Source organism: Coturnix japonica, chromosome 2, assembly GCF_054131305.1.
Source record: "Coturnix japonica strain WE chromosome 2, WE-NBRP24, whole genome shotgun sequence".
Taxonomy (NCBI): domain Eukaryota; kingdom Metazoa; phylum Chordata; class Aves; order Galliformes; family Phasianidae; genus Coturnix; species Coturnix japonica.
The window spans coordinates 101,404,068-101,644,634 of record NC_140664.1 but is presented as its reverse complement, the minus strand read 5'-3'; the positions used below and the strand labels follow the sequence as shown (position 1 = coordinate 101,644,634).

Here is a 240,567-nt window from a genome sequence, read left to right as displayed (position 1 = left end):
AGGTGGGAGGTTGGAATGGGTAAAAGAACTTACTGTGCTTTGGTGTTGGTTTTCACTTTGTGTGTTACACACATTTCTTTGGGAAGGGAAAGGGGTGGTTTGGAAGAGGTGGTGGGGAAAGAGGTCCTCTGCATGAAAATCCTCTCATAGAAAACCCTTGTTTGTTTTCTGATCAGCATAATCTGTTGAGATCAGCTGCTAATAGGTACACGCTTTGTTAAGTGACAGGCAAGGCCCGTGGGGAGGCTTTCTGGGCACTGATTTAGCTGATGTGAAGGAAAGCAAGCAGAGTCAGGCAGTGGCAGTTACATGGGTGCTGTTGCATTAGGCTGGATGAAAAATAAAAGCAAGCCCTATGCTGGAGGTGTAGGTCTTGGGGGAGAGAGGAAGAAAGGGACAGAAGTGTGAATGGATTTTGTTGATCGATGTTAGCACACTCTATAGCTTATAACCAATATTAAAGCAACAGGAGAACTGCTCTCCTCTCTCTCACTCTGCTCCCTGCTGTCCTGCCAAGGTCTGGATGGATGTCTGGGCAGTAGGATAAATGGCTTGCTTTCTGAGTGATGGACTGGTAGGTGAGCATCTCAGAGCAGGATTATAATATGAGTTTCAGTGAGAGGAGGAGACAAACATTGGTACAAAAATCAGACAAGAAACAGGAGGGTTGAAAAATGAGTAAAACACCGCAGTACAACATTGGACCTTCAGGCTACTGCTGCTTCTGTGAATTCATTTTCATTATGTCTCGTTTTGTTTTCAGACAGGTTTTTTATGATGTAAAGGGAAAAGAAAAAATCCCAAAGTCTGTCAAGGTCTGTGTTTGCTTTGCCATCATAGCCTTGCCCACTAGTATTTATTGGTGCCTGAATCCTCCAACAGTTGTTTTCCTAGGACAACATGGCCTTCTTGCTGAAGTGAAGTGAGTATCTGCGCTGTGTCCTAAAGTCTTCATTGCCATGCTCTTCACTTGAGCCTGAAACAATTTCTTGCATTCAGAGCCTTATTTTTTTCCAGAAGATAATCAAATATGCTTCCCGAAAGTGTGCATTCAAGCTCTGTCTTCCTTGTCAGTGCTGTGAATACTGTATGAGATGGAAACAAAGGACTTTTCCATTTCGAATTCTGAGGGAGACCAGCACAGAAATTAAGAAGGTAATGTTACTATTTGCCTCCAACACCTGCTCAGTATGGGAATATCTGTATCAGAGCCTTGCTGACTTACCCTGAATTCCTGCTTTCCTGCAGCAAGCAACGCTGGGAGCGCGCAGCCCAGCCTGTAGCTGTCCTCAATTGGGCATGGTAATGTTATGCTGATTTATGCTACCTCAAGACCTGTGCTGGAGTGCTAGTGTCTTACCGTAATGAATTTTCTTTCTTTTTAATAACCTTGCCATCTGCAGGTCTGTTCCATTTTTCTCCCCGTCCTCCCCTGTCCCACAGGCTGTTTGCTTCCCTTGCTTCTCACACAGCCTGCAGGCTTCCCATTTCAAGAAGACCTGATGGGACTTTGTCAGTGCCACTTCATTGATCAAAATAAATGCCAGTCTGGCATTGCTGAAAGTTTTGTTAAAAAAAAAGAATTTAAAATGCAGGGTTTTTTGTACACAGTAGCTGCGGATGCATCTCTTACATGTGCAGGAACTCAGGGCTAAGAGCTGGGTTGTACTATTTCCAAAAGAGTTTATTAATCAAGCATGCTTAGGGGCCTCCTTTTGACAAGTTGTGCTGTGCAAGAGACTCACACCTTCCACCCCTGCATCGTTTATTTATGCTCCCAAAGCATATACTGTAATCTCTGTGGTGCTGTCTGGCCCCACTGTCCAGGAAAAAGAGAAATGGCTGGGATCAAATCCAAAATCCTCTTGGGGCAGGGCAGGATGCTAATAACAAGCTGGGCTGAAGCTCACTGCTGCCCAGCCTGGGCATGCTTACAGAGGCGGATCGTCCAAGAGGATTTCCTCTGGCTGCCATTTCCTACCTTGTTTTAATTAGCTGAAGCACAAGGAGCAGCCAGCTGCTGCAGGAGTATTCTGCACTGGCAGGACTGAGGAGGAGGAAGAACCAAATGGAGCTTTCGACAGGTCACAGGTGTGCAGCATTGAAGCTGAGGGGAGACCTCATGGCGGCCTACACCTCCTCATGGCGGCCTACACCTCCTCATGGGGAACAGTGTGGCAGGCAGGATTTAATTTGTGTTAAACAAAAGGGTGACTTCAGTGTCTCTGCTTTATTGCTGTGTCTCATCTGCCAAGCTATATAAATAGCAGACTTATTTCTACAATATTTTTGGTGGATAGGAGCACTTAATTCTTTCCCGATGGACTTGGGGTAGAAACACTCTTGGAATGGCTTTCAATGTGATGACTGACAGTCCATCTGTGCCGTGGGTGGCAGGAGAAGCATCACCATCTGCGTGTGTGCAGTCTTTATGTAAGATAAGTCACCTCCTCCACAGCGTGTCCCCTCATGGGCCAGCAGCACAGAGCTCAGCATGGCTCTGCAAGTTGGTGCACAGGGCAAGAGCCTGGCCCTGCTTATTGCCTCTCAGATCATCCCTCTGGAACATGCTGAATACTGAATTATTGTTGGCACGTTCAAACAAATAAACCAAATAGCCTCCTGTTTTCTCCAAATAACTTGGCAACAATCATCACCTTTAAGTGTTGCTTAGTCCCGACAATTGAAAATGTGTCGCCTTTAAAATTTAATTGAGTTACCCTTTGTTATTTCCTTTGTTTTGCTTATTTGAACAGCTCAATTAAATTGTTGGCTTTTCCTTCTGGGCCAGCCATTTCTGTGTATGCATAATGCAGCACCTACAAGTGAACCCACTGCATTTATCACTGTCTGACCCGGAGGCTCCTTGTCATTTGCTCCTACCAAACCAGAGGTGATTCTGATTGCCAGCAATAGTGGTCACCTCCTACATCCCCCTGCCTGTGGGTAAAGGGTGGGCCAAGATAGACAGCATGCAGGCTTCCACAGTCCCTCAAGGTGAACCAAGGTATTTGCTGGGGATTCCAGCAATGCCATCACCAGCAGCAGCATCATTTTCCTGCCATAAACATTTCTGTTGGCATGACATTTCCAAGATCATCCACTTCCTACCGTTCCTTATATCCACTGCTCCCATCTCCATCCCTTGCGGGTGCAACTCAGTCCAGGCATCTCTCACCACGTTTTGCTTCTCCCAGTGTAGCTCACCACCATATAGGCAAGGCGTAGTCCTTGGGAAACCCCTCTTCAATGCCTTCAATGAAGTGTGCCTGGTTTCTGTGGGGTTCTCTTGCCACAAGAGTGAAGCAGTTAACCCACTCAGGAGCAGATAACCAGAGGAGGAGGCAGGACTGCCGTTTGCATCTGTATTTCACAAACAACTTCTTTCATCTGCTCCTTTCAGACAGAAAGATGCTTTCCTCTGTGCATGAATGGTTCAGAGTTTGGGATGTCTCTGCTGCAGCTCCAAGGGGATGCTCACTGCAGCTGCACATCCTGGCTGCTCCTGTGGGAAATGCTTTGTTTCTCTGGCAATTTTTCCTCCCTCCCTCTCTCCTGCAAAGGTTTGGTATGGAGATAATCGCCATTTTAATTGAAAATTGGAATGCAGGTGGCAGCTTTCCTCTGAAAACTAGTTTGGAAGCAAATTTTTCAATAATTCCTTAGGGATAGGAGGTACTTTCTGATTAAATGGTGTTTCATGTTAGACCGTTTTCCTTTAGTCAGGCCTGAGGGATGGCTGCAACTCCCACTGGATGTCCTCCAGTGGGGATATGAGAGCCCCCACCTGCACTGCAGAGGTGTTGTGGGAATCTCAGGGCAGACTTTGTCCCCAAAAGCATGCTGCAAAGCTTGAGCGTGAAAGCAAGCTCTGCCGAGGAACAGGTGGCTTCATCCTCTATGGTGTGTGTTCTCCTTATAGGTGTCATCACCTCCTGGAGGTAGGACCCATTTTAAGCATGCTCTGATTCAGAAAGTCAGGGTTTATAGTGGCCATGATTCTGCACTCTCACTGAGCACCCCTGCCCTCAGGTAAGAGCTGAGGTGGGCCATGCCACAAACCACAGCACAGCCTTCAGATCCTCTTCCAAGGAGCACCCCTGGCTTGAACTGAGGGGCCCACAAATGCTTTCCTTGAATACAGCTGCTGACTGGGAAGAAGACCAAAGCAGAAAGCCGTGCAATGCACATGGGCACAGCCAGACTTGCTGGGCCAGGTCCAGGCAGGGCTCTGCAGTGTGTGATACTCTCTGAGCATCGCTTCATTTAAAAAGGCTCTCAGCAGACGGGCATAATGGAAACTGTCTGTGAAAGGGATCCATTTGTGACTTGACTCTGAAGCTCCCCGATTGGGATAATTAATTTACCAATTCAGCTGAGGAAGGACCCCCATCTGCAGTGCCAGGGCTTCAGAGGAAGACACTGCTGCTTGGGCTCGCTGTGTTTTCCCATTCCTCAAGCTGTGTCTCAGCAGACCCTGAGGTGATGCTCAGGGGCTGCCAAAGGGCAGTGGCTCACACTAGGCTCTCCTCAGACACCCAGGCTGATCTCTGAGCTGGGGGCTGCTTCCTCCTCAGTTAACTCCAGGTGGCAGCTCTGGCTGATCCAATCCATACACTAAGCTATGCCTTGAAATCTGAATTCCCTGCATATTCCAGTGCAGGCACTTCTGTAAAGTCTGAAGAAGAAGAGCCGTGAAGAGCTAAAGTGCTTTTAAAAGAGGAATGCAGCACAAAACAGACAGCCAGCAGATTCTTTCTCCCTCTGGCTACTTGCATTTTAAAATGTATTTGTTGCGGGGAGGGGGGAAATTTCTACCTAAAACTGGAGCCAAGCTATTAATCCAGACTGGAGAGAGAACACTCAGCTGAGAAATATTTTCCCACTTGTCAAGCCACCTACAGCACATAGAAAGACTGTTTCCATACTCCTGACACGGGGCTGTAGCTGTGATTTGTGTCTCAGGAGACCAATGTTGGTTTTTTTTTTTCCTCTTTTTTTCTCAGCAGTGTTTCGTTTTGAAATTCTCTGCTCATGCAGCCAGAGGATGAAGGGAGAAATGAATGTGCTCATCAGCAGGGCTGGCGGTGAAGGATCTCATCAGGGATCTTTGAACAAAGCCAACCTTGGTTGTCACTCCCCAGTCTCCAATAAGATTTTGTGGGAATGACTCCATATCCTTTGGTCCAGGCTCTGTCCAGGCTCCCCCAGCCCATGGGTTCTGGGAGCAGAGCTGGGGAAAGAAAGGCTGGTGGGACGTAAACACCTACCTATGAGAACAGCTTTTAAAAGCTTGCTTTACTGCACTTGGAGCTGCACACCAGGCACCTCACCCCCCTTTGTGGAGCCCTGGCCAGAGCCCAAAGCATCTCCCTCTCGACATCTTGTGAGGACCCCCATTTCCTCACCCTCCATGGGTGTGTCAAAGCAGGCACATCTCCCCTCAGTGGCACCTCAGGACCCATGGCACAGGGGTATCCAGCTTGTCATGAAGCAGAGCTGGAGCCCTGATCCCTGAGCCATCTCAGCAATGTAAATTTTGCAGAGTAACTCCTGTAGACCTGGTTAGCAGCAGCAACAGCAGACAGCCTTCTCCCCAGCATGATTAAAAACTGATTTACAAGGCGCGGTGGACAGATGGCATCTGTTTTTTTGCATCCTGTGGTCCCCACAGAATAAAGGAGACAACCTTCAAGGCTGCATCTCTGCAAAGACAGAGAAATGACTTCATTGCCCACATCCCTGCAGGTACTCACATCAACGCCCCTGCTCGCACCATCCATCAGCCCTGTGGCTGCCTGTCATCCTCACACGCGTGCAAGGTAGCGAGATCGTTTTGGAGTGATTGACTCAAAGTTCAGTTTTCTTTGCCCTCTTTGACTCCTGGGCAGCGCCAGCACTCCTGTGGGGCTCTGGTGTGGTGTGTGTGGGGTTGGTGGAGGCAACAAGCCATGAAGGTCGAAGTGGGGCCAGTGGGGGCAGCAGGCTGTGCATGTGACTCCACATTGCCTGCCTCAGCCTCATTTTCCAGCCACGTGGAGGCTGGCAAGGAAAGCTGCTCTTCATGTTGGTGCTGGAGAGGCACGGTGAGATAATTACACGTGCAGGAATCAGCTGTCCCCATGGGATAGTCCCTGCTGAGCCTCCAGCTTTGGGCAGTAGCTCATCATCTGCAATTTTGGGCTGTTAAACCATTGGTTTTATGGAATCAATGATGCAGCTCAGCTGGAGGTAATGACTAATGTTTTTGCTTAAGACCAAAGAATTACATCTGTAGTCTCTCTCAGCTGCTATAAGCCCGGATCTCTGAAGTCTTAAAACCTGTTTGCTCAATGAAGATCCACATTTTATTAGATTTTGACATAGATAACACCAGAGCTGGAGAATCACAGTGAAAGTATTTCTTCAAGTTGCTTCCTAAGCTGTCTCACTGCAGCAGCACTTTCCCTTTGCTCCCTTACCAGCACACATACTTTAATTGCACCTCAGCTTCTGATGTCAATACAAAAGTTTCTTTCTCCCCAAACTAAACCTTTCTTAGCCCCCATCAACTGGCACCAGCCCTTCTAGTGCTTCAACCTCAGACAGCAGCCCTGCTACAAAATCAGCTGTCAGGCAGAAAAAGCAGGTTGAGGCTTCTGCTGAAGCAAGTCCTTACTGCTCTCCAGCCTAGTCTCTGCAGCTTCCAGGCAGTGAAAGTGCTCACTGCTCACCCTGTGTTTGCTCTGCAAATAAAACACTGTCTGGAGTTCATTGTTTGCGTGTGTGCTTTTGTTCAACCACAGCATGGAAACTGCTTTTTTTTGGCCTCAGGCTGGCTGGGAGATGGGAACTCCTCAATCAGGCCAACCGTGCTTCCTTCTTGTAGGGGAGAAAAATGAGTTTGTGAGCTTGGGAAGCTCGTTTCTCAGGCCCTGTGGTGAGATAGAGACAGAGTTGGTGATGATGGAGGTTGGAGATGGATGCTTGCACCAGCACCCTGCAAAGCTTCCCAGCTGTTTGTGGCAGCAAGTCACTTGCCTATGGTAGCAGAGGCAGCTGCTCCAGTAGAGCAGAGCAGATGTGCAGCTCCTTTCCCCATATGCAGTGGACATGTCCGCATGCTGGACATTGGTGAAGCCAACAAGGGTTGCTAAAGGTCCTGACTTTCCTGAAGAATGAATGTCATTTATCTGGATGCAGAAGGAGCAGTGCTGTACCCCATCCTCACACCCCAGCAGGACCCCAACCATTTGAAAACCCCCATGCCAAGTTTCCACACCCTTCTCCACAGCTGAGGACAACAAGGAGGAAGGAATGGGCAGAGCAGGGGGAAGAAGGGCTGTGCTCAAGTGTACAAACCTGCTTGAGATGAGCAGGGACCTGCTCTCAAGACACACACAGTGCACCATCGCTTCCCACCCATTGTCAAGGAAATGTAGGCTGATTTTCGTTATCCCCAATATACTTGCCACTTCCCTGCTCCCAGGATGTTTGCTCTGGGCAAGAAGCAGAGCTGACAGACCCTGCTGAACTGAACAGAAACTATTTAAGAAGATTTGCTCCAATTATTGCAATCTCAGCCTCCTGGTATCCTGTCAGCACTTTCTAGAAACCCAAATCTGATGCTTGGCTTAAAAGATCCACTTTTTTTAATGCATTTAATTCAGAGGAGCCAAGAACTTGTTTCAGGAGAGGTCAAAGCAATAAAAAATTCATTTGTTTATGTACATAATCAGCCCTGGGACTTACATGATACAGCCAGGATGGTCAATTAAAATACAACACCTGCATAAACACTCACAGCAAAGCCTGAACCCCTGTGTCCCACTGCACTAATCCTCTTGGACGTGGCAAAATAATAATAATAAAAATAAATAAATGAAAATCAAATGGAGCAAAATCTGCCCCAATAGCAGGACTAGGAGAGCTGTTGCCATGCCTGCAGTAGCAGGCAGCTCGGCCAGCAGCACACACATGGCTGGGGGAAGCACTGCAGGGCAGATGTCAGTGACAGACCACAGAACTGTCAAGCAAAAAGTGAGAGGGAGGCAAGAGCTCATGGATTTAGGGAAAGATCAGACTTCTCTTCCCTGCTTGTTGTCTGTGGTAGATATGCCACAGGTACTGCAAGTCCCCACGGTGCCTGGTGTTGCATGGATATCACAGATTACAAGAAATGGGAAGGACTAGCAATGAAAGTAGTGACTAGATGAAATGGGAGCTAATGTTAGTGTTGATGGGGTTGGCCTCATAGCCTGTGCACTGGAGGCTTCTGCTAATCTCCATCATTTCCACAGTACAAAAAGGCAGATGGTATTTTTGGGGGGGTGATGAGGGAGAAAGGGAACCCAAAATAACCCCAAGGAATGAGTTCTGGGGAACTTTGCCTTCACACTGTTCAAGGTGTTTGACCCAGACAGAGCTATGAAAACATCCAATGGAAGACCCCAAGCAGGAGGCTTGAGGTATGGGCTAAAACAACCCTGTAAGGGCTGGTTGGACAGAAAAAAAACACCCACAGATATCTATGTGACATACAGCTTGTTCACACACATGCAGTCCAGCTCATAAAAGCCACAGTATAGGGGTTTCATCACTTCATAAGTAGTGCCTGTGTGCTTAGGGTGTTCCTTAATCCACATCTGCAAATTGGATGAAGGAGATGGTCCCAGTTTCTGGAAATGCAAATGTGCACCCTTATAGGCTACTCCTTATCTGGAAGAACTGCTTCTGGTTCACATTTCCAGCTGCCAGCTCTCGTGGTGATTGAACAAGCCTTATCAGCCTCTTTTTGCAGTGGCAAAAGGGCAAGGCACCATAGAGAGACACACAAGAAGAAGCACAGTAGGTGTGGTAAGAAGGTCAGATTGAAGAGAACTCATCCTCTGGATCTGTTTTGGATAATATTTGGATAAAGAGTTGGTGGAGTCTCCATCCTTGTAAATATTCAAGGGATGTGTGGATGTGAAAGTAAGAAACATAGTTTAGCAATGGGATGCGGTAGTTCAGGCTGATGGTTGGACCTGGTGATCTTGAAGGTCTTTTCCAACCTAGATGGTTCTACGTTTGGATCCCTGCTGAGCCGATGCCACCTGCTGGAGACAAAACTTGGAGACTTGGAGATTTATGGCACCATTTAAACTGGACAAGTTCTTAGGCATCCTTATACCAAAGCCCCTCCTCTGCATCTTGCCGACCTGAGCACATGCCTGTGGGGTCTGGCTATGGGCCACTGTGGGGAAGGGACTGCTTCACAATTTCCTTTCCCTTGCTTGCCTTGTGTGACAGCTAATTATCATTCCAGAGGTAACTGCTGGAGGAGCCATATGGGATCCATGATCCTTCGTTGCTGTGGGATTTTTGTAGAAGAATCAAAAGACCGGCGATGTCCTAGATGTTATTATTGTTGTTACTGGTATTATTATCACTGCCGTAATAGCTTCCAAACCCTCCAAAGTAAGTTGTGGAGCCTGTTATTGCTGCACAGGCACAAAGACGAGGTTATTTCCCCTAAAGCCTAAGAGGTTTTTAACTGGGAAGAAATAATATGTTCACAAGCTCTAGCAAGGGAGTTAAACAACTGGCTGCCCTAAAGTGGTGAAGAAGGGATTTCTCTGGGGAGCCACAATTGGGAGTAAAGCCCATCTTATCTCCCAGCAAGCCAAAGAGCTGCCTGCATTCAGACCCTGACAGAGCCATGCATCTGCTTTCAGAAAAGCGCCTTGGGAGAGTGCCTTGTGTCAGCCATTCAGACCCAAAAATGAGCTTTGAGTGCTGTGCCCACAAGCTTGGTTGAGGCAGCCCTGCTTGTGAGCAGACTCGGGGTTTTATGGGGATGTTTCACCTGAGCACCAGTCCTGGTAAAAGCCAAGTATTGCCTCACTGTTTCAGCCTTCTTTTATTTCCATGGGCTGTAAATCTGCTGTGCGCCAGCGAGGCCCTCGGGTTGTGCGTGCAGGCATACGTTGCTTATCTAATAAGCCGCTTCCTGGGCTCCAGTGATGCTGCTACTTATGTCATAAATTCCATGATCTTCCCTCTACTGATCATTAATCTGCTTCATTTCTCGACAATTTTATACTCTTTTGATAAACTGTTTGTCTAACCACTTGAAGGGAACAATGTCAGAATTTTTACCTTAGGCGTTCTCCCCACTAATGAAGAAAATCCATCACGAGGAGAGTTTATCTATTTCTTTGCTGGACGTAAATAAAACGTCGGGCTAATTTGCTTCCATTAATCTTAAAGCCATTGCTGCGATGATATTCTTATGTCATAGAGGTGTTGTTTTTTTTCCCTTTTCCACATAAATATTTAAGCAAGTACCTAAAGCACAAATAAATTGCTTTCTGAGAGGCGGGTTATTTTTGTATCTAGTGATTTAACAATAAATTTGCACAGGGCTGAGCTTCCAGGGCTTGCGGCTCCCTTCTGGTTGTGTATGCCTTTACATGAGCAGGGATCTCACGGTTCTCTGCGGGTGCTCAGGATGCTCAACAAGATCTGCAAAGGTGGAAGGATTTGTAGCAGATATATGTATTTTGATTCAGGTGCATAAAGGCTCACAGATGACTTGGATTGCATGGGATGACAAACTCTCTTTTAGTGAAGTTTCTCATTTTAATGGCTATGACTAATGCTACACATCCAAACTAATGCCACGGCTACCATGGAGCTTACCATGGTGTGTTTTCTGGATTTCATTATGTTCCATTTCATTATGTTCATTATGCTCAAAGAAATTCAATGAAGCTGTGAAGGGTCTGGAGCACAATGGAGCTGGGGTTGTTCAGTCTGGAGAAGGGGAAGCTCAGGGGAGACCTGATCACTCTACAACTGCCTGAAAGGAGGCTGTGGCAAGGTGGAGGTCAGCCTCTTCTCCCAGGCTCTCTAACAGCAATAGGTTGAGGGAGAATGGTCTTGAGTTGCACCAGGCGAGATTCAGGTGGATATTAGGAAGCATTTCTTCTCAGAGGGAGCGGTGCTGCAGTGGCACGGGCTGCCCAGGGAGGTGGTGCAGTCACCATCCCTGGAGGTGTTCAGGAACCGTGTGGATGTGGCACTGAGGGACATGGTCAGTGGGCAATATTAGTGGTAGGTGATCTTGTCCTTTCCAACCTTAATGATTCCAGCCTTAGCGATTCTATGATTTCATGATGCATAGTCTCATTTATTATTATGGATATTTTGGACCCAAGATGAGTCCTTTTGTTCTCCTCCATTCTTACAAACTAAGATCACCTCCTCACAATGAGTTCTCATGGGACGGGATTCAGCAGGGTGCCCTGGCACAGGGGATGTTGATGGCAGACGGGCTTTCCCTTGCTGGCACCAGGGCAGGAGCGCAGCAAAGTGCTGCTGGGGCTCGGGATGCTGAGGAGTAGGCAGTGCTGAGTGCCAGTGCTCTCTGAGAGCACTCACGCTCACTGATTAATGTCACTCCAGCCTCACTTCATCTTTTCTTAAGCAAGAGGAAAAGGTAATTGCCTACACTTATCAGCACGGCTACAAAAGTATCCCCTGGCAGGCTCTAAACCTGACACGCTGCTGAGATGGATGCAGCAGGATAGGTGTGAGCGCCTGCTTTCTGCCTCTGTGGCTGTGTAGATGGACAGCTTTTCTAGCTCAAGGGCAACTGGGCAGCAGCATGCACAGACACCCATGTTGGTCTCCTCTACTTCATTCTTCTTTGAACCCTGACCATTGAGCACCAATTAAACCACTGCTAGGCTGGTGGGCAATGCTGGAAGAGATGAGAAAGCCTCTGTTTTGTTGTCAGCATGCTCAGATGGCATTTTGCATTTGGTTGCTTTCTGTCAAAGTTGTCCTGGGTGTTTGGTACGATTTTTCTGCAAGCCTTAGAGAAAGCTTAATGCAGACGTCAGGCACGTGTCACCTTCACCATAGGGGAAGGTAGAGCTCAGCTCTGGTGGCTTGTCCTTGATTATTAGGGTTCCCTCTGCTTTTCCCTACACCACTCCAGACTCTACTTTTGTTAGTTTGGGAATAATGAAAGCGTCGTCAACGAAAGACCTGTGCAAGCCTCTTTGCTGGGTTAATCCTTCCAAGCTCTCCAGTCTGTTCAGCAGGTCAAGCCTGCCCTTTTCAGAGATGCTGGGGAAGACAGGAGGTTGAAGACACCCAAAATCTCACAGGTATTCTCCTCTGAAAACATCTATTGGTTGTTTCAGAAATTCTCCTCTTCCTCTTTCCTACACCCCACAACCTCCTGTCCTTTTCCAGGATGTCCTACCAACAGGGGTTAATTAAAAGATACCTTTTGGAGGAGCAAGAACCCACGTGCAGTTTCACATTGTAGACATTGAGGGCATGAGGTCGACCCATCACTGCGGAGCTCAGTGCAGTGTGTCCCTCACCACAGTCAGGTTGTGCTCCTGGAGGTACCGCAGCAGGATTTGTCCGCGCCTCTCCAGGACCTGCAGCAGAGGCCACAGCCCAGCAGCACCTCCCTGGCTCTCCCAGAGCTCCTGGTCCATGTTCAGAGACTTCAGCAACCTGTGGGCCAGGCAGCCTGACCTCAGTATGGCCACAGCTTTCTCTGGGAAGCTGAAATTATGAAGGAACATGGAGTCTGCCATCAGTTACACTGACCTGGAAATTGTCAAAGCCTGCACGTGAGAAATGGTAGGAGGGAGATATTCCATCAGGTACTCATGCATTGCCCGTCTCACCTGTCTATGCCCTGCAGCAGCCTGAAGTTGAGCTTTGCCTCTGGTTGCTGTGGCCGGCCTGCATTGTCAATGAACACCAACTGGGATGGAGCACTCCTCCGGACCTGTCAGCAGAGGTGGGAAGGAGAAGCTTGCCTACCATGAGGAGTCACCAGCCTAGTGCTTTAGGCTGGCTTTTTAATGCTCTGAGTAACCCTGAGAGCCTGTGGGACCTGCAGCTGCCGGCACCTCCCAGGCATCTTATATTTTGTCCAGAGCAGGCTCTGGGACACGGGGCAGGAGAAAGGGGTCACGGGGGCTGGGGACATACCAAGATGTGCACCAGGAACAACTCAGATGGGTTTCGACACTTTTCATGGAGCATCTCTTCCACACAGGGTTCGGAAGCATCAGGCTCGAATCCACAGCAGTATCGGTCCAGGCGGTCATGAACCTGTGGGAGATATTTGGGATCCTCAGTGGGAGCAGATGCCCTGCATGGGCAGGTTCTAAATGTTTCCCACAAGGAACTTTTCTTCTTCAGATGGAAATAACATGTTTTTAAGGATCCTCAGTAGAAAAGCTGCTTACACCAGTGCATGGGAGGCACAGGGAAGCACTAAGAAGCTGAGACTTGCAAAATGCCTTGGGGCTGGAGAGGAGCCTGACAGAGGTGACAATGACAAGTTTTCCTGTTGGGGTTCAGACACCACATGCTGCACAGACCAAGTGGGCTGTGCTTGCAGCTGAAATGAAAGGAAGGGTTACACAAAGAGGAATGCAAAATAACCTCAGTGAGACATGTCAGAGCCAGGGCTGTGAAGCAAGGCAAGCTCAGTTCAGCTGCAGCACAAAGGTTTTTGAGGCTGCTGGTGCTGAGCCAGGAGCCAGGGCTCAGGGTATGCAGAAGCTCCTGAAGCAGTTGCAGGGCTGTAGACAGTCAAGGGTGAGCAACTTGATGCCTGCTCATCTCACTCTGATAATTAGTTAAATTTAACAAGTTGTGCTTCGAGACAGGGCCCAGTAGGAAACACAGCTATGCATTGGAGTAGATGCCATAGGAAATTTCCATGTTTTCCATGACTATTACTTCCATAACCCTGCAAGAAACAGATTAGTCCCACACCAGAGCTCCTTAACAAATCCCTCTATTTCCTGACGTTTAATGAAGCACTCCAGTCAGCATTCCTCCACTGGGAGAGCTACCCGTTAAAGTGCTAAAGTGCCTTTTGACATGAAACACATTGAAATGAAAGAAAACATCACATTTCTTCCATACATTTCCTTTGTCCATATACTAAAAAGCTCAGCACACCAATTTCTCTCACCCACAGCCTTGTTTCCTTTCATAGCAGAATAATAGTCTGCACAGAAGGTGAAGACAGTCTGGGATGATTTATGCAGACATTAAATGCACTCATGTATCAGGGTGAAGCAAGCTCTGCACAGCCCTGGAGACACCACACAATAGACCATGATAGTTACAGTCAGGAGAAGTTTGGGGCCAGATTCCCAACAAACCAGCATGGTTCTGCAAAAGCCACCAGGGTGTGGAAATCCTGAGTCCAAGATGCCAAGAAGGGGAAGGAGACATTGCGGTAAGGATGCTGTGGTTATGGTGGTGGTGATGAGTCAATGCTTCCTGAGCACCCCTCTGAAGTTTGCCAGCATTCCCAGCAGCTGGAGGCAGGGATTCAAGCTGGAGCACGCCTGAAGAAAGCCCAGGAGGAGAAAGATGGGGGCAGAATGCACAGAGCAGAGCAACTCTTGCATCACCAGAAAGAGAAGAGGGCCATGGGGAACCATGTGCAAGACTCCCAGACTTGTAGAGCCCCAGAGACTCCTCTGGCCACCACTACAGCCTTTGCATCAAGTCCTGAGTTTCCATATTGCCCCATTTTTCAGATCAAAAAGCTCTGAAACACAGAGGAAGAGCAGATAGGAAGAAGCCAAACTCTAAGACTTTCTAGAAGACAATGAAGATCTCAATGCCTGATCGAGGGCTGCAATGGAGGGTTCAAAGCTCACATCTTCCCACTCTCCAGTATGTACTGCAGGATGCTAGAGCCATTTCTGAAAGATGTAATTTCATTTCTACAGCATCCAGCTGGCTCTGTGCCTCTGTGTGTGATTTTTCCACACATGGGAGGATTCCATCAGAGATATTAAGAAAAAAAACGTATCTGTGGATTGCTCTTTGATTTATCATTTCACCATTTCAGCCCTCTGAGGGAAAGTCTCTTTAAAACTGGATGGCTTTTGCTTCTGGATACTCAGCTTTTCCATTGTGCTCAATAGGGTTTGGGCCTGGGGGAGGGAAAAGAGTTGGTTAATCTTCCCATTTGTTTGGCTGTTTCATCGAAAATATTTCCAAGCCCAGCCACGACTGCTCCTCCTCTGCCAGCCGTAGTCTGATGTTATAAAGATTAATGGTCAGTGTGCCAATAATAATCATCACAAAATTATAATGAGAGCACACATCGTCTTTTTTTTTTTTTTGACTTTTCAGTCCCTTTTTTGTTTTTGTTGTTATTTAAATGTATGTACCTGTCTTGAGCCACTGCAGCACCCACGTGATGCAGAGCAAGGGAAGCCACACTGGGATGAAGCTGTACCACAGGAGAGCAGACATTCACATCCTCTATAAAGCCAGCAATTATGAAACCCAAGCCTCCAGAAAATGAACATTTTAATAAGCATGAAAGATATACATTTTTTTTGTGTTTAAAGACAGCCTACTCTGAAAAGAAAAAATAGACTTGTGCTTTCTTGTGCTGCACTGTGATGGGGAGATGAAGGAAAGCTGCCTGGTGGCAGGGATTGTCTTTTTGTTGTCAAAGGGACTTTGCTTGGGTTTGAAGCCTGGAGGATTCAAGACATGTTAAAATCCCCAGAGCTGAGCAGAAAAAAAAATCCCCTTTGGTTTGAATTTTGCCTGACAAACCCAACCATCCAGAGCCAAACTCAGCACCGAGTGTCTTCTCCACAGGTTTCCATGATCCTTGAAAGGCCTTGTTTGCTTCAGGGCTGAGTGTGCTGGCTCGAAGGCAGAGGCCAGCCCCAGTGTAGGTTTTAGGGATGTATTTATTATTTAGCATCCTGCTGGTTACTGAAGCTCACTACAAACTATCCCAAGTCACATGTGAGGACTAGATAGGTCCCTTCCAACTCTAAGGATTCTATGATTCTATGATCTTTGGGATGTCCCAAAAAGTGCCAAGTGATACCTCAGCAGTGATTTTTTGATTCGTGTTTTGGCACTCCCTCCCAGTAAAACACAACTCCTGCGCAACTCACAGTAGAGAGAAAGATGTGATGGGCAGAGAGGTATGGCCAGGTGCAGGAGGACCTGGTGTCCCATGCAGTGTTAATGGCAGCCTCCCTTGCCCATGCCCTACCTGCAGGAGGAAGTCGAAGAGTGCCAAGCGGCCCCACTCACCACGCTGGATGCTTGCACAGGCTGTATCTCCTGCCACTGGGGCCACACTGCGGGACCGCAGCATCTCCTGGTACTGCAGCCACCCCAGGGCACAGGAGTTCTGGTCATTGTTGCTGTCCTCCAGGTGCTGGACATCGGGTGCCCACCAAATGAGGGGCCGGGGGGCACCATTGGTGTAGCTGTAGGGTAGGATGGGGTTGGAGAAGCGGCGGGCCACTGCAGGCAGGCTCCTGTTCAGCCCCAAGACCCTGTCCAGGTGGAAAGCCACCACCTCATATAGGTCTGTGGAGCGTTTGATGAGCCCACAACGCCCATCCCCACAGTCCTCCCCTGGACTGGCAGGCTGGGTGTCACTATCAGCATGCAGGTGGATGCGCAGGACCTGCCCATGGGCTGGCACACGGCTTTTGGAGACTACTTGGCCATGGGCTAGCAGCTTCATCTTCTGGATGTCATCCTCTGAGAGCCATGGTGGAACAGTCTTACCAAAACACAGCCTGTCCGCCTGAGGGGAGCCACCCCATGTGCATGGCTGATCCTCACAAGGAGAAGGTGTTAGGGCACCCTGCTCCCTCAGCTGCCGTCTTTTCCCCCTATGCCTTTTTGTCCCCCGGTTGGGGGGCTTGTCCCCACATGGGGTGATGGCCACATCTCGCCGGGGCCGGGGTGCCAGCAGAAGTGATGCAGGTGCTGGAGGTGCTGGTGCCACATGGGGCGAAGGGGCCAGGCCATAGTCCCCATTCCGTGGTGAGGGGAGGTAGGACAGTGCCAGCAGGGCCAGGGCCAGCAAGGCTACCAGAGCCACTAGGGAAGGCTGCTTCAGCCCCATCCTTCTCCATGGTCGTTGGGTCTGTGGATCAGAAGGAAGAAAGTCATCAGGCATTTCTGCATTGCTAAACCGCTGTGTCTGCTTTGCCCTAAACCCATTGCAGGTATCACAGCACTGGCACTGCTGAAAGGCCACCTTGCTGGCTGGGAGCTGTGTTGGTACCAAGCTCTCATCTCTTCCTTGCTGGTGGCCAGCCTGCTTTGGCCAGTCACTGTTTTCCAGCCCAGCACCACCCATCTGCTTTACAGGGGCATTTCCCAGCAATTCAGCAGCGAGGCTTGAGACAATAAGTAGGGAACAAGGCCTTGTTCCTCTTCGCTTTGCAGTTATTTATTTTGGAAGCACAAGCATATCTACAGCAGAACATGGTGGGACAGTATACTGCCAAGGAAGGGATAAGGAACTGTTTGTATGAGTAAAAGCTTGAAAAAACAAAAGATGAAATGTTGTAGGAGAGGGAGCCAGCAACCAGAGTGTCTTACAGAAGGCAGCACACAAGAACCACAGAATGGTTTGGGTTGGAAGGGACCTTAAAGACCACAAAGTTCCACCCCTCTGCCATGAGCAGAGACAGTTCCCACTAGACTGGGACCCAAAGTCCCATCCAGCCTGGTCTTACACACCTCGAGGGATGGAGCATCCATAGCTGCTCTGGGCAGGAATACTTTCCTGGCACTCAGCTTACACTGGCCACCTCCCATACATCTCCAGATCCATGTTAGAAACATATGGCAAAAATAAAGAGGAGTTTCTCAGAAACCTCACACCCATCTGAGTATTTTTCAGAGCCTTGCCCCAAACAACCCCAATAACAACAGCTCTTTTTTCTACATCCCTAAAATCAGAGCTTAAGTAAGTGCTGCCGTCAGTGTTCATGAATGCACTTGGGAACTCTTACGTTAATGGTGCAGAAAGCACTTGAACGTGCACAGCCACTGAGACCGCCTTTAATTAGGTAAATTCACACCCTTGAGGGTGCACGCAGAAGCCATTAGAAAATGCAACGGGAAAAAGCCTATTTATTCCAGTGAGGGAAAGTAGCACTGGTCACAGGGATCCAAACGGATGGTAACGATTATCCTTTTCTTATAATGTCAAGTTGGCTTGCAGAGTGAGACGTTGAAATACCCAAACTGCCTGAAACTGCTTTGTCCTCACCCTGGGCAGGTTTGCTCTGGGCACTGCAAGCTATAGCCAAGCCTGAAATCCTTTGGTGCGAACCTGGGCCACTACTGCCCTTTTTATATTCAACTTGTGGAGCCCCATTTTCCCTGCCACATCAACAGTAATAAGGGGAAAAAGTGTGAAAAGTGTTATTTCTGGCAGTCAATGTTGCAAATTTAATAATAACTTAGATGATGCAGCATTGCAGAAATGGTGCTATATTTACAAGCCACGGGTAAATCCTTTTCTAAAGAGAACTTCTCCAAGCTCGTGCTGTTAAAAATGCTGCACTTGAAGCTATGGCTTCAATTCAGCCTGAAATGAAAACCATACATACTGCTCCACTTTGCCAGCTTGACAAACTGACAGTACAGCACGTCTTCTCTAGAAATTAGATACATTTCCCAGCAGGCGAGCTAACTAAAAGCCCATAAAAAGGCTTCAGAGAGGTGCTGCTCATTCCAGGACACCAAGGAGCAAACAGTGTGTATGCTCACACATCACATAGATATACAGCACAACCTGGGCTCCTGAAGGCACAGGCTGCCCTTCAGCAGGGATAAAAAACTTTCTGAGAGTGGGTCAGAGGATTTTATCCTTGATGCTTTGTTCCCAGGGTGCCTGAACCTTGGCGGAATTAGCAACAGAGAAGCCTGTTTTCAATTGCTTTCCAAAGTGCATCAAATTGGCTTTGTTGAGCTTGGAAGAAAAGAAAAACAAACCCAAAACTTCATTATCCAGGAATGTAAGAAACAGCCTTAAAACCACAAAAGATGCCATAGAAATACATGGCCTTTAAATGTGAGATTCACTGCCACTCTCTTCTGGAGACTGCCAAATAAACCACAGAACCGTGTGGACAGCAGGCGACGTGGCCCGCCATGACCAGTTTAACAAAGACCACTTGAACAGCCACCAGAAATCCTCTTTCACAGCCCACCCTTCCAAGGGAGTCTTCAAAGCCTTGCAGCCATCACAGCTGCCCAGGAACGTGGGGCTGACGGGGGCACATCCATATGATTCACCACATGGCATCTCCTCCAGGAGCAGAACAGTCCCATCCTTTTGGTTATGGTTGGAAAATGGTTGGACCAAATCTTGTTCTCACCAGAGCACAAGCTGAAGGAAACCCCCAGCAGAGCCCACGATTCAATTGCTAAGTGCCTTCCTATATCATTCTGCCTGGGGAAGATATATGGCTTGCCAAGTGGGGCTTTACTAAGACAGCTCTTGAATTACAGCCACGAGCCCCAAGGCAGCCCCAGCCCCCTTCAGACTCCACCAGATGTACAAAATGGGCCATAACAATCCAGGGGGAGAGGGATGCTGAATCTGCTGCCACGTGTTGCTGGGTCCGTCCTGCCAAATCTTCCCAGCTGGTGTGTGGGAACATTCAGCTCTATGACTGATGGAAAGGGAACTTTCCATCTTGATGCTACCTATGGTGCAACTCCTATTCTCACCAGTTTAATCCCAGGAGTTAGCACATAGCACCACCAGAGCCAACAGTCTCCGGGATGCTGCATTTACAGTGTTTGAAGCTTGAGCCCCACGGTCCTGCTGCTGCCTGCTGATTTTCCTTTCCTCCTCTCCCTGCTGTACCCCAGATGCACACAGGATGGCTTTCCCATGTGTACGAGGGGGCCCCTTCCCCAGCAGAACAGATGTGGTTTGCCTTTGTGCAACATCTGCACTGCGTGTGCCCGCACATCTCAAACAGTGCTGCCTTTGTGCAGTGGGAGCCACACAGAGGATGCTCTGGAGGAGAGCAGCAGCCTACAGACCGCATGCTGGGGTTGTCCACTTCTGATCCTGCACACACGCTGCCTCTGCATGCTGGTTTCCTTCCTTTATTCCTTACGTTCTGCAGGAACCAGAAGCCCTGCTCTTCATGACTTGTATCCAGTTGCAGCATGGAACCCAGCTGCATTACTGCTTTCTGCAATACGTTCAATGCCAGGACAGCAACAGCAGCAAGGAGTCACAATTCCCTGTCCTCACAACGTCCCTTACCCCAAAGCTTCTCCCTGTGCATTCCAGAGCTGCTCACCAGCTTTGGATCCTCATCTCCAGTGGGGTTGAGCTGGTTCAGCTTCTTTCTGCATTACAGCAGTGAAGAGCAAAAGTGCTGGAAAGCGACATCTTTCTACAGAGTGTTCTGAGCTACACGGGCTACATTGAGGAATACACTGACATGAAATCAAATTCTGCTCCCTTCTTGCTCTTGGTGAGTTTACCAATCACGTTTATCAGGGCCTGAAGAACTGCCAGATCTCTCTTTCACATTTCTGGGACCCGATCCAGTTCTGTTTCTTTTACTGGGGGTTATATTTTCCCTGTGTCTGGGCTTGGGGTGAATTTCAACCCTCTTTTGATTTTCAGCCTTTGTAGACTGGCTGCAGAGCGCTCTGAGCGCGTTTCGGTGCAGGCAGTGTGAGCGGGCTGGCTCCATCTCCCCTCTCTTGCTCCAAGGGATTTTTGTCTTGCTGGAGAGCAAAGGAGTGCATTCGTGGGATTCCACAGCTGCAGCCAGGAGTGGGGGGACAGCGGGGCCATTCAGCCCCAGGCTAGATTGAAAACAGAATTGTTCAGACATGCCCATCCTCAAATACAGGAAAGTCATAACTTCATTCAATTTAAACCATTCCTTCAGTTCCTATGCAGAAAATTAATGGGAAAGGAGCCTGCTCCCTGCGTGGCTTTGCTTCTGCCTCTTGCTTTCCCTTCTCCCAGCAGACCTCACCAGGTGAATAGGCACTGTCCTAGGGCACAGTGAGCAGCCACAGGGCACTGAGCCTGTGAAGCAGGAGGGGTGATTGTGGCATCTGGCAGCTCTGCAAAAGCAGGGATAAAGTGCAGTCAGCCCCTCTTGGCCATAGTGCCTCATGCTGGGAGAACAATGGAGCTGTTAGAAATTCCTTGCTGGTAGATTTTGAAGCCAGAAGCTGGGAGAAGTCAGAAATCATCTGAGTGTCTCGCTTAGGGTTTATCTACAGATGAAGCAACAGGATGAGCAGCTCAGGAACAGCTGGAAATCAATCCCCTTCACTCTCACTAACCTGTCTTTGAGTGTCTAGATCAAATGCCAATTAAAAGCAAAATCAATCAATACAGGAACTGACCAAGAAGAAACAATGGCATCATCAGACCTGTTCTCGCAAAGGAAGAATGGAAACCCAGATGGAAAGTGAATGCCCTGCTCCAGCAGGGAGACCACAGCAGCACCTGGCATGCACTGCAGGCACTGTGAAGGGCTGCACAGTACGGGCTGGGAGGGAGGAGGGCAGCGCTGCAAGGGGAGCCTGGCATGGGGAGAGCTGCCCCACTTCTTCCTTTGTATGGAGGAGCCACTTCTGATCCCTAAATGTGTGACACCCTCTCCACCTTTTGCTGAAGATTGTTAATTGGGAAACTGAGACCAGCGTGTGTAAGTGGTGGGATGGACACTGCCAAGTGCCACATCTCCCTGCACACACACACACACACTCACACTCACAACACACACATGTACCAGCACTGCTGTCCTGACAGATGCATCAGCTCCCATAGCCATGCAGCTCAGGTGACATAGGTGACACTGCCACAGAGATTCACTGCTTCCAAACAATTAAATACTCTTTCTTCCGTAAGACCACCAGGCAAAATGCATCATCCCGCCTGACAGCAGCACCTCAGCCCAAGGAACTGTGTCTGTGGATATCCTCACAACTTGCTGTGTGCATTCCCCGTACTGGCAACAAGGACAGACCCATATTGGAGCCCTACCTACATGTCCCAGCCCTGGGAGAGTTCCCTTCAGACTCATCTCCCCAAGGATGGGAACAGCTGGGGGACATCCTCATATCACATCCCAAGGGGCTGGTGCCTCTGAGAAGGCTCCGCACCTCCTCCCACCCCCCAGCTCAGCAAGAAGACCCCCATACCATACCATGGCTGGCAGTGTCTGTCGGCACGCTGCTCCTCGTGGGCTTCCCTGCACGCGGTCACTGTTGGGCTGGCACTGCTCCCCAGCAGCAGTTCCATGCAGAACCAGGATGTTAAATACATTATTTATACATAAAATATCTGGGTGGCTGATCCACATCCCCTGTCCCCCAGGCACCAGGCCAGGCACTGCCGCCCTGTGCCCCTCAGGCTGGCGGCAGTCCCTGTGCAGAGGACGCCTGGCCAAGTCCAGCCGCCAGTTTTCCAACTCAGCAGCAGCCCGGACCCACCTCCCGGTGGGGGGAGCAGAGAGGCTGGGAAGGGGGGAGCAGGCATTTGAAGAGTCTCTTTTTCACAATAAAAGCCCTTCTTGCTGCTTTTTTCCCTTCTTTTCCTTTTAAAAACAGAGGTCTGATTTGATCTAGGTTGAGGGTGAAATGACATGAACTGCTTCTGAGCCCCTGAGCTGGGACAAGAAGGGGAGCGGTGGAGCCCAGGGACCCCACTGGTCCCACAGCACTGCACCTGGCAATTTGAGCCCTGTGTCAGTGTGTATGTGCCCAAAAATACCTTTCCAAGGTTCCTAGCAGTGTCTGCTGCCATTTGATAGCAGCACAGCACAGAGCCGCACTGACAGCTGGAGCCGGGAGAGGATTTCTGAACAACTTGAAAGGAGTTCATGTGTTAAAAGCCATTTTTGGTGCTCTGGCCATTGAGATTGATTGGCATCATTTGTATTATGATCTATAATCTATGATCAGTCACAGAATCACAGAGTATCTCAAGTTGGAAGGGACCCACAGGATGACTGAGCCCATAAGACTTGTGCTCCAGACCCCTCACAGCTCCATTGCCCTTCTCTGGACACACTCCAGGACCTCACTTTCCTTCTTGCAGTGAGGGGCCCAAAACTGAACACAGCACTTGAAGTGCAGCCTCACCAGTGCTGAGCACAGAGGGATGATCACCTCCCTGCTCCTGTTGGCTGTATTTCTGACACAAGCCAGGATGCTGTTGGCCTTCTTGGCCACCTGGGCACACTGCTGGCTCATGTGCAGCCAGCTGTCCACCAGCACTGCCAGATTCTTTTCCACTGTGCAGCTTTCCAGCCAAGTTTCCTCTCAAAGAGCAAAACCTGGCTCTGAAATGACGCAGAAAGTGGCCCACAGGAGGCTCCCTCTGAACATGAGACAGCACTTCTATTGCTGTGCAAACAACAGAGAACTGGCATAGGCTCAGAGAGGCTGTATAGGATCTCCTCTATGGACATCTTCTCCTCTTCTGTCTCAGGAGCTGGGGTAGAAGCTCCTGGTACCAGCACGGGTACAGGCCTCAGAAGGGATAGCAAGGTCCAGAAAGATCTTCTGCCTCTGAGAAGGTGAACAGATAAAGGTAAAGGTTATCTTTTCCCCATTTGGAAAAAAACGTGAGGCTCTAATGGGTTTGAGGAGCCGTGAATACAACTTTCCACATACACCAAGATAATTATAAGCTTCAATGGATTTCAGAGTCCCAATCGCTACCCATATAAATCACTGCCTATTGCCCACTGATTACAAATGAGCTGCTAAGAAAGCCTTTGGATTTCTCTTTTCTCCCTGTTATCTCTTATATCTGCTGGCAGTGGGCCTTAATGCTACTAAGGAGAAGGCTATAGAGGGTACCCTAAAACTGCAGCCAGCCCTCCTAGCTACTGCAAAAGGACAGCAAGGAACAAGCAGGTGGCTACCAGGGGTGCTGGGCTTGGGGTCTGCAGAGCCGGAGATGCTGAGAAACTGACAGGCTGCTAAACCAGATCTTCATCTGGCTTCTGAGCACGATGTTCCCCCATCCCTGGCCACTGTCCCTAAAGGGGACACAACCCAGCTCTCTAATGCAGGGAAAACAAAGGCAATGGGAGATTTCTGCATATCTGTGAGGTAAGGGAAGACAACCTGCTCTCTCAGGATGTCTGCATTGCTCTCATGGCAGTGATCCCACTCAGGTCACCAACAGCACTCTGAATTCCCATAACAAGGCCCCAACCAGAGCATCAGGGTGCATGAATGCTGTCAGGTGCTTCTGTTATACCTTTTCTGACTCAAGATAAAAATCAGAGGGCCTCATCCTGAAGCAGGAGAATGTCTTTATAAACAGCATTCACGGCGTCAGAAAGCACAATAGCATCTGCAGAGAAACCAGACAATCCCTAGGTGTGATGGCTCCGTGCCTCCCACAAGCACCTACAGCATCAGGCTGCCGCATCACTCAGACGCACACAGAATGAGGCACAAAGTATTGTTAAGACTTCCAGAGTCTGTGGGTTAATTAGAAAAATATACTTTCTCAGCCTGTGACTATTTAAATCTGGAGATTCGGATTTCTCTTTGTTATTTACTCTTACTATTATTATCTCCAATATTAACCCTGAAGGAATGGCACAGAGCTGCTTCAAGGGAGGGTCAGGGTGAGTGTTAGGAAAAGGTTCTTCACCAGAGGGTGGTGGGCATGGAACAGGCATTTTCTCACCACCATCTCCAGCCCCAATGCTGCCTCAAACACAGGTTGATCCTCAGTGGGTTTACAGCACTGGAATAGAGCAGATTCCTCTGCAAACAGCAGCAATTCCTGGGACACCTATCACAAGGTTGTGGATAGGGGCAGCGTGAACAGGCTTGAAAAATTAAGATTCACAGGCAGGTCTAAAAAAGGTTCTGAAGAAACTGGGCAGGGGAGAATCCTATAGCAGCGCTGGTCCTGCTGCCATACATGTTGGAGAAAGGGAAGGGACACGCTGCTGTCTGTGCCCACCCAGCACCTCCCAAGCCCAGTAGTTTCTCCTAGGTCACATTCAGGTGGCTGGGAGCTGAGGCAGCCTGCTCACGTATGGGGTGAGCAGCTTGCCAGACTCCCCCCGGACCCTGCAAAATGCTTTGAGCAACCAGAGCAAAAACAATGCCTCTTTTAGCCAGTCAGAGTTAATTTGCTTCATTATGCCATAAACCCTCTGATTTTTTCCATTATCCTCTGAGGCTTCCAGGATGAGCTAAGGCTCACGTGTGCAATGTGAATGAGACAAGCGGTAGAAATAAAAGATAAACAACCCCCCCACAAAAAATCCATTTGAGGTTATTCAGAAGCTCCAGGGGGGAAGAGAAAGGGGAAGGAAAGGACAAAGCCCACAGGTCTATTTCCCATTCTTTATACCACCTTTACACAGCATCAATCAGGAACTCAGCTCGGAGCAGCCTTTCTTTTGTTTGACAGCTTGGGTAAACATGAGGTTCAAACAGCGGCTCTAAGACTTGACTGCTGAGTTATTGTGGAAAATATTCAGATGCCGTCCCCTCCCGCTGGGTGTCTTCAGGTAAAGCTCCAGCTGATCTCAAAGATAATATTCTTCCTTGCTATTTAAATATCAGCACTATTCCCGTTCCAAAGCACATACCAAAGCAGAGCATCCAGCTGAGAACCTGCCATACAAACCTGCACCACAGGCACTGTGCCCCAGTACAGCACACAGAGCAGGTATGAAGTGGGCTCAGCCATGTTCAGCACAGGGCTGAATAAAACGCCCTGAGACACCTTCGTGCCATGAGCCCAATGGAGAAATACCTTATCAACACGGACCTCTCTACTCCCAACAAGCCTCCTACATGTTCTGTCTGAAACCATCTAAGAACAACAATGCTGGGCCTTCACCTTAAGAGGTTTCCTAACAGATCCAATCTCTTAGCAGTCCACTAAGTAAATTAAAGAAGCACATGCTGCCTCTGTCCAACAAATTCCATCTCAGTCAACTATAAGTGCAAAATAAAGATATGGATAAGCACATCCATCATTGTCAAATATTCATGCCATCACCTTTGTTTGGCACTGCTCCCTTGTATGCACGTGTGGCAATTACCTTATGAGGTGCTGTGAAGAGCAAATATTGCCATCGTGTGGTAAGCGTTAGAAACAAAGCCATCCTTTGGCCTTGCTGGGTGTATGTGTGGCTTTTAGATCCAACCATCCAGCACAGCACTCAATGCTTGAGGTGGACCCCTGATACATGCAAAGCCACAGGCAGCTTCAGAGCTTTTATCACTAAGGAGCAGCACACACGGCTTACACACAACATGCTGTCAGAAGGTGAAGTTACCCAAAACATGGTACATTCTGTTTCTCCTTCCTCCAGCCTGTAATCCAATATAATTTAACATCTCCAGATTCTTGAATGCAAATTCCAGAGGCATAAAACTGTTGTCAAACTACTCCCAAGTGCTTGAGGAAACGCACCCAGTTTTAGTTAAAAGAACCAGGCACGTAACTATTGATAAGCATTCATTTTTGAAGGCACACATCAATCTACTTGACAATATATGAATGCATATTTGACCGTGTCCTTGAAGGTCTCACAACCTTCATTTTTTCAGTATTCTCCTGCCTCTGTTTTATAGCTGACTTTAAAAACAACTTCCCTTTGTACTACAAGGGAACTCAGAACTCCAATTTCTTCATTCAACGTGAAGAAAATACATCCTCTGCCCACAGACCATGCCTGAGACAGCATGGAAAGCGCTGACATTTACAGATGAAGACACTGAAGTGTAAAGACTTAATCAATTTGAAATACTGAAATCATGGATTATTTTTTAGGTCATCGCTTAATCGTTTTGATTAACAAGTGGCAATTGTGTGCTGCACAGTTTAAGGAACTCAGGTGTAAGGTAGTGATACAAGCTATCAACTTCAAACACACTAAAGAGCTGGCGTGCTGAATAAAACCACCTATTCCCATCTTGTTATAATGAAGCACTCAGGTCCACTGCTCACAGATAACCAGATGATGTCCAAGGATATGAACTACCATAAGTAAAAACATCAGTATTTCAAACTGTCTTGGGTACAGAGAACTGAGCGTAGTCTGTGTGGTCAGCAGAACGTGACAAAAACAATCCTGCATGATCCAGAGAAACCCTTGAACCCAACACTTGTAACATTAATAAATGACACAGACAACAGAAGCGAAGTGAACATGATTACAATTGACATCAGATCTTTTACCACTTGTCATTTCTGAAGAATCAGAACATGGACACCAAGTGATACATAGCTAGAAGCTCGTTTTATTTCTGTTTCTTCTCTGGCTTCTTGTCTTTCTTGGTGGTCTTCTTCTGGAGCTTCTTAATTTCATGTTTAATGATCCTGTTTCTCTGTAAAAACAACCAAAAATTACTATTAATCACATGGAAACTACAACAGTTCCAAAGTATCATTCCTTAACTTCAGTTCTAAGCTTTCAGATTCTGCCCTTTCCAGTAACAAACCTTTGCTAATCTGACTGTATTTTAATAAGTCAAAAGATTTACCATGTATTACATTGTCAAATTCCACTTAAAACTGATCTACCAAGCAGCAAACATCACTCAGGTTGATAATGCAGATGTCCAAGTATTCCACGTGTAAGGAGTTTATTACAGAATGAAACATTAACTGCATCCAACAGAGAACGTCTCATTTCAGCAGCAGGGAACTCCTCAGTTATAACTCAGAATATTGACACACAGACCACGTGAATTCGTGTCTGATCAATTCAAGGCATCCCACTATTTTCTGTCACTCTATAAGCCAAGCCAACTATAAAAGCAAGACTAGTAAGGATTTCCACGTGACTCTACTGTTTAAAAGCACTAACCCTGTAAAGAAACCACACTGAAGCACTTACCATTTTCTTTGCCTTCATAACCTTGTAACGATCGAAGTCAGTCATTTTGGCTTTCTGTTTGAAAAGAATCAGTCATGAGGCTGTGCTACATAGCCATGCAAGTCATACAATTCAGCACTTCACAATGTTCCATAATTAACTCTGACTTCCCCCCATCCCCAGACTGGATCTAGGTACACATCTTCACTGCAGAGGACCTCAATGGGACATGTATCACAAGCAGAAGCAAGTATGAAGCGCATTAGACATCCAGTCAAACCTCATACCTTTTCTCTGGCTTCAATCTTCTTTGCCCATCGTGTTGCTGCCCACTTTTCATTTATGTTCTCCTTCTCCCAGGCACGACGCACACACTTCTGGCGAGCGCTGTATTAAAAGAGCCAAGTAGTTATATTGATCTGTACAAAAAGTACACTTTGATGGCATCTCATCACATTTCACACAAGGGAAGATCATCCTTCTGCGTTCCTTCAGATGCAGAAACCAACCCTTCAGTTTTAGGCAATTATACCACACAGATGTATGTGGCATTCAAATTTTGTTATGTGTAACGCTTTGCTAGGACTCAGTCTGAGAGTGATTTCCAGCCAGCAATGCTTCTCAATCAGAAAAGCAGCAATTTTTGCTTCTAAGCCACCAAATCACAGAATGACCCGGGTTGGAAGGGACCTCAAGGATCATGTAGTTCCAACCCCCCTGCCTGGCAGGGCCACCAAACATACACCTTTACTAGATCAGGTTGCCCAGGGCCCCGTCCAACCTGGCCTTGAACACCTCCAAGGACGGGGCATCCACAACCTCCCTGGGCAGCCTGTTCCAGGGCCTAACCACTCTCCTAGTGAAGAAGTTCACCAAAGCTCAGATAACTACTAAACTGGAGAGAGTGGGGTCAGTTCAGTCTCCTAAAACTCCATGCAGCTCTGCAGAGAGGGAATGCATTTAATGCCTGAAAGTGACATGAGTGCCCAGGTCAGGTCACATCCCAAATATAACTCCTGAGCAGCAGTTATCAACCAATGGTGATAAATGAAACCTACCCACATTCAGCCGTTATAACATGGTCTGCCCAATTTCAGCTGCATACGCATTAATGTATTGACAAAGTTGTATGAAAATCTCTCATCAGATCACATAACTCAGACAGCAAGTGACAGTATGTTTTATAGAGGCAAATAGATAAATAAATAAAAATCAAACAACCCACCTATGCGGGAACTTGATAACAAAGTCAGTCAGCTGCATGCACTTGAAGGGCATGGCCTGTCTCCTGACACCGCTGCAGGGGCCATCCACTAGCGCCTGAAAAAGTGAGTTATTGTTTAAAATGGTTTCTTTTCCATCATATTCCACTTAGTTTCCTAATCATTTAGGAACTTCACTTTGATATCAATACTTCAAATCAAGATACGTGTTATTCAGACAAAACCAGAAATGAGATCTGATGCACATTACCCAAACCCTATAGGCTCATCTTCATCTTTGGGAAAAAAAAAAATTTGAAAAACACACCCAAATAAGATCTTTTTTTGGGTCTTCAGGATAGAGGGATCTTTACATATAGTGAAAAGAACCTGTTTGTTCTTTTCTTTCATTTACTTCAAGCGTGCATCAAGTGCCATTCCATTCAGAGGTTTCAGACTCCAAGTGGATTTACTCAGCCACTTCTTTTCTCAGGAAAGATGGGAGAGGGCAACATACAGCTTGCTACCAAAAGTTTAAAATACAGTAACTGCTGTTTAATCCCATCTGTGTCAAATGCTTACTCCCTTGAATAACCTGGCAGCAAATTCCCTTTAAGCTCTATCTACGAGGCCTGATTCAAGCCGTTCACAGATAACGAAGACAACAAAATCACAGTGCTTTGGGCTGACCCTGTTCTGGTCGATCACATCCACGATGGCCACCAACTTGCCAGCATGGCGCCCGAAGGAGACGAAGGCAATTCTGCCGATCTCGACGAAGCGTTTGAACACCTATGGGCACAAAGATTGCTACGAGTCAGCACTCAAGGCTCCGCAAGCAGCAACCCCGTACCCCCCCACTGCCTACAAACCCCAGCCCCGCAGCCACCCATTCCAACCCCCCTGATGTAAAGCGGTAGAGCCGCTTGGCGAGGCCGAAGCACCCTTTAAACCCCACACACCCCAAAGCGCCCCTCATAAACCCCCCTCCCACACCAATCGCGGCCCAGCGGCCACGCGTGCCCCGCTCCGACTCGTATCATGCGGCCTGCTCCCTTCCCAGCCCAAAGCCCGGCCCAAAGCCCAGCCCCGCCGCAGGGTGAGGAGCAGGGAGGCCTCCACCGATCGCCTCAACCAAGCAGGAAAGATACGGGGAGGCCCCGCCGGCTCCAGGCCCCGCTGTCGGCGCCGCGGCCGCACGCCCGCACCATGATGGCCGCCCGCGAGCAGAAAGGGAAGGGCGGGACGCGAGCAGGGCGGAAGCCGCCCTCCAGCTTCTACTGCGCATGTGCGGAGGCGGGATTGCGATCGTCCAATTGCCTACCACATGAATGCCTCAGAATCATGGATTAATGGATAAAAATTCATGTGTATCTGACAGAAAGAGACCATTAAAACATGAATAAGCACTCCACCATAGCACAGATTCCTTAGTGCCTCTTATCTCCTTTATTCGTTCTTCTTTCCAGCACTTTTCACCTGTCTTTATGGTTTTCAAATAAGCACTCCACCGTATCACAGATTCCTTAGTGCCTCTTATCTCCTTGATTCGTTCTTCTTTCCAGCACTTTTCACCTGTCTTTATGTTTTCCAATATAAAGTTCTACATAACTCTATAGGATGATGACTTTTATTGGTCAGTTTCACCCGTCATTAACTATGTTTTTCAACTATAAAGTTCTACATAACCCTATAGGATGATGACTTTTGTTGGTCAGTCTTTAGGTAAGGTTTTTCATTCTGGAGTAAATACATATTCCACGTGGCTGATGACCTTCTGATTACGTGACACAATACACAAGTAAACAAGGAAGAAAAGACACAGCAGTGCCAGGACAGTGAGGAAGACGAGGAGCCCAGCAAACAAGGGAGGTTTCAGAGGTAACTGGATCAGCTTGCCTTCCGCTGGAATCATGTTGGTGAGGCTTAGCATGTAACCAAGTGACCATGCTATGCTGCTGTTTCCAACCTGAAATACAGATAAAAGAGTCCTATTCCCGGGTACTTTTCAGACAAAGAAAAGAGCTGAACTGCTGTTGCTGGCAACTCTCAAGTTATCAAGGAAAACTGCCTTTTTTTTTGAGGGTGCTAATAAAACTGATCACAAGGATGGGTGATATACAAGCAGACAGCCAGTTGTTATGGGATTTTACGTGGATGAAACAAAGAATCAGCACTATTGCAAACTCTTAGGATTGCTCTCCCGTTGTAGCCAAATCCTAGGACGTTCTTTAATTCAAGTAAATAAAAACAGTCCAACTGACATGAACAAAGAGGAGGCTAGGGTAAATTTAATGTTAACGAACAACTTTAAGCAGTCCTACTGGTTGTAGGAGACTACAAGGATCTATAATATTTGGTCATTTCTATAGTTGTGTATATTGTAATACCTTTTGTTTAAATAATATAGAAAAAGCTACAGCAACAAGAACTGAAATACAGCAGATTCAGCAAAGCAGTAAGATGGACTATGTTGACTTTTCATTCATAAAAGAGGGAAAACCTCTCATCGTGGGGTTCAGAACATTTGCAAATCATCTAGTTCTACACAAATCTTAGTATTGTGTTAAGGTTCTTAAGCTTTGGCTAACTAAAAGCAAATATTCTTTTATAGCATGGGCTAGAAAAAAACACCCACGCTTCTCAGTATGTACTCTTGGAAGCAACTGTGCTGTTATCTCTGGGGTAGCTAGTCATGATAGATGTGACTAGTTTTAGTTCTTTGAGGGGCAGATCTGATTAAGAGAATGTAGTCTTTCTTTTGGACTTTCACAATTACCCCGGCGCAACCTGTAGGTAGCAAATAAGCCTTTTGTGTTTACATCTTGCTCAGTATTTTTGTAGTCTTGGCTAAATACAGAAAAATATTGCTGGGTTTGGCTGCTCCCACCTGCAGGGGGCAACAAAACGTATGTTAAAAAAATAAAGGTGCACTCCTTGCAGGTCCAGATTAAGATCCCAGAGTAAGCTTTGCTTATTGCCTGGTAGAAGGGCTAAATCTGATTTGATTCTTTAGTACACCAGTGGTAGAGTCTGAGTATTCAGAAAACATGACTTGTGATTACTTATGATTTCTCAGTGAAAGCTTGTCAGCATGCCTTGCATTTAAAACCTCCCTGCATGAAGATCAACAACTATTCATTTATTGTTTTTGCATGCAAGTGCCAACACATTTCCAGACTTAATGGAGATCAAGAGACAACCCAGGACAAGGTTTTGCAGTAACAGAGAGGAAAGGATGCAGTCACAGAGCAGTGCAAGGACTATATTTCCTGATGTAACAGCCAGGCTTACATAGTGGGCCGTGCCTTCTGAACTGAATGCAAGGATTTCTTAGCAGCAGCTTTAGAATGAATGTATACCACTTCATCCCAAGTATTCTAGCTTTTAGGAGGAAAATCAGAGGCCAGGGAAGAGAGTAGTGTAGGTATTACACAAACATGGTTGTAAGCCTGTCTGCCACATCCAAGCCAACACTCCATGAGTGTAAATTCTTATTCCAGAAAACCAGATTACAGAACAGGTGGATGGGCCATATGAGGATGACAGCTGCCCTAGTTGCTTCATCTTCTGACTACAAACCATCTCTGCCCATTTGCCCAAGGTTCTGGCAGCAGACAGAAAGGTTGGAGTTCTCCTGTTCAGCCCATCAGCGTTAGCTCAATGACCCTGACTGGAGAAGAGTTTCAGGCCTTAAGTGAGCCAGTACTTTAACTGGGGCAAGGTTAAAAATAGTATTATTTGATATCTGACTTATTGTTAATGCTTTTAAAGAATGTAGCCAGCATCACCAAGTAATGTTGTGGCCTCTGGAACCAGACTGAAATTGGTACTGAGATTTGAAAAGTGGCTTTGTTTTCTGCTTGTCATTTGACAATCATCTATAAAGGCTGCTTACAACCAGAATATTTTTGTAGGCTGCTGCATCTCTTGTTTTCTTCTAGACATCTTTGAGTTAAAATTTATGAAGAATGATTATTACTCACCTCCTTTTGAAAGTGTATCTGTGGCCAATTCCCTGCATCAAAGTTGTAGCCATGTACAAGCAAGTAATAAATAAAATTGGCTGAAAAACAGTAGGATCTAGCATATATTTCTTCAGCTTTAGGTAGCATCAACTGGAGCTAAAAGCACATTAAAAAAAAAAAAAAAAAGTAAATTATAAAATGAATTCATTTACCAAAAAGAAAACCAAAAAACAAGAGACCTGAAAGCAAACCAATCAGAATACTTTGGCTTCTAATTAAAATGCGTTAGAAAAAGCAAGTAAAATTGTGTACAACTAGAAAGAGATTTAGAGTGAAAACACCCTGACATTGAGACAGCTTACATGGTTAAAAATAAACAAAATAAACATAAAACTGCACATAAAAGATCAAGGATGTTATGGTTGCTAAATTTTCCACGTCATCTTTATGGTGGGCTTAAAACTGTGGTAGTAACCCACTGCCACAGATCTCTTTAAGAGGATCACCAAGTGCACCTTGTGTGTGGCAGTCAGCTTTCAAGCTACAATGATGGTAAATTACAGTAGGAAATGCAGCAAACTGAATGCAAAACAATGAGATAGTTTGGTAATCTGAGGTACTTTCCTTCAATTTGATACAGGTCCATCCATTTATCCTGTGTTCACACAAACAGCTGAGATCAGAACAGAGCATGAGGAATATTACAGGATTAGAAAAACACAGTTAAACCTCGATCAGATAAAGATGCTTGCAGGTTACAGAGTATGTTTTATCACAGGACTGGTCTCTGGATGTCAATTTTGACCCAAGATGCTCATTTTGAAGATGAGCATCAGCTGGAATTCAAAGACACAAGCAAAGTGCTTTGAACTCCCAGTTCCAAGCCCCATTAGTTACAAGACGAACAGGATCAGTGTATCACAGAATACTCTAAACATCCAAGACAGATTAAGTAAACTGGAAAATGAAAAACTCCTGGATGAAAAGGTCATAGTATGCCAGTTAGGGCCAATTTGCTTTAGTAATTTTAACAGTTTTTTATCTTTTCCTCATATGAACTCTGTAGAGATAGTGAAAAATCTATTTGCCTTCCACCAGTACAAGTTCTGCACAGCCAAAGTTAGCTCCCATTTAAGTCAAATTATGGCTATACTGCATCAGCTCTGCTGGACTGTACACTTGCTGATAAATGTAGAATACAACTGTTTGCTGTTAAATGCTTTGAATATATCATGATACTGCTGACAGTGTGTGAGATCGAAGTGTGTTGTCAATAATTACCTAGCTAAGTCTTGTCTTAAAGATTAAACTGGCCTGTTTTATCAGCCTTCTAAATGCTTCCGTCGTGGCAATCTCCAATTCCCTGGAATGAATAAATTTACACGAAGTATAAGGGTTGCTCTGAAAGTAATGCCTCTGATTTGAAGCATGGTAGGAAAACAAATGTTAATATTGATATAGACCTGAAAAGTTGTGAGTACTCAAACAGTCCATTTTCAAAGGCACACTTACCTGGGCCCAAGTTTTTGAACAGAAAGACCACATACTTGAATTGAAGTCAGCTAGAGAAAAGTGCCCAGACAAATTCAAAGCATTAATTGTATAGTAGAATCCTGAGAAAGCCTGTAGAAAAGGAGCAGATGAAAGGTCTGTTACTTTCAGAACTACTGAAATCAAAAGCAAGGAAGTTCAGAAAGAAATGCTGATTTGGAAACATACCACAAAATTCCCTTTAACTTTTGGTTGATGGATTCCATTAAATGGACAGTCCTCCTGGTTTCTGCAAGTAGTGAAGTTAAACAATAATGAAACCATCTCCTGACACAGACCTGGGTCTCCTGTTCCACGGAAGATTATGGATTGGTTTGGGTAGTAGTTTGTTGGTCTCAGAGACTGTGTACAAAGGCTGCCACTGAAGTACTTCACTGTTAATGCAGTCTCGTAATTCTGAGGGTAACATGGATTATCCACAGTGGAATTGGTGCTTGATTTCTGAAGAAAAACAAAGACTACTCAAAAGCAAGAAAGACCTCATGTGATGAGAACTACAGAAACCTTTTCAATCCACATACACGTGTTCTTGTTCTCTGCCATGGCTGAACACTGTAATTCATATGGACTCTTTTCCTCAAAATCATCATTAGCAAAATCAGCAAAACCCTTACAGAACCCACTGAGGTTTTTTTTTGTCTAATGATACAAAACTCAATATTTAACACGTATGAAGACCTTTGAAACCTAAGTGCTTTTTGGCCACAGCAACACAAGCTTTTACTGGGGTCTCCAAACTCCACCAAAGGGAAGAGACAACCCCAAGAACCTGCTTAGACAATTACTGAACAGCTGCAAGAGCAGCATAGCAAACAGTCTTAAACAGACCTGGAGCAACAATGCTAAAAGCCTTTTCTCAGCTTCATCTCTCCCGTAACACTGGAAGCTGTGAGTGTAGACATTGTAGTCATAACCATATAACTTCACTTGCATGGTGTTATTGAAGCTCTCCTGAGAGTCCTCTGGGATAAAAGAAATTTGAGTGGAAGCTCCTCCAAGATCCAGTGCACCCGTGGTCTCTTTTCTGTATGGATGGACCCATGTCCTCCACAGGTTTTTCTACACATAAAAATAAAAACAAAGCTTATTAGAAATACCATCTGATTGTTCTCCCTTCAAGCTCTTCTACTTTTAATGTAATTCTCTTAGATTTCCCCTCCCTCTTTGTCCTTCACTCTTTCCCAAAGTTCTTGGCTCTAAGGAAAACATGCAGATGTTGTTTTTAGGTAAGTGAGAAGTCCTCCCACAGGGCAAGGAGTCTGAAAGATGGAAAAAGTAATACAGCACAGCTTTGAACACCAAGGACAGCACAATAATCAAAGCACTGGACTAACCTGATCAATATCTATACTAGAATGCAGGAAATTGAAGTCTGGGTACCTGGGAGATCTGAATAGAATTAGCATTCAAATTTACTTGCTTCAAGGCAAGATAAATTGTTAAAGGAATAAAATACTATGAGATCACACAGAAAAAGAGAACGAAAGTAGAGTAAAATAGAAGTCAGAGGAATGTGAACGCCTAATCTGTACATGTCCTTCACTGAAAATGCAGTGGCAATAAATCTGATCCACCCAATTGGCATTTTTCCTTGTTATCCAAAACATCCCCCAGATTCTGCATTTGATCTACACAGTCACTGTGCATATATATATACCCTTTCTGCGTTAATAATTCTGTCCATATGTACTGCAGTATAATTTACTATGAACAATGATGTCGATGTAAACATAAGAAAGGAAAAGAAACATGGGCTAACAAACATACTTATGAAAAAAAAATCTACAGTGATAGATTCCCCTTAAGAGCCTATGGGAGAATTTCACTCCTATCTCCAGCCTTGTCACAAGAATAGTGATAAGCTTCTTGCTCCTACTCATAATAATCCACGCTTTAGTCTTCACACAACCCTAAACTAAACTGGCTTCAAAATGTCTAGCACTCTCTATGGTGGTCCTCATGAATCTGTCATATGGAAATTGAGATATTTGTTATTAAAATTCATGCTGTAGGAGACTGACATCACTTCATGAAGTCATTTTTGTTGCATAAAATAAGAAAAACCATGCTAGAACATGTGATTCTACTATGTAGTTTTCTTAGTAGGAACCAATAGCACATTCACCATGAAGTATCACTTGGAGCACCAACTCCTGCTTACTGATTTCCATGACTGATCAGGAACCATTCTATCAAGACAGTGAACAATACTCAGAGGTCTGGTTGGAATTCTTTTCAGCCTATCAAGACTATCTGGAAGAACTGCAATAAATGCTGTATTTTTCAGTTAAGACAAATGAGCTACCGTTGCCAAACAGTTTGGAAACTCCTAAGCTGTGTAGACTTTTCATCAGTAGGGTTGCAAAGACAGCAACTACCTGCAGAAGCCACAGGTGGAAACATCCATAATTGGCACCACTGTCAAGATAGTCAACACCCATCACATTTTAAAATACTAATGCATTTAAGAGTGATGAAATTTCTGTTTCTACGTGTGGCATTGATGTCATTTATGGAAGATCCACTGATCTACAGTTTTACCTTTCCCAGGTCAGATTCCTGTCACATCTTCCCATCTATGCTTCCTTTGTTCAATTACTACCACAAGACCCCGTTATGTGCTTCACTGTGAAATGAAAATTATAGCTATGATGTTTTAGCAGGCATTTCCTCTCAAACCTCTCATTTACAAGAAAGAGAACAGTGAAAAGCATGCATTATTTTTTTTTCCACACACCTCTAAGAAATTGCCCATTAAATAGTTGGCTGTTATCCATCCATACACCCCTTCCTCTGGCCCAGTTATGATATGCGCACCCCTAAATCGAAAAGGTTGTGCTCTGAAGTAGTTTTGAATGCTTGCAAGGACTTCGTTGGCTGCTGTTTCATTTTGCAACCTAAGCAATTCACAAAACATGAGACACTGAGCATCTGGAAAGGCAATTTCATGTTTAATCTTCACTGCCTAGCAGCTCAAGAAAAGCCTTACAATCACCTAATAAAAACTGACATTGTTTTTGCCTAAAGGGGATGCTTATTATAGGGAACAGCCAAACACCCAGCATCATCGCAGCAAGCAACTCACCCACTATATACCAACTTCACTCTTTATCATACAAGTTCATAAGTATTTTGTCTCAAACATACTCTTCTTTTAGTGAACTGAACACTTACATATCTCTTGGCTAAAACAGTCCTGAAATCTTTCTTTTCATTCTGCTTAGTCAGAGACCAAACATAAAAAAGTTCATGCCACAGCTGAAGCCATAGACAGACCCCAAAAACCACATTACATCACATTCACACTAAGGAAACTGCAATGCCTAGCTTTTTTGCTGCCCTCAGATATGCACAAACATCAGTTTAGTGATGCATTGGATTTTAAGACAGCTTTGAAAAAGCAAATTAAAATTCTGCCTTCTGCAGAATAAGGCAAGGATTTATTTCCAAAGTGGTGCAAGAGAGGATTTTTATATAGCCATGCTTTCCCTATTTAAAAAAATAAAATAAAATAATTGAATTCAATTGACTGGGCTCCATTTCCTTTTGAAACAACCAATTTCCATTGGACAGAAAGGTGCCCAGTGCCTTTTTCACACTCTTTCTTCACAGGCTGCTATACCAACACACATGCAGAGGAGTTCAAACTTCCACTGTACCTCAGTAGTCGCATGCCAGCTGTAGCCCCAAGATAAATTGAAGTGCTCTTATGTAGATGAACTGGGATTCTCTCCTTGACTTTATTCAGGCACTCATCAAGGGGTTTTGCAAGAGCTCCTGTGTTACGCTCATAACTGGATATACCAGGACCTAAAAGAAAGTAAGTAGATTGACTGCACTGTTTTGCCAAGTACAAAATAACCTAATTAAGCAAATAGTTGTTACGACAAAGAGTTTCCCTCTTCCCTCATGTAGTTGCAAACAATAGAGTGTTCCTTAATAAATTTCATTCCTTACTAAATTCCCTAGCTGAGGAAGTGGCACACAGAGAAATCCAGGAAAGCAGAGGAGCAACTTCTGCTCTACACCATCAGCAGCTGTTGTTGCATCACACTCCCCCATACACTCTCCTGGGACAAGAGCCTCTACTCCTCAGCGTTCAGATCAGGCAGAGCAGGTCACAGGGCAGTAACTATCCATTCTAGACAGCCTGCTTTGCTGATGATTAGAGCCCGATCAGGACAGACTACCTGCACTGCATTGAAAGGTTTTGATCTGGGGATTGCTCAAGCAGACATGGCAGAGTTACCTAACAAAAGATGAAATGAAATTACAAGAACACCTCAGAAGTTACAAATCAGTTGATTGTTTGACTTTCAAGTTCAGTATGTACAAGTCTACCTCTTGATGGGGCACAATTTAAGTGTCCAGACACTTTTGACACTGCACTCAACTTACCTGAGGAACACAACACATGAACCCTCTGTCTCCTCCAGAGCAGAGGCACCCAAGACTAGAGCAGTAAAACATTCTGATTTTACACACTGAATGATGAGAAGTACTGCGGTTGACTCTGGTTAAGGCCCAGTGGGACCTGAAAAGCTCAAAGCAATTTGGACTCCTCTGTTTCACAATATTTTTTTTACCCAGTTAAAGTCACAAAATACTTCCGTGTTCGTTTTAGAGCAGACTAGGAACTGCCACTTTCTCACTGCAGAGTGAGAAAACTGCACAGTGTACCCCCTGCCCCAGCAAGCAGGCTGCCACTCTTGCAACCTGTAAATGACACATCATCAGGCACATGACAGTACGTTTCTTCACATTACACATTTGTTTTCCTTCCTTTGTTGCTCTAAAATTATCCATATGCTTAATTATGATGACAGAAAGATTGGTGCTGTTGAGAAACTGTTCCCTCCTACTCATTTCATAGTCACTTATGAACCTCTGAAGCTACACCTCTGTCAGGTGTGTGAAATTTTGGTATCTTTGAAAACTTAGCCAAAGGTCACTGACATTTCTTATGAAGAAATCCACAGCCAACTGCTAGAGCAGTTGTTTTACTGTTTTACTTGATAATTTATTACTCTCCCTTGCTATCTAGAATTGACAGGCTCTTCCAGTTCACTTTCTTGATGCCTTTCATAATTCCCCCTCTTTTGTCCCTTTCAAAGTAATCACAGAATAATTCCAGATGAACTGCATAAGCCCCATTTCTCTAGGAAACCTGACTCAATCCACATTAGTATTTTTTAAACATAGTTAACGCTTTTGGAAACTAAAAACTACTTTTTCAGACTCCAGTGGCATAATTGACATCCATTTTTGCCCTCATCAATGCCAAACATCTAACCAGGGCTAAATTTCCAGTTCTTTCCTGAGATTTCTTATTCCACAATATTTTTAGATATATTTTATATGTTTCTTTTGAAAAAAATTATTTCAGGGTATTGTAAGCATTGTAAAGGAACTGACTCTGTAATTGAATTCTGTTTGCATCACTGATACACTGCAGTGGAGTAAACCAAGTTTAGCTATAATTTTCTCTCTGTTGGAAAACAGCACACCCTACTATAGCAACAGTTGGAGGACTGATGTTGACAGACACAGACACGGTCTTAACAGTTCTTGCTCTTCAGTACTGAAATTGAAAGAAAAACACAAAACAAAACTGGAAAGAGAAACAGTATAAGCCTCCAAATAACCTTTTCCCAGAGGCTACAAAGAAGTAAGGAACTGCTGTCTGAGCTCACCTTTCACATCACACTTGAAGGTTTGGCTCACTACTCCTGTATCATTTTCTTTTTCCGCTGGCCATTCATAGACATAGACTGTAGTCCGCGAAGATCCAGCATCAAGGACTATTCCATACTGTGGAGAAAAAGGTAATAGATTAAATCAAGAGACAAACAGTGGCATCTTGAACACCTATATGAGCTGTACATTCTCAAATAATCAAACTAAAGTGTTTGAAAGTATATGCACGGTGTATTTACAAGAAATATATTAATTCTCATGTTAGGTACTTAGACAAGAATCTAGCAGAAGAGCACAGAATAAATCTGGGTGTAAAAGAAACAGCACACTATATATCCTCAGTAATAAATTCAGTGAAAATGGAAAACACTCGTCTCCTTTCAGCATCAGGTTGAAAATCCATGCTTGACACATAGATAGCACTGTGAATTGCTTTCCCATTACCCCAGACACTGGACACTGATGGGTTTGATACCAGAGCACAGGCTTTAGATTCAGGGTTACACAGAGAATCTATGAAGACACAAACGAGGTAGAAGTGTATAATCCACAGATAGAATGATGAAACAAGTCTGGTTCTTTTCTATTTGTGCAGTAAAAGTACTCTTTTGTGTGCTTAGGCAGTCCACTGCCTAATCTGGCTCTGAAAATAGTCTGTGCCAGAGCGTGAGGCTTGTTTTGCTTTTCCTCTTTGTTATCCCAAAAAATAAGTTTAGCTGCTCCCTCTTCAAAATCATCCAACTGGTAGGAATTGCGTAGTATAGGGTTCATTTCTCAGTCAACATTTTTTCTTTTAAAAAAGACAGAAGGAGCTTGACAATACTGAAAAATGAGAGCCTCCATCTGGTTGCAAAACAGTAAAAGCAGCTGGAGCAGGCTAATTTATTTCATCACGCAGCCTCCCTTGGATGCTCCAAATCTCCAAGAAAGATCACTGCTTCAGGTGACACACCATTCAGTCTCTGTACCTCATTAGTTCTCAGCTTTCCACTGTAATTCTACAAGCTCCTGTTCCCCCAAGAATTATCAGTGGTATCAGTCTCTATAGTCCCTGGTCTGTTTCCCAGAGGACTGCTAGATAATGAAAATTCCATTCATGTTTACTCAGATGATATTTAACCTGATCAACTACAAGGTGAAAGGTTCCACAGATACCATCAATCCTCTGTGCTGTCAGGTTCCATTCAAGCACTGTTTTAGTAAAGACACTTTAAGTGTATTCCCCTTCCTCAAAAGACAGATGAGCACTACAGACACATAATACAGTAATGGTAAATTTACTCAAGAGCAATTAATTAAATCTGGTCACGGCTCGGAGTGCCAAGCAGAAGCTTTTAACTTAGCTGTTCTTAGTGTTGTCATGCCCAAGTGGAGCTGGGAGATAATGGAAGTATTTCTACCTCAGCAAACTGTGAAGCTTTTAGACCCATTTCCATCCTCCTGCTGCAGTATTTACCTCCACTTCCCAGCATACTTCCTGAAGAACAGATTTGCAACCCAAAGAGTAGCAGTACAATTATCCGAACAAATGTGTAGCTAACAATTTTATCTTCTCCTTCTCTCCCTCACACTTCTCCTATACAGCCTCTTGTTTTCTTCACTAATATATATATATAAGAGACTATTGGATATATTTCAGGGTAACTCCTGAAGCTCCTTAGATTTTTGTGTGGTCCTGTGTGGAGCCAGGATTTAGGCCCCTTCCAACACAGGATATTCTAAGATTCTATGATAAGGCCATTTAGAAAAAGGAAGGCTTTTTCCATCATTTTATCACCATCTTCAATTTTCATCAACCACAGACTTCAAGACTCTGCCATTTCCAGGCTCCATCACATCAACTAAGTACTGCAGAGCTCCACAATGACATGCCAAGGTCCTTGCTCTGTTCCTGAAGAATCACCTCTTGCAAGTGCTTTAATAATTTACTGAGAACTATTCAGTAACTCTGGAATCAGACACAAAACCCTCCATGTAAACTGCAGCTTTCTGCACAATCAGGCTTACAGCCCCAAAAGAAATCCAAAGCCAAGGCATCTAGCAGAGGAACTGCCAAACCTCCTCTAGAACCAGCCATGAAATTGCTGTGACACAGGAAGCAGACCTCCACAAATAAACCACCTCCAGATAATCCAGGTGGGTCTGATATTTCCTTGAAGATTAACGTATACAGCTTTGTCATTATGAATAGAAACTAATGTCAGACACAAGTAATGCTGTATTTTAGATACTTGTCCTTAGCTTATATATCAGTGCAGTTTTGCTTTGAGCGAAAGCTGTTAGGATGTAGAACTGCTCCGAGCAGAGATTTAGGTCAAACAGGAAGTAGTAACAGGAAGTTTTATTAGCATATTGCTATTACTGCGTGAACAACCCAGGTAAATATGTAGAGGGAAAGGTAGAAGTGACTTCAAAGAAGTATCTGACAAATTGTATATGCTCGTGGCTATAAGAAAAGCAAAAAACTTTTATTAAATATCAATTCCAAATACCATTCTCCTTCCCTACCTATTCCATATCTATTATTATTACTTATCTATTCCTCACCTACTTACCTTAAGGCCTGGGGAAAGAATCTTTTGCTGATTTATCTGAACCACTGCAATAGCAATGATAAGAATTACACTTAGAAGAAGGAACACTTGGGCAACAACACTCGGCGTTCTGGTTAGCATCCTGAAACAACAAAAAGGCAACACTTAAATAGTATGAAAGGATTCAGTGACTGTGTGCAGTACCTGAAGTTCTGAATCAGTTAAGACTCCCCCAAAAAAATCTCATTTTCTCAACTAGATTAGGCTACATGAAAACTCTATATTCTGCTTAAGAACTGCCTGTCATTTTGCTATCACCAACTTGCCACTGTCTGGAAGAGGCGTATGTACATTGCCGTATTCAAGATGCATGAGTTCACCCAAGCAGCAAGTTTGCTCATTTCCCACGGTGTCTACATGTAGATGCGTGTTGACTATCCCCCAGTGCCTCAGCAAACAAGGCCAAAGGGCAGGCTGAGACTAGCACACACTCAACAATCCCACACACACCTGAAACCAAGATACAACCGCAGCCATGTAGGCACAGCAATAGCAGCCGCTGAATAAAGCTGTACGTTCCTACCAGAGATGCAAGATCATGGTCTGTACTAGATTCATGTTGCTTTAGCAAGAAACAAAGGAAGTTTTAAGAGCACTAAAGTAGGCATCTTGTAACTGCTGATGTGTTCATGATTTAGATTAGTGGGTGAGTCCCACTGTACCTTCAGCACATTGCCTGTTTCCTTAGCTCCAACCAGAACTAGAGCTTCTCATGAGACATTCATCATATAGTTTTTTCCTGCTGGCAAAGAGGACAACTTCAGAGGGGAATAATCTGTAAATCCCAGTGTAAGCGATGGCCTTTGTGTCAGAAGGATGCCTTACACTCCACACCCTCTTGAATCTGTCACGCTGCTGCTATCTTATAATGTGAATTGTGCAAGACGTTTTATGGTTTTATGTATTCGGCTCAGATGTGTAAGGCTGTGCTTAACCTTACCTGGGCTCACACCAGCTGCACTTAGGCCAGGCAACACAGCGATACCAACTGCACTCACTGAAATCTGAAGAGACAGCAGAGAGGAAGGAGTTTGCTTTCTCCATAGTGTAAGCAGTTGTCATGTAAGCGCTTCATCAGTCCAACATCCCGCACTCGGAAGGAAAACGACACATCAGATTTGAACTAAGCACCAAAAGGCAGTTATTAAAGCCTCGCCCCGAAGCATGCAGCAGCATAAAGACGTACTTCCCACACCCATGTAAGCACTGTGGACCACACAGGAGCAGACGGGAGTATCATTTTTCCTACAGCTTTCTACCAGCAGAAGGAAGGCTGCCTGCCAACGAAAGCTGACCACAGCAAACCTCTTTGTGCCCACAATGTTCTCCACGTTTCCAGGTTAAAGACACAGCAGTTTGCTTACGGCAAGGACGGGGATGCAAGAGAAGCACCTATCTTCACTCTGTCACCGGAAAGACATGCGTACATTTATTTCAGAAGCAATCCACAGGTGATGGAAAGAAATAAGAAATAGAGAAAAACAAAAACAAGCCCACAACAACAGCCCTCGGTATTTTTTCAAACCTGCGGTGGAACCTGTGAGAAGAACGCTCGGGGTCTGCGGCAAACACATACACACACATATACACACATACACACACACACACACGGACGCTGAGCAGCGGGGCCGCCCCACCGCCCTCCCCCCAGCGGGCGGCTCTGGGAGGGAACCCGCCCCTCTGCGCGGCCGCCGCCCGGACGGAAAACGAAAGATTTGAGATGGAAAATCGCTGTGTATACGGCCGAATGGAGGAGATGCGTGTGCGAGGATGTCATGGCATAGCCCTCCCTATTCTGTAGTAGAGGTGTGTGTTCTCCGGTGGGCTCTTACAGTGTCAGAAGCTTTGCTAGTCTGAGATCAGCAGCATTTCCTCATCCACCAGGTGGGTCACCTGGTCACAGCAGGAGATGAAGCTGTTCAGGCAGGGGCAGCCAGCGCCTGTCTGACCTGCATGGTCTGCTACAGACACGGATCGCACTACAGCCTTCAGCTAGTTCTACAACCAACCTTTAACTGCGTATAAAGTGTAAGGTTTGCAAAGAAAGCAACACCCTACCCTCAAAAGGATTCAAATACTTCCATAAAAACAGACAGGATTCTTTTCTGCTCCATTTCCAAGAGCTGGTCTATTGTATATGCTGCTTTTCTTGCTACGTTTATTGCTGTGCTGAAGCTGCGATACCGACAAAAGTGATTTGGGCTGTAAAATCCCTCAGCTGCTCTTAATGTCCAGAATGCAGGTCTCTAGGCCTAGCATCTGTGGCGTGGTGGGTAACCAGTTTCTTCACCATTTCACAGAATCACAGAAGCATTAAGGTTGGACAAGACCACTGAGATTATCTAAAATGTCTGTCAACCCATCAGCACCGTACCACTAAACCATGTCACTCTTGCAAATTGCCAGGACAGTGATTCCACCACCTCCCTGAGCAGCCTGTTCCTTTGCATTACCACTTCTTCTGAGAAGAAATTTTTCCTAGTATCCAACCTGAACCTCCCTTTGGCACAACATAAAGCCATTACCTCTTGTCCTACTTGATCTTCTTTGTTTCCTAAAGTCTGCCTCTTTGGCTTTTCTTCATTCCTCAGCCCTACCCTTCATTTTATAGCTCCCTTGCTTCATCCCTTCTTCATTCTCAAGGCATAGATTAACCTTGCTGCCATTTTCCCAGCCTTCATCATGCTTACTGCATACACACTTCTCCATCATGATTTTCTTTGCTGTAATATCTTTCTTTCTCCCCTTCAAGTATCCTTGTTTTAATGCATTCGGTGTAACTGACTGTATTGATTTACTTTGCTTGGAGAGAATCTTTCTTAGGTATCCATTTAAAAATGACAAATGAGCTGGATAGCTGGCTGCCCCACAGAAAAGTTTATTTCTTCTGGTGGCACTGAGCACAAATGCGAAGTAAAATACAGTGACTGATATTGGAAGATTCACAGATAAATGCCAGTAGCTAAGATCAATAGCAAATCTCTAGAAACTAAAATACTGCAGGCATGAATAAAGCGTTCATGACAGATACATTCTGCAACACATTTATCAAATCACATCTACACAGGATACAGAGCAGTCACTGCTTCATTTCCCTGTACAGTGACAGTAGCAGAGGAGATGTATGATTATATATCTCAAGAGACAAAAGAACTGTATCTATTCCTTGTGAAATGCTCATACAGTATTAGATGCTGGAATATTAAGAAGCCTCAAAATATCCCCTGATGAGAGGCAGATAGAATGGAGAGAAATGTTATAAGATACTGGTGGCTGCAATTAATCTGTTTGGGTTTTTTTTTGCATGGTATCTCATCAGTTCACAGTAACAAGGTCCATCCCCCATTTCTTTGCATTCTTTGCAAGGTCCAATAAACAAAGGAATTCTCTAATTCATCCTAAGCCATGGGCATCCAACCTCTTGGTGCACCTGTAATACATTCAGTGAAGAGGAATTGTCTTGTGCTGCAAATATGTAGGTTGCTCTGAAAGTAACGCCTCCTGTTTACTTCCAAGGAAAGTACCACAGATACCAAGAGCAATGTAGCACCACTTAGCAGAGCAAATTCTCCTTCATCCTTGAAAATATTTGCTCACAAATCTACATATTGCCAAAAAGTGGTGACCTGACTAAGTTGTAACTGTGAGGCAAGGGATATTCCTCTTCTAGGATAGGTCTAGTAGAAAGACATGATTAGATTTTTTAAGTAGAATATCCAATTTCAATCTATACATTCCATTTGATAATTTGCAGGTGATGTATTTATGTTAACTAAAAGTGGAGTCACAGATATATCAAAACATTGATCACTGAATCATAGAATCATTAAGGTTGAAAAAGTCCTGTAAGATCATCTAGTCCAACAGTCCACCTACCACCACTGTTACCCACTAAACCACGTCCCTCATCTTTGTTGCCCATGCTGCTTCCATTGGTGTAGATGCACTTCAACAGAGCCATTGGCTTCACCCCCAGCTACAGCATCATTCCCTCAGGCTCATCTCCAGCAAGCTTCCTTTCATCCCCTTTTCCCTTCATACCTAGTTTAAAGCCTCCTCAATGAGCCCAACCAGTAGAAGGGTGTGATGCCCTTCAGCTCAACTTCATCTGTTGTACCAATCTTCCTGGAGACTTTCTTCCCAGGACTTTTCACCTGCATCGTAAAGACCTTCATTCATTAGCTTCTGTGCCCAAAGACCAATTTACCCAAATTATCCACTTGTGCTCATGTTCACCACTCTATTTCAAGATCAGCGGTGACATAAAAGTAACTCCTCTTGTCTAAAGTATCAGGAGCTGCTTTAATCACTTAAACCTTCCCAGGGACACTCTTCATGATCAAGTAAGTGCTCATGAGCCTGGACAAATTGTAGGCAACAGCAAAATAATCACACAATTAGGGCAGCAGATTGCTGGAACAGCAGAAATGCACAGCCTTTTGTCTATTTTGCCTGAGCCCTAGTTTTATAAAGCCAAACTAGCTGCTGCTTCTGCTGCAGGGGAGTCAACACTGGACAGTCATGCTGGACTGCTAGAAAAAGAGGAACTCTCCCACCCTCTTTGTGCTCTGTGCTCTATGGTTGAAAGCCAAACTCACAGAGATTTATAGCAAGTTTGTTTGAGATTTTTAACCATGCCTGCAAGCATAGGTTGTGACTTGACATCTATATTGTATTGTCGTACAATTGGCCACAGAAGGCTGATAAAGAAATACTGTACTTGTACAAGAAATTAACTTTTGTACTCAAATCTGCAACCTCCTGTGAATGGGGATATATTCCAGAAACTACTCAGTGGGAATTAATCCTTTCAAAATTGCTGTGTAAAAACCCTGCTCAACATGGAGTATTTCTGCAGGCTGACAACTCTAAATCAGTCATGTTGCATTTTTCTCAGGACAGAAGTAGTTGCTGACAAAATCAGGAGAATAGATACACTCCTCATGTTTTGAAGAAGTACTAAGTCCTTGTAGCAGCATTTCTATAATCTTTTTCTATTCATCCAGGATCAAATTGGCTGAGAAATTCTAAAATTCCTAGATAAAATCTTTTCCATTGCAATTTCACAGTCAGATTATCTCCTTGAGTATGAGATCTGTGGATGAAAAAATTCTATTACAATTCTTTCCATATCTACCTGCAATATTGTTATTCACTGATGCAATGCTTCACTAGACCTGACATAATATAACACGTTCTTTTTATTGCTTTCTGTACACCGACATTAAACCACAAGTGTTCGTGATCACTCATAGGCTCAGTGATGCAATTAAAGTCATTAAAGTCAGTTGTACAGAACAAAAATTCCATGGGAGAAAAGAGCCAGCACACGAAAGAGTGGAATAATCCCGGCAATACTGATGATAACAAACATTTCTATGTGCAGATTCACCATTACGTGGTGCCTGCTTGAAAACAGCCTGCACTAAAGATCTTGTTTGTTCACCAGATTAATAAATATATGCATCACCATTTCTGATTTTGGCAGATTGAAAACTGAGTTCTTACCCAGTAGCAGGGAGGTAACTTCTTGCTCTCTGCGTTACAAAGCTGGGCTGGGTGAAGGGCATGAGATGCAGGTTGATTGGTATATTCCTGCAGTCTTCACCCTGTTTTGTTACCTTTGTTTGCCTTTGCAGTTGCAGGCACAGTAGCATCTCTCCAGTTCATGACAGCAGTGGTAATTAACATGCTTGATGTGAAAAACACATTCAGTTCTGGTATATCTGTACATTTTCCTTATATTCAGCCTTTCTTTTTCATTCTCCTTGTTCTATTTGCTTGTGTGAGTTTCATCATGCGTGATGCATGAACACACTCTCAATGAAGCAGCAGCAAGCTCTCAACTTTCTTACACCAGCTATACATATATGCCCCATTGAGAACAAGCAGTAGTAGGGCTGAGAGTAGATGTCCATGCACAGCATATCCCCTGCACCATTAAAGGGAATGTGTTATGGGTGGGTTGCATTTAAACACATAGCAGCTCCTGTGATAACAGTGTCAGAGCCAACATGGGTTTGTCTGATGTTTCGGGGAATTGCATATTTATTTTTTCATATACCCACATACTCCATTTTGGTGCTGTTTGACTTTCGTTAAGGCATGTCACACACACTGTTCTAGCATTGGCTAGTTGGTGGGTTTATGATCCCACTCAGGGCAAAACCTCTGGTTTATGCTGGGGAGGTTTGTGCCTTAAGTCAGCACTGGGTGTAGTCATGAGTGACAAAGACAACGTAAAATACGTGTGGCAGCGATACTGCCTGCAGCTTGAGACTGCTGTGTCAGTCATAAGCAAGAGGCTATTGTCAGCCACAGAAGTCGTTGCACAGGGACAGTAAAGCCAGACACTTTAAAGGCAGATGATGTATGCACCACTCACGCCCAAGAGAGCTGTCTCTCAGAGTACTGCAGTTACTCTCTTGTCCATATGAGCACAAGATAAGAAGAGTGCTAATTCTGTACAAATACTTTGAAAGCTGGTGTCAGTCTGAATAGGCATTCATTTCTGCATGTCTCCCCAAGGCAGACCAATGGTACCCTGCTCCATCTTTCCTCCTCCAGAAGCAAAACCAACATGGCAGTCATTCTACTCCTTAACTACCTTGCCTTGCCACTGGCTATGCTGTTTCAGCAAAATAGTATTTCTTCTCTAGTGTAGAAGTCCTCTCTCCAAAGTGTTTCCAGTTGTGTCAGATTCCTTCAATTAAATTCCACACAGAAATATCCCCTCCTTAGAAAAGTATATGTGTAGCGGTCTTCTGTGTCCATCTAACCAAATGGAACAATAGCATGGTGAGGGTGAATGTTTTTTGTTGTATCCTGGGGATGTATGAAGACACGAGTGTCCTTGTAGCTGAGATGGTCTAAGAACATGGGGAGAATAAAGTCATTATAGTTGCTGTACTGAACCTCGTAGAAAGTGGGATAGTTGGAGAAATTTGATAGCTTTTAGGGCAACTAGGCCTTCTTCTGACCTGAAATAGCACCAGTAGACCTCAAAACTAAAGACAAGTATGGAATAGTTGCCTGGATTTTAGGTACCAGGTAGGTTGTTTCTGAAAGTGAATTCATTGGAGTAAGCCAGACATTAGAAGGAGGAAGACAATGACAGAACACTTATTTGGTAAGGTAAGGAGAAAGGTGGGAATTGGGAATCATAGAGAGGTGAAGAGGAAACAAGAAATGTAACATGTAGTTACTATTTCTACTGAACGCTTGATTTTAAAAGTTTTTGGGTAACCACTCAGCGCCAGGTGACCAAAAGCTAAAGGCCCTAAGAGTCACTGTTTCGTTGTAGACATGGAAGCCCAAGTTAGTTTTCTGAGAACTTTGGCAGCGCTGGATAATTGACAGGGATAATGGCAGGGCCTCAGCCCCTGCCAGCTGCTTTGTGACAATGGACGTGGCACTTTCCTTCATTTTCCTCCAGTCGTGGTCTGTTCTTTGAGTTCTCTGAGGAAGGGATTACCTTTGAAGTGGGAGAGACACAGTGCCAAGAATAGCAGAGCCCTCATTTGGCCAGGGTACAGGACAGAACCATGACAAAAGACACTAACCAGCATGAAATAGGGCTCTGTGGAGCGGCACATGTGCCTAGCCCAGCTGACCTGTCTGTGAGCACAAAGGTTGTCCTCCCTGGGGTCACTTCACATCAGTGCAAACAATCATCACCCACAATAAGAACACATCTGAGCTATGGTTTGCAAGCTATTTTATTTGCCAAAAACAAATTAGTTTCATATTATACTGTATATGTAAAGCTTTTTACATAACCTTCTATATGGAACATTCAAAGTTTGACCGGCTGCCAGATAGGCATTTTCATTTTGACTTCTACCCACTGAGCAACATTAATAAGCTGTATTTCAGGAGCCTGCCTATGCATACTTCAATGCTGTCTTTTTGAGTTTGATTCTCTTTCATCACCTCAGTAATTCGACACTGCTTTCTCAGTACGAATACAAAGGAACTAAGAGATGTACTGGATCAGACAGAAGGTCAATGTATCTTGTCCCTGAGCATCAATAGGAGCAGATGTTTATGAGAAGGCTCTTGGGACCAGGCTACCACGTGTGGCTAATTCCTCTCAAATACCCTCTGAGTTGCAGCCATTTCAGGCCTTAGAGACTTCTTGAGCCAGATGTCATATCCGATCTAATAGTGCCTGATGGACCTCGCTGTCCCTGAATGTATTTGATTGCTTTGTGAGCATGTAGATGTGCAGCCGTCTACAAGGTGTCTGCCTGTTTCTTAATAGTTCAGTAACAGCTCTTACGCTGGTTTCATCTGGGCTCTCAGAATTCCAGACTTGCAAAGAGAAACCTTGTCCATATAATAGGTTGGTCCTTTTTAATTCTATGAGGCAGTGCTTCTATAAAATTAGGTGCATTTCTTCAGTGTTACAATTGTAGTTGTTACGGGATGTGTTTATGCTCACCTATTACTTAGGATTAGATTGTTCTAGAGGAATGATGAAAATAAAACTCAAAATGTACCAACACTGTTGTTTCAGATTCCTAAATCCAGATATGTAAGCCCAAATTGGAATGGAAAAGCCTATAGTGATCATAATAACCATAATAATTTGCAGGCAGCTAGCCTTTCATCCTAGAAGATGATTTTTTGCAAACAGAAGAGAGGTACAGGTCTGTTATGATAACAATAGAAAAGGCACTCAGACTCTGTGAGGTATCATTTAAATTGCAGATTACTAACACTTCAAAGACAGAATGGTATAGATGATCACAGAATAACAGAATATCTGGAGTTAGAAGGGACTCACAGGGACTACAGATTCCAGCTCCTGGCCCCACACAGCACCACCAGAAATCTAAACCCTATGTCGAAGTACGTTGTCCAAACACTCTTTGAACTCTGGCAGCTTGAGGCCGTGACCAGTGCCCTGGGGAGCCTGTTCCATGGCCTGGCCACCTTCTGGTGAAGAATCACAGAATCATAGAACGGTTTGGGTTGGAAGGGACATTTAAGACCATCTTGTTCCAATCCCCCTGCTATAGGTAGGGAAACCTCCCTCTAGACCACACTGCTCCAAGACCCATCCAGCCTGGCCTTGAATGCTTCCAGGGAGGGGGCATCCACAACCTCAGTGGGCAACCTGTTCTCACCATTCTCACAGTAAGGAATTTCTTCCTAATATCTAACCTAAATCTACCCTTCTGCAGTTTATAGCCATTTCCCTCCATCCTGTCACTACATACCTTTATATTAAGTCCCTCCTCAACTGTCCTATAGGCTATCTTTAGGTACTGGAAGACTGCTGTAACATACCCCCAGAGCCTTCTCTTCTCCAAGCTGAAGAGCCCCAGCTCTCTCAGCCTATATACTCCAAGAAACAGAATGTTCAATTTTACTTTATTTACATCCATGTTACTGCACAGACTCTTTGAACAACATGACCCTGAGAGGAAATTGCATTAATTCATGCATGAAGTCATAAGAAAAATCCAGCAGAAGTGGTTTAGTGCTGCCTCACCCTAGTTGTAAGCAATAAAAGGAAAATCCAAAAAACCAGCAAAACCGCAATGATTCCTTTCTGGTGTCTTTCTGCTTTAACTTGGAATGGGTCAAAAATTGATATATGCTATATAGCATATATATATTAATTACAATTAATATATATAATTGATATATACTCTACTACTTTCATGTCTGCCCCCAGTGGCTGTCCACACTCCTGCCACTAATTGCCAAACGTATAGGCTGGAAATTAAGGAACCACTCAAACTAAAATTTCTCTGCTGAATTGCCAGGCTCCTTCGTGAGATACACTGAGACAAAGAAGCAGCTTGCAAAAATGAGGCCAGGGGCAGTTTTCTATAGCTGACAGAGTAAGTAGGTTTATTGAAGAAACAAGTGGGAATAGAAGAAGTACAGCATGCCCAGGGCAAAGAAAACTGTGTTTGTGCTCAGCACATCAGAGGGGTCACCAGTGAATAGTTCTGTGTGAACATCCGACCTCTGTGCTGCTGCCAAGGGCATGGAAACCTGGTAATATGAGAAGCAGCTTTCATTGGGCACCTACTATTTCTAAGATAAAAGCCATAGAAACTACACAACACACTGCACTCAGTTATTTCATCCACTTTCCCTCCTCTTCCGCCATCCCATCCCTTTCGCCCACCTCATCCCTTTTACCTGGAGACATCTTGATACACTTTCCAAACTGCAGTAAGTTGGAAGAGCAATTTTGTCTAATTCAGATACCCTTTACACTCACTCTAGAAAGAAATAGAAAATCCAGGCATGAAAGAAAAGAATATTTAAAAGAGCTTCTGCTACAGGCATTTGCAATTACCCCTTCATTGATTGCTACAGCGAACTCCTAGAAACTGACAGCCAGCAAACAAACTGATCTACTGAAACTCCGATAAAAGAAAACATGAGAGAGATTTATTCTTTTGAGGTCAAATTCTCTACCAGCTCAACTCCGCTGACTTTAATTGAACTGTGCAGCCATACATTTTAACAAATTAAACTTCTCAGACAAATTCCTCCCTCATTCTCTGCAGAATATTTTCATACGTTGAAGCTAATGAATGATTCGGGCTGGTGCAGCAGTTCATACAGTGAATTCATATGATTATTTTTATTCAGTGACAGTTCAGATTGCTTCAAGACACATTCTTTCCTAAAGCTGAAAAGGAGATGTAAATGAAGAGTCTCATCACTCATCACACAGATAACGCACTGGGACCCTCTGTATTTTGAAAATGTGATTATTGACCAGGATTTGCTCTCTGAAGAAACATTTATGCACCTCCCCACCTAAAAACGTTCTGCTGGTAGAAGATGAAAATTGGACACAAGAACAGAGATTTTTGATCAAAATATTCATTCCAAAACAAACTGTTCCATTTCGCCTTAGTTCTGTGCCGAATGATATCAAATCACTCCACAAAAGCAAGAATTAAAGTACAAAAGTTGGAACGGTACAACAGGAGAGATGGAAATTAATCCCCAGCCATCCCCTGATGGTAGTTTATAGCCTGTTGGTTCCAGCACCTTTGTGTGAAATGGGAAGTGTGAATGTGAATCCCTGGAGAATAAGGATCAAAATGCTTCTGTCTCTCTCATGACAGGGAATGCTTTTCACATTATCATTGGCAAAAAGGATAAAACACCTGCCATCGGATGAGATTTTCCTCTGCCATTTTTTAAAGAAGGATCTTAACAGAAAAAAAATACAAGCCTGGACTTCTGTACTTCTTTTCTTAACCACTGACTGAGCAAGGACGGTGAAGAGTGGCACTGCAACATGCCTGCCCTGGATACAGGTGGGAAGGAAATGGCTATGGCAGAACTTAGTCTCCTTCTCAGGGCTTGTGTTCTATACTCTCGAGTCACCCTGGTTTTGTCAGCTATTCCAACCCTAGAAAGTGCAATACCATGCATGGTCTGAGGAAAAAACCACCTGATTTTAAATAAATGAGCAAGATTTTATCTCTTAATGAACACTTGCCTTGCAAACATTTATTCCCAGAGGCTTTATATGAGTTCATTGGTCCTTCTATCTAGATCAAGAGGCGGCTGCGTGCCGCCAGGACAGAGCTGTGCCTCTGAACACTTTTCCCTCATGACCAGTTATTTCAGAGTCTTTGGAAAGCAATAGAAGGGAGTTCAAATGATAACCTCAGCTCTTCTATGCTTAAAAGGCAGCTAAGCAATCCACAACACTGCCTACGTGGTAACTTCATCGGGTTCAGGACTGAAATGGAGACTGAGAAAAGTTTTAAGTGTTCAAGGCAAGAGCTGAGAAAAGTAAAGCCAAATAGCAAGATATGCCAACCTACAAAACACAGAGATTTTGCCTCTTTCCAAGAAATTGCTGTGTTGACTTTGGAGTGTTATGTGCTAAGGTGCCAGGGTCAATTAGTAGTGGTCAACCAGCAGAACAGAGGAACTGAGGCTGTTTGAAGGTCCTTTCTTTTTTTGTTCTTTAATCTGTTGGTAGAGGAGGACAAAGGAAGACACAGAAGGCAAAGAGAAAGAGTTAGCAAGAGTAATTGGAAGACAGAAAGAAGGAACATAAAGAAATAAATACTCTTTGTAATAAGAGAGCTTAATAGAGAATTGCGTCCATTAGCCACAGAGCCCCTAGCAATTCTCCCCGGAAATAAAATCTGTAGGCAAAACCCTCAATTGACATTAAGTAACAGAGCTCTCAACCACTTTAGGCCAGCACAAGATCTTCCCCAGGGTGGATCATAGATTGATTTGATGAAATCCTACACCCCTCCAAGAAAATGGCAATTTTCCTTTGCGTCAGTGGATTTTTGCCTGGAACCATGATCCCAGACCTCAGGGGAGCTCCCTGCTCCACACATCAGGAACATTCAGCTCCAGCAGTGAACAGGGATTTAGTGCATTGGCTCTATTTTGTGTACGTTTATTTTTGCGACATCTCAACTGTACAGAATCACACCTATGCACTCATATCAGCGTTGTGACCTTCTCTTAGCTCCTGGCCATATTTAGATAGAGAGACATCCCAGAACATTTTCCCACAAACTCTCGGATGCTCTGCTAACCTTTGTGTCATTGGCACTTTAAAGTGTAAAACAAACCTACCCCTTCCAGGAAGAAAAAAATAAAGGGTCTTAAATCAAAATGGGCTGGGGTGAGAGGCAATGTTGCATTAGGGCAGAGACAATTACTTAAGGTTTGGCAGCTTCTGATTAATATCTTGGGAGCTTAGTCCAGCTCCTAAGAAAGATTTACCAATTGATTTCTATGGGGTTTGATTAAGGTCAGCGCTGTACATGCTGTGGATTGTTCCTTTCATCTGAGGCTCTCAAACACACAGAACAAACAGGAATGAACATAAAAGAGAGAAGAAAGGTCCCAGTTTTGCTCTCCTTTTACACAGACAGGTTCAATGGGACTTTCAAGGAGTAAACCAATTGTCTGATTTCTTTTAATTTGATGTCTTTATGATATTGAGAGGAGTATCATGCTGTACTTGCAACACCCATTTTCTTGTTACTGATGGGCTTTGTAATCATGAGTAATAACATTGTTCCATTGAGAAGCGGTAAAAATGTACCAAAGCTCCAATTTCTCTGATCACAAGCATTCACTGTTAAAATACTGAGAAGGATTTTCAGATAATCTTTTGTGGGGGAAAAAAAAATAATAACCCACAACAACTTAGTTTTCTGTATAGCTGTTGCTCTCTGAAATGTCCTCCTTCTGGCACCAGTTCGATGGTAACAGAATTGAGCAATATGGCTCCACAGGAAAAGATAACGAAGAATCAATGTCTAAGCAATTTCAGGATCATCTCTGAATTTGATGTCCAGCTGATTAGTTTATATCATAATGGTTCCTTGGACCTATTTTAAGCATCTTAGAGAAGAACACTCTGTAACCCAGTTAAAATGCTTCCTCACTGAGCAGAAATCGATATCAAACAAGGCAGAAATGACCTCTGTCAAATTTTCTTATGCTCACCACAAGAGTCCTTAAAATATCATTCCCAGGGAATGGTCTGCAAAATTGAGTTTTAAATAATCCAGCATAGTAAAAGGAGCTTCTGATGGTTCATCCAGAGGAGACTACTCATTTCCCACACTGAAGGAGGATGGATTAGCCTGATGTTTAAAATCCTAGCTTTATCATCATCATCTGATTAGCTCCACTCTCCCTCCTTAACCCAGACTGACGGGCTCTGTTGGCTGCTCCTCTTTACTTGATCCTGAAGGCGGCTCTCAACACTCTTATGCACGTGTGTGTCCTGGAGGGAGGCAAAGCAAGTCACTCTTGAGAGCATATTCCCTGTGTGTTTGGAGTGGAAAAGCTGATTCATTCTTTTGTTGCCTTTATTCTCCGTATTTCCTTTGACTTTTAGGAAATCTTTGTTCTTGGTAATGTAATGAATGAATGTATAGCATTTCTATGGTAATATCAACACCTGTGTGATGACAATGAAGGCTTCTAGAAGAGGAAGTATTCGACTTGCTAGAAGTCATGGCACATGGGGCAGTCATGGATAAATGGAAGAGCAAATCTAAGACCATCTCATGAGACTGAACATGTACAGGTCTATTGGGCTGGATGATATGTAACCCAGGATCTTGAGGGAGCTGGCGGTTGTGGTTGCCAAGCCACTCCCCATCATATTTCAAAGGTCCTACAAAAACTTTTGTGAACAAAGATTTGATTCTACAGCCTGGTGTAGAATCTAGCATTCTACAGTGCTCTCAGTCAAGAGCACTGGATCTGACGCAGCAGAAGAATTGGATGCTAGAGAAATATCACATAAATGAAGGGCTTCACATTCACCACTTCTTTTAAATGATCCATTGGAACAATTCAAATGATAATTTAGTGTTCCAACGGGAAGGTAAAAGAATGATAAGGAGACTGAAGGAGAAGAGGTACACAGTTTCACATATGTAGTGTGTCGGGATGATAGGCAACTTCGTACTGCGTAAATTAGAAGGCAGACTCTAGTCTTTTTCCTTAATTGCAAGAGTGATTAAATTCTAAGCTAATAAAACTGGATAGTAAGTACTTTGCTTGTTTGAATGTGCCCTCTAAAAATTATGTATCATCACATTCATCAGACTGGTGAGTGCTTACCAAATGCTCCTCTCTGCTCTTGTTGGTCAGAGAGCTCCTGGGGCTCTGGTGTTCACACCCCTGCTGCTCAGCCCCACTCCTGTTAGGAGCTAGATGTGTCTGGGCAGCAGAGAAACAGCTGGTATGAGATGTTCAGGAGAATAGCAAACCAGAAGAGAAGGACGCCCTCACCCCCACTTCTTACTTGCTACCTCTGAGCCAACTGCTCACCACAGGGCTGGAAGACAGATGGGCAGATTGCCATCCTCTTCCAGGGTCACCCCTCCGAGGGAAATGAATAACACTGCTTTCACATTCTCCTCTGCTTAAAGCCCTCCCAAACAAAAAAAAAAAAAAAACCAGCTTTTTTTTTCTCAGGTAACACCAGTTTGTATGGAGTGGAAGTTTGAGCAGAAATGGAGAAACAGTCCAGACTTGGGCTATAGCCATGGGAAAATAGCTTCGTCCTCACAAGAGTTTGGTTATAACCACATTTTCACATTAGCAAGCTATTTAAAGCAAAAGAGCAATCTCTGTCGTGCTCACCTCTGGTCTCTTACTTTGTATTCCAGCCAGGAAGTGCCTGATAAAGGCTCAGTATTTTTCCATGAATTAGGATGCCTTAATTAGTAGAGACAGCTAATTTAAATTAGCTGTAGGAGCAGGTACAACCCTCAAGAGAGCAAAGAACAATGACTGCAGTACACTCAGAACAGCATGAGAAGTTCTGCCTTTGAAAAGACATTCATCCAGGCAGACCAAGGCATCATTGGATACACAGCTGGTCACTTAGGAGCACCCATTTTTTTGGGTGACCACAGGATGACATGTTGTACTTTCCCTAGCTCTGAGTCAGTGGGCACAAGAGCTTATTTCTATTGCTTCCCTTCTTGCACCACCCAGAGGCACTATGCTGGGGGCAAGCCCAGGGTGCTCACAACACCCACCAAGGTGGTCTCCCCAACATGTCAATGCATGGAGCATGGGTGGGAGGTGAGGCCAGAAGCCTTCATAGGAGCAGGAGATCCAGGGTGCGTGCTATGAAAAGTCAGCTGGTTCCTGATTCAGAAATGGGCAAAAAGCCCTTTGAAGAAGGCCAGCTGGACAATGGAATGTATTTTCTTTCTCATTTGCATTACCACACTTTTATCCACAAAAGCTGGGCATGGGGAAAATAAGGTGCAAACTTTGATCAGCAATTGTGATTATTTTAACAGAAGCTTTACATTTTAAACTCTCTGAGTGCTTATCACTGCGGGAAGAACTTGTTTTGCAGAGCGGGTATGGCAGTCTGCAGGTGCAAACAAATCTGCAGGTACAGCAACGTGCCAGCAGACTGGGCTGTGGAAGGGTTTAGATGCTCTTGATAAATAAAAAGTGCTCACTGAAGAGAAAATTGTTCCTGCAAACTAAAACTGCTGGATCCAGATGGAGTCCTTAGCACTGGCACAGACGTGCAAGTAACAGCTGCCATAAACTCTTTAGCTATTGAAGCAATAGCAGCAGCTTTTTGTCCTCATACAATCATCTGCAGTTGGACATTGTTTGCAAGGTCATAGCTTATTCTCCCGCATTATTATCTCACATCAATTGTGAAGCAGGACCCCAAGCCAGTGACTTGGACTGCTTGTGACTGTGCCTCCTTTTTTCTTCCAAGAAATAAACTAAAATACCACATCACTCTGTCCCAGCAGGAGCACAGATTCAGCAGTGTGTGTGAAGCAGACAGTAGATTAAATTTGGCTTTGGAGTTCAGCTGATTCACTTTCTTCCAGGAAGCACATTGGTAGAGGGACACTGAAAACACACTTGCAAAAGTCTCTGTGGGATAGCTACCCTCCGCGTAAGTAAGGATGTTGTGTTTCCTACCTTGCCCCTATCAGCCCTGTCTGGAGCACCTCACTCACCACTCAGGAAACCCCAAAGAACTGGACAGTCTCAATGTGAGGCTGACATTTGTGAACATATTTTTCTGTTCCTTGCTTTTTCAGGATGTCTGGATTGAAGTGTGGGTTTTTTGAGCTCTTGTGTTCTAAAAAGGTAATCTCTTGAAAAGCCTGATTGCTAGTAAATACAGCAGGATGGCTTCTTTAAGAAAATGATTAAGCAATTACAGTGGAAGATATTAAAATAAAGTTTCAGCAATATCATGAGATTGATTTAAGAGCGTTACAGGAAGCTGAGACCTGCTGTTCTATGATGAATGAGTTCCCTGCGAAAACCCAGTAAGGGACAATAACATAATCACATAATGGAATTGTTCTTCAGATATCACTTGCTCTGGGATTTGGAAATTAGCAGCCCCCAATGACCTTATGTTTCACATATCTATTCATGATCTGGGAAAAGAAAAGGTAAACAGCAGTAACCAGTAAACAAAAAAAGGCCTCCAGCTGAAGTAGACACAGGCAATGTCGGGCTTGTTAAGCCTGTGGGGAACTCAAATGGGAAGAGATTTGATTAGAGACCTTGAGCAAGATGTTGTAGGCTATCTTAAAAACAGGCCTAATGAGTAATCTAAGATCAGGTAGAGATAAGGAAAGGGGAGCAAGGGCAAGCAGAACCAGAGGAAAACTGGACTTTATTTCTGCTCTTGTGAGGCCCCATCTGGAGTACTGTGTCCAGGTGTGGAGCCCTCAGTACAAAAAAGATATGGAGATTTTGGAAAGGGTCCAGAGGAGGGCCACAAAGATGATCAGGGGGCTGGAGCACCTCCCCTATGAGGACAGGCTAAGGGAGTTGGGTTTGTTCAGCCTGGAGAAGAGAAGGTTGTGGGGTGACCTCATTGCAGCCTTTCAGTACCTGAAGGGAACTTACTCCCAGGAGGGGAGTAAACTCTTCGAAAGGGCTGATAATAGCAGGACACGGGGAAATGGTTTTAAGTTGAAGGAGGGAAGATTTAGGTTGGATGTTAGGGGAAAGTTCTTTACTAGAAGAGTGGTTAGGTCCTGGAACAGGCTGCCCAGTGAGGTTGTGGATGCCCCGTCCTTGGAGGTGTTCAAGACCAGGTTGGACGGGGCCCTGGGCAACCTGATCTAGTAAAGGCGTATGTCTGGTGGCCCTGCCAGGCAGGGGGGTTGGAACTACATGATCCTTGAGGTCCCTTCCAACCCGGGTAATTCTGTGATTCTGTGATTCTGTATGGTCGTATGTGAAGTCCACATGATGCCTCAGGCTCAAACATCAGCCAAGACTGGAAAACCAACAGTAGTGCAAATCAATCCTTTCTGCCCCCTTCATCATGAAAAATGAGAGTGGTTACAGCATCCCACAAGTCATCCCCTGGGGACACTGGCAGGGCAGCTCTCATGGTTGCAAGCAGATAGGAATCCTGCTTTTCTCCATGAAAACCAAAGCATGCAAGGGGCCCTGGAAAGGCTGGCAATGGCTGTAGCTCCAGAAAGCACTGGTCTCACGCTTAAATGAACTGAGTACTCTGTTCCCTGTTATGGAAACCTTCATAGGCAAAAATTATGCCCAAAATCACAGAATTGTAGGGGTTAGAAGGGACCTCTGGAGATCATCTACTCCAACCTCTGCTGAAGCAAGTTCCATATAGAAGGTCACACAGTAAGGTGTCCAGACCTCCCCAGCCATGCTGATATAGATAACCTGCATTTGCAGTGCTAACTACAGGATTCAGCCACCTCTGCCATGGCCTGATGGAGCTAAGACTGCTTTAAATGACCTGATTTTCAGAGCATGTCCATATCATACTCTTAAATATAATCCCAACTCCAGCCTTTCCAGTCAGTCACCCAGCACCAGCTTTTGAGAAACAGACTAGTTAAGGAGCAGAAACCTTCAGCTTGAATTCCACAGCCAAAATTGAAGGGGTAACTATTGTGCTTAAAGCAACTACTAAACCTCTTGTGCAGTCCAATCCAGACAGGGACAAAATGAATGATGTCTGGTGCAATCCAGACAGGGACAAAGCCAGTGATGTCGGCCTGTTCTGGCTTTTCCTGCAAACCACTCCTGGCCTTACAGTTGCCCTTATTCCCTGTGGAGCAAGAGTGGCACCTGGTGGTCAGATGCCCTTAGCACTCATCAAAAACTACTCTCTCGGTTGAATGCAGTGGAGCGTTATAGGAGCACTGTGTATAATGCAGTCCTGACTGACCCGATCAGTGACAGCCGCTACCTGCAATAATTCATGTACCTCGCTGTTTTCCAGCACTAGCAGCACCAACTGACATTCTCACAAAACACCAGCTCCAAAGATGATTCTCCCTCCCTACATCATAATTCTCCTGTGAGTCTTAAGGAAGGAATGAAGACCTGCCCTGTCTTGCTGAAAAAAAAAATATATATACATATATATTCCTGACTGCTTGAAGTAATAAAAATCAGGGCTTCCTATGAGGGCAGAGATGAAATAAGCCTATTTCAATCAGCTACCAAATGTGCATCCCTAGAGATGCTTAGGGCCACATGTGTCATGGAAGAAAATGCTGTTATTCTCCTGTTTATCAGCCATTCTCTGCCTCATTGGGATGGGACTTCTGTAAGTCCCTGCACTCTGCAAACCACGTGAATAATAGATGTGCTCTGGGACTGAATTTCTGCCATGAGTGCTCCTCACATCAATGACACTCATCTGGCAACAAAAGTTCTGATGCAGAAGAGCTCTGTCAGAGGAACAAGCCCACTCAAAGCACTGAACCTCAGACATCCTGGCTTTGGATTCATTCAGCACCAGCAGGCCATAGCTGCCTTCATAGCTTACAAAGCACCATGATGCTGCTTTGCAGAAAGCACGTGGCTACAAGACGTGACCCCACAGAGGGGCTGGAGCCACTCAACGTTTTCTGCAGGCTGAAGGTTAACAGCACAGAAGTGCTTACAGAGAGGACGGCACAAAAGAACAAGTACAGAAGTAGGTCATGTGAAAGCTGATGTAATGTTTGGCAAGATCTTCAAACTAGTTGCTGAAGTCAAACACCTGCAAGTACCTGAAGTACTGAGCAGAGCAATGTGCGCATGAGCCGAAATGACTAAAGCTAGCTGAATGCCATGGCTGCACACATTGGGATCAGTCTGCAAAAGCAATCTCCTCCTTTTCACATCTCCAGATTTCAAGCAATGAATGAAGGATACTCCCCCTGGTCAGAGCCATCAGGAGCCTCAGGTCACTCTATAGGGTGGGACAGGAGGCTGCGCTCACACAGGATTTCATGGTCTCTATTTTATAAGGAAGGAATGAGCACAGCAACATCACAACACATTATAAAATCATATACATTCATTTGCATGAATATATAATCTCAGCAGCCCCCCAGACCTTGCACATCATATCAAGAAGCTATCACAGCTGTAATAACTGCCCTGCAGCAAATAGGGACCATTTCACCGATATACTAATTACAGAGCACATCCTGCCAGGGCTTCTGGGGGAGGAGGAGAGGAAAGCTGTGGGGAGGACTGCACAAGTGGTTCATTTGCATCGGATGCACTTATTAGTCCTCCAAGTTCTTTCTTTTTCAGTATTAATTAAAGCTCATGCTGTGACAGCCAGGAGGCAGGGAGGCACAGTGAACGACTGACACATATTTCAGCAGGTTTCACTTTTCAGCAGGTTTCACTGTTTTTCAGGTCCCTAAAATCCTAAGTGGGATATGAGGGGACTCAGGAGTAAATTTTACTTAGGGATAAAAACCTGATGGGAATGAAATCCTACTTCTATGGCACAAATAGCCTTGCTGATCCTCTCCATGGACAATGTACAACACCAGCGGGCATCCAGAGCTTTCCTATCCTTGGGAGCCTCCCAAATGTGAGACACGCTCCTGAGTGCTTGCTGTGCACGGGGTGACCAAGCTCCCTTTGCGCAGAGAAGCACATCCTTCTACACGCCGGCCACGTTGACGCAGCCCAGAACTCTGCAGACCTTCCGGCCCATCAGCACGTCACTACCGCCCATAGCGGACGGGGATGCGAGGAGTCCCCGCCCAGGCAGGCGGTGCGGGGCTGGCGCTGCGCAGGGGGCACGGTGGGGCCGGTCGGAGGCGATGGATGTGTGCGGGGATGGCGTGCTGTACTTCGCGTACGGCAGCAACCTGCTGCGGGAGAGGCTGCTGCTGCGCAACCCCTCGGCGGCATTCTGCGCCCGGGGCCGCCTGCAGGTGTGTGCGGGGCAGGAGGCGGGGGGAGAGATCTGTGGGCGCAGTGGGATCTGCGGGAGAGCTTCCTTGGTCCAGCTGTGTGCTTCCCTACCGGCAGGGCCTTGTCCAGGGTCCTTACAGCAGATCAGTGCTGATCACAGCCCGGATATATGGAACCAAAGCTTTGGGGCTGTGTAGGCTTTGGTTTTGCTGCTCTTTCCCTTCTGTGCTGCTAGGGAAGGGCTACGCCTTGTCTAACAAGTTGGAATGAAACTCTGACCCCTGTAAGGTCAGGTGTGAAATGACCCTGGGAAAATGCAAGAATAAGTTATTCTATTTTGCCTCTATGCTAACATTTGGTATTATTTGTAAGAAAAAAGAAGCCCTTGGTTTCTGAAACAATGTTTTATCTTGCAATACTTAACATGGGGTTGGAACCAGCCAACATTTAAGGTCCCTTTCAACCCAGCCAATCTATGAGTAGAGTTCAGTCAAGGAGGCATGTGTCTCAAACTAAAGATACCCAGGAATGTTCCAATTGAGTGATGAAACAGCATAAGACATGAGAAAATACACAGATGGTATCTTATGACTGGGCATTTCTATTAGAGAATGAGGAAAAGGCCCAAAGCTCCCTATCTTGGAAGCTTCGCTATTACCCCTTTTCTCCCAGCACTAGAAATGGTCAGTTAATAGTTAGATGTGTGCAGATGAGACTGCTGCCAGCAGTGTTTTCTGGCAGGCCTCTCTCCCCTTTGTCCTTTTCCCACTGGAGAGATGAAAAAGGCTGACTTCTATCCCTTTGAGATGCCTTTGGGACTATCAGTTCTTCCTCCCGTGGCTCCAGCTGGCTACTTATAGGCTGTGCTTTAGCTCCCCTTTCAACATCAAGAACAGATCAGCCCCTGTCTTATGTGGAGTAGGAACTGACTGTCTGCATTGGTTTCATTCGCAGGATTTTAAGCTCACTTTTGGCCATCATCAAGGCAGGACAAGTTCTATCTGGCATGGAGGTACAGCTACCATTGTTCAGAGCCCTGGAGACGAAGTGTGGGGAATAGTGTGGAAATTGAACGCTAGCAATATAAGTTCACTGGATAAGTAGGTGACTTAACTTTGCTGTCTTCTATTAACTTTAGAGAGCAATTCAAAAGTAAGAGGTAACTTTCTGTGAGAAGCAGTGTGGAAGATTTGCTGCGATCAAGAAGATGCTTTGGATTTTAATACGTGCAGATCACTCCACAGTATGTGTAACGGCTTCTAAAATATTTGAGATTCGTGATGCACAAGGATTGTTTGTTCAGAGCAGTTCATTACTGTCAAATAATTGCAGCAGAAGTTTGGGCTAGTGAAGCTAAAGAAGCAAGGCATATTAAACTAGGTAAAAGCATGAGGCTAACATAGTTCTCCTGCTTCTGGTACTACAGCAACATTGGTTATGACTGCGCTGTGCTACATAGGTATGTCCTTATAATGTTGGCTATGAAATTTGAAGCTCCAACTTGCTTTTCGTTGCCTACACTGAAGCTGGAAGATAACAAACTGTTGACCAGATAATGAGAAGGGGCACAGTCAGCGCTCTCATGTCTTGCTTGGGAGTGCTAGTCCCAAAGAAGGCATCTAGGTAGAATGCGCCTGGTTGGTGGGAGCTTCACATGTCACTACTTTCTTATCTACTTGCTTCCCCATCAGTTGGGGATGAGGAACCAAGCCCCTGCTGACCCATACTGAAATGTTCTAAATTATTCTTTCCTGAAGTATATAAACTTCACCAGGTAGAGATCCTGTCTGGCAGTACCTGCTTTGATAGCAGCACTACATTCTCTCCTTTAGGAGCAGTATTTCATATTTTAACTTCAAAAAGTGTTGCTTACATGCCATGGAATTGCAGATCCCTGACTTTTTTTAGAGAGGGGATATCCTTTAATGCTAGCTAAGATGCTAGAGACTTAAGTGCTATAACTTCACCAAAAAGATGCTTTTTCTAGCTGCCTCACTGGTGCCAAGATTGTGAACTGGGAATGGATGGCAATAGGATGTATTCTTGCCTTTTGTAATGATAGAAGAATCATAGAATATCCCCAGTTGGAACAAACCCACAAGGACTACCAAGTTTAGCTTCTGGCTCCATACAGAACTATAACAACATTAAACCTGAAAGCATTGTCCTTGAACTCTGTATTACTTCTTTAGCTCTTACTGTTTCTTCAGACATCCATTGGTAGCTAAATGCTAATGGTTAAAATCAAAAGGTAGCTCTAGTTTTGTACTTGCTTTTAATTTCTTAAGGCAGCAGAATTTTACCAGTTAGAAAAACAAAATCTATATCTGTATATTTGCCCTGAATTAGCTCTTTGTTACTGTACAGGTCTTGCACAAATTAAAGGTTGCCTTGGATTATTCACTTTGGAATGTTCATTGCAAGAGTTGTGCCAGTTTCTTCTTATCCAATTGTAGCACAGTGGCAAGATAAAACTTTGCAAATGTTTAATTATTTGTAATCTGATAACTTTGATTGAGTTTCACTTGTAGATTACCACTTGCACAGTAACTAATTCACAAGCAATACTCTGTAGTCTTACAAGGTAGCTGCTAGTCATCTTTCCTAAGGTGCTGAAATGCCAAAAGTTAACTCTATTTCTTCTGTAAAAACTAATTTTTGGATATGAAAGCAGTTTGCACAAAAAGTACTGTAATATGTTTGCTTTATTTCTTTAAGTTAGATAACAGTGCAGAGCAGTGTTCTGAACTGCTGTGCTAATTGCACAGTTTGAAAGATGTTACTCACACATTGATTATTGGGCATGAAAGGAATATATGTCATTTTTAGGCAAGAGGGAGTTGAAGATGGCATTTATATCCCAATAGAAGTTAATGTCCACGCTGAAGAAGGAAAGGTTCTGACCTGTCGAAGCTACCAGATGAAGGACTATGTTTGTGGTCCCCCTTCTCCACAGTATAAAAAGGTGGGTGTTGCATCAGGAGAGAGTGAGCAGAAATATATAATGCAGTACTTGTGTCCTGTTTAATAAGTACTTCATTTACAGTGGATGAAAGGCATGAGTAATTCTAATGTTAAGGTACAACTTAATCCTTGTGCAATGTACTAGTGTAATGATGCTTACAAGTGACAGCCAGCTCATAAAGATGTACTAAATCAGTTTTATTTTCTGTTTGGAACTAAAAAAAAATAACATATTCCACTTCAGTGGAGTATAGTTCCAGGACAGAGGGAAACTTCTGTGGGGAGAACACAGTACCTGGCTTCTAGTCTGGCTATCTTCTAATACATGAGTTCACCTGCCTCATTTTACCAGTTGCATCCTGAGTACATCACAGGATTTCTGCCACCACCACAGGGCACTGCATGGTTCTCAGTTGGTGGCTGGTGAGGCAAAAGTGTTTCAGCACTATTCTGGAACTTGCTGACTGTAGAGACACATGATGCAGTCACGCAGCAGGCTTGACCTGCTTAGCTTGTGAGATCTGATGAGGACCTAGCCTAGAGTGGCATGACTGCATGTCTGGAATTCTGCAGTTATTAGCAATTGCAAATAGCCATCACTGTAGCATTGTCTTTTTCTTTTTGTTTTTTAACCAAAAGCAAAGAAACAGGACTCAGATCTGTTATATCTCATTTTCCTATCTGAACTAAGGAACTGACTCCCACAAATTATCTTCTGGGAGCACAGCAAAGACCTGCTTTGCTGGCGCAGGATTTCTTAAGAAATGACTGCATTTCTATTGTTGTGTACTTCTTGAGTTAATCACTTCTAGGCACTTCATCCTTGGGTATCCTGGCTGTTGAATGCATGAGTAAATATTTGCAGTACTGTCAGCTTCTGAAGTCTTTGTATGCATCCCCTTCACTCCTATTTGACAGCTTGCTAGTGTGGCTCCTACATCTTCCTCTTTTCCTCTTGTAGTCACTGAGTTTCTCTTGAACTAAAAGCTCGGGGGATTTTTTGCTGTTTTTTGTTTGTTTGTTTGTTTGTTTTATGTAGAAGGAAAGCTGCAGTAACAACTAAAGAATCTGTTTTCACTAAGCTAGGTATTAATTTCTGTTACTCCTGTAACCTATCTAGGCATTCACTGTTGTGCTTCGGATTTGATCTCAGTAACTGAATGAGCAACTTCATTGTGGACTCTTGAGCATGTTGGTAGCGTTTCAGAATCTTAGGTAGCCTTGGTAGTCCCTGGACTTCTCATGTTGCCTTCAGTTCTTTCTGTTTCAGTAAGTGTTTGGAGGGATCTGTTGTTACTAACATTACAATTGAAGTCTTTTTTTTTTCCTTTTCTTCATAGGTTATCTGCATGGGTGCAAAACAGAATGGCTTGCCAGCTGAGTATCAGAAGAAATTAGAAGCTATTGAAACTAATAACTATGCAGGACCGGTGCCAATCCTAGAAGAAATTGAAGCTATTATTAAAGCAAACAAAACAAATTTTGCATAGAATAATTCAGTGCTTGCTTGGCCATTCACCTTGAGTTACATCCTTCTCCTCACTGTGCTGATCAGCGGTTTCATTATTTATCAAGAACAGATGAGTTTGCTGTTCATCTACAGTAAACTATTAGACATAATTTGCAGTCTGGAGACACACTGACATTGACAACTTCTTCACGTTGTGTTTACCAACAGATTCTAAATAACCATTTTTTGATAATGCTGTATTTCTTAACTACTTCTTTAACTGTCTTGTTGTTTATCTAGGACTTGCTGATTTCACTGTACTTCACACTGAATCTCGTGTGAGTTAATCTTAGTGAATCTGTGTCATAGCTTTGTCTATTAACATAGATGAACAGACGTTGCCTTTTCCTCACAGCACTGACAATCTCCTGCAAAACTGGTGGCACTTGTAAGGTTTACAGTACTTTTACAGTACTTCACAATCTATGGTACGTGGCAGCCCCTTGTCTGAGGACGACAAAGGAAAACTGGAAGCCTGTATGATGCAAAGCTACTGAACTACGGCTTCTCTTCTGTGCCGTAAGATATAATTGGCGTCACTGTGTGACAGCTTAGATGGAAAAAATGAAAAAGTAGCAAACTGACCATGTCTTCTCTGTATTTTTTCACTCCTGTTCTTAATGCTAGGTACCACAAATGCAGTAAAACACGGTACTTTTTGTATTAGCATTGTCTGGTCTGAACCTGAGTAAATAAAAATGCAGTTACCAAACCTCCCTGTGCCTGTGCAATGTGTTCTTTGGGAATACCAGTGTCACTTATTAAGCTATAAAGTGGGTGATGTAGAAGCATAACTGAAATTTTATTTGGCTCTTTCTTCACTAGGAGAGTGGTTAGGCCCTGGAACAGGCTGCCCAGGGAGGTTGTGGATGCCCCGTCCTTGGAGGTGTTCAAGACCAGGTTGGACGGGGCCCTGGGCAACCTGATCTAGTAAAGGTGTATGTTTGGTGGCCCTGCCAGGCAGGGGGGTTGGAACTACATGATCCTTGAGGTCCCTTCCAACCCAGGTCATTCTGTGATTCTGTTATACTTTGTACTTCTCATGAATGCAACTGCAGTATAGAGGGCTAAAATCAAACTGCCCAGCACCTTAATGCCACAGTCACTTGTTTTGCTTTACCCTTACCGGGCTCCTTGGACACTTCGAAGTGGGTGTTTTACTGTAGCAAGAAGAAAATGTTAAATAATCACCTGGCTGCCCCAGCGGAGGGAACCGATGGTGGGTACTTGATGGCTCCTGCTGAGGAAAGCGGTGTGAGCCCATGCAGGATGGGGAAGGGCTGTGCCTCAGAGGAGGAGGAATGGCGGGCTGTGTGAAGAAGCCGCCTTCGGCCAACTGCGTGGGGTGGAAGGTGAAGTTCACAAGGAAACAGGCCTTCGACCATGGCTCTGCGGGGAGGAGCCGCTTCCCGCCGGGGAGGAGAGACTGTATGTGGGGCGGGAGATCCTTCTTTGCGGGCCGGGGCGGGGGCAGCGCTGCTCCGCTCCTCCTCCCCTCCGTCCGGTCCGCGCTGCCGTGAGTACAGGGGAAGGGCCGGGGCGGGCGACAGGGTCTGATGCAGTGTTCTGATGTGAGGGGTGGGCGGCGGGAGGGAAACATCCAGCAGTACGGGTGGGGCTGGAGTTCGAGCTCGGGGGTTTAAGGGTAGAAATCAAAGTTTCTGCCTCTTCTACTGTCGCTCTCGAGGCTACGGGATGGAAGGGGAGGGGCTGCCGGCCGGGACCCTGTGGACTGGTGCTCCAAGTGCAAAGCCGCGGAGCCATCAGTGCTCCTGCGACGGGGCGTGTGGGGGTCTTTCGTGCAGCTGGTTTGACTGGGCACTGGTGAGGCTATGCCTCAAGTGCTGTCTTAGGTTTTGGGCCTCACTACAAGAAAGACAGTGAGGCCCCGGAGTGTGTCCATTGTATCACTTCTCATGGAAACATGCAGGCTTTTCATGTAGTGCATATGCCCATTTGCTTCCAGCACATGCAGGTTTTTTTACTGTTCTTGTACTATGTGAAACAGTTGATGTTCTTTTAAAGTTGTGATTACAATTAGAAACAGCTCTGAAATTAAGAGTGAGCAGAAGTAAACTCTCCTTTATTTGCCGTATTCAAAGTCAATGTGTCACTCATGAATTAAGCTTAGTAAAATCAATTTCTTTTTCAAGTCTCTCCCAGAGACAGCAAGTTTTTGAGTGTAGACTGTCTTGAGTGAGCCAGGATTACCATCATTAAAGAAAACACATTGTGATCTCCAGTTCTCCGTTTGCTGTAATGACCCTACTGTGGGGTGGTTATCACTGTAAAATAGCTTTTCCCACAATACAAATTTGACCTGAAGGTACAGTGGCTCATACTTCTAAGGGAAAGGGAGCTGCTTCTGTAGGAGTAGCTTTTAATGCTGCTGACAGAAGACTGTGCCAGCAAATATGGGAAAGTCTCTCCAAGACTCCACTTGCCCTGGGCTGGCACTGAGGTGTATGCACATATTTAGCTGTTGCCCTTGCCAGAACTGGCTGCAGGGTGCTGTGAAATCTTGAAGACATTCTAGGCCCTGGCTGCTTGTAGCTAGTGCTAAGGCATGGGACTTCATTTCACAGAGAATTATAGGAACAGTTTTTGCAGGAATAACAAAACTACAGAAGAAACCTATTAGTGATTTAGGTTTTGCTACTGGAGCATTCCTCATTACCACAGGACTCGCAGAACTGGCAGTTGAGCAAGCATGGCAGTTTTGTTAGAAGGAAAGCAAGTGATCATAGTGAAAAGAGGATATGAGAAGGGCAAGGCCCGGAAAGCTGTAACTGTGTGTATGCTTGCACAATGCTGAGGATTTTTAAGTAAGGGGAGGTCTGAAGCAGCACTGGTTAGAAGTGCTGATACCTTCACTCACAAGCTGTCAGCACTGCTGCTGCTTGTTGACATAGATTACATAAAACCTTGCTGTAAGCACTTGTACTGTGACAAATTTCATTTCACTTTTTCATTTCCCTCCTTATTCCGGGCCCAATACCCTTCCTCTTTGTTATTCTCAGTTTTGCAGGCTTACGATAAGCATCTCTTGCCAGTCTTGCTATTGCTTTTGACATCCCTTTCATCCCCACTGAGTCTTCATTCAGAGGCCAGGATTGTCCTCTGTCTTTTCTTTGCCTTTGCAACCTCTTGAGGAATGGAATGGCTGCTTGAGGCAGTGGTGCTCAACAGTGTCAGTGTTTATGCTGTTTTTAAATGTCAGGACACTTTAATGCACTAATGTATGTCTCAGTCTTTTCTACTAGCATCCCCTTGACTGATGCACTGAAATTGAATCCAGCAACTGGAGTGCCCAAGATAAGAGAAAGAACTCCGTGGTCTAGCGAGCGACTGCTTCCAACACCCTTTTCTAAGCCTCATAAGTGTTTGCCCTTAAGCATACCCTAGCACTGTACATCTAGTAGATCCTTGTAATAGGAGACTTGGTGCCTTGTAACCGTGTCATCCATCACTCCAACAGGCCATGCTGTGGAAGCTGGGACTCTTGCCAGATAGAGAGATGATGGACTTGCAGATAAGTTTGGTACCTCGTAGCACCTATGCGTTGGTCTCCTGTTTCTAATCAATTTAAGCTAGCCATACAGAGTTATATATGTCAAAATCCAACAGGGGTTTTTGTGTTTATTTATTTATTTATTTATTTTCTGAAAGAATAAGCACATTTGTCACAATGGTGAGGACTTTTAGGTGCTGTTGCACCTGGAACTGCTATGGTAGGAAAATTTTATGTTGGCTTTCATCTAGGTAGAACCTGAAGTTTCTTAGTGAAGCTGATAAGCTGTTATGAGCATGCATGTACCTGCCTTGCTGTTAACTATACCCGTGGGGAACTGGTTTTGTTCCAGTACTACTTAAGGTGTCCTTCTGCCATGACATTTTCTTAGTCTGTTGATGGTGAAGGTTTTCCATTTTTCTTATTAGAAGAGATCAGTGAAAAATACTGTTTTCTTTGATACTATAAGTGTTTTACTTCATCCAGCTCTGCCTTCACTGTTCTGTATTTTCTGCTCTTTCTCCATTATTCCCCTGGTGCTTGGCCTCATCTCCCAGCAGCAGTCAGGTTCTGTGCTGACACAGACCTAATCAAATGGGAGTCAGGCTTATTTGAGACCTTCTGTTCTTTCCATATTTTTCTTGTTCTTATCTTTTTTGCTGTATTTTTGTATTCCTTTCCATGTCTTCTTTCTAATTGGATCTGAAAGAGTAAATGAACTATTTCTATTTATTTTGTACTCTTGACAGTACCTTAGTTCATTATTATGGGTTCCTGGATATTTGCCTTATTTGTCACAAACTAAAAAGAAAGAACATGGTCCTAGAACAACCAAAGGAAGCAGGAGATGTTGTGTAGAGGCAGTGTAGGAAAGGGTTAATGTTTCTATTGCCTGTGCTTTTAAGATGGCTTTACTTCTTTAAAAGCTTGCAAAAGCTTTAGTGTGAATGATGTTTTCAGCATTGTTTGGTCCTCATGATAGTGTTCATTTATGAAACGAGTTTTCTTAAACAAAGAGACATGCCAGCGTGGCTTCTAGGAAGCCCAGTGACTCAGAAATCAGCCACTTCATCTGGTAGGTCATGTGGATGGTGCAATGAAAGCCTAGTTTGTCTGGGGAGCTGCAATCACTCACTCATGTGGTAAGAAAATCAGATCACTTGCTTCCATTCTCTTTGGCTGAAAGAATTTTGCTGTTTTGGAGTTGACTGTGTCCCAAAATAGTTGTGCTTGGGATTTACCCAGTCTCTGCCTTTGTGGGCCTCATCTGTGCAGATCAGCAGCCATAAGATGCAGCCTACTGGCCTCTTGAAAAATACTCTTCCAACTATCCCTTGGCCTGCTGAAACAACAGTACTTTTTTGCTCTGTTACCACAGGATGCCAGTAGTTGGTGTTAATCTAATCACGCAGGTTCTTGCAAAAAGTCGCCTTTTTACTTTGGAAATGATATGTACAAGGTTCAGGGCTAAATAGTATCTAAATGAATTTGTTGTGGAATTACAATTACAACATAACTTCCTGACTCTGTGTGGCAAGATTAACTGGAAATAAATTAGAAAAAATCCTTTGGTGCTATAAAAGTAGTCTTGTTGTTCTTGATTCCTCCTGCTATATGTAAAGAAGAATAGAAGCCCAAGAGCTGCTATGGAGCACGAAGGCACAAACAGCCTGTGTATTTGAAGGTGTCATGGTGTGAGGTGCTGTGTGCCCCTGAGTGTTGTATTGATTCTTAAGATTACAGCAGTGTTTCCATAGTGGGCATCACGTTGCTCTTGGCTTCCTTAACAGAAACATCTGACCTGTGGCATTCTCACAGCCTCAGTTCTGCCTCTCAAATCTGCCCTGAACCAAATCATTTTGTATTAGCAAAACTGTCTTATTTTAGCTCAGACTCAGTTGACAAGGCCTCACTTCTGGGGATGTGTATCTTATTAGCAACATTTCACACAGAAACTTCTACTGTAACAAAAAGCAAAATGAATTGCTACTGTAAATTAATTCTTCGTACACAATTAATTATGAAATAATGCAATTTTATTCCACTTATTTTAGTGGCCAGATATGTTAGGACAGATGCCCTGCTTTGTCTGCTGAGATGCTATTAAAAATACTCAATTACATATTAAGAACAGGCAGCTAATAAGGCATGTTGAAGTGTTGTTAGAGGCAAGCTGCAGTGTTTATACTACAGGAGAGACTGTCTGCAGTAGATAAATTTTTCCCTGAATGGAACAAATGAATGGAAGTACATGAGGAGGACAGAATTATTTTTGATGGTTTTTTAATTAAATTGGTAATGGTATTTCACAGAGGTTGGAAGTACTCTTAACAGACCAATGTATCTGCAGAGGATAATGTTTAAATTGTCGTTCTGTGCAATTAATTTTACAGGCTTAGCAGCACAGAAGACGGAGTGCCTGTTTCCTTGTAGTTAACCCCAAGCTGACTCCTCACTGCAGACAGATAGTTTGACAAAGATGATGCTGGGCAGAGCAGCTTCTTGCTGTCTCAGCTATGGAAGGCCACCTTTGTGCTAACTCAAAGACTTCTGTGGAAAAACCTCTGGCAGCAAGTCGTCCGTCCTGCATTGCTTTGCTGAAGGTCTACCGAGAGCTTCTGGTCAGTAAAATCCGACACACGCAGTGTTTGATTGACAACTTGACTAACAATGAGTACTTCTCCACTGAAGATGCAGAGATTGTTGTCCAGTTTCCAACTCAAGCAGATAAGGTATTATTTTTATTTCATTAACCAGCTTAAACTTTTTGATATTTTCAATTTACTGTTAGATCTTACGGGCTTAATGTCTTTCACAATCTTTATTATTTATTTTGAACAGTCACCACTCTATTCTTTCTGGACATGTGTCTCCAGAAGCACAACCAGCACTGCTTAGACGCCTATTAGCAGCTGCAAAAATGAACAGGCTGATAATTGCTGTTCTGTCCCCTGAGCATCATCTTTCCCTCTGATAAGGAGCTGACCACAGTGGCGGTTAGGCTGTGACTTTGATGCTTACAAGCCTTCGTTATCATGCAGAGGAGAAGTACTTCAGGATACAGAGGGACAGATCAGCTTATTTTAGAGGAGAAGATGAAAATTAAATATTATTTTAGGGTTTCTCATTGCATGTTGTCTGTGTGTGTACTTTCCCTTCTCTTTAAAGTCCTTTGTACATTATAAATGTTTGCTTGTAAAACTGATTCTGCATTTAGGTTTGTAAATCATCTCTAGGTATCAGTAGCAAACATTTTTTCCTGTTCCCCAGACAGGAGAAAATTATTAGATGTACACAATTGCTCTTTGCATCATAACTTAGAACGAGCGCCTTGTTTATCTCCCTGACCAGTCATGCAGCTTCAGAGTAGCATCACAATTAGAGGCAGATGAATCATAGAAGAATCAGAGACCTTGGACTTCACCAACAGTGCAGATTTTCATAAAATAATCATTCTTCCCAGCAAGTTGAAATGGTAGCACAGTACTCACTGTGTACAAGCTCAAAGCTGAACAAATGCACACTGTACTATCATCTCCATTTCTTTTTGGTCAGCATAATATACGTGATTGTTGTAACAATGCTGTGCATCAGGAGCCTGAGCAGAAACAGAGAACAGGCCACAATCATAAGTGAAGTGGACTCTGTGGGAGCTTCTCTGAAAATTGCTTTTTAGTGCATAAATATTTGTCCAAACTACAGTGCTTTTGCTGTGTGCTACGTACCTCGCAAAAGAATATAGTCTCAACAGATCCTTTCTCTGCTTTAGAACTGAATTATTGATTCATTCTCAGCAAGAATAGGATCCAGGCGTTCAAAAGGGGCCCCTCAAAGCTCTGTCCCAAGGAAGGTTCTGCTATGAGCTTGCTACCTAATAGTTGCACAGAGATCTGCCTCTGATACAATTTTAAGGACAACTCTTTGCCTTGAACTGCTCCAGCCTCTGTCTGACAGCCATTGGGTTTAGTAATAGTTGCAGGCAATGAGTACATTGTATGGAGAGATAGATAGCCCATTGCTGTGTTAAAAGAAAGTATTGTGGGCTTCTTGATCTGCATTAAAGTCTAGAGAGAGATTCTGCCTACCCCACTATGGATCTCTCTGGATCCAGAGGTAAATCTAAGTGTGACTGGAATATCTTCAAACCAGAGGAATGAATTAAGGGCACTGAGAAATCCCTTCTTTCTTTTTCATTTTAACCGAACTGGGATTTAAAAGATACTCTGCCAGACTGAGCTAATCCTTTAGATTCTTTTTTGAGGAGCAGTGTTTCTCCACACTGGTTTTGGTTAGTGTATGATTTAACTACAAGTTCAGACCTTAACCTGCAGAGCTGTCTTTCTTGCAACATCCAAGTAGAAACAGAAAATGAGTTTTTTGATGGTTAAAATTCAGAACTAAATTCAGAGCAATTTTTGAAGCACTGGTTTTGATTCTGTGTTTGGGTTCAGTCCAAAAGGGATCCTAAGCAGTTTAGCGGTTTAACTGTGACAAAATGCTATGCATCAGTGTTCTTTCTTGTACTGTTTCTCCAGGTTCGCAAACTTCTAGACTTGGTTCAAAGCAAGGGAGAGGAAGTTTCAGAATATTTCATCCATGTCCTGCAGAAAGTCACTGATGCTTACTATGAACTTCAGCCTTGGCTGGATGAAATAGGTTACCAGCCTTCAGAGAATATTTGTAGTAAACCTGTCATAAATACAGATCCAGGTAAGGTCATGCATCTGTATCTCTTTCCTTACAACATCCACTTTCTGGGAGGTTCTAACCAGGTGGCACGAGAGTAAATGACTTTAGGCAGACGCAGCCTGAGAAAATAAATGTGCACATACTGTGTTTGCTAGCAGAGCTAGACAAATAATTAAAGGCCACGCTGTGTAACACAACACTCACATTGATATAGTGTCCTGTTTTGCTAAAGTCAAGCTCTTTTTGCATTTGTGTGTGGATTTATAGCATAATGGCATATCCACCTTGTGCCAGCTGTAGTATTTTCTAGGCTTCTATTACAGTTTATTAGCAACACTGTCACATTTTGGCAATGGAATAGCCAGTATTTCATCATGAGGGCACTTGACCAAGGAGGCAGGCTGCCCAGAGTGGCTGTGACGTATCTCTCCTTGTAGGTTTTTGAGACCCAACTGGACAAAGCCCTGAATAGCCTTATCTGGTCTTGCAGGTGGTTCTGTTCTGAGCAGAAGGTTAGACTTGAGACATCTCAAGATCCCTTTCAACCTGAATTATTTTAAGGTTCTAAATAATGACTTTTAGTAAAAGTCAAAGTATATCAGGAATATGTGTTTTCTTTGTGTGAGGTCTTTCATACTGTATAAATACAAGAAGTACTTTGCCCCCATCAGAGGTAAAGTTTCTGTAGTGATAAAAACACAAGTCAGCATTGCACAGTAACTGGGACTTTGGTTTTTTTGCATCAGTTTAGAAAAAAATCATTTGGGGCTCCTGCTTTCTAAAGCACACACTTTCTATTTGCAATAATGAAAAATACCAAACAAAAAGAATGGCCACCTACCTGAATCATGTAGAATATAAACACAGTGAAACAGCAGATTCCAAAACTAACCTGTGACCAAAAACCCCTTGCCTTTGCAGACAGTCAAACAATCTCTAACAAAGCTTTGGGGGCTTGACTTTGAGCCCCATCTGAAAGATAGAAGCCTCTTCGTGCAGTGCAGTGTCTTGGAGTCAGAGTTGGATTTCAGGAAATGGTGACTCACCTGCTAAGCATCTGAATTTTCCATTATTATGGCAGCCTGAATGCATAGAAGTCATCTGCCAAAAACTGATTTTGTGTAAGAATTGTTTTTAACTTGCTGTCCCTCAGAGTTCCCACGGAGGTAGGTTATCATATGCAACAGGCTTTTAAATAGTAGTTATTTTAATAATAGTTCACTGTCTTTTTAGTTAGCAGGTATTGCCAAAAACTCAGATATGAGCTGGGACGGGACTCCAAATTCGTTATGTCATATGCACAGAGGGAAGAGATGCTGCTTGAAGAAATCTACTCTAACAGTATTATGGAGATGGTCAATTTTACCAATGAGAGCCTGGGTGAAGTGTGTCAATTACAAGCCCTTTTTGATGATGCAGTTGGAGTAATAAATGAAGATGGAGAGACTATTTATGTTTTTGGTGATGCAGGAATTGGAAAATCCATCTTGCTGCAAAAGATACAAAGTCTTTGGGCCAAAAAACAGTTGGATATAGGGGCCAAGTTTTTCTTCCACTTCCGATGTAGAATGTTTAGTTGCTTTAAGGAAGATGAAACCGTGTGTTTGAAAGACTTACTCTTCAGATATAATTGCTACCCGGACCAGGACCCCACAGAGGTGTTCCATCACATCTTGCAGTTCCCTCATACGGTTCTTTTCACGTTTGACGGCTTTGATGAGATCTATTCCAACTTTGATCTCAGTAGTGTTCCTGAGATGTGTTCACCCAATGAACCCATCCACCCTCTGGTGCTGCTGGTAAGCCTTCTCAGAGGAAAGCTTCTTAAGGGATCCAAGAAAATTCTTACATCACGGACAGGAACTGAGATCCAAAGAAATATCATTAGAAAGAAAGTGTTGCTTCGTGGTTTCTCCAGCAATAACCTGAAGGAATACACCGCCATGTTTTTTAAAGATGTGGGGCAGCGAACGCTGGTACTGAACCAGCTGGAAGCTAACCCCAACCTCCGTAGTTTGTGTTCAGTGCCTTTATTTTGTTGGATTATTTTTAAATGTTATGAACATTTCCATTCCATGTTTGACAGCCATGAGCTTCCAGACTGTTCTGTTACATTGACAGATGTATTTTTGCTCATGATTGAAGTCCATCTAAACCGGTCTCTGAAAACAAATTTGCTGAGGAACAATGCGAGGAGCCAAGCAGAGGTGTTCAGATCAAGAAAGGAAACTCTTCTAGCTTTGGGTAAAATGGCGTACAGAGGGATGGGGAACTCTATCTTTATCTTTGAGCAAGAGGAGGTCTCATCAGTGAACATCTCTGAAGAAGATTTGCAGTTGGGTTTTCTCAGGACAGTTAAAGGTTATAGTGGCTGTGATGACCAGTCCACTTACGAGTTCCTGCACTTAACCCTTCAGTCTTTTTTCACTGCTTTGTTCCTAGTTATTGAAGAGAGAGTGGAGAATAAGGAGTTACTTCAGTTTTTCAATGAATGCTCTTCTGCTGATGCTGCCCAACGTACTTGCTTTCATGTTCCTTGGTTGAAGAAACCACTCACAGGGGAGGATCCTTTCCGAAACAATGAACACTTCCATTTTACCAACCTTTTTCTCTGTGGCCTGCTTTCCAGATCCAAGGAGAAGCTCTTCAAACATTTAGTTTTGCCTGCAGTTGTTAGAAAGAAGAGAAGGACGCTCATCACATATCTTGGGGAGAGCATGAAATCCCACCTGAAGGGTGTCACTCGGTCCAGGCTTCCAAAGTACAACCAGGTGCAGGTTCAGCCAAACTTTGTTTGGATGCTGAGGTGTCTTTATGAGACTCAAAGTGAGAAAGTGGGAAAGCTGGCTGCAAAACGCATGCATGCCAATTACCTCAAGCTTACATACTGCAATGCCTACTCTGCTGACTGCAGTGCTATTTCCTTTGTCATGCATCACTTTCAGAAGCGCTTGGCTCTGGATTTGGACAACAACAACATCAATGACTACGGAGTAAAACAGCTGCTACCATGTTTCAGCAAGCTTGCAGTGCTCAGGTGGGCATCTGTGCAAGCAGATCATTTCTTAGCTTTGATTTCTTCCACAGCTGGCTAGGGGAGTCTGTCTTGAAAGTAGAGAAACATGAGGATGCTCATTGCTGCTCGGAATTAAAGTGCAGTTGGCCTTGAAAGCACAAACCGAACACTCAAAATAGTCCCAGGCAGCTTGATTTGGATTAGAGGTTTGACTATCCACACCTTTGCCACTTTCTGGTCTTTGGGAATATTTGTTCAGCCAGGAGCAGGAGGAGGGGCAAGTGCATTTCAAACTCAAAAAAAACAGGACTACAAGTAGTCAAGTCTGTAGGTTTAGATAGAATCCAGAAGAGGATTTTTATGGGAGAAGGTGCCCAAGGGAAACAAAAGAAAACAGAGAAGTGCTTCATCCATTATCTAAAGATTGCCTGAGCCTGTCTCTACCCTCGGACATACAGGGTAAGAGAGAATCTGTCATTCACCAAGTAACAAGAAGTGCCTGACAGATGTTATGAATTTCTTGCTTTAACATCCTGCTCAGATGTGTTGTTTTCACAGAATGAAGCTATCATGTACTTATGTTAGGAAAGGATGTAGTTGAAGTGTTAGTTGCATTGTTTCTAAGAGGTGATTTGGAGGGGAGACATGAGCTGGTGTAACAAGGGCAAAGAAACTCCACCTGTAGCATCACAGGCTCAGTGTTCCGCCTCTTTTGAGGTTGTGCCATGTAGCAATGCTTTATTTCTCCAAACATTCACACAGAGAAACAACCCAGAAATTTCAAGTATTCATTTTTTGAGACTCCTTCAACCTTAGGTGATTTATTTTATACATGGGTTTATTACTCCTGATTGGCCTCGCTTTGCCTTTTTTTCCTGTACAGGCTTTCTAGGACAAAATCAAAGCAGATGGCTTCCCAACTTGGTTTTAAATCAACTGACCACCCAAAAGAAAGCAATAGGAAACCTGTATAAAAAAGGTTCAAGTCTTCAAAACAAAATGGAGAAGAAAAGAACAGTATTTTGTTTTTTTGTCTGTATCACATGGTCATGCCATGAGTAGCGTGAGCTTAACGCCACCTCCAGCACCAAACCACACTGCTGGGAAGCTTTTGTGTTTGTGGCTCTTCTGATGTTATGACTTACCCTGCCCTGTTAATGACTTTTTCTGATCATTAAAATGAGATGTTTCTAACAGCTTTACTATCAGTTTCAAAGAACCGGGCTGCTCTGATCTGTAGAACTGGCATCTTGGTTTCTCCTTTATGTGAGTGCATTCCAAAGTGACCAAGGTACTACCAGCAAGAGCCCGTGAGTCTGCTTGTGATAATGGCTCTCAGCTATGAGTGTTCAGCTTCAGCATTTATGGGGAAACCAAAGCAGGTCTAAATCAATGGGACAGTTTTCCTGATAAAGTGTGATTTTTCAGAATTGGAATGTTTCCCATGAAACTGTCCATTCAGCCAAGGTGAAAAAGCTTCAGTAGTGTAGGGAAAAACTGTGAAAAGAAGTGTTTTTATTCAACGAGTGACAGACATTGATTCATTTTGTGTCTAATTGGGACAATAAATCCGAAAGATCCAGCATGCCCGTGGGACTGGCAGTTCCATTTCCTGGCCAGAGGTTTTCACAACCTTTATTAATTGGATCCTAATTGTGTTGTGGCTTTCAAGCCTGTCTTTCAGTAGGTACCCAGAGAAGGCTGTAGGAGTGGAAAGCTTGCTTTTGCTTGGGTGTCAGGTGGAATTTCTGCAGTCACAGTACAGCACAGGAGGAAGATGAGGTGTTTGTCTCTGGTTTCTGATTCTCTGCATTTTATTGTTTCCAGTTCCATGGACAGCTTCCAGAACATTGCCTTGGTGATTTGGGGCTTTTTGTTTTCTTTTGTTTTTGAAGTGAACCATGTAATACTAAGTTCACATTCCCCTTAATTGCTTTTAATGTGCGGTGTAAGAACCTATTAAAATCTCAGAGGGAAATGTGTAGACCTCCAGTCATTCACTGACTCTTGGACAATGAACACATGTAGTCTGTATTGGCTCAAACTCTCTTTTCTCTTCCCTCCTTCCAGGCTCAGTGTAAATCAGATCACAGATCATGGAGCAAGGATATTGTATGAAGAACTCTCCAAGTACCAAATTGTGTCTTACCTGGGGTATGTACCAACGGGGAGCGAAGAACTAGATAATACTACTGGAAAATAAAACTGCTGTTGCAGCATGAATGGGGTGGAAACCAAAGTTACCTTCTCATTTGCTGAACATGAGCGGGCAGCATTTTGTGTCAGACGTGATTCAGCTCCTGTTCTGTAACAGCTCACCAGGAAAAGAACCAAAATTTCCTCTTGCGCTGCACTACCTCCCACTCAAGTCAAGCCCTTCTGTAACACAGCATGGACTGCTGTCAGGTCACTGGTCTGTGTGGGTGTGCTGGCTTTATACTTGAAGGCTTCTGCTAGCTGTGTGTGTGTGCACATGCATACTGATGTATGTATAACTGGCTTTGTAGCCAGAGCTTTCTGCTTTCTCAGTTGTAAGCTGATTTATTTCTACTATGCAAAGCAGATAGAGCTTGGTAGAAGGGAGGACAAGAAACATGCTGGTTTAGATGTCGTGTTTACGGTTCCCTTTTACCATAGCCGTGTCTTTTAACATAGAGAATAACGAATTTTACAAACTACTGTTTTTAATCAAGCTAATGCTGGTAGGTGTGTTAGCGCTGGCTTCCCACTTTTGGTTAAGAGGCTACATTAAAATGACTTTTTGAAAAGTGATCACAAATACCAAGAATTCTCTCCTTCTTCCTGTGCCCTTCTGTAAGTACATCTGCTCAGATATCTGATCTTCAGGACTATTTGTAAGGGGATTTTATGGCTTTTAAAAGAACAAACACGTGTTCTTCTCGTGTGCTGCCATGCTTTTTTTTTCCTTCTGCTTTATTCAATATTATTTCTGTACTAACACAGGAAGAAAGGGAAGATTTGTTTGCTTGAGAGGACCATGCAATTAAAAAGCTTATATATAAATATTTTTCACTGCTAAGTGTATTCTCCTCATATTTTATATCTAGCCCTTCACAATATTAACTGTATATCAAAATAGAAGTACAAGCAATTGTGTATGTGTGCAGAGCCATACAAAAAAGATGGATGCTGTCTATGCATTATAAATCACCCAGATTGTAAATATAAAAGTACAGCAGGAGTAACCTATTTTTACCAATGTGATTTTTCTTTAAGCTTATACAACAATCAGATCACTGACGTTGGAGCCAAATACGTTGCAAAACTTATTGAAGAGTGTTCAAGCCTTGAATATGTTAAGTAAGTTATTTTTTGTGTTTGTTTTATTCTTCTACACTATCATAACTGAGATAAAGCAACTTGAAAAGAGAGGAAGAGTAAAGAAAAATGACAAAAAAAATCTATTTCAAATAAAATAAAAGAAATTGATTGTATTCACGTATTTCTTTTTACGGTAGCATAGCAGTAAATGTCAGAAGGGGAAACTCTTTAACCCATAGTCTTTACTAAAGACTGCATTGCACTATCAGTAGTAGTAGGCACCAGACCTTTTCTTAAGTCCAGTCTGAGTACCTGAATGAGGTTTAAGTGGTGCATGAACTTACTGGCCTTTGCCAAGAATTAATTTGCTTGCATTAATATCAAGCTTCTTGGTATCTGGCCTTTTATGGGCTATAGCAGTCATGCTGTGCCAGTGTCATTATCTCAGCTCTGGAATAGCCCAGATTCACCTTAGAAGTTGTTTCACTTGGGAAGTCCTGGAACTTCTCCAGATATGTGTTTGGCCATACACAGCAGTGACTTAACAGAAAGGTAGATCATTAACTGATGGTTTAGTTGTGACCACAGCAGAACATAGAGGTAACTACAGCAATAGCAACTGCTGGTGTTAATATAGCAACCAGCAGCCAGGGATTGTTGGGTTCTAGGTGCTATTCTACCCCTAACTTGCTTTGAAACCACATAATTCCTGCTTGAAATATTTGCAGGATTTTGAAACCCAAGAGCACTCTGGTTCTGTCACTGCTTTGACAGGGTGCTGTGTTAATTTAATCTTCTAACTTGCACTAGGAAAAAATGCTTGTTGGAAGACAGTTTCTGTCAGGCTTCCTAGTAAGCCCAGAGATGGTTTTGAGATAGAGTGTGCATTCATGTGCCTGAAGTCAGTCAGACAAACCAGACAAAAGTTTTAATTTATGGAAATATAGCAGCTTGAGGGGTTTTGGGTTTTGTTTTTTTACAGTAATGTGTAAGCAATTGAGACTTACCTCTGTCTTGAACTCCAACCAGTTGATTTTCCCATGCAGGCCAAATAATAGATTCTATAGAGCACCAACCACTGGTGCTCTGATCTATGCCAGTGCCTGTAGCCAGTGCTCAGAACAAAAAGACTTGAAATTATTAGTCTGTGCTTATCAGCTGCAGTCTGCTCTCGACTTGCGCTACCAAGAAATGTTCTGTTCCCTGTGGCATCATAAAATGTGCTGCATGTAATTCATGTACTTTGCAGCAACAGCTGGTATTATGAGCTGTATTAAAAGCTAGACAGGGAGCCTTGCTCTGAAGATCAGTTCCTAGGGCTTTTTTCTGACACACTTAGCACCAAAATCAAGACTTCGTAGTAATATGTCCAACTTGGAGGGCCAACAAACAAAATATGTTTTCTCTTAATTGAAGGTCAAATGCCTGCAGTATTTTTTACTCTAGGTTAATCTTTGATAACTGTACCTAGCATCCAGAATTAATTAGCCTTAAATACCTGTATTGTTTCATGAGCTGGTGTATAGCTGTACTGTTGTAAGTGGTGTACCTCATCAGCTCTTGTATTTTATGCAGGATAGGAGCAAACAAAATAACTAGTGAAGGAGGGAAGTGCCTTGCCCAGGCCATCCAGAAGAGCACAACCATGTTTGAAATTGGGTAAGTTCAGTGCTAAGGAGAGTCCTGATAAATCTGTGATCTGTGAGAATATAAAGGAATTCCACATCATCCTTCTGTCCTAAACTGGAGAGCTTGCTATTGCTGGAGAGAGGTCATAATGAAAACATTTAGTCCGTGCTCTTTCTTAGGATTTATGCTAGATGCGAGAGTTTGACTTGTTCCCTCTGGCAATCCCCATTTTCTCTTTCCACTCTGCAGGAGAGCATTCTTCTTAGAATGTAATGCTGAAAGGAATTAAAGCTTTTCTTTGGCCATCATCACAGTAACACTTAAATATGAAAATCGGGTTTGAACGATCAGATTTTGGCCTTTTATTTTTGTTCTAAAAGATTTCACAAATATAATCAACATCACGCACACTTCTGTTGTCTCCCAGAGTTGCTCCTGTGCTGTGGCCTTCTGGTACTGGTGGGTTAGAGAGATAGATGGTGCAGGGAGCAGAACAGGCCTGGCTCAGTGGGATGGTACATGCCAGGCTTCTTGCAGCTCTCAGAGGCTGGGGAGTAATGTTGGGGGATGAATGGGGAAAGGAAAAGAGAATGCAGGCTGAGGGGCAATAGAGCATTGTGTCTGATATCTCCTGGTTTCCTGTCTTCACTAGGATGTGGGGCAATCAGGTTGGAGATGAAGGTGCAAAGGCATTTGCAGAGGCCCTGAGGAACCACCCCAGTCTGACAAACGTGAGGTAAAACAGCAGCTGAACTCGCCATGGAGCTGCCTTTCCCAGTGCTCTGTGAAGCAGTGGCTCTTCAGACCTTGGGCCACTATCTCGTGCCATGGTCATTGTTCAGTAGTGGGCTCTTGGTGCAAGCAAGAGGCCAGGTTATTTGAATTGAAAAGCCCTGTGCAGCCATAAAGCAAAATAATTTTTTTGCATAAATTTTTCTTAATATCCAACCTGAACTGAGTAATGAGATGTAGTTCTCGCTGGAGTTCAGTAATTAGACTCTAAGTAGCCCTCTGGAGGCCTTAAAGTGGGTGAAGTTGGCAGCACAGTATGGAGTGCAAGCAGCACTGTAAAACCAACACCTTCCCTGCTAGGATTACAGATCCTGACTAGGGATTTATAGGTGTGGATTGTGGCTGCTGTTGATGTGGAGTTCATCCATCCAGCTGGAGCACTGGGATCGTTCTCTTCCAGTTCCCCCGGCCTCCACTTGAGGGAGGAGAGGAGGCTCCTGGCTTTCCCCACTAGGTGGCACATGGCATTGGTTTCTGCAGCAGTACCGGGCTCAGGAATCTCTCCGGAGCTGCCATTTCAGAGCCTGGGATTTCAGAGCTGGTGCCTTGTCCTCCTTTCAGTGAGCGAACAGCCAGGCTTAAAAAATTAAAAGCTGAACAGGTGCAGTGACCTAGATATATTTAAACTTAAAAGCTACCAGAAGTAGCCATCTTCCCCTAATTGCAGAAGCCATCCAGCTGTATCAGACTTGAAAGAGAACAGTTGGAATCTGAATCAAAGCTGTGTTGCATCTGGGATTCTCAGACAGATACGCTGATGAATGTGCTTGCAAAAATAAGGAGGAGCAGCTTCAGGCTAGAGCCAGGTTTTGCTGGCACCTGCACAAGGTGCATCTTCTGCTCTGCAGTGTGATTGCACTGGGGTTCACTTCTTGTCTTCCAGTGGATAATCCTGCCCCATTATTTGAATGCACAGACAGTACCAGATAACTGTGGCAGCTTTATGCAGAGGTGAAGGAAAGCTGGGCCCTGATACAACATTTTACTTCTGTGTCTTTGCCATGCTTAGGCTGAGAATATATGGTTTCAGCTGAAGCTGGGAATACTAACACATATGCTAGACCTTAATTGATGCCATTGCTCCAATTCGTCCCCTTTTTGCCTCTTTTTTGAGGCCATGGGCTATTTTCAGGCTCTGGCCTGTCTTCTAAGGATGGAAATGCTTTTTGAACTCTCAGAGCCTGAAGCATAAGTTACCTGGGTGATTCTGCCAATGTCTATTCAAAGAATGAAGGGCAGACTAAGAAACTTTGTGGTTTATAATGGAAAACATGCATTTACAGGCTTTTATCTCCCTGCACAACAGAAGGTATTGTGTTTGGAAGGGGAATGGAGCATTTAAGTGTCTGAACACCTCACTTAAAGGAAAAAGTGCATGGTTTGTAGTGGGAATTGGGATGACAAAGGAGCATACAAACCTATATACTGCAAAGCACCAAAGCACTTTGCTAAGGGCCACAGCTTTCAAAATCACAGCTACAGCTCTGCTGTCAGTCCCAAAAGTCAGTTTGCTCTCGCTGACAACAAACCTTATGGTCTGTGTGACAGACCTGCATCAGGCTGCAGCCTGTGAACTGGTCTCACATATGTAAGTGGGAAGGGCTTATTCATTTGCAAAGTAAGTGAGCCTTTGAAACAGCTAAGTTCAGAGCTGGAAAGCTGAGACGTGAATCTTCCAAGATAGACATTATTATTTGGTATCGAGAAGGCCAAGCAACACTGGCTACTTCTTAAACCTTTGTGTCTGTTTGCTTCACAGTCTCGCATTCAATGGCATCACAACAGAGGGGGGCAAAAGCATTGCTGAAGCTTTGCAGCACAACAACTCCGTGAAAATATTCTGGTAATCAATGATGTGGGCTGCTTCTCCATCTCTTCCTTCTTCAGAGCAAGCTGCAACCTAATTTTACTGCCTCCTTCTTTCCCTCGTGCCACCTCTGCACTTTCGCTACCAGCACGCTGTAAGATCACAGAATCATAAAGATCAGAATGGACCCCTGGAGATCATCTAGGTATATCCTTTGATGAGCAGTGGATTAGCTTTCCTGCTTGTAGGATCACTGGTACACCTTTGTTTCCATGAGAAGCTGGGTCTGTAGAATGGGCTCCTTACATTCCTGTAGGTTTTGATATGGTGGTATAGGATACCCCCTGTTTCCACTGAATGTGCTTAGGTGAGGCCAGGCCCAGCTTCACTGCTCTCCTGCTGTGACAGAGGAGCTGAGGACAGCTTGCATTCCTTAGTGCTGTTCACAGACGTCTGACAGGGTCCTGTTCAGCATTTCGAGTGTTCCTCCTCTGGCAGCAGAAGCAGTGTGCATGTGGGGTTCTGTGTGTCTGTATGTAACTTTAGGAAGATTGGTTGGGTTTTGACTGACGGGAGCAGAAGTCTCTTAGTGTCTCTGCAGACCTCTGCCTGAAAGCAATGATTTAATCCATCTGCCTCTGCTTTTGTTGTGTCCAGTAGTGAGCTGGAGCTTCACAGCTCCCCTTGTCCCTACATGCAGTTCTGGTTCATGCTTATTTCTACTCCCTCCATCTTACTTTCCCCATCATTCACAGTTTGTGTATCCCTTTAGTGCTGCCTCTGCCTTTCCATCTTTTTCCAGTGCAGTTCACGCAGCTTTCAGTTACTCAAACATTATGAGAAAACCACGTTAGATAGATCAGTGCTCTGAGAAATTAAGCTCTGGCATTCTTGTTGCCTTTTTGACTCCAGGGCTTCTCTTTAGCATGTCTGTGTGTCCAGACTTCAGAGGTTGCTCAGGGCAGAAACAGCACACACCACTTTGGCTTTCTAAAATGAAGTCACCGACGAGCTGGAAAAACAGGAAACTGAAAAATAACGATAGCATCTTAAGTCAACGTTTTCTCTCCTACCTAGGCTGACAAAAAATGAGCTGGATGATGAGGCAGCAATGAGTTTTGCAGAGATGCTGAAGATCAACAAGAAATTGGTGCATTTATGGTAAGTTACATTCCACAGAGGCACAGTCTCTTTGGCAGTAACCGCATTAAAGCTTCACCTTCCAAGTCTATGTAGGTCACAGTACACTCTCTGTGCATGGTCTGGATGCAGCTGACTGGTTGTAGACAGCTTTAATGGAAAGTTAATAAAGCTGCTGTCTAGTGCTTTGAACCTGCTTTCTTACAGGGCAAACTTTAAGCTGGCCGTGCGTCCTGGTAACTTTTGAACTGCACAGCTGCCTTTGTTTTTCTGGGGCAGCTCATTACTGGCCTTAAGTGTAAATTTCAGAAAAATACTAGCAGATATCTAGCATAAAGTAATGTTATGATTCCTACTGTGTGTCATCATGCTGTGAAAGTGGCAAGCTCATTTGGTATCCTTCAGTCAAGAACCTACACTGAACACTTCTGTTGCCATTTGCCCGGTGCTTTCTTCTGTGGCACTTTGACTGACACTGGATGCTTAGCTGTGAGACGCCAATCTCCGCAAAAGCAGATTCTTGTTTCTAGCAATCACAAGGATACTTGTTAAACTGCTGGGAAACCACAGCCCTGGAAGCTCTAATCCAGAGGTTCACAATAATTTGCCTGTGAATGGGGTTAGGCAGATGTGGGCTGTGAAACAAACAGCCATCCATTCATCCCAAGTGATTGAGAGAACATAATAAACAGAGTCCTTTTACAAGCTTGTACAAAACCTTTGCTAATCACACGTTAGCATTCCCTGTGCTAATTGTAGTCTGTGCCCTTAGGAAAGTACTGACTATCTGAGAGCTGGGTACTTGTGGTCTCTTGTAAGCAGCAAAAGTTCTGGTGCCCATCACCCTGAAAATAAAAGGAGATGGGAAGAGCTTGATTTCTTCATGGGCAGCTGCAGATATACTTCACAGGGCTGTCTGTCTGTCTCAGAGAGCCCCAACACTGCAATCTCATACCAGCAGTAAAGAGCTCTCAGCAGAAATGTGTCAGCAGTGTCAGCTCAGTATCTCCAGAATGCAGCCACACGCGAGCTTAGGAGGAAGCGAATGATACTCTGAGCTCTGCTTCTGAAAGTGCATCTGTAGGCATCTGACAAGCACTGTGTGCCCTCCTCAGAGATGGAAATCACAACTGTCTTCCTGTTGCAAACTGACAGCTTTGCTCCTTGACATCAAGCTGAGCTCATGTGGGCTTGTGCTATAAAATAGTTTGCGTGCTGGGCTGATATGAAGTGCTTTCTTTTTAGGCTTATCCAGAATCAAATTACAGCCAAAGGAGTGAAGTACCTCAGTGAAGCTCTCAAGGAGAACACAGCCATTAAAGAAGTCTGGTAAAGATCCTCTCCTCAAAGGCTCGCTTTACTTTTAAAACTTTCCCTTTAAAACACGTGGCATTAACCTTCTAGCCTTAAAAAAACAAAAGCACAGAACAAGTTTCTGTAGGGCAGGGGCTGCAGTTCCAGCAAGCTTCAAAGAGGCAAAAAGCCTCTGTCACTGGAACACTTCCCTGCGTGTTATGATATCAGGGAGCTCTGTTAGTTCACGTCTGTCTGAACGCGCCGACTTGCAGAACGTGTGTTTCTGCAGAACTGGGCCCACAGCTGCAGTCAGGTTTTGCTTCTCGTGATTTATTTTCCAACTTCTTGACACGTTCGTGCCTCTCAGGAGCTGAATCCCAACAAGCAGGAGCTGGCTACATTTAATTAGCATTACTAATTTGGTTCATATTATTTGTGCTCGGATTTTCTTTGGGCGGTGCTCCAAGCGCACGAGAAGTGCTAAGCTCTGAGGAGATTAACTTTTTTTGTGAGATTTGCTTGTTTTAGATTAGGCAGGCAGCAGCCAGTCACGCATGTGCACTGCAGGGCACTGTGCCAAGCACCACATTCCTTCCCTCACCTCTGGGAGCTCAGGAGTCAATAGAGCGGTGCTGTTTTTTAGCGCTGCTGCTTCTGTATTATTGAACCTGAAATTTATGTTTTAAAATACGCGTTTGTTTTAATGAAAGGACACTGAATTCCTGCTCAGAAAGACCGTGACTCACTTTATCTGACAGAGGGCTCCCCGGGGATGTGGAAGAAGCTTCTTTCAAAGGCCGCTGCCAGCTGCCAAAGAGGCTGCAATACCCACCTGAGAAATTCAGGGTTTTCAAAGCAAAGCCTGTCTTGTGGTTCTTGCTTGGCTTTTCAGGCATCCCTCACCATTCCATCGATTCTGTAGGTCGGTAGCATTTCTGAGAGCTGCATGTTTCAGGCTACTTATTTCCAGGGCTGTAAACATCGATCTGACCAGATTTGAGTATTCTGCCATAAGTCATCTCACGTTAATTATTTCTGAGTACTTATGAGCTTTCTTCCTTTGTTGTCATGGAAGACTCAATGAAGACGATATAAACTTCTGTCAGCCATGTGCTGCCTTTCACAGCAGTGCTGTCACCATTTGGCCCCAGGCAGCACCACCTTCCTGTACCCCTGTTGCTTACTGCCCCAGCTTCTCCAAGTGAGCTCATAGAAATCAGCCCATCATCCTCTCAGTGTTCTGAAGCAATGCTGCGATGCACAGAGCACGTATCCAACACGGGGAGCAGTCCCAGTTTAACAAAGTCCAGGGGTTCAGTTTAATTTCTGGAAGAGCCCTGCAGCCTGCCTGCCTGATGCCTGCTCCCAAGCACGTACCTTTGGGAAGCACTGAACTCATGCAGCACTGCCGGGCTTTGGTCTCTGCTTTAGATCTTGGGAAAACAGAGGATGGGCAGCAGTCACTGCCTCCATTTTACACCCCTTTTATCTCCCTACTTCTCTCCAATAGTTTGAATGGGAACCTGATAAGTCAAGAAGAAGCCAAAGCTTTTGAAAATGAAGAACGGATCATTTGCTTCTGAGTGAGGACTTCCCCGTTTGGACAAGCTTTGTATTATAGAAACTGTCACACTTGGACCGCAGCATTACAGTGGCATACAGAGGCAGTGCTCACGGCACCGCCTGCTGTCCCTAATCCTTTTGGTGAGTGGGAAATTGCCTTGGTAAATAATTAATGTCTGTACAGTGCTTTGAAAATGCAACACTAAGTGTTAACAGAACGATTCCAGGGGCAGGTGCGTGCATTTTGATAACTGAGCTCAGATTTATTCTATATACTGCTGTAAATAATCTCTAACTTATTTATATACATGAATCTATACACACATATATGCACAAGGAGGTGTGAGATGCACAGGCTCCACGAGCACACAGTATTACCTGTCTCATAACTGAAAATGATAGTCTGAATGGAAACAGACTGTCTCGAAAGGCTGCATGGCACCAATGCTTTCAGCATGAATCCTCTCCTGCCTAGAAATTAGACCCTCATTTTCCCACTGACTTACAGCAGTTGTAGGCACTGCATTTTTTTGGAGAAACGGATACATGAGGCTCCGATTACTTTCCATAATCTTTTTTCCATCTCGAAGCCAACACATTTGCTTTTCTACAAGCAGAAAACCTCGCTGCCATTGCTGTAAAATCGTAATACAGGCAGTAAAACACTCCTGCCTAACATTTCCTGAGGGCTGTGCAGAAACCGCCACCCCCTGTTCTCACAGTGTTTGTTCTGGGGAGAGGGTCCGGGGATGCATGTGACAAATTAACTAGTGGGCTGCGCGCTGCCTTGGCTCAGGGCCCAGATGTGCTGGTGGCAGTACGTCAGTGTTAAGTAGCCTGGCTTCATAGGGAGAAAGGACAACTGAAAACCAGTGGTGTCAGGTGGAAATCGCTTCTCCCAGCAACACGTGTACACACAGATCTGCTTGAAAACCTTTTGTCTGACCCTTGAACTATTGGGAAGCGCAAGACAAGGGGCATATAGCAGTAATTAGATCAGCATGAAAACATTATCCCCCCTCCAAAATAATTAGTGCTTAGGGAGCGTAACTTTATAGGAACCTCAAAAGAAAGCAGTTTAAAGAGAAGCAGCCTCTTTGGTTTTTCAGGTGGTTTTTTTCCTGATTCCCTTCATAAAGGGAATCTCAGATTCAACCCCTGATGGTGCATGAAGAACCAAAAAATGGAGAAGCACTGTTTATCCTCTGTCCTTCTCCCATGTTGTCACCCCCGAGAACTTTACAGAACGATACTTCTGCTGCTGATGCCCCCATAGAGGGTTGGTGGCCCAGAAGAACCTCCCATCAAAGTGCCAAACCCCCTTTCCCAAATCTGCTGCACAAACACAAAAGGCTTTCTGGTAGGTGAGAGTTTCTCCTTTTCCTGCCTGGCAGCAGACCTTTACCAGCCAGCAGTTCTGCCTACACTCTCATATATATTTATATGAAAACCAATGTAGCAGTCATTACTTGTCAGTAGCTTTTCCTCCCTGCCTGTGCTGCCAGCACTGACTGCTCAGAGGCAGACAGCAAGGTGAGGCTCTCAGGCTGTGCCAGCTAACAGGAGTGGTTTCTGCACCTGAGCCATTTGTTTACTGAGAACATGAGAGTCTCTTGGGCTGCAGCAGGTTGAGGCAGCCTCAGAGCTGGCAGATAGAGCAAGCAAGCCCAGCACTGATGATGGTGCCAGGGAGCGTGCCAGATGCATCCATTCATCTCAGAGCACATTTCAGGTTGTGAGAGCTTGCTTGGGCCAGCCCCAAGGCCAGGGTGCTGCTCAGGCTGCTTTGGCAGGAGCAGCTCATGGCAGGGGACAGCCAGCTTCATGCATCAACTCACGGCCAGAGCTAGAGAAACCAGCAGCTGCTGCAGGCAGCCTGAGCATCCTTGTGAGTTAGTGTGGCGTGTGGGGCTGCGTTCCTTTCCTTGCAGTTTTACCAGGCTACTTGTAGAGAGCTTCTGATCTTGGGCTCGCAGCAGTGCACCACTCCTCACTGACAGCCAACAAGCTGTGAAGTAACTGACCCTGGGGGATATGGCAAAACTTGAGCGTTTTGAAGAAAATAGCAACTGCACTTTTGGGAATGGCTGTGTGTGGAGACAGGCCTGCTGCAGTGGAACCACAGAGCCCAGGAGAACCGTGACAGCAGCAACCAAGGCCAATCCCAGCACCTCTGGGAACAGAGCAGCATGTCAGGGCAGCACAACAGAAGTCCCCCCTACCCACACTGTGTCCCTGCACACAGCTCTGCCTGCTTGCATCAGTGCAGAGTGGCCAGAATCCAACCAGTCTTGGGTAGAGCCCATCTTCCCCATTGGGCTGCTCTCAAGGGAAGAGCCCCCAGGCTCGAGTGAGCCCATGTCAAACAACTGAACTGCTGCCTACCAAGTGGCTGCTGTGGTTCGGCCTGTGCAGGAGGCAGTAGCTTATTCAGATGCAATACCCTCACCAGCCAGGAGGCCTCAGGCTGGAGAAATAAAGCCTGCAGACATTCGTGCTCCTGCTACCTGCCAGGATCTTTAATCCCGACTCTGGCAGATGTTAATCCTGGCACGGGTGGCTCCTAAAGAGCTTTCCTCTGAACTGGTCACTGGGTGCCCCGGGGAGGGAGCAGGGTGAGGAGGCCCCACCGCATGGCCCACAGTGGGACTTCCAAATGGTGCCAAAGCCCACAGGCTGTGGGTTTTTCTTCTAATGCTTGGAGCCTGCTTACAGAACCAGCCAGAAGGGGAGGGGAGAAGCACCTCAGTTAAAATTTAAACACTTGTTCAAACAAAGACATTGGTAACCAGGGCAAGAAGGAAAAGCAGGGCAGGAGCCTGACGCAAAGCATGGCTCTGAGCACAAGGGGCCGAGGCCAGAGGGCAGTGAGCACCTGCAGCCCCCGCCGAACTCGGCCGAGAGCCCGTCCCCACGCTTTTAATATCTATCTCTATTCTGCTGCCTTTATGAGGAGTGAGTCATCGTGCGTCAGCCGACGATGGGTTTTACACAATTATTTATTTATGTTGAACCCTCCTCCCCACCCCCGCGCATCCCTGATCTCATCCCCCTCAGAAAACAGGCGCTTTATGAAACGAGGGTGGAAAGCTGCATCCCATAGGCAGCCTGTCGTCACTGCACACAGTCACAGCTGCCCAACAGGAGAGGGCCAGGCACCTGCACCTGCCAGGGGCACCCACTGCTCCTCCTTCCTCTGCAGCACAGGCGTTTGGCAGGACTTTGCAACAAAAGTCACCTGGAAGTGCAGGGAGAGCTGTGCTTCAAAAGATTTATTACATGTATTTGTACATATCTTACATGAATGGAATGTTAACGTACAACCTAAAAATCAATAAAAAAATATGTTCATTCATGATTATGTACTGGCAGACCATCGAAAAGAGTACCTTACAACAACTGAACTCAACTTGCAATTATACCGCTCGATTAAAAAAAAAAAAAAGAGCACATTTTACATCAGACATTGCAAATTACATTCTGGTTTCTGCTCAGGGTCACGAAGGAAGACATCTTGTCCATTACCACTGCACAGCATCGCAGGAGCACGCAGCTGAGCGCCGCCCCGCAGGCAGGGCTGGGGAGAGGCATAGAAAAGGGGGACATGGGCTGCCTCCAGCTGCAGGGCGTCCTGCCCAGTGGGAAGAGAGGCAGAGTGAGACTCTGGATCGAGTGATGAGGAGAATGCTGGAGCACCACTTGTTCCATGCCATGCCTCAGCCTTTGAAATTAAGTAGCTCAGTAAAACACCCTCCCTACAGCTACTAAGCTTCTTTTCTTCCTTGAAGGTTGTAGTACTTTGGCAATATCAGCTAAAAGAGAATTTCAGACTGCATGGTAGTGAATGCTTCGGCATCACACACATGGGGAGAATGCAAAATCATGCTTTGCTGTCTCCTCCTCTTAGCATTTCACATCTCCGGAGCTCGTGACCAGTTATGTTGAGAAGAATTTACCATTATACATAACAAATCAGCAATGAAAAGGACAGATCTGAGGGAAAACATGAAGAACGGGATTTGGCAACAGATTACGTACTTGTAACATTGGGTTACGTACATTTGAGGCTGCCAGAATCGAGCAAATCCTACTTACCATTGCAAAATCTTTGCCAAAGCACACCCAAGGGCAAAAGTCTCTCAAACAAACATAAACAGATTAAAAGCTGCCAGGAAGATCGGCAAATAGTGGCCCCACTGCCTCCTACTTACTATATGCTGGCAGCTTATTAGAGCAAAGCCAGAACCAAGTCCCATCTTCTTCTGGTGCAGCATATCCCTGTGATGGTTTATCTGAACAAGTCTTCAGCAAATTGTGCTCCACCACGCGGTCATTTTACAGCTCGCCCCGCCATCAGCTCTGATGTACACAAGTACAAGGTTACTTCACATAGCACTATGCAGTGCCTTGGGAAGCCAACAGACCATGTAGCACTGCACTCACAAGAGAACCAACTGCAACTTGAGGTAAGTTGAAACTCAAAACTTTGTTGTTTTATTTCCTCCCAATAAGCTAAAATGTCTTCAACCCGAATTCAAAATCATGTTAAATTTATACTGAAGAAACATCACAGAAGTTTATATTTAGGAAACAAATACTGGACACTGTTCTCTTGTGAATTTCTCTCATGTGTTATCTTGAGTGCCAAAAAGTAGGACAAGCTGGTGATGCTGCTACAGAAAAAAGCATGTTTGTTTGGTTGGGCTGTAGCAAAACCTGTAACAAGTCCTCCTCTTCTAAAGAGTCTCCTCCTCCATTACTTCTGCAGATGTCAATGGAAAGCATTTCCAGAGACTGAGGAAATTATGGCCCTAAAATGTAGCATATCTTCAGCTAGGCAAAAGAGAAATGCATTCTAAAATGGCTTCTAAGCTTGGAGGAGCGGAATGTGAATCTCAAGATATAGCATTCTTCAAAATTGAGACAATCCTCCACTGGCACAGGTGAGAAGGGAGATCCCAGAGCAGCATTTCTGCATCGGCAGGCATGCGGTGCTCTGTTGGCAGATACAGAACTGCAATACCAAATCCACACGCAGATATTCTCTTTCAACATGACAAAGCAGCTACAATTCACAAAGGTGGCATGGCCTTCATCAAAACCAGTGAGAGCTTTGTTGCTGTTCACTACTCAGAGATAAGTAATAGTGCCAAGTTCCCTGCGTTTGGGTGGAACACAAGAAACGCAGCAAGTTTCTGAAGCCCTTAAATGGAAAAGGCCATGAACACATCTCAGCTATTAGACACCAGCTGTCTATAAACAGCAAAGAAAACAAGAAATCTCTCTTCCACGTTTGCTTGAGACTGTAGTCCGTTGGGAGTCTCCAGACTTTCAGCAAAGACTTAATTAAAAAGCCAGAGCTGCCTCCAGTGTTAGGAACTAGAATTAGTACATAAATCTGGAAACTAAGCTGTAAAACCTCATTTGCATCATAAAGGGGGTGAAGAAAGGGAAGAGAAACAGCTCACAAGTATCAACCCGCATCTTTGAACCTTACCTACGTTTTCCACTTCAACGTACTGCAGTACACTTACCCTTGAATACAAAAATTACATCAGTTACAAATAAGACCATGTTTGATGCTCTATTCTTCCCCCAAATACCACAAATCTGTGGTGTGCTTCAAGTTTTTCTTCCCCCCCTTTGTCCCCCTGAACTCACAATGTCTAATGTACATGTTGAAAGAAAATTCACTTGACTACTTCATAAGGAAAGTGTTATTAGAGAGAGATCGATTTAGAAGAGACAGGACAATCAGTGCCCTGTGCTGACAGCAGCATGGCTCTCTTGGCATTATATGGAGGACAGCTACACGCTGCTCAAATCAAAGACTCCTCCACTAAGAGCTTGAGAACACCCAACTGCTACTTACGATGCGTAGGGATGTTACAAGCTCAAAAAACCTCACATTTCAGGACAGTGTTGAGTCTACTCTTCCCCTCCGGCAAGCAGCATGTCAGCATGTTTATGGCAGACCTGAGTATGGGAATTATTTTACACCCTTCCTTACTTAGGGAAGATATAGGTCAGATGACTGAAATACTGTGAAACAGCACAGACTTGGCAATTTTAATATATTTACAGGCAAAGAAGCATATCGCACCAAAATATAAGTTATTGCTTCTTGTGGACAAGTGTGGTATTCCTTGATTGAGACACAAGACTTGTTTGATGTTTATTTTTCCCTTCTGAAGTACAATGATTCAGGACCACTGTGTGGAGGCTGTTAAAATGATGGTGTTGCCTACAATGAGCAGTGCCTATGGCATGGTCATCTCCAGCTGACCAACACAGCCAGTGACAGAACACTTACAAAGGTGAATTTCCACAGGCATTTTCAGAGTCAAACATCAATCTCATGCTTCCAAGTCATTCTTGGCTTGGTCTATATTACACATTTTGACAGAGGAAAACTTTCCATAGGCTTTCAGAAGAGATTTATGGATCAAGAATGCAAAACCAGCATCTAAGGCTGTACCCCCATCAGTTCCTCAAACAGTGTGAAGTACTGCAGCTCTACTGTGCTGATGGAAGCAGAAGCAGACTCCTTCCCCCAGCAAAACCACGCTAGTGGCGTGCTTTTCAAACACTGGCCCCAAACATAGGACAGCAGTTCTAACCATGGGTCTTTAAGCGACCTATTTGCATCTGAACACAGAAAACACAGGCGCTCAAAATGGCAATAAATGAACTAGAAATACAGACTACCAAAATCAAGCTTAAGTTGTAAACAGATTTATGTTTATAATATCTATCTACTTAATCCCCAAGCCAAAGACCATCTATGACCTTGGAGCAGAGGACACCAAAACACTAACCTACCTGCTTACACATCATATTTCTGCAGGCATGAAGCCAACAGCAAACACCAAACCAATGTAAACGCAACATCTTCAATTTCAGTAGACAGTGGGTATTTAGAACACTGGAAAAGTGGGCCTGCAGGCAACACCACTGTATTACAGGTGCTGTAATTCTTCCTATTTCTCACCCCGTGTGAAAATACAAGGCAACACAACTTTTCTTAGCTAAAAAGGAAACTGCGCAGGGAACTACTGTACATGCGATATGACTTCTGAATTGAAGCGTGACAAAACGGTTCTGCTCCCACTGAAAAAGAGAATACAACAGGGCCCCATAGCTACAGGTTCAGCTGAAACTGGTGATAGAAGCCCAGAAACATAGAAACAGCATCATCAATTAAGAAAACCATCTAGTTTGGACTCTTTTCCTTTCTTATTCCAGCATAACAATGACAGTGTACAGTGCAAAATTCAGGGGAACTGTTTCTAGGAAATAATTGTTCTGCAAGAAGACAGGGGAGTCTACTAACACACACTGCACTTGTTCTCCTATATAGCAGCAGCTGCTCCTGTTCTTTGCCCTTTTTGATATGAATCGCAGCAGCAGAAGGAAATATGTATGAAACAAAAACCAAGCCAGCAGAATTATGTATGTACGAGAAAAACATTTCAAGTGTGCAATTTATTTTCGCTATTGAAACCCACTAAAACTGCTGTCACAAATAAATATTCAGAAACTCTTCCCTGTACTGTGAAATTCAGATACTACTACGATTAGTTCTTGATATAACAGGTATGCTTCTAAGCCCTGATATCTCTTCCAGTTTGTTCTTTCTTTCCTTCCCCTTTCTCTTCTTGGAACTGCGATACTTTATGGAAACTAATAGTCATCCACAAATTTAACTTGCTGTGCCCTCTGGAGATGGCTGGAGATGCATGGAGCCTTGGTTATACCAATATAATACAGTCAAATAATAATAAATTAAACAACTGCAGGTGCCTTTTTAAAAAAGAAAACAAACCACACGGTCAGACGTCAGCCTCCACATGAAGAGACCAATTATTTAGATTGCAAAGTACTACAAATCCTGCCATCAGAAAACAAAAAACAACAACAAAACACATTCAAACGAGGAAACAAAGAAAAAACTTGCACATACGTGTTTTAAAAACGCAACACGAATCCCACCTCGATGTTATCTCGCCCACGTTAATAAAAAACCCTCTTACTGTGCCCACATTTGCAGTTCTTCATTTCCACCTCAGGAGGCAGCCTGGAGATGAGAGTAGTACGATAAAATAATTACCTGACACGTTTCTAAAAAAATACCCGTTAAACAAATTACCTTCACTGGCAGCACTTAAAGTTGGTAGTTCTCCTTTTGTTGTCCTACTAAAAAAAAGTTGCATAGCTGTAAGATTTTGCTTTGCTGCTTTCTTTTTGTGTGTTCGTTTGTTTTTCCTCACAAGCAGTACAAGAGAAGGTTTTAGTTACTTAAATAGCAATACAGTGCGCAGATTTTGACAACCCCTATAGCTTGGATCAATATAAATTAGTTACCTGTCTCAGATTTACTCTTTGGACTGCATTGTGACAAAGGTTTAATTAGAAAATTTTGACATATAGTATTCCTGTGCAGAGAAGTTTATGCTTTCTGTTCTTGTAAAAGTGAAGAACGTAAAATAGGGTGTGAATTCAGTAAATAAGGTCACGCTGTTAGATTACGCTAAAGTTTGCCATTTACTCTTCTTCAGCCAACGAGAAGGTGGAAACGTTCCCACTCGAAAATGGGGCCACCCTCCTGCAAGGGTCTCAGATAGCACGGATCAAACGGCTCGGCTTCCACTTGAAGCAGTAGGAAACATGTCCAATAACCCGCTTCTTCACAGAACCAGAAGTTAGGCTGAAATTAGGAACTTTGGCCTTCAATATAAAATAGTGTCAATAGCGTCTGTGGGGGAGTAGATTGTTACAGAATGTGCAGCATTTTCAAAATCCCTGTGTGTCCATTGCATGAGTGTTTGGTATACTGAGCACTACTGGCAAGTAAGTGGTGTCCGCGATGCTTTTTCCATGTCAACGTCCATCTTTGCCTTTTTCAGCCACAAAGAACAGTTATTCTCAGGCCAGGCACGCTGTGTTTAGCAAGGGAACCTCAGATCTCCTATGTTTTCTGACCAGTGGAAGCAGCTGTTAAGAAAGCAGAAGGCAAAGTATCAGCATTTCAGCTATTTCAGTATCTATCACACAGAAACAGCACAAACAGGAGCGCTTTTACTTCCCCTTCTCCCTAAGCCCTCAATTATCGCCATCTCTGCTGTGAGAAAAAAAAGAAAGCAAACTGCGTTTAACACAAGGTTAGACACTTATGAGCGCTTACACAGACAAATGTGTTTACAAACAGCACGTGGATTACTTCCACAGTTCACTTGCTGGTGGTATATGGAGCGTGGGTTGCTTTGTTTACTAACTTTAGCTCGTAACACCTGACTTTCAAACTGCCATCCCTGCACCGGGATACCTCCCCTCAGGTTTTCTCTGCTACCCGTTCAACAATCCTAGTGCTGCAGCATGACCTGAAATGTAGGTTCAGGAAGCAAAGTGAAACAAATGAACATATGAATGCCAACGATGCTGTCTTCAGATTATGATGACGGTTCTCACCTTCAGCAAAACAACAAAAATCAACTTTCACCTACTGACCAGAATTTCAGTTGTGATGTGGAACACTGATAACCAAACATCACAGAACCGCGACACCGTTCCTTTGAGAATTAAGACAAGCATTTGTGCTTTGCAATGCTTGGGAGCTGCAGTTCAATGCAAGGTGAAGATTTAGAACCAGCCAACTCACGGAATAAACCTATCCTTTAAGCCTTTGACACTGTCTGCAGATCCAAACTTATTAACGACTATAAGCTGGAAATGCGAACCTCTGTGGGATGGGATGGATAGAAACGTTGATTTTTATTTCTTTATGATTCCAAAAAGCTTTCTTTCAGAAACGTGTGCCACAGAACAGTCCAGAATTACACCGTTATGCTATTCTGATCTTGTTTCATCTCCATGGAAAAAAATACTCTTTAAAAGTTAATGCTAAAGCTTTACTGGCACCAACTTGCCACTTTCCAGCGCTAAAACTGGAATACATCATTTCAGACCACACCATAAAAGGACGCCAAACCCTTTTATATATTGTTATATATGTCATTATCTACTGATTAATATTGCAGTTCTGAGACACATCAGCAAATTACAAATTATGAAAACAGCATCAAGAGTGACTTCAGATAATAATAACAATCAAAACATTGCGAAAATGTACGCATCTGAAAATAGACATTACCTAAGAACACGAATCTTCCCTTAATCTGATGGATGCTCTGGGCAAGATCTATTTACTTCAAACCATTCATCTATGCAGCTGTAGGATGCAAGACAAAAATGAAAGAAATTCACATGAATATCCCAGTAATGCTTCACAGTAAGAAATGCATATTAACTGGTTTCTCATTATTTCCACATATGGTGGGATTTTGTATTAACAAAGAAATGTACGTACATGCATACGTGCATGTCCACACTCTATATCTTTATATGTTCATAAACGAAAAAAGGAATATCTCATCATTCACTGAAAATTTAATAATCCCAAACCAAAGCACTCCCTCTTCAGCCTAACACTGTTAGACAAGGCTGTTATTACAAAAGCATGTGCAGTTCAAGCTTGACAGCTGTGATGTCCACTCCTATAGAAGTGATTTTTGGCCTTTTTTTCATGCAAGTGGGAAAAGCTCACTGGGGAAAATGCAAAGACGTCACTTAAAAATCATCCTTAGTGTGGTTACTGCTTGGTTTTTGTTGGTGCAAAGTGCAAAAACAACCAAGTTGTAGTGAAGTTATTCTATAAACGCAACTGTCAGAACTTCTAGGTATGTACTGTAAGGAATACTTGCCCTTTATGATATATGCAGAGGCAAGGCAGCCGTGCTATAGTATCTCCCTGCTGCAGCTCTTCCAGGCATATTGCACACTCCCCAGTATCTTTGCTCAGCACATCCTCTGAAGAAAGAGAACAAAGTTGGACAGTCAAAAAGCAGACTACCACAAGCAAAACATTCTTTATTCAGAACATCACGGGCAGCTGCAGAAAACAGTTCCTGAACTGCAGAAAGTGCTGTCAGGGTGAGGTTGGGTCACACGTGCCATATGATGGAAGATTCCTGATGAGAGACATCTCAACAGCTCAAATTAAAACATGGTTATGGTTCAGTATCTGCTTGAACACAGTCACAGCTCAAAATGAAGTCCTGCAGGAAGATGGTCACACAGAGGGGATGGGTAGCCACAGTCAGCAGCCAGTAATCCTTGGGGGTTTATAGTCTCTCAGCAGATGCTCATCCCACCACAGACTGCTCTGATCCAAGCTGGGAAACCTGAGCTCTGAGCCAGGCAGCTGCTACATACTCAAGCTGTGTGCTGACCCCAGGAGCTAAACACTGGGAAACCTCAGTACAATCATCCAGACAACACCTACTGACTCCAGGACTTTGAGGATTCATTCGGGGGATGGGGGGAAGGGTGTTTGCTTAGCCATCCCCTCCTCCCCACATTCAGTTATCTTGATGGAGGCTAAGTCCAAGCCTGAAGATAATATTTCTCCAGACAAGACACTGCAGTTAATTAACTAGGTACAGATCTTATTAACTTCCTCCTTCTACACACTTGGCCTATCATTTGCTTTCTTCTCTCCTACTCATCTCTCTTCTACACATCTGCCTTTCTCTAACTTTAACCAGCCACTCCAGCACTTCTATTCCATACCTTTGACCTGAAGGTCCTGAATTCCTGGAGTTACTTTTTTTTGGGCATCATTGCCAAATCCCATAAGAAATGAGGAGACAGTATGTTACTAAGAACACATAAGAATTGCCTTTCAAATAGAAGTTTCTGAGAAACTACATAGTTTTTAATAAAAACCTTCTCTCTTGGACACTGCTCTTAGCCAGAATATGGGATGCATAATTTAGTCTTGGCACAGTACAAAGCAGGAGATGACGTAAGGCCCAGTTTACCAGAAGCAGGTTAGAAGCAACTTCACACAGTGAAGTTATCACACAGATCGCTATCTAAAAGGGACCACGCAGCAACTAGCAATCCCTGGTTGCACACTTGGCTAAAGTAGAGATCACGTGTTCAAATTTCTGCAGCCTTTGGGGGTAAAATTTCCCCTTCTTAACCAAAAGGAGCCTACAGGGATTCTTCACGAATACTGCGATTTCTTGGTACGAATGAGAAACCATCAGCTCTAAGCTGTGCTCTCAGGTGTCTCCAGTACTCATCACTATGGCATTCCAGACGTACACAAATTGACAAGCATACAACTAAAAAGCCATCACTGCAGGAATAGGTGAGATGATGTACGAAATCGGGTCTACTGTGTTTCTCTAGGAAATGCAGTAAGCAAATTATAGGTGCTTGGGTTTCTAAAAGAGTATTCATTCCGTGCTGATCTTCACTGGTTATGTTTAAAAACACTGTACAATGCCACGTGTGCTGCTTCCTCATGGGAATATGTGGAATTCCCCTAAGGAACTAATAAACAATACACACATCACAGTGAAGAAAATAAAAGATGTTTTTTACACATGGCAATGTTATTTGTGGGCATTATTTTAAGAAATTACTTCTGTTTCTTAAGTGTCTGAAGATGTAAGGATTCAAGAACCAAAGAAGGAAAGTCATCTGAAACGATGCAAAAGCTGTTAAAAATTCATCTGTTGTCAAAAAATCCCAGCCTGCCCAGAAGAGGGATGCAAAGGACTTCCTTGACTATTATACTGCATGAAACCATATTAAAATGTCTGACACCAGGAGACAAAGACTGCAGAGACAGCACAGTCTTGTTACAGAGATATGAATCTGCCTGACGCTCTCAGACACTATCCTGAGAATGCCTGTTTGCACAAATACTCAGCCAAAAGTCCTACAAGCAGATCGACTCTTCCCACAGCTGGGTCACTGGAAGAAGTGCCATTAATAAAACAAGCATTTATCTTATACATAGCTAATAAAAGTCAAATTTCCAGAGTTATTTTTAATCAGGTTAGCGACTGGTACCCAAAGCAAAACGGCACTGAGGTTCCTCCAGTGAAGTAATTCCCAGCACTCTCAAGAGGGAAACACTCAGTCAAGCCTTGATGACCGAAACTAAAATGCTGCCCCATAAAAATATAATAAAGGAAAACATCTCTGTGAGCTGCTTTCATGTTATTCTCTACTGTACATGACCTGACTCATCACGTGTTGCACAGACTTCACAGTGCATGGCTCAGAACTTCCGCTGAGTGCTTTAACACGACTCTGCACCTTTTAGCCAACACCAGGGCGAGATGCCAGTTTAAACAGCTTTATCTTCAACCAGCCCTGGTGTGTCTCTGACTCCCCTTCTCTCCTCTAGGGCTCTCATAATCTCTCTCCCCAGATGCTGCCGTTCTCCCTCTCGCCAATACCAGTCCTACCACCCAAGCCCCAGGTAAACGCCTCCCTGCCTTCAGCCAGGGCTTTCCCCATGGGATGCAGTGGTCGGTGCAGGCCATGCTTGGCCCAGCCATGTCAAGAGCAGCTGCTACAAAGGCTGATGATCACTGAATGTGAAGGCACGCAGGACAGATTCTGTTAGCAGGATTCAGTACTTTTATTCATCTTCAGCAACACAGAGTTAAGCACTTTGCACTTCTTCCATTGCCCTGTGAATGCTAACAGGCACTCATGCGAGAGTGAAGCTAAGTACTGAAGAAACTGGCACCAAATTCCTAATTGTTATATATGCCCAAGCACAATTTGGTACTGCTCAACAACAGAAGAGAAGGAAGGAGGTAAAATTAGGGGAAAAAAAATAAAAAATAATAAAAGAACATTACTGGGTTTTCAACAATACTATATTTATAATGCTCTTATCAGTGTATTACCTAAATGGAAGTGGGAAGTGGAAATAAGCAGAGGCCACATTTTTCCATTTCGCCCACACGTGCGCACATACACAAACACTCACCACACGCCCACATCCATCTGCCTTGCACCAAACAGAAGGTAAACACTCCTCCACCTTCCAGCCATTGCAACAACCACTTGCTGGCTAAAGACTGGCGTAAAGACAAACTCTGGCAGAAGCACAGAGTATTTTCCTCCTGCATCTGCGCAAAGACTTTTTCCTTCTCTATCCCTGCTTAATACTACTAGGATTTTAACTTCTGGTTGTCCGTAGTTTTTTCTCCTGGAATCTTGGTTCTGTCTCTGCTGACAAATAAACTATGTTCCATTTGTGCATTTATAGCAAGAGAAGAGTTACTGAAATAAAATACAATCATCCAGGCAGCACTGCACAGCAACTTGATTAGAAACATTTTCTGCAGTGATTTTCAGGATTCACCAGCTCTAGAAAGAGGAGCACATTGAAATTCAGCATCCAGCTTTTCTGAATTACTTGAATTCAGTTTCTTCTTATTCCACTGGAAAAAATAATATCCCCATTCTACTCAACTATATAAACATTGCCACTTTCCATTCATTTCCAACAAACACAACCTCAAATACCACTGCACAACTTGCTTCACAGCTAAACCTAACATGTGAAGAATTAGATTTAGATTTTCCCGCAACATTTTCAGCTTTCAGAAGCCACTTCTGAGAAATAACTAAGTGCTTCTTGTTCAACCAGATAAGGATCAGGTGTGTGCAGTAGCAAAAAGTATTTACTTCTCAATGAACAATGATGCAAATGCAATAGACATATGTTCTATTCATCCTGCTTCCCAAAAGGTCTGCATACTTTTAGCTACCTTGATACAATTCACATCAGGTGTAATCAGTAATAGAGAGGAATGGTATTTAGGTGCCCTAAGTTAGTTAAGTTAAACTTCTTGTTTAAGAACTAACTACCTCAGTGGCCACAATGTAAATCTGCCTACAACTTTAAGATATCTGTCTCAGTAGGAGATATAGTACAGCAAAAAACCTTTCAAATCACAGATAATACAGCTATTACACAACATCCAATTAACATTCTCATGTTTACATTTGAGGATTCACAGTGAAGAGCCATGCTTCAATATAAGTCCAAGTAGTCTGGGAAACAAAGCTTCTCAGCTCCAAACAGCAACATCCACAGCTGGTCAATCCTGTGCTAAGTTGATCAGTGTACTAACTTTCTCAAATCATATTTATGCATCTCCTACAGAGTACCATGGTGAAATAGGTACTCATGCAAGTTAAATTTTATTAGCTCAGTTGGACACTCCATTTGGAAATGTCTTGTGCTCCTGTCTTTACATCAGTTGCCACAGTGACTATGTATTTCCACTGTGATTTAAGATTTGCTTAGCTAACAATTATCTGATTGAATATGAGAGATCTGCTTGAAACTGCAGCCTTTCCAACTTCTGATTAATCAGGCTGCTTGCAATTAAAATGCCCACAAGTCATCTCAGGATGGTTAAACAACTTCCTCCTCTTGCAAAGACTTCAAGTTCTACTCACTGCATTTCTAAGTACCACGCTACACTTTCAAACTCTTGTCTAGATATGAGCATTTCTTTGCAATAGAACCAGAAACATCCTTATATTCCAGAACATGATGTAAAGAGATTTTGTGTCAGATCTATCCATTCTACACTGTCCCCATTCCAGCTAAACTGACGCAGTTACACTTGGACTGACTCAAGGGTTAAATTCCTTGAATGATCTTCCTTGGGATGATGTGTTCATCTCAAGGCTTCTCCCCTCCATTCAGAAACGCTACCCCTGAGAGATCAAAATACTCCTAAACATTTTCCCATCAGTGGGTGACCACATGAAAAAGCCTTGAATGCTGCAGGACCAAAGTAGTGCCCCGCAGTCCAACCCCGTCATGAGTGGTGTACCCATGTGCCTACTCGTCTGGAGCAACTGAAACAAATACTTCCTTATTGCAGCTCATAGAATAAAAATAAGCTGTTTTCTTTCTTTCTTTTCCTTTTTTTCTTTAATCAACATCTCTCAAGCATTAATCTTGAATGTCAGGAGTTAAATAAAAACTAGCAAACCCACAAGAAATGCAATGGCAGCAAAATAAAGAGTCCTTAGGGAAAAAAAAGAACCCAATCTGTAAGGAACTGTCACTGGGGGAATACCTCCTTCTCCTTGCTCCATTGCGAAATAATGATTTACACTTCTCCAGGCTTTGTTTACCATCAAAGAGGATCTTGTACCACAAATATGCTACAAAAGGAGGAGTGGTTGAGTAAGCGGCCAGAGGCAGCCAGCGTCTATTGCCGACAAGAGTCAGCAGCAGTGAGGATTGTTTCTTACAAGGTTGAGAGTTAGGTTGGATGAATTCAACTTACAGAAGTGAACAAGAAAGAATTATAGCCACAGAATCCATGCCTGCAAATCATCTTTTTTCTTGGCTACACGATGCTTCTTATCTTTGAGGAATAAATCAAGGCTGCTTACATGCTATTGACTATTTATACAAGCAGTAAGAAACTGCTATGACAGATACAAAATCAATTAAGATACAGTGAGAACTTGGGATCACAATCCAGAGACCCAGGGCGAAAGGGTCTGAACTGTGTGGTTTTCTGCCAGAGCAAGAAATAATACAGGAGAATTTTGAAATGCAGTTTGCCTCGTGCAGCAAATATAACTTATTTAGCAAAGTTAGTAAGAAGAAAAAGCAACTCAAAACAAATCCACAAGAAACAACCAGGCATGAAACTCAAAGCAGTTGTTATCTCCAGAAGCATCTTATCGCAGTTCATCACTTGGAAATCTGATAGAACGAGGAAAAGATACCACTGAGGTCAGGAGGAGAGGGAAGAATTCCTTTCATTGGCCTTTCAGAGACTGTTAGCTGCAAATAGCTTTACGGTCAGAATGAAGACTTAACTACTACGCTGTATTCTATTAAAGCAAGTAATTTTGCCAGTCAAGCGTGGATGCTGTTACCAACAACATTCACAAAGACTAGGAGAGGGAAATAGAGTGCAGATAAGGTGAAGTACAAATAACAGAATATGACCGTCTCTGATCAAGATGAAGCAAAGGTCTGAATTGACAGGGATTTGGCAGATATAAGACGTTGCTGTGACTGTCCAATAGGATCCCCAACAGAGTTAGAAATCCCCTTTCTTTGGAAGCTTAAATGACTTTAAGCCTACTTTTCCCTAACGTGAAAGGAGCCCAAAATATCACAGAAGCGAGTTCCTCCAAAAAGCGAGGTTCCAAGCACTGACCATGGTTTCAGTGGCAGAAGACAGAAGAAAAATGTAAATCATTACAAAGCAATTAGGAAGTTTCATTCTAGTAATGATCTGTAAGAAAACGAGAGTGTTGATGGGGACCTGCTGGCTTAATGAAAGCTATTTATAAAAATTCTCATCTACCACAATGTAGAGGAAGCAGGCAGATTAGAAACCTTTATGGAAGAAAACGATATGGGAAACAGTGCCCACAGAGAGCATAAGGAGAGGGGAAACAAAGGCCAGCTACACTTAGCCATCCTTCTACTCCAGGCAATACTGTTACTTTAATACCACTATTTTTTTAAAGCTGGCTGTATGATATGCTTCAGTGCTTTTGTTTCTTTTCCAGGCTCTTATTCCTCTCTTCCTACAGGTACCCTGAGTACACTGAGTTTTCCCGGGTCTTTGTAACAGTGGCCAAGTAACAGCCTCATTTCTTTATAAGCTTGGCACAGAGCTGGCTTTGATCTGATGTAAAATGAACGCACAGAGAGCATTAACGAAGATGCCACGAAGGCTGACGCCATGAGACAAAGCAAAACTACAAAAGGGGAGGGAAAAAAACAGGTGTGTCTGACTAAGATGCTATTCTTAGAGCAGATATGATGAGCACCACACAATGAAAATTCTGGTGCCAAAACATAGTGGGTATAAATTCTGGCTTATTAACCTGGTACCAGGTGCTAGGCCAACAGGGTGCCCTTCCCAGCTGAATCCAGATCTCTTTTCTCCAAGCACAAATGGCACGTTTGATGTCAATGTACACATACAGGACATGGATAATATCACTGCTTAATTTTTGTCTTCCTTTCCCATTCACAGCAGCCAGACTGCTGCTACAAGCTATTCCTATTTGAAATTAAATCAGTTTTACTACAAAGATAAATCCCAGTGCCTGAATACAACAGTTTCTGATAACTAAAATGCAGTCAGAGTTTTCAGAGTTAATTCAATTTTTCTGCTAACCGACAATTCAGTATTATAACTTATTCCAGCAAGCATGGTTAGGTGCATCAGGCACAGTATTGCTGGATAGTGAAGGGAAACAGTTGTCTGTGTTAGCTAAAGGGGCCAATCACACCTAGGGTGGTACATCAGGCCTAGCACTGCCGCTGGGCAAAGGAAGAGATTGCCCTACTGCTCTGCACTGGTGAAGCCTCGCTGCGAGCACTGCATGGAAGTTTGGAAACCACAGCACGAGAAGGACGTTAAACTAATAGAGACTGCCAGAGAGAGCTGGGCCGGGAGTGGGGAACCATCAACTCTCCTGGAACACAACTGCTGCCATCTCATCAAAGGGACTCCAGACATGGGATGAAGAAAAGACTAGAGCCCCTGCCGATCCCTGTGACCAAGAGGAAGCTATTCTCTCAGGCAAGCAAAATGGCACAGGATGCTACCCTATGAAAGGGGCCCACAGTACTCCCACTCCCACCCTTCCTCTTACTTCAAAACTAGGGCAACTTCCAGGCCATGAGCATCTCACCCTTAACACAACTGGTTTTTGTTTCTGTGGGGCACAATTAAATCACATTGCCATGGTGTCGCAAGCCACCTTCTGATCTGAACCCTATTAATAGGAGGACTCTGTGGCTGGAACATCAGTCTCTGAGTGGTTAAGGACTCTGAAGTTAAAATTACTTGGACAAAGGAGAGCTACTTCCAGAGTGTTTGCCTATCCTTGTGTGGGACACATTGAGGAGGCTCTTCAAGTGGGGGAGGATGTATCCTCCTCCTCCCATCAAGAAGTGGCACCTTCTGGGAGGAGCAGAGATGTGAAGCCCATGGACACTGACCTCCCCAGGAGTGACATACTGCTCACAGAGGTGGATCCACCTCCAGATGAACAGCAGCAGAGGGAAATGGATTCATTTCCATCAGCACTGAGCAGGCACCAAAGCACCATGCTTTCCAAGACGCAGCAACCCACATGCCTCTCATACTAACCCTGGACAGCTCTTTCTCTTCCAGTGGTGAATATCCTACAATTTTATTATAAGCTGGAGAACTCCAACTCCAGGGTCACCCCACGAGCTCACAAGGAACACCTATTTCCTAGCAATAATAGTATCCAATAATACAAGCTGATTAACACAGGAGTTAATTTAAAAAAAAGATGACCCCAAAAGACAGTTCTCTACCACCATATTAAAGGTTTACTATTAAATAGTAAATTTTTCTACTATGTAAGCAGTGATAATCTCCAACTCAGACTTGAGAGCATTCTGCCTCAATAACAGAGTTTTCATGCAGCTTGTTTTGGAAGAGTTAGACTTACTCTACCACCAGACACCCTCCTCCCCCCCCCTCCCCCCCCCCCCACAAAAAAATGTACTGACTTCCTTTATCATTGATGTTTTGAGTCTGCAAGTCATAAGTGCAAGACGATTTAAATGATCAAAGCATAGCAAGCTTTAAAGCAAGATTTTAATCTGAAGGGAAAATCAAACAAAAGACCTTACAAATGGCATTTCAGGCTATATTTTCAATTGATCTGCCCTTGGGGCCATTTCTGAGCAAGAGGGAGTGCTGCTCATTGCTTTGTATGTCTTTAGGGGAAAAGACTGTGAATAATTGGTTCTAGTTCATGCAAAACAGTAATGAATCTGGGGAAGAAAATACAGTGGGATTCCTACACAGAGCACTCCATGAGATGCAGTTTGGCATTTATTTTTAAAAGCATAAGATTTTGAGTACTTATTTCAATATCCAGTCAATGAAAGTTATTCTCTATGGTGGGGAAAAGATGCATACTTACAAGAGCATTGTTTTTGCAGAGCAATTAAAGAAAAAAAAAGAAGAGGAGTAAAATCACAAGGTTTTAGAGGTATCAGATTTACAAACTGCAGTTACCATTCAAAACAAGGAACATTATTTTCCCTGAAGCTAAATTCCCAGCAGTCACAAGACTGCAGCAGTTGCAGACACGATTTATGACATCCTCCAAATGACCTCTCAAAGCTAAAGACTGATTAAGAGTAAGACATGGAAGGTAGCTCCTATCTGCCTGGATCACATGCTGCACAGTCACAGCACAGTGAGCATTTGCTATTGAGCTAACAACACTGCTCCTTCGCTTTCTGCTGCGTGCAGCACTGCACTGCCATTGTATAACACCAGAAGCACAATGACATACAGTAGAATATATCAAGTCCTCTTCTAACGTGATCTGAATCACTCCTTTCTTCACATGCAGCTGTTCTTTGCAGCACTGGTTCACAGGTGTATCTATAATTTTCTGGGACATGAACTGTCACTTGACTTCAGCAGCACTGTCAGTACCAAAGCGAAACAACAGCAGTATCTGAGATTAGGAGTAGCTTGTAAAGAAAAGAAACAACTTGAGCTATTCAGAGCATGAATGATCCCCATTTTCCCCACTCCTTTCAGAAAAGGGCTTTTCTATAGTTGTCAAAAGCTTTACTGTATTTATTCAGTGCTGCATTGAAAATATTCCCACGGCATGTATATGCATTTATATAAAGGCAACTTCAATGTACTGAGAAAAAATAGTCATCTCACTCTGGAGAACATTATGAGGTGACATTATGTGGCCAAGAATGATTGGTGAGAACTCCATCACAGGAAGCACTGTCTAGGTTCACACCTGGCTCAAAGGCAAATGTGCACAGAGTCACCCAACAAACAGCCTTCTCCCCAAAGGTTCATTAAAATAGTAGCATTCAAGACAGATTGGAGAGAAGCATAAAGATGAATGGATGTGATGCCTGATGTCCTGAAGTTGCACATTCCTCTGTAATAGGATGCAAGTGTGTTGAATTGAATTCATTACAGTCAAGACAATTTATTGTAATCTGCTAAGCATCCCCAAACTGCACTAGTGATAGCTACTTTGCAAAACTATGCTTCCTTTTCTCTTACATGAAGAGGAAGCTAATGAGTAATGTTGATATTTAAACCAGCACCACAAAACCTCCAAGACTGCATCTTAGCGAGATAAATGGGGTAGCCTGCAGTTCTGAGAACTGCTGTTCCAGATAGTTGAGGCACTTCCCTCTCAGTTACACTGTGTTCCAGTTTGGGAGCTTTCTTCACAACCACGGTTAAAAATACACACTTTACCTTTCTTTCATGGTAGCAAAGAATTAACAGTTTTTGGGTCTGGAGGAAAGACTGGAGGCTGCAGCTCTCAAAATGCTCCAATTCCATACTATCAACGACTGACCCAATTTACCCACTGAAGCTGAAATGGGGTCACAGAATCAGGTCCTACTTTAGGAGGGAGATCCACACCCCAACTTGAGTGAGACCTTACTTACTTCATAGCTAATCCAAGGCCTAGAAAGGAGAAAAACAGTGGAAGTTTCCTCCTTGCTGAAAAGGTAAACAATTCCTAAACAGAGGAAGTACAACGTAATCAATATACTTTAATCAAGACCTTCAAAAACAAGTCTCCTTGTCAAAATTGCAACACTTGCAAGACAGTTATGAGGTCTGAGCTGACATTATACCCATTCACAGAATAACAGCTGTGTTTGAGATTTAAGTTTTATTTTACTATAGCAATGCTCTTCTACTGTCATTACACAACACGAAATCTTGAAATTCAACAGATGTTTAATGGTTCTAATTATTTTAAAGAGATGCATTACCAAACAGTTTTAAAGCATTAGGGGAACTGAATGAGCCTCCTACATAATCAGGAGGGTTTTCATGGGTACGCATGATCAGAACAGAAGCAAATGCCACTATTTTAACTGCAGACACAGGCTAAGCATCTGTTCGTGTCCCATGACACCACTGTGCAGGGTGTGCTCTTTGCCTGTTGCAACACACCCTCAAGGACAGTGTGCAGAATCACCCAGGACAAAATAAGAAGCGAGAAACTCTTGACCAAGGACGTTCCTCAACTCCAAAATGGAAGAATTGAAAAGTTCTAAAGAGAATTTTAAACCTCAGGATGAAAGAACTGCTTTGCCTTGGTATTATTTTGTACTGCTTTGCTGAAAGTCTAGTCCTATTAAAGGATGAGGACAGGGAGGATGGCTTAAGCTTTTCCAGGCAGACTGGCACCATGCCCTTCCGCAAGGTCTCTTAGGGTATGGTCTCATACCCTGAGAATCCTGGCAGGGACATGAACTTGATGTTTGTAATTCTTATTTCCTTCAGACTGATGTTTTCAGAGCATCAGGAGAGAGAGCTGCTGGGTAAAACACCCTCTTCTTTTTTTTTTCAGTACAGATGTAACCAAGGAAAAGAAGTCATTGCAGAGGCAGAACAACCAGAATCACAGATCTCAATAGTTCAAATGCCAGGTTAAGGTGCAATCTTTCTCTTCCCTTCTGCTGAGAAATATCAGCTGAGTAAGTTCTGATAAAAGTCAATTTTGAAACAGCCACAAAACTAAAAATAATACAACCTCTGAGAGGAAAAAAAAAGTCTAAATTCCCAAAGAATATTTGAAAAAATACTTGTATGCAGTTCTTTGGATGATTTCTGCCAGTCCCTCATTGATCATAATGCATATCCTGTAGTTGTGATGTAGATGTTGGTAACTCCTCTAACAAGATCACTGCTCTGGCAGATGCCAATTCAGGATTCTGAAACACACTCGCATGCAGACCTCAAGCATCAAACAGTACTATCACTCCTCTTTTAAACTGTTTTACAATTAGCTGTATTTACACCCTTCATGAGAAAACCCTGCTTTGCTCCCTCGCTAACCTAAACAAACAATTGCAAAGCAGTTACCTTGGGTCATGGAAAATCCTCCAGCAGCTCGTGCACTGGATATCTTAACATCCTCTCTAAAATCAGACTAGTGCAAGTTTTTCTTCTGAACAAAAACCTTGATTAATACAGCGGCTGCTAATCAGACCCACTGCCATATTTGAATTAAACACATAGCAACCCAAGTGAAAGCAGCGCTGATGCCAAAGCAGCTCTACCCTAAGCACACAGCCCTAAGGAGGCCCGTTGAGAAAGTTTCCAGCAGAACAACGTTCCGATGCAAAGCGCTGACTCGATGAAACCCAAAATATTCCACAGGAATGTGCTAATTCAATGAAAACTTTTGAGAGAGGAGAGGCCGGCTGGCCGAGCAGCCAAGGAGGCAGGGAGCTGACTGGCTCTCCCAGCTCCCAGGGTCACTGGCTTCCCCAGCTGGCAGGCTGCCCGTCTGCTAGTCCCTGCTGGCAGAGAGGCCCTTTAATAATAATAAAGTCTTACAAAGTGTCCTGAGAACCAAACAAAGGCATTTCAAAAAGACAAACAGAATTACTTCAGACAGAGCCAGCTGCAAGGTTTCTTCAAAAGGATTCAGCGGCGTCAGTTGCAGAACAGCTTAAACTAGTTGGTCTCAAGCCGCCAGCAGCCCTCTCACTTGGGTCTTCTCATTTTTATTTTATATATCTTCTAATGAAAAAATGTACCCATACTGTAAATACACAAAGCTATACTTGCATTCAAAACATACACTTCACCAGGTAAGTCTTAATCATCTGCCTCACAGCAGCTGGAACGCAAACTGACCCAACAGCACAGAGGTCAAGGCAAGTTGGTTCCGAAGCACTGAGTGCAACTCAAGCAAACAGCTCTACCAGGCCAACAGGACTCTCTGTGAGCAGCACCTCTGGGAGAGTTGCCTTTAAGTGGGCCCTGCACATCACACAACATTGTAGACAAGAAAGAGAAGACATGCCTGGAGAAGCTGAACAGGAGTGGTATGGCTATGTACAATGTTAGCAGTTGTTTTTAACAAACACCCAACACACTCTCAAAGTAAACAAACTCAGCTAAAGAAACAGGTCATCTAGCAAGTAATCCACTTTCTCCATAAAAGTAACAACCTGTGGCTAGCCAGTGCACAGGACCTATTCCAGCTTCTCAGCTCTGCAAGAAACACTACGAAGATGTTTCTTAATGGCTAAAGGCTCTCTTAAACAGCCTTGCTTTTACACTAACCACCACAGTGTTATCACATAATTCATTCAAACACCTTTTGTATCAGGACAACTATATATTGGAACAGGTCTGAGAACCACAAGTAGTTTAAGAGATACTTGGAACAAAGTTCCACAGAAAAAAAAGAGAGTTCTTTGTACGTGTCAAATTGAGGAAGCAATGAGATCTCTGCTAGAGAGAAGTTGCGTGATTTTAAGAGAAGGCCAATAAAATGCACTGCTCACTTTTTAAAACATCTTCCTACCCCCAAAAGCCTAAGGCTTCCTTCAGCTACTTTCAATACAAAATGAAGAGAGAAAAGCAAATAAGAGAAATAAGTATTTCTCCTCCTAGATAGAAGTAGGAAACCATCAGCAACCAACATAAACAGATGATATGCCTACATAGGTCTATTTGAGTACATCCACCAAAGGGCCCATGAGAAAGTAAAGCATAAAGAGACTAAAATTCCCTTTGGGAAAGAGATCAAAAGTCAGTACAATGCTTTTTCTTCTTGCAAGCAAAATTCAAGATGCCCTTCCTGTAGCTTAAAGCAAAAGACATATCCATCACTGATCTCCTCATCCTGGCAAACAGCAAAAACACAGGAAAAACGCAATCATTTAGATATTCATATACAATTCTAGACCTGTAATCACAGCAGCATTTAGCCAAGTTATTGATCTGCTCGTTATTTTTCTAACGTTAGCCTCTTCAAATGGATCACTACTATGCCCCAAATTACTGAGTGATACCTAACTCTGAAGCCATATCCTCAATTTCTTTACATTGCAGTAAAATAAGTAACCAACTTAATACTATAATTTAAGATTTAGTCTACAGGTCCAGAAGCTAACCAACTGCGATTAAAAGTATTGATGCACACTTCTATTACGGGTTAATGAGAATTGACTGAGGGGACTACACAAAGATAACAAGATGGCCTCAAAGAGCTCCAATTAATTGTGGGCCAGCTGGGAGAAACAATGCTGGAAAGAAAAATAACATGTTGAATATGGCACCACTGTGATACAATGGAACACAACCAACAGTACCAAGAGGTTGTTACGCAATTGCTGTTTCTCTGGGCAGAAATGTTCACCAGATGATTGTGCTTGCATGTACGTGTAGGAAGCAGCAGGAGCAAAGGATTTCAGTCTGTCAACTTGTAATTTGTGCAGATCTCATGAGTTGGATTATAGCCAGAGCTTGCTCTCTGCCAGCAGCCTGCCTCCTCCTGCTCCATCCAAACTGACCCCAAGTGCATTATCCCTCCCCGACTGGGCTGACTAGCCTGCTTCTCCCTTATGTTCAACATTTCTCTGTACACAGCTCTCTTAAAAACCTACCTTGGAAACTGCTCGGTCCTAATTTAAATAACAACAACCACCACCACCACCAGATCAAAAAGAAACAAAATTCTCTGCTAAATGAAGCCAACCTCCTCAAATATATGTTGCAACAGCAAGATAAAAATAAATAAATAAATAAATCTATATTTACTTTACCTGAGCACTGCACTTTGACATGGATTTCACAATTATATGACTTTGAATCATTTTTGCAGTTAATGTTTTGTTCCAGTGTCCCTGATGCTTTATTGCTATCCAGACAAAAAATAAGATGGGCTGAACCATCCTTCAAGACTTAATCTGAGATGAAGTACAAAGTAAGATATCATAAAAGCAAAGGAACAGGGAAGTCAATGAGTCCATAGCACTGTAGGTTATTTATACACCAACTGTTTTTAGAAAGGATCTCTAAAGGCCTCTTAGTCTAAGTTGCTCAGAGCCTTGCTCAGTCACATTCTGGCCAGCTCCAGGGACAGAGGTTACACAAAACTCTCAGGGCATCTGTTCCCATGTTGGTTCATCCTTATTATGAGAACCTTCAACCTCAGACTCAATCTAAGTTATCCTGGCAGCAGCTTGTGTCCACTACCTCTTGCTGTACAACTCTGTGATGAGCCTAACTCCCTTCTTTCTAATCATATCTGCTTTCATAAATTCCACACCTGATGACTGATAAGCAGTAAGATAATCCAGGAGGCAACACAAGGTTTCCTGATGGTAAGGCAGCTTTGTCAAAGCAGGTACTAGTTATACAGGAAGTTTTTCTCCTTCCTAGTTTTCTTAAACCTTTATGAGAATTTACCAAAGTTCTGAGTGCCAACCCAAGCAAGGATCTACCAATCCTTACGAAGTATCCACATACATCCAGCAGAAAGTGAAACATGAAACTTCTTTAGCTCCTTCAAGTCACTTTCTTGACTAAGTAATAGCATGGAGTGCTTCATACAACAGTTCTTCACAACGTCCCCAAAAGGAGACTTGATTGATATATCTAACCACTATATGCCATTAGATGTGAGGTCATTTAAGCTATACATATTCAAATAGACACTAAATGGACATAGATCAATATCTGACCTTATTATCAAATATAGAATAAAACATGCCCAAATAAGAATAATTGTATATTTGAAATACAAGCCAGCAGTATAAATCACATTAGTCTACAGTAATACAAAAAAGGCTACATTCAAAAGAATTATTTGGAAAAAAATTAACTACAGATAAAAGCACACCATTTCTGAGTCGATTGTATCAGTTACTTGAGCATCTTACTGAATAAAAAGATACTTTCACTAAGGTTTAAATAAAGAAACATTGATCAGCTTACTTCTTTCTTACCATTGTAGGTTATCCTTGGCTTTGTCAAACACATCACGAGATGTAAATCCATTTCATCAGAAGATACAAATTTTGAACATACAGGGCACTTGAATCCTATGAAAAAACATAAAGTAAGTTGAGTACCCTTGGCCACGTTGCAAGTGTTTACATTCACGCCAGAATTAATACATAAATACGCTGCACATATTCAAAGCCAAAAATAAAATAAAAATCAAAAATACCTGTCAGCTTTTCATCTTTAACCTGACATTTCTTACATGAATGTAATCCCCTTGATTTTGAAAGGCCTCAGAACAGACTGCTGCTTTGGCAAATGGATCTGTTGCCAGCTGTTAACAAGTTACCACTTCTGGAAGGTAAAGCTTCACAACAATTCTAAGAGCAGTTTAAGATGGAAGAGAGTAACAAACCTACTAAAGCAGAAATTGGATACGTAAGGAGCATTTAACCACTCAAGTGTGTAACCTGCTTTATCGGGGGTGGGAGGGTTGGACCAGAAGAGCTCTGAATCAACAGTTTCACTTTTACCGGGAACAGCATAGAAAATTTAATAAAGGATCTCTGTTTTACATCCCACCCTTTACCAGTCTGGGGCACAGGGAAAACATTCACCCAGAGTTGTCACCTCATCTACTGAATCACCAGCATTTCCTGTAGCGCTGAATTTGACTCCTCCCATCCCAGCCCATTACGACCTGGTTTAGCATGTGAGGTCACAGCCTGAGGCAGTGCAAGATAAAGACTAATTAAGACAGTCTGGGTTGTGATGCAACTACATAAAGTATTAAGTAGTTTTGTTATAGACTATTAATTTATGTCCTTACCAAAGACAGTAATCTGCCAATTAAGGAATAAGATCGGCTGGCCAAGTTTTATGTTAATAATAATAATAATAAAAAAAAAGGTCTGAGCAATAGACTGAATTTGATCTGCTAGAAAAGTTAACATACAAGTGAGAGACAAAAAACCACCCAGCAGGGATCCTTATGAATAGCAACTATTAAATACACCTTACAGGACAACACAGAGAGAAAATACCTACTTAAAAGTAATCAAAACCCATGCTCAATATAAATTTCTTCATTGGCATTGAGGAAAAGCAATGATACCGTATAAGTGGCTACTGTGACTCCCACCAACACCAACACCTATGTCTGTTCCCTATTACTTTGTCATCCCTTGCTTTTGTACTTACACTTTTGGGAGTGTACAATGAACCAATTCAGACAAGGCTATTTAATGACTTGATGCTGCACCTCCAAGTTACTGATGCCTGAAAATTTTGATCTTTACAGAATCAGCGATTAACACAGAATGACCCGGGTTGGAAGGGACCTCAAGGATCATGTAGTTCCAACCCCCCTGCCTGGCAGGGCCACCAAACATACACATTTACTAGATCAAGTTGCCCAGGGCCCCGTCCAACCTGGTCTTGAACACCTCCAAGGACGGGGCATCCACAACCTCCCTGGGCAGCCTGTTCCAGGGCCTAAACACTCTCCAAGAACTTCCCCCTAATATCCAATCTAAATCTTCCCTCTTTTAACTTAAAACCATTTCCCCTAGTCCTGCTATTGTCAGCCCTTTCAAAGAGTCTACTCCCCTCCTGGGAGTAAGTTCCCTTCAGGTATTGAAAGGCTGCAATGAGGTCACCCCGCAACCTTCTCTTCTCCAGGCTGAACAAACCCAACTCCCTCAGCCTGTCCTCATAGGGGAGGTGCTCCAGCCCCGTGATCATCTTTGTGGCCCTCCTCTGGACCCTTTCCAAAATCTCCATGTCTTTTTTGTACTGAGGGCTCCACACCTGGACACAGTACTCCAGATGGGGCCTCACAAGAGCAGAGTAGAGAGGGACAATCACCTCCCTGCACCTGCTGACCACCCCTCTCCTGATGGAGCCCAGGATCCCATTTACCGTTAATTATTATTCAGATCTAGATGAAGCAACTGACCCAAAGTCTTGCACTCCCTTTATTGAGACAAAGCTTGTCTTTGGTGCAGTTAATAGGAAGTAACTCAAAACAGTCAACTGGTAGCACACATGAGGAACTTTGAGCAGCAACCAAACGTGTACTCTGAAACCACTTCCTGAGATAACACACAGCTCTGATTCTTTCCATTTTAGTTATAAGCAGTTCACATCTACTTGTTTCAGTGCTGCATTTTATTTCATATTGCTCCTCTCTACTCCTCTCTACTTATTCAATATCCCTCTCCAAGCTCACACATTTACTAACACAAGTTACACCCACAGTTTAACAAGAACAAAACACTCAATCACACATTTTGAAAAGCAGGCTATAGGGATTACTTACTTGGAGAAACCTTTATCAGACAAAAGATAAATTAAAAACAAAAAACAAAAAAGCTTCAGCCACTGTGTAATCCTTCCCCAGGGCTGCATCTCAACCTGACTAAAATCTAAATGAGCATCTTAGTCCTCCAAAGACTCAAAATCACCCGTAACCACTTTGTTACATTTTTCTTCAGAAACTGACCTAGGGCTAAATCCAACTGTTATCAGCCAAACACAGCTGATTACTTTAAGTCCAGTCACAGCCGAGAAAACTACTAAGACTCATCCCTTATTCTCATTTACATGCTTCTATGTGGCATAACTGACAATTTATTCTGATGTGAAAAGCATGCAACTTCCTCATACGCTGCAGACGGAGCCCTGCTGAGCCAGAAGGATGTGTTTGCATTACAGCAGGTGAGCAATTACATTTATGGCTAGTTAAGCGGTGGGACAGTCATTAACAGGTTGCGCTTGCTTTCTGCACAGAACCCTTTGAGCTATTCCCTAGAGACATCAATATGTTTAAGCAGAAGCACGGGGGCAAAGGAAAATCATCAAAAGGTTTTCAGAACCACTTCTAAAGTTAATAGGCTTTTCTTAAAAGGTACTTCTTCCAGGAATGCTAGTATGGAAGACTTAAAAGTCAAGGAGAACAGCAAGGAGAGACTGAGTATATAATAATATTATTAATAATAACTGCAGCAGCACTCATCAGTGAAAGCCATAAAAATTTTAATGTAAAACTATGCTTGAAAGTAGACAGCTGTGAAAGATCTTTCTGGCTGTCCCCCTGCAGTACTCAGCTGAATGTGTTTTTCCTGTGCTGTGGTTTATCTGGCAGCAGCTCAGCACCACACAGCCACGTGCTTCCCCTAGGCGGGATGGGAGAGAGTCAGAGAGGTAGAAGTGCAAGAACTTGTGGGTTAAGATAAAAACAGTTTACTAGGTAAAGCAAAGCTGTACATGCAAACACATCATAACAAAGAATTTATCTGTTCCCATGGGCAGGCAGGTGTTCAGCCATTCCCAGGAAAACAGGGCTCATCTCATCTAGTGGTTTCTCAGGAAGATAGTCATTCTGAATGTTCCTTCTTCCTCCTTTACCTCAGCTTTATACTGTTAAGCACAATGTAGGGAACATCCCTTTGGCCAGTTTGGGTCAGCTGTTCCAGATCTGTCCCCTGCCAGCTCCTTATGCCCCCTGAAGAGCCCTCACCAAAACACCCTTGGCTCTGTACAGCACTGCTTGGTAACTAAAACACCGGTGTGCTATCAACACTATTTTCATCTTAACTACAAAACACAGCATCATGTGAGTCTCTATGAAGAAACTTAATTCTATTCCAGCCAAAACCGTGATGTGCTTAAGTCTGTCCTTAAGTCTTGTAAACAGTCCCTATTTTAACAATACATTATCTCATGACATACTCAGTATCAAGGGGGACCTGAAGGTAACAGGTAAGAAAGTACAGACATCCTCCTGACATAGTAAGTCTGGGATATCCAACTGCTACAGTTGTACTTAGTCTTAAGTACAACTGTTGTACTTAGTTTTGTACTTACACAGAATGATACTATGAAGAACTCCAGAGGCAGAGGACACTACACTTAACCAAGACCTCTGGACCAAAGTAACAGCCAGTGGTAAAGGTATCTTTGTTGAAAATGTTTTTCCACTGACTAGCATCAGCTTTGAGCCAAAGACCACCATTACAGCAGAAAACGTGCCTTGAACTCTCAGCATCTACTAAAACATTTTCTAAAGCAAATGAGACAGCAGTTGTCATTCTTTCATGTTCTGCTGTAACCACCAGCTCCTGGATTTAGCTGTCATCCTCCAGAGATGCACAGTGCATGCTTTGTGTGAAGGATACGTATATTTCCAACTCCTTCAGCAGCCCCCAAACAACAAGTCATTCTGAAGTTACACACTATGTATTTAGGAGTACTTTAAAAGATAAACCAGTGACCATTCACCGCTCAAAATGCCAGTTTTGAGTCCTAAAAAAAGCTGGCATTTTCCCATCTTCCCTCAAATCAGAAGGCAACAATTTCATGACCCAGTTTACAATTAAGTACTCCATAAGAACAAAGACTCTATTGTACCCCTGCTCAGCAGGCTAATAACATCTATAGTCCATGTTTGTTTTTACCACCAGTTTCAGTGAACAATTCTGATAAATTTATGGAAGTTTCACATTACTTCAACAATCGGCGACTGCCTAAAAGTAACTTGTTCTTTATTTGGCTTGTTTCACAGATGAAGCATTCACAGACACTTGGAGGTCAAAGTGGAAGCAATTGTCACATGAGGTGGCATCAGGTGAAGTGTCCTGTGAAAACTCTGAATTGCAGTGAGCTACATTCTCACTTACACAGATACAAGTTTACAAGGATAGCATAATGCAGGACATACAGCTCCAGATGAAAATGCAACTCTTACAAAGTTTCTCAGCATCCTTTATCCCAGTCATGTCCCACTCATTGCCCAGCCCATGCTGCAGTTGCCCACAGCTCATTTCACCATCACACCTTATTCGTGGCATTGCACTTCAGCAGTACATACAACTGTGAACAACCACTGTCAAGAATGAAGCACAGGAAGAGTAGAATTTCAAAGATCTCTGTTGAGCACCTTGAGAGCTCACTAGCCACTGCCATCAGACTAGATGGATGCATTGGTTTCACAAAAACAAGGTCAAATATTCCACTAGTTTTACGTTTGTTGCCCCTCTTTTTGTTTGTTTTAAAGTTACTAAATGGTTAAGATAACTTTTGTTGCTTATATACACAACCTATATAACATATTTTACAAGAGTTGCTCTGAAAGCAACACCTCCTGTTTTCTTATGTTGACCAACAACATTAGAGACCGATGGTGGTGGTACAGCAGTAGATGTTGAACCTTACCACCAAGATTCCATTACATATCGTTGCTGTGTGACAGGTGGCAGCAGAGGGGCAGTATGACAGAATGGTGTCTGACATGGAGGTGCGTATGAAGCAGTGGGTCGGGATTGAATTCCTCCATGCAGAAAAAAGGCACTCATTGACTGTCTCACATTGTAGAGAACATTACCTGCAATAAAACAGTATTCCAGGGAAAAGCAACCTTTCATTCCATTTTATTTCTGTACAGAAGGAAAGAACTGAGCACCAAATCTGAGCTAGCACAACAAGTGCATGCTTACAATACACCAGACAAACTCTTACAAACTCACATCGAGTTTCACACCCTTGAATACAATACTGAAAGTAACACATTACTTACAACAAAACCACAGTCATGGAAAAAAAAGTACAGTTACAAGAAAAGAGGCAGAACAGAAGGGACTAGAAAAACCCAAGGTGGTATAGTTTGAAATAACTGAACTTGCTTAAATAGCAGCAATTCAGTACTCAGAGGTGAATTCTCTCACTCATTCCTTCCTGAATCTATCACTTTGATCAGATCACCATCTTTAGCAAATGAACCTACAGATAGTCAAAAAAATCCCATCATTTCTCACTTCCATCTATGGAACTCATAACTTTTGTCTCTGGCAGGCATGGAAACTGTCCACAAGGACAGGTTGGTGGGTGACCACTCACAGTATCCATACTAACCTCAACCTTTTATTGGTATCTCGCTGTGTTTGCCTTGCTTTGCAAACAGACTGTTTTGCCTGCAGTTCAGCCAACAGCAAAGCAAACAAAGCCAATGCAACAAATGATATAAATATGGCATTCATCACTTTTGTAGTAGGATGAAAATAAGTTAAAAAAAAAACAACTTCTAGGCAACATGGTACAGAGTGTCACAGAACTGCACAAGAAGGAAATTTTAAAGCAGTGTTAGACCTGCACAGAAGAATGGATGTTCCTTCTGGTTGATGTTAAGCTGTAGTAGCACCAGGTGACCATGAATAACACGCACCAAAGAGACAGCCTCACCCTGATCTGAGTAAACTTTCAGTAGAAAAGTCTCAACAAGGACACTGCTAAAACTAACAGTGATACTCACTGTCCTTTAACAATAAATATCTAACAAAGGCAAGTTTTTATATGCATATGTTTTCAAGTTAGATGGAAAAAAATCCATCTCGGTTTACATTTAAACAAGTCATAAACAAAGAGGAAAATGTACATACATGTACTTTCATAAAACATATCTGAGTATTAAGAAGCCTGACAAACATCAGGCTTGCAATTGTCCTTCAGAATTCGGGGCAATAAGTACAGGCAATCTGGAGGCACAGCATCCAGTAAACACGATGGTAGGCAAGAATACTATCATGCAAATAAAGTCTGAACAACAACTCTACGATAAAACAAAAGGGCCTCAAGAGGTCACTGAGTTCATCCCCTGCAGTGAAACTGGGTAAATGTACTTTGAGGAATTAATCTACCCTTAATAATGAACTAGTGAAAGATTTTACCATCATCCTAAGCAACCTGCAGTGCTGATCAGCTATTCCTAGAGTCAGAAGATCTTCCCTTATGTCCAGTCCCGCAGCCTTCACTTACAAAAAGAGATCATTTACTTCTTCTGTGTTCAGCAGACACAGAAAACACCTGGTAACTGTCCTTTGTAAAATGTGTGTTCACACTAGAAAGCATGTGCTCCTCATCTTTCTCCCCTAGCCTGCACTAAACCAGTTATTCTAATCTTTCCTCACAGGCTCTGCTATCTAACAACTTTCATTTCTATTGCTGCCCACTGGACTCTGTCCAGTTTTTAAATACTGCATTGCCAAAACTGGGCAGAGCTTTCAGGCTCTTTCTTAGTCCTATGCCAAAATGCTAATTACCCAACATACTGTTCAGCTGACACCAGATACCAAATGAAGGATACATACATGCTTTACATATGAACATGCTTATCCTGTAAACAAACCAATGATTGGTGTGTCGTTTCACTCATAATCCACCCATAAATCCCCAGTAGACCCACAGTTTTGCCTCCAGATCTTACAAGTCTGGCAGTGTATTTCATTCTTTAAACTGCTCCCCAGGAACACTGAAAACACACCTAATGTAGATCACTGTGAGATGCTGCTTGCTCTCTTAGAGCAGATAAATGATTTTTTTCTACTATTTCTGCATCCACCTTCTTTTTCATCTAGACCATATTCTCAAAGTTTGCTGACAGGAATATCAAACAGAAAACATAAACATGTTGTCCGAGTATAATGCCTCTACTTTCACTTTTTCACTTCATGTGCAACCATGTAATGGACTATCAAATGCGATTCTAAGAACAGGACAAAAAAAGAGACTGAAATAATTCAGATTCCTGCTGAAATAACACAAGTACTGGTTGAGTCAAACTTCTGTTACACCCTTCCATACTCCAATTTGCAATACTTGAAGAAAAGACAAAAGAAATCCAATCAAGGCACGACCTCAGAGTTATTTGCCCACAGAACGTTCTCTTCTTTCCTCCTCAGCCAGCTGAAATGGAAAGACAGATTGAGTAATTCCTTAAAAAACTATCAAGCTCTGTTGAAGCAGACTGCTTTCATGTACAAAACTAACAAAACCTGGCAACCTTACTCTCACCATCAAAGAGAGTAAGAAGATTAATTCACATTAAATTCAAGAACAGAGAAAGTGCATTTTTTAAAGCTATGTTTAAGAAGTCAGAAGATTAAAAAAAAAAAGAAGAAAAAAGAATGCAATACCAATTCCAAGGATCCCTCTAAGTGAAGATTTCTGAATGCTGCAGCTACCAGTACCGGTGACTACTCAGAAAAAAAGTTGTCATTTCATGCAGAAAAGTTCTTTTTAGAAGGGAGAAAGGATAGAAATAATTGTTTGGTTTCTGTCCTTCCTTATGCTGCCAGTGGCTTAAGATGGGAGAACACAGCACTGCCTGGAAAGACTTTTGGAGACAGAAAGAAACAAAGGAGTCCTTCCTCCAGTTTGAGAGAGAAGTAGGAAATTATAGAGAAACAAGGCGATACAAAAGTTCCAAACTATCATTTTAAAAAGCAGAACCTGATTAAACACAAATAATTTCTTCTTCTCAGAATTTACTGATTTGTACTAATAAACTATAGCAGTTTCTCATAAACTATAGCAATTTCTTCCGTGTTTGTGCTGTAAAACTGAAGTAAATACACCTGTGAATTTACTGATGAAAACAAGAAATTGTTTTTTATTTAAAGCTCCCACAGAACTCAGGGAAAAAAGGAAGAATATATGAAATGAGAAAAGAATGAACAAGCATGGAACGGATCTAAGGACAAACTTACAGGAGCCAACAGAATAACTAGAGCGAGATATGTTTGGATGACACCTCACTTCCTAAGCAAAACTCGAAGACGGACAATCTTAGTACACAAATTAACTCCCTTCATCCTGTTAATTGGGTCAGATATCCAATAGCAACCACTGAAAAATGATGCAGTACTGAATGAAGAACAGGAATTAAACAAGACATTTTCTTACTCAGGAGTAAAGCCCTTATCAGCTGCACAACTTCTAATGCCATTGTAAAGCATGATGTCAATTGGAACTGATAGCTGTGCACTTTAGAAAGCGAAGAACAATAAATACAATCACTAGAGGAAAGATGGGGTGCTGAAAAGTCCTATGCTAAATGTTTTGCAAACCAGAAGATAAAACTGGAGGTGGGAGAGACCTGTTGAAAAGTTGTTTTCATTTCTTAATACAAAAACAAGCTGTTACTAGAGGAACAGCTTTATAGGACTGATGTTTTAGATCAATGTGAGAACACAGCAAAGGGAGGAGGAAAGAATTCTCCACTCCAACGGTGTGGGAGTGGTGTATGGTTTGACACTATCCACCTCATTCAGCTATTTGCATTGACTACAGATCCCTACAGATGACAGACTTCACATCTCCTTTGTCTAAATTCCAAGTGGGTCTATGCAGTTTCAAGATTATAAGCACAGTAACAAGAACCATTTTTAAAATGATTTGTATAACATTAATTGATTCTTTAACTCATTACTAATTGTCTTTCAGACAGGTCAAGCCTCCTATCAGATCCATATCACAAGTTTACAGAAGCAGCTTAAGAAAAGACAAGCATGAGCATAAACTTGTGTTGGGGTTGCTTTCAGTAGATTTAAAGGTTAGATCAAGCTTCAGCTGTCTTGTAAGAAAGGTTTCACGTGCAGTCAAAATCCAAATTATTTTAAATTGCTGTATATGACAAATAGCCTTTCAATCAGGGACTAAAAACTTTACTTACCTACAACACCTTCCCCAGATGAACACCATTGATTCCTACAGCAATGGGAGATCGGTGAGCGGAAAGGCCAAATGAGCATGCTCTTTCATACAGGTGTAATAACAACCTTCCAAAATCTGACTTAAGGGGAACAAAGGAAGGTAACACATTTCCTCTCTCTCACCGTCTATACTCATCATCAGATCTTCAGAAAGCAGAGTTAAGTGTGAGGTCTCCATATACCTACACTAGCCAATTAACACTGGTTGTGTGGGAAGAAATGATTTCTTCATCTCAGAAGCTGGTGTACAAAACTGAGGCTCTTGCAACCTTGAAGTAATTTTGTGGAGATGTGTGGAGGACTAAGTTTTCTAAATATGCAGTTAAGCTAACTTGGACACATTCTGCAGCCCAATGACCTACATAATTCAGAAAACAAATAGAAAACACAGTTAATGATTTTGCACATGAACATTTTATTTGCACGTTGTAGGCAGGATTGACTTGGCAAGCAAGCTTAGTTTTTCCAATACCAAATGATGCTAAATAACCCACTGCAAGTCAGCTTGAAGGTCTGAAAATTTCACGCAAATGATGTGACTCAAAACTCTTGTTTAGTAAATACTAAATATCCCCACCATTTTCTCCAACCTCATCTATCAAAGTTTAAGATTCACACTTTGTTCTCTCATTCCTAGTCTCTCCTAAACCTAAGGCTGTTTGTTGTTGTTTTTTTTCTTCCTTAATTTTCCTACTCCCTTGCTTTTTCCCCCCTCATTCCCTGGAGCCATATTTTCCTCAAACACCTGCAAAAGAAGGCCTCTTTCCATTTATCACTTCACAATGTAAGTTGGGAAAGTCAGGCAAGGTAATAGCATTCTACTGTTCTCTTCTGGAGTGAAGTAATTAGGCAAGGCAGTGACATATTCTAATGCAAAGGGAACCAGTTTGTCTTTACCCCCACATTCTTCAGTGTCCACAAGGTGAGTAATCTCACAAATACACTCAGATTAAGGAAAATGCTTTCATCAGAAGTCACATAATTTAAAAGCATAGGAAGAGCTACTCCCAGATCAGAAGAAAGAATGAAGTCCTAGATTTTGAAAAGGCACAGATGTAAAAATCTCAGAATATTGCACCATACAAAGCAATGAATCCAATTAGAATTACACAAAGCATGATAATAAGAGAGGGGAGGGTGGCTACATCATGCTGAGAATATATATATATAATGATAGCTAAAAGGAAAGAGGTATGATGTGAAAACGGCCGAGTAATGGTTGACAAATTAATGACTAAACTGAACACGTGAAACAGAGCATCTTATCAGATGCAGAGAAGTCTTCTGAGCAAATTTCTAGCCAAAATGCATTTAAGGTCTTATGAAAAAAAAAAAAGAATGGGAGAGACAAAGTAAACACTGCACTTGAAATGCAGCAGACAGGAACGAGGGAGCAAGCCCCTGGAGAAGGCAGCATCTTAGAAGACAGCACAGATATGGATGCTGCTTGAAAGCATGCAGAAAGACAAAGTCTCTTGGATAGTCTGAAAACTATTATTCTACTACACAAACAAGGTGATAATGGAGACCTGAGAAAGCACAGCATTTACAGACAACTGGTCTGCTGGCTACAAAGTTTTTGCCAAAATAAGTGAGGATATAAGAAGTCCTCACTAAGGCAAAACTTTGTAAAGTCTGATTCAGTTGAAATACTTACCAATAACCTACTTGTTCCTGCAGAAATAGAGGTAGCAGTGATAAAGAAAAAAGGGGAAAACCAATCAATGCCAAAAAAGTCAGTATAAAATAGTAGAAAGAGTAAACTGGGAAGAATCTATGTAAATAAGGAGTTAAATGGTCATACAGGACTTTCTCGGGAGTTTAAATATCAACTCTAAACAACATTTCATATTTTAACAGCATAATTACATATCACAGATAGCTGTAGTTAAATTTATCATACTGTTATTCAATTTTATCTGTTACAAGTACAGTTCCAAGAGAATCTATAACAAATGCTTAATAAAATGTGAGAGCAGGTTTTTAAACTGGGATAATATTGAAGTTTTATAATCACTGATTTTGTAAAAGCACCTACTTTTAAGGCAGAACATTTTAATATGATTAGGGGAAATATCAATGTGAAGAAAGCATGCAGAATGCCTTAGAGGAGGAACAGCGAAGAGGAGACATAATTGGTTCAGAAAAAGATAGGACAAGTAACACCTCCACCTAAGTTTTCTTCACTATTATCATTAAAAGTAAAGGAAAACCAAGCTGTTAACTCACATGCTGTATACATGTCAATCACAACAGACCTGCCTATATTTCCAGCTTTTTATCTTTCAGAGAGTACGTAATATCCACGCCATATCCTGCAAAGTCTTACAGAATATCCATGAGCAAGAAGCCAATTTTAAGTCAATGTAATTATTCTTTTTGAACAAACTGAAGAAATACTTTGAGCATCACTTGTGCTCCAAATGATCATTGCAGAGAATGCTACTGAATGTTTACCTCGATTTATACCTGCTGCATTGGTCTACCTGCCAAAATGGTCCATTTAGAAGTTTGTTTATGGATACTTACTTTCAACACCTACTCTTAGAACAGAAACATCTTGTTTACATTAACTAGATCATGCTAAGATGCTCCTATGCAAGAATACACAGACACAGTAGACTAATTGGAACAAATTAGTTCAAAAGACAGGTGTTTTGACTTCTCATCAGATTGAGAAGTAGTACATTAAGTAAAATGCTTTCACTTATCCAATTATGGCTTCCCTTTAAACAAGCATAAGCCTCCAGTGCTTTACTTATCCATAATATTACTGAAAGTAAGAGAAGCTTTTTTATCTATTGAAGAAGCACAACTTCAAACAAAATCATGATCTGACTTGAGTTTGTTTGAATACTGAGATTGACATCAAACTACAATATACTAACAAGTTATATTTTTAAAGTTAAAAATGGTTGTTGCTTTTTTCTTTCAGCTGGCTGAAGACCAATCATAGTTTATATTCTGGAAAGCCTTGATATCATCAGGGTCACAGTGTGCCAAGTGGTGTGTGTGTGTCTGTTTGCACATATGCATTAGCCCATCCCTTGCAGAACCCACATGCTATAGTAGACAAGGAAGAACAATGGTTACAATAGGACCAATGTCTGCATTAGAAAGGCAGTAAAACTTGTCCTAGCTTACATAGCAAGTCAGGTGATTCTTGTAAGTCTCTAGGTATTACGGCATATAAAAGTGCCTGGTTGCCTACCATGACATTGAGACAAGGGTAACAGAAGAAGCAAACCATTACACAGATTAGCACTACCTCACCACTTAAGTTTGCTGTCCTAACCAGAGCCTTACCCAGAGGGAGAGCAAGGCTCTTCCATAATTCTCTAAATAAATAACCAAACAGAACATAAGGAATGAAATACACACAAAAAAAATAAAAATAAATGTTTTTGATAGAAGAAAAAAGCTCTTAGGACACCATAAAGAACACCTGAGTTTAAGTCTGCACACTTCTTGTTCATTTTACTTGTTCATTCCTTCACCTCACATTTGCCTCTCGGCAGCACTATTTCCTCTGCTCCTGCTGACCACTCCTGTACATGCCTGTCAACTAGTGAGGAGTCAGCCTGAGCACGCGTTGCTTTAAGCTTTCCCACTGCACACTGCTGGTTTAGCTGACCTGCCAGCAGAGGCTAAACAAGTCAGACACTGATAGGATCAAAACAGCAGCTAGAGGGCAAAGACCAGTAAGGTGAAATGAACACCTGCATTGTTTAAAAAAATGAAAAATTAAAAACAAGAAAAAGAAACCACAGCCAATCAAATGAAAAAGACTGTGTACTTCCAGAACAAGGACAAGATAACACGTGCTTTCTTCATTACAGACTCACTTTAGCTACAAGCAATTTACTTAAAAGAGAAAAAATCTTCCATCATACATATTAAATAACAGAACACACAGGCATTCTCAAACTAGGATTTCATTCTCAAACTAGGATTTCATTCTCATCTAATTTCTGTTTTTGTTTTTTTTCTCCCCAAAGTGTAAGGTGCTCATTAAAAATAATCTATCCCCTTTCCATCATTACTAAGAGATCCAAATTCCCAAGTTAAACAATACTAGTCACCTAACACTAAAATGAGTAGACAGATTTACTTGAATTTTCTCATTGTAATCTTCCATTCTAGGATTATATATATATATATATATATATATATATGTAGCAACTTCCCAAAATCTTCTATGGAAAAACAACAAATCAACACTGTAGTTCTCAAAGGGAATTTTCAGTTAAAGATCCATTCTCCACACCAAATATATATGCATATATTTGCCCTTAAGTAATTGTCTACTGAGTCATTACTTCTTACCTTTCACAGACCAGGTTTTAAGAACTGCAAAGAACCAACACCATTTATAGGCATTTCAACTTAGATCTCTGTCCTTCAACAAAGGGATGTATTAAAAAGAGCTTCTATTTCAGTATACGGAAGACATCCTTTAACTGTTTATAAAATAAATGTCTCCATTACACCCTCAGTGGATAACTGCCTCATTCTTCAACTTCGTTGCCAATTTTTACAGCATTTCCTTATTCTAGAATTTAGGAAGAGATGTCAAGGTAATCCCTTCCCACACGGACATCAACCTAAGCCCACATCTTTCTTTACAGATGCCCTCAGATGGCAAGCTCACTGCACACAAGTGTAAGCAATAACAGCAACTTTAGTAAATTTCACATTATGGCCAACAACAAATCCCTGACATTAAGCCAAACATCAGACATTTAACTCCACTGAAAAAAACCTCAACCAAAAACAGATTTGTTCCAATTCTTTCATTCATGTTAAAGACTGCTGAGTAGTACGGCGCAGACATATGAAGAGCAACCTATGCCTCCAGGCTTGTTTTATCATGAAACATTAAAAAAAAAATTATTATTTTTTATGATTATTAACATCTAAAAGTTCCCCCAAAAAGCCTATAATACCTGTTGACCTTCACAGAAACACACTTTTCTCCCTAGTGGAGGTCTAGCTGTACCTGACCTTTCCAGCAGTTGTAACAAATTAGAAAATGGAAGATCTGTCAATAAAAGAAATCTCCTTTCATTGTTGTTGTGTTCTGGTTTTTGTTTTGCCCTTTTTTCCCCTATGAGGAGCAAAAGACTCAGTACAGTTCCTGTGCTGTGTAGTAAGAATGCCATTTAAACTTGTTTCTTTGCTTTCTAGAACTGTGTAGACATTGTACCATTCATTCTATTAATCCTATAATCTACAACAGCAGTTTCTGTTTTGGAAGACATCTCCCCAGGGCAGTATGAAGGCTACAGAAGACTAACAGCTGTCTAATCTTTCAGGGAGATCCTCCAGCTCAAGCCTGAGAATAAGTGAATGCTGAACTTGTTCTGTTAACAAAAGACCTCAGTCTGACACGCTGTCTGCCTGGTACTTTCCACAAAACTTGGTAGGGCAGACTGAAATTCAGCTCTTGGTGTAAAACTGATCCTTAGCTAAAACTGTGACCAGAAAACAAAGATGCATTTGGAAGGGTTGTATAACACACATGTGAATTAAATATTTACACAAAAGCAAATGGTTTTGGATAGAAGTCAAGTTAGGGAATGGAGTTCAAAGCACTTAATGAGGTCCTTCAGAAAGAAAAACAAAAACTTCAACTCATTAGTCAGGACTCTGCAACAAAATTCATTTAAGTTGCTCTAAATGTTCACATAAAGTAACCTTTTTATACTATCAGTCAGTTACTCAAGTAATATACAGGAGCAACATTTCAAGAGGGAAAAAGAATGTTAATTCAAGCTCTTCAGTAAAGAGAAACATTTCAGACATGCTTATATCATCCCCGCAGGTTACTCTACCTGCAGCATCAGTGGGATCATAAAGCCTCAAGTATGTTGTTGTTACTCTTGACCTGGACTGGTACATCATAAACCCAAGGATAGTACAATCCAGCAAAATAAAATAACAAGCCTTTTGGAATAAATTCAAACTACTAAAGAACAACACAGTCCTCTAATCTATTAATCTTTTGGAAAGAACAAAGACTCAGTCTTGTGTAGATCTAGGATCAATGTAGACAAAAAAAAATAGATGAGAAATGTATTAATGTGAACAACTATGAAGTTGCTTTTTAATTTGTTTTAAGAAAACAGGCTTTTTGTACACAAGCAATTTATAAAACTGCCAGTTATTATAACCTTTACTATCAATCCCCATTCCCTCAGGGACAATTTTACTGAAAGAAATTGAAAGTATGGCAAGAGGAAAAAAAGCCTCCTATAGAACTACCAGATTTATAGACTAGCCAGCGAATAAACAAGTATAAAATGTATTTAAATATAGATTCTGTGTTCCAGCTCTTAACAATGCCCCCCCAGTCCAAGCAAATATGAATTTTGTTGCATTCCCTATTCAATATTCATACATTTCTTTAACTATTCAGGGAACAAAAATTCTTTCATCAAACCTAAGAAAACACAGTACTAGGGAAATACCTTGTAGAATATGACTTCACTAAAAACCTTAGATTTACAAGAAAAAAACAAGTTACATATAAGACCTCCAATCAAGTAATTTTAAAGGGTAAATAAATAAATAAATAAATAAAAGGCAACTCCAGCTACTATCTAATAGCTTGCCTCAGTTCCCAGATATATGGCAGAGGCCCATCCGAAATAAGGTTAATAGTAAGTTGTTATCATAGAATGGCTTGGATTGAAAGGGACCTTAAAGATCATGTAGTTTCAACCTTGATGCTGAGGGATCAGTGACAGCTGCCTTAGAGCTTTCCCAGGACAAAGAGAAAAGTAACACTTTGACTAGTTATAATGAAGTTGAAACTGAATTTATTTTTGGAATATATATTCCAACAATTGAAACAGCAAATTCAGAACTCATTCTCCCCCACAGAATCCACTCTCTTTTGGTGGGGAGTAAGAGGAAGAAATACATGAAATCATAGAATGGCTTGGGTTGCAAAGGACCTTAAAGATCATCTGGATTCAACCAACCTGCTGTGGGCAGGGTTGACAATCATTGCCCATATCCAGCTTGACCTTGAATGTTTCCAGGACAACCTTATCCAGTGTGTCACCACCTTCTGAGTCAAAAATTTCCTCCTAATGTCTAACCTAAATCTCCTCATCTTAAACAATCCCCCCTTGTTCTATCATTGTCATGTGGTTTCATTTTTTATTTGTTTATTAGTAAACTGAACGAAGCTACTGATGTTTTTACAGAAGCTAGTATAATGGCAGGGTAAAACATTAAAAACACTTCCACGTTAAAATGAAATAAGTTTTACTTTATGACTCCCACCCCTAAGGAAAACCCTGCAACATTTCTAAAAAGATATCAGTAAGTCAGAAAATAAATAAATAAATAAACTGCACTTAACAATAGGGAAAAACAAAATACCCAAATCCACATAGCTCTCAGCACGCAGGGTCACAAAAAGAAAGCAAAAAGGTCACTGCCGTATTTACAAACCCTCTTTTCACACATGAATCAAAGTATTGTTGTGTTTTCCATCCTGGCTTTGAAAGCTATTAAGTGAAATTAAATATTTACATGTTTTGTTCTTTTTCTTCAACATAAATGATGAATCTGATCTTGCTTCCTCAGCACTACGGAATGCAAAACTATCTCCCTTCAGAAGTACTTCAGAATACTAATTTCTGAATTCTAACCTCTTGTCATGAAAAACTAATGTTAATTCAAAAGGTTAATCTTTCAGTGAGCCTCCTACAGCTCAAAGCATTTTTCTAACATTAATTCAAAACATATCGGATTCGTGTACCTTGAAGTTTCTCCAAGATTTTAACTTTTAAAAATCAAATATTTCATTCATCTTATTTTAAAAAAGGGATGTCATACTGCTTCAGAGATAACTGAACAGATAACAGAAAAAAATCGGTATAGCCTGCTTTTCATTTTTCTGCTCCCACTTACTGGGCATCACACCAGTTCCGCCGCCGGCTCCAGCGCGCCTGGAGGGGCTCCTGCCGGAGCTGTCCATGGCGCGGGTGCTGAACAAACCGTGGGCTGCCCGAGGCTTCTGCGCGTTAGGGCCAGACTCTGCTGGGCTTTGGGGAGTAACCAAACACTGAACCACTTTTCCTTCATCATCAATCTTCTGTTAAACCAGCTGCAAAGTGCACTTAGACAGGTACTACAACGATGACACGAAGAAATACATTAACACATGTCAAGCCAATCAGAATCAAGTCCTTTGAAAAGGTTTTTTTGTTTTTTTGTTGTTTTTTTTTTTTTACACTTGCTCTTCAGGCAACATCCACAACTTAAAGAAGCAAAGACACTACTTTCAGCTTGCATAAGAGTTGATGAGATGCACACAAGCATAAAACCACTGTAAATTGCATCTATACAGCATTAGTGCCAATTTTCATATGTGGTCACTACCATATATACCATATATAAGTTTTTTTTTAAGTACAGTTAGATGCTTGGAATTTAAAATTAAAAAATACAAAAAAGAAGGAAAAAAAAGCTACAGCTGGCTTCCTTGTTTATATGGAAATAAATAGTTTCAAGCTTAACAGTTGTAGAGAAAGGCAACAGCAGATATAGCTGCTTTAAACCAGTTTAGGATCACCCACACAAGACAGAGATAACAGTCTCATAATAAGGAATTGTTTATCCTTTTCTGAGGACCAAGGCACACCAAAGGAGGCGATCTCCAAGTAGAGACCCCTCCCCCTCCCTGGTCGTGACCAGCCCTTAAATGAGGTGTGGGAGGGGTGGACACTGGCTCCATCTCTACCTGTTGCACAGGTGAATTGCTTCCAGCTGTGCTCCCAGAGCTGGCTACACCCATTTACCAGGGTGGTTCAGGCCATGATTTAACTATTCCCATACAGCAGTCAACCCAAACAGTAATGCAACACAATTCTCCATAGCAAGTTAATTTTTAAAAAGTTCTGTTATCGATCAAACCTCCAGGATCTGGTTACACAGGCAATCCCTGACAGAAACAGCAACTGAAGTGTTTTACGACAGGTTTTTGTTGTGAAATATTGTCTGTCTCCTTACTACCCTGGTCATTCTTTGTCAGACACCCGGCAAATTAGAGCTCTCTACAAGCTCAACACAAAGTAGATACAAAAACAGATATTAAACTGTAACAGCACAGTAAATGTCCTTTCAGTTACATTTTGAGACTACAACTGTTGCGAAAGTCAAACCTAATGGCTAGAAAGAATCAAGTGCAGCTACATACAATAGAAAAGCCCTTCATATTTGTAACAAACTATTCTAGTAAAAAAATGCACCAACTGCAACCTTGCATATTCAGAATTGGGAACCAGTTGTGAAACAGTAGGTGAAAGTTACCGGGGAAAGTTTTCCAATGGCAAAATTAGTTGTCAAAAGAAAATACCCAGGAAATGAGATGGCTTTCCATTCTTTCCATTAAGAAATAATGGGGGGGGGGGGAGGGGGGAGGGGGAAGAGAGTAACATTCTCTGGTCAGAATGGACTAAATCTATCTGAACCCACACTTCAAAAGGAACCATTAACCTCAAGGTCTCTTCATCAACAAAAAATACTTTTCCACCATGCATTGCCTTTCCTTAGATCTGTTTTTGCAACCCTTTTGTGTAAACTTTTGAAAGAAAAGACATTGTCTGCCTACGAACCTAAATACAAACATGAAAAATTATTTACAGTGTTAGGAGCAAGGCCCATTGTTTTCCAGCACAGTGCAAACAAAGGAAGATGCAGTGTTGAAGTACTGTATATACACCAGGAACTGACTGAAGTTGGCAAAGTACCTTTCTTCTGTCCTTTTCCTCTATGGACCACTACCTGTGGAAACATTCCTGGACCATTTAAATGAGGTTTATTTTTCATACAGTTCACTGAATTGCAGGGTTAGGAAGGTACCAACAAAATTAGCTTACTGTTTAGTAAGAGTTTTGGGGGGAAAAAAGCACACACAGAGAAAAAAAGGCTGTAACTGTTCTATAAATCTCACTATACTATACCATACTATATTCTTCAAGGCAGATCTGTGAATATGCTAAAAGTTTTGCATGTGCAGTATTCATTGATTTAATTACAGGGGCCTCATATACAAGTAATTATTTTGGTACGTTTAACTTCAGTGTTCTTTCCCCATAAAAACTGGGGTAAAGAATTAAAAATAAAATAAAATAAAATAAAATAAAATAAAATAAAATAAAATAAAATAAAATAAAATAAAATAAAATAAAATAAAATAAAATAAAATAAAATAAAATAAATATAATTTCCAAAATCATGTCTTTCTAGGAAAAAACAAAAACAGGAGACACTTTCATGGTTTTGATTGTGTTTTTGTTCGTTTTTAAACATAGCTAGATGTTTAAAATGCTCCTAAATTAGTATTTATGTAGATTTTTTTGTTACCGTTTTGTTTCCAATAGTGCTTCAGTACTGGCACTGTAAGTTCAATATCTCATCCAAACAGAAAGCTACAGCAGGGCAGAGAAATGGAAATTAAAAAGGAGAGACTCTCAAGAAGCAATACATACTCTAGTGAGTTAAGGATCACAGATTAAGAAACTGGATAACAACTACATTAACACACATCTGTGCATCCTGATTCCTTCTAGATAAGAGTAGCATAGCCCACACCACTGTTCCATACATGGTTCTTCCTCCTCCTCTCTCTTGCTTACAAATTTGGCAAGCTTCCATAGGACTTACTTTGTAGCTATTATTTTCTGGGGTATTTAAGTTTTTCACTTATTTTCATTCTGAATCTTTGTGGATTTGTCAGACCACCTACACATTTGATGAAAACATTTGATTTTAAACACATTTCAAAGAATACTTGCATGCTACGGCTAACGCAGTTTTAGAATTAAGAACAGAATACAGCTGTTAAACAGCTAAGAAACAGCCCAAATCCATGATGAGACAAAGAAAAATAAGAGATCTTAGAGATGTATCTTATAATTCATATTATTTTGCAGCATGTATTCTCCAAACAGTTTACAAACATTATGTTAAATCAAGTAAAGAGATTTTACTACTTGTAAGTACTGAAGAGCCTTCCTTATGTTAACTTCTACTTCCCTAACCTGCAATCTGAGGTCTTTGTAAATGAAGGGAACCTGAGAACATCCTCTGGTTTATATCATCTCATGCAGACCAAAATACCTGTCAGGCCAAGTGGTCTTCATAAAGCTTAGATCTCATCCACTTGTCATAAATCAACAGTCTTTTCCAACGTATTACATTCTGTAGTGTCAAGAAATGACACAAGTCTGAAACTCTTTTGAACACTTTTCCTGGAAGTAAAGTGTTGGATCATTAAGTACACTTAAAAGGTTGATCACTAGCATGACAGATATCTGTTGACAAAAAGTCATATATAACCACCAAAGACCACTAGAAAAACTAAAGGAGAATAACCATTATGCACATTCAGGAGATGTGCCAGCACTGACATAGCATGTAATCACTTAGCATTGATAACACCCTAGTCATTCAACTAACCTCTCATAACTAGAAATTTCACCTTCAATTCTTAAAACAGTAATGAAATCATGCTGTAAATCAATCTGACATAGAGACTAATTACAGAAGCCCAACTAGAAAGTGATTTGAAATACTGATATTTTCAAAAACCGTTTGTAGTTAAAGTGCAGCTAAATAATTGTTTTTTATAAGTTACACCTGGTATGGAAAGGCAAACAAATTGTAACAGCTCGTTTTTTTTCTTGACATTATTCTTAGATGAATTTATTATAAGTTACTAGAAGACATGTAAAGTGCATGCCAGATGAGAACGCTGTATTTATAGCGCACTAAGTCAGTCAGCAAACAGAATCTACTAAAAATATCCACAATGGCATGCAGCACACCCACTCTTTGGGGACTATTCACAGTCTGGGGTGGTCTGATTTTTAGACAGAGCAAACAAGGATGCAGAAAATAAGCCAGGTAGGTCAGTTCCTGGAGAAGTCTGCAAGTTACAGTAGAATCACACAAGTTCACATTCTATCTGGCAACTATTCGGACACAGAATCATAGAATGGTCTGGGTTGGAAGGGACCTTTAAGATTATCTCATTCCAACCCCCCTGCTATAGGCAGGGACACTTCCCTCTAGACCAGGTTGCTCACAGCCCCATTCAGCCTGACCTTCAATGCCTCCAGGGTGGGAGCATCCATAACCTGTCTGGGTAATCCCAAACACTGCAAGAATTTTCTATGTGTTTCCTGATCTCCCCAGGACAATATAGTTCAATTTAAGCACAGAGAGCAGAAGCAGCACATGCTGAAGAGTGAAAGCAAGAACAATCCTCATTCCTACTACAGCTTACCCTCCCGTTTCTGCAGGTGTCAGGAAGTTGTAACCTATCAAATAACAGACACCAGTGAGCTCTGGATACACACCAAGACATCCTTATGAAAGTCACAACAATCATTTACAAAGGAAAGGCAGCCTTGGGAACATAGGCATTTGTTTAGGAGATATCTAAGCAGAGAGCAGACAATAATTTCCTGTATGCTTATGAAACACTGGTTTGGTCTTACTCAGGTTTTTGTTTTATTTATTTATTTATTTATTTATTTATTTATTTATTATTAACAATAATCATTTTCTTTTGATTTATCAGGTACACATCAAAACAAAAATTCAGAGAAATTAAGGATTTCTCACTCTTCCTTTTCAGAGGTTAAAAATATGCAAGAACAATGTGTTTCATTACCAAGTAAATGAACAGAATATGCAGAAATTAACATGGGTCTCTCCTGAAACTAATTAAAGCATTAATGAGCAGTAGACACATTACAGAAGAATCATGAAAATAATACAAGTTTGGTTCATGTATCTGCAAGTAGCACAGAAAACCTACCCCAAAAATCTTCATAACATTATTCCTAAAAGTTTCATGCAAGGATCACACAACAAATCAAGAACATCTACGTGATGAACTTTTCCATGAACAGCTGCCAAGAACAGGAGAGAACTTACCCAAGCAGATGGGTAGGCAATGTGTTATAAAAATAGTTCTGAATTTTTAGCAGTGACAAAAGGCTTTTCTTACAAGACAAAGAAATGACATGGAAGGCTGAGTGTAGTCTGCAATTATGCGAGAGCACACGGAAAGACACACTGTCAGGATACCAGAGTTGGATTAGGTAGTCGGAAGAAATTAAAGAGGAAGGTCCTGTTTGAACTGGCACTCCAAAGGCTGTCAGATGTTATCGCCACCCTGACAGCCAGAAAAAATATTTGTATATAGCATTATAATTAAGCTGTTTCCTCTTATTCAGACCATTAACTATTTAAGTTTTTCTTCTAAATGCAGTACAGCCATTCTTATTATTCAGTTTCTTCTAACCTCTTTTGTTTACCAGGCTGGAAGATGAAAAGGGAAAAGGGAAAAGGGAAAAGGGAAAAGGGAAAAGGGAAAAGGGAAAAGGGAAAAGGGAAAAGGGAAAAGGGAAAAGGGAAAAGGGAAAAGGGAAAAGGGAAAAGGGAAAAGGGAAAAGGGAAAAGGGAAAAGGGAAAAGGGAAAAGGGAAAAGGGAAAAGCTACTCAATCACTTGCCTCTACCTTTAGTCCAGACACCCCAAACCCATCATCACAGAGACATGGCTGTATCCCCATCTGAAGGGAACTAAAACATGACCCAGGAGATTCCCCAGCACTGCTTGCCAGCAGTGCTCCTTAGTTCTCTTAGCTCATTTGTCCAAACATGTAACATTTGAGGCTATAATCACTCTGAGCTAGGGCAGGTGGTGATGAAGGTGGACTTTTTACTTCTTTCTCTTGTCCTCCAACTGTTCTTAGGAGAATTTATATCTCTGCTGACTGCCAGGAGCTCTACGTTGCCCACTGTATGTAGAAATGAATAACAGAAGAGCCCCCTAAACATGGGACAACATGACCTTGAAAAGCAATCAGATTCCTCAAACTCACCTGTCAGCAGAATTCTTCAAGAGCTCCTTATCAACAGATTTATCCTTGAACTGTTTTCCTAGCACAATGGATTTTTTTAACCTGCGTTTTAGTTAATAGGATACTAATAGATTTCCAAATCCTCTCATATCTTCAGCAACTGCTGAAGCAACTCCTCTCTTTCACTCTGAAGTGAATTCATATGCAAAACTGATGAAAAAGTAAGGCACACATCCATCTCCTTCACAACCTATGGTTTCTGTAAAGGTGTACATACATGTATAGATGCGTTTGGACTTCTCTCATCTTGCAAAGTGGTCTCCACTTTACTGTTCCTTTACAAGAAGCACAATAAAGACATCCTCTCATGACTACGACTCTCCCAAAGTGTAAAAACATGGTTATGACTGCGTCACCGCTGCAGCCAAGAGAACAGAAACTAAGCAAATCACCAAAGCAAACACAGTCTATTGGTTTTCACTGTGCTGCATCTTGGAAGACCTTTGAACAGCAACAGTGAAACTATCTGAAAGTACACGTGGGATTTTTATTTTTATTATGCTCACAAGAGCATATGCCTGTGTTACAATATCCCTAAAGGAAAAGTTAGAGTCTATATGGAAAAGCAATATCTTTTATTAGACCAAAACCTTACAACCTTTCCTCATTCTGAATGGCTGGAGGGCAATTTAGAGAAATATAAGTTGTACTGAAGATGAACTGGCCTTCCTCAAATGTTGGATAACAGGGTGAAATTGCAATAGTAAGTTTCACTGTTCCTGACACAAATCACAGACACATAGAGGATATCCCAAAAGTCTCAGAGCAAAGCACACTTCCCAACACTCCTCCCACATCAGGAGGCAAAGACCTCAGAGCTACAGACTTCACTGGCAAAACAGGAACTGCACTAAAATCTGAAGTGTTTAGGAGTTTCACACTCATGATTTCACAAATCAGCAGTACTTTTGAAAGGCAAGGAAGGGACCAGAAGATACTTGCCTCCTGAGCAAAGGTATGAGAAAGATGAAGAGAACCTTTTTCCATAGCCTGGAGAATTCAACCATCACCTCTACTAGCTACTATTGCAAACAAATGCTACTGCAAAACACATGAAAGGTTCTACCCAGAAAGCATTACATACAGTCAGTGGCTGGCAGTAAATCCTGCTCTGTAAGGTATGCTTCATGTGCTATGTGTATTTCTAGCAGGTGTTTTCACCAACAATTCTCCCTGTTGTGACCGCCTGGAAAAAGATCACAAAGAAAGAGGGATAATAAGGAGCTACCAACACTTCAAATGATGAAATCAACACTTCAGCAGTTACCCAAATCAAAGAAAATTCTGAAAGAAGCTCCAGTTTGAGCTGATAGTGACAAGCATTACTGACAAAAGCAGGATAGAGCTATAGCTGTAGCTGGCAGTCTGTGCAGATACACTCACTGCATAAAAACAGTGGAAAAAATGAAATCACTCGTGGATCTCAAGACCAACTCTTTAGCATGCTGCTCTTAACAAAGGTAAGAATATTTACTTTGGGGCTGGAAGAAAGGGGAAGTCCCGTTCGCTGAGGAACAGAATGGGAAACTACTGGTTCAAACTCCTGATAGCAGTGTTATCACCTTATAGGAAACTGGAACTTGGCACTGTGTTGCAAGAGAGTGCTTGAACATAATGCGTAGGTTTGTCCTCTACATCTGGGTGTGCCCTGAGATCTCATGGAATTTGGGTCTCATTCTGCTTAGCGCACTAAGACAACTCCATACGTGCCTGTAGCACAGACTTAAACATGGCTTGGGGTTCTTTTTTCCTCTTTGGGCCTCAGTTTGTCCATGCACGTTAATCTGAGTTAAGACACAAGGGTGCACAGCAGCATTTACTCCATTACATTCTCACCATGAGGTACACAAGCCTGAGGTTAGATAGGAGCACTAGATCCTCAGAGCTAGACAAGGCTGCTGTTACTGCAAATCTAGTCAAAGGAACAGAGCAACTAAATCATCATATTCTCCAATATGAGAACAATATGAAAATACTAAGCTTTCTATATTCTAGTATATTAATAAGCATAGTATGGATTTAAATGCGTTACATTAGAGAATTAATATGTATATATTCCTCTTCTGTATATAAAGCTGCTCAGTAAAAATGACAATACAGTCTAATTCACTAGTGGTAAATTAATTACAGTCATCAAACAAATGCAACACCCACCCACACGTCAATGATTGATGAAGCCAAGCAGTATCCCTAAAACTATAAACAGACAAAAATGCAGTTCAACTTATTCTTCTTCTTTCTTTCTTTTTTTTAATTTGAATAGAACCATTGTGCTAATTCTACAAATTAATTTTGGTGTTTTCAAGACAAAAAGAAACAGTTGTGTTTGCAAGTTACAAAACAAGGGAGGGTACTTTCAGCATGCATTTAATACACAAGTTAAATGCCAGATACCACACCTAGACAAGCTTGAGCTAGTTACCGTCGGGTCAAAAACACTCCTTCAAAGTTATTTTTCACCATGCTGAGGATACCAAGTTACGATCTTCATTGAGGATACACATTCCAAGCACCTAATTGGTATGAGAAACAGAGGAAACACAAAGCCTGCAACTAAACTGGGGTGTCTCAATTCAGCATCATCTGGTTGTGTCACTGATATCACAGAATATTTAAGTTGTAAAAAAGGAGTATATCGAATGAGGTCTTTTTCACCAGCACTGCTGTATTCCAGTTAAACAGTTACTCATCCTGATAAGAAACACTAAGATTTTTAGAACAGAAAAAGCAAAATGATTTATGATCACCTCATGACCACCTATGGAGAGTCTATTTTAACACTGGCCACTACAATCCCAACGTATGGCATTCCTTGTTTTTTCATGAGGAGATGAAGAGAATGCACCTCTGCCGGTGCTTCTTCTGCACCAGTAGAAGCAATAAGCTTTGCTTCACCTCAACCTACATCCCCTTTAGTAGCCCAGTTTCAGAGATTTGTAGAAGACAAGCTGTTGTAAAGCAATTAATGCATTATGACATGCCATAAAAAAAAGCATAATCAAGTTCAGAGTTGTTTTGAAGAGACCTTCTTGCATGTGACCAGTTTGCTAGGTAGATCATTGCTCCTCATTGCAGCACTTACATTTAATTCAGAGCTTCCTTGAAGCAAGGCAGGCTGTCAGATAATATCCAGGCAAGGAGAAAAAAAGAAGTTTTTCGTTACAACAACATTAAAGCCATATGCTTTAATTCCCTTGTGCTTAGCATGAACCTCACAACACTCACAGTATGGCATCTTTTCCTCACTAAAAGAAACATATGCACCTACCTCCAGCAAGCTATCCTGACATTACAGCGAGTACCCCTGCAACAAAGCACTGTTATTCAGCAGCTCGGTGCTATGACAGCAGTAGTTTTCTTCAGGGCAAATACTCCTTTAACATGACAGGGCTTGGCAGCTCTCTGTTGCATCCCAGAGCTGCACAGGGAGGAGATGGCTTTGGCTGCAGGCAGTGACAGCTCTGGTGCCCCCAGGTCAGTACAGTGATGGGCATGTGACAGAGCTCTGAGCGCCCCACCAGGCTTCAGTTGCCAACAGGTCGCACCACGGGAGGGAAGGGAACCCAGTCTGCTGCAAACACCAGGCACGAGTCCATTAATTGCAATACAGAAACGTGGTAATTTGCTGTTAGTCCTGCCCTACTGAGAATAAAGCTGTTGGGGAAGCCGGTCGGTATTCAGCCTGCTTCTAACACATGTATTCCATGATAAATATTGGCTTTATCAAAAAGAATGAATCCACTGGAAAATGTCACCTTGCACCTGAATGCGTGACCAGTACAAACAGCGACCTTTAGAATGAGTAGAGCCGCAAGCAGTCGGCAGTTTCCGTGCAGGCTCTTAACTTTAAAGCAAAGAACCCAGGCAGTAAAACGCAAACCCTCCACTAGCTAAACAAATAAAACTAGAAAGACAAAAAAGCTGCACACACTCGCTCTAAGTCTAATGCACTTCTCAAAGGGCCCGGGCTGCTGCTTCGCCTCCTGCTCCTCTGCTGCCCAACACACGTGGCCGTCCCCGGGACCGCCTGCATAGGGAAACGCAGCCCTCCGCGCCCCTCTCTTAGGGGAAATAACAACTTTCTTTCGCTTCTCTTTTTCTCAGCTCTCACAATTGAGAACCCGAGAGCTTCGAAGGCACGAGCGTCGGCCAAGTAGCGATCAGCATCTAAAGAGAGGTTTGGTCCGATTTTAGAATAAAGGGCCGAGACGCATGATCCAATTAAATTCTAATTATGTAAGTAGTAAGGCAGGAGTATTTACACAGGCACTGATTACGGCTATTAAAGTCTAAAGTCGGCGGCCGGGAGGCTCCGTTTCCTCCTAACCGTGCTTTGCCCCGGCTTTGCTTCCAGTTTTCAGCCCCCACTTCCCAAAAACTCTTTACAAACAGCGGCCGGGCTGCAGCCTCGATGGGTACAGAGAGGCCGCCCTCAGCTCCCCCCCTTATCCCCGCGGCCGCCCTTACCTCCGAACAGGTGCGGCGAGAGGTGCGCGGGTAGCGAGCCGATCACCAGCCGGGGCCCGCCGGCCGATCCGCCGCCCCCCGCGGGCCGGTCCCGGCCGCCCTCCTCCGGGGTGCTGCTCACCGAGTCCTGCGAGCCGTAGGGGCCGCTGCTGTGGGGGATGTTGAAGGCGGACTGCGCGGCGCGGGCCGCGGCGCCGGCACCTCCCAGGGACCTGCTGCGGGGCGCCGTGCCCGCCGCGCCCCCCGTCGCCGCCGCCGCCGCCGATCCGCCGTGAGCGCCGTGTGGCGCCGCCGCCAGGTGCGGGTAGCGCCCGCTCGCCGCCCGCCCGCCGGTCCCGTTAGCGCCGCCGCCGCCGCCGCTGGAGGAAGGTAAATCCCCGCCCGAGTACGCCCGGGTGCGGCCGTTGGCGGCGGTGGGGCTGCTCTGCTTGGCGCCCATGGTCCCCCGCCGCCCTTCGGAGAGGAAGGCGCCGGGCGCTGCAACGCGTCGCTCGGTGCGTCGGTGCCGTAGGGTAGAGCCGCCCGCCGCGATCCGGCTCAGCTGGCGGTCCCGGCGCGGCCGCTGCCGGCGGATGCGGGGCGCCGCCGTGAGCTGCTCGGCACGGTGCTGTTGCTGCTGCTGCTGCTGCCTGCCGCCCAGCCGCCGCTCGGCCCCGCCGCCGCCATCCCGCCGCTCCGCGCCGCGCTCTGGGGGGCACCGGCGGCAGCCGCCCCGCCGAAGCCGCTCGCCGCGCTGTGCCCAGGGAGGCGGGAAGGGGCGGGCACCGCGGCACGGCCGCTCCTCTACGCTGTCGCCATGCTGGGGGCGGCCCCGCGCTGGGAGCGGGCGGCTCACGGCGCCTTCCTTCCCCCTGCGCGGCGGGGTGTTGGAACCCGGAGCGGAGCCGCCCGCCCCTCTCCTCACGCAAGGTGCGGGGCGGCGCTGAGGGCGAGGCCGGCGGCGGAGCTGGTCTCCGCAATGCCCTCACGGGGTGAGGCGATACCCCGCTCGGACCGGGGAAAGGAGGAGAAGGGAAGGGGTTAAAGCCTCAACCGCCGCCGGCAGCCGGTGCTGCGGCCGTTAGGGGCGGAGGCGGGAGCGAGGGCCGCGGCGAGCCGAGTTGCGTCTGTCCGTGTGACTCGCTGAGGGGCGGCCGTAGTGGTTCTAATACAGTGTGCAGCCACCAAGTTTGTCTGTGTCGTTCCTCGGGGTGCCCGGGGGGGAGGAAGGTTGTCCTGACGCGGCTCCTGGCGAGCAGTGGCATCTCGGATAAGCCATGTAACAAGGTTGGTGCAGCCTTGAGGTCGGCTCATGGCCGGGAGGATGGAGGCTGTCCTCACTCATTGGAGTCTCCCGGTTGCTGAATGCAATACACAGATAGAAACTGCGCCCAAATTGCTGTGAATTGTACCTGTGTGGCTGACGGGCTTGGTTTGCTCAAAGTGAAACAAGAGCAGAAATACTCGGTTCCTTAATGGTACGTGATGTTGAGCGTCTTACGCTTTGAATGGACACAAATGTGATTCCTACAGGTGAACAGACATGGAGGCCTCCCATCCAAGCCTTTCCCCTTCTCTGTTACAGATGCTTTGTGACACAGTGCGGCCCACAGCTTGGTGTGCAAGAAGAGTTACCTCTGCTTGAACGGTGGAGGAGGCAAAAATCGCAGAGATTTCAACAGGAAAAGCCTGAGATCCCGTTAATGTTCCCACAGAAGGAAAAGCTGCCATAGGAATTCCTCCTCTTTCACTCGATTCCAAGAATTCACATGGGCAAAGGATGTTGCAGACATGACTCATAATTTCTGCTGCTTGCAGAACGCTCGTTGCCTGTTTCACCCTGTTAGAGGCCAGTGTGCTAGGAGCTGTTAGTGTGTTCTTAGCATCTCCACTGGCTGTTAGGACAAACAGCGCTTTGGAAGTACTGCATTGCTACACAGTACCATGGTACCATCTGTATTTTCCTTATGGTCATCCTAAGAGTTGAGCAGGTATTAAATAGATGGGGAAAAAATAGGCCTGAAGACATCTGAAGAGTTATTCAGTGGTACAGTCAGAAAATTAACAGCATAGAGTATCTCACAGAAAAGGGCTCAGCTGCAGACAGCAACAGGACAGCCCCTGCCTCCACAGAAAGCGTGGATATTCCCAGTGAGATATGATTTTCCTTTCGCTTCTGTTTTTGCTTTGCACCTGGGGTGTTTAATGTTTGCAGATCTCACTATCGAGTGTGAATCTAAACAGGACACACACCCCAGTGAATACGTGTCTTCAGAAGAGCAGCTTGACGTGCTTCTGAGCTAGATTTCTCACCTCCATCTTTTCTGCATGCTCTTATTAATGGTTGAATAGATACATACAGAAATTTGCTCTGTATATCCAATAGAACAGTTAAGTTTTCAAGCTAACATTTCTTCTAATGAATGACTACCTACAAGCAGTAAGTCTTGTAGAGGCAAGTACCTGGCACTGTAGTTTCCACCCATTTGTTCATTAATATGCTTCAGAAGTAGTTTGCATAAAAATTTCAATTTCCTACCCAGCGAAGAAAATAATCATTGGCAAGAGGAGACGGTGTGCAGAGAAAGTAGAACGTGTTGCTGCTGACCAAATTTCCACAGATCTCAAGGACTCAGTGGAAAATACACAGTTATATAAAAATTAACTTCTGTGGGCCTACATGGATGAATGCTGTTATTATTCTTGTAGAAACATATCTAAGGAATCTTGTTCGTAATTAAATAAGCATGAAATAGGAACTAACCTTCTCGTTCCAGGATAGTGGAAAAAAACTGGTTTAGACAGGCACATGCACTTGCTATTCTTTGTTATTAACCGTGTGCCTCCATTTTAGCTGTAGTCACACTACCTTGTTTATCAGCAGCTCCCCACAGATACTGAAAACAGAAACTTTTTAAGAGTTTGGTTAATGATAGAGGAAGCAAAACAGAAGTGTTTTGTTCCTCTAAATTAATACTTGTGTAAAGTACACATGCTTTGCATCTGCAGGTAGTTTTAGCCATCTGGCAGACCACACTCTCCTCAGATATGTTCACATCTGTGTGCTAAATGCAATAGGTTTCATTTACCCTGTCCACATGATGGTGAATTACACATAAGCCTATGGCAGCCATCTTTTTGTGAAGCGTTTTGATACCAGTGTATAACCAGCTGGTATACTGAGAGATGTAGAAGACCTTGTTATCCAATGTCTTAGATTTTTACTTGCATTGAATAACACTTTGCTCATGTTGACTTTACTCCTGCAAAAATCTATGCATCTACTTATACCGACACAGTAAAAACAGTGCTGCTCTATGCTGTGATGAGTCTTCATGGATTAAAAAAGCTCAGCAGCTCTGAATGTCTTCTAAGGTTTGGGTCCTAAATTTATTCTGGAAATGTGTGGTTACTTATGTTTTTACCGTGAGGAAGTTTGTCCTTGTTTTAGGAAGATTGTTTAAAACCTTCTGCCTTGTGTTTGAAGCTTATGCTTTTCTGAAGTTTCTATCGCACTGTAAACAATATGCTGTATTTTGTACACACAAGTTACCCATGCAGAAAGCTAATGTTCACAGGAAAGATAACTTAACTTAAAAATAGTCTGAGATTTGACTTGACGTACCGATTGACCACTTACACAAGAAGAAGATGTTGAAGTAATTTACTTGAAGAAATGGCAATTTGTGCTGTGCTTTCCATTACTATGTGCTGTGAAGTAGCATGATAAGATACACACTTCAGTCGAATAATTTTATTAGAAAATGTATTTTCCATAATAATTTCTAGACCGTTCTAAAGGGTTGTATTATTGTAGTCACTGCGTACCATAGTAGGTAACCATACCCAGTATCAGGTGCCATTCATAAGAACTTGCCATTGCATAGAATCATAGAATGGCTTGGGTTGGAAGGGACCTCAAGGATCACCAAGCTCCAACCCTTCTGCTGCATGCAGGGCCACCAACCTCCATATCTAACACTAGACCAGGCTGCCCAAGGCCCCATCCAACCTTGAACACCTCCAGAAACAAGGCATCCACAACCTCTCTGGGCGGCCCGTTCCACCACCTCACCACTCTCACAGTAAAGAACTTCCCCCTGATATCCAACCTAAATCTTCCCTCCTTCAACTTAAAACCATTTCCTCTTGTCCTGACATTATCTAGCCTTGCTAAGAGTTGACCCCCCCTCCTGTTTGTAGGCTCCCTCTAGGTACTGGAAGGATGCATTGAGGCCACCCCACAGCCATCTCCAGGCTGAACAAACCCAGATTGTTCAATTTGAACTCCATTTGAGTGCATCATCTGGGTAGTTATTGGTTCTGTAATAAACTGTGTTAGTTCTTGTTAGTTCGGTGGGTATTGTTATCATCATTACATGTATCCCATTCCATCCCTTCCTAACCTTTCATGCATCTACACCACCCCCGACCCCCTTTGTGCTATCTTTCTTCAGAAGCTGCAGTGCGGACCAAGTGTGCTCAAGGAATAACTGGAGACAAATAGTGGCTTAGACAGTGCCCATGCCTACAATAAAGGCATCTGCACTGATTCATAAATGAAGTGACATCAATCTATGTTTATTTGGGTGTTAATACACAGATCTGTGGGTATAGGAACGTGGGGGCGGATTAGTTGACCTGTAAAGGTTCCATACAGCTGATTCTTCTGTTTCTGTGATTTCTAAGACGAGGGGGTGGAGGACAAACTAGCAGATGGGAAGTATGTTTACTCTCTCTTGTTTTCAGCTCTCATGTATCAGTGCCCAGAAATGCCAGCTGAATGTGAATTTGGGAGTTGGGGGAGGACTGTTGATGGCTTCAACCCTCTTTATTTCTGCAGAGGGAAATAACGGGAGTCTTTCAAAGTATATTCCTGCATCACACTGCCTTGTTTTGCAGTTCAGAGTGCCAGACCATGAATCCCTTCTGCACCTAGAGAGGCATTTGGCTTTACAGAAAGATCTGTCTGAACAATTCACGATAGATAATAAATAAAGCACTTTGAGTCCTGACACTGTGGATATTACACAGGTAAATCAGTCTTCAGAAGCTGATTGCAGATAAGCTCTTTTACAGGATACATCTTTCATTGGCAGTGCTAATTGCTTGAATGCTAGACATCTGCAGACAGAGGTGAGTAAATGGAAATTACAGAAACAATAACAAAGCAAAATATGTAGCAATAAGAGCAGGCAATGGAGCCACGTGACTTTAGATTTGCCAAGTACAATTTGTATTCTTTCAAGTTCTGTGTTATCTGCCAAACATTACCTTAATTTCTCAGAATCGAGGAGAAAAATAATCTTTTTTCCTCATTTTTGCACAGTATGTGGTAATATTTTCAACTGATAGTTTTAAATCACAGAAGTATTGTTCTTTTAAGCTTTTATAGCCACCTGTTTACAGCGTGCTGTTGATAAGCCTAATAACGAGAAACAAGAACATACCAAGTAGCTCCTCAAAGGGCTTTTAAGCCCAGCTGCTTGGGCAGTCATGCATGCGTTTTGGTGACCTCTTGCAACTGAAGTCAAAGGGACAGTAAAGACCTTGAGGTATATTAAAAGTAAGGTTTACTAGTATACATATGAGAGTAGTGCTTTATTAAGGAAGGCATAAGGAAGACAACAAAAGCATGTAACTGGACTTTTCTGAAGGTCTAGATCAGGGCTGCAACTGTACTGAGTCAGGACGAATGTCAGAGGGCTCCACTTCCCATTCTCTGCCAGAAGCGTTTCTGCCTGGGCTGCTGCACACCATGCCTGGTGTAAAGCAGGCACGAGGGTGGTATAAAAGACTCCATCTGTTGTGCTGGCTCTGATCCACATGGCAGAAGACAGAACCTGTGAAAGTGAGAGATGAACGAAAGGAACTGTGAAGCCACTTCTTCCTTTCTGTCCCTGGTATGTACTTCCACAGGAGCAGGAGGAGCGGTGTCCTTGTTTTCAATTGTTGCTTACAGAGTGAGGGAGACTCCCCAGTAAAAGCGCAGAGACATTCATAATTTGGACTCAATAATCCAAATTTAACAACTATTGAAGAAACAAAATGTTCTATAAACAATAATAGAAAGTAAAAGTGTCCTTTAGCCACTTTGGTAGGTTGCTCTGCTCTCAGCTGGTTTCAGTTCAGTATTCAGAAAATGCTGGTTTTAAGTTAGAACTGTAGCAGTTAGTTCTTCTAACAGTCTGATGTATCAAACCATTTTTAGATGATAAAACGTTCTCCTGGGCAATGGGAATACATAGACTCAGCCTCACAATGCATTCCCTTTGGGATGAGTACTAGTAATTACAGGGTTAGCTGCCCATGTAGAGCACCTGGAGGTCCTTAGGGGGGTCGCAATTTATCAGGATCATTCTGAACATTTTCTTTGTCCTTATTCCACCCTAAACAAAGCTTTTCCTCCAGAGTCTTGGAGTCATCTTTAACCCAGATGTGATGTGATCGCAAAATGACGCGGGCCCTACTACAGCCACACAAAACCAAAACAAGGACAGTATGAGATTGTGGAGGTCAGACAGGAAAGAAGAGACCTGTTTTGTAGGAAGCACATCATGAGGCTGGGGAGGCTTAGTTTCACTCTGAATGTCATTACTTCCTCTCTTGTGAATGGAAAAATGCAAAGCAATCTGGTATCATATGTCCACACTGACATCTAGTGCTGAAAAAATTGCACTAGCCAGCATGGAAACAAAGAAGCAAAAAGGTGTTGGACTGGAATGAAAATCTAAAATGTTCTTACCTTCCAATTCAAGAAGTGAATCCAGCCCTCAGCTAAATCTGAATCTTTCCTTCTAGGCTTTTTCTAGGGAAAAGGATCATTCATTTATCGGTGGCTTTTAGTTGTTGATGTTCTTTCACTTCGCATTTTGGTACATTCTCATTATTTTTCCATGCACGCATAAAAGTTGCATGCTGTAATATTTTACTATGCCTTTAAGGGCAGGCAAAAACTGATTAAAAACAAAAACAAAATATCTATGATTTTTTGTTGTAATTTCTGTCTTCCATGGAGTAGTAAGAAGCAATAGTAGTGTACAGAATAAATGAGTATTTTTCAGTGCCAGCTGCCAGCACATTTCCCTTCCCATCACCAGGGAAGTGTGAGATTAAAACCAAGTGCTCCGTATGCTTCAGAAGTGATATAATGCATGTAAGCATTGGACAGAACCTCAAAGGAGAAGAGGAAAAGAACAGATCCCAAAGCTCTGAGATCAATGGGCTTTTTTACCCATTGAATCCCAAGCTTTGGCTTAGGTCCCAGGGGGATGTGTGAGCTCTGCCAGCCCCGCTGGGACGCTGCAGCCCAAATGCCAGCGTGCTCCTGGCAAGCTGCAGCAATAAGGTTCAGCAGCGGCTGGCAGACATGTGCTCCACAGAGGGAATCCTGTTGTTCATCAAGTGGCTTCCCAAGAGCAGGGCACTTCTTGTTTCTCTACATGAAGACAAAGCAGGTCCTGACCTGCCAGGCAGGCAGAGATCCTCTAGAAGCTGTGCGCTGGGCTCCGCAGCACACTGACAAGCTATATCTGCTACCACTTAGTGCTACCTGAGATACCTCTCACCTCCTCCTCTTTCACAGCACAGCAAGCAACAAATGGGATGGTTTAGCCCTGGCTGCTTAGTGAGTGCAAGCCTCAGAAAGAAATATGGCCTTCATCTGCCAGCAGTACCCTTCCCACCCTCAGAGTCAGACAGCTCAAGTATTAAAATGCATTTTCTTCTTTTAATTTTTGCAATTATTTATTTGTCTTGAGCACAAATAGAATCATAAAGAAGCATATCGCAACATCTAGACTGTATTTTTTTCCCCATTCCTTGTAATCAACAACCATATGCAGATTTTAAAAACATTTCAGACTTGTGCATCTGGGCTGGACAGATTGGGATGAGCAGGGAGGATTGGCAGGCCCAATTAGACCATGAGAAGCATAAGTAGCTGTCAGGAATAAGGATAGATCAGGAGAAAGCATGTGGCATCTTTCACTAGATAAGCCGTGATGATTGGCATGCTCAGTCAGAAACATGCTTTTTCTGATTTAATGGGGGCTTAGTGTAGTCTAAAGACAAACTGTCTCACAGCTGAGACCATGCTAATCAAGCATCAAAATATAGGTGAGAGTCTGGTGCCAGTTTAAATTCCATTAATATCAGTGGAATTATGCCAAAACTATACGCCCAAATTTGTAGGGCGCAAAACTTGGCCTGTGTATATCATTAGGAATAAAACAGTGCTAAACTGTGTCACGTGTTGTGTATCCTCTTGAAATAAAATGTAATAGAATGGTAAAAATCAGAAAATATAAACTGAACTAAGATAAAGGGGAGAAATGGGGAGAACAATGGGAAAATAAAAAGGAAAATGAGAGGGAGAAGGAGATGGACAAGGGAAAAAGAATGTAGGACGAGGAGAAGAAGGAAAAGGAGAAGGGAAAGGAGAAGGAAAGGGAAGGGAAGAGAAAGGGAAGGGAAGGGAATAGAGAAAGAAAATGAAGCAAAAGAATGCAGGAATTTAGGAAGATGCCCAGATGAAATTTAAAAACCTGCACAAAAATTGCTGAATGTGTGGTAACAACATGGAATTCGAACGCTTCAATGTTGGTGTCACCATTTCATGTCCTTGCCCAACCTCCCCCTTCCAACTTTCAGGATGACCCAAAGCACATTAACATGTGAAAGGTGACTTTGCAGAGCGCATTTGGTGCGGCGATTGGAGGGACGTTGCGGAGTATATTAAAAGCGATGCCTTTTCAGTATGATACTACTTAATAATGGCTATAATCCCAACCAAGAGCCTGGAGCTGCTGGAGGGGCGCGGAGAGCTCAACAAATTCGAGTGTAGCCAAGCTGCTGCCAGCCCATAACCCTTCAGCTGCCGGGCTGGGGACACGAGCAGAGGAGCTGCTTTCATCCACCTCCGCATGCGCGTTCCTCTCCTATTCTTCAGGCTTTGGCTGTGAGCAGCTTACTCAAGCTGGCTGTCCTCAGAGACAAAGGAAAATGTAAATGTGGTTGTGGAGCTTAGTGTTTCAGTCAGCAATGGCAGAGGAAAGCAATGCTTTAGAAAATCCACAAATATAAAAAAATACCTTGAAGAGCTCTTATTCCCCCCCCCCACACACACACCCGACAAATTCCTTGTTATATTTTGAGTATTCCTCCCTTCCTCTATCTGAAAATGGTTATTTCCAGAATCCTTTTGGGCTTCATATTTTGATTGAAATCATGCTTGCTCATCCAGTACTTTGCTCTGCCCAACAAAATTCGTATGTAGTCATCATAAAGTGTAACCCACTGAGATGGTGTACCCCTGCTACTCATAGTCAGACCCTACCTTGGATTCATGAGGTTGAAGGAGAGATCTTAAAGCACTTCTGGATTTATTAAAGGCTTTACTACAGGGGGTAGGAAAAAGAAAAAAAGAAAAACCAAAAAAAGGATTCTAAAAATTAATAAAACTTTGTTGGTGAATCAAAAATACTCACATGAAGAATTTTTTTCCCAGAAGAAGCTGGGAAGACGATGCAGTGCTTGGAGAGAAGCAGCACAGGTCACAGTGAAGCTTGCCCTTGGTTTCCAGCTATCTGGCCTGATTGTTTGGGCAACTTGTAATTCACTTTGTCTCTTGTTGATTCAGTTCATCCCCTTCTGCTTGCTACCTCTTTATCATCCTGTCAGAATAAAACACTTCACGAATTCCAAGCAGCTCAAAGTGTAGGTTAAAAGAACCTTAATAGGCACAGAAGGTCAATACATTTTCTACTGGATCCTTGTGATAATAAGAGCTTTGGATATGCTGAGCTCTTACAGAAGTCGTAGTCCAAGTTATGCAAACACCAGTTACAAAAATAAAAGCCAGTGATGTTAGGCTGCTAAGCAAAACCATGAAGCACAGAGCATGCAGTAACCATTTCTGCAAAAACAGTCTGCAGGTTTTCATATAGCTGGGTGTATCTTAAAAAATGGGTCCCAGGAACAATTAATTATGTAGGGCTTGTACTGGCTAGAGGAGCAGCATTTGAATTCACCTGAGGATTTAAAGGTGTGAGCTGTACCGGAATATACTAGATGAACATTTTGTCAATCAGCAGCTGACGTAAAGTAAATGTTTGACTGTTATTGCTGCTGTCACAATTAATCACAAGGGCTCGGGAATCAAATACTACAGCACATACTGTTTTTCATTAGCATCACTGTGCAGTGCATTATTAGGGCTTTCACAGGTAGGGAATTAATTCTTATTAGAATTTCTTGTGGGCATCAAAACTGAGGTAATGAAATAGGAATGAGCTGGGAGCCCAGAGGCAAACACGGGGTTTTATATCAGATGGCTTCTTAAAAATCAACTGGGGGAAACTCCAAGGAGGAAGAAGGAGCGTGCCAGTTGGAGACAGCTTTGCCTGCTGCCAGAATAGAAACTTTCAGCCCACTTTAAGAGGTAGGGTGAAAGATCATTAAGGCTGATCATTCCCAAAGACAGATAGCAGAGAATTTGGTCTCTCTCTCTCTCTATTTGCTGGCTGAGTTGACTGCCAGCTCAGATCATTGCTAGAAGTTTAATTATCAGCCCTGTTGTTTTCATTATAAGCTGCTCTTCCTTGGGGTTTCATTATTTCAGTTCTTAAGGCCTTTCTGTGCATGGTTTGATTGTGGAGGCAGTGGAACGAGATTGATTGAGAGAGGGATTTAGTCAGACTGGTGCTGAAATCGTGTTTAAACTTCACCTCTTTTTGTAACGTGCTAAAAATCCTGCTATTATACTTACCAGAATCCAAGAGAGCTGGAAGCAGAAAAACCTCACTAAGAAAACCCTCACTGAGAGGCATGTGATTAATCTGGAATCTGTCAATGAGGCCACAGCCCAGCACATGTCCAACAGGAAGATCAATTGGCTAACATCTGATGAAATATATTCCAAATTCTTGGTTCTCACAGAGAGCAGAAGATCTTTTCCCCATTCTCTTCTTCCAGATCTGGGATATGCCAGCCTCCCAGTTCTGTTGGTTAATGACAGTCTCGAAGCACAATTGTTATTATGAGGGTGAGTTGTGTTCTACATACCACCAAGCGGACTTATCTCAGGAGCAAGAACCTGAGGGGATAGAAAACAACTCATGTATACAATATTTTCTTGTGCTCATTTTCAAAGAAAAGTGGAGATTTTTGTTGCCACAAATCAAATTGGATCTAGAAGAGGTGGTTAGCTCATCTTCTTCAGCACAGCAGGCAGTAATTCTGAAGTCTGTATGTACAATATATGTATATGAATATCTGTGGCTATCAATACATCCCACAGCCCTCGGCATTGTACTAATCCCAGCTGCTCCATGCTTCTTTTCCTGTGAACCACAGGGCCAGGATGCTCTCCTCAAAGTGGTCATAGGGCAGAATGGTTCTCCATAGCTTACCAGTGGTACTGTAAGCAACACGAAGATTTCAGATTGCAGCCCAGACTACTTTACTGTGAAGGAAACGCTGGTCCCTGTATGTGGGCAAAGCAGAGATTTGGGCACAGAACCCAGCTAAGAGCATGATGAGTGCATCCCATGGAGTGATGGCCTTTGAGTCACAGGCGGGCAGGAAAATGGGAGAGATCACCTTCAGTTGCCTGCTGTAATCTGTCTGCTCATCTTAGCCCAGCTGCTTGCTGATACACTGCTCCTCCGCAAATATGTCAGCTGTGCCCCAGGCAATGTCCTGATGTAAACGACTTGCACTGAATGAATTCTTTTTAGGGGATGGGGATATGTGTTATCCAGCCTGACCAGTACGGATTTTAACTGGTTCCTAAGCTCCCTGAAATCGTTGTTTTGAGCTGTACTTACTGCCTGCTTTTTAAAGATACTGCCCCTCCTTGCAGCTGCATAGCTGGGGTGTCCCTTCATTTGTATGATAATGCATCCAGGCCCTGAGGGCCTTCTTCCTGCTCTAGCCATGGTTGGGTGAGGCTCACAGCCTCAGAAACAGAGGAGCGTCTCAGCAAGAAAACTGAGAGTATCCACACTGACAGAGCACAAGCTGCTGCAAGAGCTTGGGGAACGTGTAGGAACTGTATGCCCATCCAGCATCAGTGGATACATAATAATGAACTAGATCACTGTGGTCCCCCTCTACCCATTTTCCAGTAGCTAAACTGGATAATAGGCAGCAATCTTTCCTATGGGAAAGGAAGAAAAAAAAGAGATCTCAAAGTAAGGGCTCAACTGGCAAAGACAATCCTTCCCCAGCAACCCACATAATGTGCTTATCTCTAAACCAGATTTTCAGCATGTTGGAAAGAAAGCTTTGGGTCCCTGTTTGATAACAGGATATGAATCACAGCCAGTGGACCTGGAATGAGAATGTGGTGTCTAAATCTGCGTCTCTCCAGTGCCAGCAGAATTCCAGCTGGGGCACATCCAGGATTCATCTGCAAAGCCTAAGAAAGAGAAGGAGCAATGATTGACATGATATTGCAGCATCTCCCATGCAAAATGCACACACCCCCTCCAGCATTTTCATAGTCAAATGCACACCTTGTTTTGCACTATAAAGAGCATGGGAATGAGATGTGATAATGAGACATAATGAGATGCATGTATAAGACAGGCTGTGGACAGGCAGTGAACATAAAAAGAGATGTGTATATATGCACATAGGGAGGAAGTGGCAGATAGGCACTTACAATCTAGCAACAATAATAATAATAATTAAGTATGTTCATTTTCCATCACCTACTCACCCTTTTCTTGCGAAAAGAAGCAAATAATCAGGATTTCTATTCAGATTCTTGTAACTGGACTCCTGTCAAAAATGCCTACTAATATCCACATAAATCATTAGATTAGTGTACTTCAGCTGTCTTCCTGTCCCTTGTGTTCTACCTTTCTTTATTAGCAAAGGTAAAGCTGCACAGATAGCCCACAAAAATGCATTTTACAGAGAACATTGAAAAATATCAGTTTGGAATTCACAGGCACACCCAGCACTAAAATCTACATTTATCTTATCAGGAGTCAGAAGTGATGCCAGACCTGCCTCCGTCTCTAACACTTACAAAAGGAATATGAGCAAGCTTCAGATCAAAAAGGACTAAGAGACATTATTGAGAAATATTTTCATATGATAAATAATAAGGGAAAAATAAAACCTTTTGGACAGTACACCAGCAGAAAAAGAGGTAATATTTTTTCACAAAATTCTGTTCTAATTATTGACATATTGCTACTAATCAGCAGTAGGGGCAAAAAAGAAGCTGTAATGTATCTATGTCCTTGTCTTTTTGGAGTGTTTCCAGTACTAATTGCACCAGAAGAGCGCTGTGGACGGGAATCCTTTTGCTCTTCTTCCAGTCATTGCTTAGAGGAACTTTAATTCTGCACAAAATGTTACAGATTTTCTGACTTTTTTTGTGCAGTAACATTTTTGCCCTTTTGCCCTTTGTAAGGCCGTGGAGCCACAGCAATAATCTTTTAGCTAAAAGCCTATTGAAAGCCAAATCAACACTAGCAGATGCACAGAGACTTCCCTTGGGGAAGAATCTAGTTAAGTCAGTCCAACAGCATCAGCAGCAACGATAAGAGGTGTTCACTGCTGTTGCAAGTCTTGGGTGTAAATGTCCCTGATGGCTGAGGTTGAGTGCAGATGTTGTAGCAGACTCAGTGCTCTCGTTGCCCTGAAGTCTCCTAAAGTGTCCATTTATATCACGTAGGGAGTCATTAGAATGGGCAGGGTGTGCTGGGTGAAGGTAGTTAGACACAGACTTGTCATGATGATCAGTGTTCATTGATTCTTTTATTCCCTGTTACTGTTCTGTTCATTGGGTGTAATCTATGATGGAAATAAAACTTATTTCTGGATGACAAGAGTTGTGCAAACATTAAGATGTGGGCATGATTCACTCCTGCTGATGGAAGCAAACCCCTGGCATAATGGAAGAAGGCATTCTCTCTCTTCCTGTGGTATCATGGAGGTCTCTACAACTGGTTATGGGGATTTCTATTGCAGTTTTGCTCCCTTTTTTTGAAAGAAAACATTTATTTTCTCCTCATGGAATAACTGCAATGGCTACAAACCTTCTTTTGGACAGGGAAATGTGGTCTCCTTAAGGCACTGCAGTCACCCTCCAGGCAAATCATCCATGTCAGCAATGCTGCCAGATGAGATCCTCTTGCCCCTTTCGCCGTAGGGTGTGAGGAAATTACTGGTGGGACACAAACAACAAGGGGTATTTCACTGGCAGAGGCACCAGTCCGTGTACCTTTGTTACGGTTTTGCTCATGCCTGGATCATCTTGCACGGGTTTCTATGACAACAGAAAATTATTTCTTAACACAAATTAAGTTTGTCAGACTTAAGCTTGTGCATAGCACTTGCTGAAGGCTAGATAAGCAAATCTGAGACCAAAAGCAGGCAGACTAATCTGCCCGATAAAAATGGAGCTACCAAGGCTCTGAAGCAGAAAAGGTCCCATGAAAAAGGGTTCCCTAAAAAAGTTGACTGTTGAATTTTGATTCTTCTTTTGTACCTGGAGAATGAAAGAGTAGCACAAGAATAGTGAATATCGTGAATTGATAGACTTACCCTTTAAATGCGGAGACTTTGTGAAAAATCACCTATGTCTAAGAAGCACAAGCGTTCAGTTCATAAACACCATAGGAACAGAAAAAAAGGGAGAGAATTCATAGAAGCTCCTCTTTAGGAAATGTCAAGGGGGTCCTAAAAATAACATTGTGGGCCTGTTTTAGACACATTGAACTGTAAATTCTTGGTATCCTGGTCCCTCAATTGCAAAATCTTAAGCTTTTTGCTTACACATCTATTCTCATCCTTGAACTCTGGCATCTTTTTATCAGAATCTAGAAATACAGTTCCCATTTCATTAGATTCTAGAGATAAAGTTTCCATTTGCAGATCGGGAGGACTATTTTTCTGTCAGTTTATCCCTACTAAATGTGTTTCTGCTGTGTAACTGAGCTTTTTAACAAAGGTACTTGTTCCTTCGCAGCCAGAGTGATGAACGGTAGTGTTGAACATCTGTTCAATCTAGAAGGACCGTAATTTTTAGTTACAACAAAACCCTATCAGAAATTTAGTGCCATTTTGTTGCTTCAGTAGAGCTGTTGGATTTATGCTGTAGGTTACTCCTGTTAACTCAAAATGGGTGGTTAATAGGCTGTTTTATCGTAGCTGACTCTGACATTAGGGACAACCCATGCATCCTGTTGAGGAGAACAGCCTCCATGCCTGACAGTGAAGGAAGGGCTGTGGTGTGGATCTATGCAAAAACACCGCCTTCTGTCTACAACTGCTGATCTCAGAGTCAGCTTTATACAAAGAGCAAAAGCAAAGCCTAACCGTTTGCTGCAGCAAGTAATGCGTTGTTTATTTTTCTTTCACTCCTCAGTGCTTGATTCAGCAGAACTGGGTGGGAGTGATTTTTTTCTCCCTTCCTATCTTCCTTTCTCTGTTTCTGCTCTACTTCCTTCTTGGCATCCCTCCTCTCCCAGTTCTCCTCCCAGTAATTCTGAACTGAGCCTCAACTGCATGTTGGCTTCATTTCCATTCTTCTCCATCTGCTAAAATGTATTCATGTATTGTGTATCAAATGTTGACATTTATAATGGTGTCAATAATGTTTTGAGTCAAAACCTGAATGGAAACAAGCAGTTTGAGCAGTTTACCTCTCTGATGGGTATTGTTTCAGGCTCTTTTCGGGCTCAAGAAAGGAAACACTGCACAGTTGGATCCTGCTAGGGAGATTTCCTGAACAACAACAATGGGTAGGAGAATTTTTGTTCTTTAGTGGAAATTTAAACTCCATATGGTGATTCCATGTGTTTTACTTGCAAAACGAGCTGACCAGTGTTTCAAGGATCATGCAACAATCTAGAGCTGTGCAACTCCAGTAAGGTGAGCTTGTAGGTCTTCTGAAACATTCACATGGACACATACTCATGACTGGGAGTGAGGCTGTATATTTCAAACCAAAAGCAGTGTGGTAGGATACAAGATGGGACTGACTTCCACCTTTCCTTAGATGCACTCTCCTGTTGTTCCCTTCACTGACATCTGCCTGATCTTATAGTGAGCTGGTTAAGGGAAGTTGTGAAAATCTCATGTATGACATGGCTGTATCCATGAAAGTACTACAGGTCTGTCAAACTTTCTGTGGAAGTACAGTGGCCGTAGGGACACCTAAATTTACAGCTCTGTTTTGGATATCTTGTTTTCAATGCATTGATTGTTACTGTTTCTCCAAGCTGTTTGCTATGCATGACACATTATTTTAATAAAGTTCTCAGACATATTTTGTCAGCTCTGCGTATCTTCAGAGTAAAATGAATTTCTCCCATTGTTCAGATTTATTTGATTTATTTTTTGTGGGATGCCCATGGCTGGCTATATGGATGTGAATTGCATATACACTAGAATGACTTGATTGCAGTTCCATGAGTCTTCCAATGACAAGAAGCTATACTCAGATGGAAGTGAAACACATCATAGGATCAAGGCACAGGATTGGCCAATACTGATTTATTTATTTATTTATTTTTTTCCCAAAGGCAGATATTTTCTGTTTTTCTGTTTCACCCAGTATAAAGTTCAACATCGGAAGGAAGAGATAAAAAACAACCAGAAGTCCTTAGAATTTATTTCCTCTAGGTGCCTGAGGTAGAATGTGGCCACACCAACAAAACTGCCTTCTTTTAGGTGTCCTGGAAGAAGTATTTCAGGATGACTAAACGTTCCAGGAACAATAAATAAATAAATAATCTTTGGCAGAATGACCATTATTTGTCCAGCCTGTCTTTCCAGAGTAGTGTGCAGGATCTCAGAAGCCATGAGAACACAGCCATGAGGGTCAGTTATTGCAGGCTTGTTGAAGGTCAGGTTGTAGTTTGGATGGGTACCCTATAGATCACTGGTTGACGTAAGATAGTGTTTATGTGATAGAAAAGCTTTTTCGGTTTCCCTAGACCACAGAGGTCAAGTGAGACAAAGAAAAATACAGAAGAAAATAATTCTGATGTAATTTCACATCAGAATCTAGTACGCTCAATCACAGCAAAGGGAATATTAGTTCTTAGGTGTTCCTACTGACATCAGTGGGGTTATAGGGATGAGGTGGAGGGGTGGAACAAGTTAGCATTCATTCTGAAGGAGTAAGGCTATAATCCAGCATTTTATCAGCCCTAAGGTCCAAAGCCTGAAAGTTAAAGACTAAAAGCCACTGTGTCTTGAAAGGAGTGGGCAACCTCACGTGTCCCTTAAGTCAAAGAGAATGGAGGATGGAGAATGAGCCCAGGAGATTTCCTGCAGTTTTGCACCTAGATCATTCAGAACAACATCCTCCATCTATTCAGTAAAGGAGATAATTTCAGCCCTCATTAGATGGGCACAGGGCTTTGTAGGATGGACTGGCCTACAAGAATCACTGGGAGACTGCATTCTGTATGTCACAAGTGTTCTCAGTTTCAACACCTCATTCTGGCACACCCATGATTTTTCACAGGCTACTGTGTAGCTCTGAGGTGCCTTCATAGGACAACATGCTTTTGTCTTCTCAGTGAAGGCAAAGTTCTTATTTTAGGAGGAGAATTCAGAAAAGTAGCCAACCTACTTATGATTCACAGGAAGGAGTGTATTGTTTAGTTTTTCTTTATTATTTATAACCACTGGAACTCATTTGCTACACAAACATTTGCAAAAATGAACTTGTTTTCTTTAAACTCATGCTGCACCTAAAGACAATACAACATTGCTTAACAGAAATTAAAGGGCATTGTGTTGGGGAAAGGTAAAGTTGTGAAGATATCTCAAAAGGAATCAAAGGAAGTGCTCAGTCATAAAGCTAATATTTGGCAAGGGAAAAGTGAAATGTCTATAGACAACACAAAAGATGTTTTCAGAGGACGGCGAATGGAGAAAGACATAAGAGAGCCGTGCCAGTTGGCAGGGCCTACACATGAGAAAATAAACTGTACCACTCAGCATTTTCACATGGCAACGTGTGATCTGGTGGGCCATATCCTCAGCTAGTGTAGGCTGGTATAACTCTGCTATGAAGTCAATGAAGCCAGCAAGACCAGCTGAAGATTTGGAGAAATATGTTTATTAAGTCTATGTATGCTGGACAGTAATGTTTTCCATGCTGTTTATTTTCCCCTCATTACATACTTTACAGAATCTAAAAATTGTATTCTCTATCAGATACAGCATACAGACCCAAATGGACATACAGCGGACAACTTTCAGAACAGTATCAGTGCAAAGCATAAAGCCATTTGTAGGGAACCAGAAGTATCATGAGGTTTTGCATGTTCCTTTTCCCTTGGCACACTGATTTCAGAAGACTACACCATGTGATTTTCTTTCCCCTCCAACTCATGGTGCTGAACCTCTGCAAATCAGAACCCCTCCATAGTCAATATTTCACAGCCATGACCAGCTACATTAGAATTTCAGGTATATGGATAGAAGGAATCTTGTGCTAGCTGGAAGGCTCACTGTTCTCAAAGTGATCCACTCAGTGAATTCTTCTCTCAGTTTGCAACTGCCATCTCTTGTATTTTTCATTCTTTTTTTTATTCACCATCAAATGCCCCTTGGCCTGATAGAAAACACCAAATAAACAGCCATATTGTGGGTTAAAAAGAAGAGCTTAGAGTTGAAGTAGAGGTTAAAGTAAGTACAGGACCAAAAAGTTCATGCCTTCATCATCTAATCTCAGGTAAGCCTTCTAGGACATTTGTTGAGTGAATTGCTGAGTTTTGTTGTTTGTTCTTTTCTTTTTTCTTTTTTTTTTTTTTTTCTTGTTGCTTTTGGATTTATCACCTACTCAGAATAATCATTCACTTTCCTTTCAACATGTAGGAGTAGTTTGGAATCAAGAACTGCCTTTTCTGTCTGCCAAGGGTGGTGGTAGAGTCATTGTCACTGGACGTTTTCACACAACATGTAGATGTGTCACTGAGGGATGTGGTTACTGGGTATGGTGATGATAGGTTGATGGTTGGACAGTTGACACTCTTCAGTGCAAGCATAAATGCCTACCCTGTACATCCTCTCCAGGTTGACAATACCAGGTTGTATTGGAATGCTGAAGTGGTACAGCTTTTGCATACACCTCTGTCCAAATTCAGGTAAAAAGGATACCCTTCCTACGTGACTAGATTTAGTTTGTACTTGACAATGTTCCAGCTGCCTGAACAGCAGGCTTTGGCCATCATGGCACAGAAGAAGTCGGTGAGTCTGGGAGAGGAGGAGGCTGTTGTCTCACATGAGAGGTTAGGTGTGTGTTAGGAATAAGTCATGCTCCCTGGAGGAAGGGAAGGGAAGAGGTTTGATGAACCAGGATCAGTAATTCTCCTGGCACTTAATGTGGCAACGTGGGGATTGGCACAATCAGCATTCAGAGCTAGATTCTCAGCGTGTGCTTAGTTTCAAGACCTCCTTGCCATTAACATTCCCTTCACAATGGGGAGAACCTTAAAAGATGATGTTTGTCATAGAATCAATCATAGAATCACAGAATGGTTTGACTTGGAAGAGTCCTTAAAGCCCACCCAGCTCCAACCCCCTGCCATGGGCAGGGCTGCCATCCACTGGATCAGGCTGCCCAGGGCCCCGTCCAACCTCGCCTTGAGAGCCTCCAGGGATGGGGCACCACAGCTTCTCTGGGCAACCTCAGCCCCTAATGTTTTTTCAGGCTTGATCCTTACAGCCTTATTTTCAGAGAGAGGGCTCCCCTCCAGCCCCAGTGGCTGTAACTCTACTTCAGGGGATTTATTTCTTGTAAATTCTTAACTAACAAAAATTGCCTTATTGACGAGACAAGGGAAAAAATATTAATTCTGTGTCTAAGAGCTGTGGGGCTGGACTCTTGAGGGTTAAAATTATCCTGGCTATGATGAGCTTCCCAGTTTGGTCAGCCTCCAACAAAATGAAGACAAGCAGAGCATCAGCGTGCAATATACAATTACATTTCTGACACATCGCATCTTGCTATGCCGTTTCTTCTCAAATCAGAACCAGTTTACACTCCTATAATTTAATACAGCACGATCTGAAGCCTTGAATAGAAGACTTTCTTTTTTTTTAATTTGACTAAAAATATCTTTTTGGTTTTTTTTTCCACAGTGAGCTCATGGCTCTGTACTTTAATGGTCAGTTGCCTTCTCCTTCAACATATACGTATTTTTGAAGAAGATTCATACAAATATGATCTCTAAGTTATTCATTTACTGTGTGTTTTATTTCAATAGTTTCCTGTTATAACAGCTCCCAGAAAAGGAGCCGGCTTTTATGCAATTGCACATTTTACAGACACAGCACCTATTTTTGTGTGTACTCAAACACAGTCCTACATTTTTCATTTGAAAAGCAGTAGCTTTAATGGTTGCCGAGGAAGAGTTTGATTTGCTTACTTTAGTCATCTTTGGGTTGTGTTAATCTCTGTGAGTGCAGATTTGCAAAATAACTTGCATGCATTCATTCATCAGGCTTAACGTAAGCAAAAACTAAGCACAGTTCATAGTGAGCTAGATCCCTGGCCTGAGTTGAGGGAAAAGATCTACCTTTGCACTTTCCGGCCCTCTAAGTCAAGACAGCTGCTTCAAGGCTGCACTAAGTTTTCTTCTGCTTTACAAGACTTTCTATTTACTCTGCTAAGTGGATATCTGCTGGGAATGCTCTGTACTGAACTGGATTCTACATTTTGGTGCTGTGCAGCTGTAGTTTGTTAGCCCTGTGCAGGTTTTAAGACGCTCAGTGCAACTGCCTTCTCTGATCCACCATGACAACAAGTTTTGCGCAATGCAATTCTAATTATTCAGCCTAGCGGCATCATTCACAGAGGTGCAGTTTACTGCTTCTCTTTGTGTTTTCATCTAGCAGCAGCAACATCAGGCACAGATAATTCATCAGCCTCAACTCACAACAACTCTGTGACCTAGGGACACGGTTAGCTGGCATGGAGGTGATGGACTGATGGCTGGAGTAGGTGATCTTCATGGTCTTTTCTATGTTTTTTTTTTCTTTTTAGTGTATAGGTTAAGACAGAATGATGCAGCTGGAAATATTTAGCATTTGTGGCAACATTTGTTCATTTCCCAGAGGGTACAGGAAATAAAGCCCTTTATAAAATGCATATTTTTACAGGAAGAGCACCACTCAGCCCCAGAGAGTTTACATCTCTTTCTATCTAAAACAGGAGCGAGGATGTGCTTACCTCTTGGCAGTTTCTACTGTACTTAAAAGGGTGTGTGAGTGCCTTTCTGTATACAGTACAAATGCTTGTCTTGTCCCAGCATGGATTGTCCATTTTTATACTTCCATATTGCAATAGAAAAACTGGACAGCGTTCGTGGTGTTGCCATGTAAGTACAGGCAGAATTTTGTAGTGGTCTGTACCTGTGGGACAGAGCTTCTCTGCTATATCTATCAAAGCCAAATTTGCTGAAGGAGAGCAACAAGGGAATTCATTTTTCCAGAGTTCAATCAAATCAGCCCTTATTAGCTCGTGCTGCCTCATTAGCTCGGCCCTGGTGTGTGGGACTGTGTGCCACTGCAGCCGGTGTTCATTCAGGAGAGCTGTGATTGATGACTGAGAATGATGCTACCGATTACTCTGAAGGCCTGAGGAGACTTGCCAGGGGATTAACGCTGGGGAGCAGAATATGCGCTTGGCATGAACGACCTCATTAGAATAGATTTATTTATGGAAAGACGACAAATTTGAAGGTGCCATTTATATTTCAAGGAAAACCTCTTATTGATAGGTGGCTTCAAGTACATGGCACAATTTTTTTCTGTTAAGGATATTCAGGATCAACACATTCAGGTGGTGCTGGTAGAAATGAATAAGGGGATTCGAAAAAAACAAGAGAAGCAAGAGTCAGGGTTATACTGCATCTATGTTAGAACCGCCCAGAGCAATTTTAATAACTCACACATTGCAGAAGTTCAATAAACAGATACTTTGTGGGTAGTTGGGGTGGTCTCCAAATCCCGGCATCTTCCCAGAAAGGTCCTTTTCCTGCACCCACTGAATTTCACAGAGGCCCAGCTGCTGAAATCCACCCGAAGCTCAGAGCAAGTCAGTAGCAAAACTGACCTACACCCATGTTTTGTCACTGAGTCCCCACACCTGCAGCATTCACACATGTGTTCACAGGTGCAGCCTCTCAGTCTGGCAGCCCAGCCAGGGGCCTTGCTGCTCTCAGTGAATTACTGAATGGCTACCAACCCCAAAATGTAGAGGACTGAAGAAAAAATAAAACACAAATAAAATATGTAAATACTTTGTGATATGATGAAGCCCGTTCTGCATCTTCTTCATTGTTAGGTAAGTATGGAACAAGTAACATGATCAAACAGAAATGTATTTGGTCAAAGGAAGCAATCGCTATTTTTTGATAAAATATGTTCTATATTAATGACAGAAAGCAATGCGTTTGCTAGCCCCTCATTAGACAGCGGTGTTGTCTGTTGTTTGTCCAGCACATACTTAATAATTTCACCCGGAGTCTCAAGATCGTCAGGGCAGCTCGAATGATGTCCCTAACATTTTTGTGAGCCTTCTGCTTCAGGCAATCCTTTAAAACAGAAGCTTGCGCGTCCTTAGGTAGATCCGATCCTTCTACTGCTCGTATCAATCGATTAGCAAAATCAGAGAATGACTCTGAGGGACCCTGAGCAATCTCTGACCACGGGGCTGCAGGCTCTGCCTTTCTTATAAAGTTTCTAAAGGCAGTAGCAGCCGCCCCTGTAGTGGAAAGCAATTCCCCTGGGCGCAGGAGCCTAAGCTGTCTCTCTGGGGACCCAGCCATTTCCGCAGTTACTCCCGAAAGCCTCATTATATCAGTTCTCGGTTCCCCCTCCCTCCCATTAGCAGGGTGTTGAGCATCACGTCCAGCCTCAGCTACAGTAGCTTTAAGTTGTATCATCCACTCCTCCCTCCACAAAGTAAACTGAACTGGCTCGAGAACGACTCTCATTAGACTCTCAATGTCATACGGGAGTAGGGGACCTGGGGCAATGAGTGCCTCAAAAGCACTTAGTGTCATCGGAGATCTCAGCCCCTTTTTCTCAATCGCTTCTGCAAACCGAGTAACTGCTTTTGCTTCCAAAGGTACCCAAACCGGTCCCTCCTCTCTGACGACAATCGGGAACACTGCATGATCTCGCTCCTTGAGTCCCAACTCACGCATTGATTCCTGCATGTCAGCCCACTTAGTGGGCTTGCGTGATACCTCTTGCTCCCCCCACAACTCCTCCCTCCGTGGAGGCGAACCCGATCCTGTGGGGCCGGGCAAAGCCTTCCGTTCCTCCCCCTTTTTGGAACACGATCCCTCCTCTGAGGGGGGCGGGTATGAGGGCGAGCCCACGCCTCCACGGCGCGCCGCCTCCATAAACCCTCCCCCCTCCGGTCAAGAACCGCCCCCTTCGGGTGAGTGAAAGCTCTGCAAAGAGGGGTAAAGGCGGGGATATGATGGTGGCGCCTCCTCCGATGACTCAGCTTCCGCCTTCTTTTCCGGAGTTGTTGTTTCGAGCGCGGCCATGGCCATCTTGGAATCAGCCGGCGTGGCCGACGCCATCTTGGATCCGGAGTCACTGCAAGAAAGCAGATCCCCCGCACCCCCCGAGATCCCGGACGTCCCGGAATCCAGACCAAAGACCCCTTTCGCGATGGCCTGGACTTGCTTCTCCTCCCTAGCCGCTTTAAGCGCACCTAGGACCAAACCCCAGGTTTTTAATTCTTTCGCTTTATGCTCGCGGGTGGCTCTCTGGAGCAGGGCCTCAGTGAAAGAGTCCCACCGCCCCGAATCGAGCAAAACGCCAGGGGAGGGTAAAAGCCGCGCCGACTCCAAGCAAGAGGCAACAGCGGCAATATCCTTCTTAGAAGGAGCACTCTTACCACAATAGGTTTTACAAAGTTGCAATACTACTCTAAAGACGGAATCCATTTACCCAGAGACCTGAAGTCTTCCTGGTCTTCTACGAACTATCGGCCGTAGGATAGGCGCAGCGCTGCATTCCCCTTTGCACCCCACCGAGAGTGCTTCCACGGGCTCGAACCGTGGATACCGCGTCCGTCAGCGCGGTTTTAGCCGTCGCACACTCACCTCCAGGACTTAGCCTCACACGGGGCACCAATTGTTACCTCGATCTGGTAACCTGGAAAGTCAAGTCCCTTTGTGAATGTGTATCGACGGCCCCGACCAAGTCACAGCTGCTTGTTACACCAATATGGTCAGCGGTAAAATGGCCTTTATTGGAATGTGAGGGTCCCTTATATAGGTATCCAGTTTCATCCTTATCTTTTTCACGTATGCATGACCCAGCAGGGGAAGGCCTATCACGTTACATCCCGAGGGTCGTACTTCGCCTAATACAACACACCTGGTACCACAGGATTCCCAATTTTTCAGCTTCTCTGCAAATTACTGCGGACTGACACCCATTTATTGGTGATCTGCTTCTGGTGCCTCGTCTTCCATATCTGCACTGTATTCTTCAAATGCATCATCTTCAACATCCAGAAGCCCGAGTAGCTACAAAGAAGAGAAAATATGGTGTAACAGCAAATTACACACGTGGTTTCACTGCACATCTTCCCACAATACCTAGATGCCACTTCTTAGAAATCTCAAATCCTAGAATAACAGCATTACATAACTATCTCGACTCTCCTTTTCTCCCTCCTGCGACGACAGAGAAAGGTTTGAAAATGCATCCTCACAGCAAATTAAGTGCTCAGAGACCAGAAGATAAATAAAACCAAAGCAAAGCTCATTCAAAGAGCCTGCCTGCTGGGCTACCAAGATCCTACCTCTGTGACCTTCCCCCTCCCCAAGGACACGTATCTTGTCCTTCAGGAGTCGGTTGGCCCTTTCCACAATTGCTTGCCCCTGGGAATTCCCAGGGATGCCATTCGAGTGCGATATTCCCCAATGCTCAAGCCATTCTTGAGTAGATCGCGAGATGAAGCACGAGCCATTGTCTGTCTTGATATGTCGCGGCACACCAAGGACCACCATGGCAGTGGTCCAGTGTCGCTGAGCTGCAGGAGACTTAAATGTTAACATAATCATCACTCAATCAAAACCTTGACTGACAATGCACTAAACATAAGGTTACATGTAAGGTCATAATTTTTTGAGTTGACATATACACACTCATTCAAGCATTCATTTTAGACAATTCTATAAATGGAAATTTCTAAGCTAATGTATTATTACTTATCGACAACTATGAGGTGCTAAACCACCAAAAGGAGAGAGAAGGAACACAATAGTGGTGAATGTGATAGGCAGTGCCTGCAGGGCATCCCCTGCTTCAAAGTGCACTTTGCCTTTCTCACCCATCTCAGATTCTCTCCTGTTTTAATTCTTGCTAACAAACCACTATATTAGATCTCTCTACAATACAGACTACTCAGAGAAAGTTATTTACAGCTATAGTTACTTATTCCTATTGTTACTTGTTTTACCCTTAACTTTCTTCTTTTTGTTTTATTTAATTGGTAAGCTTTTCTTGTTGACCTACTCCTACTATAGTTACAAAAATCATCTATGGGTAGTAATTCTTGATGCAGTATAGAGTGAGATGCACCTGTAACTGTCAGAAAACAAATATCTTTGCACTGCTGTGTGCGCACTGCATTCAGCCCACTGGGGGGTAAAACTCATCCTAGGATCTTCAGGACCTGCTCTAGTAAAGCTGCCACCATTCCTCCCAACTCCACCACCACAATTCCCCCTCCATACAATTTCCAAGCTCCATCAACAAATTTGTCCAAGTCCTCTACCCTAGTTCCCTAAATGAGTATATTATTGGGAGAAAATGAAGACATTCTTGCTGGGACTAGCAAGAGACCTTCAGAGGTGCAAACAGGTCTGCAGACAAAGAGGGAGAAAACCAAAAGACTGTAACAATTCCTGCCAGACAGACCATCTTGGCATGATCACGGGATATCTAGCTTGTGCACCTGGCATGGGTGTGAGCAGATACTATATATAGGCCATTGGCAAAACCCACCAAAACTGAGGCGGTTTGGAGTGAGTGGCAAGAGACCATGGGTTCATGTATGACCAAAGCTCAATCAGCTGAGCTGTCTGTGTTACTCTGAATGCAATTGGTGCTGCATTCTTATCCCTGTCTCGGGCCTCTACTACCCACACCAAATTATCACTTACTTTGTCTGTAATTCGGGTCCCAGCAGGGGTAGTGATTCACACTAAACTAGGGTCAGTTGCATGCTTTTGTCCCCATTCGGAAGTAACGATTTGTTTACTTTCACAAGCGGCGGAGGAGGGGGGTAGGCAGTGAGGGGGGGCAGTGCGGGGGTTTGCGTTCTCTTGCTGGCACTTAAACTTCTCTGGCTAGAGCAGGTCACATTCGATATTTTAACTCACTGTTCTTCTGTAGCCTTTTTCCTTTTTTTTGTTTTTCACAATTCCACTATTCGTACCCTCAATTACAGTTGCACATAACATTAATAATTCCACTTCCATATAGCATTCATGTTTACACATCCCTATAACATTAAGATTTTCATATACCATTTGCATTTAACAATCACAAAGACAGTGACAATAACCAATACAGTTTATCCTAAGCATTCTTGCTCTCCTCCAAGTTATCAGCAGGAATGGGCCTTCCCATTAACCTGATTCCAAATTCTTTAATATTATCATATTTTTTCCATGACTTTTCACTCTTTCCTTGTTAACTGAAATGAAGTGAGGGCTACAGGTTGTTGCCCATCATCACATCCTTGATTTAAAAGTTCAATACATATGTCATTTTAGCAAGCCTTCCTGCTGGAAGTGCCATCTCTATTCCCTCTTTTTTTTTTTTTTTTTTTTTTTTTGCTTAAGTAGCATAGTTTTAAGGATGATTATTGTCCACTGATACCATTGGGCTGGAACTGACACTGAAAAACATCAGTGCAAAGGTCTTTATGATAGATTTCTTTTGTAACCATAACTAACAGATATTAGATAGGTCTCTTGGCTCATTTCATTTGGAAACACTATGGAGGAGTTGCATGTAAATCATAATCAGTTTGACAAAAAGATGGAAGAAAGGAATGATTATCACTGTGAAGGAAGTACCAGAAATCCAGGATGACCTGAAAAAAGGTCTGCAAACATTTCTAGGTTTTTCAAAAGCAATAAACTTCTTGGAGAAGCACAAACGTCAAAAAATTACTTTCTCACTTCCCCAAGAGGTGCACACACAAAACTTTCCAAATTCCAAGATACGTTACAAGTTACTTAAACTTGTAAAAAAGATAAATAAAACCAAAGCAAAGCTCATTCAAAGAGCTCTGCCTTTTTCCCTGAGGTCATATCACAGTTTTTGAGTGTTGAGACTTGGCAGTGGCTTAACTTCAGAACAAACCATGGTCATACCGTAGCGGTATTAATTTGATAATTTGATTACGGCTTCCATGTCGCCTCCGGCCAAACGTACCCCACCTGGCCCCAACCTGGAGCTTCCCCAACCGTACCGAGGGGGTTCCGAGCTCTCCCTACTGCCTGACGAAGAGTTATGGCCAATCCTCCCGTCCCAGTCTTTCACCACTCCGCGAGTAAATAATTACCGCTCCGCAGTGAGAACCTTCGCCGTTAGAATTATAGCTGCTCCACTTCCAATCACGTCCGGGGTCACCATTTGTTACCTTTATCTTGTCAGTGTTCTCTGGAAGTTTGCAGCTTGACCAATTACTGATATGACACCAATATGATGAGCAGTAAAATGGCGATTTATTGAAGCTAACACACGTATATATACTCTATGCCCTTCGTGTACGCCCACTGGAAACGTATACACCATATAGCTTGATGGCATGGGGATGGACCTATCTCGTCACAGCCCGAAAAGCGTACACTCGCCTAATACAACAAGAAACAATCCACATGCAGAACTGATAGTGCCCCTGAAACCCTGAGGATCCCACCACGTTAAGTGCTTCTCTTAAACTCTTTATTCCATTACACCAGATGAAGACTTGTGTGCTAAGTGAAGCAATCTCCATAAGAAATACTGTGTATTCAATTCAAAGTTGCTCAAATCCCTTTATATTTCTGACCAGGGAAGATGAGCGAGCCCAAATCTAATCTTCAATGTCTGGATGCCTCCAGACATGCCTCCAGGTGGCATATTTAGGACCGTTCCCAAGATCCAGGCCCAGCACAGCTATTTCCCACACAGAACTTCAGAAGAGAGATGCTGCCATGCACTCACTTATTTTGACATCTGGATGCTGCTGGAAGGACTTTGTTTCTCGTAAGATCATCTTTCCTCATTAGCTGGGTCATTGAATTACTCACCAAGTTATCTGCCATGTGGTACTGCAGTGCCCAGTAATTTCTGACCAATAGTCTCCAAATTATCAAAATAAGAAAGGATCCCACATCTTCAATTTTCTTTGCTGAAACATACCCAAAACTCATTTTCAGTGTTGCTGGGCTGGGTGAACGAGTGCCAGATCATTGAGTCAACACAGATACTGGTTGGCAGCTATAAGAAAAACGCCCAGACATTTCTTTTCGTTTCTTGCCACCTTGCAGGGCTCTGATGGATGACTGCAATCCAAGAGACGACTTGTAAAACTACAAATAGGGAGATGTAAAAGCCAGACATGGTGGAGAGCCCATGAGAGCAGAGAACACACTGTTCTGCCAGTGACTCAGAGGCAGCCTCCTCCCTTAGGAGGCATTATGTGTTGTCTGTTAGAGGGCAGGATTTAGATTAATGAGAGACTTGATGGATGTAAATAATAATATCACTGTTTGGGAGCTTGCATAGTCAAGAAAAATGATCCAAACGATCTGGCTGCGAGCACTCATAAAAATGTATAGCTCCTGAACTGGAGCAGTGTAGGACTTGGCTAGGTAGGTCTGCAGGGGTCAGAACACAGGTGGGATTCTGCAGCTGCCAGGGAAGGAATGACCTGAGCATCTGCTTCACAACTGAACATCCCCAGCAAACATCAGAAATGACAGTCTGACACACAAGGGCCCTCTGGTCTCTGAGTACTCCTGCAGTCATGTGTCCTATTGTGACCTTTCCTTTTGTCCTGCCCTTCTTCCACAACCAATGGATTTTCAACCTGTATGGATAAACAGTGATTTAGAGGTCAGACCTGTGTAATCCTCATTTCCTTCAGCACAGGAGTCAGAAAAAGCATCGTAGATGCTTTTTATCAGATGACCTATATGGAAGCTGGGGTATGGCACAGGACATTGCTGGAGGCAGATGAGGGAAAATAGGTCATAAATCCACAGAACTCAATACTCATTTGTTTTGCTGCTCATAGAGCAGTGTGATTACCTGGGACAGCACTTGTAATGAGCATCAGCACCAGGTTCTGCCTTGTCTTGATGAAGAGAGGTAACAGCAGAATTTTTCCGGAGACATTTGAATGGGTAAATTGGTTTTGTTTCAGAAACCAGGGGAAATATAACTATTATTATTATGAATGGGTGTTGTCATCATGTCCGTTTCATAGATATATTGTAGCCAGTTTTAACCGATGTGCCAGCTCTTTCTGAATTCGCATGAAAATACATAATCTTAAGATGCATGAAAATATCAGGAACGTGCTCACCTACAAGCTTAGCACAGGAATTTTAGGTAGATGAAAAAGTGGCCAGCTGCTTCTCCTTCAGCACCGTCTTCTCTCTTCTGCCCTCCAGGCTGGCTGTACTTTCTACCTCAAAATCTGTGGTCATGGATTTGTCTATAGATGTTTGCATCCAAAGTTTTCCACTTCCAGTTGTTATTTTGTCTGGGTCGCTCTACAGGAGTATTTCGGGGTAACCTGAATGCACCACATTGGCCACTATGTGGTGTCTGTTAACAAGATGTTTTTTGCCTCCAGCTAACTAGCTGTAGAGATATTGCTTGGGAATCCCAGAGTCATCCATCCTCACTGGATGCACATCCCACTGCTGCTGAGATCTTGATCAGGCTGTAACACTGAGAAAACTGTTGCAAGACCAGCTGGTGTTAATGACAAGTCCATAAAGCTCAAACCCAGAATCGCATCCTGGCAGCACTTGCAGCAGCTGGGCTAGGCAGCTATTCAGAGTCCAAGATTAACAACCAGGGAGGAGAGCAGAGATTACAGGAGTCAGACATGCAGTCATCTTGGGTGAGCTCCGAATCATTCGTTCCTTCCAAAGACAACTTTGTAGATGACAGAGTGAGAGGTTTGCTTTTGAAATGCAGGAATTACTGCTGATTTGCAGGGCTTGTAATGGGATCCAAAAACTTGACAACTGCTAGTTAGATGTCCAGCCTGGGAGAGAACATGCTTTTTTTTTTGCTATTAACAATCAGGCTGAGTTTGTGGTGATGCTACATACACAGATGGCCTCCTGAGCATGCTGTAAGTCACCATCAAATGGGCGTTTCTAGATGAGCTCTGCAATGACCCGCGCCATTGGATCTTACCAGTTATGGATGAGCCTGTGTTCACTGTTACTGTCATAGCCAGAGTGGGTGAGGCATGAGGACTGAAATCAGAGGGCTGAGAAAGGAGATGACTTCCTGGCCTTCTCAAAGATAACCTGCTGGTTTGCCAACTTTCATTATATCACTTGCTAATTTCCAGAGATGCTCAGCCTAAAACTGACTACTACAGGCAGCTGGTCTGAGTAGCCATGTAACCTGGGCCACAGTGTTTAAACCACAACATAACCTCCTGGCTGCCATTCCAACACCTTGGAGGCAATCAGACACGAGACTTTTCACCATTTCACTGGTTAAGGTAATGTATAGATCAGTGACGATCGGTCTGCATGTGTTATTCTTTTTCTAACTTCATATTTTGCATCCTATGGCAGACTAGCCAGTCAAGGTGGGAGTGACCTCACCTGACATCAGATGTCTCCATCAGAGCTGCCCTTTATAATAAGGAAGAGAAGTGGGTACTCATAAGATATGAGTCACCTGCCTTCTTTCATTTCAAATGTCTGCTCTGGGATGAGATGACTCATCAGCTTCACAGTGAGTACAAAGAGAGCTCAACCAGCAGGTTCAGATAAGACATTTCCACTGCAGTGCCTACGTTTGGAAGTCCAAACCACAAACTGGATAAGAAGACTGGGACTCAAGCCTTGTCATTTGTTCCCAGCAAGAAAATCCCAAAGGTTGCTGGGCTCCTACAAGGGAACAGCTGTAGAGACAGAGCTTAAGTTTGTTGGAGTCAACACATGAGACTTTGGAGCCTAACCTCCCCTTTCCCTCAGCCCTTTCTCTCCTTTCCCATCTGCATAACTGGGCTCTTTCTGAGCACCTCAGTCCTTTTCTCCTGCTGATCCCACTGCTGCAGCCCTGCAGCCTTTTCCCAAAGACTGACTGGGATACAAGTTGAGGAGTGCAAGGAGCGGACACTGAAGGGAGAAGCTAAGATGTACTACAGATTCTGCCATGCAATGAATAATCTGGGCACCAAAAAGATTTTTTTCCACTCCAGCCTCTTCTATTTTTCATAAAAATGAGTGATTATTTATGACATCAACACAAACTTCTCCAACAGAATGATCTTCAGTGGGCAGTGTCTCTTTAAATTATTCTTTTTTCCTAATCTAATAACTAACTTCATCGAGCATCCAAAATCAATGCTTTGTAGTAGATACGGACCCAAACCCATTAAGACCCTTATTATTCAAGCATGTGCTTCCCTTCAGCTTTTATCTCCCCTCGAGGGTTTTCAGAGCAAAGCAGGCTTTTGTGATTTTGTGTGTGTGTGTGATTTTTCTTTTTTAATTAGCCCTTGTGCCCTGGAGTCTTCCATTTGATTTTCCAGCATCCAGGGAAGTGATTTTTTTTGACTATGCAATACTTGAATAGAATTTTTTTTCCCTCTTAGTTCTTTGTTATCAATGATAATAAAGCCTTCGTGAGAGACACGTAGAGACAGCAAAGCACAAAAGCGATGCGACCCTTCAAAGGGGCAGCCTCTCGCTGTAGGATCTTGTTAATGTGTTCAGGTGCTGGCTTTGCACCTGGACAGCACTGTGTAAAGGAAGCTCAGTGTGAGTTGACAGCAAGTTGCACTAGATAATCTTTGTGGTCTTTTCCAACCTGAATAACTCTATGATTCCATGGTTCAAAAGTGCCTTAGATGTGTGTGGCAGCTTCAGACAGGAACTCCAAAAGCGAGTGGTTCTTCTCCTGTTTGTGAAGGAATTTAGATGTCCATGCAAATCAGTTCACACAGCAATCATTTGGCTACACCTCTCCAGCTAATGGAGCTTCCATCTTGAACTGTACCCACCCCAGCTGCAAAAATCCCTACAGCCTGGAAGCTTTGCGGTTGTGCACAGTTCTGGGGAAAGACTCAGTAATAGCAGATGCAATATGGAACATGTTGATAGTGTAACAGAACCGAAGTTGCCAGAAGTGTCTGTTGGATAGAGAAATTTGCTTCGCTTTCTTGGCCTGATAGGGTCATTTTCAAAGGTAATTGCTTCTTAATGTAAGCTTGTCAGCAGTGAGCCCTAGACCAGGACTGAGGGCTCTGAATTGTGTAGTAATTTTCATACTGATCTCATATGTTGTCATATTTAAATTGGGTTGCCATAGAATTCCTGATCCTGATCCTGAGACGGCACTCCACACAAAAGGAGAATTAGAGAAAGCAAATTCTCGCCCCGTGGCTTTGGGGATATGGCTTTTCTCATTCTGCATCAGAAGCACTGGAGATAATTTCCACTATGGCTGTGTGTGTTTTTCCTTGTGTTTCTGTGGGATCCCTGCGCTCAAGACGAACTAGATGGTCAAGAGCAAGGCAAGGCTGTGCATAAGGCCAGGTTTTAACAGAGTAGGAAAAACAATGGAGAAAACTGGGGTTTTATCCTGGCCCAATGCACAATTTTCTGGCTCTGTTGCCTTAAAGATCATCTAATCCAACTCCCCTGCAATGAACAGGGTCATCTACAGCTGTATCAGGGTGCTCAGGGCCCCATCCAGCCTGATCTTGAATGTCTCCCCCCATGGCCTTCTCTTCTCCAGGCTGAACAGCCTCAGTTCTCTCATCCTGTCCTTGCACAAGAGGTGCTGCATCCCTGGGATCATAAAAAGCCACCTTCCTTTGGTTTCCTTCTTCCTGAGCACCCCATTGCGTGACAGTCTCAGTGCACAGCATCCCATTCAGAATTGAAGGCGCACCCCATCGGGGCTGTCACCTCTGTGTGTGGACACAAAGCCATGGGAGGCACACAGCTGTCAGGGGCATTTGAGCTGCATCCTCCATCATCTCCCATCCCCTCCCCCCTCTCCTATTAACGACTCTTGGCTTGGGTATTGTTCCATTCCTTTCTGCCCTCACAAGGCCCATCTGCAGCAGCAGGCTGACTCCTGCACCTCATTGGGAAGGTTGTTTATGGATGTGCCATAGAGAACAGAATGAATCAGGAAATGCAGAGCTGAGCTCTCTCCTGCTGCACCAGGCCGCTGTTATGGCAGTAAAGCCCAGCTCCAGCAGGAGAGGGCACAGCCCCTGGTAAATCAAGTGAACCTCCTAATTGCTTCCTTTGGGAAAACAACATAACACATCCCTTTCAGAAAGCCAGGAATAAGTACGTGTAGCCAAATAACAATGCGTGTATCGCCATTGACATGAGTGTAATTAATGCACACACACTGGCACGGCAGCGTGGAGAGAGCAGAGACAAAGAGATCTTGAGCACATTCTGCAGGGTGCAGGGCAGCAGTGGAGCATGGCCTGGTGGCACAGTGAGGATATACTGCTTGGAGGAGGGAGGATGCTTGCTGTGCTACCACTGGGTTCTGGAGCTGGTAGCAGAGGGAGCTGCCCATCAGTTAGCCACAAAACTACCTTTATTTTCCCCACTTAGAATATAGTTCTTATGTTACGAGCCTTACAGTGTCGTGAGCCACCAGAGCAAAGGGAACACACGTTTGTGAAAGCCTATGAATAATATTTACTGGAAAAAAGAAAGGGGCAGTGGCATTACGCAAACCTTGGCCTGTCCTGCTGCAGACACAGCCCCCGTGCACCCAGAAGGTGGGAAAGGTGGACGTGGCAAATGCTGAGCTCTGAATTCCTGAGCCACCCAACCTGTTACTAATTACCACTGTTAAATATTGACACAGTGAGTGCACACTGAGCTCCCTGCCCCATGGTAGCAGCAGCCCAGCAGAAGAGCAGCTCCCAGCACTGTGAGACCCCAACACACCCTGCAGGCACATGCAGGGAGCGGTGGTGGGGATTTGTTGTCCCCCTCAGGGTAACCTGTGCTGGAGATACCCCATGCCGGGAGCCAGCATCATCCCTAGAATCACTAGATATTTGTCTGTAGCATATATTCTCCAAAACAAGTACCATGTGGTGGATGTCCCCAGAGATCGTTCAAAGTCAGGCTGGATGGGGCTCTGTGCACCTTGATGTAGTTGTAGGTGTCCCTGTTCATTGCAGGGGAGTTGGACTGGATGACCTTTAAGGGTCCCTTCCAACTCAAATGATCCTACGATTCCACCATCTGTTCATCCTTCCTGCATATCACCTTGCTCTTCTGCTTTCCAGTGTAGAAAACTGAGTGTGCAAGTCCTGCTCTTGGGCTGCTGCAAGGGGAGCCAAGATTAACACAGTTCTGAGCTGCCTGTCACCTTGGGACCTGTCACTAACAAGCCAGAGCTGGCGTTATGTGAAGGTGTCTGTGGCACATCCGCTCCTATAAATACATCATTCAGAGAAGAAACCTCCATGGGTGTCAAAGGACGTGGTTTTATTTCTGGGACTCATCAAATAGAAAGAGGGAAATTCATTTCCTGTTTTGAAATGGGTTTCAGTTTCATCAGAGAAAAGTGCCCCCCATGGAGCTGCCTGGCTGCTCCCACTGAACACACTGCTCTCCCATTCAGCCATTCAGCAGATTATTCTCTCTGTTGCCATGTAAAGAACCACTTTATGGAGTACTGAGTTTCCAAAGCCCGCGGAGCAGCAAAGTCTGTCCCTTTCTGTGCTCTCTGCATGCTGATCATGAAGCCAGGCTCACTGGACTGGCAGCACGTGCTTTAGCTGACCTACTGCTGTGCCGCAATCTCTGTTTCAAGGGACGCTGCATGGGGCCAGTTATCTCATTAACTGCTCATGTGGTGTGTGCTGGTACTGCTTGGGGAGCACCTATGAAGCCAGACCATGACTGCATTACTGGTTCTGCAGGTAGGGCCTTCCCTCCCTTTGTTTTTCATGACGCCACCAAGAAACTACACATTTACAGAGCCCAAAGGAATGTAGCAAGAGCCACAGTGTGGTTGTTCGCAGAAAGGTGCCTCCTGCTATCCGACAGAGCTGGAAAAACAAGCAGCTGCACACTTGATCAGAAGAAAGAGCTGCTGCCACGCAATTAGAGAAGCCATGAAAAACCTCTTTGCTATCTCATAGAGCTGCCTTGCACTCAAGCACAGACATTTCCCAGAGGTGAGGAGTGCTCCACAAGGCTGCATTTTGCAATTTACGCTTTGCATAAATAATCCTGGTGTAGTATGCTCCAGTGGCAACACCAAGCTTCAGGAGGAGTCCCAGCCACCTCAGGCCAGCAGCAGCCCTCGTCATGAGAGCCAGGGCACAGACTTGGCACGCATGGCTCGATGCTGCCGCTCCCCATTGCTGCGGCGTGACTCACTGCAGCTCACAACCTTCTTGATAAAGGTTTTACAGAGACAAAAATGAAGCACAGCAAACAAGAAGGAATAGAACAATAAGAACCCTTGAGAAAAGCCAGTATGAAATAATTCCTGACTTTTATTAACCAAAAGGGATGGTGTGATGCGATAAAAACTAGCACTGATTTTTCTGTATGAATTCCCTGTTTCAAGCACAATATGCCCTTCTTAACAAAGCATACAAGTCTCCGTTCTTGACAAATGCCTTTGCTGGAAGTGAGTGTATCATCCATAAGGATACAGAGAAAAATGGAGCCCTGTGCTTGGAGGGTGGCCAGCAAAACAGCTGGGAAAAAGGCAGTCACAGTTCTGGGCACACTGACCAGGAGAAAAGCTGGGGAGAAAGAGGCTGTTTTTGCCAACTGCACTGACAATTATTAGCCTGCAGCTGTAGTTGGGGAGGGGCAGAGCTGCACGTGGGGTGAATGCATGCTCACATCCACTGAGATAACAACTCGGTGCTAAGGAATGTGACGCCAGTTCTGAGCCCATGCATGCACTAGCAGTGCCCTACAGGGCTGGCATCAAGTGTCCCTTCCAAGATAGAGTGTTTCCAGGGACTGGCAACCAGAATTGGGGTCTCAGTAGGCTCCAAATCAACTCTGAGATTGCTGACATGCAGGGTGGGATTCCTCAGTGCCCTCTAGCTTAAATGACCTGTGCCAAAGCTTTATCCGAGTCATTGCAGAAAGGTGACTTGAACAACGTAGCACAAGGAGTGGCTGTCTGCGACCAAGCTGTTTGAATGGGTTAGTTTGGCTCCCTTCCAGGGTCGCTCAGATGCTGAGAAGGTCCTGGAGAAACACAGCTCCACCCTCAGTCCTGGGCAGGATTGACAGTAAAACAAGAGCCCATGTGAAGTAGACTGGGAGCAGCTCAACACAAAGAGTAGCAAAGACTCTGCTGCACTGGGGCACAGGGGGACCCATACCAAACACAGCTGCAGTATAGCTTACACTTGTGAGACATCGATCCTGATGCCAGCAGTCATAAAATCTCCCCAGACACTGTATGGTGGTAACAAGACAGAGGGCAGTGCTACAGATACATGCGCTTGTACCTTCTCCTTACAAGGATGGGATAGAATCATAGAATAGAATCATAGTATTGTTAAGGTTGGAAAGGACCAGTAAGACCATCTAGTCCAACCACCAACCCACCCTTACCATGCCCACTGACCACATCCCTCTGCCACATCCACACAGTTCTTGAACACCTCCAGGGACAGTGACTGCACCACCACCCTGGCCGTGCAGCTCAGACTACAGCTTCACACAGCTCTTTTCCAGCCCTCCACAGAAAGGAAGAAGCTGATACACCTGTTCTACAAATTAAAGAAAAGCAAAGCCTGGAGCTATTCTGCCTCATGAAAGAGGACAAGCCCAAAGTCACCCAGCCACACAGCTTGGAGTCCTCACAGTGTGTACACAGGGAAACATGGTTAGGCAAGGCACTAATCTCAAGCAGCCATAAATTCATCAAGCACTGGCCTTTAAACATCAGCTCAAAGCCTTTTGTTTACATCCTTTTGTGAATGAGGCTTGTTGTTCAAGCACGCTTTTCCCAGTGCCGGAGTATTGATAACCTAATGAATAGCGAGGGCACTATTTATTACTCTTTATTTCAAAGCCAGCAAAACACTTTTGTTGAACGTTTTCTCAGCTGCAGTCCCAGGCAGGATGGGTTCCAGCAGCACAGGGAAGAGCCGACATCAGCACCCACGCCAGCACCCATCTGCAGGCCAGGAGCAAAGCTGCTTTTATCTTCGCTGCAAGGCTTAAGTGGACTGAACATTTAGGCTCTGCTGCCCTCTAGGGGCTTACTATGAAACCCCAAAGCCCCGTGCTTAACATAGCAGACGCCCACTTCTGGGCGCTTCCACCACTGCTGTAATTAGAATTGCAGAGTCTTTAAGGTTGGAAAAGACCACTACTATTCCCTAGTCCAACCACCAACACACCCCCACCATGCCCACTGACCATGTCCCCCCGTGCCACATCCACTCAGTTCTTGAACATCTCCAGGAATTACTCAAATCTGGCCCCAAAGCTCACTCTTCCACTGCACCATTACAGCCACAATATCTTGAGAAAAGAACACAAGCAAGGCAAAGTTGTTGTAGAGAAGAATAACCTGGTATCATATAATTGCTGCTCTTACTTCAGCACGAGAGAGGCACCTGGGAGTTTGAACACTTGTTTGCCTTCTCCCACTGCATCAGTTTGGCTAATAAAATACATTTTATTTTCTATATACCTTGCTTTAGTTTTGTCTTCACAGTAACAGAGCTTCTAAGTCTAGCACAGCCGCCATCTTGTGTGGGGTCCCTGGCCACAGAGCAGGGCCTGCTATCCCACAGCTGAGGCCTACATGAGCAGGGAGCTGCCATCCAAACTGATAAAGGTCACTTCAGCTTCTGAAGAGGGGCTTTGGAGCTGCCACTGAGGGCTCTGGATGTACCACAGGGCACATCATGGCCACAGTCCTCCCACTGAGCACTCACACCACATCAAGGGCCAAGAATGCAAGGCAAGGTGCTAAGTTAAAGCACTCACACTTCCACAGAAAATGCTCTTCAACCCACAGACAAGAGACTCGTGACAAAAGGCAACAATTGGCAGCGTTCCTTCCATTAAATCAGAGCGAGAAGGTGTCAAAGTGACAATTAAAACGGCAGTGTTTAAAAAAAAGAGGCAAATGAGTTGAACATAACTTCCTATTTTCATCTCAACGTTGTTACATGTCTGTTAATTAGAACAGATGTCTCCCTAATCTGTGCAAAACAGAAGAGGACCCGGGAAATGTGAAACACTTGCTCATCCACAAATATTACCACTAATTCCCATGTTCTGACAGCAAATCTTTTGCACTAAATGGAAAGATCTGGCAGTTCAGGATCCTGTCTTGCAGAGCATGGCTTACTCTGCAATACACAAAGCTCGGATGGAATAATTTTCTCCTCCTTACACCTGCAAACACCAGGTTTATCCCAAGAAACACAAGCCTCTCCTCTTCCTCACACACATTTTAGTTACACTTTATCCCCCCAGGGCCCTTGTTTAGTTTATTTTGCTCACAGAGAAAAGACTCCATCAGTCACTAGCATTTGGTAAGCTCTTTAATGGCAAGCCTATGGTGTAACTACACTGTTGGATTTGACGCCTCAGCGGTGGGAAAGGAAAGAGGGAGGGAAGGATAGACAGGGCTCCACTGAAGGCTTACACCTGTTAAAGCACTGAACAAAAGAGCAATGTCCTTTGGCAACATGTCCCACAGCTTTGAAGTCCCATAGAGACAGAGATCTTCCAGTCAGAAGAACAAATGGTGGCAAGCACGTTAAGGACAGTCTTTGCACGGCGTGGTCTAACATTATTTCTGCCTGACGTGTTGAGCTCTGACTGATCCCCACATCGTTAAAGGAAAACTCAACAACAAAAAGATGTTAATGACTAAAATCTGGGGTTGTCATTTCCACTGCCACCCCAAAGATGAAAGCAGACATCCTTCATACACAGCACTACCACAGATCTCTGCCTCCAGGAGCAGCAGCATGTCAGTGCAGAAAGGAAATTTCAGAGTTCAATGTATTTTGCATGAAACGAGACAGCTTTGTTGTAGTCAGCAGTAGCTCATTTGAAGACTGTTTCTTCACACCAAGGAACACCCTCTTTGTTAATCTGAGCGTTTGTGACCAGGATGGTACAGACAGCACTTTGTTACATGGCTTTGTGGACACTGGGGTTCATAATAACACAGATGCGTCTTCAGGTATTTTCTTCCTTAAAAAAAAACCTCTTAGCTACAAGGGAAAAAAGACGTACCTAGTGCCTGTAAATGATTATTTGGCACACTCAATGAGTGACTGTGGTTAAGTGAGCAGGTTTCATTCTGCAGCATGCAGTGTGCTCTTGCCACAGACAGCACATACCAACAATGCAACTGAGACTCAGAGGTCCAGAAAAAAACCTGAAGCGAGAGACTATGGCCTCCAAACATTTCCTGTCAGAGATATGGACAAAATTTAGGGGTTCTCTTTGTTTTAGCACCTGCGTTAGAAATGACCACCTCCAGCCTAGCCTGTCCCAGGGTGTGCAGCTCTCCGCATTGCTCACATGAAGGTTTCCAGCTTCAGCTGCCTGCACAGACAAGCTGCAGGGAGGTGGGGATGTCCTGCCAAAACTGGAAAGATAAAACAAAGCATTTCCCCATGGTCAGCAATTAACAGAAAGGGGCATCCAGCCAAAGCCCCCAAAAGGACCCTTGCTGCTTTCCCTTGTCCTGTGGACAGCCTGCAGCCAACCAGCACTGAGCAAGAGACGTGCCAGCTGGCTTACCAGTGACCTGCAGTCAGAGAGACCTCACTTTCTAGATGCCCAGCCAGGACAGCTTTAAAGGGGCCTGATTTTCAAAAGGTAGATTAGTTAGGTAGGCATCAATCTCACACTTGTGAAAGGGGTCTTCTTCACTCTCTTTGTCTGCTTTGTCTTTTCTGAAAGTGGGAAATCCAGAGAATTGAGAAGTACAGATGTTGGGTAAGGATGGACATGAGGAAAGGAAGGATCAAGAGTTAACCTTGCCTTCCACCACAGCTAAAGCTGACCACAAGCTGAGTGCCTGTGAAAGATTAAAAAACAAGCTCAAAAAGGCTGCTGACTTGTTCTGTATGGCATCTTTCCAGAGCAATATCCACACTGTCATTGCAGTCAATATTCCTGTCCCAGTCTCACGTCCCAGCTTCCAGAGGAGAAAAGGCCAGTCACCTGCTAAGCAACCTTGCAGGAACATCTGCCCCCAGCCACCATCTCACGCAGCCCACCTTACACATGACACTGCACCAAAATGCAGCAGCCATACAGTCAGGTTGCCAATGCAGAACCAGCTTGGACTGCTCCCCTACCAAGGAGCATTTTCACAAGCAGTCACCATCCAAAGGCATGAAACAAAGAGCAGCCAGCCCAGGGCAGAGCTGAAGAAGCCTGCGATCAGGCTATTGTGCTTAGATACACACCATTCCTCACATCTCTGTGAGGAGATAGTTTAACAGTGTTTTTTCTCAATGCATTATGAGCAAATCCTGTTAAGGGTTTTTTAGTGCACACTTCATAAAGCAGCTTCCTGCTCCCTGCCCATCACTCTGACCTACTCACACAACACCACAAATAATAACGCTGGAGAAGAGGAGAAGGCCTTTCAGTTTGCTTCTTCTCTACCCCTTCCTCCCTCACCAGCTCAATGTATTCATTGGGCAGGATGCAAGCAGAAACAAATAACTGTGCTCAAAGCCCTTGAACCGCCCAGAGCAATTTTAATAACTCACACACCGCAGAAGTTCAATAAACAGATACTTTGCGGGTAGTTGGGGTGGTCTCCAAATCCCGGCATCGTACCAGAAAGGTCCTTTTCCTGCACCCACTGAATTTCACAGAGGCCCAGCTGCTGAAATCCACCCGAAGCTCAGAGCAAGTCAGTAGCAAAACTGACCTACACCCATGTTTTGTCACTGAGTCCCCACACCTGCATGCAAGCATTTGCACATGTGTTCACAGGTGCAGCCTCTCAGTCTGGCAGCCCAGCCAGGGGCCTTGCTGCTCTCAGTGAATTATTGAATGGCTACCAACCCCAAAATGTAGAGGACTGAAGAAAAAATAAAACACAAATAAAATATGTAAATACTTTGTGATATGATGAAGCCCATTCTGCATCTTCTTCATTGTTAGGTAAGTATGGAACAAGTAACATGATCAAACAGAAATGTATTTGGTCAAAGGAAGCAATCGCTATTTTTTGATAAAATATGTTCTATATTAATGCTCATTCACATTTAATACACACATCACTTCAGTTTTCTATGTATAAAATTCCAGTTTATTGTTAGCGTTGCCTGGCAGTGCTTCAGTACAGCAGTGAGGCTGCACATTCTGCTCCCAGCAGATGAGGGGGGACATGAGTGTGCAGCTTTCTGCAGGGCTGAGCCTCATGCAGCCTCCAGAGTTGTGTTTGAACAGAATCTTGCTGGCTGTAGCGGGGGCTTAGCAGAACACCCCCCACCTACCAAGCGCCTGCACTCTGGTGGACAGATCACTCCGATGGCACATGGCACTCCAGAAAAAGTGAGTTAGTGAATGCAGAAAATAATATATCTACATGATTTACAGCTTTACGTTTGCATACATCCATATTAATGTTCAACCGCTCATTAACAATTCAATCAATAGTTTGTGCTACTGTAAATTACATCTTGCTTGGCACTGCAGCAGAGGGAAGCCAGCCCCAAAAGATCCATTTGTACGAGCTGTAACCAAAGCAATGGATGCTACAAAGAGAAAGCTTCTCCTGAAGCAAGGCTCTTCCTATGGTTATGACATCTTTTTTTCACGGGGAGGAACGAAAACTCAGGGACCTAAAGCAGGGATGGAACCCACTGTTCTTACACTTTATATTTGTAAGCAAAAAGCCTATTGCTGCTGCACAGTGTTAAACAATGAACTGCCACAGTTCTCACATCACTAGTCCATAGAAAATGTGTTGCGACTACCATGTTTATGCCTGCATGCCTAAAGAATGTACAAAGTTTCATTGAGCTCTGTTTCTCTTCCGTTCTTTTTTATATTCTTAAACCTGAACTTTGAAAGCATTGCAGACATTTCTGTGCGTAATCGGGTACCGCACGCCGTCCTGGTTATGGAAGGTCTTTGCCTCAGGCTGGAAAAATCAGGTGCTCTGCACCTCTCAACCCATCATCAGAAATGTGAATCCCCAAGAAAACTTCCTCTCTTAAGTAATCTTGAAAAATAAAAGTCTTTTAAAAGTCTATGGAAAAGGAGATGTTGTTACCAACGGGGTTTTCAAAGTGGTGTGAGCTGTTTCTGGAAATTGTCCTATCGTTTTATCTTCGCTCACTTTTTGTTTTTATAAAGCTAATTCTGTATAAAAGGGCTTTAGAAGCGTGTGACCTTCATTTTGCCATTTAAAAAGAATCTGGAAGGAAGGAATAAATTGAGAAACACAATGTTCAATCACAGAAAACAGATGTCTTACAACAGCATCGCTTTGATTTTTGTATCTTCAGTATAAAAGGCATGTAAATAAAGAGACCCTGCATCTTCACAGTCTGGCACTCATTGGAGCCACTTAAAGCTAAGCAAAGTAGGTATCAAATATGGGTGGCCTCCTGCTTGGGTAGTATTTTAGCTCCCCTTGTCAGAGGTGGAAATGCCCAGATTAGCTCAAAGGCCCACGGGGAGGAAAAGGTCCAGCATAAAGTTACAAGCTGGTTTATACACCTATGGCTTCCAAGTTAAGTTGCACTTCAATTGGCAACACTGCAAGATCTGTGTAGTAATTTATCAATGTTTTTAAAATAGTGAAGCTTACAATTGGTTTTCATGCAGACATGGCATATGCGATGGCTGTTTATAATTGGTTGAATTTGTACAAAAACAGTATTTGGCTTTGGGTTAAATGGTGTGAGAGTACCCAGGTTCATTTTTATATGTACTGTCAATACCAGAGCTCTGATTGCTCCCAGTTATGAATCCAATCACTTGTAAACTCAGGTGTCAATAAAATGACATTAACAGGTCCAACACAAATACTCCCTGGTCTTCTCACTCCCCATCATTTTAGCTGAGCTTCCATGTGCATTTCTGCAGCGCTGACCACTATTAAACTAGTGTTTTTCAGGAGAAAATTCTCAAAGGATGGTGCTCTGTCTGGCAGGGAGCCACAAACCACAGCTGTTGAACTGAAAAGTGCTGGTTGCGTTGACTCTCTGCACCAATTTCCCCTAGAGGTGACGTGCAAGGAGCACTCAGCACAGTGGCCCTGCAGTCCCTACATTCAAGGCAATCCTACATTCATGTCAGTGAACGCTACTCTCAAACACAAATCAAGGAGACAGTCAGCAACAAAACTACTTCTAGACTGGTAATGGCAGAATACTACCAAGACAACTCCATAGAAACTCCACTGAAGCAGGAGCAAAATTCAGGTCACTTCTTAGCAAAGCCCATCACAGATTGTTATTATTATTATTTTTTTTAAATAAACATTTCATAAAACTTGTATCCTGGGAGCCAGATATCCCCCGTGTGATGCGCTAAATTGAACAGGCTAATGTGGGACTATCTGACCCCACCTGGTACCACAGGATTCCCAATTTTTCAGCTTCTCTGCAAATTACTGCTGACTGACACCCATTTGTTGGTGATCCGCTTCTGGTTCCTCTTCTTCCATATCTGCATTATATTCTTCAAACGCATCATCATCAACATCCGGAAGCCCGAGTAGCTACAAAGAAGAGAAAATATGGTGTAACAGCAAATTACACACGTGGTTTCACTGCACATCTTCCCACAATACCTAGATGCCACTTCTTAGAAATCTCAAATCCTAGAATAACAGCATTACATAACTATCTCGACTCTCCTTTTCTCCCTCCTGCGACGACAGAGAAAGGTTTGCAAATGCATCCTCACAGCAAATTAAGTGCTCAGAGACCAGAAGATAAATAAAACCAAAGCAAAGCTCATTCAAAGAGCTCTGCCTTTTTCCCTGAGGTCATATCACAGTTTTTGAGTGTTGAGACTTGGCAGTGGCTTAACTTCAGAACAAACCATGGTCATACCGTAGCGGTATTAATTTGATTTAAGATTGTGTTTAGTAACCATCCAAAAAAAAAGAAACTGCATTCACTCGCCTAATACAACATTTCCCCCTCCCCATGCCAAGAAAGCCTTATCCCGTTACAACGCGAACGCTAATCCTAATCTAAATTATATAAAGGTGTTAGTCCTTATCTAAACAAGTAATTTATAAAGGGAGATATGTAGATTGCAAAGCATGCAGAGATAAGCGATGCAATATCTAACAATATTAGTAGTTTCTAACTAATACGTTCAAGGCACCTTTGGTTATATTATAACGTTCATTCTTCTGCTCAGAGTTTCGCGTATAACCGCTGGAACTCCATTTTCTCATTGAACACTCCTTCTATCATACGTTGTAAACAACCTTGTAGACATCTAAATATACATGGCACACATATCATTAATGCAAGAAATATAAGAAGCCCTATCACTAATGCCTTAAGTAGCTGTTTGAGCCATGGCCCAATACCTCCAAACAGACTTCCTAGCCAATCTCCAAAAGGATCATCCTGGATGCCAACCTTCTTGGTGTGTTCTTGTAACCACTCCAACTTCTTGTGCAACGACTCACTATGATCACTCAGGTTAAAACAACACATCCCTTCAAAGTCCTTACACCCATGACCTTGTGCCAGAAGTAAGAAATCAATTGCCGCTCTGTTTTGGAGCACAGCGTGTCTAATGCTCTCTACATCTATAAGCAAATCTGAGAGTAGCCGAGAGGTAACATTAGCCTGTTTAACAGTCCAACAGGCCAATCTCTCGATTTCTTTTAAAGCGTGTGCAGCAGCCACCCCGGGAGCAAGGAAAGAAGCAAAGACTCTAGCAGTGGGTCCCCATAACCTTACGTCGTCCCCGCAGTCAGGCTCCAGAGCATGCATATCCCTTTTGGCTCGTGAATGATTAGATGCCTTATAGATCTCAAAGATACTTGGGGATAAGATGGTCAATTTCCCCAGATAGCATGGACCTCCCACCGGGTTCTTAGGAATCCCTTGCCAAGCACGATCACCGCAAATAAGAAATATCCCTGGTGGTAAGGCTTTTGCTGTATCATTGTTCCAAAGTTCTCCCATGAACGAAAATGATCCTTTAGGGATAGGGAAAACACAACAACCTGTGTTGAATGCCATATCTTCACAGTCGACCTTTCGGACAGACCCATCCGTCCTGCTAATATTAACAATCTCACCTATTGAGATGTTTATAGGACAATCTCCAGAACGATAAGGCACCGATCCGTTAGGGTAAAACCCACAATATCCTCCATCAATATCAAAGGTCTCATCATCACGGGGATACACAAGGGTATAGGGGACAGTTTGATTAGTTTTCGGGTCCCAGTAGGGGCCCTCTGGACCAAGAAGTTGCTGCCTAGTCAGAGACAACCTTTTCATTGAGCCAAAGATCATGCACCCAGGGGACAACCATTGTGAGCTATTGTTGTCCCAAGTATCATTTAGTACCATTTGTGAGCCAAGTAAATCCAGCTGCTGGGGCTCCTCGGGAAGAGTGATGTTTAACCTACAAATAGTACAAGCCATTTTCCTTCCGAGATAGTATACGGAATCATTTCCCAGCCACCTCCAAGTTCTTTCTAGTCCGTTGCAGAACCGCAAACAGCCACTCTTTTTCCCAAGGTAACCCTTAAACGCAGAGTCATCCCATTCTGGGACCCCTATAAGGCATGTTTGAAAGGGTGATGTAGCTGACTGTAATGCAAGACAAAAGTCTGTTCTTCCTGTCTGATTAGCCCATGTAACCCATAAGTTCCCCGGTTGTTGAATCAAATGAATGCCCCCCACCGGCGACCAACACAGACACAAAAGGCACAACAGCATTAGCATGGTAGTTCTCGTTGGCAGCAAGGGTTGTTTCTCCGAGTTCTCAGGTTTCTTTTAGTTCGGTATCCAGAAGAAAGCTCTTCTTTTGCGCTCCGTCGATTCAGGATTCCTTGGGTGGCCGATCAAGAGGTCCGTTATCAACGCCACTATGAGGTCTGCACCCTTGGCCCAGTTTAAAAGAGTGGGAAGGAGCCCTGGGCCATTGGCACCCTCCCGTACCAGTTTTCCTGTGGCAAAACCTTGAATTTTTGACACTGATGTGCATCATGTCCAGCCCAACCACACAATTGACAAGGTTCCTGTTTGATGTCTGTCCATGGGAGCACAGGCTCTGCAACCTTAGCCACCATCCGCAGAGCCTGAAGGGCTGCGGTTGTGAGCGCTGCCAACTCCCCTGCTCTAAGCGCATTCGCCTGGCCCTCCGGGGACCCCACCATGCCATCTGCTAACCCCTGAAGACGCGCAAGAGTCGTCTTGTCTTTTCGACCCTGGCCATTAGCCGGATGGTTATTATCGCGGGTCGCAGCGGCTACCACAACTTGAAGCAGCCTATTCCACTCGTCGTACCATAAGGTATATTGAACAGGCTCAAGGATGACACGCATAAAGCTGACCACATCATAAGGCAGAAGACTAGAGGCCATGAGAGCCTCAACTGCTGCCATAGTCACTGGAGAGCGCAAGCCTTTGTTTTTGACCAAATCCGCAAGGCGAGTGACCGCCTTAGAGTTTAAAGGGGTCCAAGCTCTACCCTCTGTATTCACTGTTACTGGAAAGGCAAACGTATCCATCACATCGGCTGCTCTGAGATCCTCCCTCACCCGAGCCCAGTCAGTGAGTGTGGGCGGGCTCCACGGGCCAGATGCCACAGGACCACACCCCTCCTGGGCGTGTCCCGGGGCCGTCTGCATCGAAGTGCTACGCCCACATCCAGTGCCTTGCTGGGCGGAGTGATCCGCCCCTTCAGGGGAGTGACTAGAGCAACAGGCAGAACCTGGCAGTGAGACAGTACCATCCTCCCCCACTGCCCTCTTATCAGTTGTGCAGAGAGCAACAGTACATTCCACCGAGGGTCCCCCTCCCCCTTCATCCATAAATGATTTTAATGAAGGATATAGTCTCCGTGCTGGATAGGGAGGTGGGGGCGGGGTGTACTCTGGAGCTGAGTGGTCTTGTTCAACTTCCTCCTTCTTTGTTCTTGAAGGTGTTACGTCAGTTGGAGCCGAGGGGGTCGGCGCCATCTTCTCCTCCTTTGGATCTGTAGGAGAGATGAGACCCCCCCCGGTTCCCCTCGCCCCCAACCCCAACAGTTCCCTAGCCCGATCCCCCACAATCTTCTCTTCCCTTGCCGCCTTAAGCGCCTCCAAGACTAATCCCCAGACCTTGAACTCTGTAACTTTTCGGGTGGCCAGCACCCTTTGTGAAAGCGCCATTGTGAGCGCATCCCAGTTATTGGGATCATATAAATCAGAGGGAGATGTTAACATCCCCTCCTTCTCTAGCAGCGAAAGAACTGCAGCAATCTCCTTCTTAGAAGGAACATCCTTTCCACAGTGAGTTTTACATGCATGCAGAATCACCTTAATAACGGCTTCCATGTCGCCTCCGGCCAAACGTATCCCACCTGGCCCCAACCTGGCGCTTCCCCAACCGTACCGAGGGGGTTCCGAGCTCTCCCTACTGCCTGACGAAGAGTTATGGCCAATCCTCCCGTCCCAGTCTTTCACCACTCCGTGAGTAAATAATTACCGCTCCGCGTGAGAACCTTCGCCGTTAGAATTATAGCTGCTCCACTTCCAATCACGTCCGGGGTCACCATTTGTTACCTTTATCTTGTCAGTGTTCTCTGGAAGTTTGCAGCTTGACCAATTACTGATATGACACCAATATGATGAGCAGTAAAATGGCGATTTATTGAAGCTAACACACGTATATATACTCTATGCCCTTCGTGTACGCCCACTGGAAACGTATACACCATATATCTTGATGGCATGGGGATGGACCTATCTCGTCACAGCCCGAAAAGCGCACACTCGCCTAATACAACAAGAAACAATCCACATGCAGAACTGATAGTGCCCCTGAAACCCTGAGGATCCCACCACGTTAAGTGCTTCTCTTAAACTCGTTATTCCATTACACCAGATGAAGACTTGTGTGCTAAGTGAAGCAATCTCCATAAGAAATACTGTGTATTCAATTCAAAGTTGCTCAAATCCCTTTATATTTCTGACCAGGGAAGATGAGCGAGCCCAAATCTAATCTTCAATGTCTGGATGCCTCCAACCGACGGCTCGCACTTCTGCAATGGCATTTATTTGCCACAGGAAAAGGAGCAAATAGAAGTGCTTGAACTTTTCCCCTCCCCTCCGAAAGGCTGCCAAGCCAACAGAAGTCAGGAAGACAGATGAGCCAAATAATAAGCAAACTAATGTATCTCTTCTGGAAATCTCATATTGGAATCCTACACTACCAGCTGTTAAAAACCTCAAAGCAAAATCAGGCGCCAGGCATTATTTGGAATAGTACGTATTGAGCTTGCCAGTGCTGGAAGAGCAGCACGGACACATGCAACACCCTGTTTGGAGTGTGACACAGCTGCTGTCTCTCAAAAGAGACAAAACCCGGAAAAATCAAGACAGTGCTGCTTGCTTGGTGGTAATATGAAAATGAGAAGGCAGTGACAAGGCAGACGTTTAGTTTAATTTTGATTTAAATTTAGTCCACGATCAACACTCTGAATTATCTGGCAGATACAAAGCTAATACACAGCATCAGCCTCTGGGTCCATGCATCCTTCAGCGTCACTGTGAGAAAACCATTTTTCAGTTGCAGGGCTTCTTGGCATTGAAATGGAAGAGAATTTGCTGACTAACCCCCCTCCTTCGTATTTTAAAAATGCCTGCAGAGAGACCCCGAGCGTTCTTGCTTTCTGAGCAGAACAAACAGTAAATACTCCTATGCACACCTATTTTTCACATCTTGCATTCAGCTGCATAACATGAATGGAAAACGACGTGGTTCATTTTCAGGATGTGGGGGCTTTCTTTCATTTTGAAGCTAAAATTAAAACACTTTTTCAAATGGAAAAGCAAGGCCTCTAACACTTTTTTTTTATCCGTCAGAATTATTTTCGCTCAACTGATTTGGTGCATTCAAATTAGATTTGTGTGTGGCACTGCTCTGTTTACATCAGCCAGCAAAAAGAGCTTTGATCCCATTTTTTTTGCCCAGCTCCAGTTATAATTCCTTCCTGATTTGCAGGGAAATGAGCCACAGGAGTGAGAGCCTCATCTTGGTGTTATGGAGACTGGGAGCCTTTTGGGTATGCAAAAGTAGCACAAAACCCCACAGCATACACTGGCAGAACCAAGAGGACATGCATAAACCTCCAGGCCTCTGTTTGTCATGCCTCCCCCCTCCTGCCTTCAGGACACAGCTCTCCTCTCCCTGGCATGGCAAACATCAGGGGTGATGCCACCCACCTTAGGCAGGTTTTACAAAAGAAGATGAGAAACATGGTGTAAGCTGGCCCCAGAGTGACTCTCATGTTTGCTTCTGGTCTGTATCTGCTACATGGCAGTCTGGAAAGGATTTTAATGGAGAGCAGAATCAAGGAGGGAAGAGGTAGGCAAAAGAAACAAAGGTGGCAGGTGGGGGAAATGCATGCGGAGGAGGACAGGGAGGATGGTGAAGGGATAAGGAGAACAGCCTGCAGCAGCACAGCATGAACTATGGCTACTTATTCCTACTGGCCAGACTACCCATCTGCTGGGTATTTTTTGGAAGTAAAGGGGAAGTATGCGGGACGTGCATGAATTCAAGAACTCAGGCTAAGTGGCTTTTACACAGCAGACTCCCCACTCTGGACACAGGCTTTTAGATCAAAGGTAACTACAATCCATGAGTCCAGAAATTTGCTGCTAAGTTTTATGACTCACACTTTGGTTCTCTGCAAACTCTTGAGGTTGGTGTCATTTCCCTCAGGCATTTTTGTTATTTCCACATCTTTCTTAACTCTTTCAAAGCGTCCTAATGCAAATAACCCAGTAGCTTTTACATCTCAGACTCATGAAACAAGCAATACATCCTACCAGAAGCTGACATACAAACACACTGAAAAACAACCTAAGTACACAGAAGAGCTTTAGCACACCATGTATGTGATGCTGTACAGAGGTTATGTGCTTCAGATGCAGATCGGTGTGAAGGGATTCCAGGTGGATGTGCTTAGAAGCACGGACACCTCTGTCTGATCCCTCGTCTCCCTGCCAAATGCTTTTAAGACCGCCTGATCATCTTGGATGTCCAGCTGGAAACACACAGGGGAACCGCTCAGAAAGAACACACCAAACTCCACAAATCTGCTCCCTTCTCAGCCCCTCAGACTGAGTACCCAAGATCATGGGGTGCTTCTTTAGCTTTCCCTACACTGCTGTTTTTCAAACTGCAATCAGCCAGACTTTCCTCTTACAGTGAGCTTTGCTTGGATAGTGGGGAAAAAAACACCCTGTAAACGCACCATTACCTCCACACTCACAGCAAGGCTGTTTCATTAACAAAACAGGTCTGGCAAAGAAAGGACAAGGGATGGAGGGAAGGAGTGCCCAGGATACCATTTCCCAGTACTGACTGGTTTCATTCTGATGAAGGCATGAGGGTGTACGATTGGTGAGATACTGGAACAGGCTGCCCAGGGAGGTTGTGGATGCCCCGTCCTTGGAGGTGTTCAAGGCCAGGTTGGATGGGGCCCTGGGCAACCTTATCTAGTAAACATGGAAGTTTGGTGGCCCTGCCAGGCAGGGGCGTTGGAGCTTCATGATCCTTGAGGTCCCTTCCAACCTGTGACATTATGTGATTCTGTGATAACTGTTTCCATATATCCATAATACCACACTTCACTTTTTAAGAGAATCGTGGTTCTGTGTGTCTGCTATTTTTAATTATTCCATGAAGGGAAATACATCAGTGCATTTCTCATTAGACTTGTCAACACACAGCCATACACTGAATAATAAAACCAGTTCCATTACATTGATGCAAACCTCTCAGTATCTCAGTGAAAGAGAATCTCATAAACAATCTTTGCAGTACATTCCAGAGAAAATGAAGAGGTACTTGGCTGCAGTCTGCTGGAGGGCTCTAGTAATGGAGGGTGTTCTTGAGCAGAAGAAAAGCACAGTGAAATTCAACAGACAGCAAGCAATGCTAGAAAAAAATCAGATTATAACTAAAAGAGTTTTTGGACGAGAGTATAACTAATCATGAGAAGGAAAACTGCCCATTAATATTGCACTCATTAAGTCACCAGAAGTCTTCACATCAAGACTGGATGTCTTGGTAAAGATGTGTTCCAGCTTAACTACTGCTTGTGAGCTTGGCTATAGGAATCACTGGGTAAATGCTAACAAAGCACCCAGACTAAACGAGCATCATGCTTCCCTCGGCTTTGATCTTTTTTATCCCAAAGAGTAGCTTAATTCAGTTTGACTGAAGCCAGTTTCTCAGCAACTTAAGCTACACTGAAATAAATGCAGTTTAAAATGAAGTAACTGATCTGTACCAACTCAATTAAGTCCTTTTGAAGTCCTCTTCAGTTAAACCGATGCAAGTTTCTCCTCAAAGACACAGCTTTCCTGAGTAGAAGAAAACAGCCATGAAAATAACCAAGAGCTAAATATTGTCCTGGGAAGAATATTTGTATTTTTCTATGTTTTCAAAATGACAAACAGCTGTACTGAAGGATCAGATTGCCAGTCCTTTCTAAGAAAAGCGTGCATCTGTTCTATTTATTTACAGTCTCTCAAGGATTAAAATCACGCTCTTTCATGTCAACCAGCTGTGGCTTTCCACGGCAATACAAGGATGTAGCATGGGGAGGTCCCATGTTTTCCTAACACTACTCCCTCTCGCTCTAAATACCTGGGGTAAATTTTCAGTCTTTGTGATTAGCCAGTCAGGAAAACTGAGGAGGGAAAGTTGTCTGCGTGCTGAGTTTCTGATCAGCTTTGCCATGGACATCAAGTGAACCATGGGCCTGGCAATGAAGCTCCACCCAGACGCCCAGCCCAAATCACATCAAAATCAGTGAGTTACCAGCAGTCAAGCTTCAATTATTGTATTTAATTATTAAATTTACTGTAGTTGTTGTATCTAAGCAACCCTTTCCAAAAGAGAGGCTGTGCAAGAGGAGCGTTTGGCAAAAAAAAAAGAAAAAAGAAGAAAAAAAAAGCACAGTGGCCAGCCCAATAGAGTCACCTCACCCTAACAAAATGCAGGCATCATCCCAAATCTCGGCGATACACAAGGACAGAGAAGGCTGAGTAGCAGCAAACCAGCCAAACATAAGCCTCCTTCCCACAAAACCCAGCTTCTGCTTCAGCCTCTTCCCAAGCACAGAACAGAATCATGGAGTCATTAAAGCTGGAAAAGGTATCTAAGATCATCCAGTCCAGCCATCAGCCCATCACTACCATACCACTAAACCACGTTCCTCAGTGCCACATCCACACAGTTCTTGAACACATCCAGAAGTGTCAACTCCATCACCTCCCTGGGCAGCCTGTGCCACTGCCTCACCACTCCTTCTCAGGAGAAATCTTTCCTAATGTTCAACCTGAACCTCTTTGGCATGACTTAAGGCCATTTCCTCTCATCCTAAAATCTGCAGTTGTCAGATAGAGGCTGACATGCTAACACCCCAGTGCCTGAGAGAAGTAAGCTCCATTCACTGTAGCCATACTGACAGTCACAGACAACTGACAACACTTGGAAGTAAAACAGAGGCACTTACAGGTCTGAAGGATTTGAAGACTTTTTCCAGTATTTCATGGAGTGTCTTTTTCCCACAGGAAGAGATGTAATCCTGCGCGAGCTGCAGAAAAGGTAAGCAGTCCTCACTCTCACTCCAGACGTGCTGAAAGCCAACAGCAATACAAGAAAGAGGCGTTAACAGGGGCCCACTCTGGCATCTCCATGGGTTTTTAAAAGGTGATGGTTCATAAACATCTGCCAAAGTACACCGAGCCCCCAAGTTCAGATCTGCACTGGGGGCTGGGTCAGAAGCCAGGCTTCTGGGGAGGAACTTTGATTTTATTGACACCAAGAAATGGGAGAGAAAATCCCTAATGACTGCGCTGGCAACACGCTTTGTATGTACACGTGTTTTAGAAGCAGAGGTGCTTTCTTTGATATTAGCCCTGTTTAGTCCTGGAAGTCTCATTGGGTGTTCTTATTAATAACCTGCTGCTGAATCTTCTCCTAGAGATTTGTTCCCCCTTGGCCTTGGGAGCCACATTTAAACCCATTTGGGATATTCCTCTCCTCTTGCTCAAGAGGAGCTAACTCCCCAGCCTGGCTTTGTGAAGCCTCTCCCAACAATGCTGCTGCTCTGAGGCTGTTTGAAATGGAGAGCTGCTGGGTGGAAGCACTCTGACAGCGCTGCTCCTTGCTCACAAGTGTGGCTCACAGCACAATTTAATGTGCACTCTCAAAGACCTTTACTCCGAAGCCTTGGTGCACAGGACTGTCTTACAAAGAGAAGTGTAACACCGCAAGAATTGTTGGAGACACTTAGACCTCTATTTCTGCATGGCAGTTCTTTCCCCTAAAGTGCTGTACAGCTTTTTACTGGGCTATAAACAGCAGGTTATGCTTCAGTGGGGACAGGAGAGGGTTTCTCTGAAGCTTAACTAATGCTCAGAGAAAGGGCAAGAACCACACACATCCATCCCCAATGCAGTGCTCACAGGCTGCCTCCCTGCTCAGCAATGGGCCAGGGATGCAGTTTTCCATTCGACTAACAAAAACACTACTTAACATCACTGAAGTTGTGCCTTTAAGGCAAAAGGCAGCAATCAGCCTCGCTACTGACCTCACTCAACCTGCATAACCGCAGCAAAATGGTATGCTAAGAAAAATCCCTGTCTTACAGAGTAGGTTCTACTTGTTCCAGGCACCCAGAGTTATCTCTTGGCAGGCTGGCAGCCCTCAGAAACACATACCACAGGTCTCACCATACCCCGTGCCATTTCGCAGCCATGGGCCTTGCGGTTCTACAAACATACAAGCAGCTCCTGTTCCAAAAAGAAAAAAGTCTGGCTTTGGGATTGTTATGGCCTAAAAAGGCAGGAAGTACATTAAATGGACTCAGATGAACCCTTTTAAAAATACCAATGAGCTCTTTTCCAAATCACAACATTGTAACAACAGCCTGGAGATTTTGGAGGTCTGGCTCGTGATTTCTTAATGTTCGAGCAATAACCTTTTTATTACTTCTAATCTTTGTGCCAAATGTAAGGCCTGAATGTTACAGGTCAGCAGTTTGGTTTTTGTGCTAAACTGCTATAACTGTTTATATGCACGTAATGATCATAACTATTAACATCCTGGTTCTTGTTTAAGTTGTGGCTTCTTTCAATGATGAAATCTATACACAGGGGCTTCCATATCCAAGAAAATCAGGCCTTGCCCTTTTATAACTAACAGCTAATTTGCTTCCCAGGGAAAGCTGACCACGTACCATCCTACCATGTTTTTTACAAAGTCTTTTTCATTTTGCAGTCTCCACATTTCAGTCTCCAGCAGGGACGTGCCAGCAGTAGCAGAGAATAAGATGATGGAGCACAGGGAGAAAACCTGAGCAATCCATGGTTCAGCCTTTGAAGAGACATACGCATGGTGTCACAAGGCAACAAACAAGTAAGGCTTCCACCAATTTCCTTGCCAGAAGATTTAAAGCTGTAGCAACACGGACACACTGAAGCCTCTCACCTGCCATCAGCTTATGGAAAATATTCATGACCTCCGCTCTAAAACATTTACAGGAACTCTTGCAACCAGGTGTCATAATGTTTTTATTTGCTTGATCGGTTACTTTGAATATCAGCAATAACAAGGTGGCAAAACTAATGTCAAGACTGTAAGGAATAGCTCCTCAACCCTCACCCACATTGGTTACGGCTATACAAGTCCAATTAATCTTCTGAGAACATCACGAACCTTGGGAGCTAAACTGTCCATAGCTCAGCTGTCCAAAATGCTGATTCGTTGAGTTTCAGCATCCAGGACGTGCTGACAGTGCCTGTAGGTTCCTAAACGGGTCATGTGCACCCCTAGAATGCTGAAAGACCCAGCATTCTGAGACACCTTTCCAGGAAATCGAAATGGTACAATCCTTGTGATCTCAGGTTTTATACAAGATCCTGTTTTTATCTCCCAGATTGCTTCTTGGCAACCTTTCCTTGTCTTTCTCCTCCTCTCTTTTAAGCTCAGCATGCTCATAACTTCCTCCTCATAAGTGAGTTATCATGGACTTCACTGGCACCTCCTACATAGTTTTTAAAGTCGCATTATTATGAAATGAGGACATAAAGAAAGAGAACAAGAATACCAGGCACCAGACACAGATTAAACATAAGGCTTCTTTGTAAGATCTGTAAGACTAAAACATCACACAAAGTCTACCACTGGTTCTATTTCCTTGCTCCGTCATGCTCTTCCATCTTACCAGAGCCATGAAACTCAAGGGACTCAGCTGCAAATGAGAATCAGTCCCATGGCCCACATTAAGCCTCCTTAAAATAAAGCCCAGCTTGTAATTGCGTGTAGAAAGCAAACATATTTTGGAACATGAAAAATAAGACAGGGCAGGATAGGATAGGGTAGAACAGAGCTGCAAAAAGGCAGCAAACCAAGATAGCTGAGCTGGGAGCATAACTGAAGGGCCCACAGTGCTCTCAGAGCAGAAACGATGGTGCTGGTGAACGATGCTGGTGAACCACCTCATCAGCAGTTCTTAAACATCATCAACAGGGAAAGAATTAAGCATTCTACCTTGAAAGACTTGTTAGTAGGAAAAGAGCTTTCAGCGGTAATGCTGTAAGAAAGAAACGTAGCCCTTCTGCCTGGTTTTGGCTTCAGGTGGGCGTCCTTCCCAACCAGCCCAGTCCTGCTGCCAGACTCACGCAGGGCCCAGCACGGCCCCCTGCTGCAGGTGGGCACTGGTCACACTGGGGCTGCCCTGGCACAGGGGTCCCACATGTCTCGGTAGATACAGAGCTCATCTTGGGTCACTTCCCTCAGGATCCAGCACAGTTCTCTGCCCAATGTGTCAAGCATGCATCCTGCTCACCAATACCTGCCCTCTTGCTTGGCTGCTCTTTGTCTCATTGACCCATTTGTCAAATTCCTCTCTGCTCACCTGCAGGGCTGGGAATTCTTCAGTGTTTCCCAAGCAGGACTAGGGCTGGAAGTTGCTGCAGCTCCAGCGTTCTGCCGGGAGCTATCGGAATCGCAGTCCTTTAATGCACCCACCCGGCGCTCTACACACCCACCAGTTAGGAGACGGAGTCGGACCCGATGTTCCTTCTGTTCCCTTCCGACTCGGGATATTCTACGACTGCGTGCCACCCTCAGCACCGATGATGCTCTCCCAGCGATGCGGGGAGCCGGGAGCGGACACAGAATCACAGAATGACCCGGGTTGGAAGGGACCTCAAGGATCATGTAGTTCCAACCCCCCTGCCTGGCAGGGCCACCAAACACACACATTTACTAGATCAGGTTGCCCAGGACCCCATCCAACCTGGTCCTGAACACCTCCAAGGACGGGGCATCCACAACCTCCCTGGGCAGCCCCACAACTCGCCGCCCAACTCGGCGGGGCCCGGCGGGAGGGGCCGCACCTGCCCGGGGTGCAGTAGGGGCGGCCCTGCTGTCATCCCGACTCCATTTTATCCCTGCCCATTCTCCATTTGCCACACAGCCCTGCGAGACCCCGGGCAAACCCGGGCAGCACGGCGGGGGCTTTTGGGGAAGGGGGGTGATGAGGAATGGTATGTGTGTGTGTGGGGGGGCATCGCTCCCCGTGCTCCCGGCGGCTGAGGGGAGGAGGGGGGTGTCCGTCCGTGCCCTGCCCGCGGGGCCGCCCCGCACCGGCCAACGACTCCATCTTGCAGCTTTCGGTGCTCGAAAGGAGGGTGCAGACCCCCCCCCTCCCCAGCACCGAGGACCTCCCCCCGAGGCCGGGCAGCGCGGCCCCCCCTCGGGCAGGGCTCTACCACCCCCCTCCCGCGGTCACTCACGAAATTGTCCCCGCAGGCGGCCTCCGGGCACAGCACGTAGAAAGAGACGCCGGGCTCGGCGTAGAAGTCCATGCGGCGCTCCGTCTCTTCGGCGGCGATGAGCTGGAAGGGCGTGCGGGCGCACCATCGCTCCGCAGCCTCCGCCAGCGCCTCGAAAGCCATCGCCGCCGCCTCGCTCCGCGCCCGCCCCCGCCCCGCTGAGGTGCCGGGGTGGCCCGCGGGGAAGTGGGGGGGAGGGAGGCGGCGGGCGGTGGGCCGGGCCTGGCCGCCCCCCGGCGAGCTGCGAGGGAGGGGGTTCCTCGGAGCACGCCGCCCCCCACAGCCCGCTCGGTGGGTTCGCTTCTGTCTCGCCGGCGCCGATCCAGGATTCGGGGCTTTCGGGAGGACTGAAGGCGGCACAGTGAGCGCTGTCCGTCCCGTGACGCCGCGGAGTCTGACGTGAAACCCCGTCTTCCTCACTGCCGGACTTTGTGGTATCCTCTAGGCACTGCTGAACACCACTCTGATGTGTGCTGTGCTCCTTATCTCCCTTCCATGGGGTAGGGAAGCTGGCAGGTTTCACTGAGACGTTAAATGCCTCAATGCAGCATGTGCTGCAAAGCCTTAGTCAGGTCGGCGCACACACTCATATCCAGCAGCCTTGCTTATTTCTTTAAGTGTTTGTGTCGGATCCTGTTGCCCTTCACACCAGTGCCCTAGCAGCAGGCTATGAAAATACCTCCTTTCTTACTGCTCCCCTTTAGATACTGAAAGGCTGCTCTCAGGTCACCTCACAGCCTTCTCCAGGCTGAGCAGCCCCAGCTCCCTCAGCCTGTCCCCATAGAAGAGGAGCTCCATCCCATGGGTTGTTTCTGTGGCCCTCCTCTAGATGTGCTCCAACAGCCAACAGTTACCCAGCCTTTCCTCATGAGGGAGATGCTCCGGGCCCTTTATCGTCTTTGTGACCCTCTGCTGGACACCTTCTAGGAGATCCCTGTATATTCTGAACTGGAGTGGCCAGAACTGGACACAATATGAAGATATTAAAGAGTGTTAATCCCAATACCATAGAGCATGGTCCCTAACGTGTCAGATCAAAGGTACAAGACAGCAGCAATGGTGAGTGGATAAGCCAATTTTCTGCAGTGTGCACGGACTGGAGGAGGACTGGCCGCCTCCATGATTATTTTTCCTTTATTTCCCTCATGAAGAGCCCTCTTTGGCCTACTTTCACTGAACTGCCAAGTCATTTGCATTAATTTGCCTGGCCAGCTGTAGTAACCCGCTTGTCCTCCTGTGACCCTTATTATTCACCCTTCTGCTGTGGTCTAAATGCAGGAAGGGCAGCAGGGTGACCTCCAGAGAATTACCAGAGATGCGCCCTTAATGGCTGGACCATTCTGAACCATTCTCACAGCTGGCTGATATCTCACACATTATTCTCCACCTGCCTGCCCTGCTTCTGAAGGCACTCAGCTTCCCGCAGACTCATATTGATGTTCTTCTTATCTTTAAGGATAGAAATGTGTAGTTTCTCAAGTTCTAAATGACCAAATAAGAGTGAAAAATAAGGATCCCACTGCTCCTCCAAGTCCTGATATCCTCCTATTGAAGCCAGTGGCTGAACTTATTGTTTTGGCAGTAAGAAATCAGCTGATGAACAGTGAAGATCTGAGCTATGGAAAATCTACTCGCTAAGTGAGCAGCTTTCCCCAGTGGTGCTGCCTTTTCCAGGACATGAACTTAAAAAAAGTTCCTTCATCCAGGTCAAAAACACAGGCTGACTCTAAGAGATGTTCTGTAGCACAGGCTGCATACACCTTTAATGCTCGGTGACCTTTGGAAAACAATATTTCTTTCATCTCAGCTATAAACATACTGGCAGGAGCAGAGAACTATGAGCTGTGCTCAGAGCTGATCAGTTGGATGCGGCCAGCCTGGGGGTCAGGGTGGAGAAACCAAACAGCATCTGCCTTCACACATTGCCCTGGGCAAGAGGTTGGCATGGCTCAGCTCCTGCTGCTTCCATCAGGAACCTTATACCTGCATTGCTCTCTCATAACGTTGGCTACACTTTGATTATTGCTTATCATTGGACCTGTGCAGCCTGCATGGGGCTGTGCGATCACTTGCTTTACTAAGACATGGAAGCTGATTTTGTGAAGACCTGAATGTCTTAAGACACCATAGGCTCTTCAGGCAAACAGGATTTCTTGTCAATTTGCTGTCCTTTATGGCACTGAAAGGGCACAGAGATGCAGACTGTCCCTGATTTTCAGATGAATTGCTCCGCCGGTATAAAAGATACTCTCATAATAGTCCCAAATTAGCTGATTGCTTGAAGTGCCAGAATACTTAATGCTCTGCTATTTTAAACATATGGAAATTGATTTGACACTTATCATCTATTTAGAGATGTAAATTTATTGAAAAAGATGCCACTTCTTCCTCAGCTCCAGGCAAGCTCTGACGCTTGGTTTTCTGGGCACAGGCAGTTTTTTACAAGGCCCAGTGATTTTAACTACAGTGATTTACATTCTTTCTAAAGGCAGAAGGAGAGGAAAATTGACTGTATTATCTACAGAGAAAAAAAATCTTATCAATATGAGCACTAGTGTAAACTGACGCAGCTATGGTTGTAGCTGTTATACCCTGAGGACCTTATAACAGACACAGACACTGGCCCAGGCTTGGCCAAAGCTTCTCATGCAGCTGCTCTGGCAGTAGGAAAGGGATCTGTGTCCCCATGCAATGCAGTGAGCTGCTGAAAGCACAAAGCATCCAGCATTTACCTGCAGTCCCTGCAATGACAAGCCCTGGGCTGATGTCAGGCATGCAAGGCTGGTACCAGGATGGGATGAGAAAATATATGGCCAGCCTGGTTGTAGCTCTGCCTCTGGATCCTTCCTTTGGATTTGGTGCAGTTGCTTTACATCTCACATAACAGTCAGATGGAGATTCATGTGCATTCCACAGGAATGTCGTTCATGTTTCAACATTTGTGAAAATAGGAGTTTCTCAGCCATTTAATCATGTGTTATTATTCAGCATGATTCATATACTAATACCATGGCTATAAAGCCTAATGTTGTGCTCCTGGGATCAAGCAGTATTTCTTAATGCGCTGCTTCTCCTGGCCAGGTTCAATCAGTATCCTCCAATGGGATGTGGTGTTTTCCTTTGCCTTAAGACCATGACTGAGGCCAGAAGATCCAGGCTTCTGAGAGCTAATCTCAAAGCTGATACCAAGCAGTACTGACCCTTACCCTGCTGAAACAGTCCATTGCAATTGCATTTGCTCTGGGCTGGTCAGTGCAGTCTCCTGGGAAGTTAGAGGTGGTTCCTTTTGGAAATATGACACATCTGTGACTTAGAAAGCCACTTTTTAGAAGTTATTTACAACGTTTCAAGTCTTGTTAAAGTAGCCGGAATCACAGCCTTGTTTCTGTAACAGAAAATCTGAACGTTTCTAACCCCCAGGTTAAACTGGGAGAGTGCATCTTTTTGGCCATGTTTAAGGAAGCTTCAGCTGTTGCCTTTGGTGTTTATGGTACAGCAATGCCCCGCTTTGGCAGTACTTTGGCCAAAGACCTTAAGAGCAGAAAGTACATTCTATAGGGGGTATTTTGCTGCATGACACCAGATATACCAGAATTTACAGAATCGATGGGATTCCAAACCAAATATACAGGATTCCTGCCAAGAAATCCCATAATTTGCCTGATTTATTTAGTCAGCACTGTTTTTAAAACACACGGTCCAACTGCAATCCAACTCAGCCTTATTCCAGCCCCTGCTTTCACCCACAAATGGCCCTAAGTGTCACGTGTGAGCACACAGAAACCCATTGGCATTACTAAATGAAACGGAAGCATCGAATGTCTCACCAAAACTCTTGGTCACGTCCCTTTAGCAAGATGTTTTTAATGGCCTCCAATACTTAGTTTCCATATTCAAAGGATATATACATACATGGATTGGTGAACTTCATTTTTATTCACATAAATAGACTTGGAAGAAGGAAAGAAGACTATAAAGCTTTGCCCAGCAAACTAATTTTATACATGACCACAATGAGGCGTACGGCTCGTCCATAGAAATGCAAGCTGTGAAAATCAGTCCAGGCAAAACGGCTCAAAATTGGAGCATCACCCCTTTGAGTGACTCTGAGCAATGCTCAAGAATACTGCGATTCTCCTCTTAGTTCTTCTCAACCAGCCAATCTTTCATATTTACATCAAATAAATCAAAATAGTAACCGTATCAATTCAATGAGATTGGCATAAGCTGCAATTGAAATCACTGTTGACTATCGGTACTGAAGCAATGCTGATTAAGGGAGGAGTCATGAGCAGGCCCTGTTTGCTGGTGGAGTCTTAAGGCAAGTCATAGCACTGCACTGGAGGAAGACAGCGAGCAGAAGAAAAGTGTTTATGAGTTAAAAATTAGCCTAAGGTAGTTAAGACCTGCTGGTGCAAGGATAGAACCATCGGGAACACTTTGCTTCATTAAGGGGTCTTATCGAAATGTGTTTTAGTCCATTTATTTATCCGGAGTGTTAAAGATACCCCCAGTCAATGAATTGAAAGCATTCTAAACAACTGCTGTTCTGCAAGTTATTTCAGTTCCCATTTCCATCTGACTAGAACTTGCTGCAAATCACCAACAGCAGATAAATGACATTTATAATTCCTCAGCATACGAGACATCAAACGTTAGGATCCCCAACCAAAACATCAGGCTGGCAACAGCTTTAACACACTGACGTTCATTGAAGGGCACATAGTGAAGGGGCAGCCAGCCTTTCCGCCCTACAAGCCGCCCACCAATCTTCTCACAGGGCTGACCTCCATCAAACACAGCACGTACCTGTGGGCAGGGTAGGGATTTCAGAAAGCTTCTCAGGGAGGAGATGGCTGGAGCCACTTGTGACAGTGTGAGTGAGGGGACAGGCTGGTCCCACACACGTAGGGACTGGCTTAAACCTATGGGCCACCATGTTTCTCACTAGCCCAATGGGTGCTTGACATGGCTGAAATGCTCACAAGCTGCAAGCGGGGCCATCCCGACACAACACGCCTCCAGGGGACACAAAGGGTGGCTGAAATGCAGCAGTGATAGGCATCTGTGTGGAAATATGTGGTTGGAAGGGAGGAAATGGGGGGTAAAGGTAAGCCATGACCTTGAGTACAAACACAAAGCAAGGCAGAAACTGACTGTGTGAATGAAGCTTTCCTGCTGGCTGATTTAAACCACAGTTAAAGTGGTGATTCAAATCAGCGTAGCTCGCTGTTGTCTTCTCCTCTTAAGTTCCACGTATTTTGTTCATATATAATTAGTAAACTTCCTATGACGTGTCCTGGATTTTAGAGTGTACGTGCAGCCAATGAATGAGGCAATGAAAACGTTGCACTGCTGCTTTTCCATTTAAGCACAAGCAGTAACACCAGCGGAACTCAGCATTAAGTGCCAGTAATGGTGAAATGGTAACAGAAACGCCTCCCTCCTCATCCCAGTCTCAAGCTGGGATGTCAGGAGCAGAATTAGTACTGGTTACACTGCCAACTAGCATGCGGGTCTCCCTCACCAATGTAAAACCTCAGGCTGGCAGAAGCTTGTTCGAGCAGAGCACATTTACTCACAGAAGAAGAACAGGGGGAAAAAAACCACAAGACACCAAATGAATCACATCAGCTGTTGCTTTACATCAAGTATATTTCATAATTGTATGTTAAAATATGTACCCACATCATAAAACACTTTAAAAAAAACAATTATTTTTTTAAACGTTATGTACAATAATGCAAAAATATGCCTAAATACGTATTGAATGCAAAAAAAAAATTAAAATAAACCATTTAATAAAATCTCCCTTCCAATGACACCCTGCTCTTCAATACCTTAAAAATAAAAGGAAAGAGCTCGGTAAACAAACAGGAGTTACAACACAAACTATCAGACAAAAGCAGTGCAAAGCAGACATTTAAGAATGGAGAGGCATCCGATCCAGTCTAAGTTCCAACTGGATTACACCACAACTGCAGGGTCGCTCAGCATATATCACTTGAATTTGGGGTTTAAAAAGTTAGCCTTGTGCTCAAGATTAAGAGGCTGCCCCGGAACTCATTTCCATCGGAGCAAAAAGTTAATGATAATCCAGCTGAGCACCATTTAAACCCCCTTAAACAGGGGTGAATTTCATGGTAAGCAAACATTTCTTGTTCTGTGTAATTCTGCCAAGCACGGAGATCCCGTCCAACAAATAGTACGGACTAAAGTCTACCTGGACAGCTGTGGTGGGAGAGAGACTTGTGCTGTTCCACAGTTGCTTTGTCGTCTCCTTTTTCTGCATCCTTTAGGAAACTGCAAACAAGGCCCTGGGTCTGACCATTTCAGCAAGTCCATTATCTCCTATTTGTGACACTGCAGTTTCATTGGCAATTGTGCTCCTATATATTTCTAGGACTGAATATCTGAATAAAATTAGATGCTTCAGTTGCATGAGAAAATGCTGATCTGGTTCTGACTCGGATGTGCTCAGGTGACTGACATATATCCTATATCTTGCTAGATTAACTGCCCTCAGAGCACAGCCGACCTGTATGTGAAACACAGCTCTTCTTTGTAAAAGCAATCTGAAGAGGTTTCAGTATTGCTCCCTATATGAGAGGTGGCAGGAAGCTCCATTTAAAGACCTGCTTATAAGGCACTGGTGCAGCAAGGTTTGTGACAAACATGGTTTTATAATTTCTCCTTTCCAACTATTGAAAAGTTATGTCCATTAAATCAATCATAAATAGCAATAAAAACACATTAGAAAAGTCCCAAATCAAATAAATCAACTTAGCGTTGAAGCTTAATTTTTAACAGTCCCACTTCAGTGCACACTGTAGGTTCTGCATGGTTGGGTTTTTTTTAATACTCACTGTTGGTTCATGCTCACCCTATATTACAAAAGCCCCCCAACAGAGACACAATGGGCTGAATATCTTCCACTATGGACTGAATATCTCCTACAAACAAGAAATTTTCAGATGACATGATGAAGTTACACGTTAAGCTTACAAATAATGAACAGATAAGAACATAGGGGCACATACTGGCTTACCCACTGTACATACCTATGTAAAGCTTTTCAAGAATAAGAATATACACAAAATATACACTCAATTTGCAAGGTAAAACAGCCCTCAACATCTGATATTTTACAGAGTTACACATTCCTTCTATTAAAATTCCACACATGGAAGAATTCCTGTGCCAGATCCTCTTTGTAAGCGATATGATCACTTCAAGGTAAATTAGTTCTTCATGTATATGTAAGAGAAGCAGGAAAAATCTCAGCCTCTAGTCATCACTGTCACTCCCAGATTCACTCAACTGCAAGTCATTTCCTATGGGAAACAGAAACAACAGAACACAAGAAGTGTGTAGGCACATTTAATTGCAATCAAAGCAAAGTACAGCCACGTGTACACTAGAAGATATAAATAAGCATAAGAACTGAATGCAAACGTCATCTCTTGTTCCCCATGCCCAAGAGCATTAAGAACCGCACAGGGCTCATACGAAGCCTGATCCAGGTCCAACAGAACCACCTGGTCTGCTCCCCAGAGGGAAGACAGCACTCCCTCTGCTAGCAGCTGCAGAAGGCACTCCACAGCCTCCACCCACCAAACTCCTGTATACAGCTCTAGGACCAGGCACTGAGGAATTCCCTGGCTTAATTGACTTTATTAAAATAGACTTCTTTGTTTTAAGGCAGATTGGGTAGCCAGTGTAAGGCCTCCACATGTCAGCAGGCCAGAAAAAATGTTAGAGCCATTGCAGCTCAAAGCTATTGGCTGAAATCAGCTGATACAGGGCGTGAAGGTTAAGGAAGGCCAAGGGCAGCCCTCCAAAGCGCAAAGAGAGATCCAACACAGGAAGGACTGACTGGAAGTGGATCAAACATACAATCTTTGAGCCTGTCTTGCAGACCACTTGTAATCTGGGGAGGTGGATGGGGTAAAAGTGTGCAATAATCATGCTCAAGTTCTGGTTACTGAATCCAGTCCTATGGGCACTCTTCCAAGACGCTGTCCCAAACACAAGTCCTCTGCAAAGCAGCCTCGCAACAGCTACACCCTGGATTTCTTCACCTGCTTTCCTCTTTTGGGGAAATTTGAGTTATGGTCACCAGTGACTTGAATACTCGAGGTCATATTAATCAGAGCAGCAATCACTGCATGAAAAAAAGGAGCTACCTTAACAGCTCCCAAATCCTACACGGGTCAGAGACTTCCAGAAATTCAGTGACCTATGCAGTATTGCAGCCTTGGCCCAAAAGGAGGAGGGAAGAGGCAGCTCACAAACAAAAACAGGGACATGGAAAGAGTCCTGCTGACTTTGCTGAACTTTGGTTTTCACCCAAGTTTCACCTCAGGCATCCACTACTGTCAAGAACACTGACTGGCTTTGCCAATTTTCCTGCAAGCCTCTTCAGTATCATCTGTATAAAAGCCGAACTTCCCTTTCTGAAGCTGGAAACTCTACATTTATCTGCATTTGAACTACACAGTTCCCTCTGTGTGGATTCCAAGAGATGTACTCAAGCTTGCCTCAGGAGAAATTAAAAACAAATTACAATAAATAAGTTGCAGTTTCTTGTAAATGCAGTATTTTAACTCCACTGAACCTGACCCAGAATAAAGCCTAATCTGTGTTTTCACATTAAAATAATTCTCATCATCATATGGTGCACCATATCCACCTGAACTAACGCTCTGCTGTCCACTCTTTCCACTCGGAGGCCTGAATTGAGACTCAGCATGGTCAACACAGGTCACCGTGCTGATGCCCAAAGGTTTTAGATCAGACTGAAGCAATCTTCACAGCTTCAGACACATCTCAGCCTTCTCTTAAACCCCCCTATCTGTCCACATACTTCAGCCAGCGCACCTCCCTGGGATTACTGTTAGGCCAAGTGTACTTCACGGAGCAAGCTTAACATACAAAGTAAGTGATCCCAAGCAGCTTCCCAGAGTAATAAGACAGACAGAAGCCTTTACTTACTGAGCGTGTTCATGAGCTGATTGCTTCCTTGTGGCCTGCTGGTGCCGTTAGCAACAGCATTCCTATTGTTATACTGCTGGTGAGGTGGCTGGGAAGGGGAAACACGTGCCAGCTCTTCCCCCTCACTGCTAGAGCTTTCATCTTCGCTTCCAGATGAGCTTTCTGAGTCCGATGAGCTGCTTCCACTGCTGCTACTCATCTGCTCAATGATTTCAACCTCCGCTCTAAGCTCTGGAATAAAAGGACATTCATGTGGTTGGAACCACAAGTAAAGCCTCGTGGAGTTTGGGAAAGGAATATGAAAATGCAATCGTTTTGTCAAGTAGAATTTATAACAGCAAAATAGCTCAAATGAAAAGAGAGAGTCGGGAAAGAAAAAACAAACAGTCCTGACAGTTTTTTCAACCCAGTTGTTGCAGTTGAAGAAGAGCGAAGTTCAGTGTCATCAAACCTTCATTTCTGTTGTTGTTATTTAGAAACTCAGCAGTGGGGCAGACAAGAACAGCTGAGAACCTTCACACGCTGGGGAGTGGTGACAGTACTTTAACCTGCTATAGAGCTAACGAGTAGTCAGGGAAAATGGACTGCTCTGAAAGTGGCAAGTTATTCAACTCTCACACCTCATTAATGGTTACCTGTGTAAAGTAACAGTAGAATACCACGACTGCCTCATCAGCAAGAGCTGGTGCTGGCTGAACAACCAGTTACTAAGCGGACATTAAGGTAAGTCACAAACCATTCCACACTGTTAAATTTGTAAAAAGTATAAGAAACCATCAAAATTTAGGCTCTCATTGTGCCAGCAGTTGTGCACCCGCAAGGTAAGAACACAGTGCTTGCTCTGGAGAACTCAAAGGGTGAAGAGACAAAGAAGAGACAACACAAGTACAATTGAGCCTACCCAACAAATGGAGAACCAACACTAGGAGTGATTTACCATAGACCAGCCTTGTGAGTTACTCTGACTGAGACAAAACACAGCTCCTGAACTAGGGACATCCCTCCTGATACAGCACAGCCATAGCTTACAAAGCGAGTCCCTCCTTCATGTAAAAATGGCACAGTTTAAGTTCTTGCCGTCTTCAGCCCACACAGGAGTAAGTCTGAGCAACTGGAACTCTTTCTTTTAAAGAAGATCAGTTTTCCTTGGGCTGCTTAACACTTCAGAGTAACAGCTGAGTTTTCAGCCTCCACGTTATTTGCTGGCAGGAGTTACCCCAGCTCAGCAGGTACTGGTTTCAGAAATTAACTTTTCTGTTGCCCGTTTTGAAGCTGCTACTTTTCAATCTCAAAGTTCAGAGCTCAATTTCAAGTGGTATAGATATCCTGAATTAGTGACAAGGACAGCATACTGAAAGAGAATAACTAACTCCAGCCGGGTATTTAGTGATAATGGGGTTGTTCTTCAAATCTACTTCCTGAAGCTAGATCCCTGACTAGGTCAGCTGGGGTTTTTGCACTTCATTAGTATGCCAGGCAAAATTTACCTTTTCATCTTTAAGACACAGCATGAGAGACCATTGGAAGAGGGAGGAAAAATATGCCATTAGGTCAACAGAAGCTGTTATTTTGTACTGTAATGACTTGCTCCCTCAGCCCTTCCCAACACTCTTACCAGCTTTAAGAATCCATTTTGTGGCTGGAGTCTGGTACACGTAAAAATTAGCACTGGTAAGTCACTGTTCTTACCAACCCTTATTTAACATTTCAAATGATAAGCGTTCACTGTGTTCAAGGCTCAGTAAGTCATAGGGGAAAAGTAAACAAGAACAAAAGCACTTTCCCTTTAAATATTTTTTTTCCTAGCTTCATGAAATTTCCACATACTTCTAATAAGGATAAGAATTGTTAGCTGTAAGTTGAATACACTGCTAGAACATTCTGGATTGCAGCAAGCACAATCACATACAGACTGCAGGCCTCAAAGCAAGAAGACTCAATAAATAGGTCTGTAGAAGGATGAGTGAGAATTACACACACATGCTTACTGAGGTAGAGTCTATGGACGAAATGAAGTGTCTCGGTATGTAAATGTGGAAAGAACATAACCAATCCAGAAAGCAGCTTACAAAATGATAGAGGTATTGAAGCATCAGCTAAATGCTTCCTTGCAGTGCCTCCAATTAAAATAGCTGTGCACGTATATACCTGTACCTATATGCTAAGCTGAACAATGAAAAAGTCAGACCTTTCCTAGACCACTTTTTGCTCCTCGAGATCAAGCTCCTCATGTTGATGAGCCTTTAAGGCTTAAAAGATGAGAAGAGTCAGGATGTGCAGCACCCAGCTTTGAGAAAAGCTTTTCATACAGTGCACTTTTGAACATTTGCCTTAATTGAGTCTACATCATCTGAAAAGGCTGACATTGCCAGGGGAATCTTTTGCATCTCTGATGTTACAGCTGTAGGTTTACCTTCAAGAAAAGAAAATGGCTTACTGTTTTATATTGACAGTCCATGATGTTGTTAAAGTAATAATAATAATAATAATTCAACAGCCTTTCTCAGCAGGGCTCTTCTCTCTGTGTATTTCATACCAAATGCCCTAATCTCTTCCAGTAATCATGGCTAAGGGTTCTTGCCTCTTCATTCAAAACCAATAGGCAATGCAGGACTTTTAACTAAAGCCCTAACCTTGGGCTGCAAGAATACCATAGGCTTTTGGAAATAATGTCATTCAGCATTAGGGAGAATAAAGCTGTATGCTTATAGCAGAATACTCACTTTTAATAATGGTATGCAAGCTGGAGAGAAATCAACTTGATATTGGCATTTTGAATATGCAGAGATGGCAGCTAGAAGAGGCAGTACTTCACTGTGAAGTGCAACAATTTTGGTTGAGAAGTCCTTGAGAGTCAAATACTGTTCTGTGGCATAAAACTTACAAGACTACAGCTGCCTTTTAAGTAAATAATATCTGCTCAGATTTTTAAGCACTGAATCTATAGTTTCCAAACCGGATATATATTTATGTGTTTTTTGCACTTAATGTGTGCTTTAATTATGTCAACATTATTACAAACATTTCTGTCGTGGTCAAATACATCTCATAAATAGCAGTAATTTCACATACATAAATGGCTATTGTGGAGCATCTTCGCAAAGGTTAACTGCTTAATGATATTTGATCATAAGTAGCCACGTATTCAAAAGAATAAGCTCTTACCCTCTCTGTTCCTCCTCTCAGGCAGGAGGACAAGATAAAAGCTGTCACAGCAAAAGACTCTTCTAGTGCAGGACCCCATAGACAGTCTCCTAAAGACCTCTCTGCTTGCAGAAAGGACTGGTTTAACTCCCACGTGTTCTGCCCGTGTCCTCAAACACTGCTATTTGAACAGCAGTAAAAAGAGATGGATGCAAGGACCAACTGACCCGGAAGTCTATTTCCCAGCCCATTCGTAAGGGGAGATGAAGAAACACACAGTTGAGGGTAGTGGAGGTAAGCAAAAACCTACACTGAGGCTGGCTTAAAACTATTGTTAAGAATCACAGGGGCTGTGTCTTACCACACCCTTGAACAGGGCATATTGGGAGCAGGGATAGTCACAGTGCCACAAAGATGTTTTCAGTGACCTCCTGTTAGGATTTTAAGTTCTGTGCTGTGTCCATTAAAGAAAAAACACTGAATTTCATCTTTATGTTTTTTGTTTCATACACTGGAGTTAATTCAATCGCAGGAAAAGCCACGGCTTGAACGGAAAGAACACAATCTCTTCACAGCTTAAAATTCTTTAACCATAAAGATACACATAAAAGGACTGAAGACTATCTTACCGCTTCTACATTTAAGTTCTCTTAATTGCTTTCATTATACAATGGTACCACTTCAGCCCTACCTTTGCCAGTACTTTCTCATTACGTAGATGGTTTAGTAATGCTGATGCTCTAGAACAGGTGTGTCCAACCTGCAGGCTGCACACAGCCTGGGGCAGCCAGTAAGAGGCCCCATAAGGCTGTAAGCTTTTAACATTATTATTTGACTTTTAGAGGGTCGACTGCACATAGCTCAAGCACAGACTGAGCAGGCAATGGAACACTGCGGAGGGCACAGCACAGGGCTGACTCTGCCTTTTGCACCACCACACACAAACAGTCAAATTGAAACCTGCACACATTGCACATTACACGTGTTGTGCCGCTTGGCATAACACAGTCATTGCCCATAACAATGCTTCAAACCACCCACACCCGTGTGTGCCTGTGAAGACGTGTGTTTTACAAAGCAGACATGTAAGTTTTCTTATTTAATTATTAAAGTTGGGCTTGTGTTATTTCGTAGAATGATTTAATAAGTTAACATGCTCTCTTTGGAAGAAACACTCAAGTTCTGTAATTTTCAGTGTTTCACAAGTTCACAAGAAGTATAAAAGAGTTGCTGATTTGTTTGTTTGTTTGCTTGTTTTTTATTCCTATGGATTTGGCCACTCATTTTAATGAGTTAAACACGTGTCTTCAAGGTGAAGATCAGCTTATCTATTCTACATTTCAAACCATAGTAGCATTCCAAATGAGACTTAAACTACAGCAAGCTCATGTGATGGCAAATAAATTTATGCCTTTTGATATATTGGCTAAATACAGTCCTGTGAACACTGGAAACTATGCAGCTGTTGTGCTTTCTGTTTTGATAAAGGTTTGAAAATAGGTTTCAAGACTGCCGAAATATCTTTGCGTGTGTGTGTGTGTGTATTTGTGACTCCATTTTCAATCAACATAAATATGTTACCTGTGAACTTTCAAATGAAATACATAGAACTGCAATCAGACATTCAACTTGAAGACAAAATTTGATCACGTCTCTCTTCCAGATTTTTACAAGCTGTATCTGATTAGAGAGAAATACTCCTTGCTTCACAATCACACCTCGCTCACATCATTGCTTTTTGGCTGTACCTACATATATGAACAAATATTTTCAAGGATGAAGCACAGGAAGAGTAAAATTAGATTTAAAATCTCTGATGGACACATGGAGAACTCCCTGAGAATAGCAACCACTGTCATCTAACCAGACACTGATGCGCTGGTTTCACAAAGCCAAGGTAGAATATCCCACTAGTTTCATGTTTTTGTTGCCTTTTTTTGTTTTAATACAAACATATAAAAGAAGTTTTGTTGCCTATATAATATTAACTATGTTATAAGTGTATTTCATATGCAGCCCAAGACAATTCCTCTTCATACAATGCAGCCCAGGTAAGCTGAAAGGTTGGACACCCATGCTTTAGATAATCAATGATGAAAGTGATAAGAAGTGCTGAAAGGTTGAGAAATGCTTAGAAAAATAAAAAGAGCACATACTGGAAGCAGAAAGCAAACTGCCCAGGTATTTGCTCTCCTTCTTTTCAGCCTTTAAGGATTCTCTCTATGAAACAGCAATTCAACACCCTACTTTTAGTGTAAGTCACGTGTTCTTTAGCTTGATTTTGGAAACCAAACTCAATAGATCATTTGTTTGGTGGTACTTCCCAATAGAAGACCATCATGTGGCAAAAAAAAAAAACCAACCCAAAACTGTAACAGTTCTAAATTATGTGACATATTTTTAGATCACTAGAAAATCGTATTTGCAGTACAGATGTCACAACAGACAAATATAATTATTCTGCTGTAAGAACATGAGCTTTACAAATTGCCACATACATGCAGAGGAGTTCCCCCATGGTTAAATATCTTATATTTCATAAATAAAGACACTTAAAATTTACAACTGATTCAGTTTTTAAATTAATATATAACCTGATAGCTTTCTCCTTACCTATTACACAGGAAATAAAAATGGCAATGCAACTAAGGGAACTGTAGCTAACAAACTCTCAGACTTCGATTCTGTCTGCTGACCAGCTTCCAGGTATTGAAAATATTACTGCTGTGAAAGAGTGAAACCAGTCAGCACCTATACAGACACACAGACAGCTTAGCTGTAAAAGTGTCATCTAATGATTATCAAGAACTGAAAAGGAAAAAAAAAAGCCCCACTAAGTAATTAACATAGACTGAAATTAACACAGGCTAAGTCTAAAGGCAAAAGTAGCTATGTGGGATAAGGGAAAAGATCCAGAAATAAAACACTAGTCAAAAGAACAGCCTTAAGAGAATATAATTGTGTCTGGTGCCACACAAGTAACCCCAAAGGAACCAAATAAAAATCTAAATTTAAGACCTTCCTTATTCTGACAGTATTAACTGCAGCAAAATAACGCCAGCGTGAAAGGAAGAACTTGGGCAAAGAAAGTGAGCCCTGCCCACAGTGAAACACTGAGACAATACATTTCCTAAGCAGGAGACTCAGTTGAGGCAATAATCACTTGAAGGGTAAGAACAGCAACTATATGGTAGGTGTGATAAAAGCTAGAGAGAAGCCACGGTAATGGAAGTGCTGGGCTTGTTCTCTCCTTCATCCCTCACCTGATAGCACTGCTTGATATGGCACAGACTCCAGTTCCTGTAATGGGGACACAGTCACTGAGCCTTTCCATCCCCCTGGTAAATGGTTCCAACCTTGCTCTACACAGGGATAACTATTTTTCTTGTTGCCTAACTATATCTTGGATCAGCAGCTTTTGCTGCTGTTGCCTTAGACACCCATATTCAGCCTGTCTAGCATTCAGCTGCAGTAATTTCTACCTTCTGAATTCACACTTCTTTTGTCATCTTTCCAAATTAGAGAAATAGTTTGGAAGAGAGTAGTATAAGCAGCAGTATAAATACCTATATACTGGCAGAAGAGAATAGATAATTCACCTTTAAGATGAGATATAAAGACAACAAACCAACTGTCAAGAACCAGCTTCTAATCCCTGTACATCCTAACATGTTTTTATACATTGTAAGTCGTAGTTTTTATTAAAAACAATCCAAACCCAGAAGTTACACACCCTTCTTTACCTCTCTTAATGTCATCCAGTTGAGGCTCAGGTGAAGGATTATCTTTCAAAGGAGAAGTTTTAGGTCCAGTTGCTGGCTTGGTTGGGGCTCTGAACTGTGGAGGAGGTTGAGATGCTCGGGCAGACTGTTGTTCTATTCGGGCTTGGATCTTACTGCTGCCCTCTGCTCTGAAACAACAACCAGAGACATTGAGCACTACTGTGCATCTGTGTTCAGCTTCTTCAATATCCTGGTGCTAATGCATGATGGGTGACTTCCTTTGAACAACACTCTATGTTGTTCCATTAAGCTGAGCAGTGAGTGACAGGTTTCTGTATGTAACACATGCTTTTGGCAGCAAGTACACCCACTGCAACATCCTTACAAAATGCATTTTCAAACTCAGATGTGTTTCATTGGTACCAAATTTAGTAGCTGAAGAGTAATAAAGGTTTTCTTTTAGCAATCAATATTTGTAATTTTAGAAAAGCATTAGTAACCAGACTAAATTAAACCAACTAGATGATTAAAAAAAATAAATAAAAATCACTCAACAAAATCCTGATGAACATTACCACAGCAAAATACATGTTTTTCTCACTTGCAGTGGTACATTCTCAAACTGAATTCTCTCAGAGGTCAACCTGACTGAAGCAATATGTTTTGCTGACAAACACAGCATACAAGCATTTATTTCCCACTTCTCACTCATTTACCATTATCCCTTTTAACAACAATAAAACAGAAAAAAAACCAAACCCAACAACAGAAAAAAAACCCAGCTTAATATGTTTCCTTAGTGGGAAACTGTCTACAGGATAACGCCGTACTTAGCTGTTCAATCCCAATCAGGTGTTATTTCCTTTTCTGAATCAATGATGTTATTCAGACTGTAGAACAGTCAACATCCTTGGAAGAAAAAAACATACTAAGGTCTCTCTGTGACACACAATAATGAAGTTAAAGTATGGGGTGTATTTATCATACAGCAACAAAGCCTTTGGAAATATGTCTCTACATAGCACAGCATGGAAACAGTATACGTGTATAATAGCTCAGTTTTGGTTCAAGAGGGTCCCAGCTCAGTAGTGTGACACTTTGTGTCTGTAAGCTATTCCCACACAGGAACAAGTAAAAGCAAAAGACTGTTTCCAGTATTAATTATGTTCTTAGAATTACAGAAGACCATATGTAAATAAAATGCAGTTTATCCTCTAGGAATGTAATCAGGATGTTAATGCTAAACACACTGCTCCCATAGTGTCCATGGGTTGCTATAATTGAAGTAGCCATGAAAAAAAATAAAGCCACGACAGGAGACTGAAGGATTTAAAAACATCACTGTCATGTTTTTGTAATGTTGCTGTCAATATTCCACATCATAACATCATGTGCGGTATGGATCATTAAAAGGTTCATACTTGTGGTCTAGTGGTTAAGGATTCAGCCTTTTTTTCCCCCCTCCCTGACTCTGCTTAAGGAAAGCTGAAATGTTTAAACCTTGGGAGAACCAAAACTTAGTGTATCTGAACAGGGTACTGAACACAAGCCCCCCTGGTGCTCCTTTGGCTCCTCTCTGCTTTAAGCTAAATCTGGAATTATCAGCTGGATTTAAATAGCTGGGAATGTAAATCTCACCTGTAAGTGCTCCTATCCAGTGGAGAAGATGCCCTGCCTTTGAGTGACACATGGATGAGTTACCATTACTGACTCAGAGGAGCATTACAATCCATTTACTTTTAACTCAAGGTGTTTTTTGGCAAACTTTCATCCAATTCCTAACAAGCTGCAACCCACGTTCCTATTACTTGTAGCATCTAAAAGCTCTACAGTGCAGCAAAGTGTTTTCTTCTTAAAAAGAAAAAGTATCACACTTGTAGAATTGTTTAAGACCTGCTTCTTCTGGAAACAGCTTTTAGATCTCAGTATCCTGTGGTTCAGTGGTGCTGAAAGCACACACTCCAAAGGTTTCAGGCACTTACAGAACAGCAAGATTACTAAAAAAGTTCCAGCTGCTCACTCTGTAGTGTTTGCACAGCAAGTCTGGATATTGGGGCAGAGAGATTTCCAGCCTCAGCAATTCCAGGCAAAAGCTCACAACTGTTATTTCTTCAGTTCTCCTTTTTTTCTTTTTTCCTTTCATGTCAAAGCTTTGGACTTCTACTCCACTCAATGTGTCATTGATCCAATACTGTGATAAGCGTTTCTTGCTCCTTAATAGTATATTATTAAAGTACCACGACTCCCACAGAAGCTGCAGGGAACAAGCCCATAAAGCCCAACAATCCTTTTGACAGCCTAGTATTTTCATCATCTGTTTCAACTAACCAGAGATTCCTGAAACACATTCCATCTTTCAGTCAGCTTCCAAAGCTTCAAATCATCAGAGATGCTTCACTTCTAACTATAATTACGTCCCTTCAGCGGTGGAAAATTTACGTATTCTTTACTCTTGGATTCACGCTCCCGACAGCTACTTGTGGTTTTTTAAGGCAAGATAATTGGCTGCGTAAAGCTGATAAGGTTTAGTAAACAAACATTATTCCAAAATACAAGATAATTGAGTTCAGGTGTGAAAGACACAATCTGAGCAGGAAACTTCAGCAAGAATAGAATTCAGATGAATAGAATTCATCCTATTAACTCAGCCCAGTCCCCAGCTTTACCTTGTTTTCTTGACTTGAATGCTGCTACTGAGTTTTTCCAGAACATACTCCCCAGTGTCATGATTGATAATAAGCACACAGTCCTTCTGATAGGGCCTTTTATTTCCTTTAAAAACAGTCATTGGAGGAGTTGAACCCTGGTATCAAAGAAAGAGCATATTTTTGTTTGGTTATATTACCCTATCCAAAAGTTTATAAACATGAAGACAAATGAATGCATTCCTTCTGACTAGGGGGCTAAGCAGTTAATAGTTAGTTCCTATTGAAAATACTCGTTCATGAAAAGGGAAAAATACAATTAATGCAGTAGAGCCAACTTCCTCATAGCAACATTATGCCTTTCACCATTTTATGTGCCTATAAAGTGACGAAACACTTCCACAGTTGCCATGATTTACATTTGTTTGCTTTCCTGCCATTAATGTGCATCAAAACACGACATTACAAGACATACAGGAATAAGCTCTCAGCTATGAGTCCTACGAGTCAAATATTAACAATTCAGAATGCAATTCCTTATCCCAACATGGTTAATGAATAGAATATGCTTCAACCTAAAATGGCTTCAGACCTGTAAGGGTGAAAAATGAGAATTTCCAACAGAGATACTGTAAGATGTACAGGTACTATTCAGAAAACATCAAAGTCTTGTGGCAGTCTCATCTTCAAAGGCATTTTACAGTTTTATCACTCCTACATTTAAGCGAAGAAAATAACATTTAAGGCAATAAAAAGTAAGTTGAAAGTCAAAGCCTGCTCCCTGCTGACACATAATTCAGGAAACAAAGAGCAAAATTAACAAAAGCTGATCAAAGTTTGTTGGCCATCACTCTGCTAACCAGGGATCTCTAAGCTCACAAAAGATCATGATTTGGGCTGAAAAATGAGCAGAAATGGAAGCCCTACCTAAGCAATCCTTAACACAGGGCTTCCAGATCCTGCTGATTACAGCACAGAAGAAGGTGGATGAAACAGGTAACGTTAACCAGAGCTATCTGCTAAACACACATGCTTGAGTACAGAGATTCTTCATTTCCCCAGCCATGGTTGTTTATCAAACATGAAAGCTGCTAAATCCATAAGTAGAAATAGTGCTTCAAGTTACCCAAGCAGACAAGGGACACAAAACCAACTCTACTGAACAAATCATTAAACAGAGACACCCCCGGGGATCAGGCAATTTCAAAAAACAAGCTAGAACCTGAATCCAGCTAGCACGCAACTCAGAAGCAAAGCAGGAAGCAAGAAATTCAGTAAACCTTGTAAGAATGAAATGACCTCAGAATTTTTCACTCTTCTTCATTACATTTTGTGTTCCTAAGGTGCATAAGCAATTCTCCCATGGAGCAACATACACACAGTGGCTGCAGTTAGTAACCATCCCTCTGGAGCACACCGCCAGCTGAAAGCCACTCATATACATGGGAATGCAATCAAATTAAACTCATCAGAACAAAGATTTGGAAAGGGGCATTGGGCATTATAAGTGATGTTGTTCAGCACAAAAGCTGAATGAACAGCACAGTTTGCAGCCAATCAAAGATAAATACCATAGCTATTAATCACATCATCACCTGCTCCCAAACAGCACTACTGCACTCACCACTTTTATAGACAAATTAAAGCACGCAAGCTCCTAAATGCGACCAAAGCCATATAAAAGGCAGGAGCAGGGCAAGCAGGCTAAAGCCTTATTCAGCAAGAATTATCACAGCACCATCAGCTACTGATTAAAAATACCTGAGTGCTAAAATAAAGAATCCCACAAGGATCTGAGATGCGGCTTGCAAAGTGACTGCTGCTGCCCTGCAATCAGCAAACTTATCTGCATCTGTGAATTCTTGCTTGTTAGCTTGACACGTAGCGTTATTCAGCTAATAAACAAATCCAGTTCCAGCATGCGAATGCTTTTTCTTTTTTGTTTTGTTTTGGTAAGGCAACCACAAAGCTTTCAAGTACAAAACAGCTGCATCTATAAACAGCTTGAACACTTGTTTTATTACCATTTGACCATCATCCTCACCCAGTAGATATTTATGGCACAGTTTGAGGAGGAAGTGGATGGGAAACTACTTCATTGTTGCTCACTAGAAAACTCCCCCCTGCTCCCATTGATAAAGCTAAAGGCAGGGAACCATCTGTGCTATCTGTGTGTGTTGGAAATAAACATGCCTACAGGCCTAGCTGCAGATTCTGAATAGCACATCCTGACTGAACACACCGTTTCTTTGCTTCTATCCCTTACCTTGCAGCAGTAAAAATGGAAGGAAAGCAAGTAAAGAGCTTCAGCTAAAAGAAGTTGTCCTTTTATACATGTTACACTAAGAAGGAAGGAAAAAAAGAACCAACTGGAGCCCTACAAATAAGACCTTTAACACAGACTCAATCGTACAGACCTCTCCTCACATAACATGCTGCAAGTCTAGCAGCTCAAACACTAAGCCCACCTGTTTCTAGAAAAGACTGAAGTAAAAAATAATAATATATAGGACAGAGTGGAATTACATTGCAAAGAACTTGAATACATTCAATAGCACAGATAGCATTCTTACCGGAATATGCGGCAAAGTGATTGTTACATCATCTCCTTTACCCACTTGGATCTCCCCTTCACAGGACGTATCAATCGATGCCGGCTTAAAATCATCTAAGGAGGAAAACAATTGTGGTTATATCTCTGGGAGTCTTCGGAACTTGGAGCCTTTAGAATTCTCCTTTGCAAAAAGGCAATGCACATTCATTGTTGTTATAGGAAATGCTAAAATACACAGTAGCTTGCACCAGGGGTGGAACAGTACAACAGTACAACCTGTTCATACTCACAGCCTGACACTTGATGATAATAGATGCAAAATTCACCTTTTAAAGTGGAAGTAAATTACCAGACTGTGTCTGAAAGACCAAAAGCAGGCTCCTCCTGACGTGTGATGCTGCACACAGGTGTAAAATTGTACCAAGCGTCTCACAAGAGTATCAGGTCCCAGACCCAGAACCCAGGCTCCTGCCACCTCCAAACCTGAGGACTCCATCTACATCAAAGGCTAATTGGGTGAGACCAGCTCACTGAGCCTCACTGATATTTCTGACTACTAACAGATATCTTGCCTCTGCAACACCTTGAGAAGACACCTTGGCTCCCACCTATGGGGAAAAAAGAAGGTGCTGATGTTCTTTCACCAGGTTCCACACAAGGCTGAAGCTGCTGTAGATGAATGGAGAGCATAACTGAGGTCAGACACTGCTGCAGCTCTAAGCAAAGCCCCACTTTAAATAATTTCTGCTGCACTAATGCATTTGTGTTTAGCATATTTATTTGAACTAAGAACATTTTAACTTCAAAGTATTTCCCCCCTCTGTGATTCTGTCATGCTGCTGATCCATAAAAAACACGTAACATTGTGACAGAGGATTTAGACAGAATGAAATAAGATCAGACAGCTAAGTATTTCTCACAACCAGGCATCCAATTCCAGCATCTCTGGATACGTAGAGGTGCAGTTACAGTCACAACCAAGACTTTTAATTACTGCATTAGTTAAGACATTAATACCTTAGAAAACCCAAATTTTAATTCTACTTTGAAAAGCACGTTTGCTGGGGAAAGAAAACAGCTTGTAATAAATTCTCATTAAGGGGACGTTAACGTCTAATTGAGTTTCACTTTGACAGCACAACAAGCAGAATCAGGCACACTTGACTTAATCCTCATCCCTTAACTGCCAGACCAAATCACATCTTTCACTCTCATCTGCACAATCTATTTCTAGCTATTGTTTCCCACCTACTTGATGTGCAAGCTTGCTAAATAAAATGAACCAGCTGTAGATGAGCCGGCATCTTTGCCAAAGAGGGATCAAGAGCTTCAATGGCACAGCCGCTAAATGAAAAAACACAGCACAGTAAAATACACTTATTCCAAGCAAGCACACAACAAATTGCTTTCATTCTGAAAGCTCATTAGACACCCATGCTTGACTAGTTTTGCCATAGATGGAGAGCACGTATGTCTCTTCAGGTGTAAAACCCCATCCTTTCACCAGAAGTCAAATACTTTTAGATGCGTCTCCCAACCTGGTTCTTCAGTACAGGATTTCATAAGCATCCCAGAAAACAATAAAAGTATTTTAAGGAGGCAGAGACAAATCCAGCCTGCAAAATCCTCTTACTGCAGTTTGCATGAAGAGGATTACAGGAATGATATAATGCTCAGTTCCCGGGCAGATCACCCAAGATCAACAATTAGGAAAGAGAGAAGTTTTAGCCAGAAAAGAGATCTCACTTGAGTGTAACTGACTGAAAATACAGCACATTAAAACCTCTTCTGAAATCAAAACATACTCTTTCAGTTGTAGCCTGAAGTGCTTTGGCTTTGCAACCCCTGGAGAACTTGATTATGAAAGCACTTTACGTTCTAGAAATACACTGCACTGCTATCCGGATACGGCTTGGGTTTAATTTGTGCACTATCAGACGGCATCCTTATTCCTTTGATGGTCGGGCTATTTTAAATCTTTGATTTATAAGTGGGGATTTGCTGGTGCAGCAGAGCTGGCTAGAAGCATCCAGTGTTATATGTAAACAGCTAAATACATCAAATGCATGTTATGGCATTCTTCAACCTGGTGGAACTACGTATGATCAGAGGGGGGGACCACACACAATATAAGCAGACAGAGGCTTCTGTTTGGGGAAATAGCTTTGCTTCAAGCACTGATCATCTCGAGCTCCAAGTTGTTCCTTCAGAGCTCACTTTGACCTCACCAAATGACACACTCACAGCCATGAGACTGCACACCCTGGACTATGCATCACATAACAAAAATCTCTAGCATTAATTGTACCAGTTCCCCACCCAATCAAATAGCAACCAAAATACAACTTCAGGATCATTCTCATTTACTTTTGCTTATTAACTCCTCATTTTTAAGCCCTGGGCCTGCTTATAGAATCATAGGGGTCGGATGGGATCTCTGGAGATGACCAAGCCCAACCACCTGCTAAAGCAGGTTCCCTGCAGTAGGTTGTAAGGATGAAGTAGCAGTTCCTTGAGGATTATTAGGAGACAAAATAGCAATTTCTTGCCCACAGAAATCCAGCAGAGGAATGCAGCGAGCTCCTCTCCCAAACCATCTCCTTAACATGAAACAAAACACATCCAATGCCACAGAAGAACAGTAGGAATGATCTCTGGTGACTTGAAAAATGGCAGATTGCCCCAGTCATTCTAAAACTCTGTTAATGCCAGAGACCATTCCTCAACATTTCTCTCACTCTTCAGAGTTACCACATGTGTGGCAACACTGTGTGAGCCTGAGCCACTTCTCGGCGCTTCCCCATCAAGTGACTTCCCATCTAGATCGCTAGAGGAGGGGTCGTGGGATCATGACGGCAACCACCTCCATCCATTCAAACTTTAAATTCAAACCGCGGCTCCTTGAGCTGGGCCCGCGTTGCCATTAAGGAGAAGGATAAAGGAATACAAGCGGCAAGCCGTGCTTCCACGGAAAACTTCAGAGCCTTCGCCCACTGCCCGCTGAGACCCCGAGGGAGGGGAGGAGGAAAGGGGGATGCTCACGGGGGAAACGGGCGCAGTGAGGAGAAGGGAGAAGGGAGAAGGAAGGGCCGGCGGGAGGCACAGCCGCAGGGAGCGAGGGGCGATGGAGGGGAGGGACCCCCGGGAGGGCGGCGGGCACCGCGCGGCCCACAGCCCCAGCGCCGCCCGGCGGGAAGGGGCTGAGGGCAGGGGGCTCGTCCGCGGGAGGGAGCGGGGCGGGGAGGAAAGACGCGGCTGGGCTAAGCGGGAGGAGAAGGGAGGGCGGTGCTCACAGCGGATGGTATGGAAGGAGGCCTTGGGCCGCCGCTCGAAGCTCTCGCCCAGCTGCAGCGGGTGCTCCTCCTTGTCCAGCAGCGGGTTCGCCGAGCCGTTCATGGCCCCGCACCCCCCCTGTCCCGTCCCGGCCGGTCCCTTCCTCTCCTCCGCCCGCCGTGTGCGCTGCCGCCCCGCGCCCTTCCGGGCGCCGAGTGCAGCCGGGAAAGCGCTCCGGGGCCCACGGCGGCGGGTGCGGAGCGAGCGGCCAGGGGAGCGGGACCGAGCGGGGCCGAGCGGGGCTGCGGGCCCCGGGGAGGGGGAGCGGGCACGGGGGAGGGTCCCCCTCGCTCTCCGCCCTCGGGAGGGCAGGACAGCGCGGGGCACGGGGACAACGCGGCTCAGGAGCCGGCGCCGCGGGTAGCTTGGGCCGGGCAGCGCCGTGCGGGTGTGGGCTGAGCACACATGGAGGGGGGGACGTGTGGTGTGAGTGCTGCCAGGCTGCACCAATTCTGTGGTTTAATTCAGCGTGCTGTCCTGGGTCTGGGTGTTTGCGGCAAGGCAGAGCTTAGAACTACCTTAATGGTTTTGGGATTGGATGTTGGGTTTTTGGGTGGTGCTGCGTGGAGCCAGGAGTTGGTCTCAATGATTCTTATGGGTCCCTTCCAACTCAGGATATTCTGTGATTAGGGATAGGAGCTGGATCCCTCCTCAGCCTACACAGACCCTTTTCATTGCTTCATTTTTCTTAACTCCTGGGTGGAGGGGGGAACAAAAACACTCAAAACAACAAACTGGTTGTTGTTATGGTTATAAGGGTTGTGTATATTTGGGAAGAAGCAGGGAATGAGTGCTGACACAGGCTGGCTTTAAGCATTCTCGTCACCATGCTGGTTTTGCTTTGTTGCCCAAGTATCTTGGTGCTGTAAATGCTGATGTTTATCTCACTGAGCTGAGAAGAGGAAGGAGAAATGCTAACACAAGCACAGATTGCTTTACCATCTTGAATGAGGCTGTCACCTATTTATCACTACTTTTGTCTTAGGTATTGCTAACTGGAGTTCACAAGAACCGAAGTTTTCCTTTTAAGTCAGTTTTAGTGCAAGAAGTTTATAGCTACACCATCTTTCTCCTGGAAGGTGGATTTCTACAATGCATGAAGTAGACCAGTAGATTCTTTTAAGCATTTTCTTTAATTTTTATGTCAGTGGGATTTCATGCTCAGTGTTAGCTTGCATGGAACAGTTCTGAAATTAAGAGAAGTCAGATGGCTTTGCAGTTTGTTATGTACAATAGATTAGCATAAGGCCCTAATCAGTATGCACTGATGCATTGTGACTTTTCCTAATATTTTTCTTTTTTTTTTTCAGTTTCTTTTAGATATTTGGGAATTTTATCTATGTTAAATGATGGAAATGTACACTGAAGGAAAGAAAACCACCCTTGGGTCTTTGGTATTCATATCTGTGTGAAAGATTCTAGGATGTTCCATGAAAACACATCAGCAGATTGCTTAACTACAGTAACAACATCTACTGAAGATGGTGCTTTCCAAACAAAAGGCCCTAATACAAGAATCCTTAGCCCGGAAGAAGCAGAGAGACTGGCAAAACATCAGGTTTTGGTGTCTGACTTCAAACAGCTGAAACTGGAAAAAGAGGCACAAAAGAACTGGGATCTGTTTTACAAAAGAAACAGCACCAACTTCTTCAAAGACAGACACTGGACAACCAGAGAGTTTGAAGAGTTAAAAGCGTGTCTGGAGGTGAGCTCTATGCACTTCCTCTGTGACAGATGGGATTGACTGTTTTCAAATGATTTAATAGTATTTCTAATTAAGCCATGAATTTGGGAGCACTAACATGTTATGTGTGTGGTGCTCTGTGCAGTCCCTCTTATTATCAAAGGTAACACCTCAGAATCAGATGCATCAGATCAATTTAAAATTGACCCACATGGATGGTGAGAATGAAACCTAGAACACTTTTTCTGTGACCTAAATAGACTGTAATGTGATGTTTAGAGTTGGAGCACTTCAAAACACAGCTTTAAGGAAAAGCACCCAGAATTACAAGCTAATTGCAAAACGTTGTTAAGAGGAATAGTTATCTGCATCTGTTGCTCCTTATATCTGAACGAGACAAGGCAGAAATGGTACAACAATCTGTTTAGTCATCTACCCCTCAAGTAATTAAGAAGTATTAATGCGTTCTAAAAAGATGTGTACTTTTACAAAAGTCAAGATTCCTCTTCTGTAATGTGAAGGTTATCCAGTGGATGGCTGCTTTAATTTCCGAATCAATGGTAATTAAACTTGATTATTGCTTTTTATGTACTGATTGAACTGTGTCTCTGCTGATAGAATGAGGAAAACAAAAATGATGTGTTTTTTTCTTGGCTTTCTTCCACCCTAGTTTGCAGACCAGAAACTGACCATTTTGGAAGCGGGCTGTGGGGTTGGAAACTGCTTATTTCCGCTCCTGGAAGAAGATCTGAATATTTTTGCATATGCCTGTGATTTCTCTCCTAGAGCTGTTGAGTATGTGAAGGTTGGTGTGATATTTGGAACTTCTTTTAGAGTCTTAGAAACTTACTCCATTACAAATGATGGAGAGATGGGCTTCCCATATCATCCCTATATGAAAAGTAGAACAGATTTATTCAAGACCTATGTTTCCCATGTCAACTTCTAGTATTACAGTCATATATATGAATGAATGTGTTGCAGACTCTGTTTTTTGGGAGCAATACTATATTTCTGGCTATGGGGTATAAGCAAAATTTCTCAGGCATGGAAGCATCCCTTTATATTTGTTTTATACTTTTTTGATGCAGTGCTGCTGATTCTTGAGTGAAAACATGCTCTTTTTGTTCCTCCAGAAAAACCCCTTATATGATACTGAAAGGTGCAAAGTGTTCCAGTGTGACCTTACCAAAGATGATCTTCTAGAAAATATACCAGCAGATTCTGTGGATGTCGTCACCCTTATATTTGTGCTTTCTGCCATTCATCCTGACAAAATGCATCTTGTATTGAAGAACGTTTACAAGGTAACTCATTAACACTTTATTTAACAGCCTTTAAAGCACCTGTATTCTCTTTAGCTTGAAATCAGTACAGTTTTATTCTGAATCCTGGTCTGGCGTATGTTATAAACACAACAAAATGGTATCTTGTAGCTGTGAGTTTGGCTTTGATGTTGTCTGATACAAATAATGTTCACGGGTTGTTGAAATGAAAAAAAAATAAAGGGCTGACTATAGCAGGACACGGGGAAATGGTTTTAAGTTAAAAGAGGGAAGATTTAGGTTGGATGTTAGGGGGAAGTTCTTCACTAGGAGAGTGGTTAGGCCCTGGAACAGGCTGCCCAGGGAGGTTGTGGATGCCCCGTCCTTGGAGGTGTTCAAGACCAGGTTGGACGGGGCCCTGGGCAACCTGATCTAGTAAAGGTGTATGTTTGGTGGCCCTGCCAGGCAGGCGGGTTGGAACTACATGATCCTTGAGGTCCCTTCCAACCCGGGTCATTCTGTGATTCTGTGAAATGTCTGGTGATGAGGTATAGATGATAGCAAACTGTAACTGACTTCCAGAATATGGAAAGACTTGCAGTTAGGACATTATTGCTATTATTAAACCTGCTTGACCTGCAATGATTTGGAAGTGGAGTGCTTGGAGATTAACAGTAATATAGAGAGACTCAGCACCCTGGGCTGCCTGTGTAGGCTGGTAGGTAAAGATAGGCCCCTCCAGAGGGCAGTTCTAAATGATCACAATCAAATTGGTTTTACATATATATGATCTCAAGTCATATATTGACTGTGGAGAGGCATAGTCAACGTGTATTTTTTATATAAGTGTATGCATGCATTTGGGCTTTTGTATTATCAGATATCCTGCTCATTTTATTATCAGTAGTTAGGAAAAGGAATGTTTCATTTTTTTTTCCCCACATACCTCCTTTCTAAAGTTGAGATTGGTTTGTAGCTCTGGCACCTAAAAAGGCTAATTACTGTTTTCTGTGTGGAAACGTCTGGCTCATTTAACTCACTTGTAGGTTTCTGTACAAATTTGCAAGTTGCAAATATTCATTTTCTCCTTCAACAAATGCAGCTGGCATTGCTGAGGTAGAAAGGTTGCATGGATCAAATATCACCAGTCTGAAAGGGTAGTGATTGTACCTTTCTAAACATCTTCATAGCTCGATTTCTTTATCAAAGAGCAACTTAAACAAAAAAAACTAACACCTGACCTGCAACCCATTTTCCTATAATTGTTCCTTTTTTTTTCCCCCCTTACATTGCACTTTATTTTTCCTTCTTGCATTGAAAAGTTGTGGTTTTCTGTATTTTATTTAGCAGAATTGCGTGCTAGGTGGAACCCTAGCCAGCAAATATAACCCTGTTAGGACTTCATTTTTATTGTTACACCATAGACATTTTTCTTTCCTCTCTGTTTGAAGAGTGTTGCAGAAAGCTTCTTTAATTGTTCAGCACCCAAACAGATATCTTAAAGCGTATTGTGGTGTTCATGGGGAAGAATTTTTTTAAAAGCTAACAATCCACTTTGTATACAACACTTCTGCTGCATGAGGAATTAATTTGAAGTATATATTGCTTGTGTATGGAGCGTGTTAGGATACCTTGTCTTAATTATGTGTGTATAAACATGAATGCATAAATCTACTTTATTACTTTATTTTTACATGACAGATATTAAAACCAGGCAAGTGTGTCTTGTTCAGAGACTACGGACTGTATGATCATGCGATGCTCAGGTTTAAATTTGGCAGCAAACTTGGAGAAAACTTCTATGTTAGGCAAGATGGGACAAGATCCTATTTTTTTACTACAGGTAAGATGTTTTCTATCATCTTCTACTTAAGTTTGATTCAGAGAATTGGTAACATGCCCATAGAATTTTTGTTTCTGCACAGGTGGCTGTCAAATGGTCAAGTACTTCATCTGCCCTCTCTTTTTGTTACTATTTATGGGAGGTTGTTTATTGGATCGACAGGACTTTATGGAGCTGTTGCTTCATTTATATGTTCTATCTTGTAATGAGAGCAGAAGCTTCTAAATTTGTTAGATTTCATTCAGATCTGTTTGTATGAGGGGAAAAAGAACAAAGTTCAGTAAAAGTTCAATAAAAAAAACATTTGTGATGCAATTTTGCTGAGGTTATTTCTGGTTATTCATGAGGTTATTCCTGGTGTGGAAGATTGTCTGCCAATGAAGAGCAGAAACATGACTGAAGGGCTGAGCAGATTGTACCCAGATCCTACTGAAATATCTGTGGTCGTTGTCCTCTCTTTCTTCATGAAGTTGAGGCAAAATAAGGTTTCCATTTGATAAGGTATTTTAAGAGCTTTTCATTTAGTGCTCTCAATGCTTTAGGAAGGATGGTAATTGTTGCAGGTTATTGGCTGCTAAATTGAAGCACAGAGACATGAAGGAATTTGTTAAGACTCTCAAAATGAACTGGGTTTATAGCTCATCTCTTAACTCCCAATTCTTCATGCTAAACTTTAGTGGACCATTACTTCTTCCTATCAAATATAGGGCACTGTGTAATAAAAGCTCAGTGTTTATTTCTGTGGACTCCTTCTTCCAAGTATAAAGCAAAATATAGTCACTGAAGAGACCAATTTGAAGCCAAGTAAATGTTCATATATTATGACATAATGTATTACCTAATTGCTTCTGATATATAAAAGACATCAATCATGTCTGAGATCTTTCTGTTTTTCACAGGACTATGATGAAATCCAAGATAATGCGGGCTATTCTACAGCTTCACTAAAGCATTTCCAGAGCTGTTATTTACTGAGTGATTTTTAATTCCACTTTAACAAATTAGCTCTTAAAAAGAGAATGGGTGCTAAAAGGACCAAATAAGCAATGGACCTATCTATGTAAATTTAAATCCCATTCTTAGAGTGTGTTAGAATATCAATTTCAATTGATGCACAAGTGCTATTTATTAGTTTTTCATTAATGTGGATTCTCTGCTTTAGATGAACGCTCACTGTTTATGGCCAGCCCATGTGTTTTCCTGTTGGGTTTATGATGACAAAAGCCTGCCTTACTGCTGAAGTGAATGGTCTCTCGTGCCCTTCTCACTTTATTCAGTGCAAGTGCAGCAGTCTCCTTGTGCAGAACAGCTTAAAATCTAAAGGCGCGTGGTTTTTCATACTCTAACTCATTGGAACATAAGCTTATAAAAACGCTGGCTAGCGCTTTAAAAATAGCAAAAACATAATTTTTCATCTAATGCTTGTTTTTTTTCTCTTCTAGAGTTCTTGTCTCAGCTCTTCAGGGCAGAGGGATACGAGGAAGTGGTCAATGAATACGTGCACCGAGAAACTGTGAATAGGAAAGAAGAGTTGCGTGTTCCAAGAGTTTTTCTTCAAAGCAAATTTCAAAAGCCTTTCAGTAAGACATAAGTTCTTACTGATTATCAATAGCATCAGTGATAGCACATAGTGTTTCCTTGTGGGTGTTCAGCTGTTTGGTAAACCATAAATGACTGCATCCTCTTGGTTTTCATCCTCGGATATGAAATATGAATGTTAATTCTAATTAAAACTTAAGATGGTTTTGCAAAGCAGGAAACTTGATGAGTACCTGTATTCCTGTTTTTAAGGTAAATCCTCTGCAGCACTGTTGGAATATCAGATGATATAGACTAAAAAATGTTTAATTTGAAGTTCTAGCTTTTATTATTAACTGGCACAATTGTTATTTCCCTTTTTATTAAAAGCTATTTTTATTAAAAGCTATAATAAGCGTTCTTTTTCTATCACTTGTGTTTATGATTGACTTCTTAATGTTACAGTATTTCATCTTTTCATTTCTTCTAAGAGGAAAGGTTGAAGGAATGGGGCTTGTTTAGCTTGGAGAAGACTCTGGGGGGACTTCATTGTGGCCTTCCAGTACTTGAAGGGAATGTATAAACAGGAGGAAGAATGGCTGTTTACAAGGATGGATAGTGATAGAACAAGGGGGAAAGGTTTTAAACCGAGACAGGGTAGGTTTAGGTTAGACATGAGGAAGAAGTTTTTCACTCAGAGGGTGGTGATGCACTGGAACAAGCTGCCCGAGAAGGTTGTGGTTGCCCCATCTCTGGAGACATTCAAGGCCAGGCTGGTCTGGTGGTTGGCAACCCTGCACGTAGCATGGGGGTTTGAAACTGGATAATCATTGTGGTACTTTTTAATCCAGGCCATTCTATGATCTTCTTTCAGCATTTGCAGGGCTTCCGAGTATGATTTCTCAGGTGCAAGAATGAAATGGACTCAGTGAGGGATACTTTTAAGTTGCTTCAGTATATTAATCTTTTTAATGTGCTCAGCATTTAGATACTTTAAGTGAACATATGTTTACATATGTTCCTAATTTTAAGCTTGAAGGAAATAGTTAAAGAATCAATTTGTCTTTATCCCTAATTAATTTCATATGTTCTTCCTTTGCTTAACCGAAGCAGTCAAGGTTTTGCAAGTCAGTTTCCCATTTGGAAGGAAAATTTGTGGGCTGGAAGTACTTTATTTTACATTAAGTGTATTCTGCTTCTCCTTTCCTGAGCAGAGGTCTTAACTCTTCTCTGTCACTCTCAGAATAGTGTTGGTTTTTGCTGTTTCTGTCACTAAAAGGAGTTTTGATGTTATGCCTCAGACTGTCACAGACCTGACTGCTTGAAGGGGATTTTTCTTTTCCCTTTGATGGCCCTGGCTCCTTGTACTGCAGAACCACTTGTTCTTGGATTATATCATCTCAAAAACATGTCTGCATCTTTAACCTGCGTTTTGAACAGCTGCTCTGCAGCAGGGGAAGTATGTGGTGACTTGTGCAACTGGCAGCAATGTAATGTAATGTACACAAGTTGCAAGAAGGGAAATTTCAGAGAAATACTGTTTTTTGGGTGGGTTTGGTGTGTTTTTTTCGGTGGGAGGAATGGGGAAGATGTGTGCAGGCAGACGTTGGGACATGGCCAGAGAGGTGTGGGACCTCCATCTTTGGGGATATGCAGAAGTTGAGTGGGCAAGGCCTTGAGCAACCTGCTTGAGAGTGGCTCTGTTCTAAGCAGGGATTTGATCTCTTGTGGCTTAAATTACTCAGGTTGTTGCTCCACTCTACTTGTGTGCTATTAGATGACACATATCATTTTCGGCATAAAGCCTCCTACTATTACAAAGTTAACCAGTCAAATGGGAGCTGTCAGAAGTCCTCTATAGCTGAGATGGTTCTGAATAAATTTTCAGGAGATCATTGCTTTGTTTCAGGGCTTTACGGCTTGTTAGTTTTGGTTTCTTTATCATCTGTTACAGTGAGCCCCAAAACTGAATTTATTGTATGTTCAAACTTGAGCCTCAGTGGAAAAAGAGATTAAGCAACAGATTTCTCCTTATGACTCTTTGAGGGTGGCTGTTATATGACATGTTATTTTACAGAGAGTATCATCCTGGGGTTTATGTATTACTAATTCCCTGCTGTGCAATCCATTACTGCTTTCTGCCATACGAGTAATAAATGTCTAGTAACATTTACAATAAATGGAAAAATATATTGGAAAGGGATATAACAGTGATAGCATTATTATAATCTAAGTAATCATCATTTTGTGGCCTCCCTCAGCGAACGTTTATCTTTATTACAGTAGTTTTGTTACGATTGGATGTATCCTGAGCTCTGTTGGCTTTAGAGCAGTTTGGACCCTACAACTCTAGGTGTCCTATAGGGCTGGATGCTTGGTCCTTTCAGAGAGATGGAGCATAAATGAGACTGAGGGATTTGCCTACCGTGTTTTCATGTCACTTTGGCATTCCTCAAAAGGAACTGAAAATTAGACAAGCATTAACAGAATATTAGTCAGAAGTTTTCATGTTTGTGTCAACTCAACAGACTTAGCTGCAGACAGCAATTAACTTCCCTTTTCACTATGAACTAACTAAGCATTTCCTGAACAGCAACGTACCATTAGTGGCTGTAGCCTCAGTAGTTTAATACATTTCTTCTGAAGGAACTGTTGTCATTTTTTGTATAGGACACATTCAATGGAAAATAATAGTAGTATTTATTTTTGTTCTCATTTAGTCTCATTTCCAGTCAGACCTTGAAAATGAAATAGCTTTCATTACCATGCTGCTCTGCCAGAAAGGCTTTCAGCTGTAGTTGTAGTAATGCAGAGGTTGTTCTGAGATGACTGGTCTCTATACCACTCTATGCTCTGTTTCAATGCACTCCAAATCATTGCAGGCGTTTTTAACTGGTAAAGTTTGAGGAAGTTGAGGGAGCTTTAAGAAGTCATCACATGGGATGTTATAACTCATGAGATGCACGAGTCTGCTGTTGTGCTGAAAAAAGCACTATGCACTGAACCCTTCAGCCATTACCAAGCCCATGCAAGATCACCAGAGACTGCAGTTGATGAGGACAGATGTACCTGGAATAGTCTCAAAAGGACTTGACAGAAAAAATATACATGCACTGAATTGCACCCACCTTGCACAAACAAGCCATTATGCCATTGCTGTAATTAATATATTGATCATCCTGTGATTGAAGTTGTCTTCAGTCAATGAGGGCTGCTGAGACTGAATTAATTGCTTGCAGAAAACCTTCCATTCCTTTCCCTTAAGCTGAGCTAGCTGCTTTATCTGGCAGGTGTAAGTAATGCAGACTCTGGCTGAAGATTTTCCCGCAATTATGGAATCCTAAACATCACCCTCGTCTGTGGGATTCTCCAGTGTCCTCTGCTGGAATTGAACAACACATATTAAGAGAATCCATTAGAACAAAGGCAGATGGTGAGCTTTTACTGTGGGGAGGCACACAGATATGTTGCTTGCACAGATAAAAGCTATTAGTCAGTAAGATGATTCGTTAGAGATCTCTTTTCTATTCCTACTTCCCAAGCTGATGGGCACCATTCATTGTGTTTGTACTGAAGAGAAAACACTGCTGACATTTAATTGGGATCTTTTGTCATTTAATATAAGCTTTTTAAATATACCAGACCTGATGCCATAACACTAAAGCCATATTATTCAAAGGAAGGTGGAAGGAAAGGAGAGCTGTTTCCTACATTAATACAATAGAGCATGGCTGCCCAACCCCGTGGCTTGCCTGGGCCATGCTGAGTGAAGAGGAATGATCTTGGGCCCTTGTAGTGGGAAACGCTAAGTCATGCATTGAACTAGTGATTAAGCACCTCATGGGAGGTAGTGCCAACACAGGGGAGCTCTGGTGCATGCAGTGCAAATGAATGACCAGAACAGCTGGAGCCAGGATCTACCCATTCCCAGACCTCATTTAAGGGTTGGCAGTGGCAGCAAAGGTAATCTATCCTAACAATAGAGGAAAGAGTAGTAGCAGCATCTGCTGTAGCGTAGCTGCTTTTATTAACTGTTAATGGATATCATTTCTCCAAGGAAGAATTAAAGGAGATTGAGCTTCTAAGATCTTGTATCAAGCAATTAGAAAACAAGATTACATTTCTAACAGGGCAAAATGCCCCATCTTCAACTGGCATTTCTCCTCTAAAATTAAGACCTGTAGATTGTAGAATCTTAGAATCACAAAACCATCCAGTCCAACTGTTCTCCTATTACTGTTACTACTAAACCATCTCTCAGAGTTCCTCTTCCGGTTGCCTCTTGAACACTACCAGGGACTGGAGGGTCTATGCTGAACTGGCTATCTTTTGGTTCCAGAAAGAATATACAGAGAGTGATGGCATTAGTGATCATGGGTGTGGAAACTTTGATTATATGTGGTGATCAAACTAAATTTCAGGGAGATAGGGTGATGAGTGGTGGGTTTGGGGGAGAGAACATCCTTGTAACACAGACATGGTTGAAGCTGAGGGTTGGGTGTCTTCCACCCCAGGACTGTAATGTGTCTATTGCCCTAGTCCTGGAGTATATACTTGGCATAGACGTATTGTGGGGTCTGACTTACTACGGGAGAGTTCAGACTTTAAGAGGGATGCATTAGTATCTGTGTGGTAGAGGCAATTTTAAGAGGCCATGTATACGCCTGCCAGAGTCACGCCAGATTACTAATACATAACATATCAAAACGCACGAAATTACTTGCCATAGCTTGAGCTTGCCACAATTTAAGATCCGTTCTGAATGCTGCTATGATTTGAAACATGTAACAAATGATTCTTACCTTGAAGATGCTGAAAATTACAAGATTTGTCAGCATTGTGCAAGTATTCGGGATATTGCTTCCTTAGTGAATGTGTTAGCTTGTTAAATTGTTTTATTCAATAACACAAACCCAAGCTTAATGATTAAATACAAAAACTTGCACGTCTGCTTAATAACAAAACAAATTTGTCTTTGCATGCGTGCACAGTGTAGGTGGGTTGAAATATTATTGGCAATCACCATGCTACTTGCCAACTGGCACTACACATGTAATGTGCAATAATACATGTGGGTTTGGATTTGATGTATGTGTTTGTGGTGATGCTGAAAGGCAGAGTCAACCCTACAAGAGGTCCCCTCAAAAAGCATTGCTATGAATAAGGCATGATGGCAAAGCAAGGGGTGTTTTCCCTCCTGTCAGATGGGGTTTATAAAGGTCTGGTAAAGAGACGTGATCAGATTGTTGAGTTGAATATCTGATTGCAGCTTTGCATGTTCCATTTGAAAATTGCTAAGTGATGTATTTATGTCAGCTGGGCATGGAGTCACAACTCTGGCAAAAAGACTGATGATTTTTTTCTGCATTCTTGAAACCTATTCTCAAATTCCTTTTCCAAAACAGAAAGCAGAGCTGCGTATCTTCCACTATTCCCAGGGCTGTGTTCAGTCAGTGTGCCAAATGCACACCATTATTTGTCAGAACTTGTGTCAGCACAATGGAATGCTGTATTATATTCATTAGGACCTGGCCTGGTTTGTCGCCTCTTGTCTGGATTCATGTTAAATGCTTACTGTAATGAATATGCAGATGTTCTGGTCTCTACCTGATACAGTAGCATATGTCTTTGCCCTGCCACTCTAAGTCTTTTGCTGTTTTTGAGACAGCTTATGGTTACAGTTTCAGGCAGCTAATAAACAGATATCAGCAGTCTTCAGGATATTCTTGATGTGTGCTTGTATGGAACAAAATGGCCAGGAGGAAGCTCTGTTAGAGATAAGAATAATACACAGAAGAACCTTACCTAAAGCAAACTGGAATGCTTGAGGCTGATACAGAAACAGAAAAATCTTCCTGTTCAAGACAGCCTTTTCTTTATGCAAAAATATTAGCCTTTCGTTTTACTTGAGTAACTATTTCCAAGCCACTAAATAAAGGGTTTTTAAAAAGAACAAAACCTTAAATGGAGAGAAAATATCATCAACAGACCTTTCAACATGAAGTACTTGAATCCCATACACTGTGGCAGAGTCATGCTCATTGGCCAGATGAAAACTGGATTAGCTTATCAACTGATACCAACAGTTTTTATCTTGATTCCCTAATACACAGTTTGTACTTAATCCATGCAGACATACTGTGTATGGGAGCTCTTTGTCTGCTTTGGTCAGCAGTAGAAGATTAGTGAGAAAGAACTTCAGTTACAACAGATCTGAAGTGTGCTGGTACTTATATAGAATAAAGGCTTCTTGTGAATGACTTCATATTCCTGCAATTAAAATATGGCATCGTCCACAGAAGATTCTTTTGAACAAAACCCTTTTAAATATTTACTGTATGCTCGTGGTGTTATCTGGAGACCTGAGTATGGGACAGCGTTTTCTGGGATCTATAAGCACAAAGTGGAAGAAACAAACTGACCGAAAAATTATAGCAGTTCAGTTATGCAAGATGGGTAAGCAGAGGAAGAAGGGGTGTTATCCCATTTGTAACAGGGCATATAGACCAATATTTTCACTACTCTGAATTTAAATTACTGTGAAAATGGGACTGAAGAAATGATTTCCCATTTCTTGGCTCAGTGCTGCTGCATGACACTGTCCTATGTGAGATGCTTGTTTCCAAATTGAAAAGAAGTTTGATTTGTTGGATGGACCACCTGGTGGATAAGGAATTGGTTGGATGGTCATGCTCAAAGAGTTGTGGTTGATGGCTCAGTATCCAGATGGATACCTAAGAGCAGTGCCATTTAACAAGGGTTGGTATTGGGACTAGCACCATTTTTGAAGGCACTCTTTGCAAGTTTGTGGGTAACACCAAGCTGAGATGTTGACATGCTGCATGGAAGAGATGCCATCCATAGTGACCTTGACAGGCTTGAGAATGCTGCCTCTGCTCTGCTCTCATGGAGTACAGTACACTGGGGTCTTAGCTCAAGAAGGGCATCAAGGTGTTGCAGTGAGTCCAGAGGAGGTCATGAGGATGATCAGAGGACTGGAGCACATCTCCTGTGGAGACAGGCTGAGTTAGCCGGAGTTGTTCAGCCTGGAGAAGAAACCTAGTAGCTTTCCACTACCAGGAAAAACTATTAGCAAGCCTGCAGGAAAGTGAGGGAAGGACTCTTTCTCAAGGAGTGCAGTGATAGGAAAAAGGGTACTGGTTTTAAACCAAAAGAGGGTATATTTTGAATAGATATTAGGAAGAAATTCTTCATTGTGAGGATGGTGGGCCATTGGAATAGGAAACTGTGAATGCCCCATCCATGAAGTGTTCAAGGTGAGGCTGGATGGGGCTTTGATTAATATGGCCTCGTGGGAGCTGTCCCTTACCATGGCAGGGGTTTGGACT

At 43.3% G+C, this 240,567-nt stretch overlaps 10 protein-coding genes and 3 long non-coding RNA genes across 43 annotated transcripts; 5 read left to right on the top strand and 8 right to left on the bottom strand.

The window, feature by feature from the left end:
• Positions 1-7,677: 7,677 nt before the first annotated feature.
• On the bottom strand, positions 7,678-22,316 carry GASK1A (golgi associated kinase 1A). Of its 2 annotated transcripts, XM_015854009.3 has the most exons (5): positions 22,014-22,316; positions 16,052-16,942; positions 12,985-13,107; positions 12,675-12,778; positions 7,678-12,549 (listed from the first exon to the last, which is right to left on the bottom strand). In XM_015854009.3, exons 1-5 carry the CDS (start codon positions 22,167-22,169, stop codon positions 12,339-12,341), a joined length of 1,485 nt encoding a protein of 494 aa, XP_015709495.2. In that variant the 5' UTR covers positions 22,170-22,316; the 3' UTR covers positions 7,678-12,338. The 2 variants fall into 2 exon arrangements, with proteins under 2 accessions (XP_015709495.2, XP_085394430.1); XM_085538304.1 differs by lacking the exons at positions 7,678-12,549; positions 12,675-12,778 and having other exon boundaries at positions 12,983-13,107; positions 16,093-16,942; positions 22,014-22,306.
• Positions 22,317-27,000: 4,684 nt separating this feature from the next.
• On the bottom strand, positions 27,001-30,115 carry RPL14 (ribosomal protein L14). Its single transcript, XM_015853997.3, has 6 exons — positions 30,088-30,115; positions 29,570-29,671; positions 28,903-28,997; positions 27,965-28,064; positions 27,699-27,752; positions 27,001-27,186 (listed from the first exon to the last, which is right to left on the bottom strand). Exons 1-6 carry the CDS (start codon positions 30,088-30,090, stop codon positions 27,100-27,102), a joined length of 441 nt encoding a protein of 146 aa, XP_015709483.1. The 5' UTR covers positions 30,091-30,115; the 3' UTR covers positions 27,001-27,099.
• A 190-nt stretch (positions 30,116-30,305) lies between these two features.
• Positions 30,306-44,313, bottom strand: ENTPD3 (ectonucleoside triphosphate diphosphohydrolase 3). Of its 6 annotated transcripts, none has more exons than XR_014942937.1 (12): positions 44,215-44,313; positions 43,876-44,092; positions 43,630-43,781; positions 42,651-42,771; positions 40,092-40,209; positions 38,058-38,208; positions 37,136-37,295; positions 35,330-35,457; positions 34,567-34,839; positions 34,360-34,470; positions 32,866-33,003; positions 30,306-30,848 (listed from the first exon to the last, which is right to left on the bottom strand). XR_014942937.1 is itself a non-coding variant. In XM_085538299.1 (12 exons), the coding sequence occupies exons 3-12, from the start codon at positions 43,749-43,751 to the stop codon at positions 30,615-30,617; spliced, it is 1,659 nt and encodes a 552-aa protein (XP_085394425.1). In that variant the 5' UTR covers positions 43,752-43,781; positions 43,876-44,092; positions 44,215-44,313; the 3' UTR covers positions 30,306-30,614. The 6 variants fall into 6 exon arrangements, 5 of the variants coding, with proteins under 5 accessions (XP_085394425.1, XP_085394427.1, XP_085394429.1 ...); XM_085538299.1 differs by having other exon boundaries at positions 35,227-35,457; XM_085538301.1 differs by having other exon boundaries at positions 35,227-35,457; positions 44,054-44,092.
• An 18,883-nt stretch (positions 44,314-63,196) lies between these two features.
• Positions 63,197-68,566, top strand: GGCT (gamma-glutamylcyclotransferase). Of its 2 annotated transcripts, XM_015854023.3 has the most exons (4): positions 63,233-63,400; positions 64,335-64,480; positions 66,210-66,345; positions 67,685-68,566. In XM_015854023.3, exons 1-4 carry the CDS (start codon positions 63,287-63,289, stop codon positions 67,832-67,834), a joined length of 546 nt encoding a protein of 181 aa, XP_015709509.2. In that variant the 5' UTR covers positions 63,233-63,286; the 3' UTR covers positions 67,835-68,566. The 2 variants fall into 2 exon arrangements, with proteins under 2 accessions (XP_085394414.1, XP_015709509.2); XM_085538288.1 differs by lacking the exon at positions 64,335-64,480 and having other exon boundaries at positions 63,197-63,400.
• A 709-nt stretch (positions 68,567-69,275) lies between these two features.
• NOD1 (nucleotide binding oligomerization domain containing 1) lies at positions 69,276-93,937 on the top strand. Of its 4 annotated transcripts, none has more exons than XR_004306061.2 (12): positions 69,276-69,370; positions 73,759-74,097; positions 75,901-76,075; positions 77,288-79,091; positions 81,141-81,224; positions 82,308-82,391; positions 83,928-84,011; positions 84,634-84,717; positions 86,533-86,785; positions 87,658-87,741; positions 88,966-89,049; positions 90,527-91,257. XR_004306061.2 is itself a non-coding variant. In XM_015854019.3 (12 exons), the coding sequence occupies exons 2-12, from the start codon at positions 73,882-73,884 to the stop codon at positions 90,597-90,599; spliced, it is 2,856 nt and encodes a 951-aa protein (XP_015709505.2). In that variant the 5' UTR covers positions 69,276-69,370; positions 73,759-73,881; the 3' UTR covers positions 90,600-93,937. The 4 variants fall into 4 exon arrangements, 3 of the variants coding, with proteins under 3 accessions (XP_015709505.2, XP_015709507.2, XP_085394401.1); XM_015854019.3 differs by having other exon boundaries at positions 86,533-86,616; positions 90,527-93,937; XM_015854021.3 differs by lacking the exon at positions 84,634-84,717 and having other exon boundaries at positions 86,533-86,616; positions 90,527-93,937.
• Positions 93,837-146,151, bottom strand: ZNRF2 (zinc and ring finger 2). Of its 2 annotated transcripts, none has more exons than XR_014942934.1 (5): positions 145,226-146,151; positions 117,252-117,358; positions 101,340-101,445; positions 100,730-100,807; positions 93,837-99,573 (listed from the first exon to the last, which is right to left on the bottom strand). XR_014942934.1 is itself a non-coding variant. In XM_015854022.3 (5 exons), exons 1-4 carry the CDS (start codon positions 145,662-145,664, stop codon positions 100,750-100,752), a joined length of 699 nt encoding a protein of 232 aa, XP_015709508.2. In that variant the 5' UTR covers positions 145,665-146,151; the 3' UTR covers positions 93,837-99,573; positions 100,730-100,749. The 2 variants fall into 2 exon arrangements, 1 of the variants encoding a protein (XP_015709508.2); XM_015854022.3 differs by having other exon boundaries at positions 117,263-117,358.
• A 151-nt stretch (positions 146,152-146,302) lies between these two features.
• On the top strand, positions 146,303-149,555 carry LOC107309324 (uncharacterized). The gene is made up of 2 exons (XR_001553154.3): positions 146,303-146,682; positions 146,790-149,555. It is a non-coding gene; the product is annotated as an uncharacterized LOC107309324 (long non-coding RNA).
• A 6,608-nt stretch (positions 149,556-156,163) lies between these two features.
• On the bottom strand, positions 156,164-159,345 carry LOC146762093 (uncharacterized). Its single transcript, XR_014942935.1, has 3 exons — positions 159,262-159,345; positions 157,538-157,625; positions 156,164-156,299 (listed from the first exon to the last, which is right to left on the bottom strand). It is a non-coding gene; the product is annotated as an uncharacterized LOC146762093 (long non-coding RNA).
• A 1,544-nt stretch (positions 159,346-160,889) lies between these two features.
• LOC146762092 (uncharacterized) lies at positions 160,890-161,977 on the top strand. The gene is made up of 2 exons (XR_014942936.1): positions 160,890-160,968; positions 161,752-161,977. It is a non-coding gene; the product is annotated as an uncharacterized LOC146762092 (long non-coding RNA).
• Positions 161,978-167,084: 5,107 nt separating this feature from the next.
• Positions 167,085-169,731, bottom strand: LOC146762091 (uncharacterized). Its single transcript, XM_085538287.1, has 2 exons — positions 169,592-169,731; positions 167,085-169,366 (listed from the first exon to the last, which is right to left on the bottom strand). Exon 2 carries the CDS (start codon positions 168,598-168,600, stop codon positions 167,647-167,649), a length of 954 nt encoding a protein of 317 aa, XP_085394413.1. The 5' UTR covers positions 168,601-169,366; positions 169,592-169,731; the 3' UTR covers positions 167,085-167,646.
• MTURN (maturin, neural progenitor differentiation regulator homolog) lies at positions 169,589-202,668 on the bottom strand. 16 transcript variants are annotated; one of them, XM_085538280.1, is made up of 6 exons: positions 202,478-202,668; positions 199,915-200,051; positions 199,414-199,468; positions 198,187-198,309; positions 189,036-189,187; positions 169,599-169,743 (listed from the first exon to the last, which is right to left on the bottom strand). In XM_085538280.1, the coding sequence occupies exons 1-5, from the start codon at positions 202,637-202,639 to the stop codon at positions 189,077-189,079; spliced, it is 588 nt and encodes a 195-aa protein (XP_085394406.1). In that variant the 5' UTR covers positions 202,640-202,668; the 3' UTR covers positions 169,599-169,743; positions 189,036-189,076. The 16 variants fall into 16 exon arrangements, 15 of the variants coding, with proteins under 15 accessions (XP_085394412.1, XP_085394406.1, XP_085394405.1 ...); XM_085538279.1 differs by lacking the exon at positions 169,599-169,743 and having other exon boundaries at positions 186,741-189,187; XM_085538284.1 differs by lacking the exons at positions 169,599-169,743; positions 189,036-189,187 and adding an exon at positions 193,280-197,029.
• A 5,485-nt stretch (positions 202,669-208,153) lies between these two features.
• EAF1 (ELL associated factor 1) lies at positions 208,154-227,024 on the bottom strand. Its single transcript, XM_015854032.2, has 6 exons — positions 226,869-227,024; positions 223,595-223,689; positions 221,043-221,179; positions 218,398-218,564; positions 211,511-211,741; positions 208,154-209,850 (listed from the first exon to the last, which is right to left on the bottom strand). Exons 1-6 carry the CDS (start codon positions 226,969-226,971, stop codon positions 209,804-209,806), a joined length of 780 nt encoding a protein of 259 aa, XP_015709518.1. The 5' UTR covers positions 226,972-227,024; the 3' UTR covers positions 208,154-209,803.
• METTL6 (methyltransferase 6, tRNA N3-cytidine) lies at positions 226,846-233,627 on the top strand. 5 transcript variants are annotated; one of them, XM_015854037.2, is made up of 6 exons: positions 226,846-226,876; positions 228,219-228,613; positions 229,263-229,397; positions 229,729-229,899; positions 231,559-231,700; positions 233,143-233,627. In XM_015854037.2, exons 2-6 carry the CDS (start codon positions 228,332-228,334, stop codon positions 233,289-233,291), a joined length of 879 nt encoding a protein of 292 aa, XP_015709523.2. In that variant the 5' UTR covers positions 226,846-226,876; positions 228,219-228,331; the 3' UTR covers positions 233,292-233,627. The 5 variants fall into 5 exon arrangements, with proteins under 5 accessions (XP_015709523.2, XP_015709520.2, XP_032298265.2 ...); XM_015854034.2 differs by having other exon boundaries at positions 226,846-227,101; XM_032442374.2 differs by having other exon boundaries at positions 226,846-227,101; positions 232,048-233,627.
• The last annotated feature ends 6,940 nt before the right edge of the window (positions 233,628-240,567 follow it).

What these genes read in the sequence shown, in the direction of transcription:
- METTL6 (XM_015854037.2), top strand. Translation starts at nt 228,332, where the DNA reads ATGTTCCATGAAAACACATCAGCAGATTGCTTAACTACAGTAACAACA. An exon ending in AGTTAAAAGCGTGTCTGGAG is followed by an intron (nt 228,614 to 229,262) that starts GTGAGCTCTATG and finishes CTTCCACCCTAG; the next exon opens with TTTGCAGACCAGAAACTGAC. An exon ending in ATCCTATTTTTTTACTACAG is followed by an intron (nt 231,701 to 233,142) that starts GTAAGATGTTTT and finishes TTTCTCTTCTAG; the next exon opens with AGTTCTTGTCTCAGCTCTTC.
- LOC146762091 (XM_085538287.1), bottom strand. Translation starts at nt 168,600, where the DNA reads ATGGAGGCGGCGCGCCGTGGAGGCGTGGGCTCGCCCTCATACCCGCCC.
- MTURN (XM_085538276.1), bottom strand. Translation starts at nt 191,393, where the DNA reads ATGCTAATGCTGTTGTGCCTTTTGTGTCTGTGTTGGTCGCCGGTGGGG.
- ENTPD3 (XM_085538299.1), bottom strand. Translation starts at nt 43,751, where the DNA reads ATGACAACTGCTTACACTATGGAGAAAGCAAACTCCTTCCTCTCTGCT. An exon ending in TAATGGGCAATTTCTTAGAG is followed by an intron (nt 35,458 to 37,135) that starts GTGTGTGGAAAA and finishes TTTTATGTGTAG; the next exon opens with AAAAACCTGTGGAGGACATG. An exon ending in GTTCAAAAACTTGGGCCCAG is followed by an intron (nt 33,004 to 34,359) that starts GTAAGTGTGCCT and finishes ATGTGCTTTTAG; the next exon opens with CTCCAGTTGATGCTACCTAA.
- GGCT (XM_015854023.3), top strand. Translation starts at nt 63,287, where the DNA reads ATGGATGTGTGCGGGGATGGCGTGCTGTACTTCGCGTACGGCAGCAAC. An exon ending in AATATAAGTTCACTGGATAA is followed by an intron (nt 64,481 to 66,209) that starts GTAGGTGACTTA and finishes TGTCATTTTTAG; the next exon opens with GCAAGAGGGAGTTGAAGATG. An exon ending in CTTCTCCACAGTATAAAAAG is followed by an intron (nt 66,346 to 67,684) that starts GTGGGTGTTGCA and finishes TTTTCTTCATAG; the next exon opens with GTTATCTGCATGGGTGCAAA.
- NOD1 (XM_015854019.3), top strand. Translation starts at nt 73,882, where the DNA reads ATGGAAGGCCACCTTTGTGCTAACTCAAAGACTTCTGTGGAAAAACCT. An exon ending in TGTCATAAATACAGATCCAG is followed by an intron (nt 76,076 to 77,287) that starts GTAAGGTCATGC and finishes CTGTCTTTTTAG; the next exon opens with TTAGCAGGTATTGCCAAAAA. An exon ending in TCAAGCCTTGAATATGTTAA is followed by an intron (nt 82,392 to 83,927) that starts GTAAGTTATTTT and finishes TATTTTATGCAG; the next exon opens with GATAGGAGCAAACAAAATAA.
- GASK1A (XM_015854009.3), bottom strand. Translation starts at nt 22,169, where the DNA reads ATGTGGATCAGCCACCCAGATATTTTATGTATAAATAATGTATTTAAC. An exon ending in TGTTCCTGGTGCACATCTTG is followed by an intron (nt 12,779 to 12,984) that starts GTATGTCCCCAG and finishes CTCTGCTGACAG; the next exon opens with GTCCGGAGGAGTGCTCCATC. An exon ending in CTGCTGCAGGGCATAGACAG is followed by an intron (nt 12,550 to 12,674) that starts GTGAGACGGGCA and finishes TCATAATTTCAG; the next exon opens with CTTCCCAGAGAAAGCTGTGG.
- RPL14 (XM_015853997.3), bottom strand. An exon ending in GTTATCAAGTTCCCGCATAG is followed by an intron (nt 28,065 to 28,902) that starts GTGGGTTGTTTG and finishes CTTTTAATACAG; the next exon opens with CGCTCGCCAGAAGTGTGTGC. An exon ending in AGATTGAAGCCAGAGAAAAG is followed by an intron (nt 27,753 to 27,964) that starts GTATGAGGTTTG and finishes CTTTTCAAACAG; the next exon opens with AAAGCCAAAATGACTGACTT.
- ZNRF2 (XM_015854022.3), bottom strand. Translation starts at nt 145,664, where the DNA reads ATGGGCGCCAAGCAGAGCAGCCCCACCGCCGCCAACGGCCGCACCCGG. An exon ending in CTCGCCGCACCTGTTCGGAG is followed by an intron (nt 117,359 to 145,225) that starts GTAAGGGCGGCC and finishes GTTTTTTCATAG; the next exon opens with GATTCAAGTGCCCTGTATGT. An exon ending in GCCAAGGATAACCTACAATG is followed by an intron (nt 101,446 to 117,262) that starts GTAAGAAAGAAG and finishes CTCTTTCTTCAG; the next exon opens with AGGATGTGCTGAGCAAAGAT.
- EAF1 (XM_015854032.2), bottom strand. Translation starts at nt 226,971, where the DNA reads ATGAACGGCTCGGCGAACCCGCTGCTGGACAAGGAGGAGCACCCGCTG. An exon ending in CTCCTTCCATACCATCCGCT is followed by an intron (nt 223,690 to 226,868) that starts GTGAGCACCGCC and finishes TTTCCTCCTTAG; the next exon opens with ATGATTTTAAGCCGGCATCG. An exon ending in ATTCAAGTCAAGAAAACAAG is followed by an intron (nt 218,565 to 221,042) that starts GTAAAGCTGGGG and finishes TTGTTGTTTCAG; the next exon opens with AGCAGAGGGCAGCAGTAAGA.